This window comes from Zootoca vivipara, chromosome 1 (assembly GCF_963506605.1).
Source record: "Zootoca vivipara chromosome 1, rZooViv1.1, whole genome shotgun sequence".
NCBI classification, from domain to species: Eukaryota; Metazoa; Chordata; class Lepidosauria; order Squamata; family Lacertidae; genus Zootoca; species Zootoca vivipara.
Window position 1 is genome coordinate 102927150 of NC_083276.1, and position 282781 is coordinate 103209930.

The 282781-nt window shown below is 41.5% G+C and overlaps 4 protein-coding genes, 1 long non-coding RNA gene and 1 pseudogene across 54 annotated transcripts; 3 read left to right on the plus strand and 3 right to left on the minus strand.

The window, feature by feature from the left end:
- The first annotated feature begins 8403 nt into the window (after positions 1–8403).
- TNFAIP6 (TNF alpha induced protein 6) lies at positions 8404–28879 on the plus strand. Its single transcript, XM_035131516.2, has 6 exons — positions 8404–9596; positions 20034–20171; positions 21695–21856; positions 26170–26398; positions 27600–27640; positions 28250–28879. The coding sequence occupies exons 1-6, from the start codon at positions 9503–9505 to the stop codon at positions 28408–28410; spliced, it is 825 nt and encodes a 274-aa protein (XP_034987407.1). The 5' UTR covers positions 8404–9502; the 3' UTR covers positions 28411–28879.
- LOC118092875 (acyl-CoA-binding protein-like) lies at positions 21864–26142 on the plus strand (annotated as a pseudogene).
- A 5856-nt stretch (positions 28880–34735) lies between the features above and the next one.
- Positions 34736–72108, plus strand: RIF1 (replication timing regulatory factor 1). 3 transcript variants are annotated; one of them, XM_035131540.2, is made up of 35 exons: positions 34736–34993; positions 41503–41581; positions 43896–43992; positions 44517–44647; positions 44732–44826; positions 45423–45612; positions 46342–46434; positions 46528–46666; positions 48977–49128; positions 50261–50378; positions 52288–52458; positions 52593–52703; positions 52852–52914; positions 53349–53449; positions 53855–53941; positions 55526–55599; positions 55826–56006; positions 56255–56362; positions 56469–56618; positions 56720–56819; positions 57877–58141; positions 59187–59229; positions 60016–60218; positions 61087–61186; positions 61926–62060; positions 62390–62538; positions 62854–62943; positions 63026–63083; positions 63834–66743; positions 68096–68242; positions 68769–68846; positions 68943–69058; positions 71000–71153; positions 71361–71469; positions 71797–72108. In XM_035131540.2, the coding sequence occupies exons 1-35, from the start codon at positions 34869–34871 to the stop codon at positions 72015–72017; spliced, it is 7143 nt and encodes a 2380-aa protein (XP_034987431.1). In that variant the 5' UTR covers positions 34736–34868; the 3' UTR covers positions 72018–72108. The 3 variants fall into 3 exon arrangements, with proteins under 3 accessions (XP_034987431.1, XP_034987449.1, XP_034987458.1); XM_035131558.2 differs by lacking the exon at positions 68769–68846; XM_035131567.2 differs by lacking the exon at positions 43896–43992 and having other exon boundaries at positions 34975–34993.
- Positions 58998–65368, minus strand: LOC118092902 (uncharacterized). The gene is made up of 2 exons (XR_004693578.2): positions 65243–65368; positions 58998–64113 (listed from the first exon to the last, which is right to left on the minus strand). It is a non-coding gene; the product is annotated as an uncharacterized LOC118092902 (long non-coding RNA).
- A 2818-nt stretch (positions 72109–74926) lies between the features above and the next one.
- On the minus strand, positions 74927–240678 carry NEB (nebulin). 48 transcript variants are annotated; one of them, XM_060279864.1, is made up of 161 exons: positions 240527–240678; positions 239767–239863; positions 236740–236800; positions 231910–231951; positions 227565–227774; positions 226426–226533; positions 225464–225568; positions 225197–225301; positions 224980–225084; positions 224114–224218; positions 220619–220720; positions 220346–220453; positions 219384–219500; positions 217353–217454; positions 217158–217265; positions 216976–217080; positions 215663–215761; positions 214683–214787; positions 213497–213604; positions 213290–213403; positions 211488–211589; positions 211266–211373; positions 211084–211188; positions 208829–208927; positions 208604–208708; positions 207423–207530; positions 207201–207314; positions 206089–206286; positions 204891–204998; positions 202810–202908; positions 202159–202263; positions 201940–202047; positions 201168–201479; positions 200870–201076; positions 199599–199703; positions 198857–198964; positions 197386–197697; positions 196093–196299; positions 195076–195180; positions 194622–194729; positions 193439–193750; positions 192161–192367; positions 190825–190929; positions 190588–190695; positions 189413–189724; positions 188041–188247; positions 185888–185992; positions 184162–184269; positions 183424–183735; positions 183087–183293; positions 182646–182750; positions 181501–181608; positions 180180–180491; positions 179342–179545; positions 178267–178371; positions 178062–178169; positions 176586–176897; positions 175780–175983; positions 174945–175049; positions 174734–174841; positions 173874–174185; positions 172677–172880; positions 171628–171732; positions 171421–171528; positions 170288–170599; positions 169019–169222; positions 168160–168264; positions 167756–167863; positions 166204–166515; positions 164433–164636; positions 163640–163744; positions 163391–163498; positions 162356–162667; positions 160560–160763; positions 159553–159657; positions 158696–158803; positions 157260–157571; positions 156404–156607; positions 156218–156322; positions 155792–155896; positions 154925–155236; positions 153951–154154; positions 153706–153810; positions 152917–153024; positions 151466–151777; positions 150262–150465; positions 149965–150069; positions 149473–149577; positions 148654–148965; positions 147929–148033; positions 146751–146849; positions 146050–146151; positions 145825–145932; positions 145259–145570; positions 145001–145105; positions 144807–144911; positions 143766–143870; positions 142947–143054; positions 142732–142845; positions 142426–142623; positions 141261–141365; positions 140565–140669; positions 140358–140462; positions 139386–139493; positions 139189–139302; positions 137504–137701; positions 136818–136922; positions 136028–136132; positions 134640–134747; positions 134194–134301; positions 133664–133771; positions 132588–132692; positions 132366–132470; positions 132025–132123; positions 130554–130664; positions 129488–129592; positions 127774–127878; positions 126673–126777; positions 125566–125670; positions 124117–124221; positions 122956–123060; positions 121891–121995; positions 119729–119833; positions 118106–118210; positions 116337–116444; positions 115411–115515; positions 114495–114599; positions 114280–114384; positions 113259–113363; positions 113005–113115; positions 111611–111721; positions 111229–111330; positions 110732–110836; positions 103833–103943; positions 103149–103253; positions 102209–102313; positions 100220–100324; positions 97773–97883; positions 97216–97326; positions 95974–96087; positions 95721–95825; positions 95353–95457; positions 93828–93932; positions 92523–92615; positions 90512–90604; positions 88795–88887; positions 88267–88359; positions 87495–87587; positions 87014–87106; positions 84963–85055; positions 84361–84453; positions 83869–83961; positions 83362–83454; positions 82187–82279; positions 81763–81855; positions 78926–79033; positions 78084–78267; positions 77267–77359; positions 76929–77078; positions 76114–76223; positions 74927–75668 (listed from the first exon to the last, which is right to left on the minus strand). In XM_060279864.1, exons 3-161 carry the CDS (start codon positions 236770–236772, stop codon positions 75495–75497), a joined length of 21831 nt encoding a protein of 7276 aa, XP_060135847.1. In that variant the 5' UTR covers positions 236773–236800; positions 239767–239863; positions 240527–240678; the 3' UTR covers positions 74927–75494. The 48 variants fall into 48 exon arrangements, with proteins under 48 accessions (XP_060135847.1, XP_060135699.1, XP_060135696.1 ...); XM_060279716.1 differs by lacking the exon at positions 82187–82279 and adding an exon at positions 108821–108919; XM_060279713.1 differs by lacking the exons at positions 82187–82279; positions 119729–119833 and adding exons at positions 108821–108919; positions 120478–120582.
- Positions 240679–253990: 13312 nt separating this feature from the next.
- ARL5A (ADP ribosylation factor like GTPase 5A) lies at positions 253991–269916 on the minus strand. The gene is made up of 6 exons (XM_035131596.2): positions 269465–269916; positions 262080–262140; positions 259746–259893; positions 259039–259122; positions 256914–257065; positions 253991–255868 (listed from the first exon to the last, which is right to left on the minus strand). Exons 1-6 carry the CDS (start codon positions 269508–269510, stop codon positions 255820–255822), a joined length of 540 nt encoding a protein of 179 aa, XP_034987487.1. The 5' UTR covers positions 269511–269916; the 3' UTR covers positions 253991–255819.
- Positions 269917–282781: the final 12865 nt, after the last annotated feature.

The window sequence follows — 282781 nt, forward strand, 5'->3', positions numbered from 1 at the left end:
GTGGTGACGTATTAATTTAAGCTTTATCAGCCCTTGTGAGTCATTATGTATGGGAAGAATTCACTTTTTGTGACCAGATAAAGTGAACGAGGAACCAAGAGTAGACTAATATGAAAGGCTGTTAACCAAGAACTCTTTATTCTTTGTCAACCAAAGAAAAAAACAGCAACCAAAGAATAAACACCCAACTAGGCCATACTCAAGAGTAGACATAAGATGCCATAGTCAAACAGTGCCAAGGGCATAGCTGTCAAGTTCTCCCTTTTTTCAGGGAAATCCCCTTATGCTGAATAGGCTTCCTCGCAAGAAAAGGGAAAACTTGACAGCTATGGCCAAGGGTGACAGCTTCCGAGTGCATCTGATCTCATTCAAACAGTGTCAGAGGTAAAGCCCTGGTTACAACCAGGGGTGGGCTCGTATGATGTCATGTGATGGACAGGTGGGCATGGCTTGATGGACCAAGCGGAGAGGGCTGGCAGACCTCATTAGGCTCATGCACTGCTGCTTTAGCCAAACACTCTTCCCATGCTACGCATGGCTTTGGTGAAAGAAAGGAGCATAACTCTAGATAACAGTAGGGAAAATGCCCACATATGTACTCAACTTCCAAATTATCCATGTTATTCTTAACTGAATTCTGCACCAGTATCTTTGCTGGAAACAATTACGCCAGTAGAAAAGGAGTGTAATGTTAGGCATTCTCTGGTTTTCCAAACGGTAAAGGATGTCCAGAAACAGCACTCTAGGATTTTGTTCCTTTGGGGTGCAAAAAAGTAGTGGAGACCTTGTGTATTCTTGTAACAATTGTTCATGTTAAGATCCCTTTTGGGAGCAAATGAGCTCCTAACACAGATAGCACAATACTGCATCCATTTCCAACTGCACATCAAGGCGAGTTTTATCACCAGCTAAAAACTCTCAGGTCTCTGCGTCCAAATCCCTGTGCCCAAATCCAAACTGATGCTCAAGGTTTCAGTGACCCTCCCACTAGTTGAAGTTTGTCACATTCCAAAGACAAGAAGAGAGATTTCCAAATCTTGAGGGTTATTTTAAAAGACACTAATGACTCCCTGAGCCTTTGATAGGTATGGGGAAGAAATTCAATTGACACTTCTCTGAATTTTGCAGTGCAGTTCCCCAGCCAAGTAATTGCACAGAAATGCTTGTACTACCGGTAGGATAAAGAGTACATCAAAATGCATATTTTGCAAAAATGTGTACACCAGGCAAAATTGCATAGAACAATATGTGTATCAGGAGAAATCCAAACTAAAATGCTTCTGAAATTTCCTGAGGGCTGTTTTAAAATAATTCGTATACTGATACGGTAGCATGGAGAACAGAACTTCTATGGGAAAGGGAGGAACTTAAGACAAACTGAACTGATCAATTTCCCCATCCCTATCCTTTGAAAGGTCATAACCACTTTCCATGACAGTCCACTTCATAGTAACCAAGACAGCTAAACTAATAACACCCGTCTTTTCCCTCAGATATCCGGAAAGAACCATTTCTGGATATCTGGGGTTCAAAGTGGGGAGATGTAAACAGAAAGCATTTTACAATACTGAAGACCGAAACATATATAGAGGGTTTTGTGTCCTTTCCAATTTCAGTGTTTGTATATACACATCCATGTGGGTGAACATGCAAGAACAACTTTAGACAATGTAGGTACAAGGGTGAAAGGGAGATCACATGGTTCATACTGCATGCTTTTCCATAAAATCTGAAAATAATAGTTTTATATCTCTGTCGGGAGTTGCACAAATTCCTAGTTATAGGGACAGCTCAGCTGGCACATCTCCTTGTCGGTGATGGATGAAAGACCATTTTCTGTCACTGTGGAGGACCATCAAGACTTGAGGATTCAAGTCAAGAAGTCTGAAGCCGTATTCTAAATAGTAGATGCTGCCCACCAGGGCTTAATGGATTCTCAGGGCCACTGCTGCGCCCACAGCCCTGCCATGCAGGACCGTCAGTGCAGTAGGTTGAGAGGACTGGCAAATCGCTGTGTCAGCATGGAGCTGGCACACTGATCAGACCCACATCAAGTATGATCCTGTCACAGCTCAGGATCCAATAGGTCCTGGGCCAGCTCAACGCCTCCCAGCCCCAGACTCCTCCATTTGGGGGCTTTTCACAGGCTGCTGCCAAACATGTCCACTTCTCCACATGTTCTGTGGGTGGAACAGGAACTCATTGCAGGTGGAAATTCTTGCACCCTAAGGCAAGAAATGAATGACTGTGTTTGGAGAGCAGGAAAGGATGCTATTAAAAATAAAGCAATTTTTTTTTTAAAAAAAAGGGGGGTTCTACCCACAGTAGGTTGTGCTGGATTCCACCCCCTTCCCCAGGTTGATTTCTATGTACCCTGATCCAGAAAATTCTAATACCAACACATTCACACTGTAAATGAGAATACCAAATATTTATGCATAGCTTTGCCTATTCTTTCACTAAGTGCGGAAGTATTTTGTGTACACTGTCAGCGGGGTTTACAATATGGTAAACAGATGTTAATTATATGAGAGTCCAACAAGAGACTTCTGCAACGCTATGCAAACGAAAGAGATTCAATTACAGCTTATGCATTTAAGTACAGTGGCTCTAAATGTGTTGTTTTACAGCTTTCTACCCATAAACTCCGCACAATCTTTACAAGGTGGATTTGTCCTGTCTCCACAGATGTTTCTTCCATCTCTCTCTCTCTCTTCTGCACTCCTTCCCCTGCCTGTAATCCTAGTTCCCTCTTGAGATCTCAGCCCCTCTCCCAACACTGTGGCCATGGCTGTGGTCCTGAGGTTCTGTGCTGAACACATGGATTCTCCTATATCAGGGGGATCGCTTCAGCAGGTGATTAGTGAGGCGCGCCTACCTACCCACAGGTAAGCACACCTGCTTGCCATTTCAAATGTTGTGTTTGAGTAAAACAGGTTTCCTCTGTGGGTGACCGTCTAGACCTCATGAAGGGCATTGTGTGATTTTAATGGATCTACTCATTAACTAATGTTGGATACCCCCTGTCCCCGTCCCCCCCGTCAGCCAGCATAGTCAATAGTCTGAGGTGATGGGAATCAGATTTGTTCAGGAACATCTGGAAGGCTGTAGGTTAGCCACTCCTACCCTAAAACGCACAAGATTTAACAGACAGTCAGGTATTTGTGTGTTTGTCTGAAGGCTTATGTAGTTGCTTTTTGCTTGGAGCATTGAACTTGATCCTTGTAGAATTACTTTCTTTGGAGGCAATAAAATGATTTTTACTAGTCTGAAATAACAATTATGCCCCGATTGGGATATTCTGTTCCTTGTGATCATGACTAATGGTGATGAATGTTTCGAAAATATAAAGGGGGAAAGTATTTATGAGACTCACACATTTTAACAAGGTTGCCATAAATGGTGTGACTTCTATGCTTAGTATTCTTCAAGTACAGATGTTTGCCACAACTGGGTGGTGGTTTTCATCTTGAGTTTGACTCCTCATAAACTTTGTTGTAATCAATTATAATTAGTTGACTACTGCGGGGAAGAAGGGAATTAATTATTTCTTATTACCCTGATTTTTGGGCTTCTATGTATTATGTGGGTCTTACTTTGAATGTCTGCTGTGGCATTGTGACATACCAGCAATACCCAGTTTCTGTTCTTTTATTTGGGTGAAAGGGGTATTTTTTTTAAGATTGCAGGCTGAGCAAAGTGAGGCCTGCCTAACCTTCAACATGAGTGACAGCGTTATCGGAAACAAATGGTTACATAGTGCTTTTTACCTATGACCTCAAAGTCCTTCACTTGCATTTTGCGTCATCATAGCGACATCCCTATAAGGTAGACCAGCATTAAAACATAAAATTATATTCAGGACATTATTTTGCATATTGCTTTTTGAAGACTAGCCGTAAACTTCCATCTGCTTTCAGAGGAAGATAGGATTTAGAACACCTTGTGATTACTTTTGGTTTTGAAATGACTGTTATTTATTTACAGTACTTGTAATAATATTTTTTTTAAAAAAAATTGAACATATTGTTTAAAAAGTCTCCCTTAGAATAAGAAAACTTAGTATGCACATCCATGACAGAATTCTACATTTCAAGTTTTTGATCAAGCCTGATACTGCTTTTCAATATTGTTATGCTAGTGTTGCATGTCACCCTAATCCCCAAGTGGCGCGAGATTCCAGAGTTTCCGAACATGAACCCTGGGTTCATGTTTCCTTCAGAATGAGGCACAGCGACGACTGTGATGTCTTTGTGCTATATGGTTTATTTACACATACATACAACCTGATGGAGAGCTTCACAGCATACTCACCCCAGGAGGGCCTTCCTTCTCCCATAGCTGCAGCCTTGCATTCAAACAGAATTCAAGCAGCCAGGTGAGCAATGAGGGAGGCCAACCCATTTGTCATCTGGCACAGATCCAGTTCCTTTGTTCTGTTAATGGCCCAATTACCTTGGCTACCACCTCACCAGGAAGTTAAGCCTGGCTGTTCTAAGAATTAGAAGGGGGCCCAGGCATTTAACCCACCCACCCCATCAAACTCACAACAATATTGTCTATTTTGTGTGCAGGTAACAGAAGAGGCTAAACCAATTAGCCAGTCAACTGGCATCTCCTACAGAAATGGCATGGCTACATGAGTTAGCCAGCCAGAGCGTGATTTATCTTTAGTGATTCTTCTCTGGTGGTTGACTTTGCGGCCCACACCGTACATTCAAAGCACTCTTTATCTTTGTGAGTTTGAGCTTCCATAGCTTTCCATTTGAGAACTTTCCCATAAAACAGGTGCAGCAGAGGGGTGGAGAGAAAGCTTTGTGATATATATATTTATTCTGTAGCTCTTGCTGCTTTACAAGCTTTCTGGGTTATGACCATAAATATGATTTTGTAACCACATCCATAGAGTTGGAGCTGTAATAATCTTTTGATAGAGGGGTATTTTTATGTAGCGAAAGGCTTGGATGATGCCCCACAAGGTCCTTGTAACCCTCTGTTTCTATCAGGAACAGCCCTATCATTAAGCAGTTAAGGTGGCAGATTCTGCAAGGGCAGTTAGCAGTGCTGTGGTGTTGAAGGGCAGAATTGTGTGTGTGCCATGTAGTCTGGCCTGTTCCCTTTCAGTGAGCCTGCTGCCCCAAGCTGTTGTGGAGGTTGTTGCCTTGTTGCCAGAGTTGAAAGATTCATGGAACGATGAGCGGACACCATCTCGTCCTGCCCCTGGCTTCTAAGATTCTGTCTGCAAAGCAGGTACTATTCGTCTCTTTTGACTTTCTAATTAGGATCAATGTCACACACCTAATACAAGTTTCCTTTCCACTGTCACTCCAGATTATGTTTGTGAAAAATTGCTAGGAATCGTGGCAATTTGTGGTTGGGGATGATTTCACATCCTGCTGTTGCAAATAAAAAGTGCAGGCATTTTTTACCATGTCTGGTAAACCTGTAGCTCGTCTACTCCAGAGTGTCTTGAAAACAAGAAGGGGTGGGGGTGAAGGATCCCTTCCCATTACTGAGGCAAAAATTACAAAAATAAAACAAAAACAAATAGTGTACAGGTTATTTATACAGAAATTTCATGACAAAACTCTACCCCTTCCACACCCTATCATCAAAACCTATCCATTACCCTTACTCTCCCTGAGGGAATTTATTATGGCCGCCATCATTGCTGGGGGTGGGGAGACTCAGTTGTCCTTGTTCCCATGGAGCTCTTTCTCCTACTGTGCCCAACCTCCAAAGTCCATTTCAGATCAGAGAGGGTGACTTGAAACTCTTCTCTTCCTAAGAAGAAAGGATTTTATTGATGTGGCAGTATCAAATCAGAGGGAGGGCTCCAAATATGTATGTAGGGGTGAATAGGGAAAGAGGTGCCAAAACCTTTACACAGGATGAATCCAAGCTACCCCAGGTCAGAAAACAGTTCGCCCAATGCCACAATGATGTTTTCCAACATAAATATAAATTTAATCATGTCTGGATTTTCTCCCCCAACAATGTGCCATTCGCTTCACAGATTTTGGTAATTAAATAAGCAATTGCGAAACCATGAACTCAATAGTTCTAAGGGCACTGCACAAACAGGAATGGGTTCCAACAAGGTTTTATAAGCGTGGACCAGAATGCAGCAATATAACGAAATGATCCAGCACTTTCTGAGCTGGATAAGGAGCCCGATTGTTCCGTGTGCTTTGTGGTGGAGCAACCACCTTCCAAGACACTTGTGGATGCTGAACATGTGTGAAGAACTGTGCAGAATGAGGGAGCAAGGACGGCTTGTACTGCCAAGACAAGGGGGGGCAATGCGGAAATGGCAGTCTGAGTCAATTCTGGGTTCTTGCAAAGAAGAACTTGCCGTCAGACTTTGGGTCACTCATTCTAAATCCACCAACTGTGCAGGGAGATGGCTTGTAGGTAAATAGCTTTGCAACAAGATAAAGTCCTCTAGGTCCAGGGAATTAAAAAAAAACAAAAACCCAAACGCTGCAGTTGCCCTACTAACAATGTGTAGCATCACCAGCCGAACTATAAATATGCACCAGGAGCTGCTCCCCTGCAACTCAAAACAACTTTGCACTACGATCCTATAAAACAACAAAGTCTTGTTTGAATCCAATAGGAAGCAGGGGCAATTCACAGGGGTAGCCAATGTGGTGCCCTCCAGATGTTGCTGGACTACAGTTCCCATCGTCCCTGACCATTGGGTATGTTACCTGAGGCTGATGGGAGTTGTAGTGAAGTGAAGTAGTAATTCAAGCACCGAGCTCATAATATGGCCTGTATTTTCACCGCCACAAAGAGTAGACTGAACAGTGTTGTGATAAATGTGAGCTTAGCATGTTGCAGAACCACTTGCCATGCCTACACAGAGCCACTCAGCCCAGATTTTTCTTCGCACGTCCACTTGGTCGCGTCATTTGGCTGGACATTTGCAGCCATTGTGCTCTTCCTCCTATGGAACTGTTGTCAATAGATCCACTCAGGGAAAACCTAGAAATTTGGTTCCCCATATACTTATTGGGGACTCCATGAACTCTTATCTTACTGAGCAATGGGATATTGTGGAGATGCCCTTCTAATTAAAAATTTTCAGTAATGGAACACACAAACACATATACCTGTCCATGAAACAGTTTTTAAAAGGAGCAATATTTCATACATTTAAGCTTAATTATAAAAGATAAAATAAAATGTGGAGACAATTGTTCTTCTAATCAGCAGAAATGATCAAACAGGTTATTTGGTAGGCTGTAGCTTGGTTGTTTAACTCGGTTAAATTCACAGGAAGCCTACCTTTCTTCTTTATTTCCTTCAAGAGCTTGAGATTCTCTGTTTAAAAAACAAACATACAGGTGGTGCTTCTTTCTGCTCTTGAGAGTTCCGACCAATGTTCTGTGATATCATATTCCTGCCAGGGAAATAATAATAGTAACAATAATAATTAATGGTAATAATTGTTTGCACCTGCTTTTTGCCTTCCTTCTTCTTGCTCCTTCAACACACACAGAGGGCAATGAACACGGAGACAGAATCTGAGCTCCTTGACTTTGATTTACTTTGTTTTTGTTACCGTGCTATGTCAAGTTAGGCCAAGACACTACATTCTAAATTATTTTCCTACATTGCCTTAACACTCTCTCCCGGGGATATTGCATAAATGGTTTTCTGAAGTCCCTTGTGCAATCAAAGAAACGGACTCCACCTTCACATCTGTAAGAATATTTCAGAGGGTGGTGGCAGAAGAGATGTTTCTATGCCAACTTCTGTTCACTTCCCTTCCCTAGAACCCACCCACCACAAAAACAGCTGCTGAGGCAGCAACTCACCCAGAAGCCACAAGAGAGGAGCAGTAGACATCTGTCATACCATGACTCAGATGGGATGAAGCCAAGATGAACTTTATACCCCACAACTAGAGGCACTGTATATGTAGTTAGGTACAGTAATCCCACATCTCATGCAGTGGTTTGGAGCCAAGGGTTCCATGTTTAGTCTAACCCTTGGAGCCACCCCATCGCTAGTGGGGGAGCTGGGGGAGCGAGCATCCTCAGCACCCCAGAACTGGTGTGCTGAGCAGGACTTGACTAGCGAGCAAAGTGGAGAGGGTAAAAGCTCTTTTTGCACTGGTTCACTTGAGTTGCCTGGCATGATGGGAGCCTTTAAAGTCTACTTTGCTTGGGAGGCAAGGCCCGCCCAGCAGGCCAGCTTTGGAAGGCTAGGGATGCTTACACAAGAACTTGCGGGAACGTGGATGGCCCCACAAGATCTCACAAGGGCCCATAGCTGTCAGGTTCTCCCTTTTTTAAAGGGAAATTCCCTTATGCTGAATAGGCTTCCTCCCGAGAAAAGGGAAAAGTTGACAGCTATGCAAGAGCCTCCCAGAGCCTTCTAGGGCTGTTTTAGGCCTTGCCTGGCAACTTTAGGGTGGAAGAGTGGGTTACTCAATGCCATCTTATAACTATGCCTTCTGTTAAAGTCTCTGATTACAAGAGAGGCATGTTGGAACACAAAATCCATGGAGCAACTCCCTCAATTTGTTGCGTGCTTTGTATCTCTTTCTAACTTGAAAGTTGGTGGGGTTAAAAAAATGAATTTATTATCCTAAAATTAGTGATCTGAAAGTGTCTAAAAATGAAAACAATAGGTGTAGATTCCTACATTTTGGTTATTCCAAAATGGCCACTTACCCTACAATCAGCGTGGGCGACAGTTGCAGCCCCTTGCGGCATGCCCTCCACTCCAGGGGAGCGAGGAGTCATGTCCCAGGTGCTGGCCATTTTAGGTGCCCCGGGCCAGCTACATTGTATGTTGGAAAGCCTGCCAAGCCAAATGTTTAAACTGCCCTATCAGAGGGAGCCAAGTGCGAGGAACCTGGATGGCGGACCAGAGCTGCGAAGTTCTCACTCTGGTTCTCCAGTCAGGGTTAGAAGCTTTTCCACTCCATGAAAGCGTATCTGCAACAGCCAGAGGCTACAATCAAATTATCCTGCAAAGGATTCAGTTGTCATGCTTTTACAAAGGCGAAATTGTGTAGAACAGCTTGCTATTTGAGTATCAAAATAAGTGACGAAGGTTATGGGAGGGAAAGAAGATAGTTAACAGGTAAAAAAAAAATACATTAAAAAGAGCAAAATTGTGTGAAGCAGATCGCCATTTCAGTGTCAAAAAAGGAGGTTACAGAAAAAAGAAAGATATTTAACTGTTCGAAAATAATATGTTTGCTTTGGCAAATGAGGAATTAAACCTTTACTTGGATGCTGTAGACTTTGGACACTCATGTAAGGGAAACGTAAAATGAGTCAGACTCACAAAAAATCAGGGAAGTTTTAATGTGTGAGCAATACTACAGCATGTTCAATTGGAGCAGGCTTGCTGACCTCACAGATGAAAACACTATATAAGATCTGGCAGCCAGATGTTCCACTAGAAAGTCAGCAGCTGCTAGAAGGAGTCTTTCCAGACCCGCTTCAACGGTGACTGCAAAATACTCTTAACAGAAGATATGGTTGTGTTGATTTTTCTCTTTGCCTTGTGGTGGGATACAGCTGCTGGCTGGGGGTTCAAGGACGGAGTTCTACATAACTCTATCTGGTTAGGTAAGAGGTTTTTCATTTATTCCTTTTGTTTGTTCATTTGTTTCCATTTGCAAAAAAGCCTTGGCTTCAGGGATACCCACCCCGTTTTCCAAATCACTGCTTCAGTTGTCAAGTCCCATTGATTTAAAGGCAGCATCTTGCTGCAGCCGAACAAGAATTCATTGGGATTGTTTTGGCCTAATGCTCTTTATTTTACTTTTTAAAAAAACCCAAGGGGTGCAGATATTTCATTTGTGAAAAAGAATGCCTCTGAAATATGAGCTGGGAGAATGATATTATCTGAAAGCTTGAGATGAATGGAAAGCTAAACCTCTAGAGAATGTGTGTGAGAGAGAGAGTGCAAGAGAAAGAGAGAACTAAACAGAAACAGCTGTGCACGATACATATCAGCCTTTGCCTTGTACATATATGAAATTCCTTGATGCTTCATATACAGATATTTTGGAAAATATACATTGTGAAAGAAGTGGTTTTAAAAAACATTTCAGAGCAGTTGTACTTCCCCATTCTCTGTATCCCATTTTTCTTCTCTCCCCCCCTGCTGTCTTTTGACTTTCTTATGTCTTACTTGTTCTAGCATCCTCCTGCCTTCCCTCTTATTTCGGAACAGCTGAATTTTACTTAGGAAAATAAAGAATGGTGCCTGCTCAGTATCTCTGTAATGGTCTCTCTAGGCAGAACCAGAAATGGATGGAGAATTGGGATGGAGAGAACTTGACAGGGGGGGTGGAGTATTGTCAATAACAGCTCTGTGTCTTCTATAACATCTAGTTCCACTTTATACTGGCATAGAATAATAGAATTGCAGAGTTGGAAGATACCCCCAAGGGCCATCTAGTCCAACCCCCTGCAATGCAGAAATCTTTATTGCCACAAAATAAAATGCTGCATTCTTAGCCATGAAGCACACCGCTGGGTACATCCTCTGGCAGCTAACATAGAAACCCTAGAAAAAGTCTCATGTGGCCCAGATATTACTTGCAAATGAAACAACAAAGGCTGCCATACAAAGGTCATTTAAACTTGGGCAGTCTTGTCCATTTAAGCACAGCTGTTCTAGAAGAAATGTCTCGCTCCCCGCAGGCTACGGTGCAGGAAGGTCAAACTACGAGGCTGGTTCAAGTATTACACCATGTGCTTCAAATGTGATGTCTGAGGGGGTGGGAAACACATTCAGGTACATGACCTGGGTATGTTTAGAAGTTGCCAGTGTGGCGGTCAGCCCAGCTCAGTTCAAAGGAGCTTATGATCAAGAAAGAACACTAAGTGCTACAACCCAAGACCACGACAGATGATGATCCATTCTTTTTCCTTTGGGTTTTTTGTTAAAGAACAGGCCATTGAGCCTTCCTCTTACTTGCATTTCAGTGAAAAGCAATCCACTCCTGATTAAGACCCTTCTAAGAAGCACATTTGGACTTGCCAGAAACCAATTCCCAGAAATACATCCATGACGTGGGTGGATTATGGACTTAAGGCACAGAGATCATATTTAAGCTATCTTTGATCTACCTGTTAGACCACTGCTCCATCTAGCTCAGTATTGTATACACCAGGAATGAGGACCCTGTAGCCTTCCAAATACTGATGCACGCCAACTCCCATGCCCAAAGGCCAGGGGTGATGGGATCTGTAGTCCCAACGAAAACAGAAGGGCCATAGGTTCCCCAACCCTTGCCTACATTAATGGGTGGAAGTTCTCCAGGATTTCAGGAAGTGACATTTGCTTTTATCCTAACCATTTTTTGATTGTTTATGGTGTATGGCTGCCTAACTTAAAATGAGATAGCCCTTTCAGAACCACTAGTAAAGTCATACCACCTAGGTCCTAATGATACTGAGCAGTATGCAAAGAAACAAAGATGTGCTGAAACCCCAACAAAATCAATATGCAGTGTTGGAAGCTGAACGTCAGTGCACACTACTTTGGAGGAACTAGCAGGAACAGAGTACTTGCAGGACAGTTCCCTGTGTGCCTGTGTCAGTACATGGAGAGGGGAAAAGCTTAGACTATATACCAGGGTGTCTTAAGGGCTCAGAATATGGATCACGAGAGATGCCCTGTGTTTTTAAGTCCGCACACCTTGCCTAATATGCGATGGAAATATAGTCAGAGGACGAGTTGGTTGCAATATCATCAAATTAATGATGTATTTGTGAAAGACAAAAAAAATGGTTTTGAGGAGAGAAGGTCCAAATTTCAAACAGAGTTGCTAGGGGGCAGAATAAAATTGTTGTCCAAAATGTATAATTTGCTGGTAGAGTGGTATACCAAAGATGAGTTGACGAAAGAGGTAATGATAAAATGGGCTAAGGACTTTGGGCATAATATTGAATATGATGCGTGGTTGAAATTATGGAACCAAACAATAAAATTTACAGCATGTACTGCTCTGAAAGAGAATGTTTGGAAGATGATGTATAGATGGCACTTAACTCCAGTGAAATTAGCAAAAATGTATAGAATGAGTAATAGAATGTGCTGGAAATGCAATGAAAAGGAAGGAGACTTTTATCATATGTGGTGGAAATGTGAAAAGGTTAAAGGATACTGGGAAATGATATATAATGAACTGAAAAAGATATTTAAGTATACCTTCCCCAAAAGACCAGAGGCCTTTCTGTTAGGACTGATAGGCCAAGAGATAACTAGGGAGGACAGTACCCTTTTCTTGTATGCGACAACCGCGGCGAGGACACTATTAGCCCAAAAATGGAAGACCCAGGACTTACCGACAATTGGAGACTGGCAGACAAAGATGATTGAATATGCAGAACTAGCGAGACTGACTAGCAGGATTCGTAACCAGAGGGAGACAAGGTTTCTAAAGGATTGGAGTAAATTTGTGGACTATATGGAAACGAACTGTAAAGGTTTAAAGACACTTGCAGGCGTGAAATAAATCCTACGAATTGACTCTAAAGATTAGATACAAAGGAACTGCGAGATAAAAATTGATTAGAAAACCTTTTGAGGGGAGGGAGGGAAGTCAAGCTCGGCGGAGCATGTTTTTTGGCTAAGAATAATAAGATTGATAAAAAGAGTGATGTATGTATTTTTGAATGTTTGTTTGTTTGTTTGTTTTGTATAATGTTTTAAATGTGTTTATTTGGAAAACTTAATAAATAATTATATATATAAAAAAAGGAAATATAGTCAGAGGAGTGCAGAAAAATCCTGAATGTCAGAATAACTTACTCATGAATTGTAAATGCGATGGGGGCACGAGGAAGGTGCAATAAAACACTTGAGTGAAACAATACATTCCCAGCGCACAAACCAATATAGAGGCCTTAACTCCACATGATGCTGATTGTGAATTCGCATTGCAGTTTCCTCTTTATTTCAGGGGTGGCCAACATGGTGCTACCCTCCAGATGTTTTCGCTTACAGTTTCCATCAGCCTCAGCCTGCATGATGGAATGGTCAGTGGGATGCAGGGAGCTGTGGTCCACAACATCTGTTGGGTACCACATTGGCGACTCCAGCTTTATTTAATTACAGGCTTTGTGGAGGAAGGGATGTGTTAATTGAGAACACAGCATGTGGGGCTTTACCATTCTGTCAACCACGGTCACAATGAAACTTTGTGCTGCACTTCGGCTTGGCAGTGCAGGGAGGTAAAGTTCCTATTTCTTTGTCTTGCAAGAGTCAAACATCTTCCTTGAGGGTAGCACTTGCATTTTGTGAAAAATCAGCATTTTCTTTAAAGTCAAACTGCACTATATTTTAGCTGGGGTTAACACATTCTTGTTCCTGAGATGACATCCACACCATATATTTAAAGCTGCTCAAACATCTGCACTGCTTGTCCCATTTGCTTCTCTAGGCCAAGTTCAATATGTTACTATGAGCATATAAATCCCTTAACACAGAGGTTTTCAACCTTTTTAAGTCCATGGCTCCCTTGACCAACTACATTCTTTCTGTGGCACACCTGTGGGGCTTAGGAGCCCAGTTATGTCACCCCTTGCCTGCAGAACTGGCACCCTCTCACCTTTTTTCAAACACTCTCCCTTTTGGAGTGTTCCCTCAGCCTCATCTCCTCTCCCCTCTCCTTGGGAGTCCTCTGGGCAGCTGCTGCCACCGCCCCTGATCTCTGAGCTGCCTCCCCCTGCCCCAAAGAGAAGCATGTCCTCACACTGCCCCACAGGGGCTTGGGAAGAGGATGCGCCCAGCCTTAGCGGCCCAATGGAAACGTACCAAAGGTGAATGTGAGGACAGCACCATACCTTGGGAGGTAGCAGTGGCAGCAGTGGGTACTGCCAGGCCTGCATGGTGGAAAGGCTCCCCTTCAGCACTGGTCTCCCAGGCAGGCCTTGCTCACAGCAAACACAAGAAAGGTCTTGGCCTCCTACTAGTGGACTGGCTGGCTGGGCTCCCTTGGCTGCTTGCTTGCTTTCTCCGAGGCCACCTCAGCTCCAGGTAACCAGCACTCCCTGGCCAGCCCCAGAGGCACCGTTCCCCTGGGGAACTTGTAGCAGGGGCTGCTGCAACAAACAGCTGTGCAAGCCTTGGGGAGGCAGAGACACAAGAGGGCATCAGAAGAGGGAGACAGAGGCCAGTGTTGCCCTCGGCACCCCTGGCCATAATTCAAGGCACCCCAGGGTGCCACAGCACAACAGTTGAAAACCACTGCCTTAACAGCTTGGGGCCAGTTTATTTGTGAGATCGTCTTACCCTGTTTGTGCCCATTTGACTGCTTTGATCTGCGTAATGGGTGCTGTTACAAGTGCCCCATGAGACTTGTTCCACATTTGCAAGAAATCAGTCATTTAGCATGGCAGCACCTACCTACCTGCCTATACAGTAGACATCAGACAGGTGTCTTCCCCGTATTCTTCTTGGCAACTGCTTAATTTTTGTTGTTGTTCAGGCAACCCTATCCAGACATGTAGAAGTTACATGTATTTTATCACTTTTTATCTACTGTTGATTTTAATTACGTTTTGAATGTTTTGAATACTGGCTTTAACATTTTTTAAAAATTAAAAAACGTTTTATTATATATTTTTGCAAACTGCTTAGAGGTTTTCCTCCAATCAAAGGAGCACATGCATTTTGGTTACATGAATTAATAAATACTTCAAAGTGTGATCCTTCTGCCCGGCTGCATAGGGTTGGGGGGGGATCCTCCTGATCATTCTAGTGGATGTCTGCCCTGAAGTCCTGCTCTGATAGCAACGCTGTGTGTTGGCACTAAAAGGAATAGGACATGCAGCACGGGGTCCTGGTGGTTGTCAGGCTGTATGTATATGTATGCATTCCAGTTGTTTATACTTCACTTTTTCCGAAGGCTCAAAGTGGGTAAGCAGAAGTAAAACCAAAGACCCAGGAATAAAACAAAAATAGCAAATCAACACTGATGAAATTAAGTAAAAAAAAAAATAGCCTAACTGAAAAACGGATCAATTGAAAGTGAACAGAAACTATATATTGTACACCCTGTGTGCAATTTCTTACCAATAACTTCTCCAGCAGATCATTCCAGAGCTGAGCAGCAGTAATAAATATCATACTCCTTGGAACTACCATCTTAATCCAATAACATAGTAGAATAGAAAGCAAGGGATACTGATGATACAGTTTGATATAGGGGAAATATGGGAGACCTGAGTTAGGATGAAGAAGAAGAGTTTGGATTTGATATCCCACTTTATCACTACCCGAAGGAGTCTCAAAGCGGCTAACATTCTCATTTCCCTTCCTCTCCCACAACAAACACTCTGTGAGGTGAGTGAGGCTGATAGACTTCAAAGAAGTGTGACTAGCCGAAAGTCACCCAGCAGCTGCATGTGGAGGAGTGGAGACGCAAACCCGGTTCACCAGATTACGAGTCTACCGCTCTAAACCACTACACCACACTGAATCTGTCAAATTTGGTGTCTTTCAGATTCACATTTTTTCCCCATCTTGGATTCTGTTCTCCACATTTCCACATGGAAATTCAGTTTAGTGTGAATTTCTCCCAATAAACACATTTTTGCAAGCAGTTTTTGTATGTTATCCCAATTTAAGCTACAAGACAGTGGTGGTGTTTCTGAGCTACCCACCTCTGGTTCGCCTGATAGAATAAGGGTTTAAATTTCTGTTGTGGAAAAACTCAATGTCCAAGCCTTAATTCGTTTACACAGCCCTCCCTCCTGCGAGCATAAATATTTCTAAGTGCACAGATGGGCTTGCGATCTTGCATGGAACATTTGAGAAGAGTTTCGTCCAGGACTCCCAGGGATAATTATTTCCTGAGCCCTCTGCCATTTGAGGGGACAGCTTTTTACAGCTATTGTAATAGCATCCAGCTGGGAGATTTCCTGCTTTTTGGTGTCAGCACTAATCCCCTCATTTCTCCAATGCAAATGCATGCAACTCAACTCCATGGTACAGGCATAAAATCATAGAATTGTAGTGTTGGAAAGGATTCCGAGGGCAATGCAAGAATCTCAGCTAAAGCATCCATGACAGATGGTAATACAACTTCTGCTTAAAGACCTCCAGTGAAGGAGAGTCCACCGCCGTTACAATGTCTGCACCTCTCTGGGTAGTTATAGAAACTTGTCTATATTGACGAGCTAAGGGTGCTCATGAAATGAAACTGGCCTATGAGTAATTAGGCAGCTTTTGAAGGGGTCAAGTGTGGCTCAAGAATATGTAGAGAAATGAGATGAAAAGAAGCAGAGACTGTTGTGTGCACCTACTAGGGAAGGAAATAACACTCATTGTCTTCTCAATTACTCAGTAGGTAAGAGGAAGAAGAGGAAAATGGAGCATCAGCACAGCGTACAAAGCTCCCATCATATAGGGCAAGGGCAGCGCTATTTTTCTAGAAATGGGGGTGCCAAAACTCATCATTGAACACCACTCTCATTCTCTTTGAATGGGAATGGCGACCACTGGTTGTGGCTTTTTATTTATTCAAAACATCTTAGTCCTACTCTTCAACTAAAAATAACCCATCAAGGAGTTTGCAAATATTAATAATAAGACAGCCCCTGCCCCCAAGTTTATAATAAAAAAAAATGGCACAAAAGGAAAGGTGAGGATGAGAGGAAAAGCAAACTCGGGCACTTTCTCGGTCAGAGTTATTGTAATGGCCATCTGGAACGGACGGATTTCAAGGAACAAAAAGTTGCTGGTCTTTCAGTAGAGCCGGTGGGAATTGGAGTTCCACAACATCTGGAGGGATACGGCTTAAGCATTTCTAGTATATACAGTGGATTTTTAATTCAAAAACTAAGGTGGAGAGAAGGCGGAGTGCAGATGCTGAAAGCCTGTCCATACCAATAAAATGATTTTTACAAGAGAGCAAGAGAGATGGAAGTTTCTGATTACTCTCAATAGATCTAGACCACCCGCAGGAGCAGGTCAGAAAGACAGACTGCTGTAGTTTCTGTAGCAACTGCAAACAAAATCCCAAAGAAGACTATCGGGAACAGCTTGTCCATTCTCAAATATAGACTTTTTGGTTTGGTTTTAAGATTGAAAAACCTATATTCTCTTGTTGAATTTTGAACAATGTTACACTAATAAAAGATTATTATAACAATACCCACAAGAACATACTAATATGTGTTGCATCCAGGAACTTTCCCAAAGAAATTAAATGTGGGAAGTAACCATTCCCCCTATTTATCACTGCCTTCCTAGCAATACTTTTGAGCTTTTAATAAGCTTTTCTACTAGATTACATTCAGTATATTCAGTATAGATTACAAGTATATTCAGATCTTTGCCACATGACTATTTTTGATAACTGACTTTCTTTTCTACCATCTCCTTTTCTTGCAGAGTGTTTTATACCGGTTGTGTACCAGGGGCTCTTGTATTGTTGCTTTGTTTTGTTTATCTGACTTCTGCTGAATGATTATTTCATTCCCCAAGCTGTTCCAAGAGAGCAGCGTGACACTGATGGGCCTTTCCAGGCACAGTTGGTCTCCTGGGTCGCAGCGGTTTACTGCTGTAGGCCGCCAAACGACATCAGGCAAATGTCTCTCTTGTGAAATAATAACTCTTTAACAACAACTATACATCTAGCTATAGTTGCTAATTACCAGGGATTACTTCCTCCAACTAGGACAGCTATTGCAGGTCCTTTGTTGTGGGGAAGATGACAGTTGCTGTCCCAGGAGCTCATTCTGATGAGGGGTGAAATGGGAAGTAGGTTAGGGAGTTGGCAAACAGCATCACATGCATGTGTGTGTGTGTGCGCGCACACACACACACACAACATAGGACAAACTTGGCACAAACTCATTCATCCAGCAGGAGTAGAGAAATCTCTGTCCTTGGCTGCCATGAGTAAAATGCTGGCCAGCAAAAGTGACAAAACCCCAAGGTTCTTCTCTTTGCAAATGCACTGTGTTATTCCTCGCTTTAAGTTTTCAATTCATACATAACTGGGTCGAATGATTTTTTTCCTTAAGCACAGGAGAGGTATGGGGTATACTGGAATCTGCGTGTTCATTTTTTGAATACATGGACTTTATGATTCTCGCTGCCAGGAAAAACCACACACCCCACTTCCAGTTTCGTAGATTCGTTGGCTCAGGAATATTTGTTGCAATAAACATTTGCTGAAATTTGTTGTTGTTAGCCAAGTTGGAAGAATTTAAGAAGATGGGGGAATATAATAACCTGACCCTTTTGCCAAAAAAAAGAAAAAGGTTTTTCATACCACATCATCCAGTCTTTGTGGGGGTCTAGGCAGGGGACTTGTCCTGTACTAACATTATAACCAGTGTTTATGGGGTGAATCAGTGTTGGCAAAATTACTCAGCAGTGACAATTCAGTGTTAAAGGCCTTCATTAAATCAAAGTTGCTGGATACTATTTAGTCCCCTCCCTTTCACCCCTCTCTGTTACCTGTTTTTTCTGTGTCAACACATTTTTATATGCAACAGTAAAATCCAATAGATTTTTTTTAAAAAAAATGTTGGTTTCAAGTTGTGAAACTCTCATTATTATGCTGACTGCAAATGTCCCAAATCCCTATTCTACTTGGGCTACAGACCTATGCATGCCTCATTTGGGAACAAGTTCTGATTAATTTTCCAAGCCAGGTTCCATAGGAGTAGGCCATTATTCAAATGTTTGATCATCCCAAATCTATGGGTATTTACGCCATTCCGAGCTGGCTGTATTGAATTTCTTTCAACAGATTAGCCCAGGCATTCATAATTTTGTTACCAGTTTGTCTTTCTGCAACCATTTCCTCTAATAGCTGTAGAACGTGCACTTTGGCAATCTTCCAATTTGTTTCTGCAACCGCCGCAAGCAGCAGAGATGAAATAGTAGATAGTAGAGATAACAAATAAATATTGGTATGATGTGGCCTGTTGGTTAGAAATCATGAACAAAACCTGGTGGCCAATCCTGTTTTGCAGAACAAGTACATACCAGAGTTCCCCAGTTTAAACAGTGTGGCAAAGAATGGTTTACCTCAAATCAGAAAAAGGAGGAAGGAATCACTGTGGAGGAAGGAACATTCTATCCTGAAGCTCATTGAAGAATCATTCTAATCATGCCAAACCACAGTTTAGGCCACGGATGAGGAACCTGTCACCCTCCGGATAGTGTTGGACTCCTGCTGTCACAATCCTCTTATTTTTGCTAGCTGAAGCTGGTGGGATTTGGAATCCAACAGCACCTTGAAGAACCACAGGTTCTCCATCCCTGGTTTAGGCATTGCATCTGAACCAGCCAAAGAACCACATGTGGGACCTGACTGGGCATGAAACGTGGACAGCAGGGACACACTGTGACCGAGAGGGCCAAATCTTAGTAAAGGGCAGGCATGGGAGGAAAGGATGAACTGGGAACTTAAGCATGGATGAATAGGTAGACAGCCATAGGCATGACCAGTAGGATAAGTGAGGAAGACCCAAAAGATCCGGGAACTCAGCAGTAAAGCATTTAACCTGGAGAATTTAATTGCCAGCCTAATTTCAAATTTAAACTAGTTTGAGACTTGTTTGCATTCAGTTTAACTTATTGGCTCCCCCCAAGCAAATGTTGGAGTCATAAATGTGTGTGTGTGTGTGTGTGTGTGTGTGTGTGTGTGTGGTGTTGCTGAGGATTAATTTTTTAAAGGAATCCTCCCTAGCCCCTTCTCAATCTACAGTCCCCAAGGCTCTTTGATTAAAAGCTATGTCAGGCTTGAAGCTAGTTTCTGTGTACATAATGTGTATGTGCCCTAAAGCCATCTGTGGGCGCTAAAATTAATGTCACTTGCTGTCAGAAGAGCAATGGCAGAATTCCCTCACTGACACCCAGAGAAGATTTGATAGATTGCTCATGTTCGCATTACAAGGAATAGCATCCTAGGCTAAACAGTCGGTGGCCGTGAAGAGTAGGACACCTGCTAGATTCCTCAAAACTTTGTTTCCTTTGTTTTAAAAAGAAAAGAAAAAAGATCACCGTTTGTTGCTTTGGCTTCACAGAACGAGCGGCAGGAGTATACCATAGAGAAGGAAGGTCTGGAAAATACCAGCTCACATATGCAGAAGCAAAAGCAGTGTGTCAGTATGAAGGAGGACATCTAGCCACATACCAACAGCTGGAGGACGCAAGGAAAATAGGTATGAGCATGCAATATATGGGATCATTTGGGCCAGCAGGAATTCTCCTGCATGCCACAAAGTCCCCCAAAGTGAAGAAGAGCTACTTAAACCACTGGGCTTTCAGTGCATTTTGTCCTTTGATGTTCACACAAACTGTCCGCACTGTTGATTGTTCAATGATTGAGTCTAATTCCAGTTCACTCATCTGTTTCCTTTTCTGTTAAACACACATCTGTACGAACAATGGTGTTTGTTACTGAAATTGACTTGTAAGTAATACTGAAGATGAAAGTTTAAGAACCCTATGGACATGGACTGAAATCAGTTTTGCTTTATTAATCTCCATTATATCAAGTCCGCACACTATCCCCAATGTGCTACTTGGCTGTAGGTCATAGCAAATTCAGTGGGACTTACATCCAAGTGGTAAAGGTATGTGCAGCACAATCCTATACAATGTCTACTCTGAACTAAGCCCCATTGAGTCCCATGGGACTTGCTCCCAAGTTAACAGGTATAGGAATGGAGTAAAATGGATAATTGTTGCAGCTGCTGTTCAACACTACTGATGGGTAAGCCCAAGAATCAATTAATATAAATGGCTTCAATCAAATGAAATGTGCACAGCCCCACAAAGCATGTGAACAGGCCTAGAAAGATGTGATCTGGCAACAAAGCAACCAACCAAAATGATTACCGGTAATTGCCAGACCATTTGATAAATGAGTAGTGTGTGATAAATGGCCCTCTCACACACTTCTGACTCTTTTGCTAACTCCTCCACCTAGAAAGTTATCATTCTAAGTTGTAGTACAATTTTCTAGATCTTGGAACGCACCTGGGACTTGTCAACCTCTCAGTTTTAGGCTGAGATGTTTATTTCATAGAGCTGAAACTCTCCCAGACTTGTCAGCACCAAGGTAGTCTTAAGCCAGGTGGCAACATAGCTGCCAAGTTTTCCCTTTTCTCACGAGGAAGCCTATTCAGCATAAGGGAAAATCCCTTAAAATAAGGGATAACTTGGCAGCTATGGGTGGCAATAGGCTGTTTTTCTCTACATCTCTACATCCACGGGCTTCTATTTGCACTAGTGTGATGAGTGATATTAACCTGGAGAGTACCTGAAGATAATGCCAGGCAACAGGGATGCAACAGAGGTAACTGCCTTAGGGAGTGGATGCCCGAATATCAGTAACTCAGTGACTTACGTTAGTCCAGCATCTTTAAAAAGCAGTTCTAAGACTAAGATCTAGTAAGCATCTGCATGCAATTGTTGTTTATTAGTTTAAAGTGAAAACAGCCCTTTTCATTGTTAAAAAAGATGACACATTTTCCAATAAAATAAAATAAATGAAGCATACACGCAGCATTTTCTGTGTCCAGGGTGGAAATTGTTTTGCTTGCATGGCTTAATTCAATTTAAACGAACTGTGTGTCAATTACATTTTTGGCAGCAAGAACAAAAGGTCATTAATCTGAAGTACAGTGTATCCGTCTTAAGCCAGCACTGGGCGTCCATGACATGTCCTTCCATCCCTCAGGGTTTCATATGTGTGCGGCTGGCTGGTTAGCGAAAGGAAGAGTTGGCTATCCCATTGTCAAACCTGGAAGCAACTGTGGCTTTGGAAAGACTGGGATTGTGGATTACGGCTTTCGGCTCAACAGGAGTGAGAAGTGGGATGCTTACTGCTTCAACCCTAATGGTGAGTGTGCAGCAAACAACATTTTCGTAGGGCTGTATCCTTTACCCTGCGATTGCAAATGTGTGTGCTTTTTAATACTCTCAAGAGAAATTCCAGAGCCAGTACTTGATTGCTCCTTTCTAGTGGGCCTCATTACATATTATATAACCCAAGGAACTCCATAGCAATGTAGCACCTATTTCATAATCCGCTGGCGGCATTTTATGGAGTGGGGAGCCACCCTAAATCACCTGCTTCTTTTCCAAGTCAGCGGGGTTTTCCTTCCCCTCTGGTTAGCATAAATGTTCTGATTAGCAGAAAAACAAGTACCCAGAGATTTGTGGATTTAAGCTTCTTATATTCAGGGCTGTGGTTGATAAATTTCCCTTTCCCCCCAGGATTGTATGTAGGGACAAAGGGATGGAAATATCTGTTCAACATCTAATTTTTCATACATACATACATACATACATACATACATACATACATACATACATACGGTACCTTCTAGTTCTTAATTCAGCCTCCCTGAAATTCTAAGAGGCAAATTGTTGTTTTTATTTTGCAAATAAAGCTAACTGAAGATAAGGACACTTCTGGGCAACAACTTTCCCAGTAATGGTAGTATAATAATAATAATAATAATAATAATTTTATTTTTTTATTTATACCCCGCCCTCCCCAGCCGAGACCAGGCTCAGGGCGGCTAACACCAAATATATAATACATTAAGAACACAAAATCAAACGATTAGTTTAAAATACAATTCAAAATCACATTTAAAATCAAAATTAAAATTAACTTTTAAATAAAATTAAAAGTTCAATGGATAGTACCTTGAAGACCAGCTACCTGCTAGCATAGGGATTTGGTGCCAGAGTGTCTAATGATACAGTTCTGAGTGGACGCACGCTAAGGATGGAGCATCATATTATTCAGGAATTAAACTTCAGGAATTAAGCAGGAAATAAATACCTTAATAAAAAAAGATGCGTGACAAGGATCTACTGCCCATCCCGTGTTGAGTTTTCCCATGTATCTTGTTGGATCACTTACCTCTCTATTGAGAGATCATGATGCTATGTCTTGCTAGAAGCTACCAATAATGTGGGGAAATGGATGGAATATATACAGTGTGGTGATGTCACATGGTCAGGGACCCGACACATTTCAGCAACAACTCTATATTGAGGATGATATTGTTCTCCAACAAACAATGGCTCACTAAAAGTCATCCAGGTGGCACAGAAATAAAGTAGGATTTAAAACAAGGTACAAGTTAAAACAAGGTAAAGGTAAAGGACCCATGACAGTTAAGTCCAGTCGCAGACGACTCTGGAGTTGCGGCGCTCATCTCGCTTTACTGGCTGAGGGAGCTGGCGTTTGTCCGCAGACAGTTTTCCCGTGTCATGTGGCCAGCATGACTAAGCCGCTTCTGAGCAACGGAACACCGAAACCAGAGCAGCGCATAAAACACAGTTTACCTTCCCGCCGGAGCGGTACCTATTTATCTACTTGCACTTTTGGGCGTGCTTTCAAACTGCTAGGTTGGCAGGAGCTGGGACCGAGCAACGGGAGATTACCTTCTGATCAGCAAGCCCAAGAAGCTCAGTGGTTTAGACCACAGGATGCCAATTAAATCTGCATCACTAATCTGCTGCTTTGACCACACTCCTTTCCCTTCCCAGAGCTCAGGGCAGACTTCCTATCGATGACAACATTCTGGAGAGCTCTTAAATCCTTGTGAACACCCCTTCATTTGCCAAATTTACTTCTTGAAAAGGAATTATGAGGAAAACAGCTGCTTGCACAAGCAGGGCAAGTCCCCAGGCAGCATCAGTCCCAGAGTCCAGCAACATCCAGGCTTACTTCTCTGCTCTTGCCAAGGCCTTGTTTTCTGCAGGGAGTGGTGTCAACTCTAAAATGACTGACATAGCCCTATGCTTGGTTTTGAGGAAAGCCCAGTGCTTTCTGGCTAGCCTCCCAAACAGGCCTGAGGGACTCTCTGCTTTTCCTGTGATTGCTTCTGTTATTTGGCCTCAGGCTGAGTACCCACAGCACTGCATTTTAGAATCAACGGAGACGGAGTACTTCTGCTGAGGGGTTTATCGACACTTCCTCTTGTCCCACTGGGACAATCAGAGCAAACTACTTCTTTTTTTACGGATTCACATTTGCTCCGATTTAGCCCTAAAAAGCAGGTTTTCTCTGAGAAAGGAGTGAGGCAGAGAGACTGGGGCAAGAGGCTGCAATGGGCACAGTTCACCCTTTTGTTGTATCGGGAGGGGGTCACTGTGCGCTTCTGCAACCATGGCATAGGCAGAGTTTGCAAAAGCTGCAGAAGTAGTCAAGAAGCTGAAGACCCAACCAACAGATAAAGAAATGCTGGATATCTACAGCCATTACAAGCAGGCCACCGTTAGAGATGTAAATACAGACCATCCTAGAAAGCTTGATTTCAAAGGCAAGGCCTATTTGGGATGCCTGGAATTCCTTGAAAGGAATGTCCAAAGAAGATGCAATGAAAGCATATATTTAAAAAGTGGAAGAGCTGAAGGAAAAACATGGAATGCAATAAACCCCTTCCTGCATGCCTTTAAATGGAATCATGCCTTACTCAACTAACTTAAACTGTGTTGCACATTATGGCAGTGCCAAGACTTGATGCCACTTTCCATAATTAACAGCTGCGTAAATTTACTTCTAATGGTTTGTATAATAAACACAATCAAATTCAGGAAAAAAGGAAAAAGAGAAAGGAGTGAGGCAAGGAGGGAAACTGCTCAGACTTAGACTCGTGCTTTCTATGCACAAGACAAGTGGAAATGTGGGCAAGCGCAAAGTCTAGATCTTCTTCTTCTTCTTCTTCTTCTTCTTCTTCTTCTTCTTCTTCTTCTTCTTCTTCTTCTTCTTCTTCTTCTTCTTCTTCTCTTCGCTCCTGAAAAGCATTTCTTGAGAATGAAATGACAAAGGGGCAGTAAAAAAGAAAAGCAGTATCAGGGACAAAGCTTTATTGTTCTGTGCTACTTACTTTTATTTATTTTTTTAATCCTATGAGTAACAAGGTCAAATTATGTCTGCTGAATTATACCATTGGAGACTGTGTGCTGGAATTTAAGTGATTTGGGTTTGGAGAACATGTGGAAGATGCTTGCCTGGCAGTGTCGGAAGAAGATTCCAAAATGATTGTTTGTTTTTTTGTTTTTAAATGAAAATGCACTTTTTGTGCCTATATAGTAAATGCAGTCTTAAACTCAATTATATTGCTTTTCTTTTAACACTGCTGGAATGTTTCATACTATAATAGCTCACCATCAAAAACAGCATGGTTTTCTGGTGCAGGAAACATTTTCTTTCCCTTTGCCATTTTGTAAATTGCCATCATTGCAGCAACCAGGTTCACGTGTTTAGTATGAAGCACTACGGTGACTTGCACTCTCTGAGAAATGGTGGAGGAAACCACACTCTGCAGTAATCAATGTGAAGTCAAAACAAAAAGCTGTGTATATGTGCCTGAATAAGCAGCTGAGTAACCTCTCAGGGGAGGAGAACCCTCACAGATGTTGAACATGTCAGGGAAAAGAGGGAGAGGCAACCCATTATTCTTAGAATTCAGTTTAGTCAGCCTCTCTGAGCCTCCTGTTTGGCTGTCTCCTCTGAGAGGCAGGCTAGATCTTTTCCAAATGTATTGTTTGGGTGGTGAGCATCATCATCAAACCAAGTTGTTGACCTTGGCCGGTTTACATCTGTTCCTTTCATTCGGTTGGTGGGGGAGTGGGGTGGAATCTTCGTACTTTGTAAGTTATATTATTCAACTTGGAGGCAATAGACAAACTTCCACCCTGGAGATAAAAGCAATGGATAATATTGCAGTATTGTTTTAGCCTAGATTCGATACATTTAAAGCACATTCAACACACATGTAAAAAAAGCACAAACTAAAATTCCCGGGACTTACTCTTTCAGCTTCAACCCAACCTGCAACGAGGGTCTAATACTGTGGGGAAACACTGTAGGGTTGTTCACTCTGCAACTAAACTTTCATTCTAAAGGGGCTAGAGACTCTCTTCTTGATTTTAAAAAAATGAAAGCTCAAAGTTGGGGCTCCCTGCTGGCTCTGAGTCTAGTAGAGCAGTACTCTTTATATACTTCTTTTTGTACCTTGGTGGGCACTCTCCCTTAAATACTAGAAACACAATACAATATGATGATATGGATGTGATGGCAGGTGCCAGTATTAATTTTGGTTACCTGTGTCTCGCTGCAAGTCTTCTCTGACACTGTGACAGCCCAATTCAAAAAGCAAATTCCCTCTTGTTTTATTTCTCTCCTAGGAAAAGCCTGTGGTGGAATATTCACAGATTCAAAGCACATCTTTAAAACCCCTGGCTACCCAAAGGAATATGAAGACGATCAAACTTGTTATTGGCATATAAGAGTGAAATATGGCCAACGGATTCAAATTCAGTTTCTCGACTTTGATCTTGAAGACGATACAGCGTGCATGGCTGATTACTTAGAAATATACGACAGCTATGACGACGTAAATGGCTTTGTCGGCAGGTAAAACAATTTCCACAACTTTCTTAACATACACCACCATACAGGGGCATGGAAACTTCATCCAGGAAATAAAAAAAAACTACCATCACATTTGATGCTCATTTAAACCACATGGCTTCCCATCCTGGTAATTATAATTTGTTAGAGTTGCCTGGAATTATGGCTTTCTGAAAAGGAAACTACACTTCCCAGGTTTTGCTGGGGGGGGGGTCACAAATGATGTAGATACGACATACATCTATTGTTTGGATATGTTTATCCCACCCAGTCTCAGAGGTTCTGAACAATAACATTACTTATTTACACAAACCGAACTAAGAAGTGTTAATAACCACACACTTTTTCCAACCTCCCCCCACTCCTTTGTTTCTCGCCCTTTTAGATCCAACCCAGGAATCCTTCCAAACTCATTCATTGGAAGTATGTTGCAATCCCCAGTCAATCCCCACCCATTCACCGACTCTGCAATTCCTCCTAAATATTAGATCATCTCACTCAATTGTGGTCTCTTGCCTCTCATTCAAGTGAAGTTCTTGGGCTTCCCATCAATGGGGGATTTCCTCTCAATACAAAAAATACCAGATTCAGATGAGTGATTTGCCCCAGGACCACAGCATGGGGAAAACCTTACTCCAGGCTTGCCCAGATCTCCTTATCAGCCCTCCCAGCTGACACAATTTGCATGTCTAAAAGCATGCAAGCATCTATCAGTTGGCCTTCAGTTACTAAAATGTTATTTCAGATAACCAGTTTTCTATTCAGCCATGCAAACAGAATTGCACATGGCAAGGGGAGGTTATCATCATGGTTAATGCATTCAAAAGAAGCAAAGTTATGTGTTATGTGTATAGGCCACTGGTCGTTTTGTTCCTTCATGTTAAATCCCAGTCCCTGAAAAGGTTCCTATTTGTGCCAAGCATGACAAATCTGTTGAGAAGTATCCAAAATCAATTTAGGACTTCAGCCACTTTGCAAATTAGCATTGTTGTGGCATGGGAGTTACTTCTATGTGATTATCTTACCTGATGTCTTTTACACATCATAATGGTGACATCTAAACTGATCCTTCGCGATAGATCACCCAGTGTAAGTTCAAGCTGATATTGGCCTGGCAAAGGGTTAGGTAGCCACTGCAGCAAGCGTGTTACTGAATTTTGGCTTGCTTATATTTAACCAGTAAATCAACTGTCATGTTTTTCAGGTATTGTGGAGACGAACTTCCAGAAAATGTAATCAGCACAGGTAATATTATACACACACACACCTCCACACAACCATGGACTAAGACAATAACATTTACTTCTCAGACTCTTAAGAAATACTCACAACAGAACATTCCATCCAGAGAGGTCATCGCAAAGGCCAATTATATGATAATAATAATAATTTATTATTTATTCCCCAGCCACTCTGGGTGGCTTCCAACTGAATATTAAAAACAATACAGCATAAAAACAATACAATAATACAACAATACAATTCACAGAAGCAGAATGGTTGAAGTATTATAAACCTCTGTATTATGTACTTCCTAGGCCAGGGATGGAGAACCTGTGGCCTAACAGATGTTGGTGGGCTAAAAATTCCATCTTCCCCGGCCTTTGGGACTGATGGAAGTTAGGAGTCCTACAACACCACAAAGACAACAGGTTTCCCATTCCTGTCCTACTCACATGCTTCACATGCTGAGTGGCATTTATTATATTTGACAGTGTGTTTCTGAGTGCTTAAGAGAAGAATGCTATCATGTGTTTTGGGAGAATGAGAAATTCAAAAATTCTTTGAGGTTTTATGGGGGGGGGTGTTTCCTCAATAGAAGTAATTTTTCTCTTTCTCTGTTTCTCGTCCTAGGTAATGTAATGACTCTGAAGTTTTTGTCCGATGCTTCAGTAACAGCAGGAGGCTTTCAGATTAAATACATTGCTTTGGATACACCCAAAAAGAGTGATGGGAAAAATACAACTACCCAAGACAACAAAAATTACTTAGCTGGAAGATTTGGCATTGTATAAAAGAACATTGACATGAAAGAAGAATTTGCCTTGGATGTTTATTAAAGACATTACCCTATCCCCAAGCACCTTCTTGATGTTCGTCCCAGTGGATCCTATTCCCCATAATCTCCTGTTACCTTCTCCCAATGTGATCTCTCTTTTTTGCTGATCTTCAGTGACCCATACAACCTCAGTGATACACACCCCTTTGGACTGATGCTTCCCACCAGGTGACTCCTCCCTGGGTTAAAAAGCCTGTTTGTTTGTTTGTTTTGTTTCAAGTTTTTAGCTAAAGTTCCAAGGGGCCATGTGATTGTGTGCAAATGCTTCACAGCTGCTCAGTGATAGCCACTTTGAATTGTATGCAGTGATGATTTCCTTGAGCCAAAAAGATGAAGAAATATTTACTCATAGATCCTATAATCATTGTACTACATTTGATGTATTATTGAGATTTCTAAATATATATTTATCAAACTTCAAGAGCCATGTTTTCTCCTTTTTTGGGGGGGGGGAGGTCACTCTGTTTCCAAATTAAATTCAGAATTAAGGCAATTTATTTACTTAATTAATATGGTGATGGAATCCTGACCCAATTTTCAGGTTTACAAGTTCCTTTGCAGTAGAATGCCACTGAACTCAGACTACAGACTAATATTCACAGGTTATGTGGAAAATGAAACAATCAAACCAGATTAAATTGTTAATGATGTCTGGCCGACAAAACTACAGGTTCTAGTTCAGGAAAGTCAAGAATGGGGCTCAGCAAAGGCCTCAGAATAGATAATTAAAAATCAGTCTTCTGGAACCTGAAAAGTCATAGCTCAGTGGTAGAATATATAAGGGCAGCATCCAACTAATGTGTCCCATCAGTGCAAGAATTTACACATGTGCAATGGAACTCCCCGCTGCACCCTCCTCAAATCAGATTTTCACAAATTCTGGCAGACACACTGACCAACACTGACTGCCTCACATTCCACCGCATCTCTCCTCCTCCAGATGTGCCCTGATAAGAACACCCGTTGCTGGGGAGAAATCTTGTTGCTAACCAGAAGTTTTAGACATGCCTCAAGGCCGCACTTCCAGGCTCATTTCAAGTTTGGCAATACACCAACAAAAATCTGTTCTAGGGTTTTCCCCAACGCTGTGGAGCTGATTTGGGGAGGTTGTGGAATACACACATAAATCCATGCACTGATGAGACACAGCAGTTGGATAGTGGCCTATGCTTCAAACGCATAATGCCAAACCTTGGCATCTGTCCACAAAGGCCAGGGAAAGACCCGTCTGAAATCTTGGGCAACTGTCAGTATTGATGATTCTGAGCTAGATGAGCCCTTGGTCAGTACAGTATAAGGTAGGGCTGCCATATGCCTGGAATTTCCCAGACATAGCAACCCATGTCGGAAGTGTCGATTTTGACGAATTTCCTCAAAAATAGCTCAAAAACTTCATTTTCTTCCCCTTGATATCTCCAAAAATGTAGGGTTTCTGTAGATTGGTAAAGGAATGCATGAAAGATCCTGGTAAAGGATTAATTGAGCAGGATATTCCAGGATGCTCAACAACTTTTGTGTCCAGATTTTCACTTTTTAAAATATGACAACCCTCGTATAAGGCAGCTTCTTGTATTCCTGCCAAGAACTTAAACTGTGAGAAGCAATCTCCTTCATCAATGATAACAAAGGCTACTTAATAGGACGGCCAAAGTAGAAGTTATAGAGTTGCACAATAATATACCGTAACAAAGAATAAATACACATCTGTATCCCGGCAGGGGCAGGGAGAAGAACAGCTGGGAAGGGGAGTTGCCATAGAAAAGCAGATGGGAAAAGGTTAAACACACTCTCGGTCCTACCCACATCATTTTTCCAGTCCAAATTGCCTCTTTTGCTGAGCTGCTTTTCATTAGAAAGAACTGCCACTGGAGATTTAAATACAATGATATTCTCATGTAGCCTGTGATTTGACCCTCTGCCATCCTGCTACAAGAACGGAATCTATAAACAGACACTACTAAACTCTGCCATCTAGTGGTCTCAGTGAATCCCCTCTATTCCTAGTTCTGCAGCCCTACTCACAGATTTTAGTGCCTAGGATCGCAAATAAGCACAGGTTATTTTGTATGCTTCTGCCAGCAGTTACAGGTACAACCTTGCAAACAATCTGGTATTAATAAGTGCTGGGCTTATTTATGTTCTAGCAGTCACATAACTGTAAAGTTTCAGAATGTCCACAGACACACAATTATGCAAAGCTCCCAAAGCTTTCAAAAATGTAATGCCTACCCAACTCTTCAGTGTATCACAGCTAATACAGTATTACCTATGGTAGTAAAAACAAGAGGAAGTTTCAAAACATCTCAGCACTGCATTGAAGAGCGATCACATGAACCTGAGGCTTGTCAATGTGCCTTCCTATAATGTAGCCATGGTTTAACATTTATTAATTTAAAATGTTTCCCAACATTTTAAGATGATGTGAATGCAAGTAAAAGGTAAAGGGACCCCTGACCATTAGGTCCAGTCGTGACCGACTCTGGGGTTGCGGCGCTCATCTCGCTTTATTGGCCGAGGGAGCCGGCGTACAGCTTCCAGGTCATGTGGCCAGCATGACAAAGCCGCTTCTGGCAAACCAGAGCAGCGCAAGGAAACGCTGTTTACCTTCCCGCTGTAGTGGTACCTATTGATCTACTTGCACTTTGACATGCTTTCAAACTGCTAGGTTGGCAGGAGCTGGGACCGAGCAACAGGAGCTCACCCCGTCGCGGGGATTCGAACTGCCGACCTTCTGATCGGCAAGCCCTAGGCTCTGTGGTTTAACCCACAGAGCCACCCGCGTCCCACAGAGCCACCCGCGTCCCGTGTTGAATGCAAGTACCCGCACTGAATGCAAGTACAGGTACTTAATTCTGGCTTGTGGGGTTAGGTTTGCTTTGAAACTTGCCTGGCCTCTGCAGCTGGCTACCAAACTCAGGTGCTTAACTCAACTAGCTCCTCCCCTCTGTCTTGATGCTTTGTTACTGATACTCTAAAATACTGCCAGGTTAGTTGATAGAAAGACTATCATGTTTCTCTTTACTTCAAAAAAAGGTGTGCATGCTTAGCCTAACAAACATTATACAGTCCAACAACCAAATGACTCTGCTGCTATACAATGCCCAAGACTACAATTAGAGGTGATTCGAGGGCGTGAAAGATCCTTTGGCTCCTTTATGAGTACTAAAGATAATTAAAGGTCACTTGAGTTATCCTTGGGAGCGCAGAAGTCTGACCTACTTTAAGCTTGGATAAATCTAGAGTTCAGTTTTAAACTGAACTTTTGTCTTAGCTGAATCCATTATGTCTACACTTGAATTCTAAATACAACTTTAAACCCTATACACACTTAACTGGGAATGTCCCATTGAACTTAATGGGGTTTACTTCTGAGTAAACATGCATGTGTCGTGTGCACATCAACTGAAAACACTGCTAAGTTTTTGGTTTTTGTTTATTCAGATTGAAGCTCATACAGGGAAAGCCACATCAAACCACATTCACACAAAAAACACAGTACAGTGGTGCCTCGCTACACGAATTTAATTCGTTCCACGGGTCTTTTCTTATAACGAAAAAATTTGTCTAGCGAGTCCCATAGGAATGCATTGAATTTTTTTCGAATTGTTTTTTGCCCATAGGAACGCATTAATTGAATTTCAATGCATTCCTATGGGAAACTGCGATTCGCTAGACGAAAACGCATTCGTCTAGCGAAGCAACCTCCGCTCGAAAAATCCTTTCATTAAGCGGAAATTTCGTTAAGCAGGGCGTTCGTTAAGCGAGGCACCACTGTATACAAGATAGGATACAAGTCATATTGTGGGTAATGTGTACAGTGTACACTGTTTCCCAAATCAGCAATGAATGAATGAATTTACTTTATTAGGTTACAGACCAGCATAAGCAAAACATTTAAATAACATAACAATATGAATCTAAGCAAATAATCATGAAATCAATAGGGGCAGAAACTAACCATAGATTAAAACATATACATAAAATACTTGGTTAAGCATAAATAATAGGTGGATAAAACTAATAAGAGGGATTAAAAAGGACTTGTTAAACAGCTATATGGGATGAGGATTCAATGATACAGATCTAACAATATGGGTCTTCATTTTATGACTGATTTGTACCATAGACCATCCTTCAACGAATGTCTATCATGGCAGTGCAGAATCTGGCGACTGAATATGTGACTTCTGGGCTTTCGTCCTTTAGTAATAGGGAGATGTTATGCTGTTCTGAACGCCCAGGGAACTTATATAGGACGGGTTGGATAAACCTGGCTCGAACGTCTTTATAATACTTGCAATAAAGAAAGGCATGTTCTGTTGTTTCCTGCTGCCCAGAGCCACATGGACATTTCCTCTCCCCGTAAGGTATCTTCCTATAGCGGCCTTCTTGAATTGCTGAAGGGAGAGCCTGACAGTGGGCCATGGTAAAAGCCCTTCGCTGTTTTGGTATTTCAATATTAGCTATGTATGGCATTTGGGCAGTCAAGTATCTTCTAGTTTCACTAATTAGGAATTTTGGAAGAAGAAGAAGAAGAAGAAGAAGAAGAAGAAGAAGAAGAAGAAGAAGAAGAAGAAGAAGAAGAAGAAGAAGAAGAGGAGGAGGAGTTTGGATTTGATATCCCGCTTTATCACTACCCGAAGGAGTCTCAAAGTGGCTAACATTCTCCTTTCCCTTCCTCCCCCACAACAGACACCCTGTGAGGCAGGTGGGGCTGAGAGACTTCAGAAAAGTGTAACTAGCCCATGGTCACCCAGCAGCTGCATGTGGAGGAGCGGAGACGCGAACCTGGTTCCCCAGATTACAAGTCTACCGCTCTTAACCACTACACCACACTGGCTAGGTCTACCTGTCGTTCTATATCCACTACTCACTGTTTAATGTTGTTTTTTGCTTCTTCATACCCCATGGCAAGTAGTATCTGTGAATTAAAACCTAAAGTTGTTATTATATTTCCCAGTGCTGCTTTCCATGTTGTTTGGAAGTCGTCTTTAATGGTCAAGGAAGCAAGGCCGCTCGGAAAGAAGGCTAGTCTCAGCCAATAATTAAGAGTGGGAAGCCACACTCTGGCCTTGATGAAGCCAGAGTGGCCTATGAATCCAGTTTCGAGGCGTGTGGTGGCATTGGAGAAATATTTAGGTACAGTACTTGTAAAGCAGATCTTAAGAATTTGGGTTGCACTAATTCTAATGGAGCAGTTGTGCAATCGATTTGGCCTCAAACAACTTAGAGGCCTGCTGGTATGTAATGTCCACCTTTGGACCTTACGTACCTAAGGATGGCATTAGCCAAATCAGCGATGAAAGTGTATTGGATGGCAAGTAAACAACAAGTAAACAACAGTACAATATGTATAAGGCCTGAGTCAGACCATTGTGGTCTCCACAGGGCACCTAGCTTAGAAGAACCAACTCTGTGATTCTTAAATAAATAAATAATTTATTTCAGTTTGGATACCCAAAATATTCAGAAGCAGCAGCACAAAAATATGAAGGGTGAGGTACAAAACAGGCAGGTCCAGAGATTAATGAATTGTATACTTGTTGATAATGGACGATCCTTTTTAAATGTTCATTACAGATAGTACCCAATATCATCGTGGGTGGGGAAGAGATTTTATCCTAAGACATCCACTCAAAGAAGTGGATGGAGACACCAATCAGCGTTCTTTAGAAGCCGTATAATGGAGCAGACCCGATTTATATAAAATGAATCTTCTGCAGTATTCTCAATTCTCCATTGGAGCAGTACTCCACATTTGTCCATACCAATATCCCACCATACTGGTATCGTACATCTTCTCATTCCCCCCCCTTTCCAATGACGAGGGACAACTGCCAACCCCGGCAACCCCCCCCCCCCCAAAGTTGTTTCTGTAGAACCTTCCCTCCCGTCCGCTAAAAAATAGGAAGAAGTACTATTTGGGGGGGACCATTGGCAAGAAGTATTATTTGGGGGGGCATTTGGGATGTAATTAGACCCATTTCTTCAGAGAGAGAGAGAGAAGGCCCTGGCATGGCCATGCAAACGAAACCACCCGGTCTGTTTTTCAACATCCCAGCAGAGAGTATGGAAGGAGCAGGGAGAAAGTCTTCATATGCATTTCAGAGGAAAGCTGGCCGATGGATGAACTCTGCGGTTCTACCTCGCGGCGCCCTGCTCGACTAGCTCGGCGCTCTGGCTTCCTCCGAGCCCCCTCCGAGCCCGGTGATTGGGCGGCAGCTTCCCCTTCTTCCGCATAAACACAATGACGCGGCTAGAGAAGTCCCGCGCTTCGCCATCTTAGCCCGCGAGAAAAGGAGAGAGAGAGCGCGAGAGTGAGCGCGCGCGCGGGAGAGCGAGAGAAGGCGAAGAGCGCGGGAAGCGCACTTTTCCCCTTGAGGAGCTGGCGAGAAAGAGGCTGCCGGCGGCACCATGAGCGGCGCTGACTCCACGACGGGGCCTTGCCCGAGCGGGAGCCTCCGTCCCCTGCTGGAGACCCTGGAAGACCCCGCAGCCGCGCCAGCGGCGCTCACGGACGCGCTGCTGACCCTCACCAAGTGAGTGTCCGGCGGGGGCGGCGGGTCCCTCCTGCGGCCTTGCGGGCAGGCGGGTCTCGGGGGGGGGGAGGGGAGCCCGGGCGGGTCTGCTTGTGGCGGTATCTCGCGGCCAGGCTTTAGCTCCGGTCCCAGTTTTCAAAAAAAAACACCACCACCACACCTGAGGGATGAGGGAGGGTTATTGGGTAAAGAGCGGGTTTCTTTTTTATTAGGTAGGGCTCCGACCCTCTTCGCTCACTGGCCCAGAGGAGGCGGGCATCTCGAGGCGGGTGGGGGGTGGGGTTGCAGCCTGTCTGCTTCCCTTCTCGTCAAAAAAAAAAAACTTCTAAGGAGCTGCGAGGCCGTGAATGTTAAGTGCTCTGAAACCATTTCGGTTGGGCTTTTAACGACTTTCGAACGCATCTTGCGTTTCGAAAAGGGCGCGCCGGCATTGCGCGCAGTCAATCAACAGGCGAAGCTTTCCTCAGCTTGGGTGATGGGGAGGGGGGAGATTTGGGGGAGAGAGGGTTTCACTGTTGGAAAGTTTGTCTGCTGCACTGTTAAAAGGCAGAGAGGAGCCCCCCTCCCGAAGTGGGCGTGTGGTGTGGGTCCTCTCTGTTTGGAGTTGCTATGGGGGGGGGCGTTTCCTTTTTCACTGGAAGGAGTATGTGAGAGCTTCGCATAGACACCAGTGTGTGTCAGTTGTCTAAGAATGAGATTATCTCTGTGCTTCTGTACTTAGTGAGGGGTGGTTTTTCCTTTTAAAAAATAAATCAAGTCTTTGCGCAGTCTTGATTCTATTCATGTTTACCTGAGGTGTCTAGGAAGCTGCCTTACGATGAGTTCCTCTAGCTCAGAGTTGTCTACAGTGGTACCTCTACTTACGAATTTAATGCATTCCAAATGCACATTTGTAAGTAGAAAAAATTGTAAGTCGAATCCCATAGGAACGCATTGGGAGAAAAAATTCATATGTAGAAAAAATCCTAACTAAACCGCATCCAAGATGGCGGACAGAGCTCCATTCGTAAGTAGAGTTATTTGTAAGTAGAGGTACCACTGTACTTTGGCTGTCTTCAACTTTTCCTGACCTGAGACCTACTTATAACTCAAACATTCATTCATTATTTGTTTTGTTATTTGTTTTATTTGCAGGCCTTTATGTTTGATGTGTTATCACATTTTTAATATTCTGTTGAGAGCCGCCCAGAGTGGCTGAGGAAACCCAGCCAGGTGGGCGGGATATAAATAATTATTATTATCCACACAGTACACAAAAATTTAAAACAGTTACATAAATGCAATTCATGACAGTAAGCAGTGCTGTAAGGGACACGGGTGGCGCTGTGGTCTAAACCACAGAGCCTAGGCCCTAGGGCTTGCCGATCGGAAGGTCAGCAGTTCGAATCCCCGCGATGGGGTGAGCGTCCGTTGTTCGGTCCCAGCTCCTGCCCACCTAGCAGTTCAAAAGCACATCAAGTGCAAGTAGATAAATAGGCACCACTCCGGCAGGAAGGTAAATGGTGTTTCTGTGCACTGCTCTGTTTCCCCAGAAGCGGCTTAGTCATGCTGGCCACATGACCCAGAAGCTGTCTGCGGGCAAACGCTGGCTCCCTCGGCCTATAGAGCGAGATGAGCGTGCAACCCCCGAGTCGTCCACAACTGGACCTAACGGTCAGGGGTACCTTTACCTTTAAGCAGTGCTGTAACACACACTAGTTTTATTTATTGAATTTGTCTCCCACCCTTTCCTACCCCAGGGTGACAGATACAGACTTTAAAAACAAAACCAACTCAAAAATTCTAAAATGGTTAAAAAAAATTAAGTTGCAGTTAAAAACATGCAAAAGCAGTTATAGATCAAAAGCAGTCGAAAAGCAATTAACTTGAAGGACATTCTTCCATCCAGCAATCACTGGGTTAACGGGAGCAGTATTCTTCAACCACCAAATGCCTGGATAAACTGCAGTGTCAAATTAAATATTGTTACAAAAGTTGGGTGCCTAGCCCTGTCTCTGCCAAGTAGTGGCAGGCACCCAACCAGGGTCCGTGTTCCTTTGGAGAATTGAGACATGGTGGTAGAGACTGTCGTAACTTTAAAAAATATGGTTTATTCACCTCTTTACACCTTCAGTCTGCATGGAGGGTGTGCAGATCTCACAGCACGGTCATTTCAAGAGTGGGTTGTAGCCCACAGCAATGCAGCCCTGGAGTCCAAGGTATCTCTCCCACTCAGCTCTGTAGCCAGCCTGCCCTCCCATGGATCCCAGCCCTTCCTCCTCCTTCCCGGAACCCCTTGCTACCAGACTTCCTTTCCCTGTAGAGATGTAGAATTTCTGGAAATTTTGAAGCTCAGAGAAAACCCCGGGTTTTCCCCGGGTTTTTTTTGGGGGGGGGGACTGAAATTTTCGGAAAAATTGAAAAAAATGCTACATTACCACTTCTTTTTTCTTTTCCAGATTGAAAGTCATTGTTACTTTAGAAACATAAAATATAACAATGGACAATTTTAACGGGCATAAATTATCACAACTAGCATATTAAAAATATAGTGTATCCAAACAATTATTACAAACTTTTAAAATAATATTTATTTGCATTTGTAACAAATGGAGCAACAGTGTCCTGAACAGTTTACTAGTTTATGTGGAACAAAAAAACTCCACAAAACAATTTTTAAAAATCCAGAAGTATCAATTATTCATATTTCCTCTCCACAGTATTTAAAAAAACATTCTCATAAAAAGAACTGAAGAAGGAAGTGGGACTAAGTTTCAATGAATGGGCATGAAATTTAATCAGAATCATTTTCTGAGCTGTAATGATCAGTATCAGTTTCAGTCTCTGCTGCTGCATCTACTCTGTTGTGTCTGTCATTATCACAGTTATGGACTTCTAAAAACTGAAGGTTTGCTCGGATTGAAAAAAGCTTCTCTACCCTTTCACAGAACACACATGCAAAAACAAAACTGAAACCTACGGTATTTCTTTTTTGGTGACAACAGCACCTCCTAAAGGAAGAAATGTATCTTGTTCTTGCATTGGAGAGTTCAGTTTGTAACCTAGGACTTGCTTGTCCTCACATAAATTAGAATAATCTGATACCATGCATTTTTTAAAAAAATGATTTATAAAATATTTGAATTTATCTTAAAATATTTTATTCATCATGTTAAAATAAAACATTCCATAATCTATTTTTTATTTTTTCAATTTTTCAGAAAAAAGCAAAAAAGGTTTCAGGAAAAAAACAGGTTTTCCCCAAATTTTTCCGGTTTTTTTTCCGGGCCTTCACATCTCTATTTCCCTGTCATCTCAAATACGCAGTTACCCTGGCAACCTTCCAAACCCCAGTTTCATGGGCAGCAACACTTGCTTCTTTAAGAGCATTGTGTCATCTTTGCTCCTTGGCATTGTGTTAAAACACACCTGAATGCTCCAGACCAGCAAACTGCTAAAACCTCAGCTTTTATAGAAGTTGGCACACTTGCTGATGATTAATTAAGCAAGGGCATTTGATTAGCAGCCCCTGTCTGCTACTTAGCATCTTAATTCCTATGGAAGCAGTAAGGGTGTACTTAGTTTTTCACACATGATTTCTCCATCTTGGCTTTATTTCTGTTAAGTGAATCATGATATGGTACACCATGTAATATGTCATGTGTTGTTGTTCATCTGAGGTTGTATTTACCCAATATAAAGACCTAAGGAACAAATGATTGCTACTGTGTCCTGATATTCAAAGAGGGTGCACTTTCTTTTTCCCATTACTGTATTGATTTCTAGGGTTTAGCTCCCCCCCCCATCTATAGCACCACCACCCTGTCAATGATCTATACCAGCATAGGCAGCCTTGGCTCTCCAGATGTTTCGGAACTACAACTCCCATGATCCCTGACCACGGGCCCTGTTAGGTAGGGATCATGGGAGTTGTAGTTCCAAAACATCTGGAGAGCCAAGGTTGCCTATGCCTGATCTATAATGTCTGGTAGTAGCGGTTCAGGATTTCAGACATGGCTGTCTTCTAGCACTCCATGGGAATGTAAAGAATTTAACTGGGGCCCTTTTGCATGCAAAGTCTGTGCTCTATCACTGAGCCCCACTGCCCTCCCCTTGAAACTGATAAATTAGAATCTGGCAAGCAAAATATAACCAAATGTGCCAGTTTTAATGTAAGTTCAACATTGATTGTGCTTTTTAATTCCTTCACATTAAGAAATAGAGCCTTAATATAGATGAATAGGGTAGGGAGATGGCACCTAGCTCAGTCACAACAATTTTTTAAAAGTTCATTTAGTATGTCATGCAATCTGTGCATGAAAACATCTTCCTACCATCTTAGCTATGAGTCTTAGATAAGTAGGAAGTAAAGTCTTATCTATGCAACAGGTTGGCTACTTGTGTGTTCATTTGAGTGCCAAAGGGTGAGCATGAAGAACAAATGCACAATAGAAGTGAATTTAAATATATTACCATATTTTCATTTACAAAGCTAGCTTTCTGATTAGCTTTGTCAAGATTAGCATGTTTTGTGTGCCACTTTCAACCTTTGAGCCAACAAGTCAGCATTATTTGCAGTTTTCTGCATCTTCACGGTGGCTGTAAATGCAATGACTTGAATTATAGGTTCCCTGCTAAGACAGTTTGCAGAATTACTCCCCTTACACTCCCTTAAAAATCTATTCCTGGGGGGTGGGGAATGTTGAATGATATTGTGTGTGTGTGTGTGTGTGTGTGTGTGTGCGTGCGTGCAAGTTGCTGTTTGAGGGAGAAGTTCAAAGAATTATAGAGTTGGAAGAGACACCGAGAGTCATCTAGTCCAACCTCCATCTCAACCATAACATCTATGACAGATGGCTATCCACCCTCTGCTTTAAACATCTGATGAAGGAGATTCCACCACCTTCTGAGGGCGCCTGTTCCACTGTTGAACAGCTCTTATCGCCAGAAAGTTCTTCCTGATGTTGAGTTGAAATCTTATTTCTTGTAACTTGAAGCCAATTCCGTCACTTACATGAACAGAGGAGCAATTTAGGATTCATGCCATTATGTGATACTTAGTAAAAGGGTAAAAAAGGTAAAGGAACCCTAGGCGGTCAAGTCCAGTCAAAGGCGATTATGGGGTTGCGGCACTCATCTCGCTTTCAGGCCAAGGAAGCTGGTGTTTGTCCACAGATAGCTTTCCAGGTTATGTGGCTGGCATGATTAAACTGCTTCTGGTGCAATGGAACACGGTGATGTAAGCCAGAGTGCATAGAAATGCCATTTATCTTCCCACCACAGCAGTACCTATTTATCTACTTGCACTGGCGTGCTTTCAAACTGCTAGGTTGGCAGGAGCTTTAGTAACATTGGCTCCATGCAAGTTTTTGTAAAGTGAGTCAATTTGCCTCTCGTATTCCTAAGGTTGCATTGGCATTTTTCTGAGAATGCTCTTAATACCAGATTGTGTCACCGGTGACAAGACAGTTCCCTGTTTTTTGAAAACAGTTGAGAAATCTGTAGATAGCATTAAGCAGATTAGTTGTTTTCAAATGGCAGAATGAAACTCTCCTTGATCCCACACAAGTTAATGAACATGACATTCACCACATTCATTGGTGGTTAGACTTGCTTTTCTCAGACTTGCAATACTGTAATGGCATTGTGCAAGGGTTCTGTTCCAGGGGGTAGTGTATAAAAGCAAAATTGCATAGTTATAATGACGTCCTGGAACTGTCCACATGTCTTGCCTTTCTGATCCAGTGTAAGAGCTCTCAAAGCCCTCCAGAGCCTGTGCAAGACCTTCACAGAACCCAGTGAAGGAAAGAGGAAAGAGCCTTCCTTTCTGGGCTCTGCTTTGGAGGCTCTCACAAGATCTCAGATGGCCCCTTCCAACAGTTTTTTTCTGCTCACATGCCTTTTATTTTGGGGGGCCAAGCACATAAAGCTGTGATTGCATAAGCAAAATCCATGTAAGTTGTATCCCTACTGTATTTTGTTAACAAAGTTTTCAAACACTTTGTGTTTTAAACATTTTATTTTTGTTTTTAAATATTTGATTATGTACTGTACCTGTACATGCAATAGTGAAATGAGTAGAATTTGTTTTATTACACTGTAACTTTCATTTCCTTACTTTTATAATGCTTTTTCACTCTTAAAGAACTGAAGAAGCCTCCAATCTTTTATCTGCCTACCCCTTCCCTGGGTTCTGTTTCTTTGGGTGGTGCTGGAGTGTGGAGGGATGCCTGAAAGAGCAATGCGGTGGCTATTAATATGGGGAGGTAGGGAAAAGCACAAATTGCTTTGTCAGTTATGGTGTTTGCAGTATTACTGAGCCAAAATAACAGTAATAGCCAACTCCCTTGACATTGTGTTCTTTACTTGCCAAGCATAGTTTACTTTGTGCAACAGCCTGTTGCTTTTGAAAATGATATATACAGAAGATGTCCCTTTAGCTTTGTAATTTACATAATTGCCAAAATGTGCTTTTTTGTCTATGTTGAACTGTGTAACAGAAAACCTGTTGTGTTTTTTCTACTTTTAAGTCGCCTGACTGGTGAAGAGGGAAAAGAATTTGCATCTGAAGTTGGGAAACTCTTCCCTCAGCTCTACAAGATATTTAAGGTGTGTATTTAAAATTGTATGGGTTTTAGTAAATCCTCTTTTTAATAAGTATCCCATTCCATGTGTAAAGGCTTCTCTGTGCACTTGCCTTTCCCTTTCTGCTATTAACATTCTCCCCCCACCCCAACCTGGTAGTTGCTACCTCCCCAGTGGTAATGACTACTTCTTTTCCTTACCATACTTGGTTTGTCATAGACATTTCCTTTTACACTTTGTGTGCAGTAAACTTGGTGGTTTGTCATAGACATTTCCTTTTACACTTTGTGTGCAGTAAACTTGGTAGGACTAGCAGTTGACAGAAGTAGCATGTGGGCAGCCCTGGCAAAACCTCCAGAGCAGCAGCAGGTGGTGGTGAGGTTTGTAGGCTGACAGTCCTACACAACCTTTGTCCATGGCTGAAACTAAATGTCAAAGTTGAATTCAGCTGGTCTTGTTTTTCTTTTATTTAAGCAAAGCTAAGAGATCCATCCTGGTAAACGGTTGGCGATTTTGTTCACAGGCCCTTGTCAGAAGTAGACCTCTATCACTTAGTGGGAGTTGCCTCAGCAGCTCACCAGCCATGTTAGAAACTGCTTCTGAAACTATATACCGTGTTTCTCACATTTTAAGACACCGTCTTATTACTTTTTTTTCTCAAAAAAACACTGGGTGGCTTATTTTCAGGGAATGTCATATTTTTATTACGTCAGGAGCAGTGCCCCTCTTGCTCCCTGGCTCCCTGCGGGGCAGGACTCTTGACTGAAAGAAAAGGACGGGCAACAGCCACCACCAAGCTCCGTGAGAGGGAGTCTGAGGGAAGGGAGGTGTGTGCGTCCCTGGCCCAGCCCTCTCTCCCCGGCCCTGGGATGTTCGCGAGGGAGGGAGGGAGCTCCTCCGAAGGGCTGCTCTCTCTCTCTCTCCTCCCAGGTGGGGACTCACTTAATAGCAATCTGCTACACTGGAGCTTCTTAAATTTAAACCAGTACAGTATAATGGAATCTATCTGTGTGATGCAGTCGTAGCAGTAGCCTATACGTAAAGCAAATAAGGATCTCTACCAGCCAGCCCAAGACTTAAGAGCGAAAGTTCCAACAATGTAGCACTTTGTGGCACTGATAGCAAAGAGGCTACCGGCTGAGAACAGGCTACTTGGTTTACTGTAGAAAACAAAGAAAGCAGCTGAGCAGCAATTAAGATGGTAAATGGTAGCAATTAAGTAGCAATTGAGCCAGCAGGAAAGCGGGGTGAGATAATCTGCTGGTCCTAACTGCTCTTACCCACAAAATGTTAACTTTTAGCAGCTCCTAAACAGCGAGAAGCCACAGGCAGCGATCCCGGTACCAGTAAAAATCCTTAAAGGGGCAGCTCTACAGACAAGCAATAGAAAGAAAAAGAATCCTCACTTTTTAAAAGGCTTTTAAAAGGGGGGAAGGTGGGGGGAAGCGAGAGGTGGGCTGTGTGTGTGAGAGAGAGAGAGAGAGAGAGAGACGCAGGGGAGAGAGAGAGAGAGAGAGACGCGCACACAGAGTCTCTCCCTAAAGGGGAAGGCAGCGTCTTCAATCACCCCTCTTTTCTTCCTCCTGTTTCATCTCCTCCCCACCGCAAATGCCACTTTTCTCCTCTTCACCAAGTAGAGCTCACACAGCCTAGCTAAAAAAAAAAAAATTCGAACGGGAGGGGAAATCACGAGGCTGCAGCAACCAGCAGCTATGGCTCTTCAGTGCATTTTTACAAGCTTTTAAAAGAAATACGTGTCTTTGGAGCGACAGCAAAATGGGGAGAGATTTTTAGGGGGGGGGAGTTGGCTGGCGGGAGGGGGGAAGGGTCTATCACTATGTCTTATTTTTGGGTTATGGCTTATATCGCACAATTGCTTAGAAATCCTGCTATGTCTTATATTATGCCTACGTCTTAAAAAAGGAGAAACACTGTATCCATGTGTGTTTGAGAGAGAAGGAAAGAGGCAAGGAGCAGCTTTTTACATGGTATTATGGAATGCTTAGATTTGGAGATCCTGTATGTTAAGATCAGCTTTGGGATCTGCTGTTCATATGGATCAGGTTAGGTTGGTGGCACAAGAGATAGGGCCCTTCATGCTAGGAGGGAAACTGTTGGAGTCTAATGTGCCTAGACTCTGGTGCTCAGAATGGAGAAGCAGTTAGCCAATAAACTAGCTTTTGTATCTGAGGTGTAGCATATACTATATTTTTACAGCAACCAAAAAGAGTAGCTGTTTTGCTTTTTATTGACACAATTTTAAAATTCTGAACCATTGCAGTAAATTGTCAATAAGTCTTGTCGACATGAGTTAAAACTTTATTCCTTCTTTTTGTAGACATATATTCCTACTGAAAACTCAGAATTGAGCAGTGCAGCCTTGCAAGCCTTAGGATTCTGTGTGTTTAACTCAAAGACTGCTGCTTTGCTATGTGGTAAACAATTTTTTATTCTGTTTCAAAAATTAATAAATAATCCAAATCTGTTTTTTACAGATGGACTGCCAGCAGTATCATAAATATCAATAGAATAAAATATATGTGGTATTGTACTGTAATACTATTAATATCATGTTATTTAGCTCTCTGGCCTGGTGTTAAAATGTGATACTTCTAAATTGCTACAAGTTTCAGTGACTGTAACTCTGGCCCAGTTTTTAGCGACTTGAGTCTGGCAAGAAGACACAGCTTGCTTCTGGTTTCAGCATTCTTCAGTGCCCTGTTCTGGGTCTGCAGATATTAGAATCTGTTACCCTTTTATACCATTGTCACGTGTGTCTGTCCTATTTCAGAACACACAAGCAGCAGTTCCTTAGAATGAGTGAGGACTGCATTAGTTCCTTCCCTACTGAGTTTGTGATACTGGCCATAAGCAGATTCATGACCATTGTATCATTTTCAAGCTCCCCTCATGTTTTACCACACTGAAAAATGCCATTTACCCTTTTCTTTTTCTACAGAATCAGAAATACAGGAGTTGCTGTCAATAGTGAACAGTGTTGCTATAAAGGCTGTGGACAAAAACACTCGCACTAGAGCACTTTGGGTGATCTCTAAGCAGTCCTTTCCTTCTGATATTGTTGGAAAGCTGGTGAGTGTTCTCTGTCCCATCTCCTACAAATAACATTTTGTTAAACTAACATGTTCAGTCACCCACATCTCATTTGTGTTTCAGGTACCCAGTATTATTGGTATGTTAGAAACAGTGCTGAATAAAGGAGACTTGCATTCCATGGTGGTTGAATATGAAGCATTAAATGTTATTATACGGTATGTATCATGTTAAATTGTTGAGGAAGTGTGTTAGAAGTGAGGAAGAAAAAACACTTAAGAAACACCTTGATCTGGTTGTAGATGAAAAATCAGGGTACATGCTTAGAAAATGGCTTGCACTCTGGTGGTTATTTCTCAAGTCACCAGGGCTATTATATTAAGTCATTGTAGATGCTGAATACCATTTGCTGTTGTTGCAATGTTTGTATTTCTCTATTGTATGGTTTGCTCTCTGCTGCATCTGCTTCCCAACTTTCTAGGAAACCCTAGAATTAGTTCAGTTGGTTAGAGCGTACCGCTGCTAATGCCAAGTTTGCAGGTTCAATCTCCATACAGGCCACCTGCATATTCCTGCATGTGAAATGAGGGTACACCAATGACAGTGCACTACAGGGAAGATTTGTAGTGATGGCCAGACTGTCTTTTCTTCCTGTTACTGATCTTCTCCTTGAGAAGCCTTTTGAAACACACTCCAGTTACCCAGAACACATTGTGATAGACACTGGTGAAGAAGATCAATCAATGTTAACTACACAATATTTCTGACAAACCTTGGTCATATCCTTAATACTGACAAATATATCTGAACTTAGGCTCATAGAACAGGCTCCATCCCACATGGAGGAACAGGCTGTAAAGTGGGCGAAGCTGATTATCCCTTTGGTTGTCCACTCTGCTCATAAAGTGCAGTTAAGAGGTGCTACTGCATTGGAGATGGGAGTGCCACTGTTACTTCAGAAGCAGCAGGAGGTGGCAGCAGTCACTGAAGAACTTATGACTACGGTAAGGAAGGCAAACATGTTAAGGATGGGGTTTGGTGTGGTTTTTTTAAAGAATTCCACATATATGCTTAAGGGCCCTGTCTACTTTCATGATCACTTCATATGACTCCCTACTCCTAGTTTTCCATATATACTTGCAATTATATTTTATGATGTCATAATTGCATATGAAATATTACTATCTCCAGCAGGGCATGAAGATTATAGCCCTTTCCCTCATCATTCCCACGCCCTCCAGCAAGTATTCAGTGTCATTGCGCCTCTGAAAATTTGCTGTTTTGGTTAATAGCTGTCAGTAGTCATACCTTCCACTTTATTTTCAATCCCTTTTCTATTTCCCTGTTTAGGGAGGCTTTTAATGTTTAATTGTTTTATTTCATTTTTCTGTTGTAAGCTGCCCAGAGTGGCTGGGGAAACCCAGCCAGATGGGTGGGGTATAAATAATAAATTATTATTATTATTATTAATCCCTAGCACAGAATTTGCTCTTTCACCGCTGCTGCATACACAGTTGACATTTTTATAGCCACCACAACCCCCAAATCTCTTCCATAGTTAGTCACTGCCACATCAAGTGGGACCGGTGTGTGTGTGTGTGAGAGAGAGAGAGAGAGAGAGAGAGAGAGAGAGAGAGAGAGAGAGAGAGAGAGAGAGAGATGGTGGGGGGAATCGTACAAACTAATTTAGTATTGGGTTATTTTTATAAATGTTGTTGTTTGTCCTCTTGCAGAAAATAATCCCAGAACTCCAAAAACTATTTGCATCAAAAAATGAAACATATGTTTTGAAACTTTGGCCTCTGTTTATTAAGCTGCTTGGTAAAGTAAGTTGGACATTGATTTCTCTTATTTCAGCTACTGTAGCCACTGATGATATGGATACATTAACTGCATAAAACAATATTTTACTCTTCCAGGCACTTCATCGTAGCGGAAGCTTTATCAATTCATTGCTGCAGTTAGAAGAACTAGGATTTCGTAGTGGGTCACCGGTGGTAAAGAAAATAGCTTTCATTGCATGGAAGAGTCTGATTGATAACTTTGCTCTAAATCCAGGTAGACTAAAATACTAAGCAATTTTCACTTATTTTATTAGCATGCTAAAGTAGAAAAAAGAAAATAATTGTGCACCCTCATGCACTCTACTTCCTGTTTGGAAGCAAGTTCTGTTGATTGCAGTTGAATTAATTCTAATGGGGTGCTTGAGATCTGTTTCAACTTAGTAGCAACTTGTGTGTGCGAGTGAAAACAGTGGGGGAGTTGTTTAATGCTGCACTCGGGGCACCCATCATGTCAATAGTTAGTCTCTATGTATGTGATAGTGATTTCTGGCGCTTTTGCATATGCTGTACATATTTTGCTGCATCAATAACAAACATAGCCAGCAGTGTGCTACAAACACGTAGACTTTTGCTTTTTTGGGTGAAAAGGGACCAAAGGTTACCTTCACATATAATAATAATAATAATAATTTATTATTTATACCCCGCCCATCTCGCTGGGTCTCCCTCGCCACTCTGGGCGGCTTCCAACACACATTAAGATACATTAAAATATCACAGATTAAAAACTTCCCTAAACAGGTCTGCCTTTAGGTATTTTCTAAATGTCAGGTACAGTAGTTGTTAATCTCTCTGACCTCTGATGGGAGGGTGTTCCACAGGGCGGGTGCCACTACCGAGAAGGCCCTCTGCCTGGTTCCCTGTAGCTTTGCTTCTTGCAGTGAGGGAACCGCCAGAAGGCCTTCGTCACTGGATCTCAGTGTCCGGACTGAACGATGGGGGTGGAGACGCTCCTTCAGGTATACAGGATTGAGGCCGTTTAGGGCTTTAAAGGTCAGCACCAACACTTTGAATTGTGCTCGGAAACGTACTGGGAGCCAATGTAAATCTCACAGGACCGGTGCTATGTGGTCCCAGTGGCCGCTCCCAGTCACCAGCCTGGCTGCCGCATTCTGGATTAATTGCAGTTTCCGGGTCACCTTCAGAGGTAGCCCCACGTAGAGCGCATTGCAGTAGTCCAAGTGGGAGATAACCAGAGCGTGCACTACTCTGGTGACACAGTCTGCGGGCAGGTAGGGTCTCAGCCTGCCTACCAGATGGAGCTGGTAGACAGCCGCCCTGGACACAGAATTAACCTGCGCCTCCATGGACAGCTGTGAGTCCAAAATGACTCCCAGGCTGCGCACCTGGTCCCTCAGGGGCATACTTATCCCATTCAGGACCAGGGAGTCCTCCCCACCCGCCCGCCCCCTGTCCCCCAGAAACAGTACTTCAGTCTTGTCAGGATTCAACCTCAATCTGTTAGCCGCCACCCATCCTCTAACCACCTGCAGGCATTCACACAGGACATTCACTGCCCTCACTGGTACTAATTTAAAAGAGAGGTAAATAAAAGCAGGAGTTCCAAATCATGGAATTGTAGAGTTGGAAGGCACCATGAGGGTCATCTAGTCCAACCCCCTGTAATGCAGGAATCTTTTGCCCAAGGTGGGGCTCAAACCTATGACTCCAAAATTAAGAGTCTAATGCTCTACCAGCTCAGCTGAGTTAAGTTGCTACACAAATACATGTGAAATTCTTAGGACTGTTTGGGATGGAAACAGTGGCCACATAGCCACTTCCTTAGGTACAAGAGCTGCCCAGCTCTTTACAGCTGTTTGTTTCTGCATGATTTGAGCCTTGTGCCAGACCCACACAAATGCTACCCATATATTGGGGAAAGATCTGAAAGGGAGATTCATGCTATCTTTCCCATGAGTTGGAGCCCTGTGTTATAGAATTATTATACAGTGGAACCTCGAGTTACGTTCAGTCCTCCTTACGAATGCTTTGAGTTATGAGCTCCACTAACCCGGAAGTTGATGCCCCTAGTTGCGAACTTTGCCCTGGGATACGAGTGGAAGTCGTGCGCTGGCAGTGCAGTAGCAGCGGGAGGCGCTATTAGCGAAAGCGCGCCTCGTGTTAAGAATGGTTTCGGGTTACAAACGGACCTCTGGAACTAATTAAGTTCGTAACATGAGGTACCACTGTATAGTTAAAAAGTGTGCTGGCAAATATCTGCTCATGCATTTTTGATGAAGGGATCCAGAAATGACTATAAGTAAAAATAAAATAAAAACCCATCAAATACTTCTGAGGATTTTGGATACTTTGGAAAAGGTGAGTAGGTTTATACCTCTGTATTGCCTCTCTAATATTCACAAATAAGTAAATGAGTAATAATCAGGTTGTTGTGGTTTTGAAAAAAGTTCACCTGAAGTTGGAAGCATATATTACTTGGCCACAATTCCTCTCTTGAGTGTGAAAACTGATTTTGACTTTAAATCACATGTAACAAAACCAAGTTTCATTTTCTTTCCCCAAGATATCTTGTGCAGTGCAAAAAGGCTGAAATTGCTAATGCAACCACTGAGCTCCATTCACGTGAGAACAGAAGCTCTGGCACTGACAAAGCTAGAGGTCTGGTGGTATTTACTGATGAGGTTGGGACCTCATCTCCCAGCCCACTTTGAACAGGTAATCTCATCTTTTATATTAATGCTAATATTAACCCCAGTTAAAGCAGCTTTCCCAAAAAGTTCTCTTAGCTTTGTTTTCTCTTATTTGACTTGTCCATTAACTTCATTGGGTTTAGTCTGATTAGGACTAGTATTGAATACCACCCTTACCTGCATAATGGAGAATTTATAGTTATGATATGTTAAGTAGTTGTTAAAAGGGACCCAGGTGGTGCTGTGGTTAAACCACTGAGCCTAGAGCTTGCTGATCAGAAGGTCGGCGGTTCGAATCCCTGTGATGGGGTGAGCTCCCGTTGCTTGGTCCCAGCTCCTGCCAACCTAGCAGTTCGAAAGCATGTCAAAATGCAAGTAGATAAATAGGAACCGCTACAGCGGGAAGGTAAACGGTGTTCCCATGTGCTACTCTGGTTTTCCAGAAGCGGCTTTGTCATGCTGGCCACATGACTTGGAAGCTATACGCCGGCTCCCTTGGCAAATAATGCGAGATGAGCGCGCAACCCCAGAGTCGGTCACGACTGGACCTAATGGTCAGGGGTCCCTTTACCTTTATCTTTAAGTAGTTGTTAGGAATAGGTAAGACCTAAGAGACCAAAGTTCAACTTTTGATTCAGTCATGAAGTTCACAGGATGGCCAGTTACTGTGTCTCAGCCTAACCTCCTTCACAGGGTTGTTGTGAGACTAAAACAGAAAGAAGTATGGCCATGTAAACCTTGAGCTACTTGGAGAAAAGGTGGGTTATGTGATTAAAGCTGATCTGCAGAACCCATTAAACCAGAGTACTTGGATTTATGCTGATTTTAGTTCAATTGAGCTGGCTGAACTAGTTTGTGGGTAGCATTTAATAGTAGTGCCCAAATGCATCACTGTTGCCTCTTACTGTCGAAACTGTGGAGCCTTAAGCACACTTACTATGCTCATGGAACTGCTGAGGTACACTTGAAGTTTATTAAAACCTTTTTTTCATTCATGTACAGAGGCTGGCAATACTGGATTTTACGTACATTAACCTAATGCTAGATAACAGACTTCCATGTAGGAATCTACTAAAGTCTTTGTTTGTTCAGGCAGTTAAGCCCCAACCTGTTAAGTTACTTCTGTTTGCGCCTCATGCTTTTTTTTTTCCTTTTAGGTTTGTGTGCCATTGATTCAGAGCACTTTAAGCTTAGATCCCATTCTACAACAAGGAAATTCATCACGGTTAGCTATTAACCAGAGTTTACTATCACCAGGTTCTGCACACAAATCAGGTAGGAGGGAAATCTCTTTCTGACCAGGATTCAGATGCAACAAATCTGAAATCTAAAAATTCAAATACTGTATTTTATATCATGGGGTTACATGTGCATGGAGTTATCCTTAGCAGCACCTACCCTGTTGTAATGGATATTTCAGTTTGTACAGCCTAATGTGGAAAGGTTCTTCAGCATGTGTACTTAAGAATCTGTCTTTTTTGCTCATGTACATTTGTTGCATCTGAATCATATCTCCAGTGTATTAAACTATAAGATTCTGTGGCTACAGTCTTTTAAGAGCTCTTGCAATTATTTCTCTAAAACAAATGTTCAGACTACATGTAAAGCTTTGAGATTAGCAGCATAGTCTGAGTCTGTTTTTGAAATAGAAGCCGTAGTTAAGTCTTTTGATTCCCCCCCCGTCTTAAAACTTTTTTCCCTCAAAAAAACACAAGGTGTCTTATTTTCAGGGGATGTCTTAATTTTTTATTAGGTTTTTATTTTATTTTATTTTATTATGGTACCTTCTGTTGCTCGTTGGTCTTATAAGGCAGGCAGGAAGGGTGGAATTTGCAGAGACTGTCTCTTGGAATACAGGAAGGGAGGAAAGTCTATCCGCTGCTGGGTGCTCCGCGGGGCGCTGCTGGGCGCTCCGAGTGCTTGGCGTTGCAGCAGCCGCCAGTTCTGGGCGCCGAGGCCATGCGGCCCACAACATTCCGGTGGGGCGGAAGGGGGCCAGCAGCGCTCCCGCCGCTGTCCGTTCAGTGCCGAAGTCGTGGCCTGAACCTGTGCATGCGGGAACCGGGCAGGTTCCGCGCCGGGGGAGCTTGGTGCTCGCCGTGAGCGGGCGTGTGAAGCGATGGCGCGAGGCTCCCCCAGCTCCAGCCTAGGCAGGGATTTTGCTAAGGCGAAGCCTTCAAGGAGCCAGGCTTGGGCGGCTGGCTGACTGGCTGGCGGGGGTTAGTTCGCACAGCGGCTGAGGAGGCAGGGCGGGAGTGGGGCGGAATCTGAAATGGCCCATTCGTGGGTGGCAAGGTGGATTGGGAGCTGGGCAAGACGTTGCCAGGCTGCTGCGGCACAACATGGCTTTGAGGGAGGGGCGTGAGGGCTTCTGCGGGGGTCAGCGGGGCCCTCGGCAGCTGCGCTTCTCACGCTTCCTCTGTGTGGGAGGTGGTGCTACAGAGCTCAAGGCGGAAGCCGGGAGAGCCTCTCTGAAGAACTGTTCTCCCGGCACTTGCTTAAACAGAAAGAGCCCAGGCGGACCAAACCAAAGGTCCCTCCAGTCCAGCGCCTTGTTTTTAAAAGCAATTAGAAAAAAAGCCGTCCGTTGCCCCGGCAGCGCGAAAGGGCCCGCAGGCCTCCCGTCGCCGCTCAGCCTTGGGCCATGCAGCCCACAACGCTCCAGAGGCGCGGGAGGGGCCAGCAGCGCTCCCGCCGCCACCCATCGCCCCGGCGGCGCGGAAGGGCCCGCAGGCCTCCCGTTGCCGCTCAGCCTTGGGCCATGCAGCCCACAACGCTCCAGAGGCGTGGAAGGGGCCAGCAGCGCTCCCGCCGCCGTCCGTTACCCTGGCAGCGCGGAAAGGGCCAGCAGCGCTCCTGACGCGGGGGGGGGGGTTTCCCTGTCCGGGCGCTCGGCCCGAGTGGAAAAAAGTCCTGGGAAGAGCGGGGAGGCTCCCAGCGCGGCTCGCCTGGCAACGCGCTCAATTCATGCACCCGCTCCCACATGGTCTCAAGCCTCTCCGAGGTATGTCTTATTTTCGGGGTATGTCTTACGTTTCGCAAATGACTAGAAATCGTGCCATGGCTTACTTTATGACTACGTATTAAAAAAGGGGAAACACGGTATATATTATTTTTGTGTTTTTTCGTGTACTGTATATAAAAGTTTCTGTGGTTCAAGTAATGTACCATTGGTTTTATTTAGGTGCTTTCCCCATTGGAACCCCTGCAAATAAAAGGATGAACCTGAGTTCTAGTTCAGGAGTTACAGCCATTCCATCAATTCAGCTTCTAGGAATTGAAATGCTACTTCACTTTTTCATGGGACCAGAAGTTTTGTCATTTTCCAAAGAAAACAACATTGCACTTAGTTTAGGTAATGTTATACATTTTTTGGAAAGTTCAAGCAGATTATAATACCACAAGTTTTTTTATGCCAGTTTTTTATGCTGCTAGCTGCTCTGACAATTGATAAGAATGATAGAACTTGTGCTTTCTCTTCCCACTTAGAACCTCTTCAGCACTCAGTAATCACCAGTCCTTCGTTCTTCTGTAAGCATGCCAGCACATTCATAAATGCAGTTCAGGATGGCTTCATTGCAGTTGGAAAAGATGCTTCTGGTAAGATTATTTTTCCCCACTAAAATAGTGCTTCGTGCTGTGCAAGTTGGTAGAAAGGATTCTTCTAAATGAGCAGTAGTCAAAATCTGATTTATCTAGCTCTTCGTTGGGTTATTAATTTGCCCTTAATTCATTCTCTTTTTTGCAGATACTAGTCTAAGTGCTATATGGAAGGAAATGATTCGTTTTGTGAAAGGGGCAATTGAATCAGGTAAGTGGGTATATTAATGTTCTGGTGTAGACCATAATAAAAGCTTATGAGCAATTATTGGAAAGTAAGAGTGTGGACAAGTAAGTGCACCATCCAGGTAAAAGTATTCTAGGCATGAAGAACCTGGCTCCAACACTCAGTCTCCAGGAACTGGTGCTAACTTAAACTGAGTAACAAATGATGAAGTTGAAAAACAAATATGTTTTTCAGTTCTGCTTACAGCTGTGTCTAAACAAATTGGTAGAACATTTAACATGAACAAAGTTAATTCCCGCCACTATTTCTGAACAGCCATAATTTACCTGAAAGCAGAACTCTGTTTAAAACTTGCAGCAGGAGCATTAATGCAGTTCTCGCCTTTAAGGTGGGCAATGCTGCAGGTTTTGCAAGACCAAATTGTATTCAAGGCCTAATTTTGCATCTCTTGTTTTTAGGGAGCAAGAGAGAACGGCAAAGCTCAGATGTACTCACTATGTTACTTCAGGCCTTAAAAAACATTGTTGTGTCAAATGAACTATCTGTGTTAAAGTCAATGGTAAGTTGTTTATTATAGTCTATAAGTGTATATATAGCTATCAAATAATGGTAAGAGGTGGCATATCTACAGATTATGATCTCTGAACTGGTCCCATTGGACATTGTTTGGGTCAGCATTTGCTCTGGTGAGCAGCACTTGCTCCCAGTGCTGACACTCATTAAGCTATGTGCTATACAGCACTTGCTGCTTAGTTGACACAGGATTTTCAAGCTAAGCATTGTTGGAATTGGTCTTTCCAGTCTTGTAGATCACTGCTTCTGTTAAGCCTTGATTTCCTCTTTGTACCCCATAACCTCATGAAACAAGATGAATTTCCCCCCCTCATATTTACAGATTAGGTTTAGTATTCATGCTACGTAACTATTCTATTTTAGATGAATAATGTTTCATTTCCTCCTTTAGTCCCTGATAGAAATCACAATCAAAGAACTGCCTCCAAAAGTACTAGGATCCCCAGCCTATCAGGTTGCTGACATGGATCTTCTGAATGTAAGTGGGATTTGTGTGTGTGTGTGTAAAGCTTACCCTACCCATCATGTCACTTGTACAATATATTATAGGCAGATGACCCTTGTTCTCTTGACAAAGCATAACTGGTAAGACTTGTGTATGCTTTAGCTAGAAATGTTTCTGAGTATTTATGTATACTACAGCATAGAATATAAGGAGCCTGACTCCTTTTATTTGAGTAGTGGCCATACCGGAAAATATTGGCAGGAATCAGATGGAGGGCTCCCTGTTTAAAACAGTAACTATTTTAGCCTTAGATTGCCAAGGTTCTGTTAGTAAGAAAAGCTGGAAAGAGAGATGTTGACATTTCTAGGGCACAACAAAATACAATACAGTGGAACCTCGGTTTATGAACACCTTGGTTTGCAAATTTTCGGTTTACGAACGCAGCGGACCCGTCTGGAACAGATTAATCCACTTTCCATTACTTTCAATGGGAAAGTTCGCTTCAGTTTATGAATGCTTCAGTTTATGAACAGGCTTCCGGAACCAATTGTGTTCATAAACTGAGGTACCATATACCAGCTTCTTAATCATGTTGAATGTGTATCTGAATGGTAGCATCAAGTATAGCATTTCTGAGATCAGAGATCATAAAACAGATTGATGTAGCTGATTAATAGCCATTTAAGGGCTTCAGGTTTTCCCCACTAGCTCTCTTTAAAAAAAAGTTCTTTCCAAAAGTCTTATACAAGGTGTGACCGGAAAGTTTGGTGAATGGTCACAGAAATTGGACAGCAAGAAATATTCAAACGTACATGCCTCACAGGCCTTCAAAGTAGGCCCCCTCTGATACAATGCACTGTTGACAATGTTCGTAGAACTGTTGGAAACTTATGCCTCTTTTCATACTGCTTTCAGTTCACTCGTCACAGCAGCTTGGACATGTGAAATGTTGGAAAATCTGTGCCCTTTCAGTCAGATTTCCGTTTTGGAAAAAGAAAGTACAGTAATCCGGTGGGGCCAGATCGGGAGAATATGGAGGGTTGGACAACATCATCATCTCAGTAATGATTTCATGCAGACGATGCAATTCTTCCGCCATAATTTGGATGGACAAACGCTGATCCCGCATCAATAACTCACGAACTCTCTTGACATTTGCTGCCGTTCTGCTCGTTGATGGTCTGCCAGACCGAGAGTCATTTTCGATAGTTTGCTACCCTTCACAGAAATGCTTAAACTACTCATACACTGTCTTTCGAGTTACAGCTTCATCTCCGTACACAATTGTGAGCATTTTGTGGGTTTCCGCTGCTGATTGTATGTTCAAATATTTCTCACTGTCCAATTTCTGTGACCATTCACCGAACTTTCCAGTCACACCTTGTAATTGCATATGAGCACAGTGAACACAGATCACATCTTGGGATTGAACCATTTAGCAATTATCTGTTCTTAACTGTAACATAATTGTTGACCCCTATACGTTAATCCAGCAAACAGGTGTTGTTGATGCTTATACGGAATAGAATACAGAATAGAGCCATACTGTACGTTTGTGAAATATTGCCAAACATAGCAGACTTGTTGACTAAGTACTGTGGCTTTTTTCCTTGCTAGGGGACTCCAGCATTGTTTTTAATTCAGCTTTCTTTCCATGAAGAACTGTTAAAATGCTATGTTCAAGATGAAAGGTAGGTACTACAGAGCAAAGTTTTTCTATACTCTAGTAATTATATATCCTAATATCTGAATTCATTTGGGCTGTCTGATTACAGTAATTTTCTGCTTTAAAATGTAACTAATATTTTTCTTTCCCTCCTCAATCTATAAGTCAAAGTTATTACAACTTTGTTGAATGATGTAGTTGCTAAATAATTTGAAGTTGCTGAGTGTTTCTTCTGTTTTCTTTCAAATCAGGTTTTTCTTGAACTATGAATCACTTGTAGGATGTGTTTTGTCTGGCCCTACATCTCCTCTGACTTTTAGTGAGTCTGTATTCACAATTGTCAACCAAAGCGCAAAGTATCTGGAAAATAAGGAACATCTCTGGAGAATGTGGAGTATTATAGTTAACCCCTTAACTGAATGGATTAACCAGGTACAGTGTGTTGGTTCTACTGAAATGACTATACATGGATATTCCAAAGTATGTACTTTGCTGGAATTGCATTTTAAAAGTATAGTGTCTGTAAAATAACCTGGCACAAAAAGCCAGAATTCCCATGTGTCTTAATGATGGTGCATGTCTAGAGTAAAAGTGAAAAATATTTTAGAAAAACAAAGCCCAGGATACCAGGTTTCTTTGGGTGTATAAAGTTCTGTTGTTGTTTTTTTCCCCCCCTTTAGACAAATGAAGTAAATCAAGGTGATGCTTTGGAGCATAATTTCAGTGCAATTTACAGTGCATTGTTGCTCCCTGTGAATACCATATTCCCATGTTCTGAATTTCCACAGGTAAGAAACTACTTGGATTTTTTTAAAAAAGAAAGAAAGAAGTGTGTGTAGTAGTAATCTTAGACCAGAAAGAACTGTGATCTCTGCTTCTTTTCTTTCATGACAGCCTACAATGAAAACATTGCTCCGTTCCTGGTCAGAGCTCTATAGAGCATTTGCCCGCTGTGCTTTGCTAGTGGGAACAGCAGAAGATAATCTATGCTGTGAAGAACTCTCTGCTAAAATAATATCTGGATTAGAAGATGAAGCAGATATTGTAAGTATAGGCTTCTCTTAATTCAAAATGTGGTTGGTGTTTATGTAAAATCCTATCCCTTGTCTTTCACTGATGAGGTAAATAAATTTCTTTTATTTCAGAATCAGTCCAAATTGGATGGCCTCGCTCACATCACGTCAGTTATGGTTGACTGCATCAATTTTGCACCTTATGGCAATAAATACCAACCATCAAATAGATGTAAGGATAATAAGTGGAATCAGCAACTAAATGTTGCATTGGGGAGTGGTTCGTTCCATTCCTTCTCCTGATTTTCTGATACTTCCTCTCTCTTCCCTCACCTCCACACCTGGTCAGTCAGCTTTTCTTGCCCAGTGAGCCTGCTCAGTCCTCATTTGACTGTTTCAGGATTTCCCCCCCCTCAGTGTTTTTTTGTGCTTCTGCATCGTTGGGGTTTCCTTATTCCTGCTACCTTCTTCTTGTGCTTGAGTGTTGCTTTCTTGGGCTATGTAAGAATTGGTATTCATAATATTGATTTCAAAACGGAGAGCTGCTGAGTTGCTATACATATTTGGTCAGTTTACTGTCTTGGCAGCTGAATTGATTGTGTTGATTAAGAGCTGTGCTCAGACCCATAAAAAGCTTCTTAAAGTTGTATAGACACACGTTGTTTGGTAGTTTGACATAAATTCTGAAGTCTCTACTGAAGTCAGCAGTGCAGTGAACTACTATTAAAGTTAGTCTGGATTAAGTTCTTCAGCTGTGCTATTAAATACTTTAAGTAAAATGCCTGCCATGGTGGGAGGCTGGGTATGTGTGGAGCGGGAGGTCTTGAAACTTGCAAGGAGTCCCTGGGGTGTATGTTGTGCACCATTCCCTTTCGTGGGAGAATAGGCTCTCTTGCTGTATTGCCCTCCTCCTTTGGAAGGGCTGTTGCACATGGTTAAGAGGCGAGCAGGCCATTAGGATCACATGTGAAGATTCTTTCACCCTATCCCATTGCCCTTAATCATCTGCTGTGATGTTAATTACAGCTACTTCATGTTCTAGAATTTAAAACATGGGAACAGAAAAGGGAAGGGAGTATACGATCTCCATATGAACTCTTAACCCTGTACTAGGAATATAGCTGTAGAATCGAATAACACTCTCATATTTGGCATGTTCCAAGGGAAGGGTACAAGGAGGAATGGTATTTATAAATAGATGCAGGTGTGTATGGTCCTTGCTATAACTTTAATATAATCTACCTTATTTGCTAAAATAAATGTTGTCAACTTAACATACTGATCCTTAGCCCCACAGATGCCTGCAGACTGGTCCAAAAAGAAAAAAGATCCCCTTGGCAAGCTGTCGTCCTTAATTAAACTTTTAGTGATACTAGTAAACTCACTTCAGATGATTGCGTCCAAGGAATCCAGCCCTGAAAGAAAGACCTCTATCAGCACTTCCGTTATTGGTGCTCTTCAAAATATCATTGGCCATATCTCCCTACCTTCAGTCATCAGACCTCTTTTCAGAACTATTGCGAAACCGTTATCAGCATTTTATGAAAAAACAAAGTGAGTGCTGTGCTATATAGCTATGCAATACTGACTTTGCAGTTGCATACTACTTTTGTTACTATGGCTAACTTGTTTTATACATGTGATTGAAATAGCTTAGGAAACCTACGTGGCTATACCACTAGTCCAGTGATGTTCCAGAGGTACTTTATTGGTGCTACATTGAGAGTTGGATAGCAGCTTACATAGCACCTTGATGCAAAAGTTCCATTTGCAATCTGTAATCAGATTTATTATTTTTAAATTTTACTCTTACAGCTGTTTTTAAAAAATATATTTAACACAAGTATTAACTGCAGAGAGCACACAGTTTTAAGAGATGTCATTTCCTATGACACAGAAGGGGAAGGGATTCTTTTTAAAAAATGATGCCTCCTTAAGGTATGTGTGCTTCATCCAAAAATAGGAAAGTACACCACTTGCTTCAGAGTTACCTTTTTATCAATATGCAAGTTTGGTCAGTCAGCTGAAGCTCATCATTGATCAAACAGAGAGTTGCTTAATTGGGTGATAGCCCTAAAAGCTACAGGAGGCTAGAATCAGCTGCTTACTGAAAATTCATTATTAGCAGCCTTGATTTGGTTGGCTATTTGATATGTCCAAAAATGGTGTGTGTTTCTTTAAACGTGTATAAATGTTATGGCTATGATAAAATTACAATACTATCCTGATGATGATGATGATGATGATGATTGCTATATTGAGCTTCCTCCTGCTATTGATTGATTGATTCCCCTTCATCTTAGCACAAAGGGCAGGTTACAGCTTTAAAAACATTATTGAAAACATTTTGCCACAATTTTAAACTATAAAAATTAGGTAGGTCCTATATTGCACCTTATCTGACAGAATCTATTTTTAAGACTAATTGAAAGCCTGAGGGCAGGCATAGTCTTAAATTTTTTTTAGTTTTTTTTTTTTTGGTAAGCTACTCCCAGAGCTTTTTTTGGCTAAGGGGATATGAATGCTGTAACCAGGAAATAAAGAAGCAGAGGTTATTCCTTATATCAATACTCATCAGTTATCTCCTTTCCCCCATCAGGTCCACTAATGCGTCTAAAGTGACCAATGGGCTCAACAACAAGGTAATTTGGACTGGGGGTGGTGGGAAGCTTTTCTGTCCCTTGAATACAACGTTTTTTAATACCATGCAGCCTAGTACCATAATTCCATAAAAGGAGCTGCCCTTGCACATAGTGTATAGTGTGTGTGTGTGTGTGTGTGTGTTGTACCAGCATCTCTGTTGTACTACCACAGACTTGCCTTCCTCATAATTATGTGGGTGTTGCATGACTAACCCCGGCAAGGAATTGCCTAATCAGTGCAATAATTGCTTCATTGTGCATTATTTGGGTCTAGTGTAGGATTTTGCCATGATCTCCTATGCCAGGGGCCCCAGACTAAGGCCCGTGGGCCGGATATGGCCCGAAGGCCTCTTTTACTCCACGACGACTCTGCCGTTTGCTCTTAGCGGCGCGGTGCAGCTGCCCACTTCCGCGTCGGATGTGTGGCGGAAATAGCTTGCGCACATGCGCTAGTGTCATTTCCGGCGCACTTCTGGGTCGTAGGACGCTCATGCGCACAAGCTATTCCCGACGCTCCTCCCACCTGGAAGTCGTGCACGCATATGGGTGTGCGCTCGCTCACTCGCGCTCCCCCACCCTCCGGTCGGGTAAGTTTAGAGACCCCTGTCCTATGCCATCTAGCCTAGAGGATAGGGCTCTGGGTCTGTAAACAGCGTTCCAAAAACTTCCTTATATTATTGGCCTTCTTGCTTTAAGTTGTACATTGTAACCAAGTAGACATTATGTGCTGTTAACACCTTTTGCAGTTATAACATTTTTGATACATTTTTTTATTCTATTTTCCAGTTTGAAAAGTTATTGGCGGAAAGTATTAGTTGTTTTCAGTCCTTCTATGCTGGATCCTTTGACAGTGAGCTGCTGCAAGAGCTTTCTCCATTGCTGTGCATAATGCTTTTGCACAAGAATAAACAGCTACGTAGTCAAGCAGCTCAGTTCTGGAATGCAACATTTGGTAAAGCTGTAGTGCTGACATACCCAGAAGAATTAAAGTAAGAATTTTGTAGCTATAGACTTGTGGACAAACTCATTTACTTGTGTAGAGCCCCCACCCCAGCTCCCAGCCAGTCTTAAAAGCATTCTTATCCATTTCCCAGTCTGCTAAACATGAAGCACTTCTATTGGAAGCATTTTGTTGGGGGAATTTGAAAAACGGTATATGCATATGAAAGCAACTATATCATAGCTGTCCTGACTTGGAGTTGTGTCACTTTGCCAGTTCCTTTAATTAAAAACCAGAAGAACTCTTTAGCCGCTGCAAATCTGAGCAGAAGAATGGGTAGAGAAAAGGGTGGCTTAACCCTGCCTCTTGTGTAGGCCTTCCTGTACAAAATTTAATGTAAGGACAACAGCACCTTTGAATGGAACTTTTGGACTAGAACTGCTTTCTCCTTTTTTCTATCACTCCTCTGGTCAAGCTTATAAATACCAGGTACCTTCTAGTGGTTCTTTTTGGTTGGGCAAAGGTTGATGTTGACTGACTGCTAATTACTTCCGATTTGGGATTCAATGCACTCTTTAATGAAGTAACTTGTACAATGGAAGCAAAAGATTTTGGTATAAGTAATAGTATTGTTTGTCCTCCAGAATTTCATATTTTGCTTGGTGTTTCACACAATAAACTAGTATAGACCATTTACAGATAATCAAAACAGGTGAAAGTTTTGCATAATGTTTGGGTTTGAATATAGAATACAAAGCTGCATCATCTTGAAAATGCATTGTAGATAGCAACCCAAAGCTGCATTCTTGTGCTTATAAGTTTTCAAGTGTAAACATTGTGCTAAAAACTAATAGTTCAAAGTCTGAATATCAGATTCAAAGTTTTTAAATGCAACTTCCATGATTGCTTCCCTGCAGATGTGTTTTGTGCCAAGCCAAGCAAAAAAATTTACTCTCGTTGCCTGGCTTTGAAAACACGGACATAGTGGGAGAATGTAACGGGACATACTCTGATTCTGTAAGTATTAGGATTTGGTATTGGTTGTAGTAAACCTTTTTATTTTTCAGAGTAAATAGGTCAAAATGCACACCTTCATTCAGCTTACAATTGCTAAAGTAGGAGTGTGCTGGTTTTTTTTATGAAAGGTAGTTGCAGATAAATCTGAGGAGAAACTTAGTTGACAGCACTTCTGACAATCTTAATAGGACCTCTTCTTCCCACATGAACTGACTGACCCTTCATTCATCTTCATTCTCTGTGTGTCCCTCCAAGGGAGATGCAGAGGGTGTCGGTATGATAACGGGCCCCCTCCGTGGTGGGTCCCCATTTATGAATTGCTCTCAACTTGGCAAGCAATAAAATTTCTTTTCCACCAAATTTGGCCTTTAATTATCTTTGGCCTCATCCAGTGATGGGCTTTCTTAGTCCTGCCCTTCTATGAATGTGTTTTTAGCTTTCACTTTGTTTTAGTTTAATGTTGTTCGACAGTTATGTACTATTTTTGTAAGTCACTTTGGGTTATTTTTCATTAAAAAGCAACTGATGGTTCACTTAATTGAGTTCTTACTGTAGTTATTACTATTAAGAAATAATAATAATAAATTTATTTATATGCCACCCATCTGACTGGGTTAGCCCAGCCATTCTGTGGTAATATTACATTGCTCTTATTAAATTGTAGTTTAATAGTAAGAACTACAGTAAGAACTCAATTAAGGTGTTATATTACTCCTATTAAATTTTAATTTTGTTACAGCAAACAGAGAATTCCCAGTGGGATGCAAAGATAAGTGGAATAGAAGTAAATCCTAGTGGGAAAAGAGACTCCCTGCTGGCACAGACCAATGAACTAAAGCCGAAAAGTATTAATTCCCCCGTAACACCTGCAAAGGTAAGACATCAGTTCATTAAATGGAATTGTTAACTGAAATTGTTTCTTATTGGCACTTACATCTCCAGCAATAATACCCAGTTTTTTTCTATTCTAAGCATCAATTATTTTTCTTGTTGATAAGGAGAGCTGAATCATGGGGCTCACTGGAAGATTGCGGTGGAATTTGCAATTGATTATAGGCAGAATCCATTTGTCTCCCCAAGTGTGAGCAGAAGCCATTTTCACTCAGCCACAGTGCAAGGTTTACAGCATTGTCTGATATGCACTGTTACTGTTCATAAGCAGCAAATTATCTACACTCTTTATTTTTACTTTTTCTCATGCAGCAGATGAAACTAGAAAACTCGCTGACAAAGACAAATCGAAAAAACTTGCTCCTGGAAGAGGAAAATACTGTTGACTTCGTGATTATTCCTCCAGAAACAAAAGAGAGAGTGTTGACAGAGCACCAAAAAGAAGTGCTAAGAACTAAAAGGTTTGTAACTTAAGAGTCAGGAAATGCACCTTTTCTGTGTGCCACCCAGGTCTGAAACTTTCTAGGTAGCTCGTCTCCTTCATTGCCAAGAGCTGGCAGAAGAAGAGCTTCCAAGTTGGTCACACTTCCTCTGCCCAGTTAGTTCAGTAACCAATAAGGGAGCTCACTGTGCAACCCCTGGGTAGAATGGTTCCTACACAGGCCCTAGGGCAAGCCTTCAAATTTGAACAGCTGCTAGCTTAAAATGCCATTCTGTATCAAATGTATTAGGACTACTCATTTTATTGGAATGTTGACCAGTTCTATTTTTTGCAGGATTGATATTCCTACAATGTACAATAATCTTGATGCATCCCAAGATACTACCTTGTTTTCCCAATATTCACAGAGCCAGGAAGATTATCCGTAAGTATTAGGGACCAACAGTGCTTTGAAATGTAAAATGTTTGAGTTTTCTGTGCATCTAAGTAAGTTGCCTTTATTTTAGGGATAAACCAGCCTCTGTGGAAGAATCTGAGAGGGAAGAGAACAAAACAATACCCCAGGTATCTTCATATGTTGACAGTTGTTGGGAATTGATAGTAATGACATTTTAAAAAAATCCAGCATATTGCTGGAGTAAAGCACATGTAGCTGCTGACACATCCAGGTGTCAAAGTAACAGCCACAAAAAGGTTTATATTGACATCTGAAACATTATTGAAGTACATTGGATGGCTTTGACTTCCTTTTTGAATTTAGAGTGAAGGCATAAGCCTATCTGGACCCTGCCATGGTGCCTTGGGATGTATGGGTTGCTTCTGGCTTCAGGCCTTCCATTATAGAAAGTGCATAGTCTATACTTGAAGGACTGTTACCAGTTTCTAGTTGCAACAAATGACTAGATTTTTGAAGGTGGCAAACTGTTTTAGTGAATAATTGGAATTGTCAACTTAACCCCCCCCCCCCTTGCACAGGTTTTGCTTGATTTTCCTGCATGTTCTTATCTGGAGAAAAATTCTGGAATTGCAAAACGTAAATTGTAATGCTTGCAATTCTGGTAAAATAACAGGAAAAGTATCCAGTGATTTAGTGATAAGACTTTTCCTTCCTTCCTTTCTTTCCGATAACGGTTAGACAAGGATATGACCTGAAGGTGCATGCTGTAGTAACTTTACTGAAGTTAAAGAGATCTGGCTGTATAGATGCCTAGAATTGGCACATAATACTGCCTTGAGCTTCGAGGAAAGGTAGGATGTGAAGTAAGCAGTATAGTCAATATAATGTATAATGACACCAAGCTTTTTTCAATGCAGGATGAAAAAGCAGCAAGTGACTTGCTTGGCATTGCCCATGAAGTAACTGAAAGTGGGAAGACAGATGTACTTCCAGAGAAGAATAATTCCACCAATGCTGAACAGCTTACCACTTTTGGTAAACAAAGCTTAGATCCAAATTGTGAGAAATTGGAAACATGTGCTCCTAAATCAGATCCAGGGGAGACTTCAGTATTGGATTATTCTCTGAATGAATGTACCTCTAATGTCAGCAGCTGCAGCTCTGCCTCTAGTGATGTCATTTCAGGAACCCCACAGCCTGTAAGCAGAAGACAGTCTTTCATAACACTGGAAAAATTTAATAGTTCAGAAAACAGACCATTCAGTCCTACAACTTTCACTGTGTCTGGAACATCTGCAAGTACTCCTTTATTAACCAAACAGGAATGCATGATTGCTTCAGATGCTTCTTTCAAAGGAATTCCAGATGGGGAGGATAATAACAGCTTCAAACACAAAGTGGAAGAAGCCATCCCCAGGTCTAAAAGGTCAAACTTGGAAATCTTAGGTGCACTGGAGACTTACGTCAAAGTCAAAAGATTGAAAGAAGAGAATAAGGCTAATTCAAAATTGCAACCTGAAAGTACACTTGGTATTAAAAAGTCAAGCCTTAGGCAAAATAAAACAGATAATTCTGAAGAAGAAAATTCAAAGATACCACAGTTGCATCAGGAGAAAAATATGCAAGAGTCTCCTGCCAACCTTGTAGAAGATAAATGTGAATTACCTGGTGAAACACAAGAACCAGAATATTTACTAGACATCCCATCTCAAGTTTCTGAGTTGAATGCACTAGGATGTACAGTAGAAAATAAACAAATTTTGGACAATGTTGCAGAGACCAAAGCAGGGGCAAATTTAGATTCTAAAGAGAATACCCCCCCAGAGCTAACTTTAGCAGCAGCTACAATATCTAATGTTGGCCAAAGTCCACAAGTTTCACCTAATCCAAAAGCATTAAGACGTTCTTTAAGACGAAAACCAGAAACTGCAGAAGGAGCTTCAGGTAGTCCAGACAAAGAGAACAGTCAACAGAAAAAAGATGGGCGTAAAGATGGTGAAAAGGTTCTGCCAAAGAGGAGTTCACAAAGTAAAGAGGCTTCTGCACAAAAGCAAAAATCTGTTCCTGATAAAACAATAGATGTGCAAGGAAGTATAAAGAAAGAAATCAATGTACATGGGAGCAGGACTGCAGAAGGTACGATCTTGAAGGAATCCCATGTTTCAAGAACTATCCAAGAGGAAACTAGCATAACTAATGAAAAATCTGAAGGAAGTCATTCATCTGACATCAGTGACTTGCAAGATTCTGTTCCAGATACAACTGGTGAGAAACCTAAAGGGTTTCCACGGTATCAGACAAGAAGAACCTCACAGGGATTACTTACCAGTATAGAAAACTCTGAGTCTGATGGTTCTGAAACGAAAGAAGAAGGAACCAAGAGGAAAAGGTTAGGAAGATGGAAAAATAAAAGCAGTTCACTTGAAAGCAGTTCAATTGAAAGCCACATGAAAGAAGTGCTAGAAAGCCAAGAGTTTCATGCAAAACCTGCAACAGAAATCCAGACCATGCCAGCAGAAAATAAAGATGTAATGCATTCCGATGAACACATGGAAATAGCATTAGTGTCTGGTGTTATTGGTCAAGAGAGAGAGAGAAGTACCCTCCCACTTAGTGAATGTTCAGGACTTGAGCAAGATATGGACATTTCTCTTTGTAGAGACTCTTCAGATACAGAGAGAACTGCTGCCAGAATGCTGACACGCTCCACTTCAGAGTCAGCTCGAGAAAGCAGGCAGAGAACGACAGTTATGGATAAATATTCTGATTCCTCCTGCAATATAAGCTCCCCTGCCGAAGGTTTGGAAAGTGGTGCTTATACTGCTGCTATCAGTGCCTCTTCTTCACCTGAGAAGTCTTCAGAGACAACTGAGTGTCAGCACAAAAGAAGCAAGCGCACAAGGAAATCAAAGAGCTGTAACTGCTGTGGTGAGAAGCCATCTCCACAGTTGGGAAAGTCTAACACTGAAATAAAAAAAGAAGGGAGCCCCCAAAAAGAAGGGAGCCCAGAACTAAAGTTAAAAGAGCCTAAAAAGATGGCTAATAAAGCAACAGTGGCTTTGCCAAGCATTCCTGCTACTGTTGATTCTCAGTTTGCTGAAAGGCTCAGTATGGAACCTTTTGCAGCGAGCACACCGCTGTCCTCCATTAGCAATTCCTCTGCCCTGAAAGATTCACACGAGGGTATCCAGTCTGAAGACGATTTGCTAGGAGGTGACACTCCAAAAGAGGAACTCAAGAAATCATCCCATGTGAAAGATGAGAGTGACACATCTGTTGCAGAAAATCTGGATTGTGTTGGCTTGGCTGAAGGAACTTCAGAACCAAGTTCAATAGACTCTGATTTAGTAGAACACATTGTTCAGTGTCCATCCTTAAAAGCAGACACAGATCCAGGTTCTGTAAAAATAGGAGATAGTAATCAAAGTGGTCATCCAGAAGGTAGGACTGATGTAGAGATGAGTGTGAACCAACCTGAAAAAACAAAGGCCAGCGAAACAAAAGCTGACATCATTCAGAATGTTGTGGACAAGACACCAGTATCTGTAGCAGAGGTACCAGAACTTCAAGAACAGGATGCAGAAAGCGATATAGCCAGCAGATCAATAGAACATGAAATCTCAGCCTTGGTACAGAAGGAAAATAGCTCAGATTCCCCTCTAAAGTTTCAGGAAATTTATGCTCTTTCTGTAGCCAAGATTAGTGAAAGCCCTAATGGAGTGCAGGCACGCTGTATTTGGTCTCCATCAGCTTCTCCCTCTACCAGCATTTTAAAGAGAGGTGTAAAAAGACAAAAAGAAGAAGATTCTCCATCACCAGCAAACAAGGTACTTGAAGTGGCTTTTATAAATTTATATGTGAATATATCCGTATTGTATCTATATCCTTTATACAGTTCAGTATTCATTTCTTCCTTAATAAGAGCTAAAACCTACAAAATCTTATCCATGATTTTTTTCATATCTCTCTCCCTTTTAAGGCTTACGATATGTTTAACACTTTTAAATCTTTGTGGAGGAAATGTATTTTGTCAATTCAGACACTTCTTTTTCTTTGCTTGTGAGAGATTAAGCCGCTTATCTTAACATAATGTATCTAACTTACCTAGAAGGCTGGGCATCTGTTACAGCAACATCTGTGAACTCAGTGGTGCAACTTAGAATATGGAATATCCTGTATTCCCAAATACCCAGCTCCCACACACTGTGCCTTGAATTGTGACCATTCTCAATCAGTGTTGCACACTGTTTCTACTGATGCCTCACTCCATGTATCATTTAAAACCATCTGCTAGCCCTTGATATTTATCACCATTTCCTCCACAGTCAACAAGGCTTCTGGATTGCTTCATACTACAGTTTTTCATTCCTACGAACAAAATTATGTTCAGGTTCTGCTTTCAGGCTACCCATAGGCACCTGCCTATTTTATATTGCATTTATCGGATTTTTTTGTGTTGTGTTTTTATTGTATTTTGTACATTGCCTTGAGACATTGTGGTAGGTGATTAATAAATAGTATTGTTTTATTTGATTAGTAGTCACTGCACTCACCAATATGAAATATCTCAAATATTGCTGAAATCAGCCAGTTTATCTCATTCAAACCAGAGATTAATGTAGATCAGTAGGCCTCAGAAGTGTAGTATAGGTCACAACCAGATCTGAACATGAGAAATGCATAATATGGTATTCTTTTTAGGGAGCCACATGCCTCCTGTGTTACCCAGACGTAGACAGTTGTCCAAAGCTGCTTACAGTATATCCTATATATGTCTACTGAGCTATAGAGTGGAAACTCATGCAAAGCATTGCATTGCAACTCAAGTCTATTATGTTAAAACTATGTCACTTGCCATTGCAGGCTCACTCCCTTTTCCTAGTCACAACTAGTAGAACTTATTTTTGCTTTAGGGAGTTTTCCCCTTTTTGTTAAGGATGCACTTGGGCACACTTTGAGGACCTCTTATGGTATATTGTATGGGTCTAAATCAGCTGTACTGACTTAATGCTTCTTTCTATATCAAGTTTGTCAGTCTTGTTTTGAAAATATATGAATGCTAGCTACTTTGCAGAAAAAAATCAATTTCCCTTGAAAACCAGTCAACACTTTGTGGCTTTGGTGTATCTTTATTGTATAAGACCTTGTTCTTAAAAATCCATTGAATCTTTATGAACAGAGTCGACGAGTTTCCTTTGCCAATCCGATCTACCAGGAAGAATTGGCAGATGACATTGACAGGCGAAGTCCTGTGGTTAGAACCCATTCTTCTAATGGTTCTCAGTCTTTCCGAAGTATTAAATCTTCACCTAACCACCAAGCCAAGGTAATATCTGGAATTCTCTTATTTTTACTGTGAGAATGATCTCTGGTACATTCAAGAACATTGCAATAAAATAAGCTGCTTATAATCATACAAAAGAGTTGAGACTTGGATTTGGAGATCTCTGTGCACAAGTAGAAAGCCTTTTCTGCTCCTCCCTCCATCCTAATTTAGCTGTTTACACCCACCAGAAACCACTCCTGTAGGTCAGTGGACCTTCCAGAGCAGTATGCGATCTGACATTTGCTGGTGGTGGGAAACCACCCACTTGTGTACATGATTATATGATTATTTTTGGCTCTACGTTCAGGGAAGTAAAAATGGCAAGGTAACATGCCATTTTCTTAAATACTGTATGGTTCACTAATTTAGTTTACTGAAGAAGTATTGGCTGCCGATAGTAGTATGAGCCATTCCTTTGAACTAGCTTTTGTCCTAAAGGACCCCCATTTTAGGCATATGATTTTAATAAGACTAATCATAAGGTGCTATGATCCTGAGAGAGCTTTTTTCCTCTTTTCCTATCCAGCTTATTACTACTCCAACCAAAGGATCTCTGTCCCCAGGATCTCGTAGCCATAAATATAAGAGCTCAAAGAAATGTTTAGTAAGATTTGCTTCGGCTTTATGTATATCTTCTCCATTTTCTCCTGTATTCAGCTTTTTAACTTAGCCAAATTAATAATGTTCTGTATTATTTAAGATCCCAGAAATGGTCAAGGATCCACTACCAAGTCCTACAGAATGCATATATCCTGCATTAGTGGGCTGTAAAGCGCCTGTCGACACAATTTTGCCCCAGATTACTTCAAATATTTGGTAAGTAGGAAGTCACTGGGAAAGATTCCTGTGTCAAATGTTGAAGTATTCTAATACAGTGGTACCTCGACTTGTGAACGACTCGATAACCAAATTTTTCGACTTACGAATGGGGCAAATGGCCTCACGCTTACGAATTTCTCGACATCCGAGCGGAAACCGCAGCGGTTTTAGATAGGGTTTTTCCGACTTATTAATTTTTAGATGCATTCCTATGGGAAATTGCGTTTCCAATGGCGCTTTTCGACTTACTAATTTTTCAGCCTACGAAGGTGCCTTCGGAATGGATTAAATTCGTAAGTCGAGGCACCACTGTATGTATGTATCCGGTGTTTCTGTGATATGCACAACATTAGTCCCAAGTCACATAGATGGAACAGTCATCAATGCCTGCTGTTGTAGGAAAATAACAAAAACTGTAGGCTACACTCTACTTCACACTGGGGGTTTTTGTGAACAGAGTGTTGAGCTATATCTGTGATAATAGCCACAAGAGAATATAGGCTTTGCCATGTTGGAGAAAGAAGAGAGTATGCCCAAAACACTGGGGGGGAAACATATTTTCCAGAGTTGTTCCTGGGCGGTGGTACTGGTTCCTGTACCTCTCTTTCTCCTGCACTAGAAAGCAAATGCTTAAAACCTGGCTCTGGGGCAAACTGGAGAAAGTTACACGCTCCACATTCCACAGCTAGTTGCTAATATCTTTGTTGGATATTGTGAGCACAACTTGACAAATCCACAGACAGATGAAGAAGTTAAGGAGGCTGGCTTTAGGGGGTTTTGTGTGTGCGTTCAAACACACACAGTTTTTTTCACCTATTTCTCTTCTGCAGCAGGAGACACGCACAAAATGCACTGGTGTGGAGAAAAACTAGCTCAAGCAAATGTAATAATTTGTTGTTGTGAAACTCATGCTGCTTGGTAGGAAACTAGCTTGACAAAGAAGACTGCTTTGTGAGGGTATAGAAGAAGGAAAGGGTATCTTCAAGGTGTAATTATTTTAATTAATTAATTTCTATACCTCTTCTCATCCAAGGATCAGAGGGTGATTTGCAATATAAAAGCAGAAAAATACCGTATTGGGTGTCTTATACACAGATAGTGAATGCAGAGGGGGGACGTGCGATTACTGGCAGCAGCAAGCAGGAGATTGGCAGTGGTGATTGGGCAGGTGATTGATGGCTGTGGCCTGCTGGCGATTGGCTGTGGCTGCAGCAATTGGGCAGGCGATTGGTGGCTGTGGCAAGTGGACGGGTGGGCTGTTGGTGGCGGCAAGCGGGCAGACAGTTGACGGCTACAGTGAGGTGTGTTACCGGCAGTGGCGGGCAGGCGGGTGAGCGATTGGCGGAAGTGACCTTTCCCCACCCACTCCAAAAAGCTAAACAATTTAATTTCTTAATTTTGGATTTAAAAAAATAGAGGCCGTTTTATACATGGGGGCATCTTATACACGGAAAAATACGGTACATAACATAGTAACAACAACAAAAGTACCTCCCACTGTGTGTGCACAGTTTAAAAGGGCATAGATTGTATAAGCAAAGGCCTAGGAGAAGAAGAATGTTTTTGTCAAGTGCCTAAAGATACAGTGGTGCCTCGACTTACGAATTTAATCCGTTCCAAAGGCACCTTCGTAATAATGGAGGTGCCAAGCATGAGCCACTGCTGAAAAGGCCCATTCTCATGTTGTCACCCTCCGGGCCTCTCGTGGAGGGGGCACATGAAGAAGGGCCTCAGATGATGATTGCAGGATCTGGGTCAGTTTACTGTATTTTTTGCTCCATAAGATGCACTTAAAAGTAGAAAAATGTTAAAGTTAAAGTAGAAAAATGAATTTTTAAAGAGTCCTTTTGTCTTTCAAAGATAAGCATTTTAATGTTTTAGAATGTTGCGTAGGAAGAGGAGGGGGGGACTAACACTTCTCCCTTTGATTTGGCTAAGGGCAAGGGGATTAGGACAACTTATTCGAGCAAAGAACATCAGGACTGTAGGTGACTTGAGTTCTCTGACATCAGCCGAGATCAAAACTCTTCCCATTCGTTCTCCCAAAGTATCCAATGTTAAAAGAGCTCTTAAAGGATACCATGACCAACAGGTAAGTTTATTTGCATTATAATAAAATAAGCAAAATCTGAAATGTGGGCTTGTTTTCGTATCAGAAATTGTTTGTGATCCCCCCCCTCCTGTTGAAGAACAACACTAATAATTAGCTATAAATTATATTTCTCGTCTACATTCAATTTTGCTTCCAATTGAAATATATTGCAATAAAATCTCTCTCTTCCCTCCCCCAAATGTGCAGGTACGATCTCGTGGATTTGAAGAAAATGCTGGGCTGGATGATGTAGAAAAGCCAGTGAATGGCATTGATGAGAAGTCCTGTTCCACAAATGAAGATAAAATGGAAACGGGTAAATATTGCTTGCTATTGTGCAGTTTAGATGTCTGAACTGGAATGCAGACTAGGTATGTTTGCTTCCCAGGTTAAGCCCATTGTCTACATTACCCGTAGCAGTGTGATTGCTGTCATTCCACAGCTGGTCCAAAATGGGCAAGCAATTTCTCCTATATGATTAAGGCTGTTACACACCATTCTAGCAGTGCCTACCCATTAGGGCGGTAGTTAGTATGGTATGTAATTGCACAAACAAGAATTGTGGACTGGTTGAATTTGAGTAGGGCTCTAGTTTGATTATAAATAGGAAATCTCTCTACGTGTGAACTTTCTTTCTTCCTAGACTTGAGCGAGCCAGTTTCCTCCACTGCAGATGAGCAATCAACTACAGACCTTTTTGCCCAGCTCGATATACTTGCTCCGCAGTTTACTTCTGAAAATCTTCTCAACTATTCAGGGAGTGAACTCTTTGAAATGCAAGAGAAACTATATAGCATGACAAACTGTATTATGAAAAACCTGCAGGCTCGTTGGAAGTCACCAACCCGGGAAAGCACTGTTTAATCATCTGTACTTGTCCCACTATGAAGTCTTCTCTTCTGAGAGCTATTTTTGTTTCTAAAATCCAATTATTTTTATTTGAACTGAACACTTACTTAAAAACATCCCAGAAGAATAAAAGAGATCTTCGTCACTCAAGGCAGGTATGGCATCACTCTGTATCTTTTAAAAAGTACAGTAAGTTTGGTACATTTGCTATTCAAGTGTTTTTATTGCTGTTGTGCACAGTTTCCCGCAAAAAATTGTTGAAGTTGTGAAAATCAACTTGCTGAGTATTTAAACTATATTTTTGAATGCAGATTTATATTTTATTCCTATTTAAAAACAACAACAAACAACAAAGTTCACTATGCGGAATGAAACGAGGCGATTTACCAAAAGTGATGCAAACGTTTCAGCTGCTGGTGTTTTGGAAAACAGTGGCTCTATAGTCTGTCTTCATATTAAGATGCACTGTACTTAATTAGTGCTTCAAAAAAAAGTATTTCCAAACAATTTTCCTACCATTTCACACTTCTATTTTTGCATGCACCTATGCAAAAAGGAGGAAAAAGTATATCGGTGTGAAATTCTGATGCAGTATTTTCAGGATGAAATGTGCTACAGAATTTTTATATTTATCAGAGCTATACTTGTCCCACTCCCTGAGTCATGTCAATTAGACATAAATAACTGTACATTATGTGTAGATAATAGCAATTCTAGACATTACTAATTATGATCTGAGATTTGTTGTAAAACATTGGATGGGAAACATTTTGTTTGTATAAAGCACCCTGTTTGCCGTTCTCACAGAGGTAACAATGGGATCAGTTTCACTTATTTGGAAATAAATATGTATATATGAATAAAATAATGAACTCTTTTATTTAGAATTGTATTTTGAATAGAACTTAGTTTTAATTGTGTCATGATTTAATGGATCTGGCAGTTCCTTTTTCATGTTTCTAAAGCTGTTGAAATGGGCTTTGAAAAGGGAATTTAAGTAGAGCTTGGAGAGACACCCTCTTCCCACTTGAGGTTTTGCATGGTCCTAATTATCTAGTCTTTTGTCCTTGCCCTTCATTGGGCTAGTTTCAGGTTACATAGTGTCCTGGCATCTTCATGCTGTTTTGCTGGCTGGAGTTGATGGGAATTGGGCCTAAAACTCCTGGAGAGGATCAAGTTGCAGGAGGACACTCTAAATAACATTTTTCTTTGAAATATATGCTAATATATCTACCCAGAACTTTTCATTTTGGTATGTGGGTGTAGGTTGATCAACATCATAATATGATTTAAGGCAATGTACAGATACTTTATGGGATGCGGGTGGCGCTGTGGGTTAAACAACTGAGCCTAGAGCTTGTCGATCAGAAGGTCAGCGGTTTGAATCCTCGCAACGGGGTGAGCTCCTGTTGCTCGCTCCCTGCTCCTGCCAACCTAGCAGTTCGAAAGCACGTCAAAGTGCAAGTAGATAAATAGGTACCGCTCTGGCGGGAAGGTAAACGGCATTTCCGTGCGCTGCTCTGGTTCGCCAGAAGCAGCTTTGTTATGCTGGCCACATGACCTGGAAGCTGTACGCCGGCTCCCTCGGCCAATAACATGAGATGAGTGCTGCAACCCCAGAGTTGGTCACGACTGGACCTAATGGTCAGGGGTCCCTTTACCTTTACCTTTACAGATACTTTATTCTGACTGAATTCAGTGCTGAGCTTTCAAATACTTATTGAGTCTTTGTTTCATTGTATATTTGCATATGAAAAAGGTCTGAAGGGAAATGTTTGTTGCAGTAAGCGATTTCGAGTGTGTGTGTTTTAGGTTTTATTGTTTAGTGTAATTGGTTTTAGTATTTAACTTGTATCTGTAAGCTGCTTTGAATAATTTATTAGTGTTTTACTCAGAAGAATATTAATGATTAAAGAGACATTCTTTCTGCTAAGATACAAAATCAAGGAAACTTTGTAGTAGCTCAGAGTTTTTAATGTAATGAATTCCATTGTCGCGTCCCATCTATATAGACACAGATAAGAGAGGATGTGTTGCAGAAGAGGCAGGTTATGTACTACCTTGGTAGAGCTGGTAGGGGCTTTGTTGAACTCCCAAGGGATAGGAAATGGCTTAATATGGAGTCACAGGTTGAGAGAGTGCTGTGGGTCACATTTCACTCCCACCCTTATGTGGTGGCTACTCTTACCTTGCAGCTGCACTTCTCAGATTTCTTCAGGTGAAAGATGCTCTTCTGTAGCAGTGTAACTTGTTTCATCCCAGGTGGTGTGTCTGCAGGAGCTAGTCAAACCATTCATCACCACAGTTGTGAGAGACACTGCCAAGGTATGTTAGCCCTAAGGTGTTTGGGGATCCTAGAGCAGGCTCCTCCTGGCTCTTGGGAGGAGAGTGTGTGTTAGTAAATATTTTCCCCTTCACTGGGGTGAAAAGCTTTTCAGCATGATGTTTGGCTAGTGATACATCACAGTACTGAAAAGCGTGGGAAGGAACAAGCTGCTTCGGCCCCAAACCACCTCGGTGGGACCCTGGTGCGTTGCAGGGCTGGGGCTAATGCAGCTTGTTCCTCCCTCTGGCGCATTGAAGGAGGAATGAGTTGCATCAGCTCCAGTGCCTTCACCCTGTGGTATATTGTGGGTGAAACCACCATTGCACTCTGGTCCTCAATAGTCCTGGGCAATACATTGCCCAGGCCTAGTTGAGCCTGACAGACAACACATTTGCAAGGCACACATCAGTTGATGAATGGTGTCAATTAAGGTTTCTTTCCTCTCAATGACATCAGATAAATGGGAAGAACTGGAGGAGCTAGCAGCATTTGTGCCTATCCATGGTTCTGGATTTCCTCTGCACACATTTGGAATTGTGTATCCAGTGTTCTATTCCCCCCCCCCCCACCTCCAGCATAAATTAAGCACATAACTACATTTGCAGAGCTGTGAAATTTATTAGTCACCAGTTGGAGAGGAAGTCACAGTACCAGGACCAAAGAACACTCAGATGAATAAGGCATGCATCAGCGTTCTGTAAGCAGACAAGAGGAGGGGCTTTCCCACATACAGTTTGGCTGGTTTGAGATGTTAGCTTTACATAATTGCTTACTTGAAACAAAAATAAATACACTTGGCTATTTTTATAATATCACAGGAGAACACAACATCTCTTGATAAGAAAAGCTTTAAAACCAACACAGATTAGATGTTTCATTAAAAAATAAAATTAGTGTGGACTTTGGCTCTGTTTCACTGTATTGTCAGCCTCTAACAATTCTCTTTTAGATAGTGTTTGAATACACAAGTCCATTTAATCAAGGTAGAGATGAAGGCTGCCAGGTTGGTATTTCCCACTGGTTCTGTGATAACTAGAATGTTTGCTGTGTAAAAGGCAATCCTAATGCATATATCAACAGGAAAACTATAGTGGGCAGCCATTTTGTAAGGTGCCTTTTTATTTACCTTGTCAAAATGTCTCATGGAATATTGCATCCATTTTGGCTTAAACAGCTTCTACATAGTTAGCTGGAAGCATGCCCGTTTTGCCTGTTCTTTGCACAGTCCCATACATCCAGCCTTCATCAATGGCCTGGACATTGACGATTGCATCACCATCTTTGAAGGAGACTTCATCAGCATCTGCTGCAGTATAGTCATACATGGCGCGATATGTCTTCTATGGTGGTCAAAAGAAAAATAAATGCACTTGGTTTATCCCAACATACTGCATGTATGGTAATAATCTATCTAAAATACCTTCAGTTTGCATTAAATTACTCTTATGATCATAGCGGTAGAAATGCTGGTAATTTAAAAAAGGATTTTTTAAATTGTGAGTTGCTTTGAGCTCAGCTTTGTTGGTATAAAAGATATATATATAATTTATATATATATATATATATATATATATAAATATTAAATAATATTTTAGAGGAAGAAAAGGAGTGTTTAGAAATAAGACTATTGTTCTCTTCCATCAGTATACGTACATTCAAGATAACAATGCTGACCATTAATTAGACATGTAGGTTTTTCTCCCCAGTGCAACACAGTGACACAATTTAAAAACATATTTCTTTGTACTTGTTACTCTTGCCATATGATAAGTTTATTTTCCTTACCCCTGCAGTAGATGGATGAGAGGGGATGGAAGAGACTGTTGTCTGCTGGGTAGCAACAGAAGATGACCGTTGTTGTGGCAGCTCTACAGTTTTAGCGTGTTTGTAGTCCACTGGAAAGGGAAATGAAAAAATTGAGACTAGAAGATTTGATGCTCTTCAATAATTTCGCTGTGTTTTAATAAAACTTAAATGGGGCTTGGTTGCATTTTTTGAGGGAATGGTGACAGCAGATCAGCAAATATGATGTGGCTGTGTCATTTTAGATAAAGTTTTTTTGTTTTTGTTAAAGCCAATAATATTGGTGTACAGAACTGTATTCTACCAGTGTGCTAACTCTCTCTCCCCCCCCCCCCGGCTTGTCCAATGCTTGCTCTTTTCTCCAGAAAAATAGCACAAAAGGACTTAGAACTATTATCTGAAAGACAAATAAAGCTCTTTAGGACAAAGTGTCTCCCTGCTATCTCTAATAGTATATAGCAGCTTGCATTGAACTAAGCTACTGCATTTTTTTGGCAATTCTGATTTGTTAGTGCTGCCTGTCCATTATAATCACAGTACCCAAATTCACCTGAGTTGTGAAACATATCTGACACTCTTGACTGCCAAATTACTGCATCATTTATTCCCTGTCTCCCCAGCCTAGCCACCTCCACACCATGCTCCTGTATGATCAGATTTGCAGCAATTTAATTGTTAATGTTATTAAAAAGCAAGGCGTTGAACCTTGCCCCCTTCCCCCACTGACTTGAAATAGCAGCACACACAACCTGAAAAGGTATCCCTGCAAGATGAGTGCAGTCCTGAGTCCCTTGTACCTGCTGTAGTTGTGGTAAAGAAGCCCCCATTGCTGTAATAGGACATGTGATGATCGGCAGCCTCTGAATGCTCAGATTTTTCAGATCCAGCACTGAGGCTCAGTGCACTGGCAGAGCGGGATTGCTCTCGGCTACGTCGCTGGGCTTGAACTAGGGAAGAAAGATGAAGAAATTTACAGTGATGTCTTGAGGAGGAGCGTACGTGGTCAAAGGCAAAATTAACTAAAAATCAAAATGAAAAGTTACATTGTGGAGTGTTTAAAGCATTAAAACTGTAGGATAAAGGCTTGTATCCATCCACAGCCATTTGCATAAATGCTACAGGATACAAAACATACCAGTAATCAAGTGTAAGCTTCTAGATTGAATGTTGTCTTCTGCTGGGTCATAGTCAAAGACCGATCCAGGATTAGTACGCCACACACGAAGATCTGCAGAAGACAGGCGGGTGGGATATTTTAGCTTTATCCTTCGCCTCTGACTTCAAAGGTATAAGAAAACAAACATTTGCGGAATCCGCACAGCAAAAAATTAATTTAGGAAATGCTTTGCAACTCACAGCTGAAATGTGACTTGACCAGAATGCTTAATGAATGGGGAAGAATGTTTTTCTTTTACATTTTAACAATGTTGACCTACCAGCAACAACAAAAAATTGCACCATTAGGGAAGAGCCCTTAGCACAGTTGTCGAATGTATCGTTTGCATGTACTTTCTCCAGTATCTGGTAAGAAGGATGTGTGCCTGGTGCACCACTGATAGCCAGAGGTGACCAGCCCCACATGGAGTGCAAATACAATGCAGCCTTAAATGGTACAGATAAGCGGTTGGAGTAGATGATAGTAGGCCAAATGGACCGCCTCAGTATAAGGCACTTTCTCATGAATTAATATGTGTTGTCCTCAAAAATATGAAAGGTAAGGAAGAAGTGAATTGTCCAAGAAGATTTGGTTAACTGGGAACAATTACAAGCATGGGATTCAGGACTGGTGTATTCAGTATCAATTTAACAAGGCAGAAGAATGTGTGTTTGATTGTTTATGATGTGAAATCACACATCACTATAAATAATTTTCTACATATATTGTCAACTATGTGACCATTATGTAAAGTTCACTTACAGAGGGAAAAACCAAAGCATAAAATCGAGAGTACCTGTATTCATTTCTTGATCTTGATCTATCCGTTTTCGCTCCATTTCCACAACTCGTCTCTGAATGCCCCTGTAGTTAATATCACTGAAATCCTGCATGTTCTTCTTGACACGTTCTGTTATGGGGTCAGTAACTACAGGTGTGAAGCTGCCTTTGCTCTTTTCAAAGTCTTCATGGTATTTCACCTGGAATTTTAAAGATAAGACATGGGTAACTGGAATGGACATGCCATTAATTGTAGAAGGCAAGCAGAAATATAAATACAAGTAAACTTCACTGTGTTCACCAGATATTTCCATTTCTTGCAGCTTCTGTGACATCAAACCTGATCTCTGCGTTAGGGCTAGGCGATATTTGGTTTTCAACATTGTGATATGTCACCAGCTAAACATCACAATATACAAATACCACGATGTCTGAAATAAGGATGGTGGCTTCATGGTCCCCCCCCCCCTGCATTGTGATTTTTGCTGCTGCCTACTCTTGTGATTTGCTGTCCCCTGCAGGAGGCTGGGGAGAGCTAAGCCAGCAGAGTTAACAGGCTGCGGGAATCAAGAGAAGCATTGGCTGACAAAGTTTCCCTCCACATGCTTATTTTTGCAAAGTGTGTGCGCGCACAGCATGTTTTGCAGTATGTTGCCAGGTCAAAAATTATAAAACTGATATAATATGGGCTTCAAAGCAGTTTTTGGACAATATATCATCTAGCCCCACTCAGCATTTGCTTTTTAATTTAATTTGTGCCTTGGAACAGTTTTCATCTTAAGGCATACTAAGCACTGCTAAGTAAGTCACCACGACTGGTTTTACTTGTGCAGCCAGTTTCTTGGCTGCCATACTTACTGTGGAAATGTGTCGCTGCGTCTCCCGAACACGTCTCATTTCAGGGGTATCCAGGACAAAGGCTGCTTTACCTTGTACTTGTTTCCGGAAACTATCAGAGTAGAGAACCTAACAAAATGAGAAGATGTGAATAAACGTGGCCCAGCCAGTGAGAGAGCAGATTTTAAGAGAGGTTTTATGTAGACATAAGAAATGAGACATGAATGAAGAAGTGCTGAAGGCAGATGCAAACATGATGTGATCACTATTGATGGGCTCATCACAAGATTATGCCACGGGGTTTTTTAAACTAACTATAAATTGTGTTCCTTAGAAGGTTAGAAGGCTAATGTAAGAGCATTACCTTATTAATTTACATAGTTTCCAAACCCACCCCAATAACTAGGTGAAGCATAACACTCAAAAGAATAGCAAGAAAATAACAGAACATAGAAAGCTGCCTTAAATCAGGTCGCATTATTTGTCTCTCCAGCCTAGTCTTGCCTGCTCTGACTTGCAGCAATTCAAGGGTCTCAAGCAAAGGAAGTCTTTCACAGCACCTGCTATCTCCTCCTTTTAAACAAAGGAGGCCAGCGCTTACACCTGGGACCTTTTGCATTTCAAGCATGTACTTTTAGCCTACCACTGACCCAGAGTCCTTCCTAAAATAAAACGTTAACTAAGTGAGAAATACTCTTAACTTGAAAGCAACCCCAGTTTAAAGATGTAAGCCTTCATTCCAGTGTATTATTGTATAGCACTTCTAGAAAATGCTCAGGCTGAAGACTTCCACAGTCCCATGGCAGCCATCAAGAGACCTCTTCTACGTGCCCTTATTGTGGCAACTCAAAGCACAGATGATCTGCTCTCATTAAGGAATATAAGAAAAGGGGGGTCTTGGGCTGTTACCAGCACCTTGAATTTTGTCTAGAAAGAAACAAAGGGACACAACGGACCATAAAACACAAGAATGGGCTCTAGGTGTCCTACTCCCATCAAGTGTCTCTACCTCCACTGCATTGATTACCAGCAGAAGTTGTTAAAAAGTAACCAAGGACAGCCCCGTGTGGAGTGCATGGTAGCAATCCAGCTAACAGTTGCATAGACAACAATGACTCTTGGAACATTACAGTAAAATTTCACCAGAAATGTATGACGGTGGCCTCCCCAAGCAATCCCCAGCAAATGAGTGGGTAGTGATGTCAAGAGTCCATCCTTTCCACGTACCCTACCTTTCGCTTGGTCATATCAGCAGTTGCTTGTATAGAAAAACATATATAATCTGATTAGAAATGGTATCCGTTCGTCCTCCTGGCTTTCCAAACAGATTCATTCTCTGTACAGTGGTACCTCGGTTTAAGTACACAATTGTTTCCGGAAGTCTGTACTTAATCTGAAGCGTACTTAACCTGAAGTGAATTTTCCCATTGAAAGTAATGGAAAGTGGATTAATCCATTCCAGACGGGTCTGCGGAGTACTTAAAAGTACTCAAACCGAAGTGTACTTAAACCGAGGTATGACTCTGTTTAAAATGCAACTCCCCAACTATTCCCCAAACAACCTGTTGTTGTTTTTTCTGTCTGAGACACAGCAGTAGATCATATGAATTAAAATGGTATCAAATCAGCTATTTCCCAGGCTGGATCTAGATTGATCTTCTAAACATAAAATATAACGTTCTATAACGTTTAATGGCAGTTTCCCTTTGCCGGTGGCTCGCTGCTTTGCAGTGCCCTCTGGTGTCACATTTTAATAGCATTTCTAACATTTTAAGGAAGTGTAGATCTGTCCTCAGTTGTCCCTCCTACATAAATAGGCTCTTGACCAGGAGATGGTTGGCCAGAGGGACTTAACGGCCCTAAATAGACCCTGGGAGATGGAAGAAAAGCAATGGTTAGTGCTGCTGTCTCCGGCAGCTTTATTTCCCATAGAACTTAAGCATCAATTAACTTAAATAGAATGTACTAATACCCACCCCCCACAAAAAACCCACCCCATAAGGTTCTGCCACACTATGCTGATTTTCTCTATAACCATTTATTTGGCTAGATCCTGCAAAACCAGCATGCAACTGTTGCCATCAATTAAGTACTAATGGACACATTAGGTCATTTAGCCTTCAGTGCAAACTTGGATGAGAACAGGGACAAGAAAGCAAGCTGTAATTTTGACCACCTCTTTGTCATGCTAATTGTGTCAGCTCTGGTGCTGTCCTTGTTGAACTGGCTCAACAATTGGCTCTCTCTTTGTAAATCTTGCTGTGAAAATATTTAAGATTGAAGTAGGCTTCTCAGTTCAGTTAAGTACAAAAGGGGAAACTTGTACGAAATATGCAAATAGACCTCCCCCTTTCCTTTGAATTCATTTGGTACAGTAAGTTTCTGCTCTCTGTAGGCCTGGGACCAAAGCATTTGCTACGCCCCTCCCCCCTGAGCTAGGGAGACCAGCTTGGACCTTTGTATTTATGTAGACTATCGGCTGTTTTAAAGAAAAATTAAAAAAACACAGAACAAACGCCATTTCATTTGGTTAAAAACATAGTAAACATATGATGTTACAAAATGTTTAGAGACCATTCAACTGTTATTTGAGGTCAGTGATTGCTTAGAAATCCTTAAACTATATTACAATGTAAATTCTACATACGGTAACTAGGAATAAGAAACAATTAGAAACATATTTTAGGTGACATTTTTAGTATTTTAAATGTCAAAATAAAGTTATAATATTAATAAAGTTAATAGTTAGGTAAAGTGTTTAAATTGAGTAGGGACAGCATTATATTTTTAAGGTGTTAAAAAAGAAGAAGTTATATATTTTCTAGATCATTGAGAGTTTTATTTCTCCTGAAAAATACCGAGCTAATGTTTTCTTGATTGCGTTTAGCTCTCTCCATCTCTGGAGTGATAGATGTCGGGGTTCCTTTTCCCGTGCTTTCTTTGTACAACACCTACAGCATACAAGAAAAGTGTCCAGAAATCAAAGAATTAGATTATTGTTGATGAACCATTGTGTTAAGTTGTGTTACTGTTTAACCATCATCACTGCATAGGTGGGTAAAGAATTCAAGAAACAAAGTTGTTAAAAAGTTTGTTAAAAAGTTGTTAAAAAGTTGTTAAAAGGGGGGTGGGAGGAGGAAAAAGAAAAAGAATTTAAAAAACAATTAAAAGGAGTGTTTTCTTTAGGAATATGAAAATGGATAAGATTGAGATAAAATAGATGCAGGACAAGGTTACATCTGATGTGCTTTTTTAAAGTATTTTTTAAAAAAAATTCAATACCAAGCTAACGTTTTCTTGATTGCGTTTGACTCTTTCCATCTCTGGAGTGATAGGCGCTGGGGTTGCTTGCCCCAAGTTTTCTTTATACAAAACCTAAAGATTGTAAAAAGTATCCAAAAATCACAAAAATATAATTCGAATAGAACTATTGTTTGAAGGGAAAGTATAATAACCGGGGTGGCACTTCAAAAGTAGGCATTTTGCAAAAACAATTAAAAATTATAATAAAAAACTAGACACCAGTGTAAAAAAGTCACATAATAGAAACTGATCTGTCCTGGTACAAGTGAAAGGCAAAATCCAAGGAGAAGGATGTACAACAGTGAATTAAGCAGGTAAAATAATTAAAAGAGGAATGTATTATTTTGAGATCAGGATTCTATCCAGTAGGCAACATCTATCACTTTGTATAATAGCTGTGCCCGGGGAAGTCATCACATATAAACTCATGGTCCAGTTTCTTGTCCTAGTTTTCACTACCAAATTACAAAGTATCTTGTGTCTCTCATTAGCTACCTGAGGCTTTTTTTTTTTGTCCAGTGTGCTGTTGGAAGATCACTCGGGCAGCAGGTTTTTCACATTGGTGTTGGTTGCTCCATTACTGAAGGGTGTTCCTGACTTTTGAGTCCTAACTCATGAATACTGAGCCCTTTGACTGCTTAATTCTATGGAGATTTATATTGAGAGGGTGGGAAAGCTTCTTTTAAATACCTTTTTCTTTTTCTGTGCCAATTTGGAAAGTAACAGCATCAAGCATGTTGTCTGTTCCTGCCTAAGCATGATTTCCTATGACATCTTATGAAACCACCATTTCATAAGCATATGGGATGTTAAATCAAAATAATTTAGCAATTGTAGTATTCTTATTTTTCTCATTATTACACATTCGTTTATCAAGAAATTTGTTATGTGGACCAGAAATCATATGGTCTAACACTGTCTGGATAGAGTCCTGTAGTCACCACTGCAAGGTTATAAAAAAAACCCTACGGTCAGATTATTAAATACCAAATATCAGATTAACGGTATTTTATGAGTAAAATGTAAGTATTTTAAATAAATAGGAGTATCTTACTTAAGGAAGAAAAGTATAGTTTTAGATACTAGAGGGGAAACAATTCCCACAGCTTGTTAGGATGTTATTTAAAATATGTATATTTGTTTTTAAAATGTACCGAGCTAATGTACTCTTGATTGCGCTTTGCTCTTTCCATCTCAGGAGTGACAGGTGTCTGAGTCCCTTTCCCCAATCCCTCTTTGTACAAAACCTACAGGATACAAAAGAGTATCCAGAAATCATATCATGGCAAACTGTAAACAAAGATTATTGGCTCGTAATGTTAATCATTGGATCATGCCAGCTTTCCAGGAAAGCTGGCTGGCTGTTGATTTCCGTGTCACCTGGAAGAGACACCTATCAATCAACACCCATAAAGGGAAAGAATCTAGTAGGATGAGAAAGTTGGAAAGGTATTATAAATACAAACCAAACATGAAAGTAAGCCAACTCATAGTACTTCTATGTTAAAGCGTAGGTTGTAAAGGGAGTTCAGAAGATAGGGTGATTATGCCAAGAGGTGAGACTGGGTGCTATATTTGATTAGGAAGCATGGAGCTTTATAACACATCTAATGTTATGGTAAACCATTCTGGTCAATTTCCCCCCATCTTCTTTTGAATACCGAGCTAATGTTTTGTTGATTGCGCTTGGCTCTCTCCATCTCAGGAGTGACAGGCGTTGGGGTACCTTTCCCCAGTTCCTCTTTGTACAAAACCTACAGGATACAAAAGAGTATCCATAAATCATAAGGTGACAGTGACTGCATATAAATATTAATAGTTTGTAAATGTTAACACTGGGATCACACCGGCTTCCAGTAAAGCTAGCCATTGATTTTAGTGTCATCTGAAAGAGAGGACCCATGTAAGAAAACAGTCTAGTAGGATGAGGAAGTTGGAAAGGTAGAAAATAAAGACTGAAATCCTATGTTTGCTGAAAAATAAAAAGGAGTAAGTCCTAGTAGTGGTGAGTTAAAACTTAGGGGAGAGTTCTTACGCTAAGAACGTTTTGTTTTGTTTTGTTTTGTTAGAAAGCATAGATCATTAACAAGTTTGATGTTATTTTTTAGAATTGAGGTCTTTGTGGGGTATTTTGCTTGTCTTCTTTTGAATACCGAGCTAATGTGTTCTTGATTGCGTTTGACTCTCTCCATCTCAGGAGTGACAGGGGTCGGAGTTGCTTTCCCTACATTTTCTTTGTACAACACCTGTGGGACAGAAGAGCAGCCAAATAAACCAGCAATAAATGAATTGCCATGTTTTTGTTATTGAAGCATGAGGGGTAGAGTTCTGATTTGGTTGTGATTTATTCTGCAGGGTGTTTTGGGTTACAGTTTTAAAACAATGCATATAAGCACTTATTTTTGTCTGGGGAAAACAAGGGCAAAGTATTGTTTTAATACATGATCATGCTTTTGAATAATGGGCATTTTTTGCATCCATGTATAAAATGCATAGAATGCAAAACAACTGATGTGGGAAAGACAACAGATTGTTATCGTTTGGGAGGAATGTGAGTGTAAGAGATTGAAAGGAAGAGAAGGGTTAAAAAGTCTCAGGATGTGACATTCTCCTGCAGTGGAAAATAAAAGACAGAGAGGAGGTTTCACTGTAGGGGTATATTACTCCATCTGCAGGAAGAAGCTGGGATGGAGAGCAGGGGTGAGTTAATCATATTACAAAACAGAATTAAAAATAACTGTTTCCCCAGAAGTACCGAGCTAATGATTTCTTGGTTGTGTTTGGCTCTCTCAATCTCTGGCGTGACAGGAGTTGAGATTCCTGCCCCTGGGCTTTCTTTGTATAGTACCTGCATGATGACAAAGGGGAATGCAGAAATAATAAAAAATAAGGAAGGAAAAAAACAGTTAATTTTGATCTGCAAAAAAGGGGGGGAAATATGGTCTTAGATCTCCTGGGTATGAGCCTGTAGGTGATATCCCATTTCCACAATATATTTCCTGTGGTTTCATGCTTCCCCCCCATCCTGTTACATATCAAACATGGGTGGATTCATGTAATTCCCAATGTGTATGAATCTAGCCAAATTACGTACTTTTAAGTCCCACTGATTTTAGGAGGCGGGAGTCAATGGGTTTAATGCTACTGTTGACAGTGGTGGGACTTAGAAATGCTTAATTGGTGGATTGTACCCAAGGAACTAATTGGGATACCGAGGCGGAAAGTTTTGGTTGTTGGGTTGAGGATGAATGGTTAAGCTTTGATTTACACCGGGAGTTTTGTAATGTTACTTTTTGCAGATCTCCACTTTCTAAATTGTGTGTGCCACATCACAGTGGGGCAGGCTAGGGATTCATAATAAGATGTGTCTGGCCATTTCTTACAGCGAGCCATGTTGGTGAGGTCAGCCGGTGGTTGTGGATAAGGTTTCTCTTCACCTTGGCAAAATAATGCAAGGGAAGGCAGGGGAGAAGCAAAGAAACCACTGAGAAAGATATCACAAAGTATGGATTTCCCAAGCAGAAATATAGCGTAACAGCAAGCTTAGACCGATTCAATGGTGAATATTTGAGTATAAATATTATTTCATAAGATCCAAATGATTCCATTGCCTTATTCCGGAAGGAATGCAACAATAGTAGCTGCAGAATAATTTTTCTAGTGCATTTTTGGCTGAAAATGTGTCGCACTACTTGTTCAACCCAGCTGGAGAAAGACCATATACTTTTTACAATGTCACACAGAAACAAACAGTGACTTAAAAAAAAAAAATCAAAATCAAGAAGGTCAAAACAGAGAAAGAGATAGGGTCGGGACAGTGAGAAGAGCAGTTAATAATATCCAAAATTATTGATTCCTTTTGTGCCAAAAAAGAAGGCAATAGGAAAATGACAATCAGTAGTAGTTGCCAACAATGTGCCCTACACTGGCGTTCAAGTCCCATTAGCCCTAGCCAGCACAGCCTAGAATTAGGAATGATGGGAATTGGAGACCAAAGAGTGGCTGGAGGGCATGCTGAAGGTGATAGATTTTTTTCTCCCTGGAAGTCGGTTGCATGAATGGAAACAGAACAAACCTGAAACAAAGATTTAAAAGTTAGTTTTTAAAGGGTTGAAATGGAACTTTCATATTTGAACTACCGAGCTGCAGTTTTCTTTAATGCATGCAACTCTCTTGTTTCTGAGGTAAGGTGAGTTGGTTTTCCTGTTCTCAATTCTTCTGACACTGTGCAGACGGATGCTGTTGGGAGGCTAAGGTGCAGCTTTATTGCACCCATTCATTGCGCTCCCCATATCCCTATGCCCTAGAGATGCTTGGAAAATTAGATATTGGTGAATTCTGATATAGTATGACATGAGTCACACCTCCCAGACTAACATGCAGATTAAGAAATATTTCATATTTCACACTTTTCCAAATTCTGCAAAACAGTTCTCAACATATCTTTTAAAAAGTATGTATTTTGGGACTGAATATGTTTAGAAATGTGTACATTGTGGGAAAAATTGCATTTTTCTTAATTAGAATTTTATTGCAGGATTAAAAAATATTAATGTGGAATATTGGGATAGGATTAATATTATTTAAATCTGGTTGGAATGCATAGAGCAAAAATTGCCTTGTTCAATATGGTTTCTGTTCTTGCTCACAATGAGCTGGGAGCAAATTCAGCACCATTCAGGGACTCGAAAGGAAATAAATAGGCTGAAATCATATCAAGATAGCTATGTTATGGAGGGGTTAAGGTTCAAGATGGTTAATTATATTTGGGGATGAAGTTAAAGCTCATTTTAGCGACAAAAATACCGAGCTAAAGTTTTCTTGATTGCGTTTGATTCTTTCCATCTCTGGAGTAATAGGTGTTGGGGTTCCAGTCCCTAAATTCTCTTTGTACAACACCTGTGTGACAAAGAAGTGTCAAAAACAAAAATATTTTTTTTTATCTCAAGACACACCATCAGCAAAGGTAGCACAATCCAATTTTCTGTTTTGTCTTATGGTGTTTAAAACACAGGCCAGAAAAACAAATCAAAAAATAAAAATCACATAGAGAAAGAAATGCTCTATATTTTGACCTCAAACACTTCCTATCATGCAGCAAGTTGCAATCTGTGACCAAGTTTATTCAAATGCATTAATATTTTTCCACCTAGAATGACAAAAACTCAGGCTATAAAAAGGGGAGGAAATTGTCAGAGGGTACTAAAATCAAGTTTAATTATGCAAAACGTGAAAGGTTAATCTTATTTGGGAATGATGTTATAGGGCATTTTTGTGACAAAAATACCAAGCTAATGTTTTCTTGATTGCGTTTGACTCTCTCCATCTCTGGAGTAATAGGTGTTGGGGTTCCAGTCCCTAAATGCTCTTTGTACAAGACCTGTGGGATAAAGAAGTGTCAAAAACAAAAATTAAGGGGCACATCTTAAGATACACCATCAGAAAGAGAATGCAATCCAGTTTTCTGGTTTGCTTTATGAAATTTTAAAAACATCACAAAATACAAAAAGAATGCACACAGAGAAAAATACTGCATATTTTAACTTAAAACACCTATCATGGATTAAATCACAATTTGTGATTGTGTTTAGACAGCTGCATTATTATTATTTTCACACCCTAAAACTACCCGTTTTGTTTTGAAAGACTACAATAGCATAAATAACATTTTATTATTCTATTTTTAAGAGTGGGGTTACGGTTTTATTCTAAGTTTGCACTGCACCAACACAAATGCCAAAGGCTATTAGAAAATGTTTCCTGTTATAAGGATATATTGAATCCACTCTGAATATCATTTGTTTTGAAACAAATAATATTGCCACTTGAGGGGAAGTGAATAGGGTAAGAAAAATAAACAGAGCTAAGGAAAACCCACTGCAGATATATGTCACAGTTAGTGCTTTAATTTTTTTTCCTTCAGAGGCCGACATTTTAGTGATTGGATTAAAATGATAAGGAGCTGAGAAGGATTCAAAAGCTTGTGGAAGGATTAAAATATATTGATCAGAGTGTGGCGGTGGTTAAAAGGATTTATTTATAGATATTTTGTGATATACCGAGCTAACGTTCTCCTGATTACGCTTGACTCTCTCCATTTCTGGGGTAACAGGAGTTGCCGTTCCTGTCCCCAAGTTTTCTTTGTAGGAGACCTGTGAGGTACAATAAAGTATCCACAAAAGACACTCAAAAATACTGGCTAGTACTTTGTAGTTAACGGCGCGTGTTTAAATCCCATGCTTAGTCTAGTATCGAAAAGGAAAAGAGGAGAATAAGAGGGGAGGGTAGTCATTAAAATGTGAATGGAAAAGCAAAGTCAGAAGAAGTACGTTAAGAGAAGTGAATGTGTGCAAAGGGAGCACAGGGTTAAACTTATTGAAGATCATAGGTATTATTGCCATTGTTTTATTTATTTCTTTTTTAAAAGTGCATAAAACTGTAAATTGATGTTAACACACATCAGAATGAATGAGTCATGAAAATGGCATGTAGCAGAATGTAGAAGATGATCGTTAGAATGTTGTTATTATTTTTTTTATGAAAAAGATGAGTTTTGTTATGGTAGGTTTGATTTCATTGAGAAATACCGAGCTAATGTGTTCTTGATTGCGTTTGACTCTCTCTATCTCTGGAGTAAGTGGTATCGGGGTTCCTTGCCCTGCATTCTCCTTGTACAAAACCTGCAGAATACAAACAGCCACAAAGGTAAGGAAAAAGGTAGCTGAAAACCTTTCTGCAATGCAGAATGTTAATTAACACACTTAACGTTGCATATAATTATTTGGACATTGCCCATTGGGAGTATAAAATTGCCCAATTACACGTGTCCCCACAAAATGCCATCCCTGTTCATATGTTTCCACTTCTAGATGCCTCTGGGGGGAAAGTGCCAAACCCCTGGAATTACAGGTATCTTTTTCTTTTGGTGGCGTAGTTCTTTTTAAAAGTTTGGGGCAATTGCTGCTGGAGAGACGTAGCATTTCAAAACCTCCTTGATAAAACTTGTTATATTGGTATTGAATAGGGAATGGGAAATCAGTTTTTGTTCTTACACCATTACCCTTGTCATGAGTTTTGCTTTGAGGCCAAATCTAAGAACAAAATCTGAGGACTGGGAGATTTAAGCCCTCTTTTGGTTTTATTTTTAAAAAAAAGAAGGAGAGAGAGAAAGAAAGAACAAAACTGAAGTCCTTGACATTTATTTATTTTTTTAAAAAGGTCCTGCATTTCACTCCTTTTAAAAAGTGCCCTCTTCCCCAAATGGAAAAACAAAACAAGACGGTTAAGTCAAAAAGGCATTCAGTCAGTTCAAAATGTCAAAAGCAAGAGGGGTAAATTTGTAGTTAGAAAAGGGTAACTAGAGTGCCTACGTGTATCTTGATTATGCAGAAATGAATTTTGAAAACAATTAGTATGGTGAAGAGCTCAGGGTAAAAGGGAAGGCATAGCGGGAAAGAGAGGAGAAATTACCAGTTGGAACCAGTTCCACAGTTCCTTGATAAATGTCACAACATCTTCTACTGAAACACTCAAGATACCCATCACTTAAGTAGCCAAATGATGCTAGACAGAATTGCCATGTTCTAATAAATGAAATCCTACCCATTCAGAAAGGATGGCCCATTAAGATGTGAATAAAGCAAGAGGCCCACTTAAGTGAGCAAGAATAAATTGTTTGGATTTTCAGACCCAAGAATCAAGGAGCAACAGGTGCTCAGACTTCAAGAAGCAGATATCCCATCTGACACATAATTAAGCCCATTCACAACAATGGTCCTAAGTACGATACACTTTGTGTTGGCTTGTGGCTAGTGTGTCTCTGAACATGAGCACTCCCCCGACCAGTAGGTAGGGGGTATGGCAGGGGTCATAATTTTGTCAATTACCATTACTACTACTACTACTACTATTTTATCCTTTTGGTCCATTTCTGTCTGTTCAGCATTAAATGGGTCTATATCAGGCATCCCCAAACTTCGGCCCTCCAGATGTTTTGGACTACAATTCCCATCTTCCTCGACCACTGGTCCTGTTAGCTAGGTATCATGGGATTTGTAGGCCAAAACATCTGGAGGGTCGCAGTTTGGGGGTGCCTGGTCTATATTCTCCTCTCAAGGTGCACAGAAAGTAGATATTAAAGCTAATGGATGTTAAAGCCCAAGTAATACTAGAGGAATGCCATACTAAGGATGAAGTTGATGATAGCATGTTAGCAGGGCAATAGATGTCTGTTTAGTAAGGTGAACAGCACACTGTTACTGCCCAGTGCACACACAAATGAGCATAGAAAATATCAGCCACTACCGAGCTGATGTGCTTCTGTGTCTCCTTGACACGTTTTACTTCTGGAAGATCAGAAATGGGAGTTCCTTTTCCAATTTGATCCTTGTACTTAATCTACAAAGTGGTATTCAGTTCAGAAAACAAGACAAAACAATAATGACTTACATTATCTACATGAAACATGCATATCCATCTAACATAAAAAGAACAGAGTAAACAAATAGAATCACGATTGTAGGAGCTGAAAGCATTGCATGCACCCATGTCGAAACAGACTCATCTGCGGAAAATGAATTTTTGCAAAAAAAATTCAATTTCAATGTATAAAAGCTAATCTCCAATTTGACAGCGGAGGAAGAGCCATGGATGGACACCTTGACTCAACAATCTTGCCAACGTAGTAGAAACAGGAGGATTGAAGCTTTCCACCAGGTTCCTTGCTTTAAAAGCTGCTTTAATCGTCAGTAAACAAGTATGAGGCTATTTTATTCTGTAGCTGTATTACGTACAGCTCAAGTGCAACCTGGCCGGGAAGAAACAGATTTTTGATCATGGCATCCATCACAGAACAACTACTCTTCAGCCCCTGGCCCTGTTTTACGACTACCTTGTGTTGGCAATGCCAGGCAAATCTTCAGAGAGTAGCCTGGAGTGGTCATGCATCTCTCAGCTGCATCCCAATGGGACGCTGTTATGAGACCGGCCCACGGCCATTGTCAATATTGGGTTCCTTGCAATTGTGCTGGCTTGCTGATATCCAGCTTAGGAGAGTGTGCCTAAATCGTTTCAGTCCAGCTTAGGAGAGTGTGCCTAAATCGTTTCAGTCCATCTTAGGAGAGTGTGCCTAAATCGTTTCAAATCCAGTAACTTTCCTTGAATTTATTCCCACTAGACTTGCGGTCATAGGTTTTGTATGCCTTGGGGGGGGGGTGTTCCACACAGGGCACTGGCCAACACAGAAGCAGATGAAGGAGCCTCTGCAAACATGGAAACCAATGTCCCCTACTGTGGAAGGACATGTGGATCCAGAATTGGTCTCCACAGTCACTTACGGACTCATTGTTAAAACCGTGTTTATGGGAAACAATCTTACTCGGCTACGAGTGATTGCCAAAGAAGAAGACTGGAAACTCTGCCTATTCAGAGGAGACATTGGACTAGGGTGCAGTGTGTGTGTGTGTGTGTGTGTGTGTGTGTGTGTGTGTGTATTAGTCTCCAATATGCGTTACAGACCTATTGAAACCGAACAGCTCATCCTGATTCTGCAAAGTCCCATTGAAACCAGTGACATCAACCAACCTATATGACTTTTAAGTCCAATTGCTTTTCAGTGGGATTTCGTCATGAATGGAGCAGGATTCTGCTCTGGATTCAAATGTTTTATCAGATAATCTGAAATGAATAAACTAGATTTTCCTCAAAAAAATTGAAATGAGTAATATCGGTGCTTCCTATCCACCTCCCATTCTATCCAGCATGGGTGACCATACATGTACAACATTCAATAAAAACATTTTTCACCTCTTTTTTAACGAAATGTCAAAAAAGGAAAGTAAGACATTGTGCGGAACACAATAAAATGAAAAATAATTTTGGCAATTCTACCATACGTACTGGGGGTTGGGGGGAAGATGAAGTAGAGAAAGAAAACAAAAAATATCAGAAATAATTCTCTAAAATTGTCATCAGTTTTAAAATGTGGTCACTATATTTTCTACCATGAATATCTCATCGACATTTCAGACAAGATCAAAACGTGAATATAGTTTCAGTATTTTATGAAATGATAAACATTAGTTGAACATTAGAAAATGTTAATAGTTAGAGTTTTCCAAATGTGGATACTATTTTACACAGGAAGGTAAAAGTAGAATGGAAGAGCTAGTTAGCAAATTATGTTTTGATTAATTATGAAAAGCATTGACTTTTCAAGTTATTCCAGAATTGCTGTTAGGATCATGTAAGGCAAATGAAGTTTTATAAGTTGGGAACAGCACAGGTAAGAGTGTTAACAATCCACTGGGTTTTGTACCGTGCTTATTGCATCCTGGGTTTGTTTAATTCTCTGCATCTCGGGCGTCTTTTCAATAGCTGTTCCTGTTCCAATATCTTCTTTATATAAAATCTTAACCAAGACAACAAGATTGAGCATAGAAAAACAACAACATTGTCACTTGCTACAGAAAGACTACAAAACAGTGGAATATTAAGAAACCTCTAACTGGTTCCTTGATCATCAGTGCATTCACTCACAAAGAAGTCATTCTTTCAAAAGCTTTTGCTTCCAAGCAAGATTATCATAGCTGCCAAGTTTTCCCTTTTCTCGCGAGGAAGCCTATTCAGCATAAGGGAATTTCCCTTAAAAAAAGGGGAGAACTTGGCAGCTATGAAGATTATCCTTAAGTAAAACGTGCACTTCTCCATATTTTGTGATGTACTTCTCCAACAACAACAAAAATGGTGTGCAAATTATGTATATTGGGGGAAAGTATGCATAAAACACACATTTGAGTGAAAATATTTTTAAATATTTGCTAAAATGGATATATTGGCAAAATTGCACAGCAAAATTCATACAATGGGAGAAAGCACATTAAAATGCTGGTGAGTTTTTTTTGAGTTTTTTTTATTTTTTAAAGCAAATGAATGCAAAAATGTAGTGAACTGAACTTAAGAAAAATGTTAACTCAAAACTAGACAGATTCATCCATCCCTGTTTTCAGGATCTTGGGGACTTGTGAAGGAGGGAATCTCTGCTCCAACTATCCTGGTTCATGCATACCTGTTACACTTTGTCTATTTAAGTTAAATGGGAATGGCACTGATTTTAACGTAGACATGGCTTTCCACTGTTTTGATCAGACATCCATGGAATAACCATGACCAATAAACACATCACATAATGACAATATTTAGCATCCTTTGAAGATCTTCATGGTTATAGTTGCTAATTAAGAACAAAGCAGGGCATACACGAATTAGCTGCTAAAAGAAGACACAGTGAACCTATAAACAGCTACAAACTCATAGCCACATTGCAAAACGAGGGCAGATATTTTGTAATACTACTGTCAGATGTGGGGTATACAACCCACTGTGCAAGGATGGAAGCCATTGAAGGAGAGAGAGTGTAAAGGAATAGCAACACCTGCACATATCATAAGGTACACATAATTAGCGTAAAATTGCAAGGCCCTGACCGCCAACATACAAGCCTGGATATGCATAGCAAACAAGAAGCACCATTCATATCAAGGAAGATTCCTGTATGCTGAAGGATCTGCAAAAGTAGGACAACAAAATTAAGGATTCACTTTGTGGTATAAAATAAGGTTACCGTGCTGAAGTTCTTCTGGTTTTCTTTAACTCTTAATATTTCTGGTGTTTCATTTACAACTGTGACTTTTCCTTTGCTGTCCTGTAGATCATGCTGGTACTTGAGCTGTTAGGAGAACACATATTTTTTTGTTTATTGCCCTTGCAAAAAAGAATTCAATCTTGCGCCTTTATTTCTTTGGTATTCTATATAGCTTTCTTATAAATAAAGAATCATTTAGAAATAATGAAATCTGAAGCTGCACCTGTCGTCTGGGTCATCTAAATTCATCTGCTGTTTGCACACATGGGATTTCCAGTGGACACCCAGATAATAGGGCAGAATCTTCAATCATCATGAGGCCTTCTCTCAGCATTTACAGAGAATGGGGCTCTGGGTGCACAGAAGATTTTGCAACTGGGGCCCACATTTACCCATTCATGTTTCCATCAGTTGGTGATGTTTTCAAGCACATGCGACCTCAGGTAAACTGCAGTACGATCTGCGCATATGATGTATCCTCACCACCCACCCCCATTTTTGTAACCTTGCATTCCACCCGTCCTGCATCCCAGCCACCCAATTTTCAGTTTTGCACTGTAAGGTATGATGCACAGAGACAAAGGCAGTATTGAAACGGTCGTGAGGAACAGTGCACTACATCCTTCTTGAAAGGGAAGACACTGACTGAAACAACGCCTCTTCTCAAAGCCACGCACACAAACATGCACACACAAAATGGGTAAGCTCATACAAGGCCCCACTGCTAAGACTCCAGCTCCCATCAGCCTCAGCCAACATGACCAATGGTCAAGGATGGTGGGAGCTAGAGTCCAAAAACATCAGCAGGGCTACAGACTCCCCATCCATAATCACACATTGCCTGACACCGCCTCTGATGTTGCTGAGCAAGGAAGAATAAAAGACAAACAAAACCTCCTCATGCATCGTGCTTAAGCCAGGGCAGCGCAGTGCAAGGAAACAGCATGTTCTGCTTTAGTTCCATTGCTTCCAAACAGGAATCTCATCTGTGCTTGCATAGTCACCGTGGAGATTTCTATCCATCTATCTGTAAATGTGTGCACACACACTTTTACATCTTCAACCCTTACACAATTACTTTTATCTTAATCCAGGCAAGCAAGAGGCATTCTTACAGCTCTGGGATGTGTTCCAGCCATGCAAAAGCTCTTGAGGAGTGTGTGAAGGATGTAGCCTGAGGAGGCGGAATATTTGTCCTGATAAGCGGAGTCTTCCATCCTATGCTCTGCACAGGTCTGAGCAAGGTTTTAAACCCAATTTATCAATGGATGAGCAGGGGTTAAACCCTGCCGTGTTGGCTGTGGGGCATGGCAAACACAGAACTGAACCCTGCCCATCAGCTAATTGTCAAGTGGGTGTGGGGTTTTTTTTGGGGGGGGGGTCTCAGAAGTCAAATTGGACCCTGCCAAGCTTGGCATGTGGGCTGGAGTTTTCCCACCTCTGGCCTACATTCTGCACATTTTTTAAAAAATAATCACCCTTTTTACAGTACATTAATACCTACCATGCTGAAATTCTTTTGGTTCTCCCGGACTCTGTGCATTTCTGGTGTGTCTAGAACAGACACATAGTATGACATATTTCTCTCTGCATCCTCCTTATATTTTTTCTGTTGGTGGGGGGGGGGAGAGGAACAAGATTTATTGTTGTGGTAAGAAAACTCAAAAAGAAATATATACGTTCAGTGTCCAAGAGGCAATTTGCACAAAAAACATGTTTTTGGCTATCCATTGACCCTGGAGTTGAGATATGTTTGAAACAGTTCCTATGTGAAAGAAGCTCCTATCAATGGGGAGCAAGACCCTCCTTTAAAAAAAAACATTTAAAAAATCTGGCAAAGCTAGTTGAAAACAAATACTGTACGATCATTACCTGACTTGAAAAGTTCTTCACGTGGTGGGCATGGATGATGTCTGGAGTGTCAACCACTGTGGTATAGTTGGCTTTTTCCATTTCTGCAGAGTGCTTATATTTGATCTGTTGGTGGAAAGGTCACAAGCAGATACCCACAGTAAGTACATTTATGAACACAGCTTCCTCTTGATTTCCCCTTAGGAAATCTATGGAGAAGGTTCCCTTTAAAATTACTCCCAAGTGTTATTAGTGCCTGGCTGTTCTCACTGACCTGGCTAGCGATGTCCATAGCATTCTTTGCCCTCATATAATCAGGCGTTTCTGTGGAATGGCCTGTCAAGCCTCTTCCTTTGATTTCCATCTCTAGACCTTTCTTGTATTCTTTCTGTTGTGGTGTTTTTTTTAAATAAAAAAAGGATTAATACAAATGAGACCATCACAATGGGGCACGTTCTTCAAAAGTAACCCTTATCCCAATTCACCAAGGGTGATCTTTATGTGATATGACTCAAGCTGCTGCCCGTACAACATGCAAAAAAGTGTACCCCACAGAAGAGAAATGTATGCAGTCGAAGAAGCATTCACTCTTCACAGATAGTTTAATCAGGCACCCCCAAACTTCGGCCCTCCAGATGTTTTGGACTACAATTCCCATCTTCCCCGACCACTGGTCCTGTTAGCTAGGGATCATGGGAGTTTTAGGCCAAAACATCTGGAGGGCCGCAGTTTGGGGGTGCCTGGTCTAAATCATTTGATCATTTGTGTTGCCTAAAAGGCCCATCTCCTGGCTAACACCTCAAAAGGAAATGATCTAACTTAATTAGCTATCAACACATGTTGATTTCGTAGGATTTAAGAAGTGTCTAATACACAGTTTAGGAAGTCTGCCTAACTTAGCTTTTCTAGTTTCAGAGGATTAAAAACGTCTAAAACACAGCTCAAATAACACACAAGGGTCAAACTATCACCTCGCACGGGACACAAGCTTAATTAGCTGCTGGTGCTTTATGTTTTCTAGCACCTGCAAACCCATAACAAAAATTGACCCGGGAAGGTAAATGGGATCTGACTCTTTCTGAGATATAATCAATGCTTCAGAAATTGCTGGAGCCCAGGCCTATGATTTCTCTTTAAAGATTTTGTTGTTGTTTAGTCGTTTAGTCCTGTCCGACTCTTCGTGACCCCATGGACCAGAGCACGCCAGGCACTCCTGTCTTCCACTGCCTCCCACAGTTTGGTCAAACTCATGTTCGTAGCTTCGAGAACACTGTCCAATAGCTTTGCCAAAATTCTTCTCATGAAAGGCCAGTTCTGACATTACCCAAACAGCCTGGGAGAGATGCTGCAGCACTGCTCATTGCCATGCCAATGTTGTCCTCCTGGGAGTCACAGGATGCAGCCACATCATGCATTTCTCCCCAATGTGTGGGGCTTTTGACCTTAATCCAGTGCAGAGGAAGGGAGCCATGCTGCAGTGGCCCCCAAGGGAAGTTAGCCTAGCTATGTGCCTCACCTCATTCAAGATATAGGTTGCATTCTTTGCTCTGAGTAGGTCTGGGGTCTCTTCCACAATGGTTATGCCTTTACCTTTGACACCTTCTTCCAAATCTCTCCTGTATTCTTTCTAGAGGGAGTGGGGAGAAAAAGAAAAGTGAAGAAACCAGAGAGAGAGAGAGAGCTTCAAGGGGAAGGAGGATGAAGGGGACCCCCTCCCCTAAAAAGAGTTAGTAAATAGCCTTCAGATCATCTTAAAGCAACACTTAGTTAGGGTGCTCAAGGTTCAACCTTCTAGAAAGTCACACAGCTTGACAAAACAACTTCAATAAAGAAGAACACATAAAGTGAAACAATGATGTCTGTTCCACCAACAGGAAAACATCAATGCTGCTAATACAATTAACAATTAGTGATTGAAAACAAACAAACAACCAATGGACTAGAACAAGCAACAAACACAGATTACACCATGCACTTAAGAGAAATGTTTAAGGCTGGTAAAGACGGCAGTGAAGGGACTGCTTTGGTAAGGACAATTAATGAAACAGCAGAAGACAACAGAGGAGCTGCTACCTCGCTTGCTATTTTGGTGGCATATCTGACATGCAAAAGAGATGGCGTGACCTCCAGGCCAGTAAGGTTCCTGCCTTTCATGGACTCTTCAAAGTCTTTTTTATATTCTTTCTAATAGGAGTAGGAAAAAGAAGAAGAGGAAGGGGGGGAACAGAATTTATTTTGGATCTGTGCAGGAATAACATTTTCAAGTACTGTACTGTTAGTTTTGGGTCTGTCTTGCCCTTGTTGTGCCAAGTTTGCTGGTCGGCCATTCGGTTTTGGGTGGGGTTTAGCAGCATGGTGTAGTGGTTAAGAGTGTTGGACAATGGCCTGGGAGACAAATTCAAATCCCCACTCAGCTATGCAAATCACTGGGTGACCTTGGGACAGTCACCGTCCCTGGGGCTAAAATGGAGAGGGGAGAACCATGTACCCCAACTTGAGTTCCTGGAGGAAAAGGTGGTGTATAAAGGTAAGGATAAAATAAAAATACATTGCAAGCGCCCACTTTGTGTCTCTGACAGCAACAAGGCTTTGGATGAACATGAGATTCACAAAAGGTAGGGCTCCAGTCTTTCAGTGATCACCAATGTGCTCAGTTGGTAAGATGCCCTTAAAGCCCACAGTAGTGTCATTCCTATGCTTTAGTACTCACTAATTGTTATGATCAGCCTAAGGAAGGGAAAAGCCCAGAGCCCAAAAGGGTAAGCATCCCATAAACCCGGGGGGGGGGTGTCTAATTGCGTTTTGAATGGCAATATAATGAAACAGTTGACAGAATCACCCAAAGGACCTTATACAAGTATTTTTGCCTTGTACAAGTTTCACTCTTGGACAGAACAATGTGGACACTTCGATCAGGCTATGAAATCAGTGTGTGATTAAACAACAAGCTAATACTGGGGGGAAGGGGGGTGCTGTAACACTCAATACAAGCAAGGATTTTCAGTGCTGAAGCCTAACAGTTGCACAACTAACCCTGCTGATATAAAAGGATTGTATATGAACAGGATTGTGCATGAAATTGAAGGGGTGAATGGCATAGAGATGGGCACCAGGGGTGCCAAAACACAGGTAGGCCTTTAACAACAGGGTAAATATTAAGGCAAACGTTAACTCTGATTTAGCACTGGCTTGTAAGAAGCAAAGTGGACTTTGCACCCTTTCAAGCGCTGTTCAGGCACTGTATTGGGAAATGATGCGCAGAGGAGGCTTTGAAAAGGTGCAATTGGAAAGTGTTTCAAAAGACACACGAGAGGATGCTTGGCAAAGCCTCCAGGGAATGGGAAAGAGTAAAAGAATTGCGTTCTCTGACTGCTTATCTTCCTTTTCTTTAGAAAAACGTGAGAGGCCTCCTAAGTACAAGACGAAACCCAGGGCTCAAACTTCCCTGTATCCAGACCCTTTGCACCTGTGTAATCAGGGATTGTTCTTTATCAGGAATGGCAAAGGAATGTAGCAAGGTGTCAATGACTGCACATGGCAAAGACAGCAAGGATCTGTAGCATTCCTGTAGAGGAGGGAGCAGGCAAGCTGTGGGCCTGGCTATGGCAGGGAATCAGGTCTGTAATCTTGCTTGTCTCTGCGGTGCTGTGTTACTTCCTGCTTTGGAGACCAGAAGCACAGTTGGATAGTTATGGACCAAACTGTGCAATAGAGTCTTTATCTCATGTTTTGATCTTGTCCTCTGGCACACTTGCCTAAAAGACTAGTCAATAGACTTTGAGGTGGTCGTGCGGTGAAATGTGTTTTTTTTGGGGGGTGGGGGACCCACCCTGATACAATTGACAGAACCACCCAAATATTATCGACTGAACACCTTATACAAGTATATTTCACCTTGTATAAATTTCACGTTTGGGACAGAACACTGACAAAACTGAGTTCAGGAAGGTCAATGGAAAAATTATAACTAGACACAAACAAGGCTTGAATGGTGTCAGCGAAAGTTGTTTATTACAAATTATATACCGCTGCTTTTAGCAGCCAGTCCAATCTTCTGTTAGCCCAGGGAAACTGACAAAGTGCAAGTCCTTTTTTGAACCAACACTCCTGTTATCACCTTAATTCAACAAATACAAAGTAAATTAATAGCTTAGAGTCTGTAGCCTCGCTCCTAAACTTCTTTTATTTGGCAACTGTGAATCAGATTGTAATAAAGTGCAGCCTGTGTGTCCCCCCCCCCCCAAGGTTTTGACTACAACCTCCATCATCCCTGATCCAGCTGGGGCTGATGGGAGCTGTATGTCCCCCCCCCCAAAAAAAAAAAAACCTGGAGGGCACCAGTTTGAGCAAGGCTGTTATAGGGCGAACAGAGGCATGATTATTTCAATTCTAGTTATACCCTCAGAAAGCATCTTCCCCACTAACTGCCTGAACCTGAATGGAAATAATACAACACCATGTTGTCGTGCCTTCATTTTCCAACATGAAACAAGGCTTCATTCTGCCACAAAGCACCTTACCTCGCTTTGCATGTGCTGAGACTCCTTAGCAGTGAGGTAGGTTGGTGTTTCAAAGTCCAGCATGGCCTTCCCTCTTTCCTTTTCATATTTTTCCTTGTACTTCACCTGCCAAGAGGAAGATAAATGTTATCTCCAGTGCATTGCTAGATATAGAACAGAAATGTACAGGGGGGACCCTGAAATGTGGAAGGGAATTAGGTCTCTTCCCCAAGCTGCGCTCAAGCAACAATCATGTCAGTCATGAAAACTGCATGGCACAGTGAGGATCACATTCATCCAGTGCTTTACCAGCTGCACTGGCTCCCGGAGGAGTACAGGATCAGGTTTAAGGTGCTGGTTTTGACCTTTAAAGCCCTATGCGACTTGGGACCCTCGTACCTACGGGACCGCCTCTCCTGGTATGCCCCACGGAGGACCTTAAGGTCCTCAAACAATAATATTCTGGAGATCCCGAGTCATAAGATGGCTAGATTGGCCTCTACTAGAGCCAGGGCCTTTTCAGTACTGGCCCCAACCTGGTGGAACGCTCTTTCCCAGGAGACCAGGGCCCTGCAGGATTTGTCATCTTTCCGCAGGGCCTGCAAGACAGAGCTGTTCCGCCTGGCCTTTGGGTTAGACTCAGCCTGACCCCTGTGTTTTCTTCCCTCATGGCTTGGATTTGTGGACTACTTGAAATGAGGCTGCACTTTAAATTTTGATACTGTATTTTAATCTGTATTTTAATTAATTGTTTTTATGTTTTATTGTAATTCTGTTGGTGTCAGGCGCCCTGAGCCCAGTTTTTGACTGGGGAGGGCGGGGTATAAATAAAATTTTATTAATATTATTATTATTATTGTGTGCCCCAACACAGTCTGCTGCACCTCACAGAGGAGTGCCGAGAAGCACTGAAATGCTGCTACCAGATGTCAAGGGTCAAGGCCAATTTCTATGCTCCGATGGCAACTTCGTTGCCGTCCACTTCTTCACACGTCAGGGCCCCATAAGATATGAAGCCACAACTGCGTGGTTTGCATGGTTTGTTCACACAGCATTGCCTGTGTGGAATTTATGAATAAGGGTTCAGAGAACGGTCTGAAAACCAATGCACGAAAGTTTTTTTGTTCAGTTGGAAAATAGCACAGATAGTTAGAGGGAACATTAACAGGTAGGTCCCAATCCATTTTCAGACCTGGATTTAAGGCAAATTTTGAATTAGCAAATACTGTAACTCCTTTGTAACCAGTTTATCAGAATATAGGCAGCTATATCTCACATGCAAGAAGTGTGCAAAACTATATATCCACAACAGACTTTAAAATGACGTTCAGTTACATTTAAAGTGCCAAGGCTTCTTTCTGGCAAATTCTGTGAAGGGAGCTAGGAGCTCTAATTGGAGGATTCTAAGCCTCTTTATGGGGACGCAGGTGGCACTGTGGGTTAAACCACAGAGCCTAGGGCTTGCTGATCAGAAGGTTGGCTGTTCGAATGCCTGTGACGGGGTGAGCTCCCGTGCTCGGTCCCAGCTCCTGCCAACCTAGCAGTTCGAAAGCACGTCAAAGTGCAAGTAGATAAATAGGTACCGCTACAGCGGGAAGGTAAACGGCGTTTCCGTGTGCTGCTCTGGTTTGCCAGAAGCGGCTTTGTCATGCTGGCCACATGACCTGGAAGCTATACGCCGGCTCCCTCGGCCAATAATGCGAGATGAGCGCCACAACCCCAGAGTCGGTCACAACTGGACCTAATGGTCAGGGGTCCCTTTACCTTTAAGCATCTTTATAAAACTATTATTCCCGGAATTCCTTGGGAAAAGCAACTTCTTCATTTATATTGTAAATGTACTCCAAGTTCAAAAGGAGTTAAATGTTGAAATAATTTTACTGCAATACATTTTTTAAAAAGTGGTAAATTTGCCCCTTCTTGGCAGACTCACCCTTCTAGATTCTAGAATGCAATGCAATGGGTTGTGAATGAGAAATAAAAAGCAGGAAACACTTATCCATGACTTACTATGCTCTGAAGTTCTGAGGCCTCCTTTAGATGGATCTGTTCAAGGTTGTCTGGAATCACATGGTAGTGACCTTTACTCTTCTCATATTTCTTCTTGTACTGGTACTAAAGGGGAAGGTGTCAAAAACCACCTCAATAACAAAAAAGGCCTAACCTGATCAGCTTTCTAGCTCCAGCTGATCCAACCATTTCAACAGAAAGACAAGAAACCAAAACATTTTTTTTAAAAAAAAGAAGAAGAAAAAGAAAAGGGAATGCATAAAGGGGTGGAGGGGGGGGAGTTCAGACTAATGGTGAAGCACTTGTGATAGGTACTTTCCCCTTTCAATATTATGCAAGAAGGAACAAGATATTGTAAGTAAATAAAAAGAAAAGCCCCCCCAAAGAAAGAAAGAAGGGAGAACAAAAGAAATATAGTGAATATATGATGCAATTAAAATTGAAGACAATGCCACTTTGGACATCTTCTCTTCTTAGCATATTCATCATTCTGTGGTCTAACAGCAGGATGATAAAAGTTCAGCAAAAGCAGAATTAATTTTGAAAAGGTTTTAAAAAGTTAAAAGAAGAAGAATGTTGAAATAATATTAAGCACAAAAAATAAGTGAAATCAAGAGGGGGGAAATGGTATTCCTGTTAGTTAAAAACGAAAGTTAAAAAGGCAAAAAAAAAAAAGCCATTTACATGTGGTTAGAGGTTTTACAATATTAGCAGTTCTACAGCTAATAGAAAATGCTTGAGAGACTAGAGGTATTAATCCTGCTAGTCCACATGGGGAACACTCATTAGGCAGGAGAGAAGAGAGATCACTACCAGGTGATTTCCTAGGAACAGTCAAGGAGGAAAGCTGTTACAGAAATTGTTAGCGGATATTATCTCAGATAGGCAGGTGGATGAAATGCTAAAGTGACTATGATCTGAGCTTAGCTAAGAGGCTTACAGAACTGGCGAGCTGGCTGGTGTTCAAGACATGATGCATTGACAGGGATTCAGACATGTCTGTCACTGGTTTGTGAAGTTTCTTCAGGTCTGCCTTATATTTAACCTGATGGGGGGAAGTTCAAAGAAAAACAATAAAGGAAAACACAAATGATACTTAGAAATTGGGCACATTAAAAAGGAACAGGACTCAGTCAGACTTTTATCAATGTTCATTTAAAATCAATGTTCATTTATCTCTGTCTTTTACAAACGATAAAACTTTGTGTTTAGAAATCAGAACGTATTTTTGTGATAAGGATAATTACTCTTAAGATTTATTTCTAATGTTCAGTTTTTCAACATTCCAGCTGATGAAGAATTGTCGAAACAGGGTCTTGTCCTGGGATTTTTTCACTGGAATTTATTTTGATTTGCTTCACTATCATACTGGAATTGATTCCTAGTTGAATTCATCATTACATAAATAAAACCTTTTGAAGACTTACTTGAAATTCATCTTCCTCCTGGCCCGAGTTTTTGCAATTTACTGTTTATTTCTGGACTTCACCAAGAACTCCAATTTCTACAGTAATTCACCATGGTCTCCCAGCTGCCATTATGTGGTGATACTCATAAGCTTTTCCAAATGGGCCCATGAGCCTGAAAAGGGTTGGCAACTACTGGAGTAAAGGCCCACACATACCTCACTAGCGATGTGGTGGGCATCTTTTAAGGTCTTGTAGATCTTGGCTTCCTTCAGGTCGTATTGCGGCCTGTTGCCCTTCTCCTTGTCAAACTTCTCTTTGTATTTGATCTAATTCCAAGAGGAACAAGTGTTAAAACAAGGTCCTGAATTTTAGCTCGTCTGGTGCCAAGGAAGAAAGAGTCCATGTTCAGATTGTCAAAACTGATCCCAATTGCAAGCAGACAGGTTGAACAAGGCAAGGCATAATAAGACCTCTTTGAAATAGAAGATACCATTAATGAAGGCCAGGAGAATTCACATTATACAGCAATGAACTTGGCACACACTGCATTTACAAGATTTCATGTTGCATCTTTCATTCAGTAGTTGTGTTTCAGCTCATTTGAAATATATAACTCATTCATGGGGAGGGGGCGTCTGAGAAAATGTGTGCACGCAGCATGGCTATCAAGAGACACAAGAGCTAAATTATGACTGCATTGTGCATTTTTCTGTGGCCTAAAATTGATGATGGATGTTTCCTGATACAGGGCAACAGAAGCATCTGACTTTTTAAATATTTCTTTCCTGCCTTCCCTCCAAGGGATTTTGAGCAGCATTCAAGTCTCAGGGTGGATCTACACACAGGATAAAAAATGCTATAAATAAGTCAGAAACTAGATCATTATAACAAAAAAAAAAATTAAACCCCTATGGAAACATTTCCTGCTCTCTGGCGTCTAGTGTTGCATGTTTATAGTGCGTTCAAATAGTTGTTTCTTTACTAATGATGAAAGTAGGTTTGATTGAGAGTGTAATTTGCCCAAGACTCCTCCCAGTAAATTTTACAGCTCAGCATGGCTTTGAATGAAGATTTGTTCCACTGGAGCCCAATGTTCTACCAATACACTGCCTAATCAAAGAGGCAGTTGCATTTGACCTGATAACTATGATTATTGGCTTTAAGAGAAATTGCAAAAAGACTGATTTTAAATTAAAAGCCTTCTTCATGATAGAGAATAAAGGTCCTGCTAGATGCTCTATTCTCTCCGTACTAGAATTCAGCAGAATACCATGTTTCTCACATTATAAAACATCCCTGCAAAATAAGGCATGGCAGGATTTTTCTGAGGTGGCAAAATATAAGGCATACCTCGAAAATAAGCCATACCGCAGGTCTGTGGCAAAGAAGAGGAAAAGGAAGGGGGCTGCTCGGAACCGGCTGCTGCGTTAACCCCTGGGACCCGGCTGTAGCCTTTGCGCGCGCCGCGCGAAGCCCCGGGACCCGGCTACAGCCTTTGCACGCAGTGCGCGAAGCCCTGGGACCTGGCTGAAGTCTTTGTGCGCGCCGCGCAAAGCCCCAGGACCCGGCTGCAGCCTTTGCATGCGCCGCACGAAGCCCCGCTCGCAGACAGGCAGGCGCGCGAATGAACGAGGGAGGTGAGGAAATGGCCAGGAGAGGTTTCCCACCCACCCCTCCTCCTCCCACGGCCTTCACATACGGTAGCTGGGCAGCCAGTCACCGGCTCTAACTACGGTATGGACTTTTTACCTCAGGCGGGGAAATGGGGTGGGGGTCGGTTGGCGGCGAGGGAGGGGCAGAAGGAATCTGAGGGGTTGCATGCTGACGCGCATCTTGCCCCCGCCGCGCAAAGCGGGCTGAGGATGCGCGCCCGGCTGAGGCGCAGGCATGGGGGGGGGGGGAGAGAGCAGCAAACGTTTCCTCAGGCGATCCAAAATAGCAGGGTGACTCCCTTGCCTGCCTGCCTGACTCAATCAACTCAGCAAAACCACCTCCGCTCCCCAGCTCACTGCCCGGTGTGGGAGCGAGAGGACACACACTTGCAACAGGACACGCAAAACGCGATAGCGGGGGGAGCTACTGCACTACCCACGTACCGTAATAAAAATAAGACATCCCTTGAAAATAAGCCATGGTGTGTTTTTTTGAGGAAAAAATAAATATAAGACGTGTCTTATAATATGAGAAACACGGTACTACAATGCACTTTTCTTTACAATGACTTTCCTATGTCCTCTGATGGACAGTCCAGTTCTGCCTGACAATTGAAGTGAGCAAATGCGGCATGGTTACTTTCATTCTAATGGAGGAACAAACAGATCAACCATGTTTTCAGTCGAAGAACTCGCCAGGGGATATTATTGATTACTACTACTTCGCACTGTTAGTGTGCAAAGTACACAGAGCAAGGTTCTTAAGACTGAAAAGCTTCAAGGAACTCCATGAAAGAAGAGGTAAGATATTAGTCATTTGCAAGAGAGAGAGAGAAAATAGCAGTTATACAAATGATGGCACGAGCCAGCAAAAATTAAGCACCTGGATTCCAAATGATTTCAGTGAGAGCTTATGGTGTATTTTAGCCCTCTCTCGTTGAAATCAATGGTTTGATATGCTTATTTTTACATGGATGGCACCCAATCTTCACCCCACCCCTAGCAAGAGCTGATTGACGTAACTGATGAAAGGAATAGATCATGCTTAGGGAGCAACGCACATGGCTGAAAAGAAGAAAAGTTTAATGTTAGAAAACTGGAAGATGCCGCAGTGCAGATTTCAATTCCATTCCATGATTCCGGATGTCTAAAACATGTTGGCATGTTTTTATCCACACAACCCTGTATCCTTCATGCTGGATAGCCTCATCTTTTGGACATGGGTTGACAAAAGATGCCAGTGGTCAATATTCAAGTGACAGTCAAGTACACTGTTTATGTTTAATTTTTTAAAAAATGCAGGACACTCTGGGCACTGACGCTCTTGGGAAGGACAAGACTCTTCCTACAATGACACACACACACACACACAACATATTACAGGTGGATGGGGACCATTATGGGCCACCACAATTCAGAGATGTATTTTGTGTCTGATTTCTGAATGAATAGTGGCTCCACAGGGCACAAGCTACTTTCTTAGAATACTCTGTAGGTTTCAAAAGCATTTTGACATTTGTCGTGAGGACCCACTAGATCAAAATGCAAGTCTCTCGTTAATAGTTGCAATTTCCATCAGGATTCCGTACTTGCTAAACAAGATTTGTTAATGGATATGAGATAATGAACAGAAAACAAGAGGCAGGGGGACTTGTTTCAATATTAAAACAAAAAGCAGCAACAAAACTGCAAGACACAGCATACAAGAGTATCAACAGCAGTGACAGCACAGATGACATAAGACACTGTGTAGATGGTGTTTTGACAGTTTTCATGGCAAATTACTGCTGTTTCTCACAAGTAGAGATGGACGGTTTCTCTGACATGCAGCTGTCCCATGCAACAATCACAAAGAGAAATGGGAAATTAAAACACCCCCTTTATTCCTTATGAAATTTCTGTCCATTACCTGTAGAAAATTGGGGAAAATATGTCATTTACTGTACTTTCTAAACCATTTGAGAGCGAGTGAAGAATCATCTGAAAATGTCTGTCTGCAAATAACAGTAGTTAAGTAGCTATTTGCAAGAGTTTAGCAATTTGTTTGAAGGTAATTCATCAGAAGCCTTTTCCCTAAATTGGTGGCTTTTAATAGGGGTGCCCACATGTTCCATTCAATGAATGTAGACTTTGAGTACTGGGTACAGAAATAGTTGAGCTGTTCACTCGTACATTTTTTTACATACAGCATTCTACAAGAGCATGTTTCGTGTACCTGTGTATGCAGCAGTTGAGCTATAGCACTCGTACCTATGCTCATTGCAATGTGTGGACAAGCTGATTCTGTTTCAAGAAACCCTGGGTTCTTAGTGAGAAGGTTAGTAATTATGATGGTGATGATGATGATGAAGATAATAATAATAATAATAATAATAATAATAATAATAATAATAATAATTTATTTGTACGCTGCCCATCTGGCTGGGTTTCCCCAGCCACTCTGGGCGGCTTCCAACAAAGATTAAAATACATTAAAATTTCACACATTAAAAACTTCCCTAAACAGGGATCCTTTCAGGTGTTTTCTAAATGTCAGGTAGTTGTTTATCTCTTTGACATCTGACGGGAGGGTGTTCCACAGGGCGGGCGCCACTACTGAGAAGGCCCTCTGCCTGGTTCCCTGTAGCTTTGCTTCTAGCAGTGAGGGAACCGCCAGAATGATGAACTAGCTTCCCCAAACAACAGCTTGTCCACTGCTACGGCTCTCCCTCGGCCATCCTGGAGAGGATTGGGAATGTTCTAGGATATATTCTCAGTTAACTCAGGGCAACAAAATGGTTCATGAAGTCTGGGCAGCATTCTACATCAACTGACTGTGCACATGAATTGGGGAGGAAGCACACTGCAGAGTGCACAGTTGTATTCAAGTGCAGATAGTTGCCACAGTTCCTCACCCATATATTGTATTTTCCTGAAAATAAGACACTGTCTTATATTTATTTTTCCTCAAGAAGACACTTGTGGCTTATTTTCAGGGGATGTCTTATTTTTTATCACGCGTCCAGCCTTGCCTCTTCCATGGTGCCCTCCAGAACTGCGCCTATCACTATGTCTTATTTTCGGGGTATGGCTTATATTGCGCAAATGCTTAGAAATCCTGCTATGGCTTATTATATGGGTATGTCTCATTTTCGGGAAAACAGGGTGTGTGTATATATCTATCTCATACAGAACATGGATTGTGCTCTTAACACACTGACATGAAAACTAGTGAATGCTTCAGGAATTGCCACCAATGTCTTATAGAGGGAAGTGTAAATGTTTGAGTAAATTCCCTACTTTGATGTATTTTGGGCACCTCAAGCCTTTTCTTGAAGCCAAGACATTCTCAGAACAAATTCACTGTCGACGAAATTCCCAAGCAGAACTTTGCATAAGGAAGAAAGGGGGGTCGTCTCACAAATCCACAAGGTTTTAACGTTCTTTTTTAAAATAAATAAAAAATAGAAGCAGTGCCTTGAACACTTAGGATTGTGCCAAGAATATAGAATGTAGCAAGAGACTCGTGAAATTGGTAGCAGCATAGGAGAGCCGCTTAAAATCCATCTTACATGGCTACTTAGGACATTAGCTTTCTTAACGTGTCTCATCATGGGCGTGTCGTATGATGCAGCCCCATGGCCCCTCATGCGTCCTTTGATGTATTCTACCTACAAAGCGTAGCAAGATAGCAAGATTAGAATGGCAAACCTCCAAGATGGACAAAGCAAGAAGCTGAGAGAGAAGAGCTGGTGATGTTCCCCTCTTTGTGGGAGGCAGGGAGTCTCGTGGGAAACAGCATGGGTCAGAAACACACCAAGTGAAGTCGGTCAAAGTTTGGCAGAGAGGAAAGAGGCATACGCTAGCACCAAAACGCAAAAAGTTAACACGTTGTTTGACATACTTTTTTTAAAAAAAAAAAACAAGCCTGAGGGGAAATTCCAGTGCTGCTACCCTCACTATAGAAATATATAACAGCACAAACATTAAAATGGCTGCCAAAGAAAATTGATAAGGGAATAACTGAAGAGAAGACAATAGAAAGGAAACATTTTGCCTCCCAGTACACAGCAAATGACCAAACATTTATTGCACGCTTTTTAACACAAAAATTGTTTCAGGTCATTTGTATGGGAGCTCAGTGCCTTCCATATGTTGTTGGACTCCAGTTTCTATCAGCCCCAGCCAGCATGGAGAATGGTCAGGGAAGATGGGAACTGTATTCCTCAGGTTCCCCATACCTGATTTACATGGAGGAAATGTCAACTACTGAAATCATTGTTACTATGGCTAAAGAAAGGCAATTAGCATCAAATCTTGGCATGGTCAGGAATCTGCTAAGGGCCAGCACTCCAGCAGGGCACCCACTGAACCTCTCTTCACCACGACCAACCTGCTTGTTCACTCATCTTTTGCTCTGGCTCAGACAATAGTGGTGATGTAAAGGATGAGATGAACCCTTGTTGGTTTTTTGTGGGGGATTTTTGCATTCAAAACAGAAATAATTCATTTTAAATGCAAGATAAGAGTTTAGTAATAAAAACCAGAGAGAGAAAGGGAAAGAAAAAAAAGGAAGGAAGGAAGGAAGGCAGGCAGGCAGGCGGGCCCAGGCCCATGGAAACATGAATTTGGATTACTTCCCTCAGCAGTGCTACTATGTGAGAACGGAGACTCTGAATACACAAGGAGTTCCTGTCCCACTCAGTATAATGGGTGAGGCAGCTCCCAGTGTGTAAAGGGTGCCTTCAGCACAATAATTGTCTCTTCAATGAGCTAAATAGGAAGCTCACCTACACAGGGACACAATACACAGAGTGTAGCATCCATGTACCACAGCAGACTTCAATAGGCAGTCAATACCTTTCAAAACAATCTAACCCCCTAGGTCAAGAGCTTGATCTGGGATGGCAGAGTTGGAAGGGACCAGGAGGGCCATCTAGCCCAAACCCCTGCAATGCAGGAATTTCTTTTGCCCAACGTGGGGCTCGAACCCACAATCCTGAGATTAAGAGACACAAGCTCAACTGACTTAGCTAACTTTCGGGGTGGGGGTGGGGCGATTTTGGTGGCAGCAGCAAAACAAGGAGATATTGAAGTACATACACCAGAGTCCAGCACCCGGGTGTGGATGCAAATTGCCCACTCCTCAGCTATCAGATTGATGATTGGATGACCAGAGAGAAGGAAACAATCTCCTTCCTCATTGGATCTGTACAGAACAGTGGAGTGTGTGTGTGTGGGGGGGTGTGTGTAAGGCTCTTTGCTTGTACTGCATATCTATGTGCATATGAGATTGTGAGGTGGCCACAACCACGACTGACAGACAGCCCTGGAGGACTTGGCCAGAAATTATTAACCACCCTGATCTCAAATAAATTACCTCCAAAGCTGCTTTATCTGTAAAGTCAACATTACGTCAAAATGATTGCAAAAGAAAATGTATGCCATATGGCTACAAGTTAACGGCAGCCACCTGTTCATACCTGGCTTGTAAGTTTGGACACCTCCTTGGCAAGTTCAATATCTGGACGTCCAAGCATGCTGACTCCCATGCCAGCTTCTCCTCGAGCTTTGGCTTTATATTCAACCTAAGACAAATATATGAAATGTCAAGGGGTAAAACAAAACACAAAAACAAAACCACTCTGGCTTCTACATACTGAAATGAAACTACTTACAGTAGTACCTCTACTTATGAATAACTCTACTTATGAATGTTTCTACTTACGAATGGAGCTCCGTCCGCCATCTTGGATGCGGTTTAGATAGGATTTTTTCTACTTATGAATTTTTAGATAGGGTTGCTTCTACTTATGAATTTTTTCTCCCAATGCATTCCTATGGGATTCGACTTACAAATTTTTTCGACTTACAAATGTGCATTCGGAACGCATTAAATTCGTAAGTAGAGGTACCACTGTATATGCATGCTGTCATATGGCTACAAGTTACTGAACAGTTACACTCATAAAGTACTTACATCACTGACTAAATGGGAGACTTGGGTGGCTTTCTTAATATCAGGGCGATCCGCCACACTACTGTAATGGAGCTTGGATTTGGCAGCCTTTTTGTATTGGATCTAGGTGAACGCAAGGATAAAGAGAAGCAATTACTGTTGCATTTTCTTTGTAAGGAAAGAACAAGATCCTCTTGATGATAATGTTTTCACCAGAGCTATTGTTGACGCCCAGCATCCATGCGAAAACTGCATGCGTTCCACTAAAAAATTGAAGTTGGCATGGAAAAGCTACAGCCCCCCATGTCAACGTGTGTTTCTCCTATGATCCACGGCTTTGGAAGAATTATCCCTTAGATTGCCCATCCGGGGTTTTAATGGCGTAACTGGAGGAATAACTTACAGTGCTCTGATTCTTTGCAACTTCCATGGCGTGTTTCACATCAGGAGGCTCCAGCATGATTGAGTAGTCTGACTTGCCTTTCTCTTTGTGGAATTTCTTTTTATAATTTGTCTGTTTCGGAACAGAAAAGAGGTTGTGTCACACATTCTTCATCTGAGGCTTACTTTGCTGATGTTTATAGTAAGAAACATAGGTGATGACTTCTACGCTTAAGGAAGACAGGTGCACATTCGCGTCCGTGCTCACACATGTAGGTTAACTAGCTTTGTTTCCTGATCTGCTGTAAGTTTTCCTCTGCGGTCATAAGCTCTCCGCATTAAAGAGAGAGAGAGAGATTCAAAGGGCAGCTTCATAAATGAGAATAAAGTTGACTGTAAGGATTGGTCCCTATGTGGAAAGTCCATCAGTCAAAAACACTTACAGCTTACAGCTGTCAACAAACAGATATTGTATTGAATGGTTGTTCCCCTGCTGATTTATGGCTATTTAATCCAGCAGAGATTTTCGCCAGTCAAACAAGGATCAAGGTGATCTTCAATTATTGCTCCTTCCTCTACCAATCCCATGCTCCTGAGTGCTGGGGAATCCCTTGGAAGAATATAAAAGATGGGACACATACCCAAAATCATAGGGGGCAAGCACCAAGCAATTACTGAACCTATGTCTCCATATTCTATTTACAATTATTTTAAAATGACTAGAAAGAATTAACTGCAATGAACCCAATTGTGCATGTGTGTGTACACACACACACACACACACACACACACACACACACACTGTTGTAGTTCTTCAGCCGCTACCACTGCCACTCATTTCTATCACACCCTTTTATTTGTAAAGCATTTCAAAACCTTTGCTCTATGTCAGGCACCCCCAAAATCGGCCCTCCAGATGTTTTGGGACTACAATTCCCATCATCCCTGACCACTGATCCTGTTAGCTAGGGATGATGGGAGTTGTAGTCCCAAAACATCTGGAGGGCCGATTTTGGGGGTGCCTGCTCTATGTTCATAATCAAGTCCCTTACCAACAATTCATTCAAACAGGCATAGATCGCGCAAACTCATATCAGAATAAACAATTTCCAGATTTGACAGCCTACAGAAATATATTTGAAGGCATTCTCTCTCTTTTTCAATGCACTAAGCTTACATCTACACACGATTTCAGAAACTCTGTTCAACCAAGTTATTAAACTTATGCTGATATTTAACTATGTGAGCTGACATCAGCCGTGGTGAACAGGGAGCAGCACCATTTCAGTAAGCCGTAATTAGCATGAAGTATAATTTATAGTGGAGCAACAACAGTTTCCATCACCGAGTAAACAAAACAAATGCAAGCGTCAACTCAACCAGTGATGTGACTATAGTAATGCAAAAGTAGTTTACCTCACTGACGTTCTTCGTTACGTTTTTGACATGAACAGTGTCTCGTGTTTCGGACAATTTTGTAAAGGAGCCATGCGGCAGGTGCTTCTTAACATGTTCTTTGTATTTGTTCTGATGATGAAGAGAGACAACGGTTATTGAAGTAATATATATAAAATAAGGAATAAATGCTGAAAACTGGATAATTATATACATACATATGTATACATACATACATACATACACACACACACATACAAAAATAAATAAATTACCTCAGACACAAGAGCACTAACAGTCTTTGCAAGAAGGATCTGAGGAGTATCTGGAACTGAGTGGATAGTTCCCCTTTCCTTGTTATGCTTCTCTTTATATTTTAACTGGGATATGAAATGGAAAGATATTAGTTTCAAGCAGTGTATAATAGACAGGTCTACACAAATGGGCTCACCGCTGATGAGCATTTGTTTTATTCTGGTGTGAGTCTTCATCCTTCTCTGGACTACAGAAAGGCAAGAGCTAGCTCAAATTTTGCATTAACTATTGGAAAGCTTTGGAGGACTCTATTCTAAAGTCAGAACATAGCCTGGGAAAATTTCTACCCTTCTACCCGTATGAGAGAAGAGTGATGGATTTTCCTGACATTGATGGAATTTTCCTGCAGGGCCGTCTCAAGCAGGTCGGGTGCCCTGGCGCTGAGGCGCGGAGATTGCTCTGGTGCCCCCGCCCTTGCAGCGCCCCCCCCTGCCGGCCTGGCGTCCCGCGCCACCGGGACTATACCTAGAGCCGGGCCTGTTTTCCTGACAGCCCTATGCCCTTCAACTAGTTTGGAGTGAGGGCGCTGGACAGCCTTAACAATGCAATTGTGCTGGGCCTTGGAGATGTTTGGAGTACATCCAGAGCCCAGTAAGGCACTAGTAAAAAGGCAGTGATTTGGGCTGGTTACAAAGGCTACAGAAAATTTGAGGATCCCTTTAAATCATGGTAGGTATTTCTTTCCTTACCACTATTACCATAACTGAACCTGACATTAAAAGGTATTTTTGTTATCCAATGCTGAAAGTGTTTGTCGGTGTGATTGGTTTGCCCTGCCTATTTACAAAAGTACAATCATTTGCTAAGATTTAAATGCTGATCTGAGTGTCTAAGATTTACAAAGGGTGGGTGGGTGGAAACAAAATAAAAAAAATTCCTTCAGTAGCACCTTAAAGACCAACTAAGTTTTTATTTTGGTATGAGCTTTCGGGTGGGTGGATGGGAGCTTACATTAAAAGGATTTTAGAATACTGTACTCACATCACTCGACAAGATTGCATTCTGCAAAGCCAACACTGTGCTTTTGTCATCTGTTATGGATAGCTTGCATCCTCTATAGTACTCTCGGTCATATTTGTAATCATACTACAAAGAAACAGGAGAATAAAAGTGTCAGAAGTGCAGCCTGCGGCACCAGAGGTATGCCTTGCTATGTCAGGAAATAAAATGGGTGCGTGTGGTTTTAGTTTCCTTACATCACTCTGTTGCAAAGATGATTTGGCATTTTGAATGAAGTCCGGTCTGTCCACAGTCCAGTGCCAGTGAGCCTTAGCAGCTTCATATTTCTTCTTGTAATCCAGCTGTTCAAAGAGAAATATATAAACAATGTAAACATAGACTCAAGCCATTCTTGTAAAAGGGTCACCATAAAACAAGAGTAAAAAGTATATTTTTGATTCCCAAAAATAAACACATAACTAAATGTTTGGGGGTGAGATGCAAACTTCCAAGTCTAGGAATTCTGGCACTCCCCATAAAGGTTCACTTTCCCTTAGCCATTTAATGTTGGCCATCCAAGGCTGAGCAGTTGATAAATCTCCTATTTTTACCAGTAGGCTGGGAGCGCAAAAAAACCCCAAACCACAATATGAGTGGGATATGTTTGCCATGGCTTGCGGACTGTACAACGCTACAGACAAACAGGTCTGTCACTTTTTACTTTTCCATCCATATCTGCCTTTTTCTCGCTCTTCTACAGAATTTTAGCTCTGCTTGTGCTGCTGTGGAACAAGCATGGGAAAAGGCATAGCCTTAAAAGGAAAAAGACAAAGGGGTTTTATGTTGGGAACGACCCATTTTTTTAGCTGTCAGGAATACAGCATGTTAAAAAGGATGTTTGCTCGTACATGGCTCTTTCAGGAAGCTGGGAATTTGCACCACCTACAATTTGTACTCTGCCCAAGGGGACGGGGGTGGACATTTCTCTATCCCACACATATCTAAAGTTGGCATGAGATGCACCACCTCATCCGATCCGGCTAGGAGTTTCTGTAAGCATATGGAAATTAGGCACCGAAAGAGGCCTCAGATGAGTGGGACCTGGGAGGGAGCCCTACTCCCTCAGTTTCCCTTGTAAGGCTTAGTCACCGGCAACAATAGCACTGGACTCACATTGCTGTTTACTTTGTAGGCCTGCTTGGCAGCTTTGATATGAACAGAATCCGATACAACGTTGCAGTGAGACTTATTCTGTTGATAGACTTCTTTGTATTTCAGCTGTTGGAACAACAAGAAGGTTAACGTTGCACGTCTCTTTGCACAGCTAAACAGAAATCACCCCAGGGGATAATTGTGTTAATCTGCCCTGGTACTGAAGGAGGCACTGAATTTAGCAACATCTGAGCAGTGGAGCCCCATTTGCCCTAAGAGAACCACCTCCGCTGCATCAAAGTATCCTCCTCCACTGGCAGCTCCCACACTGTTCCAGAAGATTCCCCCAGCCCACCAGAATTGCATGAGGGTTGTGTTAGGAGCTGCAGAAGAGAAACAGAGATTTGGCAAATGTCACTTCCGGTCTTCTGCCAAATGGGAGAGTCTGCTCCTGCTGGTGGAAGCAAAATCTAGTACCAACCCATAATACGTAAGCCTACGGGTCTTTCTCTTAATCCCCATAAAAAAGGTAAGCAATCTGAGTGGTAACTAATGTGTAAATTAAACTAATTTGTAATGAGAAAATTCATTAATAAATTCATTCATTCATTCTCCTACCATGAATCTATTGTTTCAACAAGTATTGGCTTATAGCAAATAACCATACTTATAAACACTGCTTTGAAATGTGAGCTATGTCGAAAATAAAGAATGATATTTAAATAGTCCAAGGCTTAGCTTTTATAGTGACGCAAACAAAATCTAATATATATCACCTTACAGACTAATGAGCCAAAAATGAATTTGGAACTTTGCTAGATACAGTTTATATAGAATGATTGGTCTCTCCTGAAGTATAGATTTGCGAGTAGGGATGCTGGAGGCAATGAGCTGGGTCATGTCCTATCCCATTGGCTCCAGCAAGGTAAATGATATTGTTTACTTACGTCGCTTACTCTGTCCTTGACCTTCCGTACGTGGAGTAACATGGGAGTATCATGGATTGTGGTATATCCCTTTGGTTTGGCCTTGTTATATTCCAGTCTGTAGAGGATCTGGCAGCAAGAAAGGGCCAAGTTAAGTACAAGCAGTCATTAGAAATAGCATTTTAATTTATTTATTTTTAAAATACCCAAAGTGAACAGATATGTATTGTTGTAATTTACCTTAGACTATCTGAAGGAACTGGAGAAGGGCTGCTCCATCCTCATTCCCATTCACTCCCATGGGTTTCCCACTGATGTGTTGAACAGCATTGGATTGGAGGATATATCTCCCCAGTCAGAACCTTACCCACCCAGTGCACCTCTAAGCTGGTCCGGCTTGTGGATTCCACAGCTGGTTGGCCAGGATGCTGGACCGTGATGGCCCTTTTGACCTGATCTGGTGGGCTTCTTCTTACGTTCTTCTACCCTTAACCCACCCTCAATGTGTATGAGGAAGCACACAGTTCCTCCCCATCTCCTAGTGAGCTGTCCTCTACCTGTAAACGTGGGGACGGGATGTCCAAATGCTGCCCAGGTACACACAGTCTTGCCCAGGTGAAAAACTGCATGTTTGATTGCTGCGCTCAAGTAGGAAATCAGCTAGGCAGTTTTCACCTTCACGATCTGAGCACTCTCTACACAGGCAGCATTGGGATGTTCTGCTTTGGCAGGTGGAAGTGGTAGAGGGAGGGATGATGTGCTAAGCGTTTAGGATCATAATCAGGCATCCCCAAACTTCGGCCCTCCAGATGTTTTGGACTACAACTCCCATGATCCCTAGCTAACAGGACCAGTGGTCGGGGAAGATGCCTGATCATAATCATGGCTATCGGGCTTGGACTGCAACCCTTCCAACCATTGGCACTTATCTTATCTGGACCTGCTTTTTACTCAAAAGTCTGCATGAGCGCATCCTCCTGGTAAGTTTTCCACTTTCCTAACATATGCTTTGAAGAGTAGGAAGAGCAATGGAGAAAGCATGGTTTCTTACACTAAGTATGTAACCTCTCACATGTGGGTGTGCTACTTGTGCCCAGCCAGTGGCTTCCTATCTACAATGGAGAGAAGGCATATTGTGGATGGAAACATGGATAGGGTGGTGTAGGAGGATAGTGGCTAGTATAAGGAAGACGCCAGGCTCAAATCCCACCATAGGTAATTGACCAATTTTTGGGTTAGTCACTGTTTCTCAGCCGAACCTACCTTACAGGGTTGTTGGGATAAATTAGACAAAGCCAATTTCGCCACTTGGAAGAAGAGTGGGATGGGTGTGGAACTGTCCCATGTACCCCCAAGCCACACAATACATCCGTCTTCTGTAACACGGTGCATCCCAGATGTTGTCAGACTGCAACTCCCATTGACCTCAGCCAGCATGGCCAATAGTGAGAGATGATGGGAGTTGTAGTCCAGCAGCTTCCGGGGGGCACCAGGCTGGGGGAGACTGCACTAAGCAGTTGGTGGTTGCTGGAGTTCCCAAGCTTACTCATTTGCCTGAGCATTTTTAGACAGACAGTCCTTGTTGCTGTTTCCAGTCCTTGTTGCTGTTTCCCTTAGCTTCACAGTTCCACCAGCCCTATCCCCAAACTGGCAAGCTGGGTTTCTCTTACTCTCCCATCCCCTCAGTCCTAAGAAAAACCCTGGCTATCCCCATCCTTGTCACACAAAGATTAGTCCAGAAAGACACCATACCGCCCCCCCCCATTGCTCATGACCATTTCCACACTTACATCACTGATTTGCTTATTGACTTTGGTTGTCCTCAGGTGTTCCGGAGTATCCACGATCGATGTAAACTTGTCCTTCTGCTTTTCATACAGCTGTTTGTATTTGTACTGTGGATTTTTTTTTAAAAAAAAAGCAGCAGTGAATGGTGGGGAATGACAGCAAAACAACAACAACACCCTGCCACAAATGCACATTTTAAGAAGAGACCTAGCCTTAGCCTGCCTGTTCCAGCAGCTGTCATAGAAGTCAACCGAAACTGTGTACGTGGGGGGAGCCAAGCCCACACGATGGAAATGCCAGAGTTAAGCTTGCTTTTGGTTACGCTGACTTCAAAACAGGTCAAGTGTGGGGCAGTGGCTGGAGAGCTAGATTTGGACATGGGAGCTTATAGCTAAACACCCTTCAGCTATGTGGTTCCAGGGTTGGCCTTTGGCAAGTCATCACCTTTAACTTATCCCACAGACTTGATGTGAGGGGGGGGAAATGGGATAATCCTATGCATCCTTCCCAGGGCCGGAAGCAAACACAATCAATAAAGGAACTAAACTAGCAGGGTTTGCCGCTAGTGGATAAAACCCCAAACTCTACGATCGCACTAAGAAATCAAAGGAGCCACTTACCCGAATAAGAAGAGTGGGTGAGTAAGCATTTTAAAACGTGTTTAAGAAGGGTTTTCCCCCCTGCTCAGTCGAGCCCACAAAGTCTACTGAGATGAATGAGGTTCTACCAGTTTATGAGTGTGGATGGCAGAACTGTAGTGACTGGTAAAGTTTACTGAGTTGATTTGTACCTTTGGCTAGTCTCTTCATACAACAGTAATATAGCTTTGGTTGACCATGCACCCGATCAGCATTTCAATTGTAGCGTGGGGGTGGGGAGGCTTTGAAATGTGTTACTGTTGATTATGCTGATGACTTAAAATATACGAAGTAATGAAATGTATTCATGGGGAAATGGAGAACTGCAGAACGTTCTGTGCAGCTGGAAATCTTGGTTTCTAGCTTATAAAAAAAATCGGGAAGCCTTAGCAGTTGTCTAAGAACAATGCAAAAAAAGGAGCAACTTTTAAAATGTTGCTTCATTTTCACCGCATGCAAATACAAAGCATGCAAGGCAACACAGAGCATGCATAAAAGAGGGGGAAGAAATGCATGGACAAGGAATGGCAACACATACAAAATAATGGCAAGAATGCGCTAAGCAGGGCTTGGTGATCAGTACCATAAGTAAGAAGACATTTGTATAGGTTGGATACAGAGAACCCAGTCTGTGGCATAGTAAAGCTGGTGCATTTTGCTTGAAGGTGGCTGGCATTCCAAACCTAATCATACCTCCATGCAAATAAATTTCATTGATTTCAATGCAAGTTACTTTTAAGTGAATGTGCTTAAGAACAGCCTGGCACCCTAATCTTTACTTATTTTGCTGCAGACAAAGAGGGTCTCCTGCTCAACTGAACTTTACCATTTCATGTCCAAATACTTGCATATTAATTTGATTGTGAATCCCAACCTCTGGAGTTTGAATACTATCTAATGCACCTGGTATTGGAGCTTTTCATGGATCCACAAGGTAACTTAAGTCCAATTTTGTAACAAGAAGCCTACAATCCTATGCACACTTACCTGGCTCTCCTGAATTGTGTTGTACAATGCTGTCAGCATATCTGGTCGCAGAATTTCATTACATCCATGTTGCAGGAACAACTTGGCACTAGCCTTATATTTTTTCTGTGCATGCAAACAGCAACGAAGCACAAAAAAGACTTATGAAGACAAAGAACTACCAAAAAAAGCTCTAGATCCCAGAACAATGAGATTTAGGCCTTTGGGATACTTATGTATTCTCAGAACTGCACCAATGAACAGCATTCACCAAGGGCAGCAGAATCAACAGACACAGAACTGAATTTTAAAAATGGAAAAACGAGAGTATTACAATGCCATCATTATGCAATAATCTAGTTTCCACGCCATTTTCCTTGTAGCACATTTTTGCCTTTGAGCTAAATGGCGCAGAGTTCATTCATTTCTTAGGTTATCTTTGCAACTCGACTGACATTTGGTAGAGTGATTTTGACAGTACATTGGTGCATAGTTTATGAGATCACAAAGTATGAATAGGCTCACTCAAAAAGCTGCTATGCTGTTTTGGGTGGCAAAGTACAGACAGGCTCACTCAAAACGCTGTTGTGCTGTTTTGGGTGGCAAAGTATAGATAGTTCCAGATACAAACAGAGGGGAAACCTTTGTCAATATCATAGGCAAAACCTATGACATCATTGACTGCAGGCATTTCAGGCAGGTAAAGAAGTGGTCATCCAAGAGTGACAATAGCCAGATTCTGGATGTTCTGGCCAGCTCTGTCACAGTACCTGACTGCTTAGTTCGCCTCCCAATTTGGCCAGCAAGGTTCTAGGGTCATCCACCACAAGGGAATACTTATCCTTCTTCTTCTCATAATCAGATTTGTACAATTTCTGTTCACATCGAACAGTAGCAAAGTAAAAAAGTGGAGGCACAAAGATACATTGAGATCAATTCAAAAACCCATCAGCTACCCATTAAACAAATCCACCCACTTAAAGAGTAACACAATAAAAAGGAGAACGGATATAGGCAATGGAAAACACAGACCTGCAATAGCTTATACAGTTCAAGTATTACTGAAATGTAAAACTTGCTGGTGGGTCTTACTCCTAAGTAATCGCGTAAAGGGTTGCAGCCTTAAATGTACAACACTAAAAGATATCAGCCCTGTAAATCCTGCACCTCCACCCTCCATTTAGTTATAGTTCTAACTCTATGCATTTATTACTTGCATAAATTTAGTATAAAATATGTGCACATGCTATAATACATAGTTCTGCATATAGTGTAGATTGGGACATAGCTACTATTTATCATTCTGAAATAGTGCTATGTAATTTTATGTCTAAAGTCAATGGATAGAACAAACACCATTAAGATGTACTGTTGGATAAGTTTTAAATGGTTCTTGTTCTTGTATTTGTATTTTAAAAAACACAATAAAAATGTGTAAAGAAAAAAAGAGCACTATGTGTAAAGACCACAATCTAGGTAAAAGGTAAAGGTAAAGGACCCCTGGACAGTTAAGTCCAGTCAAAAGTGACTATGGGGTTGCGGCGTTCATCTCACTTTCAGGCTGAGAGCGTTTGTCCAGCTTTCCGGGTCGTATGGCCAGCATGACTAAACCGCTTCTGGTGCAACGAGACACAATGACTAAAGCCAGAGTGCACAGAAACGCTGTTTACCTTCCTGCCACAGCAGTACCTATTTATCTACTTGCACTGGCGTGCTTTCGAACTGCTAGGTTGGCAGGAGCTGGGACAGAGCAAAGGGAGCTCACTCCATCGCGGGGATTTGAACTGCCAACCTTCCAATCGGCAAGCCCAAGAGGCTCAGTGGTTTAGACCACAGCGCCACCTTCATCCCCACAATCTAGCACAGACTTAGTCATACTTAACACACTGGGTAGAATTCAATTGGTGTAAAAGAACAGGGAGGGGAAACATTTTCAGTGACTTCTCCTCCTGCTGCACAGGACTTGGAAATCTGAAAACATGACATGAAAATCTATAGTTCCAAGAAGAGGAAAAATCAAGTCCTATGCACCACCATGGAGAAATATAAAGTAGCCTTCTGGGCTGTTTACTCAGAAATATATCCCATGTAATGGAATTTGCAGTCCTAGATTCTCTTTCTTACTTACTTTGTCTAACAAATTTAAATGGAATTGTAATGCAGAAGCCTGTAGTTCTACTTACCTCATTCACCAGCTGAGTAGCATACTTAAAATGCCTATTAATTGGACTATCAGCAACATACTTGAACTTGGACTTTATCTTCTCAAATGACTCCTTGTATTTACACTAGAAGGGCATAAAAGACAAATTTTTTATTTAAAAAAAACTAAACACCAAAAGCATACATTAAAAAATCAATCAGGTGTAAAGGCGTGAAAGAAATATTGCAATTACTTCATGTAATTATCATGTCAGTAAGTGTGAGATTTACTGATTTGTTGCTGTAACTGCATTTGTTTATCTGACAGCGCCGGTCTGCATGGCACTGCAAAACTGGAATATGATACAGTGTTCCAAAAACCTGCTAAAGCTCATTATGTTGGTAATTACATAAACAGTACAATCTTATACAGATTTGCTCAGAACTAATATTCAGTGGAGATCACTCCTAGGTAGGAAAGCATAGGATTGCAGCAGAGAACAGTTCAGACTTAGTAGAGGATAGACTCAGGCACCAGGGAAATGACACCATCCCTTATTTATAAAAGGATATGCTGATGTGTAAATAGCACCTCCAAAAATAGATGGCACAGTGGGCTTTTCACGGTGCTTTTTTTAAAAAAACGAGGTGCCAGCAATCGTATCTTGTTATGTATATACTTGAAGTATATACATATACTTAAAGTAATGTGTGATCTTGCACTGTTGCCCTTCGTTTCAGTGGAGCCTGAGTAGATATTCCCACAAAGCTGGGCACTTAATACCCTATATGTTATCATACCAATGATTTTTCACCTTTGCAGTTATTGGGCAGTTCAGTCAAGCTGTGTGTGCTTAGGTTGGCTGTGGAGAGTTAAAACAAATGACTAATCTTGTTTGTTCTGAGCAGAGCAGTGCTTGGGTGAAGAACTGCTTTATAAACATGATCTCAAACTTCTTGTCTGTATTTGCATGCATCCATCCCTACATGCAGTGCCTCACCTCAAATAAATACAAAATTGAATGTATGTGTGCGGAGCAAGTTGGAGAAAAGACAGAGAGAAATCACCCTCTTTAAGCTACCAGGCAATATAGAACCACACATACCGGACTGTACAACGTCTTATTCTTTCCTGCAAGAAGAAGATCGGGAGTATCCCATGCATAACAGCCAATGCCTCTGAGCCACGTTAAATCTTCCTTATATTTAAACTGTAAAAGCAAAATAACAATGTTTACCACAACATGAGACAATTACAGGAGAGCACAAAAAATGTTATTTACTAGAAAAATCTCAGGCATGGGATCATGTGTATATTTAGGATCGTAATGATCTAAGTATACAGACTGTGTGTTATAGTAGAGTATGTGCTGTTTCTAATTGATTCCAAATGTGGGCATTTCTGTCAATAGCAATAGATTTGACTGAATTAAATTCCCTACAAATTAAATTGGGGGAGGGGATGATAGTATAAATGGGCAGTGTTTATTGTTGTTGTTTCAACCATCATGGCCATAGGTATCAATGGGTATTCTCAGCTAGATCAATGTAAGGCTAGATCAGTTTTTAAATATTTGCATTTTGCAGAACAATGGCCTTTAAAAGCTATAACAACAACATAAAGACCCCCCCCCCCCAAAAAAACACCAAGAAAGACCATGGGGCTTTCATGCTTATTTCTGTATCAGCTGCTCACACCTCCCATAGAAAAAGAAAAGCTACATCTAAGAGTTAGTAGCTGAATATGGACAAGGGAGGGAGCAGAACTTCTCTTTGTGCAAGTGAAATATGCCTTCTGCTTGAGCAAATCGCTAGATTCCCACCCAATCCTCCTTTCAACCTATCTGCTTTTAAACAAGGAAAACTGAATTGCTGTTAGCTGCTCCTCATTATGTGGCTTAGCTATTGTTGGTAGAAGTGAAGTTTAAATTCAGAATCCAGTTCAACTATCCAGGAGAGCTTGTCCCCAAAAGGGACAAAAGGGTATCTGAAGAAGTGTGCATGCACACGAAAGCTCATACCAAAATAAAAACTTAGTTGGTCTTTAAGGTGCTACTGAAGGAATTTTTTTTATTTTACTTCGATCCAGACCAACACGGCTACCTACCTGTACCCAAAAGGGAGGCAGGGAAATGTCAGCTGAAGCAGAAAACTATTAATCACTTTTCTCAACGCATTTTGCTCCCCTCAAGTAACACATTGCAGCCTATTGCTTTGGAAGGCTGTCAGCATGCAATACCCAAGTGTCAAAGTTGATCCACACTCACATCACTGACTGCATCGGTGACGGCACGGTGGTGGAAATGGTCTGGTCGATCTGGGATAGATCTCCAGATTCCTAATTGACTCATGTAGTTTTCTTTGTATTTCACCTACCAAAAAACATTTATTTTTAAAATAAGCAACACACTAATCACCTGATGTTACAAGGTTGACAACAGTGATGGTGCAATCCTATACACGCGTACTAAGAGAAGCAACTCCCATTGTGTTATTTATCTGTTAAACTTCTATCCTGCCCTTCTCCTAAATGAGCTTCAAGGAGGCCATGGGACTTGCTTTCTAAAATTCAGTGGGACTTGCTTCCCAATAAGTGGATTTAGGTTTGAAGACAGAATGTCCTGGCACAGCTACACCATTTTATATAGACAACAGAGCTTAATGCATGTAGGAATTTCTGGCCAGTCCATATAGCACATGGTGAAACAGTCAGAAGAGGTGGCAGTATGACAGAAGCTCAGGTGGAGAATGGGGCCAAAGCACAAAGTATAAGGGAAACAAATGCTACAAAACATAAAAAGAGGCAGAGTGGGCCAGAATTAGCTGAGGCTTTGTGTTAGGAGGACCAGGTGTCAAGTAGACTAGAAGGTCTTATAGAACAGGGGTTGGACCTGAGGTCATCCCTGCTTTCTCTCTGAAAGGAATCACATCCACCAGAGGCATAACCAGGGGTACTTACATTATATAGGAAAAGGGGAGGTAAAGAAGAAGAAGAAGAAGAAGAAGAAGAAGAAGAAGAAGAAGAAGAAGAAGAAGAAGAAGAAGAAGAAGAAGAAGAAGAAGAAGAAGAAGAAGAAGAAGAAGAAGAGGAGTTTGGATCTGATATTCCACTTTATCACTACCCAAAGGAGTCTCAAAGCGGCTAACATTCTCCTTTCCCTTCCTCCCCCACAACAAACACTCTGTAAGGTGAGTGAGGCTGAGAGACTTCAGAGAAGTGTGACTAGCCCAAGGTCACCCAGCAGCTGCATGTGGAGGAGCGGAGACGCGAACCCGGTTCCCCAGATTACAAGTCTACCGCTCTTAACCACTACACCACACTGGCTCTGAGTCTGAAGTAGTGGAGAGAGAGAATAAGCAGTGCCCCATAGTATATGTAAATAAGGTACAGTGGCCCCTCGACTTACGAATTACTCGACATCCAAAGTTTTCGACTTACGAACTTGGAAAATGGCCACACGCTTACAAATTTTTCAACATCCGAACGGAAAACCGTTGGCGGTTTTAAATGCGGTTTCCTCGACTTACGGATTTTTCCGAATATTTTTTTCCCTATGGGAAACTGCTTTTCGACTTACGAACTTTTCAACCTACGAATGTGTATTCGGAACGAATTAAGTTCATAAGTCGAGGGACCACTGTACATCTATTGTATTTTACAGTTATCAAAAGCAGCATATTACTCAGGAATATGCATATATATCCAATATACATACTTTGCTGATATCGTCAGTGACCTTGCGGTGATACACAATATCCAAGGCATCTTTCACTGTGTGGTATTTACCCTTTGCTTTCTCAAATGTCTCTTTGTAGCGCAACTGATAAAAACAAAACAAAAAAATAAGGAGGAAGGCATCAGTTTAAAAATGCAGCAAACATTATTTTCACATTTTCCTCAGAGGTTGTAATAGACAGGTGGAAAAAAAGCAGACCATCACGTCCACTTTATGGATATTATAAACAGCCAAGCAATCCTAGCTTACTCCATGGTGCTCCTTGTAAATGTAAATGTAAATCCTACTCCCCATTTAAATATAGCTTTCATTTATTTAACTTTCGATTATAACCAGAGTTTTGCATTTTCTCCTATCTATTTCAAGACAAGAGTCCAGTTCAAGAAACCATGTTATCTAACTTCCACCCTCCCCAATTTCTTCATTCTTTCTCTGCTGCCAACACAATCGTACTCAAAAGTATCCATGTGGACAGAAAGGGTTGCATCCAGCTGAAACATGCTCAGAGCAGACCCACTGAAACCAGCGAACATGACTAAAGTCCATTGGTTTTAGTGAGTCTATTCTGAGTATGTTTTAGCTGGCTAAAACCCAAGAAGCCAGACTCAACTAACCTAGTGCAAGGACTCACACCAGTTCAGTGGGGCTTTCCCCCTCCTCTTGCATGACCCCCACCTCTCCTAAATCTGCCTTGGAGCATCGAGAGAACCCACAGCCTAGTGCCCAGGAAGAGGAGAGGAGGACTGAACAAAATAGTCTGATGTTGATTTTTACCCCAACAATCTTGTGTCAAAACAGATTTATATAGACTTTTTATGTATTATTTGTTTTATGCTGGTATATAAGATTTCACAGGCATTGAGAAATAGACTCCATATGAATGTCAGAACGCCCATATTTTTTAAAAAAATGCACCATGAGTATATAAGCCATACAGAGCTAGAGAATAATCCAAATAAGTAAATGATTTGGAAGAATTCCCACTGGTTTCAGGTTCAGTTCACAGAACTTGCCTGAACATTACTCTACATTCGGATTTAGACCACATCAAAAAACCAAACCATCCCATTTTCATCAGATACTTACATCACTGGCATTCAAGTAGGCCTTCTTAGCTCTAATCAGGATTGGTGTGTCAGCGACACTTACATACTTGTGCTTCAGCTTCTCATATTGGGATTTGTATTTTTTCTAAATTAAGCAGAGGGAATGGAAGAAAAAAATAAGAACACCAAGGTGCTCGTGCGATACAGCATTAACTGCATGCAACTGGGCACTTAAAAAGACACTCTGATGGAGGAGTTAACTAAAGTAAATTTTCTTCATCATGCTGACGATTTGTTTTTCCTTCCATTAAAGTCAGCTAGAGGCTTGCTGCTGGTATATTCTCTGGCAAATTGCAAAGCACGGCGCCCTAATCTGCAGACAAATCTCCCTGCCATTTCCATGTGTGCCCTTCCCTCCTCTGTGATGCTTGCCTAATTCAGCCTTCTCCAATGAGGTGCCATCCAGTTGTTTGGGGCTACAGCTCTCACCAGCCCCAGACAGCATGGCTAGCAGTCAAGAATGATGGGAACTGCCCAATCAGGGGCAGAGGAAGGGGGGTGGAGTGGGGACAGTCCGCCCCAGGTGTCACCACTGAGGGGGGGTGACAAAATGCCGGGCAGCACTCACCACATGTCTCTTCTGGGAGTGATACGGTGGCTTGAGCGCCTGCAGGTTCCACACTGCCCCAAACGGTCCGCCCATTGCCTCCCCCTCAGCTGTAGGGCAGCTGAGTGGGATGAGGCAGGCAGACTCCTCGGAGGCCCCATGGAGCACCCTGTCCGGCTGGCCCCACCCCTGGGCACAGGGCACACACGCTGCCCCAAGCGCCCAATCAGCTTGCTCCGCCACTGAATCCAATTACATATGCCAGATAGCCTCTCACTTAAACGCCACCCCAGGAAAGGAACAGTATAGAAGAAACTGATAATTAAACAGGCAAGAAGGAAACGAATAAAAACAAAGCTAGATTGTGGCTTAACACGCATGAGTAGCATATTTAACAAAGATCCTGAAAATCGGTTTTGATATACTGCATTGAATGTGTTTGCCAAACTCATTGCCTAGACTTTAATGGTCTGAAGTGTGCAGTCTGTTTGCCATAGTAATAAAAAGAAGAGTAGGAAAGGTGCTCAGTCTTACCTCACTGACGAAGTCCTTCACATGCTTAGCAAGTTTCAAGGCCACTGTCTTATCCCCAGCATGGTGATGGGGTCTTTCCTTGGTTGCAAGTTCAGTGTACAAGTACTGGAGAAAGGGAAGAACCATAAATTGTCAAATTATGTTCCATACACACAAGAGGCCTTGGATATAAGTGATTCAGTCCTTCACTCACTGCTTTTTGCAAACTGAATCAGTGTGCTTTTCTTCTTGATTCAGTATATCCATTCTGACTGGCAGCACCTCTCTGAGGTCTCAAGAATAAATTCTTTATTGCCCTGTTATCTTTAGACCATTTAATGAACGATGCTGACGAGCGGACCCGAGAGCTTCTGCACGCAAAAAATGTGCTCTATCACTGAGCCACGGCCCCTCCAACTTTATTTTTTGCTAATTAATTTTTATTGATTTTCAAAATTTTAACATCCGTTTAATTCAAATTTAATATGAATTTAAAAGTTGGTTTCCCAGCCCTTCACCCTTGATGCTTCTGTACCCACCATCCTCGCTGCATTGTATAACAGTATTTTTATCTCTTTCCCAACTAAGACAAATAACATTCCTGGAGGTGGCAGACACCCTGAATAATCTACTAGGTAATGGGGACAATTACAAAGCACAGGAAACAATCTAGGCTATGACAAAGGACAGGAAATGATTTGTAATTGTATCCACACAGTTTCAAAGCACATATTGATGGGAGGAGGAAGAGCTCTGAATATATCCATTTTGATGTGCTGAACAGATTCAACAGCGGTAGTTGGTGCTGCAGTCACATGGCATAAGCTCCAGTAGGAGACCATACAAGATCTGGCAAGTTCTTCATTCCATATTGGAAATGAAGAGCGGCCCTCCAGCTGTTTTGGGACTACATTTCCCATCATCCCTGGCCACTGGTCCTGTTAGCTAGGGATGATGGGAGTTGTAGTCCCAAAACAGCTGGAGGGCCAAGTTTGGCCACCGCTGCCTTATTATTTTGACAACGTTAGAAGAAGATTGGAGAACCCTGCCAGAGTTATGTTTTGTTGTGGTTTCAATAATATTACAGTTAGTGTTGGGGGAGAAATTCAGTTCAGTTAGTATTTTTAAGTGAAATTAACTAAATCTCTCTACACAAAGCCAAAGACAGCTATCCTTTGAAAGCAGCACTTCCCTGGATTCTGCAATGGAGTTTTCCTACCAAATATTGGGCCAATTCACACCCAGCACTAAACCAAACCATGGCTTAGCTCAACACACATAGGCATGCAGGTTCCCAGAGAGGAGACTGCAATTGCATTGCTCCTCTTCTGTTCCTGTGGCTGCTGTAAGCCAAGACACAGTTTGGCTCCGCATGTTATTTAAACCCAGGCTCAACATTGCAAATACATATGTGTCAAGAGAAATGGACTTAAGCTTGAAAATATGAGAAACAGACAGAAACCAAAGCTGACAAATTCGTCCATTCCCCACCCCCCACCCCCGGTGCAATGGAGGTTTATGCACATATTGATTACCTATCAATATTTACTAATTTGGGTGGAAACATTTGTTAAGGATATGGTGCTATCACAAAGACAGCTTGCATAATGAATGTGCAAGTGCAGATTGCTTTGTATCAGACGCCCCAGAAAATATTTAGAAAGGGTTGTGCATAATTGAATGAGAATTCTGCATGTGCTATCCAGCTTCATTTCTGTTCAGTAATGGTTCTTACCTTACTCTGTAGTTTTTGCCCTCTCTTGGCTCTGTTGATATCTGGTGTATCGAGGATAGATGTGTACTTGGTCTTTTGCTCCTTGCCTGCGGCTCTGTACACAAGCTAGAAAGAGAAACAACGCACTTTCGTCTTCCGTAGCCAACCTTACAGCAGAAGTGTTAATAAGCTGACAGTGAGCTGAATGAAGTCTTGATATGGTTGACTGACAGACTCTGTCCTTACCGCTACCTGAACCAGCATAAGCTTATCACACCCCATTGTCAATTTTACTGTGAAAGCAGACCATTGCAATTTCTGGATCTAACATAGCCACATCCATTACTTTCTGTGGTTCAACTCTGAGTGTATCCGAGTTGAATATCACCCAGTGGGATTAGAAGACTTTCACCCTCCACAAGTGCTTTATGACAGCTATTTGAAAAGTCTATAAAGTGCTGTATACAAGATATTGTTTCGATAGCTTGGTGTTCTTGTGCGGGTTCCCCACAGGTACCTAGTTGGCCACTGTGAGAACAGGATGCTAGTCTTGATGAGCCATTGGCCTGATCCAGCAGGTTCTTCTTATGTTCTTACATTATTAACTTGGAGCTCCCTTGACATCACTGCTGCTTCTCACTGCCCTATTCCCATCCCAGCAAGTGGCAGCACTGCTAGTGGGTGCTTGCAGCTCCACACACACACCCTCCACCTCACACAGCTCAGTCAGTAAAGCATGAGACTCTTACTCTCAGGGTTGTGGGTTTGAGCCCCATGTTGAGTGAAAGATTCCTGCATTGTAGGGGGTGGACTAGATGGTCCTCGTGATTACTTCCAACTTTGCAGTTCTACGATCCTATGATTCTATATGCTGCTGCTGGCTGTAAAACTAGTTCAGCCTAAATATTCTGCATAGCATGAACCTTAACCGTGGTCTCTTGGCAAAGAACCTCCATCACGCTTCTCTTCATCTGCAAGTCTACTTTAGAGCAGGTGCCGTAGAAGCACACTTAAAATGATCCAAGCATCCCTTTAAATCCACTTTAAAACGTTTCAGTGCAGAAGGGTTAAAGAACACCAAACTTACATCACTCAAATGGGTCTTCAGCTCCTGAACGGTCCTGTACACTGGAGTGTCCAGAACCACACGATATTTATCTTGTGACTTCTTTGCAGCTTCAGTGTAGACGTAATTAGACTGAAAAAGAAATGTGCTTGCATCAAAAGAATGTGCAGTCTCCATCAGCTCAACAATAAAACTTTGAATTGAATCCTAACAAAGAAGACTAATGAAGTCACAGCCCCTTGCTATAACTCCACAAGAATCTTTGCAAAGTACAGGTTAGCAGCACAACATAAAACATCACTTTAGTTGCTTTGTAAGTGGGCCATAACGTAACATCCATTCAAACACATTAGGGTGGCTTCTGTAGAAAACATTAGAGCCAAGTCACTACACAGAGCAACAGTATCTTAAAATATGCACCCATACATCTAGTAGCAAACCTTGGGGCCTCAAATTTCAGTGGCACCCTGTGGGATGCCCAAATTTCACATGCCCCTACTTCTCACCTTCCATTCTACATAATAGCTGTGGCACCCCATGCTACCATACTGATAGCTCTCCCCTAAATCTGCCTCTGATACATCTGCTTCTCAAAGTGACTCTATAGCTATAAACGGGAAGGAAGTGGGGGAGGTGTGCTATGGAAGAGAATACTAATCAGCACACACATTTGAAACTGTAGCTCATGATTTGGCACACACACTGGTTCTGTTAGTCCAGCTGTACTAGCAGAAACCAACACAGGAATGGGCGCAAGTCACATGTAGTTTGCAGGTGTTGGGTTCACTGATTGCACACACTTGCTACTTGCAAAGGACACTGTCCATGTTCAGACACCATGGCAAGCCTGCTTACTATGCACAACCCAAATCAAGCCGCCTTTGCTCTTGCTCACTCCTCCTGGCTTGTGCTAGGAGATAACAAACCATAATTCCAGAGATCATTGTTTTGTTTTGTTCCAAAAAAGCACAATCAGTAAGCCAAGAACAAGCCTTGGCTAGAGACCATGGTTTCTTGGGAACAAAACAAACCATGAACCCTGATTTGGATGTAACAGGAAGCCAGGAATTGTGGAGCAAAGCACAGCAAAGTGTTTATGTCTTACCGTGATGTGTGAACAGCGTCAGTGATGGGGTGGCACTTTTAGCTACTAATGAACTTTATGACAAAGGACTGCTGTGGGATAAAGTGACCCAACACATCGAACCAAGGATAGGGCTTCATTTCCAAGAACAATGTCCACAGCATATCTAATGACCACACATAAAATTTGGATGGCATTCCCTAGTCTGATCTCATGCCCAACATAGTACAGTTCACAGTTTATAGTGGGAAAGAACCTCACTTTTAAATATAAAAAGGTATCACTTACTAAATCAAACAAACAACAAAAAGAAACACTTGAAAATTGCAGTGTTTCACCTCTTGATTGTTTGTCAGCAAAAAATCAAGGAGTCATCCAACAGAGATGGTCATGGAAAAAGAAACATACCCAGAGCTTGCGCAAATGCCGAGCACGGACCATATCAGGAGTATCATAGAGGAAGCAGCCCAGGCCTCTCAGCCACTGCAGATCAGTTTTATATTTAACCTGCCAAACAACAATAAGGATGCAATATCATATCTATTACATAAATAAACCACCATATTCTGTGTTATAATCATAGTGTTTTGAATAATTATGCAATAACTAAATAGTTTTAAAAGATGGCAAAGAAAAGATGATAAAGAATATAGAATGTGTGCATGAGATACACACGGGGGGGGGGGGGGGGACGGACTAAATAAAGAGTAGGAATTGAGCCACTAATGCTACTAAGTCCAAAAGCTTACATCACTTGTAATCTCTCCAACGTAACGGTTATGTATCGTCTCCGGAGTATATGGCAAGGAAATCATGTGCCCCTGCATCTTGAAGAAGTCAGTCTTGTAGATCAGCTGAGATACAAAAACAAAGGGGGCGGATGGAGAATTAGGGTGATTTTTTTTTCATCACATCAAACATTACTGGAATTTATCTGTTTATTTATTTTTAAATGTATAAGAGAGTCATACATCACTGATGGATTCCTGGTTCGTTTTCACTTGGCGAATTTCAGGTGTGTCGGGCGTGGTGTGAATCTTATCCTTGTTTTTGTGATATACTTCCCTATAGAGCCTCTGTAACAAAAGAGAAGGAGTTCTTGCACATGGTACTGAAACCAATAAAAAAAAATACATCCTGATCTAGAATTCCATGGCCTGCCTACCACTGTTGGGAATCCTGCAGGCAGTACTTCTGCTCACCTGCCCATTCAGTAGGCAGAACATGCTGCTCTGCACCACCACTCCATGAATGGAGGCCGGCAGAACTGAGTAGAGGGATATCTCAGCCCAATCCAATCCCCCAGTGCAAAGGAGGTTTGAACTGCAACAGGAATTTCTTGGGAGTAAGCCCCATTGAACTCAGTAGGACTTACTTCTGAGCAGACATGTGTAGGATTGTGCTGCAAAGTCTACCCTCGACGGTGAACGTTTGTTTTCTTTCTTGCAAAACAACTTCTTATTTCTTTTACTGATAAGTATGCTCCTTTAATTTGCACTCTGGTGCAAATTGGTTAAGTTTTTGCCTAGTTATAGGATCTTCGCTGTTCACATTGCTTGGCTAGTTTGGCCAAGTTCTAAGATTTCAATGAGAATTGGACACTGACCACCTGTAACAAGGCAGGAGCCTGGAAATATACTGACCTCAGAAGGGAGAATACAACTACCATAAGTCTGTATCTCTTTCCACCCAGACCCAGGTAGTGAATCAGGAAAGTTGTAGCAGCATTGCCCATGAAGAAGGAACCAAAGAGTGTTTCACACTTGACCTCACGGGATCTGTGTAAGCGTGCCCTTTTCATTACATACCCCAATAACAAACATTTATAATTAGGGGAGAGTCATCGTTCAAACTATATTTACATTTAAGTCATTAACTATAAAAAACCTACATGCTTATGAAGACATTTTACAGAACATAGGGTCCTGGGTGTATGACAAAATCATACCACGGTTTTATAATGAGTTGCATAAGATTCCAACAATGATCTTATTTATTTATTTTTGCATAATCAAGTACCAGTTTCCTTGAATACTATTCGCATTACCTCATTGAGAATTTTGTTGACTTTCCTTATGTTTACAAATGGAACAGCTTTGGGTCCAAAATTGTAACCTTTATCCTTGATGTGTTCATAGACTTCCTTGTATTTCAGCTGAAATCATACAACAAAATTTCAGAAAGGTATGTATTTTAGACACAATAGCTGTTTATAATAGAACCTAAAAATGAAGTCATACCATTTAGCAGAACATGAATACATACATACATACATACATACATACATACATACATACATACATACCTTTTAAGGTATCTAGGATTGTAGTTAAGCCCTATTGCCCATTTCCTGATACCTCCCCATTCCCTTTCTTGCCTTATTAACACCCCCAAGATCCTATGGTTTTTTTTTGCATTTTCCCATTTCTATAAAGTAATATAAAATTTATATGGTCATGTTTTCAATAAGTATAATATTGCAACCACAATTTTTGTAACTGAACAAGTATCTATTTATTTATGCAACTATATTTATTTGGAATAGTAGCATGAGTTAAAAAATAATCCACCACTCACATAACTGCCAAGGTATTGGGCATGTTTAGCATGCTTGAAACCAGGGGTATCTGGTGGGAGTTTGTATCCAGTGGGAAGTGCATGCCAGCCAGCTTTTCGGTAGAGACCCTGCCAAAAAAAGAAAAAAGAAAATTCATGACAATGTTTAAATGCTGATTTTGCGATGAAGTGCAACACTGTGAATACATTCCCTCACAATTAGGTATTGATCATTCATGCTCATTTGCTTGGGGGTGGTTATATGATATTGTGTCAAGTGGTGCGCTATCCCATACTTCCTGTTGCTTTCCTTTCCACAAAAGGTCTTGGGTGGTGGTTGTGGATGTTGTAATGGATTTGTTGCACAATAGCACCAATAATTGCTCAACTTGAAGTTTTGAGTATGCACTTGAACCCCACCCACAAAGCAGCAAAAATCTGGGGGTAGCTCCAGCCCCAGCACTTACTTCATTCTGTATCCTGTAAGCATGAGTTGCCCGCTCCAAATCCACCGTCTTATCTGTTGAAGTGTATTTCCCTTTGACATTGTGCACATAGTCATGACGGTAAACGGCCTAAGGAACATAGAAAATGTAAAACTGATGCTGAGTGATACAGCAAAAGCTTATGCGCTGAATATGGGCTGGGCATACATCGGGAGAAGGCAAAGTACCAGTAGTAGTAGTATTAGTAGTAATAATAATAATATATTATTTATACCCCAGCTTCCAACAAAGCATTAAAATACAGAAATCCATCAAACATTAAAAGCTTCCCTAAACAGGGCTGCCTTAAGATGCCTTCTAAAGGTCTGGTAATTGTTGTTCTCTTCGACCTCTGGTGGGAGGGCGTTCCACAGGGTGGGTGCTACTACCGAGAAGGCCCTCTGCCTGGTTCCCTGTAACTTGGCTTCTTGCAGTGAGGGAACCGCCAGAAGGCCCTCGGCGCTGGACCTCAGTGTCCGGGTAGAACAATGGGGGTGGAGACGCTCCTTCAGGTATACTGGACCGAGGCCGTTTAGGGCTTTAAAGGTCAGCACCAACACTTTGAATTGTGCTCGGAAATGTGCAGGGGGGCCAATGTAGGTCTTTCAGGACTGGTGTTATGTGATCTCGGCGGCCGCTCCCAGTCACCTTCAAAGGTAGCCCCAGGGTAGCCTCCGGGTCACCTTCAAAGGTAGCCCCAGTAGTAACAGTAACAGTAATTTGTACCCTGCCCATCTGACTGGGTGGGTTGCCCCAGCCACTCTGGGCAGCTTCCAGCATATATAAGACCAGGCACCCCCAAACTGCGGCCCTCCAGATGTTTTGGCCTACAACTCCCATGATCCCTAGCTAACAGGACCAGTGGTCAGGGATGATGGGAATTGTAGTCCAAAACATCTGGAGGGCTGAAGTTTGGGGATGCCTGTATAAGACCATAATAAAATATTACACATTAAAAACTTGAATGCTGGAGTAGAGGAAGGCACCATCCAACCACAGGGGTATTGTGAGGATTAAAGGGGGGAAAGTGAGAGCCGAGTACACCACCTTTGAGTCCCTCAGAGAAAAAGGTGAGCCATCAATGCAATAAATAACTAAATAATAAAACCACAAATAAAATAGGAACCTGCTTACAACTGTAAACTGGATCTGGTGAATAGGGGCGGGGGGAGGGAGGAAATGGCTATGAATGCTGACTGAATCTCTGAACTATCTCTGAACAGGATACATAGCCTACTAACTAGTTGGCTGGTGTGATGTGCTTTACTAAGGCACTGCTGCTTTTGTTAATGAGAGCATAATTGAAATGGGGGAGGGGGAGGAACAAATATTACGATGAAGCTGCGGTGAACAGAAATGGAGAGCCTTACCTCACTCAGATTCATGCCACTCTGGACATTCTGAACATAGAGAGGTGTGTCGGTGACTACGGTGTAGTTGCTCTCCATTTTCTTGGCCTTTGACTTGTATTTCAACTACGAGAAAGAGAGAGAAAGCACCTGAACCTTCTCTTTCTCATTCCCACCACAGACTTTGTCAAATGTCCCACCCATTCGGCAGCTTTTCTTAAGGCACTCCAATCAACCACTCCTCAAATATACCAGCTATACCTGGCAGCTGTCCTAAAATAAGAGCCTCTCCTCCAGCTTCCCAAGAGGCTGAAGTAAAACTCCAAGAAGAAGAAGCAGTAATTATAACAACAACAATAATAAGGCTGCCACATTGTTTCAGTCTTGCCTTATCAGCTGACTATTGTATTCTGCTTTCAGTTAATTAGCAATTTTTAAAAAAAATATCAAAGGAAGTTGAAGAGAGGGGAAAAGAGATGTGTGTATTCTTAACTCACCTGAATTCAGAGGAGGTAATTAGGTTTATTGTTAAAGCAGTGGTACTTCTGCTTTTTTAGTAGGAAGACCACAGCAAAAAAATTAAAACAAAAACAAATAGCAGGCTGTTGTATTATGTATGTTTTACTGAGTGGCAAAAGTGTGCAAGGCTGACTGAGAAATGTGCAGTCCAATATAAAATACATGAAGCAGGAAGCAGACAGCTTTCGATTCAACCTACTAATGCCCCCAAAAGAGCTGTAAGAGGAGCTTGAAGGAGAGCCAGGAAGGAAGCTTCAGTACAAAGCAATTTGCTATCATCAGTTGTACTCACATCATCACGAAGGTCATAAGCATGTTTGGCATGGAGAATTTCAGGGGTGTCCCAGACAAAGCAACCTATGCCTTTGAGCCAGTTGAGGTCATCTTTGTACACAATCTAAGGTATTGGATTAAAAATAGAGAAGAGTGAGAATTACACAGCAAACATTCATTATACACAAATCAAGTAATTTAATCATGATCGAAACTTTGCTACCTAACAGAAACCAGCTTAGAGCGTTAGCATTAGTTCCCATTGGCTGCCATTATGTTGTTCAGTTTTCTAAGTACTCCTTTCTTCAGCCACCCACTGTTTTCTCAGATTCCTGCTTTTCAGCCAGTTCCTATTTAGTCCTAGTAATACGACTTATATTATGGTCAGTTTGATTCAAATATCTGTCTGTCTGCACACATACAGCAGACGCATGAAAAACTGAAAACGTTTGCTGCAAAAACTTCCAGATTGAAACCCTGAAAAGGTTCTCTGTCCGTTAAAAGCCCAATTAATTGTCCCTTTGAAGGCAAGCATCTCCTGCATCCACCAAAAGGGGGGGGGGGACTGACGCCGGTCGAGAGGCAATGAACACAGCCTGTAAGCCTGTAAGATGTAGTTTTTCACACCATTAATGCTCCATTTCCTGTCATGTGCAAATATAATAGTTTTTCCAAAGGCAGACCTGGTATCATTTGCAGACTTACATCACTCAGCTGGTCGTTGACTTTCCGAGCAAGAGCATTGGCATGAAGATCTGGGATGTTGGCCCATTCATGGAGACGGATGCGATAATCGATTTCACTGACTTTCTTCTGAGTGCTCTTAGCTGACACTATCTCCACCATGTCTGGTGCAATATGGATTTTAGCCTTGTTCTTTTCATAGACTTCTCTATATAAGCGCTAGAGTAAAATAGAATTATTATTATTATTATTATTATTATTATTATTATTATTATTATTACAATTATTATTTCTTCTTACCCACCCTTCATCCCAAGATCCCACAGCAGGTTACAACCACTTAAAAATATATATATATTAAAAACAGTCTAAAACAAATTACAATCCCAGGAGTTAGCTAACAACTAACAAACAATTCATGAAGTCGTATCTGAGTAGACCAGAATATTAGCTTCCAGTATTTTTTAATAATAATAGGAGTGCCTGGCGTGCTCTGGTCCATGGGGTCACGAAGAGTCGGACACGACTAAACGACTAAACAACAACAGTAATGGGAAGCTTCTAATAACGGGGGGAAATATAAATAAGATATTAAACCATGCGAAGGGTGACAATCTGGCACAAGCATGACATCACAGGAAACGATAACTCTAAGGAGGAAAACAGCAGAGGGGAGTGCCTGCTTGACCCTTTTGGTTCCAGCCATTCTTCTGCTCAGAATCCCAGGTTTTTCCTTCCGTAAGAACGGGGAAAAGGCAACCCATAATGAAATCCAATGGCACCTGCCTTCTTTTAGAACAGATACCACTAAAAGAATAGATTTCTCCTCCCACCTGCAGCTCTCCATATGCCTTCAAAACCTGCTCTGGAGGGTTGGGAGAACGCCAGCAGCAGATTTAGAGCTTGGAATGGACTGCAAGGCAGGGGGTGGGAAGAAAAATTGCCATTGATGTCACACTATGGAACTCTATGTACCTGTACATTTAGTTTGGCCTTAGTGATCTACATGCACTTGTGTGAATGAAGGTGACCTATATGAACATATTGTTATAGCTCCTGGGTATATTACCCTTTCTTAAGCTGATTATCTGGTACCTGCAATGATTAGCTGACATTCCCTGAATGGGTACAGGTAATGAATTGAAATTACTTTTTCCAGCCCATAGAAGGTGTGTCGCCCATTACTAAATAGAGGGGCAGAAAACTATGGTGTTGCAGTTTGAGCAGTTAGAAGAGTCAGACAGAGTTGGAAGTTCTTCTGCTGAACTACGCCTAGGCAAGAAGCAACCTGCAGGAGGCTACAGAAATCTAAGCAGTTGCTGTCTTCGTGAATCTGATGCATGACTCGCGGTTGGGGTGACCACTATGGCAGTCTATTGCTTCCAATAAGTTCTCCTCTGGGCACCATAAGTCCCCAGCGTGCTCTGTTCCAATGAACACTAAATCCTGTAGCACTCCCATTGCACTCCCATCCATAGCTGCCAAGTTTTCCCTTTTCTCGCAAGGAAGCCTATTCAGCATAAGGGAATTTCCCTTAAAAAAAGGGAGAACTTGGCAGCTATGCTCCCATCTCTTGGGGAAGTGAGGGGTGCTAAATAACATAGCCTTTCAGTATCTAAAGCCAGCTATTAACAGAAACAATCTGATTAAAAAAGTGTAAGACGGCACTTTTCTTATTAGATGTTATATAAAAAAATAAACCTTACATCAATATTCAACTTGCCAACCCTTAGGCATCTGGCAGTGTTGGGATCATCCTGAACCCCTCTGGGTAGAGTGTAAAGTGCTTTAAACCGATCATACTCCTCTCGATACTTTACCTATGTGGAAAAAGAAAATGTTATTTAGAATGATACATCATTTGAACGACACCTTTAGGAATGTGTTGCTTGGGTACACTTACAATACTGGCATTGTGCTTCAGTTGTTTGGCACGGACAAACGGCACAGCATCAGGAGGCAATGTGAAACCAGTGGCCTTCACTTTATCCCAGGCGTCCTTGTACAGGTTCTGTAGAGGCGAGAATCAAAGCACTGCAGTCTATATGTGCTACTATAAACTAAAGCCTTGTCCACACTGGAGCACCTCCCTGTCTCCCCATTAACGTAGGAGTGTCTACAGGACATCTTCCCCAGCTCAGTGTTCTCCTCTTCTTTAAAGGTGGGGCTTTCTGATCCTGGGAAACGCTGAAATCCAAGGATTCAAAAATCCCACATTTAAAGGGGGGCCAGGGAGATCTGGGGAAATGTTGGGATGCTGAAGATGTCATGTAGATGCCCTTATTATTAATGGGGACAGGAAGGTACCAATCCATATTTTGCTCTGGTGTAGACAAGCCCAAATATTTTGAGCTGCTTTAGAGTCAACCCAAAAGGAAAGAAATTTCAACACTAAACATCAAGCTCAGGCTTGGTCTGTCATTCTTCAGGATGGGGAAGTTCCATAATTTTTGGAGCAGAGCTGAAAAACTTCAGTTTCTCCTAAGTGTATTGTGATTAGCCACAGGTGGCAATTTCAAGAGACATGCCAGATTGTAGGGATGTAAAGCCAGGTATGCTAGTCCCAAGTCATGCTGGGTTCCAACATCAGGTGAAAACATTCCCCTTTTGCTGGGTCCTCAGACAGCAGTAGCAATATGGTGTTAATCAGAGACTTGGGTACTGTGAATTTTAATTGAAATAGTTCTAATCTGTGTACAGCACTCTGCATTGTTGCTCCGTACTTTGGGTTAAGCCACGCTGACACCATGTGAAGGGAAGAAATAAATATTAGATAGCATACCCAGGTACTAATAGCTAAAAGAATTCCAAGATAAACCACCACCCAAAAACAGCCCATCTCATTAGCCCCTGAAAAGAAAGTTTAAACACTCACACTACTGAAAAGGTGCTTGAGGTTCTGAATCCTATCATGATCAACTGTTTCCAGAACTGTGGTATATTGGTCCTTAGTTTTATGGTATTGTTCTTTGTATTTCACCTATAATCGAAGGCAAATTCAGTCATTACTGTAGTTCCCTTTGCAATTAAAGGGAAGGGAAGAGAATGAACCAGGGCAAAGGAAAGGAGGAGAATGACTCACGTCGCTAGCATTGATACCACTCTCGATAGCAGTTAAATAAACTGGAGTGTCCATAACCACACCGTAGTTCTGTAAATTGTCTTTTCCTGCTTTTGTGTAGAGCAACTGTGAAACCAAGGCAAAAAGAAGGCATTAGAACAGAGAACAGCTACACCGGATTATTTAGCAACTCTAAACATACTGTGTAGCAATGGGATTCCTTCTTTGGTTTCTTCGAGGTCCCTTTGGCAGATATGGGGAATAAATCGCCTTAATATAGCAACATGCTACTAATCAGATGTGTGTCTTTTTAAATGTTAGTTAGTGCACTTAGCACTTTCAAGGAAGCTAACTACTGTTTTAAGTACAGTGGCGTGCTTTATTCTCTGGAAGGAAAGATGGCCGCTGCCATATTTTAATGTATTTATGCCTGCATTGTTGTTGGGAAATTCCAACAATTCCAAGGACTTGTCTTATACTGAGTCAGGACCATGTAGTTCATGGTCTAGGACTATGACTCTGATTGAAAAGAGCTCTCTGAGGCCTGAGGCAGACACCTTTCCTAATCCTGCTACCCAATATTCTTTAGCACCTCTATGAATGGGAAATGGTGCAAACCCCTAACTGATCAAATAAAGAAACCTTCTAGAGAGACATGGTTCCCAGTTCCAGCACCAGCACCACCATCCCTGTATTAGGCTAGATCCATTTGCTTACTTGACTCTGAAGATCATAAGACTTCTTAGCGTGCAGGATTTGAGGTGTGTCCCAGACATAGCATCCAATTCCCTTCAGCCATGTTAAGTCATCCTTGTACACAACCTGCATATGAAAGTAGTGGGGAAGAGGGGGGACAAATGCAATGAATGAATGAATGAATGAATACATTATACATTGTTTCAAACATCTCCAGCCCTACTAATATTTTGGTCCAGTGCAGAAAAGTGAGGAGTGGAAGTGATATAAGAGATTTACGTGTATTCTGGAGATGCCTGCATGGGTTCCAGATGACTACTACCATTCCCACTTTGAGAGTTCTCTTAGAATAACAGTTAGTATTTCTATAGAGTTCTTCAAGCATATTGAATACATTATCTAAGGCTGCTGTCCAAAACTGCCACTGCAGAGCAACCACTGCAGCTGCAACCAAGCCATTCACAGTGGTGGCAGAAGGTGGAGCAAGCAGATCAGGACTCATTCCTGTACAAGCTTCAGGCTGCCATAACAACTGGACCTGGAACATGCCTGATGTGAGAGCAATTCAGGATCCAGCAAATCCTGGGCCAGTTCAGCTCCTCTCTACCTTTGCAACTCTTCATCTCATGGCTGTGTGGCAGGTGAGTGGAAGTGGGGGGGGGGCATGTGCTGGTGAAGAATCCAGCGCCACCACCCCTGGCCAAAGCCTGGACTACAGCCTAAATAACACAAATTTAGGAAGTATGATTGTTCCCCAGAACATAAAATCATAAGAAGAGCCTGATTGGATCGTATCAAGGTTGGCTATCCTATATCCCACCAGGTGTTTCTGTTGTTGAAGGGCATGGAGACAACAGCCCTTCTCCTGAGGTTTCCCTTCCTCCACTTAACAACTGGAATTTTAGTGCCACACCGCCTCTGTACATTGAGAGAGTATTTGGCCTTAATGCCTATTAGCACTTGGTAGACCTATCCTTCATCAAATCGTCCATTGGGCTGAGATAGGAGGAATGATTTGCTCAATGTGACTTTATGGGTCCAGCAAGATTTGGGTTGGATGCTTCTTCTTCAAGCACAACACTACCCCAATTTGTAAAGCAAAAGGGCAAGCTACTCACAACACCACCTTTTCCTGCTTCTCTATAGCAAATGAAATGGTTCTCAATTTGATCGGGGAAATACATACGTCACTTAGAATTTCCTGGGCTCTTTTAGCCATAATAACATCGTGCTCCTCAGGTGAACAGTTCCACTGATGGAGGTATGTTCGGTATTCAAGGTCGCTAAGGATGTACTGGCATTTCTTAGCCAGCACGTGGTTTATCATGTCGCTTGGGATATGAATGTGTGCCTTGGTGTCCTCATAATTCTTCCTGTAGGCCAGCTAGAAATCAGGAGATTAAGATGGAAAATGTAAGTTTGTTTTCCCCCCCACATTATTCAGACTCAAGGAAGAGCCCCACCCAACAACAACAACAACAACAACACTTACCGCACTCCTTATTTTTTGGAAAGCAAGAGAATGGACAACACTTGGGAAATCATTTATTTGTGTCCCAGCCAGATAATGACCCTTCTGCTTCTCATACACTTCTTTATATTTGAGCTGTGAAGTGCAAACATGGGATACATTAGATAAGATACATAGCAGCCGCACAAGCAAACAGTGGCAAAGTAGTTAACGAGGGGAAGAAGGGTCACACTTACCTCACTGTTAATGTAATCGGCATGTTTGGCACCAACAATAGGGATGTAGTCTGGAGGCAGAGTGTACCCAATGGCCTTGCTGGATTCCCATGAATCCTTGTACAGGTTCTAGATGGCAAAAGGTGCACATAGGATATAAATGAGCAGGATGTTTTCCAACAAATGTAATCATGAAGAGCAGAAACAAATCAACTAAACCACTATGCATTCTCTACAGCACAATCTAGGACTCTTTCCATTTTTCCATATCAACACTACATAAATACTTCCCTGATTTAATTTTCATTACCTTCACAGGGTTGTCAACTATATTGACTGGCAGCAGCCCTCAAGAGTCTTAAGGAGAAGTTCTTTCCAGCCATACCTGGAGCTCCCTGGAGCAGAACCAAGGATGTTCTGCACCATGTCCTACCGGTAGTGCTGTACAACTAAGATATGGCACCTTCCCAATGGGTGCTGCTAGTAGATGGGGACTTGCCTGAGCTAGGGACCTAAAGTTCCCTAACTGTAGCACCTATTTTCATACAATATCCTCATTGTGCTGTTTACCCAGAAGCCTGAAACATTATCATTAAAAGAAACACTTCCTAATTTTGTGAAAACGGTTGGCCAACTTTTGTACAGTAGGCTACATTCCAGTCGTGCAGAAGTCAGGGCTTTCTACACATGCACAAGCAAGAGGATTGTTGCAATTAAGCAATCAAGGAGAGGGTGGAGAAGGATCACAGGCCTGGAGGGGATCACACGTGGCCTGAGGTTCCCTACCCCTGTAGTAACACGATGGTACATTGAAATTTCAATGTACAGCAAGAAACTTACATCACTGTACAGTTTAGCCATATTTCTAGAATGACTGAGGGCTGGAGTGTCATCAGAACCAATGTAGTGACCTCTTTCAAGGTTAAAGGTTTCTTTGTATTTCAGCTAGAGAGAGAGAGAGAAATGAAATAGAGTGTTAACCCAGATGGTGTTTTATGCTATGTAACACTTAACAATTCATAAAAAACTTTCCCATCATTCCACGTGCTACCACACACACACACACCAGGATGACACATTCAGTGTGCTGTGCTTCTTAAGGGATAAATGTCTTAATCAGCTTCTCAATGCATGAGGTCAACATACTAAATGCTTCATGCTGGGGTGTTTTCTTTTCTTTTATCCTTCAAATTCACTAAGTTGTGAAGATCATTTTGAGCTCCTTTGGGGTGTCCTGTTGTTATTTAAGTACGCCTCGGTTTGAGTATTTTCAGTTTAAGTACTCCGCAGACCCGTCTGGAACGGATTAATCCACTTTCCACTACTTTCAATGGGAAAGTTCACTTCAGATTAAGTATGGACTTCCGGAACCAATTACACTCATACCTCGGGTTAAGTACGCTTCAGGTTAAGTACAGACTTCCGGAACCAATTGTGTTTGTAAACCGAGGTACCACTGTACTTCTGAATGATATACCGGTAGCAAATTCAATGTCATACCATCATTTTGACAGAATTATTCTATTTATTTATTCTGATACCTTTCTCCCAAGACATGAACCAAGATGGCTCATGTTAAAACAAATTATACAACACATCTTCTGTTTAAACCTTTCATTCTTCATGAATTGTGAGGCAACTCTTCCATACGCCATCTTAAGGGATACGCCACAAAAAAATATTTACACAAAAATATTGTCATTTCCTTTCACAGGACTACTTTGGCATGTGATTGTTTTTAAAATGTTGTAGTATGTTCCTGAACATTTGAGCTACACAAATACCTTCATAGTTCTAGCTGCAGTGATCAAGAGATATGGCACTTTTATAATATATGAAAGTATGTATTTATTCAGAAATTCTGATTTAAAGGATACTTACATCACTCTGATTGATTGTGTTTGCCTTTGCCAGAACAATAGCTGGAGGATCTTCCACAGGTGTGAAATTGGCAAAATTATCAAGAGCCTCTTTTGTGTAGAGTCTCTGCAGGCAGACATGATTAGATTATCATAAAGAACAGCAACAGGAAATGAATAGGATGCTGCCACAAATGCGTGAAAATTGCATCTTACCTTATCTATCAAGTTCTGAGCGTTCTTCACTTTCCGATGCTCCACTGAATCTAAGGGAATCCAGCCACAGCCGCGGATCCATTCCAGATCAGATTTATAAAGATTCTGTAAATATTAAAAGAGTTGAAGAAGATTATTCACACCTATGCAGACAAAAGGACAAGCTGAGCCTTGATTTTCCCCTCCCAGGCAATTGCTCTTGGGTATACCAATATCAAACTCTTAAATTGGTGCAATCTGACTGCATAAATCACTTACATCGCTTTGAAGGTCATATGCTTTCCTTGCCTGGATGCAGTCATTCTGATCAGGGTGGCAAGTCCATTCATGGAGGTAATGGCGATAGGGAATTTCACTGACAACATGCTGGCAGTCTCTGGCTGCAATGACAGACAGTATATCTGGAGGTATATGAATTTTGGATTTAGTTTTGTTATACGCCTGTTTATACAATCTGTCATTCTGGATCTTGCCAGCATGTTCAAACCACACCAGTTTTGGGTCCTCTCTCATATTATTCACACCGACGTAGTGACCTCTTTGGTGGACATAGTCTGCCTTGTATTTCAGCTGAAACGGGAAAACACAGGTTCTTTAAATATCCACACTGGATCTTTCCTAATCCTAAATCTCTGGGTTATCCTTACTGAGGTAAATGATTTCATAAAAGGATATCTGCTTTGTTTACTTGGTGGTCTTCCATCTCTGGGAATAGCATGCAAGAGTTTTCTTAAAAAGATGAACCACCGAAACGAAAGGTATGAAGGATGGGCTCTTTGATAGCGATGGAAATCTGTGTGATTTTAAAGCTAAAGGGCGTTTACCTCGCTTTGGACATCACTTGAATGCTTGGCATGTCGGATAGGCACACTGTCGTGAGGCAAAAGATAACCAGTAGCTTTCTCTCTTTCCCAATTCTCCTTGTACAAATGCTGTAAAATAGAGAATTAAAGGGTTAGCACCTCTCTGAAGCATAAGGACTGTCACTGCTTCCATCAAAACAAAACAAAACAAAACAAAAACAAAAACAAAACATGGAAAGTACATACATGATTAAGAATCCTGGCTGCTTCTTTAGCTGCATCTAACTGTGGTGTGTCTGTCAGCGTGTAATTTGACTTGATGTTATTCCACTCCTGGTGGTACTTAATCTGAAAAAGTAAAACATACATAATAAAAGTCTTTCAGATTTGCAAGTTATATATTACTAGTGTCATTCAGCCCGTTAAGTAAACGGGCGCTAGAACGTATGAGCGCAGAGAGGGAGGGAAGGCCGCAGCCCCGCCACTCCTCTCACGGGCCAGGGAGGGTTGTCAGGAGGAGGAGGCGGACCAAGATGGCGGTATTTGGGCTCCGGGGCCCAAATTATTATTATATATATATATATATATATTTATTTATTTATACCCGGCCCATCTGGCTGGGTTTCCCCGGCCACTCTGGGCGGCTTCCAACAAACACCAAAATACATTAAAATATCACAGATTAAAAAACTTCCCTAAACAGGGCTGCCTTTAGGTGTTCTCTAAATGTCAGGTAGTTGTTCATCTCCTTGACCTCCGATGGGAGGGCGTTCCACAGGGCGGGCGCCACTACCGAGTTATATATGTATAACTAGACTCACACAATAAAACTCGGTAAATTTTTCAGGCCCCAGTTTCCACAGATATATGGTTTCGTTTTTGTGGATGAAGAAAATCTGTCAGGCGTGTGTACATTGAACTGAATTAAAATAAGAGGCAATACTTACATCACTTAGTATTTCCCCGCCTTGTTTGGCTGTGATATAATCGACCCTGTCAGCCACTGGCGTAAATGGTTGTTTGTCAACTTTTGTGCGATACAGCCTCTGTGCAGAAATAAAAGAAAAGCAATGAGGCCATACAACTGATCGCACCAGAAACAAGTGAAAAGAGAGAGAGTTGAGGGGAAAATATTCAAGGGCAGGGAATGTCTCCTTGTTAATGCTTGCCTTGCTTTCTGTCCTCTCCAGACCACACTCAGTAACAGAACCACCACTGCTGAGTTAGGATCTCTCATATGATAATGAGGCACTAACTTTCCAAAAAGGTTTTTTCTCCCCAAGTATAATACACCCAGACCTTAATATCAAGGCTAGATATTGCCTATACAAGCCCAACGTGATGGGTGAATGAGCCAAAACAAAAGTGGGGAAACTCAACTTCCTGTCCCCCCCCCCAAACAAAATTACTTTTGGAACCACAAGATAACAACTATTTGGGTGGGGAGGGAGGGGAAGATAATCCTGCCTCAGGAAATAGCTACATGAAAGATAAGGTATAGTAACAAACAAGAAATGTTAGTGGCAGGATTAGTTTTAATAAACACCACTCTTTCCCAAATATGGGGATACGAGGTGGGGACATTAATGCCAGAAAGTGGAGCCTCCTTGTTGAAGAAATTATCATGGTTCTAGACTGCAATCCTAGGTACATTTACCTGAGAGTAAGTTTTATTGATCTCAGTGGGAATTATTTCGGAATATACACATATAAGATTGTGCAAATAAAAGGTATTTTGTATACTTGACAATATTTTGACAGGAATTTGCTTTGACTTGCTTTCTATTTGGCTAGATGCCATGCTTTGTTATACTGACGTGCATTTTGCTATTTTGTGCTAGTTGCGTTGCTTTCTGCTTTGCTTTTAGCCACTTTGGGCTTCCTTTGGGAACAAAAAATATATAAACATAAATGAAATGCAAACAAAAGAAGGCCAATTTAAGAAGGTGGTGGACTCTCCTTCCTTGGAAGTTTTTAAGCAGAGGCTGGATGGCCATCTGTCATGGATGCTCTAGCTGAGATTCCTCCATTGCAGGGGGTTGGACTAGATGACCCTTGAGTCCATTCCAACTCTAGGATTCTATGAAAATCTCTGCGAATGATACTTTTAACTAGTTGTTTTTACCTCACTTAAAATGTCCTGAGCGTGTTTGACATGATTGACAGAGACAGAGTCATTTGGCATCCAGCCAATTCCACGCAGCCATTCCAAGTCGGATTTATAAACAGCCTGCAGAGTCAGGGGGAAACAAGAACAGTTATTTGCAACACTTTCCCCCCCTGCATGGAGTGTTTCATACCAAACTTGATTGCTTTTAACTGAAAGGGAAAAGAGGGCTTGTTTTCCAATGGCCTATAAAAAGAATAACAGAAAACCGAAAGGAGGAACTATTCAGGCGCAGAATATACCAGGAACAAATATTACACTCCTCACTTTGATTATGCTGTGCTGCAAGATGGCGATATATCCTGTGTTTGCTCAACTTACTCAAATCAGGTAATACATGAGACCTCAAATCTATACATAATGGAAAGCAATTAACTTTGTATGCATGTGCAGAATAGAGGCCTCAATGTCCTTCTGTGTGCTTTCTTAAAGAGGTCTGATGATTGTCCAAACAACTCTGAATTTATATTTTTAAAAATTCACATGTAGTATGGCTCTTACCTGTTCACACAAGTATTTTAAATATTTATTATTTTTTATGAAAAGGTATGTAATAATAGTGGAGACAAAGTATCAAACAATTATCATTGTAGAGGCAAATGCCATGAGAGACGAAAGAGAGCGATAGACAAGAAGCTACAGTATCATGAAAGAGGAATTTCAACAACCACCAAATCACTCACATCGCTCTGTAATTCATATGCTTTCCTGGCTTGGATGACATCGTTCTGGTCAGGCAGACACGTCCATTCATGCAGGTAGTGGCGGTAATCAATGTCACTAACAAGCTTCTGACAGTTCTTGGCCAGCAAGACGGACAGCATGTCAACAGGGCTGTGGATCTTCGTTTTCAATTTATTATATACTTTCTTGTACTCGCGGTCACTCTGCATTTTAGATACGTGCATCGCCAATACCATCTTGGGATCGTCGTTAACGTCTCGGCATCCCACATGGTGTCCAAGTTGCTTACGGTAGCCTTCTTTGTATTTGTACTAATGGGATTTGAAAAAAATACATATACAATTAGAATCTTCATCTTAGTTATCTCAGAATGTAGAAAGATTGATAAGATTGGCAAGTTTCCTAAGATGCTAAACAAAGGCTGCATTCATGCTCACATTTACTTGCAATCTAACTATTGAGCAAATCACATATATTTGAATTTTGTGCATCACCTATCCTTTTTTTGACCAACAGCAAAGCTTAATATTTCATCAGGATAGTTGACAATTTATTTGGAGCGCATGCACAGCCTTCACCAACCGGTCGCCCTGGACAACAACTTCTATCAGTCATGCTGGATGAGGCTGAAGGATGTTTTAGTCCAAAACATCTGGAGGGCACTATGTTAGTGAAATCTGGCCCATAATGTCCTTGAATCTTGCCTTGAAAAGAGAACTTTAATATATTTTCTCTTTCCTGCATTTTAATTCCATTAGATACAAAAGTCTAGAGACAATGGATTACCAAACACTATCAAATTCTATTTGCATACTTACATCACTGGCAATTTCTCTTGAGGCTTTGGCTGTTTTGATTGGGACTGCATCTGCTCTCAGGTCAATATATTTCTTCATGTCATCCCATGATTCCCTATAAAGTTTCTACAATAAAAACCAACAACATTATATTGTCATTATCCTCTTTTAGCACTTACATATTTATGAAAGCTCATTGTCAATCAGCTTTTACTTTTTCCTAATCACTCCTGTTTTTGCAGGTAAGAGTTACAGATTATCTCCATATAAAACTATGTAAGGAAAAGTATTTAAACTGCATGTAAGTAATTATGGATAACAAGTGCTAACAACAGTTTTCTGACATCTCAACAAGCACAATAGATTGCCAGTATGCAGCTATGCAGGTGCAATAACCCACATAGAATTTACATAGGTGCTTGCTGCATAATAAACTTGTAAGATCCAAAGCCCCCTTCATCTGAGTAACTGAAGAAGATTGTAGAGTTGTATCATAAGTAGCGATTTACTTACATGGCTCACATTGATAGCATTAGCCCTGGACAGCACGATTTCTGGTGTGTCTGGCATCACATGGATCATAACTTTATCTTTATCCCAAGCTTCTCTGTATTTTGCCTGGGGGGGGAAATCGAAATTATTTTGTAATTCCTTCTGCACCAGTGCTCATATTCCTACATAATCTCCCTTTAACTTTAGGAACATGAATAACTTTTCTATTAATACAAATAAATGCTTCATGTTACAAACGGATAGGTAGGTTTGTAGCATACTTAAAATAATGCCACATTACTCAAAGGAGTTACATACGAGACTCAGTTGCTCAGCGTTGGTTTTGGCAAGGACAATTTCAGGAGTGTCAACGATGTTGGTAAATTTCAAACGATCCCGAGGAGTGCGATAAACGTTGTCACTCAGAATGTCCTGGGCAAATTTCACCCTTTTCACTATTGGAGACTCATGTGGGATCCATCCAACCCCCCGGAGCCATTCCAGATCTGATTTATACACAGCCTACGAGAGAAAATTTTAGAGAGGGAGAGCAAGATATTTCAGTTCAATTCAAAAGAAATACTCCATGTGGTAAATAGAATGAATGGAACTTCAGAAGGTCAGGACAAACTGTCTCAATTACTTCATCAGGATCAAAGCAATACTATCTCTTTGGCCTAGGCCAAAATGTTTCTCTGACCTCTAGCTGTATTTCACACCAGCATTTATAGCTTTGATCTGCACAATGCGGGCTGGGGAGTTGTGAACCAAAACATCTGGAGTGTACCAAGCTTATGTAGGCTGGACTAGATGGAGTGGGCAGAAAGCTCATCAAATCCATGCATATGATGACAGCACTCTAATCAGTTATGGATTCATTAGCTATTTTAGTATGCCGAGTCTATCACATCACTCTTGTCTGCATGATGTGTTGGACATTCTGAACAAACAACACTTCAGTTCTTCCTCCCAAGGTAAAGGTAAAGGGACCCCTGACCATTAGGTCCAGTCGTGACCGACTCTGGGGTTGCGGCACTCATCTCACGTTATTGTCCAGGGGAGCCAGCGTACAGCTTCCAGGTCCTGTGGCCAGCATGACAAAGCTGCTTCTGGTGAACCAGAGCAGCACACGGAAGCACTATTTACCTTCCCACTGTAGCGGTACCTATTTATCTACTTGCACTTCAATGTGCTTTCGAACTGCTAGGTTGGCAGGAGCTGGGACCAAGCAACAGGAGCTCATGCCGTCGCAGGGATTCGAACCGCCGACCTTCTGATCGGCAAGCCCTAGGCTCTGTGGTTTAACCCACAGCACCACCCGCGTCCCATCCTCCCAAGGTACTCATGATGAAATCAAGTGAAGATTAAATTACGTGAAAATGTGACAAGGCCAGTTTTCATTAACATAACGAAATAAAAATTAAGGAAATCTTCCACCACTATCTATCACAATGTCTCTTTTGCCTTCTGTCCCAGCAGTAATGTGTGTTTGTTTGGCTTCGCAAAGGACAGATATACTTACATCGCTCTGTAGTTCGTAGGCCTTCCTTGCCTGGATCACATCATTCTGGTCTGGCAGACAAGTCCACTGGTGCAGATGTTGACGATAGTCCACCTCACTTACTAAAGACTGGCATTGCTTGGCCGCTTGGACAGACAGCATGTCCACCGGTATAGTAATATTGGCTTTGGATTTGTTGTAAGCTTGCTTGTACAACCGGTCATTCTGCATCTTCAATACTTTGGCAGCAAATGAAAGTTTAGGATCCTCCTTCACTGAAGGGCATCCAATGTAGTGGCCTTTCTGTTTCTCATGAGCTTCTTTGTACTTGTACTGAGCAGGAAAGAGAATTGGAAGTTAAAGTTATTTGAACAATTTCCAGGAGAAAAGTTAGAAGTTCTTGATACTTCAATTTTAAGGGATTTAGCTATGGAATAATAAGAAGGTAAATAAAAACATAGTAAGGCTCCCTAATTCTGTCTTTATAAAATATTTATCTGGATTTGTTACTAGGGATGAGAGGGAAATGTGGTTCATTTTGCATTTAAAGTCACACTTCCATAATACACACTTTATGAATATACCGGTGGTATACAGAAGTGTATATTAGGAAAAAGTCACACAAAAATGCTAATGAATTTTTATTAGAACTAAAAAAAAACCATAAAAAACCAAAAACAAGTCAGTGTGGAAATGTGGAAAATTGACATTTGGCCACCCCTAATTGTATACATCCTGAGCCTAAGTAAAAAGATCTATTTTTTTTCAAATAACTGAATAATATATATGTGGTTGCAAATTCTACAAAGTCACAATGTCTTTTGAAAGGCACAGACCACTTTGTGTAATAGTGAGAAGCTACTGATGAAATTTGGTTATCCAGATGAATAGTTCAGAAATGGCAATCATATACATTTTTACTTGGAATTAAGCCCAATTGGGTCTGGCAGAATTTACCTGAGTAAAAATGCATAGAATGGTGTGCGCAGGGTGCTAAACTAGATTTGGAAACTATGCAAGATTATTTTATTATTATTATTTATTGAATTTATATACCACCCTATACCTGGAGGTCTCTGACATTCCACAACTTAAGAGAAAACTTTAAAATGATTGTAAAGAAAGGGAAAAGGGGGAAAAAGAAACACTTGGGTGTTTTTAACAACAGGAAGCAACAGATTTAATTATTGCAAAGTCTTTACAGTGTCAAATATCTCCAAATTTATCACAGTTATCTCTTTAGCATTTAAAATAATGGACTATATTAAACTTTCTGATTGTTTGAAAGAAGACACTTTCATGAATTGTAAAAGAATGACGTCATGGACATGCAGTATAGGAACTTGTATATGGCTGGATAAATACGGTTTTGAGGCTGAATTATCAATTGATCATATACTTTGACATGCACACTCATCATATGAAAAGATATAGCCACTTGAGAAGTAAATGTTAAATAAAAGAGATTGTACCTCACTAGCAATTTCTCTGGAGGCTTTAGCATGCTTGACTGAAATAGCATCACCTCTTATGTCGTACCCTTTTGCTTTGGCCTCGTCCCAGGCTCCAGTGTAATGTTTCTGCAATCAGAATAAAATGCACAGTTTTCAATGTAATCATAAAATACATGATGAAAACCAACTATAGACATTCCTCAGTCAACACTGCGATCCCATGCAAGTTTACTTAGAAGTAAATCCAACTCTGCTCAATGGGCCTTACTCCGAAGGAAATATGGAATGCATAGGACTGCAGCCAAAGGAGTAAAAACGTGAATGCTGTGTAATATGACATATACAAACACTGCATGAATATAGCTTATACAAATATATATGTTTGCATGCATGCATGCATGCATACGTCTTATATAACCGAAGTTAACAATTTATTTGGGGCCTAGATAAGAAACAGAATGATTGTGCGGAAGTACAATTTAGTAATAATAGAACTTGATAGGGAGAAGATATTAAAAAGAGACTGACATTATCCAAATCACAAAATCATCAAAGCGTATAACAATGAAACACACTGACGGCATTGGGATTTGGAACCAGTCAGTCTCTTTTTGATATCTTCTGTCCATGGAGCTCAGTTAATTCTCTTTATTACGTCTGAATAAAAACCCACAAGTAAGAGCCAAATGCCTTCTTGTTTTTAAGAACAGTTAATGATGGGAAGTTGCATTTGACACAGTTGAATAGGCACAGATGCATCACTACACATATTCCACTCATGGGTATATAGTTAGTTAATTCTCTTACATTGCTGATATTCAGAGCATTAATCTTGGACTGCAACATCCCAGGGGTGTCTGAAGGAAGATGGAACTGAGTCTTCTCTTTATCCCAGGCTTCACGATACAGATTCTAAGAAGGAAACGAAGGCTTAAATGATTGCATTGCATTACAAAAAATCTCTTATTTTTCAAAGGCATGTTAACTCACCCATTCCCAATACCAATTTGTCATCATAATGAATACAGTAACTGGGCAATTCCCAAGCTTACCTCACTGACTTGTTGGGCATTGATCTTAGCCAGGATAACAGGCGGTGGGTCAGCAATACTTGTAAATTTCAGTGCATCTGGACGTTGCTTATACAATCTGTCATTCAGGATATCTTGAGCGTTCTTCACTTTGAGCACTTCCACAGAGCCCTCTGGCATCCAGCCAATACCACGCAGCCATTCCAGGTCTTGTTTGTAGACGTTCTGCAAGGGAAACAATTAGGCTATTAACAATATGGCTGAAAATGTTTCCTCCAATTTATTAAGTAGGCTGTTGTTCCCTCTCTGGCTCTACTCATAATAATACAGAACTGCTCAGCTTCCATGGCTGGCCAATCACAAGAACAGAAGCAAAGTGCATGCCATACCACTAATAAACAGGCCTCTTTTTATCATCTTTCAAGCTGTATATTGCAGAACAACAATGCTACTGGCCATGAGTAATCCAGATTCTAGTAAATAACTCCAGCGCAGGCAATCCAGTCAAGGAAAAATAGGCTGTTTAATATGCAGCTTAAATGAATTCTTTTCACACCTAAACTTCTCAGGAATAGAAAGAAAAGACCAACTGAAATGGACACATCTAGAAGCGTCTGGTTCTGTGCAGCTGCCACAATTTCGGGTTTTGGTGTTTAACGCCTTACTTCTTCAGATCAGGGCAGAGTCAATTAGCTTTGTATGCATGGATACATGTATTGAATTGAGGTCTCAATGTCCCCTTGTGTTCTTTCTTAAAGCAGCCTGATGATTGTCCAAACAATACTATATATATATATATATATATATATATATATATATATATATATATATCACATCTACTATGGCTCTTAATATGTGTCACGTGTTCACAGAAGTAAAACATTTATTACTTTTTATTACAGCAATAATCCACCAAATGTCATGAGAGGCAAAATACAGTGATAGACAAGAAGCCGTCATAAAAGAGATATTGCAACAATAACAAAATCACTCACATCGCTCTGTAATTCATACGCTTTCCTGGCTTGGATGACATCATTCTGGTCAGGCAGGCAGGTCCATTCATGCAGGTAGTGGCGGTAATCAATGTCACTAACAAGCTTCTGACAGTTCTTGGCCAGCAAGACGGACAGCATGTCAACAGGGCTGTGGATCTTTGTTTTCAATTTATTATATACTTTCTTGTACTCGCGGTCACTCTGCATTTTAGCTACGTGCATTGCCAATACCATCTTGGGATCGTCGTTAATGTCTCGGCATCCTACATGGTGTCCAAGTTGCTTACGGTAGCCTTCTTTGTATTTGTACTAATGGGATTTGGAAAAAAATACATATACAATTAGAATCTTCACCATAGGTATCTCAGACTCAGAGCTTTTTTTCAGCTGCAACTCAGTTATGGCACTTCTCAGGTGGGTGCCATTGTAATGGTAATGTAAATATTCAGCACATGCATAGATTTTTGAATTTTACACATCCTTCATCTGACCTTTTTTTGACCAACAAGATGAAAGCTTTGGTCCCGAGAGATTAAAATTCTACTTCCGAAACCTTCATCAGGATACTTGACATTTTACTTGGAGCATATTTAAAGCAAACAGCAACCTTCGCCAACCTGGCGCCCTTCACATGTTTTGGACAACTACTTCCATCAGTCATGCTGGATAAGGCTGGTGGATGTTTTAGTCCAAAACATCTGGAGGGCATTATGTTAGTGAAATCTGGCCCATAATGTCCTTGTATCTTGCCTTGAAAAGAGAACTTTAATATATTTTCTGTTTCCTGCATTTTAATTCCATTAGATACAAAAGTCTAGAGACAATGGATTACCAAACACTATCAAATTTTATTTGCATACTTACATCACTGGCAATTTCTCTTGAGGCTCTGGCTGTTTTGATTGGGACTGCATCTGCTCTCAGGTCAATATATTTCTTCATGTCATCCCATGATTCCCTATAAAGTTTCTACAATAAAAAACCAACAACATTATATTGTCATTATCCTCTTTCATCATTTAAATATTTATGAAAGCTCACTGTCAAACTGTTTGTAAGTAATCATGGATAACAAGTGCTAACACATCTGTTTTGTGCAATCTCCAAAAGCACAATAGATTGCCAGTTTGCATACAAACAGCTAAATAAATGCAGGTGCAATAACCCACATAGAATTTACATGGGTGCTTGCTGCATAATGAACTTGTAACATCCAAATCCCCCTTTATCTGAGTAACTGAAGAAGATTGTAGAGTTGTATCATAATAAGAAGGGTAACGATTTACTTACATGGCTCACATTGATAGCATTAGCTCTGGACAGCATGATTTCTGGTGTGTCTGGCATCACATGGATTGTAGTTTTATCTTTATCCCAAGCTTCTCTGTATTTAGCCTACAAAAATACAGAATTATCTGTCAATTCCTTCGGTAGAATACTTAAAATAATGTCACGTTGCTGAAAGGAGTTACATACAAGGCTCAGTTGCTCAGCGTTGGTTTTGGCAAGGACAATTTCAGGAGTGTCAACGATGTGGGTAAATTTCAAACGATCCCGAGGAGTGCGATAAATGTTGTCACTCAGAATTTCCTGGGCAAATTTCACCTTCTTCACTTCTGGAGATTCATTTGGGATCCATCCAATCCCCCGGAGCCATTCCAGGTCTGATTTATACACAGCCTGTGAGAGAAAATGTCAGAAAGGAAGAGCAAAATATTTCAATTCAAAAGAAATACTTCATGTGGTAAATAGAATGAATGGAACTTCAGAAAGTCAGGACAAACTTGTCTCAATTACTTCAACAGGATCTAAGCAATACTATCTCTCTGGACTGGGCCAAAATGTTTCTCTGACCTCCAGTTGTATTTCACACCAGCATTTACAGCTTCGATCAGCACTATGCTGGCTGGAGAGTTGTGCACCAAAGCATCTGGAGAGTTCCAGACTTGTGTAGATTGGACTAGATAGAGTGGGTAGAAAGATAATCAAATCCATACATATGATGACAGCACTCCAATCAGTTATGGATTCATTACCTATTTTTAGATATGCCTGGACTATCATGTCACTCTTGTCTGCATGATGTGTTGGTCATTCTGAGCTAACAACATTTCAGCTCTTCCTCCCAAGGTACTCATGATGAAATCAAGTGAAAATTAAATTACCTGAAAATGTTTTCATTAATAAAGCAACTAAAGATGTTATCAGGGGAACAAAGTAAAAATTAAGAAAAGGAAATCTTCCACCACTATCTACCATGATGTCTCTTTTGCCGTCTGTCCCTGCAATGTTGTGTTGTTTGTTTGGCTTTGCAAAGGACAGATATACTTACATCACTCTGTAGTTCATAGGCCTTCCTTGCCTGGATCACATCATTCTGGTCAGGCAGACAAGACCACTGGTGCAGATGTTGACGATAGTCCACCTCACTCACTAAAGACTGGCATTGCTTGGCCGCTTGGACAGACAGCATGTCCACCGGTATAGTAATATTGGCTTTGGATTTGTTGTAAGCTTGCTTGTACAACCGGTCATTCTGCATCTTCAATACTTTGGCAGCAAATGAAAGTTTAGGATCCTCCTTCACTGAAGGGCATCCAATGTAGTGGCCTTTCTGTTTCTCATGAGCTTCTTTGTACTTGTACTGAGCAGGAAAGTGAATTGGAAGTTAAAGTTATTTGAACAATTTCCAGGAGAAAAGTTAGAAGTTCTTGATACTTCAATTTTAAGGGATTTAGCTATGGAATAATAAGAAGGTAAATAAAAACATAGTAAGGCTCCCTAATTCTGTCTTTATAAAATATTTATCTGGATTTGTTACTAGGGATGAGAGGGAAATGTGGTTCATTTTGCATTTAAAGTCACAATTCCATAATTCACACTTTATGAATATACCGGTAGTATACAGAAGTGTATATTAGGAAAAAAGCACACAAAAATGCTAATGAATTTTTATTAGAACTAAAAAAAAAACAAGCCAATGTGGAAATGTGGGAAATTGACATTTGGCCACCCCTAATTGTATACATCCTGAGCCTAAGTAAAAAGATCTAATTTTTTTCCAAATAACTGAATAATATATATGTGGTTGCAAATTCTACAAAGTCACAATGTCTTTTGAAAGGCACAGACCACTTTGTGTAATAGTAAGAAGCTACTGATGAAATTTGGTTATCCAGATAAATAGTTCAGAATTTGCAATCATATACATTTTTACTTGGAATTAAGCCCAATTGGGTCTGGCAGAATTTACCTGAGTAAAAATGCACAGGATGGTGTGCTCAGGGTGCTAAACTAGTTTTGGAAACTATGCAAGATTATTTTATTATTATTATTTATTGAATTTATATACCACCCTATACCTGGAGGTCTCTGACATTCCACAACTTAAGAGAAAACTTTAAAGTGATTGTAAAGAAAGGGAAAAGGGGAAAAAAGAAACACTTGGGTGTTTTTAACAACAGGAAGCAACAGATTTAATTATTGCAAAGTCTTTACAGTACCAAATATCTCCAAATTTATCACAGTTAGCTCTTTGGCATTTAAAATAATGGACTATATTAAACTTTCTGATTGTTTGAAAGAAGACACTTTCATAAATTGTAAAAGAATGACGTCATGGACATGCAGTATAGGAACTTGTATATGGCTGGATAAATACGGTTTTGAGGCTGAATTATCAATTGATCATATACTTTGACATGCACACTCATCATATGAAAAGATATAGCCACTTGAGAAGTAAATGTTAAATAAAAGAGATTGTACCTCACTAGCAATTTCTCTGGAGGCTTTAGCATGCTTGACTGAAATAGCATCACCTCTTATGTCGTACCCTTTTGCTTTGGCCTCGTCCCAGGCTCCAGTGTAATGTTTCTGCAATCAGAATAAAATGCACAGTTTTCAATGTAATCATAAAATACATGATGAAAACCAACTACTGTATAGACATTCCTCAGTCAACACTGCGATCCCATGCAAGTTTACTTAGAAGTAAATCTAAATCCAACTCTGCTCAATAGGCCAAAACATCTGGAGGGCTGCAGTTTGGGGATGCCTGATATAATGTATCACACTCACATAAATGTTCAAAAATGTATGTTTTTATACTGATCCTAAAAATAAAGAGTTAAAACTGAGGAATGAAGGGATGAAATAAAATATAAAATTAAACCCTCTTAGTTACTGCTATCTAACTTCATACTAAGAAATATTGCAATGTTTTTCTAATGTTCAGTATTATGGGAAAGATCAAACATCATTCCAGTAGATGTGACGAAACTTTGCCCCACCCCACCCAATCTGCTCCAGAAAACCCCCTAGCTTGATATAAGCTATCAACAATATCATATTTTTCACTTTAAAGACTTTCCTGCTTCCCACCTTCCATTTGTTTGCTCAAGTCTAGGGAATCATGAATTCAGTGGAAGGGCATTACTCATAGCTAATCAGAATTGGTTGCTACATAGAGAACTGAATGGGCATTTCATATATTCATCCTTTGGTATTCTCAATTCCAATCATAAAACAATTTTAATTGAAAGGAAATTCTCAGCCAAACTCCTTATTTAAAGGTCATAATTTTTTTTACAGATGTATTCACATTTAATTCTTTAAGTTCTTACTTTGCTGACGTTCAGAGCATTCATTTTGGACAGAACCATCTCAGGAGTATCAGCTGGAAGAGTGAACTGTGTCTTTTCTTTATCCCAGACTTCATGATATAATGCCTAGAGAGGGGGGAAATACAGTACTTTTTTCTGCTATAATATACAAAGTACATACTGAGATTATACATACAAAACCCTCCATACAAGCTACTCGTGTAAGCGGCCTAGTTGTGTGTGCAGCATCGCATATGGCTTTTTTATTGGGGATTTATTAAAGAACAGTGGCTACTCCATTGTTAGAAAAATTGCAAAGTTTGGCATTTCTAATCACAGAAGCAATCTTTTGTGAGACCTGCCCCTGCATCAAATGTTCCTCGACAATCAGATAAACATACAGAAATATGTTCCAAATGCAGAGTTGCATCCAATAGTATCTTTGCAGTTGTAGGAGGTACTTTTGTTTGATAAAGATGGGGCACACAATTTTCATATAACCCCACGTACCTACTGCTCCTAAGGGTTGGGAGACCTTCTGGCATGGAATGATTTGATAGGTAAGGGAGTGTGGCAAACTGAGGTGGTATCACGTTATACAAATGGTATTACCTTTCACTACTAGAAAGCTGCCACTGGATACAACCTATACTTTTTGCATTGCATTTATTTGAATAAGTAAAGGTGTTTACTATGATAGCAGTCAGAATGGGAAGATTTTCAAGTATTAACTCAGTTTAAAGGCTATCTAGCAAAGTCTATCATGAAACAAACTGCAATCTCTACATCCCAATTGCCCCAATGGAAAGCCCTCTTTGACTTCAGAGGGGTCTAAATGTGATCTTAAATGAGAACATAGAGAGCCTCAAGTGATTGTTTAAAATCGAAGCTGCATGGGTTTTGAGCTAACTATTTTCATATATCTCACTTGATTCCAGCATGCTGGAGTGAGCATCTAGAAGTACATTCTCCTCACATCCAAAACGCAGATACCCATGGAACAAAGGGCAAATGAAAAAGTTTCTCACTTTGCTCTGAAGCAGAGCATTGGCCTTTGCCAAGACAATTTCTGGAGAATCAACAATAGCGGTGAATTTCACAGTGTCTGGTCGTTGACGGTACAGTCTGTCATTCAGGACCTCCTGGGCCTTCTTCACTTTTAAGACTTCCAAAGAACCTTCTGGAATCCAACCAATTCCACGCAGCCATTCCAAGTCTGACTTGTACACATTCTGTGAGAAAGAAGAAGGGGAAATGTGTTTCTCCAATGTAGTGTCTGGTACAGTGGCAGGTAGGAAGACAACTAATTGCCCTGATCTTAGTAGCCCCTTGTGCAAATAAGGGTTCTGATCTACCTGTCAAGCCCCTTTGCCTATATGGATTTGCCTACATGGAGTTTTTGACTATGGTTGGAGTCCTTTCAAGTGAAGTAGCTCAGCAACTGATGTTCGTAGCTGCTCCATGTGTACATTAGAGTGGCTGGGCGGAGATGGGCGGGGTATAATTAAATTATTATTATTTATTTATTTATTATTATTATTATTATTAATGAGGCAGTGGATCAGGGCAGTCAACTCTATTCCTAAACTCCTTTCAGAGTCTTTCATGGGTACTTGGCAAAAGCCTTGCTAGTTCTTATCAAGGTCTGCCTGTTCGCAGTATCATGTATCTGATCCATTCCATGCTAAATCTTGGAGACTATGGGTGATATGAATGGACTTAATCGTGGTTATTAATTTCAGTGGGTCTACTTTGAGTAAAACTGAGGTGAATACTACCCCTGCTCTAAACACAACCCTAGTACCAGGCCCAATAACTCCTACAGTGCAATTCTTAGCATGGTTACATAAAAGTCCCTACTGAGCACAGCTCCCTAATTATTGTACTTAGGAGTGCCAATCCAAATTATTTGTAGCAGCACCGGTGCAAATACATGTAGGCATTTTTACTTACCATATACCATATATTAGTTTACATTAGTTTTGGTGTTGTTTTTTTAAGTGTTTTAAATGCGTCATAGCTCTGTGACACCAGATGGCGCTGTAGAGTTTGGCCTTTCTGCAACCTGATTTCCCATTATGAGGTTTACAACGCGTTTTCCTGAAATGCTTTTATGATGTCTCTAGATCCAGCCCAGGTACATTGAAATTTGATCTTTATTGATGCTAACTTTTTACAGCCTACCATACTTGTTTCTGTGCAGCCCTGCAGTTTTGTATAAGAAAGCTCAGCTGGAGCTTCTGGACTGAAATGCATCAGACTTTTATTTCTTTATGAACAGTCTAAGCATATTTCATCCCATTCAGAAATTTACGAAGCTATGGAAACATAGGAAGCTGCCTTTATATTGGCTCAGACTATTGGTCCATCTAGCCTAGTCCTGCCTACTCTGATTGGAAGCTACTCTCTAGGGTCTCAGGAAGCGAGAGAGACACCTGACCTTTTAAACTTGCTACCTGATGTTTTAACTCTTTTCAACTCAATGTGCCATAGACTGAACCTAAGAGAGCTTCTGCTTGCAAAGTAGGCGTTTTGCCACTGAGCTGTGATCCCCCCCCATGAACCCAGGTGCTTTATGTTTGCTTTTACGTACATCACTCTGTATGTCATACACTTTCTTAGCCTGAATGACGTCATTCTGGTCAGGCATATTAAAAATTCACATGTACTATGGCTCTTAATATGTGTCACGTGTTCACAGAAGTAAAACATTTATTACTTTTTATTACAATAATAATCCACTAAATGTCATGAGAGGCAAAATACAGTGATAGACAAGAAGCCGTCATAAAAGACATATTGCAACAATAACAAAATCACTCACATCGCTCTGTAATTCATACGCTTTCCTGGCTTGGATGACATCATTCTGGTCAGGCAGGCAGGTCCATTCATGCAGGTAGTGGCGGTAATCAATGTCACTAACAAGCTTCTGACAATTCTTAGCCAACAAAACTGATAACATGTCAACCGGACTATGGATCTTCGTCTTCAGTTGATTAAATACTTTCTTGTACTCCCGATCGCTTTGCATTTTAGCTACATGCATAGCCAGCACCATCTTGGGATCATCTTGAACATTTCGGAACCCGATACAGTGCCCTCTCTGCTTCTCATAAGCTTCTTTATATTTAAACTGCAAAAGAGAAAGAAAACACGTTTTAGAGCTATTATTACTATTATTACTTAATAATTTTCTATACCATTGAGCATGCTTGCTGAGACTAATAAGAGTGGCAATCATTTTAGATTCTGTGTTACTATATGTTTACATTTTGTACGCCCTGCCTTTAGTTGGCTATATTAATGAATTTTTGTCTTTGTTTGCTTGTCTCTGTGGTTCCATAACAATATGAAAACTAATAAAAGTAAGTTTGAAAAAAGAGTGGCAATCCAAAACTTTTGTAGGACATCAGGCTGGGGGATATTGCTCATGTGTATTACAAACGTTGAAGATATCAATATAGGGTCAGTCGAAAGTACCTGCATCACCACCCTAGAAGACCGAACACCTTTTCTTTGAATTTATTATTTCTGTAAAAGTCATTTTGAAAACCACAGGGTTGTTACTTGCATTTCTTTGCAGAAGTATGTACAGTGGTGCCTCGCTAGACGATTTTAATTCGTTCCATGGGTCTTTTCTTATAACAAAAAATTCGTCTAGCGAATCCCATAGGAACACATTAATTTAATTTCAATGCATTCCTATGGGAAACCGTGATTCGCTAGACGAATTTTTCGTAAAACGAATTCGTCTAGCGAGGCAACGTCCACTAGAAAAAACCTTTTGTTAAGCGGAATTTTTGTTAAGCAGGGCATTCGTTAAGCGAGGATACCGGTAATCAACACATCCACTTACATCACTAGCTATGTCCCTTGACGCCTTTGCAGATCTGATTGGAATTGCGTCAGCTCTCAAATCATATCCTTTCGCCTTAGCCTCTTCCCATCCCTCGATATAAAGTCTCTATAGAAGGAGTCATAAAAACAAGAACCATGAATGAAAACTCACTCACGTAGAATTTGTGCATATACGGTATACAGAACCCCCAATTATTTAAGAAATCAGATGCATTTTTAAAACCCATCCTTTAAAAAATGCTCTTACATGGCTAATGTTGGCTGAGTTTGCCTTTGCCAGGATAATTTCTGGGGTATCCGGCATGACATGAATGTTTGTTTTATCAACATTCCAGGCTTCGGTGTATAATCGCTGTGGGAGAGCAGAAGAAAGAGTTAGATTTTGTATTTTGAAAAGCATCAAATAACATGCACCCTTAGCAACTGCTGCTATTGCTACTATACTCATAAACAAAAATTGTATTGTAACATGCCCAACGATATAAATTTACCAAATAATACCAGGATTTTCTAACTAAAATAATTTTGTGAAATCATATTTCGCTATATTAAATATTTTGTTGCCACACTTACTGCTATCCTTGTGATGCCCCAAGTTAGAATTGTTATTACAGTGGTACCTCGGTTTAAGTACACAATTGGTTCCGGAAGTCTGTACTTAACCTGAAGCGAACTTTCCCATTGAAAGTAATGGAAAGTGGATTAATCCGTTCCAGACGGGTCCACGGAGTACTTAAACTGAAAGTACTCAAACTGAAGCGTACTTAAACCGAGGTATGACTGTATACCTTCTGTGAGGACAACATCAACACTTATATAAATAACTATCACATTGGTTAGCCAATTGGTTTAATAGAAAAAATGGGCAAATAACTGTGGTTGCAAGGAAAAACAGAAGGAAAGTGGCAACAAGAGCTGAGAAAGACAAAAGGGTATGGATGGCAGTGAAAAATATGAATGTTTAGGCAATTCTTTAAGCAAATATGGGCATTAGAGAACACACACAGCGCAGTCCTAGAAATGCCTAATCACAAACTCACCTTGTTCATCGTCTCGGCGTTATGTTTTGCCAACTCCATCTCCAAAGAATCTGTGATGCTGGTAAACTTCCACTTATCAGGTGGCTGTCGGTACTTCCTGTCACTTAGGATTTCTCCAGCTCTCTTTACTTTCTCAACTTCCAAAGAGCCAGAAGGAATCCAACCAACACCTTTCAGCCATTCCATATCTGATTTGTAAAGCACCTGGAATATGAACACAGATTATCCTTGCAGTCAGAGAAACTATCAACTTCACACATAACAACTACTATTGCAGGGGAACATTTCTGGGTTATAAACATAGAGATGAAACATTAAATATGTGTATACTGAAGGACCAATATGTCACAGTTACAACCACTGTAACTCCTGCTTTTGCAGTGTAAATATTGCAGCTGCTTTTTGCAGCGTAAATATTCGTTTAACTTGATGATCTTACACAATCTTATTCATACTCACTTGTTCATTGCTTGGCCTCTTGTCATATGTTTAATTACTTGGGAGTAAGCCCAATTGAATGAAGTGCTACCTCTGAGTAAATATCTATAGAATTGTGCCATTGATGTCTCATTCCTGACATTGCTTAGAATGCTAATGGAATCTGCCTCTACTGAATTTCACCTTGGATTTTGGTGTTCATGTTATCGTAACTGAACTAAAGGTATCTGGTGATTTATTTCCAAAACGTTTGCAAGGTATCTTAAAAATAATCATTTTTAAATTGTTCATTTAAAAAACTAGCTTATTTTTTAAGAATTACACAATTCTGCTACTGGTTTTTTAAAAAATGATATAAATATTGTATACTAGCTGGCCCTGCCATACGTTGCTGTGGCCAATCCCTGTGACTGCCCCCACCCTGTACCGATCCATGACTTATCCCGCCCCCCCTCCACCCACCCGCCTTATCCCTGTGATTCCCCGCACCCTGTCCCGACCCATGACATATCACACCTCCTGTTCCCCCCCCACTCCCGGCTCATTCCTGTGACTGGTCCCACCATGTTCTGACCTATCCCATCCCCTCCTCCCCCCACCCGAGTCAGTACCTCCATTCGGCCTAGTCTGTAAAGGCTTCGGCCTAGTATGTAAACGGGAGCTGAGGTGCTGTTGAGAGGGAAGGTTCTATAGGTGTAGTACCAGTGTAGCCACTGCTAGAGGGAGCTGGTTTGCAACCTGGTTCTTTTCCCAGAATGCATTTTTGTCTGAGTGGTGTGTTTTGAAACACGGGGTTTTGGGGTTTTTACCAGGCACAGGTGTGACATCTGTCTTTGAAAATGGTATGGGCTTGCTCTCATATTCACATGTGGCATTGTGTCAAAATTTGAACGCAATTGGTCAAGCAGTTTTGGTGAAACGTGGATACTAACAGACATGGCCAGTTTACATTTTTTATATATATAGATGTATCTAAAAACTGGAAGTGTTGTTTTAACTTTAAAAAAATTTATCCCCAATTAAAAACAAACCTTTTGTTTTATATGTCATTGGGTGTGGTTTGTTGGTTTTTGTTTTAAGTTTGCTTTAAAAATTATGCACAAAAGCCTTTAGTGACAATACAAAACCTGGAGTTCGTTCCAGGCTTAAAACAGAAGGCAACCCAAGGAATATTGAATAATAACAGAGAGGAATGGATGGAATCCATTTCTCTCCACTTATAATGCATCAATTTCCAGATATATATGAACTGTCTCCATAAAAAAGCATATCTGGATGATTTGGGGAAAGACACAAATTCACTGGCTGTGTTTATTCTGCATAGCTTACTTACATCACTCTGGAGATCATAGGCTTTTCTAGCTTGGATGACGTCATTCTGATCTGGAAGGCAGGTCCACTGGTGCAGATAATGACGGTAATCGATATCACTGACCAACTTCTGGCAATTCTTAGCGTGCAACACTTCCAGCATGTCCACAGGGCTAATATACTTAGTCTTCCATTTCTCAAAGTCCTTCTTATACTCCCTCTCACTCTGCATTTTGGCTACATTCATAGAATGCACAATTTTCGGGTCATCTTGCACACTTCGAGCTCCAATATGGTGGCCAAGCTGCTTGCGATAGCCTTCTTTGTATTTGTACTGAAATAGATATACATGTGTAAACCATCTACCCATAAGAATATTAATCAGATAGCTGCATTGGAAAATCCCACATTCTGTGAGGATTGTGACAGTATTTTTCCCATCTAGATAGCATCTTTTGTCCCTATGCTTGTCCCTTCATTTTCCTATTTCATCATACGTATTTTCTAATAATCTTTCAAGATTTTGCTCCTTTGGCAAGGTAAGCTTTATTTTCTTCTTCAATCCTTTATTATTCATGGATAGGAATGAAAAAGCTCTTTAGGTAGTTCCAATGTCTTGGGTAATGCTTAAGCACCTCCCACCATCTTTCTAGTTTCGAAAGTACTTCGCTATGTGGGAATCAAGTGGGGGCTTTCATGAACCACAAGTCCGCGGTCCCTTGGAGATGCAGAGCTTGTTCACAGTACTTTGAATCTCAGCTCTGAATTAATACCAATATATTTCTTCCCTGGATTTCATCTCTTTTTTTAAAAAAAACTACCGGTATTTTGCAGCTGCCTTCAAATATTTTTCCTTTCTTTTCCACTAGGTTTTAAAGCAACATAGTAAAACAAAGGAAATGAACAAGGAAATCCATCTGGCTAAGTCCATTTCACCACACTGTGAAACTGTCCAGTGGGTTGCTAACAGTTCCAAAATTGAAGCCCAAGTTTCTGCTTCAATTATTATTTCCTTCCCATAAATGTTTACAGCGAGTGGTTTTATCAATTAATATTCCACACAGTAAACATTTCCTGCTATTAATAGATGAGCTGTAGTTAATACATAATTAACTTGACTTTGAGTTTTCTTTTAACTTGCCCTTTCACTAACTGTGAAATAATTGTTTGAGGGTTTCATTGTAGCTTGTATCATATCAAAACCCTATGAAACATTACTGTCTTCCTATATCATGCCTAAGACTCTCCTCGTGCCACTCTGCTTTCTATTTACTACATCTCCTCAGGCACCTTTTTCAATACTCTATTCTTAATGCTACTAAAGAACCCTGTTCTTTTGTCCCCATAATTCACACAATAAATTAGTCCCTTAACAAAGGAAACCAAAATTGTGGAAGGAAATGTAGCTTCTCTCTAATATTGCCTTTCATGGATGCCTAAAACATCCACAACAGTCGCACATACTGTAGAATTGAGTCCACAGTTTCGATTTTTTCCTCTCTTTTTTTTAGAACAATAAATGCTTTCCTCTTTTTTTAAAAAAATGCTATACATAGAACACATTGGGTACACACATCACTGGCAATATTTCTGGAAGCCTTGGCAGCTTGAATTGGGATAGCATCTACACGTAAGTCATAGCCGTCCTTCTTTGCCTCCTCCATAGCCAGTCTGTATAATTTCTGTAAGGAAGAAGAACATGTTTACTTCATTGTTATCCATGCCTGCGTCCTTCATGTCCACACACATGTATAATTTTACATAACTGACTGAGGTTACATAACTTTTACCATAACTTGACTGTGCTGCACTTAAACAAAACCCTCCAGGGGAACTCTAGCTTACTGAGCCTCAACAAATCCTAGCCATCTGGTGACTATGGGGCCCACATCCCTTGCAAGAACCATAGATGTTGGCTGAAATATTTGCAATCTCCCTTGGAATGGAGAAATCCTTTTTTCATCCTAGTGGCACTCACATGACTATAGTTTAGCTTGTTGAATTTTGACAGCATGATTTCAGGTGTATCAGGCATTACGTGGATTGTAATCTTGTCTTTATCCCAAGCTTCCGTATACAAACGCTGTGGAAGAACATAAGCACAAGAGACAGTGGTTATAAGGACAATCGTTCAGTAATCTTAGGGCTTTTTTGTTTTTGTTTTTTTAAGTGAGGGCCTCCTATGAAAATTGCATTAAAATAGCCTGCTGAGGCAGAACTTCGCTGCCTTGAACTATGGTGCTGTAGTCGAAACAAAATAAAAAAATTCCTTCCAGTAGCACCTTAGAGACCAACTAAGTTTGTCATTGGTAAGACTGGGTGGAGTTCAAATCTTCAATCAGCCATGCAGCAAACTAGGTGATCTTGGACCACTCATGATCTCTCAGCTTAAATCTACCACACAGGTTCCATATGAGAATGAACATATTATTTGTTCATATTTAAGTCTACCTCATGCAAAAGGCTCCAGCTTCTTCCAATTCATGAACTTTGCAATAAGATATCTGAAGAAAATGTCTAAGATATGTGAAGCGAAATGTTTTGCTTGCAGAGAAATGTACAGGGGTCATAACCATGTTAGCTTTTGACTATGCCAATACAGCTTTAAAAGGAGCATTAACTGTATGTCGTATTGCAAACATGTAATATAAACCCTGACCAAAGCTAGGTACTTTTAAACCCCTTAAGTTAAATGGCAAAAGTTAAACAAGATGCAAAAAGCTCCCCAACGAAAATAAGTGAAAATGGAAAAACTTTGGATCGCTTGTGCCCTGTAATAAGACCCTGCAACATTTGGGCTGCAATACTAGTTTCTCAGCTGCCTGGCTCAGATTCACCTTGTTCATTGTTTCTGCATTATGCTTGGCCAACTCCATTTCAAGAGAATCTGTCACACTGGTGAATTTGAATTTGTCTGGTGGCTGACGATACTGCTTTTCACTTAGGATCTCTCCAGCCTTCTTGGCTTTTTCCACATCCAGTGAACCAATAGGGACCCAGCCAATGCCTTTCATCCACTCAAGGTCTGCTTTGTAGTTATTCTGTGAATAAGAAATTCAAAGGATCATTGCTAAAACCAAAAGCTCTAGAGGACCCTTGCTTTGGGGGGGAGGGTGTCGTCTGATTAGGATGCCAGAAAGAGAGGGGGGGGAAATGTGTGTACGTACGTACGTACACACACACACACACACACACACACACCACAATGAGGTGCTGGTACTCATGTTCGTATAAAAGTGCCACAAGTGTCAGGATAACATGGCTGCTATGGGGATGGGGAGGATGTTGGGATTTCAGTCTCACATTGCTGATGTAACATGATGCAGTGGTACCTCGGGTTACAAACGCTTCAGGTTACAAATGCTTCAGGTTACAAACTCCGCTAACCCAGAAATAATAGCTCAGGTTAAGAACTTTGTTTCAGGATGAGAACAGAAATTGTGCTCTTGCGGCGCGGCAGCAGCAGGAGGCCCCATTAGCTAAAGTGGTGCTTCAGGTTAAGAACAGTTTCAGGTCAAGAATGGACCTCCGGAACGAATAAAGTTCTTAACCAGAGGTACCACTGTATCCATGTTGACATTCCTGTACTGTTGTGTACTGTTATGCCTGAGAATGGAAATGAGTCTCTGTAACTTCCGCTCCTTGTCCTCTCTCTCTCTGCTCTCGCAACAGAGAAGATGTGTGTGAGGCACTCTGCTCACACTAGCTATGCTTTGTTGTTGTAATTCGCTGTAAACAATAAAAGAAATTCAGAGCGCTACATATCTGACAGTCTGCTTCCTGCTGATACTCTGCTGCAGCCCCGGGAGGGGTTTTTCTACCTTCCCCTCACAGGGGGGCTGCCGATAGGAAGGTGTCAGTCCTCCGTACCAATGACTACTGCCACCATGTTTGCTTTTTGTTACTTCACATTGTGCACTGGCAACACCTGAAAGTTGTCTGGAATTAGAGATGGGTTAGGAGAAGAGAGCCAAGATTGATAGAGCAGGCTGGTGGAGGGGAAGGATTCAGTTCCACTCACCCTCATATCCCACCATCTGACCCCCCCACTTGATTTTATACCTTATATTATGTTTAGTTGTGCCCAAACGTAAATTAGTACTCACATCACTCTGGAGATCATAGGCCTTTCTAGCTTGGATGACGTCATTCTGATCTGGAAGGCAGGTCCACTGGTGCAGATAATGACGGTAATCGATATCACTGACCAACTTCTGGCAATTCTTAGCATGCAAGACCTCCAGCATATCCACAGGGCTGATATACTTGGTCTTCCATTTCTCAAAGTCCTTCTTATACTCCCTCTCACTCTGCATTTTGGCTACATTCATACAATGCACAAGTTTCGGGTCATCTTGCACACTGCGTGCTCCAATGTGGTGCCCAAGCTGTTTGCGATAGCCTTCTTTGTATTTGTACTGAAATAGATATACATGTGTAAATTGTCTAACCATAAGATTATTCATCAGATAGCTGCACTGGAAAATCCCACATTCTGAGAGGATTGTGACAGCATTTTCCCCATCCAGATAGCATCTTTCTTCCTTATCTTTTTGCCACTTCATATTCCTATTTCCTCATACAGATTCTCTAATAATCTTTAAAGATTTGTTTCCTTTAGGAAGGTATTTTTTTATTATTATTCATGAATCTATTAAAAAATGGACCAGTCATTCTGTTTTGTGTTGTTTTCAGAAGGGGCAGCTTTAAAGAAAAACAACAGGAAAAAATGAGAAATGCGAGCATTAGCCAAATCTAACTGTAAGTTTGAATGACAAGCCTGGGTTGGATGACAGGCCAAAGTTCCATGCAATTCCCTCCTCTAGCTGACAATAGGTGACTGCTACATACTAGGAATCAAGTGTAACTATTTTATCTTAAGGATTCAGGCATGCTTTGGATTCCACCATCACCAGTTTGGGCACTCGTGAAAACTTAACGTATTCAATGAATATTCCTATTAATGATGGATTGACTATATCAATAACACAGGGGGGGAGCTACAGTTCATCTATCTAAAGCATCACAAGATTAGCTGTATCAGTTGTAATAAATGAGGGATTCACATCTCACAGCCCTTTCAACAATTCAAACCAGAAAGCAAAAATCCACCTATTCAGCAAGTGAGCCATAAAAAAATGTTGGGATTTTTCTTTTAAGTAATAAAGGAAGTGGGTTGGGAAGATGCAATTCCTATTACATGACAGCATCTGACAACTCATGAAACAGAACTACTTACCTCGCTTGCGATGTCTCTTGAAGCTTTAGCGGCCTTGATTGGAATTGCATCCACACGAAGATCATAACCCTTTCTCCTGGCCTCTTCCAATGAAAGTTTGTATAATTTCTAAAAGTATGGCAAATATTGGTTTAATGTTTAAAAATAGAGCACTTGTTTTTATTCTCAACTGGTTTTCTACCAAAGATTTTAAAGAAATTTACTTACATCACTATAGTTGATCTTGTTCTGCTGTGACAGTATAATTTCAGGAGTATCTGGCATAATGTGAATGGTGGTTTTATCCTTATTCCATGCATCAATATACTTGCGCTAAAAAAATAGTAAATAGTAAAAAAAAAGGTAAATAAATTATTTGATAAAGGTAGTAGCAGCTGCCAACAATGGTAATTCATTCATTCGTTTGTTTGTTTCTAAAATCTCTTAGAAGCCCTACGCAATCATGAAACTGATAAAACCATTGAAGTTTCCAAATTGCCTCCAAGGGCAGCCCCACATAGAAAACATTGCAGCAATCAAATCAAACCAGAGCATGGAGTACTTTGGCCAAGTCTTCTCTGTAGTTGGCATACCAGCTGTAGATGTAAATGAACTAGGCACTGAGGCTGCTTGGGGCTCCACTGACAGAGACGGGTCCAGAACATCCCAATGCTTGCACCTGCTCCTTTCCAGAGGAACTTTGAACACACACCCATCTTTTCCTGGTTCCACTACAATTTATTGACCAGCATCTAATCCATTACCACCTCCAAGCACCAGACTAGCACTTCAATCTCCTCGTGTGCTCCAGATGGAACACAGAGCAATAGCTTGGTGCCATCCACATATTAGTGCTATTTCACTCCAAATCTCCTGTTGAGAGGGGTCCCAACTGTCTGCAGATATATATTAAATAACAAGACGGGGAAAATGCTCATGGTGCCAAACAAAGCCCACCATATCCACTTTCTGGAAGTGGCTCTGATTCAACCAGTATGAAAACCATCAGCTTTGTTACAAAATGGTTGCTGCCAGGGTATGAAAATAAGAATGAATGCAATGTGCCTCCTCTGCACAAAAAGTTAAACTCTTAATTAGTTAATTAGAGTCAGAAAACAAACATGGAGAAAAGTAGTTATCTTTATAAAACCACTAGGCACATTCCCAAGAGTGATCAGAGCCTGCATATTCCCAGTCGCAGCATTGCTAAACTAACCAGATTTCTTTATATATTTGCTCATATGGGTTTTAAGGAAAGGGGCATGAATGAAACTCACATGGTCCATAATTTCAGAATTATGCTTTGCCAAAGCCATAGGCATAGAGTCAATGGGACTTGTGAATTTCAATTTGTCAGGATGCTGTCTGTAGATATGGTCACTCAAGATCTGGGAGGCTCTCTTATTCTTCTCAGCTTCCAAGGAACCACTTGGAGTCCAGCCGATGCCCTTTAGCCATTCAAGATCTGCTTTATACAAATTCTGTTTGAAAAGAAACAAGCAGGGAGGACAATAGTTCCATTAAAACCTTCCATTACAATTGAGGATTTTTGCCTTCATAATTTATAATCCACATAAACTAAAGAGACTATTGTTACACTGACCATTTGTGTTAGCACAGATTGAACAAACAATAACTTTTAAAAACTCTTTTAATATATAACATGCATACTATCTAAACAGAATGCAGCTGCAGTGGTGCCTTGCAAGACGAATTTAATTCGTCCTGCGAGTCGCTTCGTATAGCGAAAAATTCGTTTTGCGAAGCGGCTCCCATAGAAACGCATTGAAGTGCGGTTTCCCATAGGCTGCCTCGCAAGACGGGGGGAAATCATCTTGCGAGGCATCCTATGGGACGAAAAAATTCGTCTTGCGAAGTGCACCATAGGAAACTTTGTCTTGCGAGTCTCCATTGAAATCGCAAAATGAAAGCAAGTTTTTTGTCTTGTGAGGCATTCGTCTAGCGAGGTACCACTGTATTAGGCTGATGATTGGGGCAGCCCAATCGACCCATCTTTCATCAATCCTGAAGGCACGTCGCTGGCTGCCAATGAGCTGCTGGGCCCTATTCAAGGGGTTTGTACTAACATACAAAGCCCAAATGGCTTGAGACCCAAGTACCTAAAGGAGCACTTCCCTCATTTGAACAATCTCGGGTCCTATAACTGGCAGGGGATTCCCTGCTGGTTCTGCCTTCGGTGGGTGCTAAACTGTTGGTGCTGCCCAGTCTCAGGGCTTCCTTGGTAGTGGTTCCCCCTTTGCGGAGCAAACTTCAGCAGAAAGCCAAATGTACATCCCACAGAAAGGTGTTCTGGACCTCTGGACAGTTTTCAATCTTTGTTTCGAGATCCCGTCGCAATTATAATTGCCGGCTGTTTAAGGAAAGGCTTTCTTCACACAGAAAATGGTCGTTCAAATCCGCTGGCCCTGGGATAATCTAATGTTTAAAATGCTTTTTCTTATAAAGATACTTACATCGCTCTGAAGATCATATGTTTTCCTGGCATGCACAACATCACTCTGATCTGGAAGGCACGTCCACTGGTGCAAATAATGACGGTAATCGACATCACTGACCAGTTTTTGGCAATTCTTAGCGTGCAAGACCTCCAGCATATCCACAGGGGTGGTATATTTGGTCTTCCAGTTCTCAAAGTCCTTCTTATACAACCTCTCACTCTGCATTTTGGCTACATTCATAGAATGCACAAGTTTTGGGTCGTCTTGAACACTGCGTGCTCCAATGTGGTGGCCAACTTGCTTGCGGTAGCCTTCTTTGTATTTGTACTGGTGCAGGGAAGAAACATATGTGCATACTATAAATCATCTACCCAGAAGACTGCTTGTTGTCAGGCAATTTCTTTGTTTCTGCACTTATACCGAATATGATTCATGAATGTATTAAAAAACAGACCTCTCATTCTGTGTTTTTTTCCCTTTCAGAAAGGGACAGCTTTAAAAAAAAAAACAGGGGGGAAATGTGAGCATGAACCAAACCTAGGTGTAGGCTTCCTGGTATATCTGGGTTGGAAGACAGGTAAAGTTTCATATACCCGCTAGCTTACCACATGTGGGTGCCACATACTGGGATCTAAGTGAAACTATTTTATTGGAAGGACTGAGGCACATTTTGGATTCTGCCATCAACATATGTGGGCACCTACGAAAACTTACGTATTCAATGATTATTCCTATTTATGATAACTGAAAATATCAGTAACATAGGGGGGACTATTTAGCCTATTTGGGACTATTTACTATTAAGGGAAGGTGGTTGGGAAGATGCAATTCCTATTATATAACACATCTGACAACCCATGAACAGGACTACTTACATCGCTTGCGATGTCTCTTGAAGCTTTAGCGGCCTTGATTGGAATTGCATCTACACGAAGATCATAACCCTTTCTCCTGGCCTCTTCCAACGAAAGTTTGTATAATTTCTAAAAGAATGGCAAAAAGTGATCGTGTGTTTAAAAACAGGGCACTTGTATTTCTTCTAAACTGGTTCTCTGCCAAAGATTTTTAATATTTTTTTTTACTTACATCGCTATAGTTGATCTTGTTCTGCTGCGACAGTATAATTTCAGGAGTATCTGGCATAATATGAATGGTGGTTTTATCCTTGTTCCAGGCATCAATATACTTGCGCTGAAAACCAGTAAATAAATTATTTGATGAAGGCAGCAGCTACCAAGGATGGCAAGTTGTTTGCTTCTAACATTTATCAGAAGTCCTTCAACATAACATCGTAGTCATAAAACAGATAAAACAGTTGGAGTTTCCAATTTGTGCTCATGCCCGTATAGAGCACATCACAATACTCCAGACTGGAAGTTACCAGAGCATGGAGTACTGCGGTCAGGTCTTCCACCATCTCCAAGCACCAGTCAATCTCCTCTGATGCTTCAGATGGAACAGAAAGAGATTGCTGGGTACATCCCACATATTAGTGGTATTTCACTTCAAATCTCCTGGTGACAGGTCTGAATATTTCTGATAGATATTAAATAACATGTGGGGGGGGGCACTCATATTGTCAAACAATGCCCTCCCCATAACTACTTTCTGGAAATGGCCCTGATCCAACATGTATGAAAACCATCACTTCGCTACAAAATGGTTACTGCCAGGGTGTGAAAATATGAATGGAATGTGCCTCCTTGGCACAAAAACGAAACTCTTAATTAGTTAATTAGGGTCACACAACCATCATGGAGGAAAATAGTTAAAATGATAAAATCACTAGGCAAATTCTCAAAGTGATCAATCAGAGCCTGCATATTCCCAGTCGTAGCATTGCTAAACCAGCCAGAATATACGATTTCTTGATATATTTGCTGATCTGGGTTTTAAGGAAAGGGGCATGAATGAAACTTACATGGTCCATAATTTCAGAATTATGCTTTGCCAAAGCCATAGGCATAGAGTCAATGGGACTTGTGAATTTCAATTTGTCAGGATGCTGTCTGTAGATATGGTCACTCAAGATCTGGGAGGCTCTCTTATTCTTCTCAGCTTCCAGGGAACCACTTGGAGTCCAGCCGATGCCCTTTAGCCATTCAAGATCTGCTTTATACATATTCTGTTTGAAAATAAACAAGCAGGGAGGGCAATAGTTCCATTAAAACCTTCAATTACAACTGAGGATTTTTGCCTTCACAAATTATAATCCACATCAACTAAAGAGACTATTCCTATACTGTCAACTTCTGTTAGCACAGATTGAACAAACAATAACATTTTTCAGCTTCTTATTAATCTTGCTAGGTTTTAATATGTAACATGCATGCAATCTAAATAGAATGCAGCTATTAGGTTGATGAGCAGGGCAGCCCAATAGAACCATCTACTACCAATCCTGAAGGGGATGAGTTGGGACCACTTTCTTGCTCACCATAAGGTGGGACCTAGGCTTTGGGCTCTGACTTGGCATACCCCTTGGAACAGGCAGGTCTTGGCTCCCTCAAGGTTGAAGTTAGCTTCCCACTCTTCTGACTTATGAATAATATGTTCCCTCATTTGACCCATTACTCTGGTCTCACTGTTTTGCTCTAAGATCCAGGCACAATTATCATTATTTGCTGTTTAGACAGGTTTTACCCCCAAAAGGAATTGTGGATAAAATCCACCAGGCCTGGGATAGTCTCATGCTTAAAAGCCTTTAAGAAAAAAGAAGATACTTACATCGCTCTGAAGATCATATGTTTTCCTGGCATGCACAACATCATTCTGATCTGGCAGGCATGTCCATTGGTGCAGATAATGACGGTAATCGACATCGCTGACCAGCTTCTGGCAATTCTTTGCCAGTAAGACTCCAAGCATATCCACGGGGCTGGAATACCTGGTCTTCGATTTTTCAAAGTCTTTCTTGTATTCTCTTTCGCTCTGCATCTTGGCTACATTCATAGAATGCACAAGTTTGGGGTCGTCCTGTATGCTGCGTGCTCCAACATGGTGGCCGAGCTGCTTGCGATATCCAACTTTGTACTTGTACTGTGGGAAAGAGAAAATTATTTTCACTAACTTCTCGCTCTAATTACATTAAGAGATGCTCGACTATTTATAAAGGCCTTATCAAATGATCATCCCTCCAAAACTTGATTTGATCAGGACATCCTAACTTATATAATCAGGCGTTTCAGCTCAAATGGTTGGGCATGACCAACAGTCATTTAAGAGTTTATGGAATCAAAGCAATATCGTGTGATTGTAGTATTGTAAAACATTAAGCAGAATTTAACCATCCTTCTGTGTTAAGGTTTGCCTGTCTGAACCAAAATGGCAATTCTACCTCAGAAGATCCTGGGTACATTTGCAAGACTCAAAGTGGACTATTCCAGGGGTGCGTCAGGGACAGGCTTGGATGTGCAGGAACCTAAGCCATCATTGCTATCCTGATACACACAAAAAAGGCTCTCTAAGCTACGCCAGCCCTGGAGCTGGTAAAGTTAATAGCTTTCCATTATCTGCAACTGGGGGTGGGAAGGTAAAAAACAAACAAAAGGATGAAAATGCTGCCAACCCATCCCACTGAGCCAATAGGGCTATGGATGTGGCAGATCTCCTCCCAGGTATATAAGATTGCCCCACCAATAAACAAAGTATTTATTAAACCATTAATACAATAACTTAACATGGAGTTCCTTCTACCAATCTGCCAGCACAGCAGCACTTCTGCCTCTTCCTATTTCTCCTACAGACTGGCTCAGAGCTGGAAGGAGCTTTGAATTGCTCACTATTAGGACTTATTTTTTATTCATCAAGGGAACTTATCATATCATGAATGTTGATTCAAGATAGCATTCCAATTTACAAAAGAGAAATAAGAGAGAAGCTGAAGCCAGGCTTTGATTTACATTCATATTTATATGTGTTCAAAAGCTGACACTTTTCAAATCAAAATTCATTCATCTCAGCTATTTTAATGATTATACAAAGCACTGCATTTATTTTTTGAGAAACTTCAAAACAATTCCCCCCCTTAAGGTTTAGTTGATAAATATAATAAAAAGAAAATCAGTGAGTGCACATATGCATAACTAAATGTATATACACACACATCCCTTAGATAGTTCACAACGTTAACAATGTGCTGAATCAAAGATTTAATAAGCAGCATTGCCATTTTGCTGTTAACCAGTGGAATGAAATACTTACTTCACTGGCAATATCTCTAGATGCTTTTGCAGCCTTGATTGATATGGCATCGAGTGGAAGGTCATAGCCTTTCCTTATCAATTCTTCAAATCCTAACTTGTAGAGTTTCTAATGAGAGAACCATCAGAAAGTTAATCACTGTGGAAGCCCAACAAGAAAACAGACAGTTCAAGCATCCTCTTGTGCTATCCAGCATCATACTTACATCACTCGTGTTAATTAAGTTGGCTCTGGACAGGATAATCTCAGGAGTGTCAGGCATGATGTGGATCTGAGTCTTGTCCTTATCCCATGCTTCTCTATAAAGTTTCTAGAAAGAATGGAAAGAGTGAATAATAATAATAATAATAATAATAATAATAATAATAATAATAATAATGGGCCAGTAAGAACAAACACCAACTTCAGCACAGTACAAAAGTACATCAAGCCAATGTGAAATGTTGGGCAGGCCATTGCCCAAGTGGAAGGCGTTCTGTGGCATGTTGTGCAAAACCTTGCGAAAGAGACTGTGCAGGACTTGTGCTGGCAGGTATTGTGCTACCATGCACCTTGAGACATTGCTGAATACCTGGTGCACATAGGAGCCAACTCCTAGGGCTGAGGTCCCTTTGTCCGCCGCTGCCATCCCCCAATAAAATATTTGGAGGGCTAGGGCCCCCAAAGATGATGGACATTGCCATTCAAATGGTGTGTGTGTGTGTACATTGCATCATGCGATTATCAGGGGCGGGGCTTACCTCCCCCCGCCCCCAACAATATTTTATCCAAGTTGGCACCCCTGCTGGTGCCTTGTTGTGGGGAGAATCGGGAGATGAGAGTTGCTCAGTACCAAACAAATGTAATTATATCCTCCTTCACAGGATATGCTTACGGGGGGGGGGGAACCCTATCATTTTCCTAAATAAATCCCTAGGTCCAGAAACTGAATTTCCATTTTTATACCAAATTCATCAAACTGAAAATAAAAATGCACTGATCAAAATTGCTACAGAATCCTTTGCATGTTCACCTGAAGCCAACTCCAAGCAAAAAAGGAATGTACTCTTGAACTAATTAAGGCTGCAGTCCTGAACATGCTCCCCAGAGAGCCCAGTTAAATACAGTGGGGACTTATGTCCGAGTAGACATGCATTGGATGTGCTGTAAAGCAGTTAATTATGCTACAGCGCACGACTCACTCGCTCGCTCACTCCTCCCCACTACCATTCACAGCCGATATTCCCGCTGCTGACACCTGCTCCTCGAGAGCAGCACATACTTGTGCTGAGAATACTTACATCGCTCCTATGCTTGGCATTTTCCTTTGCCAAAACCACCTCCATTGAATCAGGGATACTTGTGAATTTAACGGTGTCTGGAGGCTGGCGATATTTCTTTTCACTTAGAATTTCAGAAGCCTTCTTGTTCTTTTCCGATTCTAGAGATCCGTATGAGTTCCATCCAATGCCTTTCAGCCACTCAAGATCTGTTTTGTATGCATTCTAGCAAGGAAGAAAACATATATGAGATCCATTTGGTATTGCAAATAACACTGAAGAGGATTTTAACTTTTGGTCCTATTCCTATTCCCCCGACATATGTTAATAATAAATAAATAAATAAATAATAATAATAATAATTTTATTAATAATAATTGTATTTATTTATTTATAGCCTGCCCATCTGGCTGGGTTTCCTTAGGTACCTCTATCATTTGGCTTGTTATTTAAATAAAGCATACAAATAAAGCATACAAAGTTCTGCAAAGTTTGAAAAGCAAGTAAGTATGGCCAAGAACATGGCCAAAAATGTACACACTGAGAAGACTAGTGCAGGAGGGGAGGCAAGGGAGACATTGTTTTTAAGGCACCTTAAAACTCAGAAAAGAAGTTTGACAAAAAACGAATTAAGAGATTAAGCAAGCTGGGTATCAGAAAAGATTGGGAACATATTCCAGAAATAGCAAAAACGAGGATGAACAAGAGCAATAAGATGTCAGGGAGAATGAAGGACGTAAGCAGGGACCTACCAGCATTAGGGTAGGTAAGAGGCTGGAGGAGCCTTGAAATCTGCCTTCACAAACAAATATCATTTCTGATCCCCCAAAGCAAGATATGGTTTATAAATACGACTTACATCACTTTGTAATTCATATACTTTCTTAGCATGGATGACATCATTTTGGTCCGGGAGACATGTCCACTGGTGCAGAAAATGGCGGTAATCGACATCGCTGACCAGCTTCTGGCAATTCTTTGCCAGTAAGACTCCAAGCATATCCACGGGGCTGGAATACCTGGTCTTCGATTTTTCAAAGTCTTTCTTGTATTCTCTTTCGCTCTGCATCTTGGCTACATTCATAGAATGCACAAGTTTGGGGTCGTCCTGTATGCTGCGTGCTCCAATGTGATGCCCCTGTTGCTTGCGGTAACCTTCTTTGTACTTGTACTGAAATCACAAACAAAGTTTGTTGCAAAGACAGGAACGACAAAATCCGGAATCGTTAGCAGATCTATCCCAATGGAGGCGCCATGTCAGAACTGTTTGCAAATGTGGCCTTTTGTGGTTGCTGCTGATTCAAAAGCAAAGCAGGTCGCTCATTCACTTGGGAGCAAGCCCCCCCTTGAACTCAAGGGGGCCCTACTTGTCAGTAGACATGCCATAAGGCTGCTCTGGAAACAGGCCCCCCCAAAAATCAGCACAGTGGCAGCACTACACTCCCAGCCTGGCATGTTTTGGTGAAAACTAGATTCCACAGGTGGCGCTGTGGGTTAAACCACAGAGCCTAGGGCCTGCTGATCAGAACCTCAGTGGTTCGAATCCCTGTGATAGGATGAGCTCCCGTTGCTCGGTCCCAGCTCCTGCCCACCTAGCAGTTCAAAAGCACACGTCAAAGTGCAAGTAGATAAATAGGTACCGCTCTGGCGGGAAGGTAAACGGCGTTTACGTGCGCTGCTCTGGTTCGCCAGAAGCGGCCTTGTCATGCTGGCCACATGACCTGGAAGCTGTACGCCGGCTCCTTCGGCCAATAACGCGAGATGAGCGCCGCAACCCCAGAGTCGGTCATGATTGGACCTAATGGTCAGGGATCCCTTTACCTTTTAGATTCCACCACCAATAGCCTGCCTTCATTAAAAATTGCTTGATAACTACATGAGGGGCAGTGATAAGACTTTTTCTTCATAGGGGACCTTGGAGAAATCATACGGAAGGACATCTATTATTCTACAAGGGAACCATAGGTGCTTTGGCTGGTCTGCTGGTATACACAACACGGCACCTCAGAGGTGAGGGAGAAAGTACTTTGCATTCACCCAGTTGGCAGGGTACCTGGAAGAGTGATGCGAGGGTGAAGTTCGATGGAATGCAACAAGCTCTGGCCCTGAAAACCATTTACATGACTGAGTCATAGAGAACGTGACTGAATGCATCAAAGGTGTACTACAGTACTACTTACATCACTAGCGATGTCCCTCGATGCTTTTGCAGATTTCACTGAGATTGCTTCAGCGGTGAGGTCATAACCTTTCTTCAACAATTCTTCCCATCCAAGTTTATACAGTTTCTAATATGGAAAGCAAGAAGAGCAACAAAAACAACAACAACTCAAAACATAACAGGCATTTCTTCCACTGGAAAAAGAATATATAAGAATATGTTTTTGGAATATTTGAGCGTGGAACAGTTAAGAAATTGCACAAGGAACACCAAATAGGTCTTAGCTTCCCTCAAAACTCCTGCGCTATTATAGCTAGGCCAGAATTAAATTTCATGAGCGAACATTTTTGTTGCAAAAAAAAAGGGTGTGTGTGTGTGAATGATTGAGCCCCTTGAAATACTCTTCAAAAGATGCTCCTAAGCCTTTTTCACAGTGGCTCACTCCCAATCTTTATTGCCTCAGCTGGCAGATGTTTGGGCACACACACACACCCCGCATCCCTCAACACCGCAAAAAGGAGTCTTGCTGGCTATATGATCCTGCCAAGCAGGGATCATGAAGCTAGGGAGATGTCACAATGCCACAAAAATGGGTAAACATTGCAGCCCTAATTTTTGCAGCCCCGGCTTTTTCTTTTTCAAAAGGCTATTGCTGAAACAGGAGTTGCTTTTCACAGGGAGGAGAGGCATTTTTTAAAAAAAGGCATATCACCACCTGTTTCAACTCATTCTAGTATTGCCCAAGGAGAAATCCTAAAATTTTCTTCAGATTTCATTTGAGGTGAAATCTGGTGACAATCTCGTTATGTTCAGAGACCCCTTGAGAAATTCTGTTAGTGTTTCCCCAACTCTTTGCTTTCCCTGTTGTTCATTCAAAGGGGGGCAGGAAGGTTCTGAAATTCCCTTAAAATGTCGCTTTAGATAAAATGTGGTGACAATACAGAGGGGTGCAGATAGCCCTGAGAAATTTCACTAGTGTGACCACTAATCTAGGCTTGCTTCAAAACTCCTCATGTTTGGTCTGACATGAAGCACTTGGTTCAAATTTCACTTCAGGTGAATGTCAAATACAATTGGAACAGCTAACAAAATATATCTGAGCCAGAGAATTTGCATACGAATAGTATATTAACCAACACAACGCATTGTTACATATTTCTATACCTGGCTGTAATTGTACTTGTTTGCTTTGGCCTGCATAATGTCAGGTGTATCTGGCATCACGTGAATCTTCGTCTTATCCTTCTCCCATGCATCTATATATGAATGCTATTAGGGAAAATAAAACAAAATAAATCAATGCAATTGTCCATTTATACATGCAGTAATGTTGCCATACTAATTTTAAAGTTTTTTTTTTACACTTTTAGATATAGTAGTCATTTGGTATGATGTCACACCTCACAGCAGCCATTTTGTTTTATGCCATACACTCAGCAGTGGCCATTTTGTATTATGCTAAACACCAGGGCAGACATTTTGTTATGCCATGTCCCTACATCAGCCATTTTGTGACTGGCACTAACAGCACCCTCTCAAAATTCCAAATGTACCCAATTGGTCCAAACAAGACAGATTCTTTTCACATTGGGTAATGACAGTCACCTTATTCATGACACCAGCATTGTGTTTCGCAAGTTCCATGTCCATTGAGTCCATCAGCTTCTTAAATGGGAAATGGCTTGGATGCTGGCGGTACTTCGAATCACTTGCAATTTCAGTGGCTTTCTTACACTTTTCAACATCCAGTGACCCAGCAGGACTCCAACCAAGTCCTTTGTACCATTCGTTGTAATCTTGTTTGTATTCATGCTGCAGGTAGGAGAGAATAACACACAGCCAAAGTTGAGCAGCTCTTGGTTGCAGCAACATAAACCATCTGCATAAACACATGAGAAATATAGCCACTGGCTGGTCGTGAAAAGAGAATGCAAGGTCTTACATTGCTTTGAATCCGGTTCATGTTTCTTGCCAGTTCTACATTAATGGCATCTGGCAGGAGGATATATTTGTGGAGGAGCTTTTTGTAGTTGGTGTTGGTGATATTTGCTTGAGCTTCCTTGGCAGCCATGACGCTGAAAGTATCGCCCGGGGTGTGGTACTTGGTCTTGCTGGTTTCGTAGGCTTTCTTGTACTCGCGATCCGACTGCATCTTAGCTACTTGCATGAAATGAACAAGCTTTGGGTCATCTTGGAGGCTGCGGAAGCCAACAAGCTTGCCCTTATCCATTTCATATCCCAGTTTGTATTTGTACTGCACAGAAGAAGACAAACAGAACATAAGCAAGGAAGTAAAATTTAATGTCAGGAAGGTTAGAAATACAAACATTTCTTCATCTGTGATAATGAAATCAAAAGGGTACATGAGGTTCAACTTAAAAACTAATAAAATATGACAGTGGGTCAGATCCAAAGGTGTCTCACCATTTTGTCCCAAATAAGGCTGTCTTTGTATAAGCTCCCCACACTGTACTCCCCAGCACCACCTCCCCTGTTGTTCTGGAGAGGACCCAAACCTTCTAGAGCAGATTTTCAGTGGCGTAGGACAAAGTGGGACTCCAGACCCATTGGGTCAGTGGGAACAGTTTTTCTGCTCACAAAAGCTTTGGATCTGATGCAATGTATGAGCTTCAGCTTTTAGAGTAGCCTAATTTTAAATATTTTGGCCTTAAAAACTTACATCACTGGCAATGTCTCGGGAAGCCTTAGCAGCTTTAATGGAGATTGCATCAGCCCTCAAATCATATCCCTTCTTCTTATCTTCTTCCATGGAAAGTCTGTACATTTTCTGTGTATTCAAAGAAACAAAATAATGAAGGCTTTGCAGTGCATGCTTTTGTATGGAGAGAACATTCTATCCAACTGCTAAGTAAAGCTTTCATTGACCTTTTTGGGCTTTCATTGCCTTTTTTTCTACCTAGCATTACACCTAAAATTAAATCTCCAGTTCGGGCTAACAGAAAATTTAGTTTCTCTTTATTCATGCTTTCCACCTACCAAGGATCCTGCATATTTCACCTAATGATGGAGCCAGGACTGGGTTAGCAGCCAGATTTTATATTTTTCAAAAATAGGGGGGTCAACCATTGTATGTTTCTTCTTCTCAGCAACCTGCAGTGCTGTATGAAAACTGCATAGCACCTAGCAGAGCCTCGTTTGATTGCCTGCTACCTTATCCCACATTGAACCATAATGTTGTGACTAAGTGACTCCATGGCTTCAACATCAACAAACCATTTCTCTCCCCCTTCTCTCCCTTGCTTTTTTATCATCTGGCACCACCATCCCACAACCTTCTGCTCATCGGATGTTTTAGACTAACATCCAAGTTGTAGTTCAAAACCTCTGAAGGAGTTATGGAGAACATAAATGTTTGTAAACTGCTTTATGACGTTTTGGTTGGCTTAAGAAAGGGATTGCTCCACTGTGGGTTTTGGCATCTTTCTTATGAACCAACATGGCTACCTTTGCTTTTTGTTATTTTTTTTTACCTTGACCACATATCAGAAACGATCTGGAAAAGACTTTAAGAAAGCACTGCTCTGCAATAATGAACCTATCGTATTAGACAATGTTTCTTATGTGGCTCTTGGTGCATCCATTCCTAAGAACTCAAATACATTTTTCATCAATTCCAGTGTATTTCCACATCCATTGTAGTCAAGGACTGGATTTCTGGATCAGCGCATAGTTGTGAGAGTCTCTTCAAGAGGAGCCCAAACTCTTTGGATCTACAAAATTATTGCAAGCCATAATTGACCACCATAATTCTGCTTGCTTTATTTACAAAGGTTCAGTTCCACACCCGGTTACTCCATATATAGGCATAGAAAGGGCAATTCCTGAAGTGATGCCCTGGCTTCACTCACATCGTACCCTCTTTAATGAGCTTCAGATGACAGGATATGCCTTTTCTGTTCACTCAGGCTTTTAGTGAATAGTCATTTGACTTTTATTTTATCTGCAGGCTTCTTTTTACTGTTTGTTCTGCTGTCTCCATTTAGTGGTCTTGTCAACTGTATTTTTTATTATAGTGATTTTACTTTATGTGTTGTTTTTTAAAGTTGTTTGGAAAAATGAAATTAAAGGTGGGCTATAAATACTCTAATAAACTGTGTCAATGGGGAATCATAATGCAGGACTATACCCCGAAGGTAATAGCTCTTTATGCAAGCTAATCACCTCATTAGCAGTTGCTCTGGTTTGCCAGAAGCGGCTTTGTCATGCTGGCCACATGACCTGGAAGCTATACGCCGGCTCCCTCGGCCAACAATGCGAGATGAGCGCGCAACCCCAGAGTCGGTCACGACTGGACCTAATGGTCAGGGGTCCCTTTACCTTTTTATCTTTAGCACTACACGAAAGCAGAATACAACCCCAACGATCTACCTAGCCCTCATACTTACATTGCTGATGTTGAATGCATTGACTTTTGCCAAAATAAGCTCAGGGATATCCGGAGTGATGTTAATCTTGATCTTGTCTGCTTCCCAGTCCTTTTTGTAAAGGTGCTGTAAAGGCAAAGCAAAACTTATATCACCACCTCTAAAAATCACTTACAATTGTTTATTTTCCTCTAATAGGAGATGCATTAGACCCTTTTGCTTTGCTACACATTTGAAAAAGCTGCCACTAAATAAATGTCTAGAATATCTAAAATTAATGGGCCTTGCCCAACTAACAAGGGGATATCAAATATTAATCATACTCAGAGTAGACCCATTAAATCAGTGGATTTAAGTTACTTAAATCCATTGGTTTCACTTGACTTAGCTGAATATCACCCTTGGTTGGGATCCAATTTATATATATATTTAAAAACAACCCTGCTACCTGAATAACTGGAGACACCTTTTTAGATTACAAGTTTTAAAAATCTATTAGCTAACCAATTCTTAATTTTAAAAAATGCACAGGACAATTTTCAGGCTGGTTAAGCCTAGTGTTCCATGTCCTGCCTAAAACTTTAGATTCTGACAGCACAAGCCAGCATAAATCAGGCTTCATTTTGTTTATTGAGTCCTCCCTTAAAGAGATGTTACGGTGAGACCTGGCAACCAAACCCTGTGTTGTGGGTGGGTACGATTGGATAGCCACAATACCCGATTGGTAGGTCCCTCGATGCAGGGCTCAATCAGGCCAATGGGACACTGTCTAAATGGATCGAGGGACCTATATATACCCATGCATGTGACCCAGAGCTTCCGCTTTGGTCTGTGCATCGGAACACCCACCCACCTCTCCCTACTTTTAGGGTCTTGCGCTTGACCTTGCTATACCTCTGTGTGTCGTCTGTCGTTGGACAGGGGCACCGCAGGAATTTTCCCCACTTGGCAGATTGGCTGGTGCCATTTGGGTTTCGCCTGCTGCGTAGCAAATCATCACGACTTGTAAGGTTGCGGATAGGTGATAGGGATGGGGGAACACTCTCGCCATCCCTATGTGAAGGGTATTCCATTAAAGGAATCCAGGGACTCAAATGGTTTGGTCAACCCCTGAGAGGGGGTTGTACCCGTGCCTGAGTCCAGGGGGACATCTGGGTGATGGACATAGCCTGTTCCCAGCTTTCTGCCTATCCGGGTGTTCACCCTAGGCTGACCTATGGTGGTGCCCTGGGTCAGCACTACCTGGAACGGTGCAGGGAGCTAGTCGAACCAGAGCCTATGTAACCACTCACTTGCTGTAATCAATAAAGTTGTGGTGTACATTCTGCCAAAAACCAAAACCAAAATTTGAGTCTTGTCTGAATTTATTTAAGGGGGAGGTTTAAAGGTCTTCACATGCAACTTGTGGAATCACAAAGCAAACAGCAAGCATGTGCAACCTGTTTGTTGATCTGGAGCAACTCTATAAAAAACACAATTCCACGGAAAAATATTATCCAGGGAAACCAAATAATTAGTTAACTATTGCTACTTTTCTGTAACGCCTTGGAACAAGAAGACCAACCAGCAGAGACTCTTTTGTAAATGTTTTGCCTCGTAATGTTGGCAAACCTCCTTTGAAAAGAGACACGTGAAATTTAGGCTTGGGTGTGATCTCACATGACCCAGGGGCATACTGATCTTAGAGTAGGGTAATAGATAAATTCATCTTGTCACGAGGAGAGAAACAGGCACCCTAAACTGCCACATACATAGAGCAGTTTTAGCGTGCGAAAAAATGACACAGAAATCAAAGAAAGGAGAGGTGGTGGAAGAACACAAACCAATTCAACCCTGACCACACCAGTAAGTCTTACTATATCAAAGCAATGTCATTATTAGTAACAACTTGTTGATCAGGAAATATTGTAAAATGAATAATGAAATTGAGGGGGGTGGCCTATAAGTATTACTCCGTAATTTATGCAATATTATAAAATCAGCAAAGTAGGAAAGTTTACCTCCTGCAGAACTGTCCTATCATCATGCATTTATGAATTTTAACTTCTGTGTGTTTCCAGTTCTCGATTAAGTCAACAAGTCACAGATTAGTTGGTGGGGCTAATTTGTTTGTGAAATTGCAGGACAAGTTTCTGCTCAGCAGCCGGTTTCCTGTGCTAGGCTTATTTGCTTACCCCGTCCATGGTCTTTGCGTTTTGTGTAGCCAGGACCATGGGCATAGAATCCATCTTGATAGAATACTTGAATTTGTCTGGATGCTGCCTGTATTTCGTCTCACTGACAATCTCCATGGCTTTCTTGTTCTTCTCGGCTTCTAAAGATCCTAATGGAATCCATCCAACCCCCTTCATGAACTCATCGTAGTCTGCCTTGTACTGGTTCTGGAGACAAAATTAAATTAAACAGGTGAGAAATGTTATATACACTGCTAGTTTATTTTTAATGCAGCAGTGTTTACTTGCAAAAATTGCACGCACTGCCTCAGCAGGAAAAGAAATCTGTCACATTTTGCCGTGGTTTATTTGTACTAATCAGCTAAGTTGTACCTTTTCAGGATAGCGGCTTCATATTTAGCCTGCTTCTTTTGTAAGCACTTCAAAACTTTAAAATGCAAACCAATATTGTGCTGTATTGTTGCTTTCAAAATTATCACCACAAAATTGTTTACATAGCCGTCTTCTTCAGTCTGAGACTACACTGCTATGCATGATTATAGGAACATGTAAACATTTACATTTACTTTTTTAAAAAATATTTTTATTAAATGTTTTCTTGGTTTACAAAAGTACATGCCTTATCTATTTTTTCAGGTTGTACAGTCTTCCTTACAAATCAGTTACACTTGTTGTGAGACATTAGAGTTGAGTCCAGTATAAGGTGGGGGAAGAAGAGGGGGGAGGGGTAGTGTGGTGAGGCTTATATTATTTTGTATAGTATACATGTGGGGTTTTGTGTCAGTGTCAACTGGGTAGGTTCTCTTTCTATTTCCTTATTACATTTCCTTGGTAGTGAGAGGTATTGGGGGGGGCAGGGTGTGGTTGGTGGTCTGTGGTTGGCTGCAGAGGGGCTTGTTTGCATTTGTGAGGGGCATAGCTGCCAAGTTACCCCTTTTTAAAGGGATTTTCCCTTCTGCTGAATAGGCTTCCTCGCGAGAAAAGGGAAAACTTGGCAGCTATGGTGAGGGGGGGGCGGAGTCAGGTAAACTTGTTGGGTCAGGTAAGCCAGATTTATTCATATGCTGTCGGTGAATTCTTGTTGTTGTTTACATTTATAATCTATTTTACATGACATATAGAATATTCCAGGTGCCTAAGCCCCCCCCCCTCACCTTGGACATATGGATTTGGAGGGTTAAATAGTCTAAATCAGGCATCCCCAAACTTCGGCCCTCCAGATGTTTTGGACTACAATTCCCATCTTCCCCAACCACTGGTCCTGTTAGCTAGGGATCGGGGGAGTTGTAGGCCAAAACATCTGGAGGGCCACAGTTTGGGGATGCCTGGTCTAAATCTATCATTCAATGGTTTTTCAAAGTCTTTCACTTACATTACTCTGAATCTGCATCATGTTTTTGGCCAGTTCCAGGTTCATAGCATCAGGCAAAACATTATACGTGTGGATAATATTCCTGTAGTTTGTATCCGTTGCCACTTCCTGGGCTTTCTTGGCTGCAACCACACTGAACATGTCAACTGGGGTGTGGAAACAGGTCTTTGACTTCTCATAGTCCTTCTTGTATTCACGCTCCGACTGCATCTTAGCAACTTGCATGAAGTGCACCAGTTTAGGGTCGTCTTCCAGACTACGGAATCCAATGTGCTTCCCTTTGGCTTGCTCAAAGGCTAGTTTGTATTTGTACTGTAAGCGGAAAGGTGGGGTGGGGGGCAGGGGGAGAGAGAAACTCAGTTAAGACCACCACCTTACTGAACATGGCAAAACAAGCATTTTACATTTCAAATAAGTTTATGAGTTGCTTTTTTTAATTTAAAAAAAACCCTATAATGAAAAGGCTTGGAATCATTATTATGCACAAGGATCCCCAAACAAGCAAACAGGATAGATCTTGTTAGTGGAAGCACTGTGCAAAGACTTTCTGCTTGTGAACAGGGCTTTCCTTCTCCCAGGAAGCTCTGAATAGCATGCAGGAGAGTCATTCCCTCTGGCAAGATTCCCCTGATAGCACAATTACCTTAGCACAACACTGAATTCCTCCCAAAGTGCTAAATTCAAAAACTTTAATTAATCCCCTTGCCCATTTAATAATAAGTGAAACCATCGACCCAAAGGACTTGTATACACTTCAGCCACAATCTAATAAAGTACCCTTAAGCTCTTTAAAATCAGTAAGCCTTATTTTGTATGCACAATTGTGGCCATAATTTAGGGTAGGGATTGCTCTAGAGTAGGGGCCACCATTAATCCCTAGTAAATGATCTCTATCTTTTCTTCATTGCTCTACAACTGTGCTAGAGGTAAGTGCAATGAGTACAAAGAAACATATTCTTGCAGGGTCGTCTTTGAGTAGGTGATTTTCAAAAGCCATGGGCTCCAAACAAAAGCTTATGAAAGCAATAGTATAATAAGAACCATTTCTCAGATTTGCCCAGGTGGACCCAGAGAACATAAGGTATCCAAACATGGGAGGAAGGGCTATTTGAGAATGGTAAGTCTAGGGATAAATCAGTCTTTTCTCATGAAGGCAACGCAAAAATTAAACTTACATCACTTGCAATATCCCTTGAAGCTTTGGCTGCTTTTATTGAGATAGCATCTGACCTCAAATCATAGCCTTTCTTTTTGTCTTCTTCATAGCCAGCCTTGTATAGTTTCTGTTCAAAAAAAAAGGAAGAAGGGAAGATTGGTAAAGGGGAGGTTGTAAATTAAAAACAAAACACACTTCTCATATATTTGGTATACAGAATGGGAGGTAGAATACTCTTTGTCATTGGAAATCTTACATTGCTCATGGTGACTTGGTTGAACCTGGACAAGATTATCTCTGGCGTGTCGGGCATCACGTGAATATCTGTCTTCTCCTTGTTCCATTTTTCATGGTACAGTCTCTGCAGTTCATTAAAAAAAGAGTAGACTTAAAGATGTCACTCTCTGTTTTTACTTTTGCATGTTGTAAATTATCGGGGTTACACATTCTCGGCCATTCATGTGCACTGAATTTTACATATGCCCCTCTGAAATAAGTAGAGATCCTAGGCTAGCCTCCAGAAGAAGTTACATATCAGAGAGGATCACCACCTTGCAGGGATGAGTCCGCAAATCAAAACCCTATCTTCGGTTTACCACATTAGATTAAATTTTCTTACAAAACTCAATAATGTACTCCCACTTAAGTTTTTAACAACAGAGTTTTCTTGTATCCCTAAACCTTCACAAAGGCAAGCATAATTGCTTGATTTTACTCTGGGTTTATGCACCATGGCACAAGACAAGTGAGGAGGGGCTTTTGGTGTGAATCTCACAGCACAATCGCAGGCAGGTCTACTCAGAAGTGAGACCTACTGAGTTCAATGGAACTTATTCCCAGGCAACTGAACACAGGAAGGCAGCATCATACACTTCCAATCCCTGCCATCCACATCCATGAAGACACTGGCCTGTATTGATTCTTTTTTGTCCATGTGGCAGATTTCACGGCAGTGGTACCTTGGTTTACGAACTAAATCCGTTCCGGAAATCCGATCTTAAACCAAAGCGTTCTTAAACCAAGGCGTGCTTTCCCATAGCATTGGGGGACTCAATTTACAAATGGAACACACTCATCAGGAAGCGAAACATGTTCTGCTTCCAAGGCAAAGTTCACAAACCAAAACACCTACCGTACTTCCAGGTCTGCAGCGTTCTTAATCCAAGTTGTCCATAAACTAAGCTGTTATTAAACCAAGGTACCACTGTATTGTGAAACCATCAGTCAACTTGCTGCTGATTACCAGTGTTTCTCCCAGCAGCCAGAGTACATATTTATTTTACTTTAATCATAGTCGATTTTACTTCAATTGTATATAATAAATCAATACATTTAAATGTAATTGCATTTAATTATTTTTTGAATATGCATTGTGCAAAGTTAGTAGTATTTTCTTTTGGTCAATCTACTGTCCAGCAACTTCATCAGGTACACCAAAATCAATCACTTTTACACAAATGACTTAGGTAAGTAGTACTTCATTGGTGAACAACACTGAGAAATCACATCTGTTACTTTGACTCTAAACTCTTGAGACAAAGTTTATATTTCAAAAATGAGCCATATCCCTCTGAGGTTTTTCTTTGCTTTACCTTGTTCATAGTAACGGCATTTTGTTTCGCCAGCACTTGATCCATAGCAGTCATGTCAATAGTATATTTCAGCTTGTCTGGGTGCTGGCGATATTTCTTTTCGCTAATGATTTCGGAGGCCTTCTTTGCCTTCTCCACTTCCAGAGACTGGATCGGCACCCAGCCTACTCCTCTCAGCCAGCTATTGAAATCTGCTTTGTAAAGATTCTTCAAAGGAAGGAAATAAAGGGAAATAATTTGAAGTGGAATAGATCTGTTTCAACCTTCACAATACCCCAAAGCAATGAATTTACCCTGGTGCCAGATTGTGAGCTTAAACTGCATTGGTAGATGGTTGTGTACATAGGAGCCAACTGCTAGGGGCAGCCCCCTGCCCCAATAGAATATTTGTGGGGGCCTGCCCTCCCCAAAGTTGATGGGTATTGTCATTCAAATGGTGTGCATTGCAATCAGTTATGTGGGGTGAGGCTTACATGAGCCCCCCCTCCCATATTTTACTCAATTTGGCCCCCTTGGTTATGTGTATACAGATAAGATGTGTTTGAGTGTAAGGTAAGAATTGGTAAGATAGATGTGTTTGAGTGAGATAAGACGTGTTTGAGTGAGGTTTGTGTCTGGATAATTGTGTCTGAATGAGGGTCTGTGTGTGACAGAGGAGAGGGGAGAGAGAAGAGACTGGGTTTCCTCCACCCACTTTTGACTTTGGCTTTTCCGTTTTGGTCCTCGGATCCACACCCACTGCTAGTTATGCACTACTCCCTCCATCCACCTCAAAGGAATGGGATGTGAGCCCATCTCTACTGCTCCATCTTTTATTGAAGTCCATTAATCCCAACAGGTTAATTTTTGGCTTGTGTGGGAAATATTATTTCTAAAAGTGTGACGAAAGCAGAGGATACCCAATCCCAAGGTTAGGTTAATCAGCCTTATCTGAACCCGGACAGAAACTCAGAACAGATGCAGCAGGACAAAAGGTCCAGCAGAGCATCCTCTCTTAAGACTTCCCAAGCTGCTAACAACCTCCACAACCTTGTTATCACCATGGGATTGCTTTATTACATATTTTAATTATGGTGGTTCATATTTTAATGATTTAATGGGAATCTCTTATGGCTTATGCTTTTACTGCATATTTTAATTATGAATGTCTATATTTTAATTGGTATAACTGGTGTTTATACTTGTAAACCACTTAGAAACCCATCTTGGCAATCAAGTGGTATATAAATTAATTAAGATATCAAGAACAAACAACAACTACATCTTGAGAATACATACATCACTCTGGATCTGCATCATATTTCTTGACCGTTCCACACTGATGTTATCGGGCAAAAGGGTGTAATTATGCAGAGATGTTCTATAGTTTGTTTCGGTGATCACTTCCTGGGCCTTTTTAGCAGCTACCACACTGAACATGTCCATGGGCAAGTTATACTTGGTCTTGCTGCTTTCGTAGTCCTTCTTGTATTCACGTTCCGACTGAAGTTTGGCCACATTCATATAATGGACCAACTTAGGATCGTCTTGCAGGCTGCGGAACCCAACTTGCTTTCCTTTATCTTTCTCATATGATTCCTTGTACTTGTACTAGGGGGAAATCATGTCAAAGGAACAAAAATTAAACGGGCAGACATTCATTCTGCACACTGGAAAAAACAACAACAGTAGAACAACAGTAGATATTTGTTATTCTATTGTTGTCTCCACCCTTACTATTATGCTCTGGCCTTCACACCCTTTCCAACATTTTAAAAGTAATTTTAAATTTGTGAATATTTAATTATTTTTACCTAAGTCCAGAACACTATATTTTCCACTTTCTTGGTCCCCTCATGTCCTGCTTTCCCTTCCCTTCCCTCTAAGCCTCCTACCCTCTTTCTCTTTGGAGGTATTGGAGGTGGCAGATAATGACAGTCCCTAGTGCTTTTATTTTGAAAGAGAAATACTGTCCAATCTCCCAGATTTCACAGAAAAAGGCCTAAAGTTGTCTGAGGAATTATCACAATTAGTCACCATAGATGACCCAAGAAAAAATTATAAGCAGAACCTGGATGGTGCCTTGGTCTCCCTTGTCCCACCCCCAAAAGGAGTTTGTCTCTTTCTGCTTGAAATTTCTCAAACGAATAATGAATTGATTAGTAATCCCCCCCCCCTACTGATGTAGATGCATTCCTGGGAATAACGGTAAACAAAGAAAAAATTGATTCTGCTGAACAAATAATATCCAATTAACTTTATTAAATGTTCGAAGGCATAGTTTTGAGGTGGTCCATCAGCATTGCATGCGTACGACCCCAGGTTAAATCCTTGACACATCTCAGGTGGCAGGGCTAGACAGGCGGGGAATACCTTGCATCCTAAAGGGTGTCATTTACTAGGCAGGCAAATAAACTGACTCAGTCAAAAGCAGCTTTATATGTTCAAGACAGTTCTGAATGTTTATCTAGATTCAACTTACGTCACTGGCAATGTTTCGCGAAGCTTTTGCAGCAATGATAGGAATGGCATCAGGCTTCAGATCATACCCTTTGGCAATTAATTTCTTATAGTCCGCTTTGTAAGAATGCTTAAAAAGAAGAATGAATATTCATAGTAAGAAGAATCCTAGCGGCACAATCAAAGGGCAATATTATTCTAGTATGCTGAGCAAAAACATCCATGTGGGTTTCTGACATTATTAAGGGTGATCCACAAGGTATGTGTATACAGCAAACACAATGATATAATTTTTTAAAATAAAATAAAAAAGGGTCGGCAGCTTCACTCCAAAACAGAACCCCCAACCATTACTGCTACCGAGACACAAGTGTTCAGCTAATAGAGGGGAGGGGGGATGTGTAAGGCTAATAAGACTAAGACACACAATTCACTTTCTGAAAGATCAGTTTGATTTCTGCTTATTGAATACTCACATCACTTATATTGTAGGCATTGACTTTTGCTTGAATAAACTCAGGAACATCTGGATCCAAGTGGTAGTTGTGCTTAGCTTTCTCACCCTCCAGCTTGTACGTTATCTAAAAGGAAAACAGCACATGCATCATTTCATTGGATTGGTGCACGGTACCTCATTGTAGATTTGGGATGGATGGACCTGTCAACTTCAGTTCTCTCAGCTTCTGCAGGCTGTGGTTAGCCAAATGGGCAATACGAGATAACCTTGGCAGGAATGCCTTGAAGTTAAGACACTGAACTGCAACCACGATGAACATTTACTGTGAACGCTTTCTATCTCAGCAACACTACAGTGGTACCTTGGTTCTCAAACTTAATCCGTTCCAGAAGTCAGTTCCAAAATGAAAGCATTCCAAAACCAAGGCATGCTTTCCCATAGAAAGTAATGCAAAACAAATTAATCCATTCCAGACTTTTAAAAGCAACAGCAATTTAACATGAATTTTACTATCTAACTAGACCATTGATGCATGAAATAAAATAATCAATGCACTATACTATGAAATAAATAAGACAGTATTGTAGATGATAAAAATGAAAAAAAAAATCCTGCACTGATGATAGTCATTGTTTGGATGGGGAGCTTTTATCCCTTTCCACAGTCACACAATCAATCAATCAGGAGCTGAACTGTGTTCCACATAGTAAAAAACAAATTAACCGAAAAAGCCTCAAAAAGAAAAACGCAAAATAAATAGCAAAAACAAAAGCACCAAACTTAATCCATTCCGGAAGTCCGTTTGACTTCTGAAATGTTCGAAAACCAAGGCACAGCTTCTGATTTGTGCAGGTGCCCCAGAAACAATAGCCAACAACTGCATTGGACGTTCAGCTTCCGAAAAACGTTTGGAAACCGGAACATTTACTTCCGGGTTTTCGGAGTTTGAGAACCAAGGCGTTTGAGAACCAATGTACCACTGTATTCGTTGATGGCTGCAATAGGGACTTAAAATATTGCAGTGGCATGAACTTACATTACTTAGCTGTTTGGTGTTGTGTTGAGCCAAAACCATCGGCATTGCATCCATTAAGCTTGTGAACTTGAATTTGTCTGGGGGCTGGCGGTACTTCCTTTCATTTAATGCGTCTCCTGCCTTTCTAACTTTTTCTACATCCAGAGAACCTAGAGGACTCCACCCAATTCCTTTGAACCAGCTGTTATAGTCTTGCTTGTAAATGTTCTGTGGGTAAAAAGAAGGAGCAATTCAAAAGACAGGCATTGAGGGGATAACATTTTAAAAGCACCAGAAATACACAGCAGTTTCATTTCTTTCTAGAATAAATACATTCCACCTGACTAGATACATCTGTATCTACCAGGACAAATAAAATGGTTTAGGTGGTTGCAGACTAACTACATATATGCCACTCCTGAAGTAGGCTACTTGTTACACATACTGCAATATTTCAATGCCATTTTTCTAAAGTTTTATTTGAAAACACCTCTCCCACCCAAATTCTACCCATTCACTAATCAAAAAGCATTCTTTTATTTGTTCTAAAGTGGGGAAAATGTCTCCAGGAAATTTAGCCTCCCCACCCCCTTGCTGCCCAATCAACTTGAAGTCCTTGCTTTAATTAGCTCATTCTGCATTGTCCATATGTTTGCATGCCAAGGCCCCATGACCCCCTCACCCTGATATAGTAACATAACTAGACAGGACAAGTGTAAGGTAACAATTGGTCAAATAGGCCACAACTGTCTTGATTACAGATGTGAAGGTTTTGGCTTAGGCATTGGGTATACCATTTTACTGCAACCCATTTGCTGGAGGTGTATTCTAGGGTCAACCCAAACTTGGGGGGCCCTATGACCTACAGGGATCCCTGTCTGAGGAGTGCTATGGCCCTAGCCCAGGCATAGGCAAACTCGGCCCTCCAGATGTTTTGAGACTACAATTCCCATCATCACTGACCACTGGTCCTGTTAGCTAGGGATGATGGGAGTTGTAGCCCCAAAACATCTGGAGGGCAGAGTTTGTCTATGCCTGCCCTAGCCCCTGCCTGGGTGTCCGGACAGAAGCAGCTCCTCCCAGATCCCTTTAACAGGATATCCTTTCCCATGGAGGGGCAGGCAGAGGCTATGTCCTCCCCTCCATCCAAGATTAAGGCTTACCCAATGCTTACTGCCACTTAAGCCAATAGGCTCACCAGCACAGCCTTCACACCTGCAACCAACCCTTTAATCCCTCCATCACATCATTCAACCAAGATGTCGAAATACTGCAATGAAATGTGACATTTTTTTTTAAAAAAGTAATACTTACATCACTCTGAATTTGCATCATGTTCCTTGTCAGTTCAACATTCATGGCATCTGGCAGGTAGGTATAACGATGGAGCAGGTGTTTGTAGTGAGTATTAGAGGCGATATCCTGAGCCTGCTTGGCAGCTTGGATGCTGACCATCTCCACAGGTGTGTGATAGCAAGTCTTGCTCTTCTCATAGTCTTTCTTATACTCCCGTTCAGACTGCATCTTTGCCACGTGCATAGAATGGACAAGCTTAGGGTCATCTTGCAGGCTTCTGAAACCAACATGTTTCCCTCTTGCTTTTTCATAGGCTTCTTTGTATTTGTACTAGAGACCCAGTGGGAGAGAGAGAGAGAGAGAGAGAAGTTGTGTGTGGATATCCAGACTCAAAGCACCCATTTTTATACAAGCAATGAAAGAACTATCCCCTAGGTGAGACATCAAGTACTTCCCCAATAGGAACTCTTCTAAAATGGAGTCGCCTATGGGAAAGAGCCCGTACAAATGACTGAGGTCAGTGGGGAGACGAGTAATGGAATATTGTTGTGAATTATTGAGCGGGGATAGGGGAAGTAGGTTGTATGCTGAGACCCTTTCAATTCCTGGGCTCCCTTTCTAATTCTTCCAGGGGAGCTTCCAGGGGAGGTGACAGTGTGGGAAATGGACATTAAGGTGACATAGGAAGTGGCTCAGCACCAGAGGGCAAATGGGTGGGCCCCTTCCCTCAACTGGCTGGTAGTTAGAAAGACAAAGAGATGAGAGTTGAGTGATCTGAGCTAGAAGCCAGAAGAAAAAGCTGAAGACTAGGAAGCCAGAGAGACAGAATAATGTTTCATTTCTGTTTGAATCCAAGGCTGTTGCACTGAGAGAAGCAAGGCTTTCTTGGGGTGTTAATGCTGTGAACCTCCCTGCTACACCTCATTCTGAAGGAAACACAAACCCTGGATAAGGATCTGGAACCCCTGGAATCTTGCACCACCCAAATATATTTAGTAAAAATTTATCCATATTCTCTCTAGGCTCACAGCCTTCTCAAAAAAAAAATCTCTGGGCTGTGTTCAGTTCTTATACAATCACCCATTCAGTTTTACTAGTAAAAGCAATACCTTGGTTTAAGAACAGCTTAGTTTATGAACAACTTGGATTAGAATGCTGCAAACCCGGAAGTAGGTGTTTTGGTTTGTGAACTTTGCCTTGGAATAAGAACATGTTCTGCTTCCTGTTGAGTGTGTTCCATTCAGTGGGGAAGGGGAATTCATAGCAGAAGGCAGTTGGTTCGCAATAGAGCAAGGGAAGGAGGAGCAGATGATGCCCCATTGAAACACAGGGAGGTTGAGTGAGTAAGGAGCTGCTAAACCTGGTGATCCAATGTGGTGAGGGAAGGTGTTTGAAGGGATGTTGCACACAGGGAATATTCAGAGGATGGCAGCATCCCCCAAACTCACTTTGGTAACTTGCACAAGACTTAGCAGATGTGGGTACTTACATCACTAGCAATGTTTCTTGAAGCCTTGGCCAGAGTAATTGGAATCGCATCACCTGATACGCTGTGTCCTTTGGCTATCAGTTCATGATAGCCATGTTTATAATAGCTCTGGGAAGGGAAAAAATGATATTCACATATTTAGCAAGTAGTTCAAGCAACTACTGATCAATAACTCAGAATCTACCGTCACAGAAAGCAAGGAATATCAACTTTTAGGCTGCAACTCCTATGAAGAATGACTAGGGAATAAGTTACATGAAAACCCGTGGACAGCGGTGGTGAGAGAGGCTGTACATTCTCAACACTGTTAAAACAACCCCATTGGCCATGTCTCCTCCCAGGTAACATCTAAACATTCAACTGAACATGTGAAAGATGTCCATAGGCACACAAGGACTTCCATGCACTCCAGAACCCTGAGCAATCAAACGTCAGGAACTCAAAAGCCTATCAGGAAACCTGCCAAAGGCAGCTAGTTGAATCCCACCAACTTTAAACTGTAGTCGTTCATCGTGATGGGTGCATATCCCATGCTGCCATGACATTCGCTGTCTGACCCCATTCCCTTATTACACCATGCAGCTAGGAGTAGCTTTAATCAAAATGTTATCGCCACATTATTATAGCCACATGGTTTCTATTATATCAGAATGAATTTTTGAACATCTAAATCTGCATTTGTTTACCAAAAGCATGAATGAAAGACATCTCTCTCTTTTTAATTAAAAAAAAAGTGACTTACATCACTGATGTTGGCTGCGTTGTATTTAGCCTGGATGAACTGAGGGGCATCTGAAGGCAAGTGGTATTTGTGCTTGACTTCTTCTCCGGAAGTTTTGTATAGTATCTACAAACAAAAGGAATGGGATAATAATAAACTCATCTGTTCCCAAGGAAAATGTCCCACAGAATACAATGAGATGGCTAAATGTCTTAGACTGCAAGGCCACACACACTGTGGGCTGCATTGAAAAAGCATAGGACTCAGCTTCCAAATAAACAGTCATAGGATCAGGCAGTAAACTTTGTCCTTAATAGTGGCTGGAAACTAAAAGTGTCTATCTGCTCATGCAACAAGATGCCCTTCAGGAGGGCCGGATTTAGGTCTGATGAGGCCCTAAGCTACTGAAGGTAATGGGGCCCTTTATATGTCCAGCTGTCCTTTGTCAACAACAAATTGTCGCTGTTTTTTGTGTTGAATATACGCTATATGGTAATTTATGGACCTAATAGGTATGTAGGTTTTATTTTATTTGTTTTTTATCTCATATTTTGGAAATGTACATCCAGTTGTTTTTTTCCTTTAAATTTTTTTTGGGGGGGGGGCCAAGAGAGTGGGGCCCTAATCTATAGCTTGTTTAGCGTACTGTATACGTAAATCTGGCACTGCCCTTCATGGGAAAACCTACCAGGGGCAGGAGATGCATGCCAGGAGTAGGCAGGGCCAGAGGCAAGAGTGGGTGGGGCACTGGGAGTGACTCTTACTTTTGTAAACAGTAGGCTACACCCCAGGCACACAGAAACCAGTTTTTCTGCATCCCCATCTCTGCATCCAGGCAAACAAGATACATCACCACAGTTCAATGGCACATTCCAGTCAGGGCATTAAGCAAGGCCAGTGAGGGGATGTGACCTAGGTAATGGGTATGATTTGAGAAGAGTCCTGGGGGCCAGACAGAATAGTCCCCAGGCCTGGGTTTCCCCACCCCTGAGCTAAGGGTAGAAAGCGCCTTAGCTGCAGTGCAACAAATGACAAGGCTCTTGACTTTGCTGCCTTCTGTCATACATCTGAGGGCGGGGCAGCTCCCTCATTAGAGTCTTTTCAGCTTAGTGTTTTATGTGAATATCTATCTCCCGCCTCCCCCCCCAAAAAAAGATGGATCAGGTATCTCCCAAACAAATGCGGATTATTTCTCCAGATTGTGTATGTATGAGCACCTCATACAATGTCCCATTTCTTCATAGATATTGTTCATTGCTTTGTTCTGGCATCTTTCAATTAGGGCTACTCACATCACTGAGCTGCAGTGCATTCTGCTTAGCCTGGACCATGACAGGCGAGTCTACTATGCTGGTAAACTTGAGGGTGTCCGGGTGCTGGCGGTACTTCTTCTCATTCAAAGCATCTCCTGCTTTTCTAACTTTCTCTACATCCATTGAACCAATTGGGATCCACCCGATACCTTTCATCCAGCTGTTAAAGTCTGCCTTGTAAAGATTCTGGGTGGGAAAAAGAATGAAAAGAAAACAATCAATCACATGAACAGGTAACACTTAAAAAAACACCACCCACCTCTTTGGACGCACTTACGTCACTCTGAATCTGCATCATGTTTTTGGACCGTTCCACGGCGATATCATCAGGCAACAACGTGTAATGGTGCAGCATGTGTTTGTAATTTGTGTTGCTAGCAATGTCCTGGGCTTTCTTGGCAGCGACAACGTTGACCATATCCAGCGGAGTGTTGTATTTGGTTTTGCTCTCCTCGTAAGCTTTCTTGTACTCCCGGTCCGACTGCATCTTGGCAACATTCATATAATGGACCAGCTTGGGGTCGTCTTGGAGACTCTGGAAGCCAACCAGTTTACCCTTGCCAAATTCATAGTCCTTTTTGTACTGGTACTGTCAGGACACACATACAAAAATATCAAAAGTGAGGTTGTTTTCCTGGTGAACAGCCCAACACACCCTTTTCTGCCCCAGCCCTTTCTCTTCTTCCTCGGAGTCTGTTCCTTTTATCTCCTTCTCTCTGCCTCATCTTCCCTTCCCAGTGGGATGCTGAGGGAGGGACAGGTTTCTTTGACCTGTTCAGCTGCAAAGGGCTGCTCCTTCAAAAACAGCCTCCTTCTGTTGTTCCATACATTTCATCTTTCCCACTGCTGTTTTCCCTGAAACTCACCCTTCCTTTTTGCCAACGCTACACAGAGAGAAAGGCTGAGGCCCTCAGGCCACCCATCCCTGCACTTGAATCAAGTAATTGAACCAAGGATTGCTATAAAATCATCATACCAGCACCATTTTATTATTATTATTATTATTTCCCCCCTCATGCTCAATGCCTCTTTGAAACAAGAATACTTACATCGCTGGCCGCGTGTCTAGCAGCCTTGGCAGCTCTAATGGGAATAGCATCAATTCTTAGGTCATATCCCTTCGATTTCAGATCTTCCAACCCCAGTTTGTAGCAATTCTGGAGGAGAAGAGAATGTTTCACTGAAGCTACAGTTGGTTGCTATTCATCTATGCTTTAAAATTTAAGATTTGTGTGTGTTGCATAAAAATGAATTGAGAAGAAACTTACGTTGCTAAGATTGTAGGCATTAACCCTTGCCTGGAGAAACTGAGGAGCATCTGCTGGAAGGTGATATTTATGAATCACATCTTCATTTTTGGCTTTATAAATTACCTAGAACATAAATCAAGGAATATTATATTCAGTCATGCTGGCCACATGACCCGGAAGCTGTACGCCGGCTCCCTTGGCCAGTAAAGCAAGATGAGCGCCGCAACCCCAGAGTCGTTCGCGACTGGACTTAACGGACAGGGGTCCCTTTACCTTTTTTAGTGTAGAATACTTTAAAGTTCACTATGTTTTATTGTACAGTTTTATGCTTAGAAAGTGCACTTTCTAGTTGAATCGCAACTAAGGGGTGGTATCCAATGATGTCCATCCATCGGTGGAAGGGATTTGTGGGAATTCACCAAAGGATATACCACTATTCATAGAAAATATCAGAGAAGTTCACAATAGTTATACATGAAACGATACAATAAAAACCATCTGGATTTTTTTAAATCAGCTAACTATTATGGAAAGATGTATGAACAATAGTATATAACTTTAAAAACAACAACAACCCTAAAATAATGATTTATTGGGTTAATTGATCCCATGATGATTCCAGAATAAAGTTAACCAACACAGAAGCAGACAACATGTGCCAATACTTACATCACTCCTTTGAGCTTGGTTGATTTTAGCTTGTACTACAACAGGGTCATCTTCAATTTGTGTAAACTTAATAGTGTCTGGATGCTGACGATATTTTCTCTGTTCAAAAGATTAAAGAAAATAAAACTGCAATTCCTTCACAGGAAATTATATTTTGCTATTCCATTTCTTTCATATATTTTTTTGTATTATTGAAAGGATGCCTTCAGAAAGATTTAAAAATAACCCAGGCCTGAATTTGCTCACAATAAAAGCTTTCCTGGCATTTCCCCCCAAAAAAACAACCACTTAACTACCGTGTTTCCCTGAAAATAAGACACTGTCTTATATTTATTTTTCCTCAAGACGACACACTATGGCTTATTTTCAGGGGATGTCTTATTTTTTATTGCGCGTTCAGCCTCGCCTCTTCCTTGGCGCCCTCCAGAACTGTGCCTATCACTATGTCTTATTTTCGGGGTATGGCTTATATTGCGCAAATGCTTAGAAATCCTGCTACGGCTTATTTTATGGGTATGTCTTATTTTCGGGGAAACAGGGTATATGATAAACCAGCAAAAACAGTATCTCCATAACAAGATCCAGGAAAGTCCTCTTAACAGGATCTAGTCTTTGCAATGGACAGATCTTCAACCAATATACAGTGGTACCTCGTGTTATGAACTTAATTTGTTCCGGAGGTCCGTTCTTAACCCGAAATCGTTCTTAACCTGAGGCATGCTTTTGCTAATGGGGCCTCCTGCTGACGCTGCCATGCGATTTCCGTTCTCATCCTGGGGCAAAGTTCTCAACCCAAGGTACTACTTCCGGGTTAGCGGAGTTTATAACCCGAAGCGTTTGTAACCCGAGGTACTACTGTATTGTGTACATTCAGTTTCCATTCCAAAATACTCAGGCTGGCAAATGCTTGTGGATTTACCCATATGCTCTGAAAGCTACATATTGATATTTAGTTATTACGTTCTTGGTTGTACATTTTAAATGCATAATGTAGCTAAACCAAATTTCTGAAATATGTAAAATGGCTTCAGGACAGAACAAAACTCTTCTGTGTCATTTTGACCTCTGTATGTAAGTAAAGTATGGGTTGGAGCCAGACTAAGTTAGTTGAACTTAGTTCCCAGTTAGACTCAAGTCTTGAATCAACTGTTTCATTGATTTCAGTTGAAACTAAGTTCAGCTAGCAGGACAGTCCTAATCATGCCAACTCAGAAGTAAGTATTAGTCAAGTCAATGGGACTTACTCCAAGGTAAATAGGGTTAGGATTGTAGCCTTAATCTGCATCCAACACCAGTGGTCTAAAACAAGGTGTGGGCCACGATGCTAATGACTTGTATTAACTTGCATGTACTTTATCTACTTTAGTTGCCAGTGTGTCATCAGAATGAGTGCATCCACTAAAACAACACAGACAAAGTTCTTCTTTGAAAACATAGAACCCCTGATCTGCTGTTTTGCTCAGAAACAAGGGACAGAGTACAGTCGTACCTTGGAAGTCGAACGAAATCCGTTCCAGAAGTCCGTTTGACTTCCAAAACATTTGAAAACCAAATTGCAGCTTCTGATTGGCTGCAGGAAGCTCCTGCAGGCAACTGGAAGCCCCGGCAGATGTTTGGGTTCCGAAAGAACATTCACAAACCAGAACATTAACTCTGGGTTTGTAGCATTCATGAGCCAAAACGTCAAAGTTCCATGGCGTTCGAGATCCAAGGTACGGCTGTAGTAGGAAGGATCATAGCATAGTAATAGAGATTGTGCTTTGCATACAAATGGTCCCTGGCTCAATCCCTGGAGAACCTTGGCTAGCTCAGTCTGTGGTATGATTAGGCAAAGGGCATCTTCTTGTGTTCGAAACGGGAACAAATGTAGCCTGCCCTTCCAAACTAGCTTTCGAAACGAGTTACACATGTGCAGCCTGTTTTTCGATAAGGCTAGGGAACAGAGTACACAGCATCAGTTTGTACATGTGATTCCTCGGTCAGATAGGAACATGTGTTAGGAAGCTTCTCACCATGCAGCACAATCCCTAAGCTGGCCTAGATCAGGGTCAATAAGGTTGATTCTACTTAGGTCTACATACCTCACTGATAATATCAGAAGCTCTCTTGGCTTTTTCAGCATCTAGGGACCCAAGTGGTATCCAGCCACAGCCTTTCATATCGCTGTTGTAGTCAGCTCTGTATTCATTCTGGGAAAGACCATAAAAGCGACAAAATGCAATTAACTAAATTTACACAAAGAAAACCCTCTACAAATCCAGCGTATAGAATTTAAGAACATACATCACCAGCCGGGAACCCTCTATATTTTGGGGGGACTCCAACTCTCATCATCCCCAGCCAGCATGACTAATGTAAATATTCCCAGAAGCTGATGCTTCAACTCCTGGATCACTAGACTATGCACCGCAATCAACGGACAATGAAGCACAGGAATGACATGAAAGTGAATCCACATCTTCCTTTGCTTTGCAGGTAAACCACAGAAAAAGCTATACTTCTAAGCATAAGAAAATGTTTGCTTTTCAAATCAACAGAGGCTTCCCCCCCTAAACGTCTCTTATTCTATTCACCCTTTCTCAGAAAGTTAATCAAAAAGGTAAGGTAAAAAGGTAAAGGGACCCCTGACCACAAGGTCCAGTTGAGGATGACTCTGGGGTTGTGGCGCTCATCTCGCATTATTGGCCAAGGGAGCCGGCGTACAACTTCCAGGTCATGTGGCCAGCATGACAAAGCCACTTCTGGCGAACCAGAGCAGCACACGGAAATGACGTTTTCCTTCCCGCTGTAGCGGTACCTATTTATCTACTTGTACTTTTTAAAATGTGCTTTCGAACTGCTAGGTGGGCAGGAGCTGGGACCGAGCAACGGGAGCTCACCCCGTTGCAGGGATTTGAACCACCGACCTTCTGATCGGCAAGCCCTAGGCTCTGTGGTTTAACGCACAGCACCACCCGTGTCCCTAAAAAGGTAAGGAGCCATCTGCTATTCCCTACTGATTATTCTTCATTCAACTTTTGGGTCTGTTAAGCTGCCAGAGCCTTTTCATTCTTGGCATTGTGGTGAACGTCTTAGAATTAGATTTTTAAGCTAATTAAATATAGGAAGTACGTAGGCTGCGCTAACATCTGATGTTTCCACTTTATCCCAGCCCTAGCATGGTTTCTGTGGCTTGCTGTTGTTGAGTCCAGGAAAAGCCTAGGGAAAACATCGCATCTCTTTTGAGTTTGTATGAAACCCTCCTTAGCTGAGCAATGCTAGACAAGCATAACTACTTACCTCACTCTGTATAGCATTAGCTTTCTTGGCAAGTTCCACAGGAATACTGTCGGGAGGATAGGAGTAATTATGGATGAGATGCTTGTAGTCTGTGTTGCTGACATTGGCCTGTGCTTTCTTTGCTTGTGTAACTGTGATCATGTCTAATGGCGTGGTGTACTTGGTCTTTGACTGTTCGTAACCTTTTCTGTATTCACGCTAGAAAAAAATTTACAAGTACCTTTAAGAGTTAGAACTTTCAGAAAAAACACCAACCCTAATACTTTGTAAAATGCAGGCTGCTTGCATGGCTATGGTGAGACATGCCTTAATTATATCAAGATTGGGTTGCTGCAATACAGTAAAAACACACTAAACATTTGGATCTAGCCAGATCATATTATTATTAGCTAATAGGACCAGTATTAGCAGAACTTTAACCTCTAAAAAGCATCAAACCAGACCAATAGGCATTCTACACTGGATTACCCATCAGTCTCTTACAGTATGGCAGTTTTCACTACATGTCAGACAAAGTTGATACAAAAGTTCAGAAGCAGAGCTGACAACACAGTATTCTGTTTTCACTGGTTAACGTCTTGCCTTAAGCATTAAGATGGATGATCTGAATAGCCATCAAATAGGTACTGACGTTCTCATCTCCGCTTAATATCTCCAAGTCCTTTTTGGACTAAGTTATAATTGCCCAACACAATCTTAACATGTTTATGTGAAAGCGAATCCTACTGTATTAAAAAAAAGGCTCATTTTCTCAACTAAGTCCATAGCCTTTGTAATTATGACTTCTGGTGACAGGAACTTTGTGGTATCAATGGCTCATCATGAAGGGAAACATTTTCGTGTTAATTTCACTTAAAGATTGAACCTGAATATCTTTCAGAATTGTGATTTCCTGGCACTCATTAGCAAGACTAAGTCAGTATTGGATATAAATCACAGGTTATTCTTTTTACACTTATTTAGGAATTTTTATGTTGCCACTTATCTTTGCTTCTTGTTTTGTGGAATGGAGGGAGCTAAAAGTATCTAAATAATTTGATGTTTGCAAATAATTTGGCACTTGGCTGGCATTTACCAGGGCTAACTACAATGTCTACAAAACGGGTACTTACATCGCTCTGCTGTTTGGCCACTTTCTGAGAATGTAGCATTTTAGGATCATCCTCGATGCTCAAAGCTCCAACTAGCTTCCCTCTGCTCTGTTCATAAGCTTTCTTATATTCTACCTACATGGGGACAAGACATTAATGGTCTTCTACATTTTGTAGCCACTGCATAGAAATACAAATAATTTTTATTTTTTTAAAAAAATCTTCATTTTATGCAACACTTACATCACTTGCATTTTTTCGATTGGCTTTGGCAGCAATAATAGGAATGGCATCTAACTTGATCTCAAATTTCTTATCTTTCGACGTGTCCCAGTCATACTTATAGCAAGTCTGACACAGAAGAATAAACAAATAACATGAAGAAGGTGTGACATAATATCAGGACTATAATGACATAAAATCTATGCATTGATTGTAGAGAATATATACAGTCGTACCTCGGAAGTCAAACAGAATCCGTTCCAGAGGTCCATTCGACTTCCAAAACGTTCAGAAACCAAAGCGCGGCTTCTGATTGGCTGCAGGAAGCTTCTGCAGCCAATCAGAAGCCCCATCGGACATTTGGCTTCCAAAAGAACATTCGAAAACCGGAACACACACTCACGGTTTTCAATCATTCGGGAGCCGAGATACGACTGTAGTTATATGATCAAGATATCTTTGAATGACTAAAAAATTTGAAGATGGTTTTCAACTGATGAAAACCACTCTCTTAAACCCTCCTTCTTCCTGGGGTTTTTATTAAGTTTCAGTTTAAGTCCAGCTGCAATCCATGAAATATTTTTCTGCCATGTGCCCATGTTTTAATAGTGTTGTTCATAATCAAGTCTCCACTACAGTTTGCAACACAAGGTATGCCTTTCCCAGCAGTGAAGCTGTCACAAGTTTTTTTTAAAAAAAGGAATTACATAGCTGTAATATATTTCCAGTTAATGGTTCACAATTATAATCTCTATTTGGAGAGATCATGTACATCAGCTGTTCTAATAAAATCTGATCTTTTCCAATCACATTCCTTGATGCTTTGTTTCTGTTGTAGAGAAGACATCTTGGAGCTGGTAGATAAAAAAAATTGGGGTCCAGCAAACTGGTCAAAGCATGCTCACAGATGCACAAACATGGCTAGTTGCTTTATCTACAAAAGATGAGCCAAGACCTGGCTTTGAGGCAACTCTTTACTTAATGATGGCATTGTAAGCACTCTTCTCATCAGGCTTGCAGGCCTGAACTTAAAAAAAAAAAAACCCTAGGAAATGGATTTCCTGTTATACTGTACTGCTCTCCCCTGCTTTTTGGCCATTTCAGTATTATCCTATCGGGTCTACCAGAAGATCTGAATTAATCCTTTTGTTTCCATTAAATGGCTGCATCCACCTATTTAACAAGTGAAGGCTCATACTTACATCACTGATGTTATATGCGTTGACTCTGGACTGGAGGAACAAGGGGGCATCCGGAGGGATGGAACATTTGAATTTCTCACTCTCGTGTTTGGCTTTGTAGTTCAGCTGAAATGTAGGATGAATAAATAATATTCTGAGTCAGTGTTGTCACAAGATGGGAGCTAGGCCCCGTGAAACATAAAACGAGGCAGGAGTTTTATGTTTTTGAGTTGTCAGGTAACTTACATCGCTCAGCTGCTTGGAATTAATCTGTGCTTGTACCATCACGAGTGAATCTGGCACTTGGGTAAATTTGAGCTTATCGGGATGTTTTTTGTAGGCATACTAGGAGGACACGAAAGCAAAAATAAAACAAAATGACAGTTGATTTCCAGTAGGCATTGCGATTATGGTGAGATAGATAGATAGATAGATAGATAGATAGATAGATAGATAGATAGATAGATAGATAGATAGATGATAGATAGATAGATAGATAGATAGATAGATAGATAGATAGATAGAGAGAGAGAGATATCAGTAACATCATAAATAGAGTTTTATAAACCAATTCAGATACCACATTGCCATTCATTCATTCAGCAAAAGTATAACTGGGGGCAACACAAGAGGCAACATTGCCATTCACAAATCTTAAAGTTCTCTGACTGTCAAAAATATGAAGCATCCAAGAGATCTCATATGTCCTCCAGCCAGGGAAGTGTGAAATGTTCTGGTAGATTTTACCTGGGTATCACAAGCGTAATCCAACTCTGCCACAGTACACAGACAGTGATGGAGGTCATCACTTGCACAGCTATGGCTATAAAGGGTGAATAGCATTGGTATGTATGGTTTTCCTTGGGAAAGCATACATGTGGCAAAGCACATTTTGGCCACAAGATGTCACAAGAAACCTGTAAAATGCATAGGTTGAGGGGAAAGAATACTTGACCCATATAAGAGTGAAAAAAGACCCAACAGTTTTATTTTAATGAAAAGCAGCCCCAGGAAGCTACAGTTCTGAACAGAAGAGCAGGGGGGGGGGGCCTCCAAGAAGGTTGCTTTTCATTCAAAGAAAAGCATCAAATCTCTAATTTGTGAGAACAAACTGAAAGCAAACACTGACATAATAGCTGATAAAATACATCAGCTATTATGTCAGGAGAGGTGACTGAAAAGTTTTTATTGTTGGTTCATTTTTATTAATTAGCAGAAAACTGAGGTGCACAATTTGTCAACTCTGTACCGACACTGGTGTGTATACACCTGCTAATTTTGTCTCTCTTTTTACTCATTGAGTCCTCGTCTCTCACTTAAGCCAGCAATGGCAGGTACTTCTCTGCAGGCCACGATTCCTGCTTGGTGGGCGTAGAGCCAGATTTCCTTGTCTGGTGTGTGACTGCATGTTAGAGAAAGTGGAGTTGGGGTCAAATGTGCCCCCGTCATGTGTATGCGTGTCCATATGAGGTCCCACCCTCAAAACGTTAAGTAAGTAGAATTCTAGTATGTAGTTCTTTTCTTGCTATGGTTATTTAAAAACTGTATATCCTTCTTCAAATAGCCATAGGGATACCAAGGCAGTTGGTATCCAAGTGTTGCAGCCGAGACTAGTCCTACTCAGAATAGAGCAGGCATCCCCAAACTCGGCCCTCCAGCTGTTTTGGGACTACAATTCCCATCCTCCCTAACCACTGGTCCTGTTAGCTAGGGATGATGGGAGTTGTAGTCCCAAAACAGCTGGAGGGCCGAGTTTGGGGATGCCTGGAATAGACCCATTTAAATGAACGGGCCTGAGTTTGCCAACTCCATTGATTTCAGTGCGTCTACTTTGAATGGGATTACCGCCCAACGTTTAAAAATAATTAACCTAAAATAGCAAATACAGTTGTACCTCGGAAGTCGAACGGAATCTGTTCCAGAAGTCCGTTCAACTTCCGAAACGTTCAGAAACCAAAAACGTTCTGATTTGTTTCTGATTGTACAAGCGCACCGGAAGAAATAACAGAAGCCATGCCGGACGTTCGGCTTCCAAAAAAACCATTTGAAAACCTCCCGGTTTTTGACTGTCTGGTAACCTGAACATTCGACTCCCAAAGCATTCAGGAGCTGAGGTACAACTGTACAGAAAAACAAAAGAAGAGCAGCAGGTAAGATGACGACATTAAATCAGCCATGCCCAAAGGCTCTCAAAACAAACAAAAAAAGGTGCTCGGGTAGTAAAGAAAAGCCTTCCAAGCAGATGACTCTTCCAGGGTTGGGAGTTCAGGAACTTAGGCAAAGCAAGAGAGAAGGTCCTCACTAAAGTTTCCACCAACTATCCTTCAGATGTTGGCAGGACCCACAAAAGGGCCTTTGCATCCAATGCATGCTTGGAAATACAGAATGAACTTTTAAAAAGGAAGCACTTCGGCTCCTTCCGTTAATTCCATGGAAATCTTGACTGTATAATGTGAAGTAAATCAGGATATAAGTAAGATCTTGCAGGATCCATGACTTACGTCTTTGCACTGGTCCAACTTCTTCATGGCTTCATATTCTTGAGTTATGGTCTGAGGGAAGTAGCCCTTTCCTTTGTCCTCTTCATAGTCGGCTTTGTAGTTTTTCTAGGAAAAGCCACAACAGGTCAATAACCACCACGAACTCTATCTGAACAGGTTAAGGAAGTGGAATCCATACTTACATCGCTCTTCATGGCTGCAACCTTCATGCAGTGTGATTGGTATGGGTCTTCAAAGGTGCCTATGTACCGGCCCAAGATATTCTGCTGATATCCCTCTTTATATTTAACCTAGAGGAGAAGTGCCGAAAGTTACAATAGGCATAATTGTTACAATATGCATAATGGGGTTTACCAAAGCCTTCTTTCGGCCATAAATCTAAGAGCAATTGCAACCACACTTACATCGCTGAAGCCTTTCAGCACATTGTCAAGTTGATACTTCGGGGTATCGCAGTAGTTGATACTTGATCCTTTAGCTTTTTCATATGCTTCCTTATATAGTCTCTGCCGGGAGCGAAATATAAAAGTTGTTATGTAGCAATAAAAGTGCTGGTCATTACACTTTGTTGTTGTTGTTTTTGTTTTTTTACACATCGACTGAACCTGAATGAAGAGCATTGTGAAAGGAGAGCAAAGGGGTGCAGAAAAGAGGGTGTAAGAAATCTGTGTTTTAGTGTGGCAGCAAGCTACACTTTGGAACTCCCTGCCAATTGACAGCAGGCAGACAGCTTCACTGTACAGTGGTACCTCGGTTTAAGTACTCAATTGGTTCCGGGGAGCCATTCGCTCCCCCAAAAGTACTTAATCAGACTGACTCTTCTGTGCATGTGCAAAGCGCCGATAGAGCACTTCTGCGCATGCGCGAACCACACAGATCGCTTCTGCGCATGCGCGCACTGCGGAACCCAGAGGTAAACACTTCCGGGGCCGCGGAGTACTTAAACTGAAAGTACTCAAACTGGAGTGTTCTCAAACCGAGGTATGACTGTAATCTTTTCAGTGCCTGTCAAAACCTTTTTTTCTTTTGGCAAGTCCATCCAGGCAGATAGACATGTTGACATGTTTTAATTTTTTCTCTTTAGCCACTGTTGATTTTAATCACCTTTTCAAAAATGTTAAAACCTGATCTTAACTTCTTTAATTAACCATTTTTCTCGAACGTTTTGGCTCCTGAAGTGAGTACTCCAGTTTGTGAACGTTATTTGGAACCGTACGTCTGATGTGGCTTCCGCGGCTTCCGGTTGAGTGCAGGAAGCTACTGCAGCCAATCGGAAGCCGTGCCTTGGTTTTCAACATTTTTGGAAGTCGAACAGACTTCCAGAATGGATTCCATTCGAGAACCAAAGTACGACTGTCTATATAAACGACAGTGTAACAGACGGTGCACTATCTATTTGGTCCTAGGATGGAGCTGAGAGGATCCAGATAGCTATGGGTAGCCCTTTTGTCTATATACTGGAGCTTCTGCACATGTACTAGCAAGGCTATTCAGGGCTCCACCCTTCTGCTCCTCAAAAACCACAAAAAGTCACTCCAAGAGCTGAGGTAGCCTGGGTTGCAGCATGACTAGGATCTAGTCTAGAAAAGGTGAAATGGGGAAGGCCGTGAGGGCAGCATGCTTGGGCACATGTGCTTGGCTATTTGGATCCTGGGCAGACTTTCTTAACTTAATATAGGAGGCTTTATTCCAGCCATGTGAAAGTCAGAGATGGTTTCTATAAACATCCATTCCTCACCCGCTGGGCAAAGGCACACACACACACACTTACCTCTTCATTATCCATCCAGACCGTTATCAAAATTCACAGGCACATAGCAGCTAGGCAAAAGCAATCAAGAAGCATGCAGAACAGGGCTGGCAAAGGGCGTGGCCTGGGGGAGTCCCGCTAGATGGAATGTTCTATACTTGCTGATTCATAATTTTGACTACAGAACTGACGACGGTTCATCAATGCTTGAAAGAAACAGCTTTTGAAAGACCTGTAGGACTCTTCTAATATGTAGCATTATTATTATTACTACTACTACTACTATTTACATCAGTATTGGATGTGATTTACACATTATGATATTTGCAAATATTTCAGAATAGTTTTATTGCAGAGAGTCAGAAGTACTTAAATAAATGGATGAAGAATTTGGTACTCTGCAGATATCCTCCTATCAGTGCTAACCGGTGTAGCATGTACGGAATGGGTACTTACATCACTTTGCAGTTTGGCTACTTTTTGAGAATGTAGCAACTTGGGATCGTCCTCAATGCTCAGAGCTCCAACTAGCTTCCCTCTGCTCTGTTCATAAGCTTTCTTATATTCCACCTACGTGGGGATAAGACATTGATGGCCTTCAACATTCTGCACTGCAAGCTGATCCAAATCAGCCTGAAAACTGCATTTCTCTGCAACACTTACATCGCTTGCATTTTTTTGATTGGCTTTGGCGGCAAGAATCGGAATGGCATCGAACTTGATCTCGAATTTCTTATCTTTTAACGTCTCCCAGTCGTACTTATAGCAAGTCTGACACAGAAGCAGAAGAAACAAATAACATGAGGAAGGTGGGACATAATATTAGGGACCCAGGTGGCGCTGTGGTTAAACCACTGAGCCTAGGGCTTGCTGATCAGAAGGTCGGCGGTTCGAATCCCTGTGACGGGGTGAGCTCCCGTTGCTTGGTCCCAGCTCCTGCCAACCTAGCAGTTCGAAAGCACGTCAAAATGCAAGTAGATAAATAGGAACCGCTACAGCGGGAAGGTAAACGGCGTTTCCATGTGCTGCTCTGGTTCTCCAGAAGCAGCTTTGTCATGCTGGCCACATGACCTGGAAGCTATACGCCGGCTCCCTCGGCCAATAATGCGAGATGAGCGCGCAACCCCAGAGTCGGTCACGACTGGACCTAATGGTCAGGGGTCCCTTTACCTTTACCTTTAATGCAAAAATCAATCTATTTATTATGGTGTTCTTGTCGTTGTTATTATTAATTAGAATTTTATATAGGCCTTCATCATAAGATCTCAGGGAGGCTACCAGAGTAAAATAAAATAAAATAATGTAGTATAAACACCAACAAGTGGGAATTGTTGGCCTATGAGTGCTCCAATTGGAGAACAGCCTTCACCAAAGGCATCATGGACTTTGAAGAAGCATGAACTCAGGACGAAAGGGAGAAACGTGCTAAGAAGGCGGCACGCTTGGCAAATCCTCACCATGGTCAACTCCCACGCGGAAACCTATGTCCCCACTGTGGAAGGATGTGAAGATGCAGAATTGGCCTCCACAGCCACTTATGGACACATTGTTAAGACCACATTCATGGAAGGCAATCTTACTCGGCTACAAGTGATCGCCAAAGAAGAAGAAAATATTGCAGAGAGTATATAATTGCTCTAACTGTATAAGACATTTTTTAAGAAAATAAATAAAATCGCTAGAGAATAGTTTGCTTCATTATACAATCCTTCCCCTACAAAAGCAGCTGATAACATTCATAAGCAACTAATGAACATAAAAGTCTACTATTCCCAGGGCTCACAGATCACCAGCGTTGAATAACAAAGCTCAGTCCTAGAAAGAACATGTCAAGTTCTAATGTACTTACATCACTGATGTTATATGCATTGACTCTGGACTGAAGGAACAAGGGAGCATCCGGAGGGATGGAACATTTGAATTTCTCACTCTCGTGTTTGGCCTTGTAGTTCAGCTGAAATGCAGGTGAACAAATAACGACATTGAGGGCTTCAGCTGAAATGCCAGCACAATGAAACTGAGTAAGGGGTAAGAACATTCACCCTCTCTAATACACACCATTTGTGTGACAATTGTTCAACCATTTCTATCATGCACACAAGATAAGGGACAAGGATTCAGGTCAAGGGCATAAACCAGGGGTCCCCAGACTTACCGAGCGGCGGGCCGGTGCCCGCCGCGCCGACCGCGCGGTGGGCCGGACGGCAGGGGAGTGCGCGCGCAGCGGGCCGGAGGGCGGGGGAGTGCGCGCCCGTGCGCATGCGCACACGCACACGGGCGGGAAAAAAATCGCCGAAAATCGCTTGTGCACATGCGTATGGGCCTCCCCCGACCCGGAAGTGCACCAGAAATGACCTCTTCCGGGTCGGGAGAGGCCCGTACGCATGCGCACAAAGGATTTTCGGCGATTTTTTGCCGATTTTTTAGATCGCCGCTGCGCCGCGCGCCGCGAGAGCGGGCGGCGGCAGCGGGCGGCGGGGGTCGTCGCGGGCCGGATTGGAAGGCCGATTGGGCCGCATCCGGCCCGGGGGCCGTAGTTTGGGGACCCCTGGCATAAACCTTTCAAGGAATCCAGAATCCGCACATCTCTGTTAACAGAGTAGGCCAGTGCATATTCCTGCTTCTGCATAAATCTATCGAGTCATCTTACAGAACAAGTATTATGCCCATTTCTGAATTGTTGATCTGTTTGTTCTGGGTCACTTCCAGTGTTGTCGCGAGGTGAAGCCACAACATCAACACCGGAAGCTTGTTTGCCAGACACGGTCTCGTGAAACCTAAGAGTTTGTTGCTTGAGTTGGAGTTTGTTTGAGTTGCCAGGTAACTTACATCACTCAGCTGCTTGGAATTGATCTGCGCTTGTGTCTGAACAGGAGAGTCTGTCACTTGTGTAAATTTGAGCTTATCAGGATGCTTTCTGTAGGTATACTAGAGGGAAGAAAAAGAAAAAGACATTTAATTTCCAGCAGGTATCAGTAATAATAGAATTATACAGCAGTAAATCACTTTGAGGTCGTTGTTGCTTTGACAAATCAAGCAGTACATAAATTTTATGAAATAAATAAAAATGTAAATAAATAGCCTTCTAATTCAATTCAGATACAGCAGTATTCATTTATTCAGCAAAATATACTACTGGCCAACCAAAATTGCAAGACTGTCTTTTGCAGATCTGAAAGCACTCAAGACTATCAAAGTTATAAAGTTTCAACAGGCTTCAGATGTCCAGCTCATGAAATATGAAACAGATTTTTAGTATATTTACTGTTCAACATAATCTTGTGGGATTTCACAGACAACAGAATCACAGGTGGTGGTGCAAACCTGACACAAAACCATCTATACTTGCCAAGCACCATGCATATATATAGATGGCTGGGCTGGCTGTATATATAAATCATAGCCATAGACCATTATTTGCCCTGCTGTGGCTAAAGAGAGTGCACAACGTTACTGTGCATAGTTTTACTTGAGAATATGTGAAAAAGCTAAGCCTATTCTGGCCAGCAGATGTCACAAGAAACCTGTAAAAAACATATGAAGATGTCACCTTTCAAAATTATGGGACCTGAGGGTTAGCTACAATTCACATGCAAATGACTGCAGAACGCCACACCATTTTTATTTTAATGAATTAAAGCCCCAAGAGGCTGGAATTCTCAGCAGAGAAGTAGCTGAAGCTTTTCTCCGCTGGACATTTTCCAGCTCAAAATCATTCTCTTCCTCATATTCTCCCCCCACTAATAACAACCTGCCTTCTATGACTGCTTTTCAGTCAAAGAGAAGTATTACAGCTCCATTACATGCCTTCGTGAGTAATGTACAATTTGCACCTGACTCAAAACAGACCTTTTATTAGCAGGATGAATATTTCGAAAGAGGGAAGATGCAATTAATTAGTACTTAGCCTAAGCCTGATCTTTGGCTAGTGTATATATGTTAATATGGATGTATATTTGTTAATTCATCTGTGTTTTAAATTGTGATTTACACATTTTAAATGTTGCATGCTTCTGGAAAATCTGTAAGAAATTTAAAAAGGAAACACTTTAGCTCCTTCCATAAACTCCTTGAAATTCCTGATCACGTAGCATATGATAAGATAGGATGAAGGTAAGATTCCATAGGAAGCAAATACTCACATCTTTGCACTGGTCTAACTTCTTCATGACTTCATATTCTTGAGTTATGGTCTGAGGGAAGTAGCCCTTTCCTTTGTCCTCTTCATAGTCGGCTTTGTAGTTTTTCTAGGAAAAGCCACAACAGGTCAATAACCACCACGAACTCTATCTGAACAGGTTAAGGAAGTGGAATCCATACTTACATCGCTCTTCATGGCTGCAACCTTCATGCAGTGTGATTGGTATGGGTCCTCAAAGGTGCCTATATACCGGCCCAAGATATTCTGCTGATATCCCTCTTTATATTTAACCTAGAGGAGAAGTGCCGAAAGTTACAACAAACTAACCAGTTTATGGAAGTCTCATTGGGACCACTATCTAATTGCTGCCATACTTACATCGCTGAAGTTTTTCAGAACGTTGTCAATCTGATATTTGGGAGTGTCACAGTAATTAATGCTGCTTCCTTTTGCTTTCTCATATGCTTCCTTATATAACCTCTGGCAGGCGGAAGAAAAAACCATAATGTAAAAGACCCCCATCAAATAACATGATTCCCTCCACTCATCATGGTGCCATCAGATTAGCAAGCTTGGGCTGCCTTAAATTTGCTAAGAAGGGACATCTGGATTCACATGCACATTTTTTTCTGATCCATAATGATAAGAATTTAGGTAGAGCCTTGCTGGATCAGACCAAAGCACCCTGTTTGCAACAGTAGTTAGCAGAGATGCCCTATAAATTTTTATTGTTGTTGTTGTTGTTGTTGTTGTTGTTATTATTATTATTATTATTATTATTATTATTATTATTATTACCCTACCCATCTGGCTGGTTTCCCCAGCCATTCATGGTGGCTTACAACATATCTAAAAACATATTTTAAAAAATCAATCCTTTAAAAACTTCCCTAAACAGGGATGCCTTCAAATGTCTTCTAAAAGTCAGATAGTTGTTTATTTCCTTGACATCTGAAGGGAGGGTGTTCCACAGGAAGGGTGCCATTACTGAGAAGATACCTGAAGATACCTGAAGAAGTGTGCATGCACACGAAAGCTCATACCAAAATAAAAACGTAGTTGGTCTTTAAGGTGCTACTGAAGGAATTTTTTTATTTTGCTTTGGCTTCTTGCAGTGAGGGAACCACAAGAAGGCCGTTGGAGCTGGACCTCAATATCTGGGCTGAACGATGGAGGTGGAGACGCTCCTTCAGGTATACTGGGCCAAAGCTGTTTAGGGCTTTAAAGGTCAGCACCAACACTTTGAATTTTGCTTGGAAATATACTGGGAGCCAGTGAAGATCCTTTAGGACTCGTGTTATATAGTTCCAGCCGCCACTCCCAGTCACCAGTCTAGCTGCCGCATTTTGGAATAGTTGTAGTTTCCAGGTTACCTTCAAAGGTAGACCCACATAGAGCGCATTGCAGTAGTTCAAGCAGGAGATAACTAGAGCATTCACCACTCTGGCGAGACAGTCCACAGGCAGGTAGGGTCTTAGCCTCCGTACCAGATGGAACTGGTAAACAGCTGCCCTGGACACAGAATTGACCTGCGCCTCCGTGCACAGCTGTGTGTCCAAAATGACTCTCAGGCTGTGCACCTGGTTTTTCAGGGGCACGGTTACCCTGTTCAGGCCCAGGGAGTCCCCCACACCTGCCCTGTCATCTCCCCCCCCCAAGAACAGTACTTCTGTCTTGTCAGAATTCAACCTTAATCTGTTAGCCACCATTCATCCACCTACTGCCTCCAGACACTCACACAGGACCTTCACTGTCCTCATTGGTTCAGATTTGAAGGTGAGGTAGAGCTGGCTATCATTTGCATACTGGTGGACACCTAGCCCAAACCCCCTGTTGATCTCTCCCAGCATCTTCATGTAGATGTTAAAAAGGATGGGGGAGAGGACAAAGCCCTGAGGCACCCCACAAGTGAGAGCCCAGGGGTCTGAACACTCATCCCCCAACACCACTTTCTGGACATGGTCTAGGAGGAAGGAGTGGAACCACTGTATAACAGTGCCCCCAGCTCCTCTAGACGGTTCAGAAGAATGTCATGGTTGATGGTATCAAAGGCCGCTGAGAAATCCAGCAGAACTAGGGAACAGCTTTCACCTCTGTCCTTAGCTGTCCATGAAGGCAACAGATCTCTCTCCACTCCTTGTCCTCTAACTACTAGCATTCCAAAGTATCTGAATCTAGAGGGCCCATTCAACTATTGTGGCTAACAATTTCTGATAAGTTTTTAATCAGAGGCACATTTTTAATCAATAAAAGATTGTTAATCAGTTAGTCAGCTAACTTGCAAAGTAAATCCATAGGCTTGCAAAGCAAATCCATAAAGAGAGTCCTAATTCTGAATAATAAATGGCTACAACAAACTATTGATTGGTCTTGGCCAAAACTATCCCTGGAGAAACGAACCACACTTACATCATTCACAAGATTTGCAGCAGCTTTCAGATGTTTGAGCAGTGGGTTCTCTGTAGCTGGAAGCACATTATAATCTGTAGAAGCCTTGGATTTTTCATAATCTTCTCTGTATTTTATCTAGCAAAATTAAGAAGAAAAATACTTACTCACTTTTCCAAAATTGTGTACTTTTGAGTATCTTAAATTCCTGGTTGGCACTATTTATAGTGTTGCTTATCTTTCAATTCTTTTTATAAAATATGTTTGAGTGATTTACTTAGCTTCTTCAGCGAGGGAAAAGCACAAAACTAAGACTCTTAAGAAATTTAGTGTCATTTACAGTCAACAGTTGGCATTTCTTCTGTGATTCAAGCAGCTGTTTGTGCTCATCTCATGTGATGTAAGTAAAATGTGTTATACCTGCAAGTGATGCTCTGTGTGTGTGCTTGAAAAAAACAAAACCTCTTTTCAGGCTGTATTATCCATTGTGCTGAAAGTATGCTATGGAATCTTGAGAAAGATAACAATGGGCAAAAAATTGTATTGTCAGTGCTCAGTGTCTTCAGTAATACTAAGAGCCAAGAGAATTGCCAAACACTCAATGTTGCGGAGCCCAGCAGCAAGGTGACTTTGACCACAGAGGCAGATTAAGCAGCTACCTGGGGCAGCACAATACAAGGGCAGCCCACAGAAGCTGAGCATTCATTTGGCAGCATGCACCCTTCTGCATGCAAACAGAGAGCCAATCAATGATACTCCCTATGACATGTTCTGAATTCACATAGAAATGCCTTCATCCCAGGTTCAACCCATTCCACCTAGGGCAGCAAAAGGCCTTGAACATGTTGAAAATGGATGCAATATTCATTTCATTTGCGAAATGGGAATAAACAGTGGGTACCTATTCAAATATGGATTGGGAAATTGCTAAAGTATTTCAGAGAGGGCACAATCTAAATAAGTACTGAGAATATTAAGCATACCTTACTGGCAGCATCTCCAGCTTTCTTATTAACTGCATACTCTGGTGTTTCAGTCTGCATGAAGTAGATTTGGTCTTTCTGATTCTCCCAGTCTTCTTGGTATTTTCTCTGTAAGGAGCAGAAAATATAGTTATACTCAGTTCAGTAAAACTGAGGTCTAAATTGGAGTTTAAATGGGGAAAGGAAATGAGAATCTAGAAAGCAGCGCGGAAACGCAATGATTAAAGCACAATATCCATACTCATTTGCTGATAAGCAATACACTTTCTTTACCGGGCTCAAGTTATCAGCATTCATTCTGGCAACTGCAACATCATAGCATGGAGTTTGGCTCCATTTGCCCTTCTTCTTGTTATAGTCTTCATGATAGTTGCGCTGTAGAAAACAAAAACAAATATTGAACTGTGCACAGCCAACTAAAGTAAAGGAACCACATCAACTCCTATAATATGTTTGTTTCATCACAGCTGCTATGAAACCGCTATACTTTTCAACATCCCCTTAAATGTCCCCCCCCTTTTTTTTACTCCTGAGCATTATTGGGAGGTGAGAGAACTGCAACTTGAATTTGTATAGAATTCTCTCTCTCTCTCTCTCTCTCTCTCTCTCTCTCTCTCTCTCTCTCTCTCTGCTTTATTGGTTTTAAAAACTGTGTAGCATAAGTAATCAACAGAAAGGAAAAACAAAAACAAACATTCATTCCATAGTTGGTGCTTGTTGCATGTAACAATTTGTAGTTGGAGTCAACATGACCTCCGGTCCCCCTATTGTGGTTCCCAAATTACATTCTTTATCTGCACACTAAATTTTGTCTCCTCTAGGTTGTTTCAGTTACATTAATTTTATAAGATTCTTCTATTATATGCAGAAAGTCAATCCAGATCTGCCAACGGATTTACATTTTTGCAATGTTCTTTTAAATAAACGCTGTATACATCCCACTCCCTATTGAATTTTTCATTGGTAACATCTCGGAACCTTGCTGATAATCTGACTAGTTCTGTATATTCTCACAATTTGTTTTGCCAGTCTAATTTGGATGGGATAGCTTCTCCTTTCCAACCTTTTGCAATTAAAATTCTGGCTGCATTTCATGTATTTTATGTATGCTACAGTAGAAGCCAGAATTTGTATAGAATTCAATCAAATCTTCACAGTAATGTAGAATCTACACACCTGTTATTGGCCCTAAGATAAGGAATCACAATAAATATAAAATGTACCCCTTATGGAACAAAAGGCTACATAGGCGTATGAAAGTTTCTCACTAATTGTGTAAGTGGTGGTGCTGACAGACAGGAAAGAAAGGGGGTCACCCAAAACCCCAGGATCTATGGAGTCAGACCACTAGTCTATCTAGCTCAGTTTTGTCTACACTGACTGGTAGTGTTTGTCTGGGTTTTCAGGCAGGGATGTCTCCCAGTCATACCTGAAGATGCTGGAGATTGAACTCTGCAGGCAAGGAAGATGTTCTACCACTGAGCTACAGCGCTTTCCCACTAACTCAATTATCTTATTTTCTCCCACCACCAAAAAGCCTTGGCTTCCAAACTACTCTTATTAACCTTCCTGCCCTAGACTTCTGGTCTGTGCTCCGTTCCTGTAGTTGCCTATCCTATCCCTAAAAGGTAAGTTTGGAGAAAATTAGAGAGACCAGTTAAGGTAAAGGTGAAGGGATCCCTGACCGTAAGGTCCAGTTGCGGACGACTCTGGGGTTGTGGCGCTCATCTCGCGTTATTGGCCTAGGGAGCCGGCGTACAGCTTCCGGGTCATGTGCCAGCATGACTAAGCCACTTCTGGTAAACCAGAGTAGTGCACAGAAACGTCGTTTATCTTCCCGCAGGAAGATACTTGCACTTTGATGTGCTTTTGATGGTCACATTTTGAACTGCACATCAGGTTGGCAGGAGCAGGGACCGAGCAATGGGAGCTCACCCCATTGCGGGGATTCGAACCACTGAGCTTCTGATCGGCAAGCCCAAGAGGCTCTGTGGTTTAGACCACAGCGCCACCAGTAGTGAGATATATTAAAATACATTCCATTAAAGGAAGAGAACAATGAAAAATGCAGTAGTTCATGACTAACATAAATGAGAGGGTCAGACATTATTTTTGTTATCACAATCTACTTTGGTTCTGAGTTTCATTTACTGGCTATTTACAACAAATTACACAACCCCATTAATTTCATCCCTCTTCTTTCCATCATGGTACTAGATTAATTATACCTAAATATCAACTTTATTAGTCATGCTTCATGGTTGTGGAATTCATCAGTTGTGCAATTAATTCAACGCATGAAATCAGATATGGGCATTCTGTTTGCCGTCACATTTCCCAAGTCTGTGAAGCATTATTTTGTATGGAAATGGAATGGAGAGGCACATTTATTTTTATTTTTTTAGCATTTTAGGTCTCTTCAGCGGAGGTTTCCATAAATGAATTACCTCACACAATAGATTGCCTAATTGCCTTTGGTCTGATCGAGCAAGGCTCTTATAATGAAGTTGAAAGGTAAAATATTCAAGAGGAAACGCTTCTTCACACAATATATAGTTAAACTATGGAATTCTCTGCCACCAGATGTACTGATGGCCACCAACTTAGAAAGATTCAAAATGGAATTAGACCAGGGTTTCCCAAACTTGGGTCTCTAGCTGTTTTTGGAGACCCATCATCCCTAGCTAGCAGAACCAGTGGTACTATCAAACACGAATCAGATGGGTAGTTATTTTTAAATGCTGAATGTAAATGAGAAAAAGCCTGCTAGAAAAGAGGGTGGAAGAGAAGGAGAGGTAAGATTCAACAGCAAATCGAGATGCGACCAGAATGACCGCTCCACACATCAATGGTGGGGCGTTTTTTGCGTGGACGCGCGCAGCCCCCTGATCCCAGAGGGCGGCTCCATGGAAGTTCAGGACTGGCACCACCTTCCCAGGTAGGATGCCAGGGGTCTCCGCCTACCCGGGCCTGGCATTCAATCCTGCCCGGGGAGGTGTTGCCAGGGGATGGCCAGGTAAGGGGAGGGACAAACCGGCTTGGACAATAGCCTTTGAATCTTACCTCCAAGCACCAGTTGGTTCCAGAGCTTCACTCACCCTCCACACCCTCGTTCAATTTCCTTTGCAGGCTAACCTTTTCTCTACAGGTTCTCAGGCGCTGCTACGTCAAGGCCGCTGTTGAAGGGTCGGAAAGGAATTTCCCTGCATTGGCAGGTTTCGCCTTTCCCGTAGCAATACGTCACAACTTGGCGGTGTCAGGCCTTGGGCGGAATTCTTTGGCAATTTTCCTAGAGGGAGGGGTGTGAGGCGGAGACCTCACCCCCTTGCGTCGACAAGATCGGGGTATTGGGGGAAGCCTTGACCATGCCAATAGGTGTCATCACTTCCCCCTACCAGCGGCGGTGAACAGGGGGCAGGCTCTCTCTGCTTGAACATACGTTCTCCAGAGCCAACCCCAACCCCCATACATGTGGATGACCCCGAAGCCTCCCAGAACCCCGGCTGGGGACTGGGAAGGATAACGCCCAATGCCTGAAGCCAAGGTCTCCCTACATCTGAATTTGAATAAAGTTGTGGCCAATTTGAATCCCATAGCACGTTATCTCGTGTATTTATTCCGCTCGGGGGGCTGCCTGTGGGTTTGGGGGACTCCGCCTGTCCACGCAATGACTGCAGAAGGCTACGTGGTAAGTATAGCTTTGCCTTTTACAGCACTTGGTATTTCCCCTGCCCTCTATGCTAAGAATTAACACTACAGTATACTCACGTCACTAAGCTGTCGGGTCACTTTCTTGGCAAGCTCCACATCAGGTGGGTCTGGCAGAGAAGTGTATTTAGCTTTGCGTTCATCGTGCCCCTTTTTGTAGACAATCTGAAATAACAGGGATAGACAAGGAAGACATTCACTCTTGCTTTCTCTTAACATGGCTATTCACAGAGGAGCTAGTTTGCACTCACTAGTAAAATAAATGCAATCAAATTAGCACAACTGCTCTATAGTGTTTGGCAATCCTAATCAGGTTTACTCTGAAGTAAGTCTCAGTGATGTCAGGGAGCCTTAAAGGTAAAGGGACCCCTGACCATTAGGTCCAGTCATGACCAACTCTGGGGTTTGCGGCGCTCATCTCGCTCTATTGGCCGAGGGAGCCGGCATACAGCTTCCAGGTCATGTGGCCAGCATGACTAAGCCGCTTCTGGTGAACCAGAGCGGCGCACGGAAATGCTGTTTACCTTCCCGCCGGAGCAGTACCTATTCATCTACTTGCACTTTGATGTGATTTCAAACTGCTACGTGGGCAGGAGCTGGGACCAAGCAACGGGAGCTCACCCCATCACAGGGATTCGAACCGCCAACCTTCTGATCAGCAACCCCTAGGCTCTGTGGTTTAACCCACAGCACCACCCACCTTACCCCCTAGCAAACGTGCTTAGGAGTGCAGCTGCATGCTGCTTGAAGGACAAGTTGTTATCCTTACATTTCAGCTTAGGAAGAGAACACCCACCCACACCCTCATGCTGACTAAAATATCTTAATGATGCTATCAAGTGTTTGCCGCCTGAAGCGTGTTAAACACGGACTCCCTTATCCAACAACACAGGTCCACATCGCACTAGCAGCATCTCGGTACTTACATCACTGAGGGACTTTTGCGCCTGTGCTACTCTCCTTAGTTCAGGGCTGTCGTCGTATGGGTAGAATAATGCTTTGTCCGATTCCCAGTCTTCGGTGTATCGTTTCTTAGAAAAAGGGAAACAACAACAACATGTTCCATTTGGGAAACATAAGCTGAACGAAGGAGGCACCAAATGAATGGGGAAATAATACAGGGCCTTTCAGGGCCTGGCCTACCTTGCTGTACATTTCGGAAGCTTTTACAGCCTGCAGAAACTCAGGAGCATCAGGGGGGAGCAGGTACTTTTCCTTATTCTCTTCCCAGTTCTGTTTGTATAACACCTAGGGAGACAAACCGGCAATGGGTTGCACAAGGTTAAGTGAAGCACCTAGCCAAATATCCTCTAAAGAAGAAGAAGAAATTCAGTGGTAGCTTCACGAATGTGGAATTTACTCCCCAGAGAGATTCACCACATCTGCAACCTTCCTGCTTTTTGGACTTACCTTGCTAACTTGCTGGGAGACCTTCTTTGCGTGTTCTATGTCTCTCGCTTGTCCATCCACATGACAGTTAGTCTTCGCCGCGTCACCAGCCATGCGATATTGAACCTACGGAAACCACATATACAGAATGGGGAACCCATCATGAACAGCATACACAACAGATACATGCCATCATCATGTTTTACAAGCGTGAAAATTTTAAGCAGCTGAAAATGTCCGCTTCCAACTACAATGGTGCCTCGCTAGACGAATTTAATTCGTTCCACGGGTCTTTTCTTATAACGAAAAATTTGTCTAGCGAATCCCATAGGAATGCATTGAAATTTTTATTTTATTTTTTTTTGCCCATAGGAACACATTAATTGAATTTCAATGCATTCCTATGGGAAACCGCGATTCGCTAGACGAATTTTTCACAAAACGAATTCGTCTAGCGAGGCAACCTCCAGTAGAAAAAAACCTTTCGTTAAGCGGAAATTTCGTTAAGCAGGGCATTCGTTAAGCGAGGCACCACTGTATACCATTAAGTGGAAGTGGAGGCTTCATCAGAGATGCCCAGCTATGGATGTGCATCTCAATGTAGGTGAGTTATCTGAGTGCACATCAGCACCCAGCCTGTGTTTGCTAAACTTTGACCACAGTGCCTCTATGCCCACATTTCCTTTATTGAATAAGAACATGTGTATGTTTTTAGGTGGGTGGGTGTCGCTGGTCAAAAGCGATTATTCCTCCCTCCTTGACTCACAGGTATCTAGGCGTTTAATCTGAATCCTAGAATTTCTAGCTTGATGCAGAGTCTGCAGTTTGCTATGCCAAGAATCTTAGCAACATTTTTTTCCTAAGGCTCCAGATTGGCTTACTGTAACTTTATCCATGTGGCTCCTGCCTTCCTCACTAGAATTAAAATAGCTTTAGAGAGGCACAGCTGACTGCTTAAATGCTCTGACAGCCCTGGCGCTTACCTCACTGAGCTGGTCCTGGGCTTTCTTGATTCTTCGAAGTTCAGGGGTGTCACTTGTGATTGCATATGGCTTCCCTCTCTCCTTCTCATGCTTCTCTTTGTACTTGTTCTGGAAGGGAAAATAGAGCAAAATGAGGAGAGAGTCAATATGCTATCGAGCTTTTATTGTGAATCCTCTGGGAACTATGATGTGGAAATGCTTCCACCTGAAGATTTTAAGTGGTATTTATAGAGACTGAAGGCTGATCGCCGAAGAATTGATGCTTTTGAATTATGGTGCTGGAGGAGACTCTTGAGAGTCCCATGGACTGCAAGAAGATGAAGCCTATCCATTCTGAAGGAAATCAGCCCTGAGTGCTCCCTGGAAGGACAGATCGTGAAGCTGAGGCTCCAATACTTTGGCCACCTCATGAGAAGAGAAGAATCCTTGGAAAAGACCCTGATGTTGGGGAAGATTGAGGGCACTAGGAGAAGGGGACGACAGAGGACAAGATGGTTGGACAGTGTTCTCAAAGCTACGAACATGAGTTTGACCAAACTGCGGGAGGCAGTGCAAGACAGGAGTGCCTGGCGTGCTATGGTCCCTGGGGTCACGAAGAGTCGGACACGACTAAACGACTAAACAACAACAACAACATAGAGACATTCTATGCACCCCTAAGGAGAGAAATACAAGCCTAGTGTGAAAGATAGTTTAAAGCAGGAAGAAGCAACCTATGTCTTCTATTTCCCTAAGTAGTGCTCTGGGGGGGGGGACAGAAATTAATTTTCTTCATCAAATTTTAGGCTTTATGGTAGGGATGGAACTGCTGTGCAGATGCCAATATAATTTTGAAAATTAGCTCTGTGGAGATGAGGCCAGGCCTCCTCCTTCCTTCCACACCCTTAGAGTGGATAAATCATTGTTACCAATATTTACTACATTGAAAATAACAGGTGAGTGTCATTTGTAATGTTGCTAGCTATAATATTCATTTTAAAAAAAAACAAGCAAAGATTTCAAAATTGAAAACAACTGAGATTTTTTTTAAAAAAACCAACTATGTACAATGCAAATATAACAATATAAAACCATACAGCTCACACATTTGGGACTCAACTGCTTCAAACGGGAGAGGTTAGAAACAACTTCTGACTTACGTTACTGAAGAGCTTTTGCATTTTCGAACTGTGATCCAAGTAAGGTGTCATGAACTTTGACGTGTCCACTTTTTTCCGTACAACCTTTTTTCTGACAGGAGGAGAGGCCTTGTGAGCGGTGTCCATGGTTTCAGTAGTATGCTTTGTAGTGGTTACTGTGTGAGGAGCAGATCCAGTGGTGTACGTTGTCTCCGTGATCTCCGTAATTATCTAGGAATGTGGGGAAGTATTGTGGGTTTCAATTAGCACCTTGTAATAGCTGTAGAACCTTTTATTACTATCATCACTTTGTCATTGATTATTAAATTTGTTTGCTGCTTTTTCTCGCCCGGGGCAACTCAAAGCAACTTGCAACCAACCAAACTTTTATCTCCTCTTCATTTTTTAAAAAAAGTTTCTATAATATACAGTGGCCTGGTTCTCATGTCACGTTAAATTATAGTTAGAACAAACCATGGTTTAATGTGAACAAGCAGCGTGCTGGTGCATGCTGCTGAAATTAAAGAGGTTGCACTCAGAGGCGGAGCTAGCTGCTTCAGCCCCCAGAGTGGCACACGTGCTGTGCACCCGGAGGCAAGGCCATGGGGATGGGGTGAGCATCCCAGGGGGTGGGGCGAGTGTCTCAAGGAGGCACCACCTGCAGCGAGCAAGACACCTGGGGCAGAGAGAGACGCGCATGGAGGGCTGCTTCCTAGGTGGGAAGGAGGGAGCCACGCTGCTTTGCCAGCAGCCTTCCTCCCTTCCCTCTTCCTTTTGACAGCTTGGAGGAGGCTTCCCCCCCCCCAAGGAAGCAGCTCGGGAGCGGCGGGCAATGGCGCACCACCTATCTGTGACTCCCAAGCCTCCCCCCGAGCTGTCAAAATGAAGGGGGGAGGGGGGAGGCAAGGTGGCGCAGCTCCGCCCCTTCCCCCAACGGCTCAGGGTAGGCTTGAAAAATACAGGCAGGCGGCGCACCAAATGTCAACCCCCCTCAGTGATTACACCCGGGGCGGACCGCCCCCACCCCCTTCCTCCACCCCTGGTTGCACACTTCCTTTACGTCTGCTTCCATCATGCTGCTAGAAAACAAACCATGGCCTGGTGTTTGGTTTACCCCTAGGGATTCGTCTGGGGGAAAGAAACCACAAGTGCAGGTTTGGATTACACAACAAGCCCCACCATGACTCGCTTCCCAGTAGTGCTGCAGGAGCGGGAGAGGAGCGACGCACCCATGGTTTCATATTTTAACTATGGTTAAAATAATGTTAAAAGGTTATTTTAACCATGGGTTAATGTGATATGTGAATCAGGTCACTGCATTTCAAGATCAGCGAAAGCCAGATACACAGGGGCTTGTTCAGAAAGAGTCTCTAACAGTTTTCATGCATGCTGCAAAACAAAACAAAAAATATTAACCCTCACCCCATCAATGGATTGTACTGACTGTTGTTTGCACAGTTTCCTCATAAAATATAAAATAACTTAATGTACCTGTGTGGTGGTTGAAAGGACTTACTGAATTAACACATTTGGGATAAGTCTTATAAACAGCTTTCCTAGGGTTGCCATATTTCAAAAAGTGAAAATCCGGACATAAAAGTTGTTTAGTGTTTTTTTCTCTTTTCTTTTTTTGCAAAATAAAATTAAAACAAAAATTAAACTATTGCCAAAAAAATCGGCAAAATAAAATAAAATCAATGTTTCCAATATGGGCTGCCCATAGACCCGGGTTTCCATTTTCAATGGACAGCTCCCAGCCCTCGCTTTCCTCTCCATATACAACATGGAGTAAAAATCCAAACATGCAATTGGACTAACTGGGGAGTGGGGGGGGGGAGAAATTGGATGAGAGGAATCTGTGGTGACCATATGTTTGGGATAGTGTGTCCCATGTGCCCTACAGAGGGGAAGTCCTTTGTTTGAAGACCTGACAGAGGACATTTCTATCCATTCCATCTGTGGTTTAAAGAAAGACCTGTACAGTGGGGGAGCATTAAAGAAGACTATCACCAGTTAGCATAGGCTTCCTCAAACTCGGCCCTCCATATGTTTTTAGCCTACAACTCCCATGATCCCTAGCTAGCAGGACCAGTGGCCAGGGATGATGGAAACTGTAGTCTCAAAACTTCTGGAGGGCCGAGTTTGAGGAAGCCTGAGTTAGCATCTGCACAGGTCACCCGGTCACAATCTTCCCCACAGTGGTGAGATGTTATTCTTTTCTATTTAGATTGCGGGAATTATTTTTTGAATTTGCATCAAATTTACATATATAAATTAGCATATGCAAATTTTATGCAAATAGGTGCCCTTTTGCCCTCTTTTATGGTGGTGCATTTGCTCTTTTGAAGGGAGATTTATAAGTGGCCACCCTATCCAGACAGTATATTTGCAATAGCTTTTGTAAGGTTAATTCACTCAGAAGCTGCAGAATCTATCACTGTGACTGCAGAGATCACTGCTAGAAGTTTCAGGGTATTCACAAATATTTTGGTTCACATTCTGTGTGTGAATGTGTCAGAGAGGACTCCTGGGAAGCATCAGCCATGAGTTAGCAATGCTGCGGTGCGGGCACAATGAGGTATGACACTGCAGCCAGATGGGCTGGGTATGAATAATGAAATTATTATTATTATTATTATTATTATTACATTAAAGGTAAAGGGACCCCTGACCATTAGGTCCAGTCGTGACCGACTCTGGGGTTGCAGCACTCATCTCGCATTATTGGCCAAGGGAGCCGGTGTACAGCTTCCAGGTCATGTGGCCAGCATGACAAAGCCGCTTCCGGTGAACCAGAGCAGCGCACGGAAACGCCGTTTACCTTCCCGCCAGAGCGGTACCAATCTATCTACTTGCACTTTGACGTGCTTCGAACTGCTAGGTTGGCAGGAGCTGGGACCGAACAACGGGAGCTCACCCCGTCACAGGGATTCGAACTTCCGACCTTCTGATCGGCAGGCTCTAGGCTCTGTAGTTTAACCCACAGCGCCACCCGCATCTCATTTTATTACATTGGCCCCCCAATATAAGTCCCCCTTCCATTTGAGGCATGCCCTAATGTTCTTATTATATTAACATGACACACATCACCCAAGCTGTTTCCCTGAGAAACAGGTTGGCTGTTCAAAAGGTTGGCTCTTTTCTAAATAAAGGTTTCTGGTTATTCACCGCCGGGGTTGGATTTCACAAGAGTTTTTCACACCAACATTGCACACAGAGAACTCCCACTGACGTCAAGAGGAATTTTGAATGTGGATGGGGTAGGCTCAGAGAGCAGAAAAGCTCTTCAAACTGTTATACTTTGGAATAACCTTTAGTAAGATTAAAATGAGTGAGATTACACCAGAATACATGATCAAAGAATCGCTAAAAAAGAATAATCAGTGTCTCTGCAAGATGTATATGAGGTCATTTTTTTAAAAAAAAAATGTATAAGGCAACTTTACTTCATAAAACTGAAGCAGCATATATATAATTTACCTGAAAGTGGTAGATATAGTATACAACATATTAAAATATTCTATTTTACTTGCAGAACACCCCCACCCTCTCCAATCAGATAACATGTTACTGAAAGCCTGAAGAAATATTTCATCTCGTAAAGCTTTGAAACAGAAACATTTGGAGAATCGATTGAATCAATTTTTTTTCATAAATTCTGCAGTGATTCCATGAAGATGCAAAAGAAGAAACGAAAGATAGGAACACAATATTGGCGTGTGCATGATGAAAATGGATGACACCACACAATGAATGAATACAGGACTGACGTGTACAAGTATAAAAGTATGCAGGAAGAAGACTTTGGTACATTTCTTATTTTGAATCTATTCCATTCCTCTTTTAAATGACATTTTTATTTGGTGGTTCTTGAGTACTGTTCACTGTTTTCTGTAAACTGAAGCAGCACTATCATGATATCAACGTGAGAGGTATAGTCATAACCACTAAAGCCCATGAAATATTAGCTAGTGGTTTTTCTGGGATGCAGATTGTACTCTGAATCTGCATCCATCCAAAGGGAAGCAAACAGTTAAGAAAAACCTTATCTAATAGCGTACAAAGCACTGAGCATAATAACAATTACAGGAGCAAAAGAATACAGTGCCATTAGAGCCCTTTGCAAATTAATGCCATCCACACAGCATCAGGGGAGAAAGGTACTTCTTTGACTATTGTGTTAATACTCTGCGTTAATAATCAAGCCATATTTCTTGATTACTGGTAAGTCATTGGTCACACAGTTCTATGGGGTACCGGATGAATTTCACATCCTAGTGGATTATTATGTGGGAACACATAAAATCCAGAAAAAGCATTAAAAATAACAAACTAAAGGGTTTGTTCATAAAACAGAGGCTTTTACCTCTCCCGGTTCACCCTCAATGACCTCCTCTTCAATGTAGTACTATAAACAAAGGAGAGACCTTGTTATTTTTCACAATATCATTCATAAAGAGACACATCTTTCCCTTTAACTCAAAGAATAAAAAGTAGGGCTGAAGAAATGTTTTGGTAGTAGAGGTAACGTCCTGCTGGAAAATTCTTGAAGATTCCCACCAGCAAAGAAACAGGTGAAGGTTTACAAACATTAGTTTCACTACAGCAAAGAGCAATTCATGAACATAAGTAGGTTTTCAAGGTCAGATCGCCCTCAACACATATGGAAAAGGCTGTAGCAAGTGTGAAATACCTTGTCTCCCAACATCTTAGGTTTTGGACACTGTGCCCCACTGAGCCCCATCTAAGGACCCAAGGCTGTATATCTCTAGCTACACTTGCAGAGTCTCCTATACACATACACTCAGCTGAAGCCCCATTTCCCATGGGTCACTAGTTTTTTGAATGGGGAGGGAGACATGTTTCACAGAAAGATTCAAATGTCAACTCTTGGAAATAGTCAGGAAAACATACTAGCAGGTTGCACAATTGAAGTTGGTTTAGAGCTCTTGAGCCACAAACTCAATCTCTTCCCTTGGCCCCAATTGGCATTTTTTGTAATAAAGAAAGTGACAGGAAAATGCATTGGATGGTGTGAGATTACCCTTGTTTGATTCAACGTGGGTCAACCTAACTACAAACAAATCAGTTCAGTAAATATCTGGTGTCATCTAATCTCCTTGCAAACAGTCAGGATGAATGATCAATGAACCTAAAGGTGCACTCATACCTTTGATTCATTTCTTCTACGTATGTCGTGAACTAATCTCATTAATACTCCATGAAGTATCCAGTATTGCAGCTGACCATGTCAGGCCTGAACTGAGTTCCCATAGGGATCAGAGGCTCATATTTCATATGGAACAAATCTAATATCTAATGTTCAGCCTCAACATCCATTTGCGAGCCCAGAAATAAAAAGGATGAGATGGGACTGGTATTGGGGCTTGCCTACTCCACTTCCACTATTACAGTGAAGAAAGAATCAGGCCTACCATGTAAAATTTAAGCATTACATCCTTACTGCAAGGACTTAATAAAATAGAAACCATGGCCTCCAGAATCTTGTTAACCTAACCAAATCTAATCACAACTTCTAGGCAATCCCCATGGAAATGATCCCAAAAGTAGCATGCCGAAATTCCTTCAGTACTATCAGGATGTCATTCTTCCTGCTAAAGAGATACCCTAAAACTCTGAGAAATCAATTAGCCAACAACTACTCAAAGCTTACCCAGTGCAGATTATGCAGGTACAAACTCCTATTCATGTGAACAGCTCTCTAGTCTGCATTTTTATTTGGATTCCAAATCTGAGAGTATTTTGGAGTGTGGACTCTCACAAATGCAACCAATGAAATATGTTCAAAACTGAATAAAGATCCGAAAGAACCAAAAATGCTTAACTGGAACATGTTTTTGTCAGCAACCCTAGGACTGAATTTGTCTTATTGTCGCAAGTGTTGCTGATTTATAACTTCTGTCTTGGTGTATAAAAGTATACATATTGCTGATGGGCCTGCTCTAATTCTTAATTCAAAATTATTTCCCAAAGCTGATTCACAACATTATCAAGATAAAACTGATAGCAGCAACCAGCATATTCTCAGACATTCGAGTGATAGGGCTTGCATTAATCTGCATCTCAGTTTCAAACTCCATTCAATATCACAAAAGTGAGTGTTCATCGAGAATTACCACACATCTTTATTTGAAGTTATTTGTATCATTTCAGGTATGGTATATTCTGGTGAAACTGAGGCATAGCTGATGATATACTACAGATGACGCAAGAGCCACTATGATCTATTTTCGTATCCCTCATCCACAGTATGACATGGTCACTCACATTTAAATTGATATAGATATAAATAGATTAGTAGACTTGTAGCTAAGTCCAAATGCCTCTCTACTGGGCTATACTTGCTCTCAATATTATAAATCGCTTTACATCAAACTGAACATTCATTATTCATTATTCGTGTCTTATGGATTGTCAATTTATGAGTTATTTTATATTGCTGACTCATTTGGTTTGCGCGCTTGCTGCAACCAGATGTATAGGTTTATATGCTGTGAGTTTTTATCGTTTCTGTCACAGAGGCCGGATGGGGCTACTTCAGAGTAACGACTCTACACCGCTCTGCATTTTATCTTTTTATTGGTGCTGCGTATTTACAGTGCTAAAGGTAGAGCTGTTTACAGAGACACATCTTCTCAGCTTGAATCAGTACCTCCGAATGGCGTTTGGCGTGTTTTTCGCCAGCATAACAACTTGGGGAGACCCATCCTCTTTCCCCTACGCTTTTTGCGCAATTCCGGAGTTGGGGGGATGGGTCTGCCCCCCTTTCTTCCTCCTTCCTGTCCCACCTGGGACGATGGCTCCTCTACCCTGCTAGAGCCTTGGACCCCACTTCCTGTTTCCCCACTTGAGCTGGAGCTTTCCCTGCTTTCAGCCGCGCTCTGGGCTGGGCTGGAACTCAGGAGGGGAGGGACTTCGCGATAGCCCCTGTCCCTCACAGTTTCTTTGTTTGTTCTTCTTAGATATGGAAATTCTTTAAAAAACTGATCTTAAAAGCCCCCCTCCAAATAATAGAATATAGAGCAGGGATGGAGAATCTCAGACTCATTGTCCAATTATGACCCTTCAGATTTCCATGGACCACATTAGCCAAAAGTGAAGTCTGAAGAAACTGGCCATCTAAAGGCAGAGTCCACCATTGCCAGCGCTGGCAGCTGATGAATGTTTTTGCAAATAACTTTGTTCCAGAAGGAAAATGTGCTTGTTTCCCAAGCTGCAAATGCCATCGTGTGCCTGGGTGGGTTACAAGAACAGACGGAGAGAATTCTCCCCCTGGCTTTTTCTTCATAGCCTGCCAATGGTACTTGGCAGTAAAGGAGAATGTAGATGGAGAGAGGGAAGAGAGCTTCACTGTGCATGCATGTGCCTGTAGGAATGCTGTACTACCGGTAATTCTATTTATAAATGAGAATATATGCATAGGCATACGCATTCATATGCATGTAGTTGTCAGAGAGCTTGTGAGAAACTATATGTGTGCCATCATAGGAGCACAACCATGCATTTTTCCTTGTGGTCTACTGGCCAACTTCAGATTGATAGCATAGGCCCTTTACTAAGAAGAAAGGTTTCCTATCTCTGACCTACAGGTTCTGCATAAACCAGTAGAGCCAGATGTCCCAAACAAAATGTCCAAGCAAATAATCATCCATGATATGCCCTTGGATTTTGGCTCCTTGTGAGCAAATGCTTCATTGCTCAGCAATATGTTAAATTTGTTTCTGACCATGAGTCTGTTTCGCCCATAGTTAAAACATGAGAGTAAGGTATAACTGGCAAGCAATGATGAAGACCAGAGCTATTTTTAATGTTTCTGGAAAGGGCTGTGCAGCTTAAAACTAATACCAGATGCAATTGTTGCCATTTTATTTATAATGTTTTAGTCCAGCTATGAATATCTCAAGAAAGATCTTAAGGAAAAAAAAGACAGACAGACATCTGGAGAAACAAGCCCACATAGGCACAATTCAAAGTCCATTAAAAATGACACCGTGAAATAGAGAACAATTATTAGTCTAATGAGAAACACACAGTGACGAGAGAACAGACATCAATACCAGATATTATGACATGGTAGGTATGAATATGTGAAAAAATAGGACAGCTTTTGCCACCGCAACCAAGGAAAATATTATGGGCAAAGATACCCTAGATGGTGACACTTGCCATCGATAACATACAATAGATAATACTATTACAGCAGAATTGACTGGCTTGTATCTAAGCCATATGCAGAGTAGACATATTGAAATAAATGAACTTAAGTTAGTCATGCCCATTGGTTTTGACGGGTGTACTTTGAATATGACATAGTTGGACACAACCCTATAAAACCTTTATACAACATATCCAAACTCACAGTCAATATGTACAGTGAGCTTCAACCCCTAATTGTTGGCAGAGTGTGGGTAGTGATCATGGCTCATAAGTATTAGATGCCATTGAGCCAAAACCACATAGGAAGCTGTCTTGGCCCATTGGCCCACTGAGGTCATTTATTGTCTACGCTAGCTAGCCATGGTTTCTCTAGGGTTTAAGATAGGAGTATTACCTGGAGAGGCCTTGAACCTTGCACATGCAAAGCACATGCTCTACCTCTGAACTATGTTTCCTTTCCCAAACACACCCATTGAGAAAAACCCAGTGGTTACAAGGAGTTTGCATATGGGTCTTGTTTGCAACTCATGGCTGGGACTTGATTTTAAAAAGCTACATAAAGTTTCAGGAAGCCCTTGAAAGGCAGCCACAATCCTGCTGTCTATGAACAAATAGCCATGGCCAAACTGGATCACTGACCTTAATGTCCATTTTGTTCAATAATAATATCATTTAATAATGGGAATACCATGATCAACTACATAGAACTTTTCCAAATATTTAACTCAGATTGAAGGCTAAGGGTTGGTGAGGGAATAAAGATGGGCATCATTGCCATCATTTTCTTCTCATGCTGCATTTTCTTCCCATCTGCAAGAGGTCAGCCATATACATATACAGATATATACTTCCAAAAATGGCCAGTCAGGATACTGGATCTGGAGACAGCCACATTTTAGAAGCAGTAATCTCAGGTTCCTGACTTGCTATTAGTTGTTGGTGTTTCCTCTAAGCAATAATTTAACCCACATTTCTTGAGACAAAAGAACTCAGGAAGTAAAAATGTTTGGGGTCTTACCTCCACAACCTCCTCATATTCTTCTTCTTCCATCTTTGCAGAGTTTTTCTCCCCCTACTCGCTGGCCACAAAAGAGGTGGAAAAATGAACATCAGCACAATGAACTCATTGCCACAGAGCATTAGCAACCAAAGGGAGGCATCCAAATAATGTACCCATCAGTGCAAGAATTTACCCTTGCACAGAGGAACTGCCCCCCTCTCCTCCTCTTGCACACTCTCTAAATCTCTTTGAGGGGTTTCCCCAACCCCCCAGAGCAGATTTACAGGGCACGCACAGGATGAGGAGAGGGGAAAGCTACATTGCACAAGTGTAAATCATTGCCTGATGAGACTTGTTAGTTGGATACCACCCAAAACTAGGATATGCATAGATTTTGTTATGCTGTTAAAATATCATACTAATATTAATATACAGTATCTTATGAGAGAGAGAAAGAGGAAGAAGAAAATATGCCAAAAAAAATTATTAGTTGGATTCCATGTTAGTTCTACCCATAGCGGACCCATTAAAATGAATGGGTATGGCCAATTTAGGTCCATTAATTTCAGTGGGTCTCCTTTGAGCAGAACTTGGTTGACTGCAAAGCATCTTTCTACTTAGTTTCCAAACCATACAATTACCAACTGTCTTTCCAAAACTATATGAAAGAACATAATTGTTTTTAAAATTAGACACTGGATTGCCTTAGTCCTTCCTTTTATATAATTTTCTCAATTATAGCCATATCTCATAGTCTATACCAGCAATGGGCAGAAAGCATATCAGGTAGATCTCTGGGTGATTTGTAGTAGATCGGCAATGGTTTTTGATACACAATGGTTCAACAACAGCAATAACAAAGTGAGCCCCCCCCCCCGGCTAAATGAGGTGACTGAAATGAAGAAAGCTAATCAGGAGGGGATTTTTGTACGAAAGGACTATGAGCTCAGTTTGGTTTTGGTACTGAAAGCAAATTCCTAGGCTTAGAATGTACGCTCTGTTCTTTCATTTGAACAACATGGGAGGAATTCAACACCGTGCTAAGGCGCTTGTTCCATCAAGGCAAGCATTTTGGCTTGCCAGACAGAAACCCCCCTCTCCACCCCCTACACACTGTTCCAAGGGTTTCCCCAATTTTAGGGGTGCAGGGGAAGGAATCCCCACTGTGCAAGCAGAAGTAATTGCACAGGGCTTCCACTGACACAACTCATTAGTTTAATCCAACCCTATATCATTTGCATATGGTTGGTAGATCTTGGGTTCTAGTAAAAAAAAACCAACACACAGTGGATCTCATATGCCTGAAGTCTGCCCACCCCAACTCTAGGCAACAAATTTTTAATTGTTGAAACTCTGTCCTCTTTCCATACATCAGCCTTGCATATTTCTGATGCTACTAAGTTGAATTATGAAAGTTACCTTTCACTTTTTGGCCTGTTCAAGAGTACAAGCAACATGGGATGGAGAAGGGGTATGTAGGGGACATGCGCCCCAACCTGCAACCAGTGTGCTGCACCCCAACACTGGACAGAAAGATTCAAAGAGGAGTTCTAAGCACATAGCGATAAATACACTTAGAAACCTCCAACACAGTAAGGAACCCTGATAATGCAGGATTCCCGATCACATCAAAGCTTTTAACTGCATTCAGTTGAATATAACTAAAAGCTTACTTCAGATCTTCTCACTCAATTTTCAAAAGTCTCCTTGAGTGTGACTTGCAGATACGATGCCACTGCCCTCTCCACTCAAGAGGGCTGCTATATACGTCAGCAACAGAATTTCACTGTTCTAGTTAGTTAGGCCCAAGGTCACCCAATGAGTTTCATGGCCAAGAGGAACTAGTCCAACACTCTAACCACCAAATCACACTGGCTTTTTTGGTGTCCAAACTGGAGGATTCTCCTAGTACTTAGTTCTAATCTACCGGTATTAGAATGTCAGTAAGCAAGTATGTGGAGCTAAGTGAATTCCAAATTGTGTCTATTTTCTTCTGTGACTACGATATTTGTAGTTACAGGTAGGTAGCCGTGTTGGTCTGGTGTAGTCGAAACAAAATAAACAAATTTTTTTCTTCCAGTAGCACCTTAGAGACCAACTAAGTTTGTCATTGGTATGAGCTTTCGTGTGCATGCACGAAATCTGAAGAAGTGTGCATGCACACGAAAGCTCATACCAATGACAAACTTAGTTAGTCTCTAAGGTGCTACTGGAAGGGAAATTTTTAAAAAATTTTGTTACGATATTTGTGACATGCAAAAATAAGTTAGATGTTGTTATAAAGTAAGTTTCTGGCCGAACAGAGCACCCCATATAATAAACGTGATTCTATTTTGAAGAACTGGTGGGAAACTTTCAGCCACACCCGTAGCAATCCCCAGGCATGCATCTGTTACCTTGTGGGCAAGAGCTTATAGGAGAGGAGAGAAACAATTGGCACCTCTCGGCTGGCAGCGGCTACCAGCACAAGACAAAACACCAGCAGTGGTTAATCCGCATTAATCTTTTCTGGGTGGAAATATCACATGCAGTTCTGATCTGTGGGATTACAGCCATAATGCTTTGAACTTTCTCGCCAGCAACCAGAAAATAAGTGTCACAGTACATGTTACCAGATGGGCAGGGTATTAAATATATTATTATTATTATTATTATTATTATTATTATTATTATTATTATTACTGAAGTCAGATATGCTTGCTAAAGATTTGAGATGTAGGCCTTAAGAGTGGAGAATTCTCCTATCCAGTAATGTTACACAAGCTTATAAAAAGCCTCCTGCCTAGTCACCAAGGCTGAATATGAGTCGCCTGCAGGTGACCAGTCAAGACGGCTTTTCCAAACTAGAATAGCTAGTTCTCTCTTCCCAGCCTGCTTCCTTCTTTCAGACCATCAATGCCACATCATCATTTACATCAATATAAATGGCAGCCAGTTGTTGTTGTTTTTAATAACTTCTTTGGTCTTACTTGCAAGGCTGTTTTAACAATACAATAGTCTAATTTCAGCACATGTGCAAATTCAGCAATGTAATTTTCAAATAACCTTAAGTTAATGAAGTTAACGTCTGTCTTCCCACCATTGGCCTTTAAGGATTGTTTGCTTCTGTGCCTCTTTTCTTTATGTATTTTTCCTCTCAAACCTGGGAAATATAAAATGAATGAATTCATTAGAACGGTGAATTCAGCAGGCCCTGCGGTGCCCTGGGCTTGCAGCCCCTTTTTTCTAAGGCGGGCAAGGACATGAAGGTTTGCAACAGCTGCTTCCTAGTTCAAATATATTTGCCATGTAAGCTAATACCTCAGAGCGATTGGCTGGTTTTGTTTAGCTAGCTAAACAGCAATTCCTTCTGAGGCAAGTGGCAATCCAGTACTGTGGGTTAAATATAGGCTCTTTAGATACAGTCCCTTCCTAGTGCCAATTTTCTTCAGCAAAGGTAGAATGAAATAAGATTTAAAAGTGGTGCCTCGCCACCAAAACTCACCAAAATTCTGAGGAAATAAAACACAAGAGCTTCTTAAAGAGGAGAACATTAATCTACCAAGTTCCTATGTTTTACCATCCCCAGATTACACAGTCAGGACCTCATCTCTCCTCAGTAAAACCTTATCCAATACAATCCTTCCTGACTTGCCTCACTGAAAAGAATAAACAGGTGCTCGAAAAATAGATGTTTATTAGCTCTAATTCTGATTGAAGTCCCCTCAGGACACAAAGCCTTTGAAGAGACAAATTGGCTAGTTGGCCAAGATAAATTGTATAGAAAACGAAACAACATTTTTTTTTTAAAAAAAAATGAACTTACCAGCAATATTTAAATAAATTTCCTTAGCAGCAAAGCCTCTCCAACTGTCCTCCCTCCTGAGAAACGCTGGGCAAAAGCAGCATTCATCTGATGCATCAGCTCCTAAATTATGATGTTCTTGGGGCAGCCAATCAGATTCGGTCTCGATCAAGTTTCAGATACTAAATATACAAAGTGACCCTTTGGACAGCCACCTGTTCAGCAGCGCCACAAAGGAAAGCAGCACATACTTGCCGTTAGTCTGATTTCTAACCAAAACATTACAAGAGCATCAACTCAGCCAAATTACGATTGCTGGCAAAATACGCAATATTACTGAAACAAGATATGTACAAAAAAATTGGGGGCAATATCAGGGGTGGGGAGCAACGCCCACCTAGAGAACGCTGTGACTTGTCTGCTCTGCATGGTTTGTGGTGGCATTCAGCCAAAGGCAGGGAGGACTCCTAGGATTAGTCCATGAGGAGTGGGGTGCTTGGTTCACCCTATTCACAGTGAAGGTGGTCTATTGAGGCAAAAGGGGTGGTGCCCTGTCAACCTCAGTCTACCCTCAGTCAGTCCCCACTTGCCTACCTGCTTTCTCCATCCGTAAGTCTCAGCATTGCCCTTTTGGGACTCAGCACAGAGGAGGATGGAGACAAAGCTTAGAACTAATTCTCAGCCCGTCATTGGATCTGACCCCACCTGCTGTTGCTTTCTGCCCAATGGGCACCAGTCACCATGGCCTATTCAGCCATTCAAACGAGTGCTGTGCTGAAAATTACTTCTGCGATTTTTCAGCCACTCTCCATCAATTTGTAAGAAACATCGTTTTATTAAGAAACAGGAGAGAAACGTTTGGTGACATTCTTGCGGTTGGGGTGCAGGGTTTTTTCATGTGTTTACCTTATGTTCAAGGTGGCCAAGGATACTTTTGAATTTCCTTCCTTCCGCAGTCTTCCCAGATGCCTCCATTCTCTGAAAACTTCGTGACATCTAGCTGTCAATTGTGCCCCAAATCTCAGACAACTGGGTGAGCTCAGGCCTCTGATCCTTTTCAAGAGTGAGTGCCTTTGACAGACTGTCCACAGAAAAGGGACTCAGCTCTATACATCATTTCATGCAGTGTGGGAGAATGGTATAGGTAAACCAATCAATACACCTAAACACCTCTTCCTCCAACTACCCTCTCCCAATCCTCCCCAACATTGGTGTGAAATAACTGCAGTAGAACCATTGTCGTTGTTTCAATATTTTATTGCTTGGTTGGTTTGGTTTTGAACATATAAACACATTCATGTCATTGTAATGCTGAAAATCAATAGTACTGATCAATAGATGTTTTTCAAAAAAAAATCAGTGGGAAGTTTAAGGTAAAAGAAAAGACTTCACTTAGGAAAACAAAACCAATGACTGCTCCTATCTCAGGCACTGAACGGCCAATCACCCTGGCTTCACATACTTCCATCAAAGCTTGGGGATGATGTCATGAAATATCTCCTGCAATGTGGAGGCAGGGAGTTCAGATCAGGGAGATGGCAGACATGTTTAATGGAAAGAAAAACACACTCACTACCCAAGTCCACTGAGAATATGAAGAAATTCTAAAGTGTTTTGGATAAAGAGGCAGGGAAAAACCCAGAAGCCTTATTCACAGAGGTTGAAAACTGAGAAATCAGGGAGCTGGTTTTAGCACAGAGCTAATTCAAACTGAGCTGTATTCTGGATTCAATTGAAACACAGAGGCTGAGGGGAGTAGAATGATTGCCATAGCCTATAACTTTACAGAGGGACTGCAGTTTTCCAACCATGTGTAGAAATGGAGAAGCCATGGCTCATTTGACTTCTAGCTCCCTGTCAGCTAATCTGACTTTGTACTGTAATTCAGCAATAATTTATTTCTATACTCGGTGTCAACGTATGTTGATAGCACATCTGATTGGCCAGGCTTTTCAACCTGTTCATAGCAATCCTCAATGTCAGGGATGGATAACCTGTGATCTTCTACATGTTGTTGGACCACTCCAACTTCCACCATCCCTGACCATTGGGCCATACTGGTTGGAGCTAATAGGAGTAAAGTCCAACAACATTTGGAGGGCCATAGGTTCCCCATATCTGCTGCAGACCATTCCCATCTTGCATTTGTTCCAATATAAACACAACTTGCTCTTGCAACTGCCACTTGGGAGCAGATAGGGATTTGGGCACATATTGAAAAGGGGAGGAGCCTCTATAAAGAGGTGGTTCCATAGTATGGATCTCAGGGTAGTTTCATCATGAGAAGGGACAAGATACTCAGAGGTTGCAACCCATGGCCTGCTCATGTGTTATGACATTTTCCTTTTGGTTGCATCAATGGGGTTGTAGGTTTGTACCTCAAACTCACTCCCAGAGTTTGTACCATGGACAGGTCTGGTATCATTTATCCTGAGAGATGGAAGAGGAAAGCAGAAACCAGTAAGCTCCGAGTTGAAATATTGTATGAGCCATGAATTCCAAAGTTGACTTTGAAGGAAGCCATTGTCTGTTTGCTTCAGCTCGTCCATCAGCAAAAGATACTTCGGCGCATATTCTTTTTGCTTAGCATAAGGAATACAACCAATCAGGGATGATTATACTCATATGCACGGCGTATTCAAAATCAAGTGACCGACTTATAATGCCTGGCTACTAATATCCTCTCCCACTCAACTACAATGTTAAAGCAAGGCTTTACTTACATCCCAGAAGCTTCCTGATTAGCAGGGTGAGACACACACTTGAGTGACACCACAGTACTTTAAGATGCTTCAAGACAGATGCAGAACGAGCCACCCATAGTTTAAGACGTCAATAAGCATGTGCACACGGTGACCTCATAAAAGTCTTTTGAGGGATGAATTAAGTTTCCAAATTTAAGACATGGATAGAAGCATTCTCAAGTACTCTAAGTTTTGTTCCAAAGTTTTCTCCCCATATCCACCAGGAAACCCATCAGCAAGGTGAGATTTGTTCAACTGCATCCAGTCCTTCACTTGTTGACCTGTACTCCAAATAATACACTATCGGTGGTGGTCTTAATGTGAGAGGGTGGGTGCTCCTCTCCTCCACCATGACCTTCAAAACATGTGCATCAGTCTCCAAGCCAGTAGTATCCAATGTCTTAAAGTTCCCATTTGTATGATTTCTTGCTTCTCCCCACCAAGAGGGCATATTCATAGGATCACTTTAGGATCAGGCCCCCAGCATTAAGGTCATGTATGTGGATGAATACATGCATCCAGTCAAACAACAAAAATTATAGGAACCTAGGAAGTTGCCTTGTACTGCATCAGACTCTTGGGTCCATATACTTCAGTAATGTTCACTCTGGCTCTCCGAGGTTTTAGTCCGAGGGCATTCCCAATCCTGTCTGGAGATGGCAAAGACTGAACCTGGGACCTACTGTATGCAAAGCAGATGCTCGACCACTGGGCTACAATCCTCCCCCTGTCAGATTTGGAAAGAATCAATCAGATCATCTAATCCTAGGTTCAACATAGCAGCTTCGCTCTTCAAGTATCCCTACTCACCGTACGTTTGCATTGGACAGGCAAGAGAAACCCTACTTGGAGGCCATTCATCCACAGAAGGGAAGTTTTCAGCAGGCTTGATGGAGTCAAAAGGTTTTCGGAACAAAAAACTTTTAGGGGGGGGGAATCAATGAGGACTGAGCACGTTCAGTGGTGATATGATGCTGAATGTCTGCTGGAAGGAAAAGTGGGGAGGGGGCTTAGGAAAAGGAATGGAATTTTCTGGGAAAGGGCATGACTTGCTGGCTGGAGCACATCACACAACATTTTGTTATGGAACCGATTGTATTGGAACCTATTGCATCCACCTAACCCCTCATCTAGGCTTGTGTCCACCATATATACCATATATTGTATCTTGTAGCAGTAAATACTCTAATTTATATGCTATGTGAAATACTGTACTTTCCTATGTCTTTCCTGGAAATCAAATTCATTGATCGTACACCATACATTTTCCCATCATCTTACATAATTTTATAAAGTCTCCCTTAGTCATCTCCCCCCCCCCAAAAAAACCAGAATCCCCAAATGCTTTAGTCTAGGGATGGGGGGCCCCTTCAGATTCTGCTGTAATACAACTCCCATCATCCCCGACTATTGGCTTCAGTGGATATGGCTCTGTAGGGACACAGGTTCCATACCCCCCTCCTTCAGTCTATCCTCTCAGGAAGTAGATCCCAACCCTCCTCTAAGTCTGATTTCTCTTTTCTGAAGCATTTTCAGCTTCATGATACCTATTTGAAGTGACATGACCAAATGATGCACCCAAACCTGAAACTTATGAACAACCCCTCTTTAATGCAAAACATTAAAAAAAAAGCTAAGCACAAATGCTTTGTCTAAAGTTGTTTGATTAATCAATAACTTTAATAAAACACAGATATATTTAAATAGTATCAAAAACAACAAGTAGTACTAATTGCTTACCAGTTTGGTGCAGACTTATTTTTCACCCAGCCCTTCTATCAGCAATTGTGTCAAAATATCTCCAGTACATTTTTCATCAAATTCAGAAAAATAAATTCAGAAGTGAAGGCTGAAGATCCTTTCAGAAGCAAGATCCTGCAGGCTTCCCCCCCATGGCTTATTCTTAAGTAAATGTCCTTTAACATTGGGGCAGCAAAACAAATTTCATTTTATTGCTGAAGTAGTAGTAGTAGTAGTAATTATTATTATTATTATTATTATTATTATTATTATTATTATTAGTGGTAGTGGTAGTACCCCGCCCATCCAACTGGGTTGCCAGCTGATAATGCTATGATTTCAGTGAGCTTAAAGGGCAAAACTGCATTTGCTCATAATATTTGATTAGGATGTTTGACAAACTTCTCTCTCTCTCTCTCTCTCTCTCTCTCTTTAACACATCAGGCATGCAGAAACAGTTTAAAGCATACAAAGTCCGTGTGGGTAGAAGTAAATCTTTAATTGTGCGCTGCTGTCTGGTAGAAAACTATTTTCCTAGGTAAGGAATACTGCGGTTGCTGAGACAATGCAATAACTTTGCAAGATTGAGGAGAAATGAGGACTGGAATCTGTAAATGGAAAACACATTGATTTCATAATGAACTCTGAATAATAATGAATAATCATCTGTAGAGAGGCTGTTCTCTAGGAGCCTCTACCAACAGGTTTGATGGGAAGCAACAGGGGAAAGACAGCCAAGTTGTGGAATATTATTTCCAGGAATAAATAATGGAACTGTTAGCATTGCCTTCTGTACAGGAGACCTGTACAGGAGAGAGTACTTCTCTTCACAGTTAACTTTTCCAGCTGTATTCTTATTTTAAATCTTCTTAAAGAAATAAGCATGGGATTTTTATTTTTATTTTCTAAGGCAAGGGGAAGGACTTTACGTAAAAAAATAAAACAAAAAATTAGCAAATGCACTGATATCAGGTGCTCGGTAGCCAGCTTCTATCGTTTCCCGCACCTCAGTTAAAGCTCAGCCGGAAACTCCTGTGGAACGTCTTCAGATTAATAAGTATGTACGGAAGAAATGTTTCAGCACAGCACTACATTTCTGAAGCCTTGTGCTCAGCCTGTGCTCAGAACAAGGTTTTCTTGTGTTTTCTACAGGGTTGAGTATACTCAAGCTTCATTAAACAACACTGAAGTTTTACCATTGACTCCAACAGGAAGCAAATCACACTCATTGTCCGCTTGCTGATTTTGTGGGTAAATCTTGAAGGCTCATTTGGTTTCTGGCAGAAATGTTTGGCTCTCGAGTTAAATGTAAGCAGCCAAAGTGAGCAGCTTGGTGGCTTGAAAACTGGGCTGAGGCCAACTGTATTCTAAAGCTTGCTGTTGAGCCAAAGACATCCGAAGGTAAGAAATCTTTGGTCTAACAAAAAGTGGAGGGGGGGGGGTTGGATTCAGGTTGTCATGTTAATCCATGGAGAAAGGTAGGAGTTTTAAAAGCAACAATAATGTAACACCTGGATTAGGATCAACTGAAACATTGCAGCAACAACAAAAAAGTTAACCAGAAGATATCTGCCTGAATCTTCGCGTTTCACTTTGTAGTGTCTCACTTAGGCTAAAATTCCATACTCTCTTCTGGGGTTTATTCATGAGCAGACACATAGGATTGTAATGTTAAAGATAACCAAGCTCCCATTGCATTTGACCTAACAAATAATAATATTTTCGGGATACAGTCATCTACCAAGAAGAAAAATGCACATAAGCTGGTGTAGATAAAAAGGTAAAGGGACCCCTGACCATTAGGTCCAGTCATGACCAACTTTGGGATTGCGGCACTCATCTTGCTCTATTGGCCAAGGGAACCGGTGTACAGCTTCCGGGTCATGTGGCCAGCATGACAAAGCCGCTTCTGGCAAACCAGAGCAGCACACGGAAATAATCAGCACTGCAGCCGCCCTGAGCCCGGTTTTGACTGGGGAGGGTGGGGTATAAATAAAAATATATTATTATTATGTGGGTGAAACTATCATTTTATGTTGCATATTGCTGCTTATGACAAGAATTGGATTGGGGTCTTATCCATATATCAACAACAAACACGTCTGACTGCCCCTGAAGCAAGAATTCCTTACATGAATTTTTACTTTATTACTTCCACATTCACTACAATGCAACAAGATTTAGATTGTAAAAATAAGTGATTGAACCATTCATTAGCATGGTACAGCCATCCTGCCAAGGAAACAAAACAGAAAATTTATCCCTGCATATCATTTTATTCTCCCTGCCCCTAATATCAGCTAAGCACGTCAGAATGCAGAGCACTTTAAAAGGTGCTTGTGATCAAAAAGGCTCACCACAGATCTCCCAAGGTAATTCATGGGTTTCAAAGTAAGCTTGCTTTTCAATTAAATGCAAGTGCCTGCTATGTGTTCACGGGGGTCACTTTCTGCATTCCACAGCACTAAGCAAGCATGAATTCTAGCACTGCTATGCATAAGATGGCAGACAGCCTGACACAAGGCTAGCTTATTCGCCAGCATAGTGCTGATACTGTCTTTTCCGTAGACCAGGGAAATTCTACACCTGGTCTTGTCACTTCATATTTTTTTAAAAGGCTAGGCAGTGATCAGTGGACTACCCCATTGCCTGTGCAATAATTGCAAAGAAAATGAGTGAAAACATTCCCTGGTGCATATTAAGCAAAACAGGATGCCTACAGGCCTGCCACCAAACCTTAAAATGCTACACCATAACAGTATCATGTTTTCTGAGTATGACAACTGGGAGGCATTTCTGACTGAGAAAAGGGAGATCAAAAGCAGTCATGACGTAGGCTTGATATCACACAAGGGTTGTTAAAATCTCCAGAGTCATCTGGAAGGGGCGTCAAGGGAGTTGCTGAAGGACAACAAACTTTCAACTGGCACCAAGGCGAATGGAAATTAAAAAGTATGTCTGCTCCCCCAACTATTTCCACTTAGAAGGAAACCCCCCTCATCATTTACAGCCAAGACGCTCTGAGAAACATTGCTGGCAAACAAAAGTGCAACAATAAAAGTCGCGTCTTCATTTTGCAGGCTGAAAAGGTACAAAGCAAGCACATTACAAGAGAGTGGATCAGAGTAAAACTTTGATCCATCATGTTACCCTGTTGGGTTCTTTAGCAATAAACCACACAGCCTTATTCAGCTGTTTGCTTCTGGATGCATCAATATTAGATGAGGAACAGGAATTATGGCTGAGCAAGGGTTATAGAATATAGCCCATAGAGACCAGAGCTTCAGCTGATGCTCATATTATGCCTCACTTAATTCAATTGCTTAAGGAAAATGTGAGACATTTGGATTATGCAGCATTTTGGCTTACAGAAAAAATGTGTGTAAGGGGGCTACACTGAAAAAGAACTACACTGTGCACACAGAGAACATGGAGACCTGGGCAAATATCTAATAGTTAGATATTAAGTTGTTCTGTTGTGTTACGCTAGTTTTTTTAAAGAACTTACTGGTATTTTGCCTAGCTAACTATTATTTTCTTACAGTTTTGTTCCCAGGATATTACAATTGTACTTGTAATTAATGGTAATTTGCAATCAACCCAAATGAGACATGATGACAAAAAAATATGCCCACTTTGGAAGGCCAAGAGCTGGGGTGGGTAGAGAAGAGAGCCAGGTCATGGCATTTTACTACCCAAGGATTTACAATACATGTTCCAAGAAATGAATAATACTTTTCTGTACCATTCTTGTCATTTTTATTCACAGTGCTGAATTATCAAATAGGCAGAGTAGACACTGGCCTATGTGTCCCACAACAACAGATCAAAATAATATTGATTTGATCTTGAAAGAAAATTACAATCAAGCTGAGTAGAAGCTTTGAGATAATGGGTGGGGGGGCAGATTCTGACTGCCTGGGGACCTCTCCACAGGGTTTAATCCTGCTACTGTTTATTTCTTATTATAAAGGAAATTCATGAGTTAACAAAAACAAGTCAACTTCTCTGCATAACTCCAAGTTCTAGTATTGCAAAAGAATGAGGGAGTTTATCCCCTTTTCTGCTAAAAACAAACTCATTTCCCAAGTGTGGTTCTTACACACCGTGGCACAGCCGGGTAAATTTAGACCCAGGACTGCCAGTCTGGAGGGGTCCCCCCTTGAGACAGCAATGTGCCTTAACTGCAGCTGTGACTGCGTATTCATTGCTTGTGCAATTGCTATGCACTGTGCAGTTGCAAAAGTGTCACAGGTCCCCAATAGATAGTGTGATGCACTGAGCAACAAACACAACTTTACCTTACTGCACTTTGTGATGTTATTAGCATCTTCTCTTGATTCGTTGGAAATACGTAGCCTCCAATTAAGTTATCTTTGAAGTGGCAAGAAGCGACCAGCAAATCTATTTCTTTTTCATACCGCTCTGTTGCTTTATCAATCTTTTCTTTTTTTCTTTTTTCGCAGGGTCGTTTTTCTGTTTTATTTTTGGTAATTCCTTGAAGACTGTATGGGCACTCTTTCCTTCTCTTGCAGTGCAGGATGTGCACATCTGAAAATATTTTGAGTGTCCAATCTCTTTGTAATAATTTCTTAAGTCAAGCACCAAGACTGAACAAAGGAGGCTGTACAGCAATTGTATTCATTATATGGGAAGAAACAATCCAACCTAGGAGGCCTCAAGCAGGGTGAGCCCCTTTCTTGCTTGCAGTCATAGGCCTTGAGCCTCTTTTTGGTGGAGGATCTCATGATTTGATAGAAAAATATGGAATAGCAGTTATAATGCAGCTTCATTAAGCTTTCCATAGCTATTTCCCTAATACTGGAAGGAAGCATTCAAAAAGCAACAGTACCAATGTTGTACTAGACAGAGACCACCACAGAAACCTCAGAACTAAGGCTGTTTTCATCCATTCCCAACTGCTGTCTGCCAATCTGAGGGGCTCTGCAACCCTCTCTGACTTTTATGCATTAGCTAAATTGAGTTACGGTATCTCTGGGAGAAAATATCACATAACAGCTAAAATGAGGTTCATCTAATTTTCTACATGAAGCATTGACTCCACATTTACCAATGAGCAAGCAATATCACATGTTCCCAGAGTTTAAAGCAGCAGCAACCAACTTGTAAAGCTGCCTGGTTCTCTTGTTTTGTTCTGTTTTTTTGCTCGTTTTTGAGTAATCTTTGAATAATCTGAAGATTGTGAAACAATATACCCAATAAAATGTCACTTTAGCTCCGCTTTTCCTCTTGCTCTGCCTATTATACAATCAAATGATTCTTATTTATAGCAAAAGTGTCACTCACTGTGCGAGCCGAAACAGCTGCTGTAGTTGTCACAAAAGGTTTCCAATACTCAAAATTGTTTAGCAGCGTCAACAACAACAAGGCAGCTGCTACAGTCCCCATTACACAGCAGATTCGTTTTTATCTCGTGAGCTCATCCCACATTTACTAGGGAGTTTCATTCTAATTGCCAGAAGAGTCCAAAGACTTAGTAGAGCTGGCTAGAACTCGCTGCCCCACAATGTGAACCAATTTCTTCCAAATGAGCTAAAACTGATAACTAGGAAACAGGCTAAACTGAGGCCACTATCATTTTAGACATCAACTTTTGGCTTCTCCTGCAAGCTCCTCTCACCAGCTTTTGGTAGTATAAAAACTGAGAATTGACAAAGACTTTTTCTTTGGAAAGATCAGTTTAATAAAACTGTCAATGAAACACAAGTCTTGTTATAGTTTGCAGACAGTGTTATATTCAGGGCATGAAACCAGTTGAGTGGTTTTGGTGAACAAAGATATTGATCCAATATGGAGAAACAAGAGGTTCAAGAGATAATGATAACAAGCCAATTAGAGGGCAGAAATGCTGAGAACATGTGGGTTCTGAAAACAGACAACATATACATGAATAGGCTCCCAGTATGTTTCCTAGCACAATTCAAAGTGTTGGTCCTGACCTTTAAAGCCCTAAACGGTCTCGGTCCAATATACCTGAAGGAGCGTCTCCACGTTCTGCCCGGACACTGAGGTCAAATGCGGAGGTCCTTCTGGCGGTTCCCTCGCTGCGAGAAGCCATGTTATAGGGAACCAGGCAGAGGGCCTTCTCAGTAGTGGCACCCGCCCTGTGGAACACCCCCTCACCAGATGACAAAGAGAAAAACAACTACCAGACTTTTAGAGGACATCTGAAGGCGGCACTGTTTAGGGAAGTTTTTAATGTTTAATAGATTATTGTATTTTAATACTTCTGTTGGAAGCCACCCAGAGTGGCTGGGGAAACCCAGCCAGATGGGTGGGGTATAAATAATAAATTTATTATTATTATTATTATTATTATTATTATTATTATTATTATTATTGTGTCAATCAGAACTTTTTCTATGGTTTATTACTGTATGTCATGGCATGAGTAAACCTTAACATGAGAAACTTAACATTATGAACTTTTCTTGACCCTGGTACCAGTCTTATCTCAAACATGCATCTTGAGCTCCTAATACTTTGTGTAAAGATCAGCAGATGTAAATCGAATCAACACCTCCTATGAAAGAATGCTGCACAGACCAATGGTAAGATACTTTTCAGAAACGAAACACCCAAGGATAACCAGTTTAGTCATTGCTCGCTAGGATTATATTCTTTCAACTTTCAACTAAGCAAAGTAAACAAAATAGGAAATAAGCAGGAAACTCAGATTCAGATAATTTAACTCATCCATCTAGGCAAATGCTGGCCCATCCCGAACTGGATTTCAGAGATCTTGTCTAGTCCTACCAATTACTGGTAAGATTGAGATGCTATGGAATAAATATAAAAGCTTATACTTGCAAAGTATTTGCTTTACCACTGAGCTGTTTTTTCCACTCTCAACATCCAGCCCTTCTGATTAATGCAGCTTAACAATGTTATTGTTTTTAAAATCACCTATTTCAGGACAGGTGAAAATCTATTTGTTGAACTACGTTAGGGCACAAAATCATTTCCTCCCTATTACAAGCATTGCAAACTGCTTTTGAAGCATCATTTAGTAATTTAAAGATTAATCATCTAAAAATAGATTGAACCATAGGCAGAAAGGAGGTGTTACACCCCCAAAACATCTAACATTTTGTCTACATATTCTTATGTATATTGCTTCATATTTCCTTCGCCCAAGGAAACTAACATGACCTACTAAGACAAACAAGCCACATATTACTGCCCCTTGAGTGCTTGACAAATTTTTTTGTAGTTGCCTGTGGGCAGCAATAAAAACAAGCAAACAATGCTTGAGTCCCCTGAAGGCCACAATATGGACTGGTGGGCTACATTTGATTAGTCACAAATTGTGCTGACTGGTTTTACAGGATAAGAGAGCAGCAGTCTTACAATGCCTTTGTAATAATCTGTTTATTTACAAATGTACACAATAAGTAGGCAATACATAGGCACAGAAGAAAGCATGCTGGCAGGGCTAGTAAAAAAAAAAGTATTAAACTAAATGCCAAAAACCAGTTCTACCACCAGCCAAAATCTAGAAACTGCTTTTTCCGCTTACCTTGGATATATTCTTCAATCCAGTTGTATGTCCCTATGATTCTACTGGTTGACATAAACCTGGGTACATTCCAAGGTAGCATCAGACAAAGAGCACTCAAGCTGTCCATTAAGGAAATACCTATGGTCCACCTCAATCACATGCTCTGCAAAAATCACAGACCATGCTATCTTTTCACTCTGCAAAATAGAACAGCAAGTAGGACCATAATTTTTACATTTGGTCTTGGCAATCACAGACACACTCACAAAATGGTGTACACTTTTTCTGGCACACTAGTAGAAAATGTTTGTGTGCTAAGCAGCCCTTAATCCATTGGTGTTTGTGTTATGGATAACTTGACTTATAAATGCAGAATGCCATCCAGAGCTCTCCAGCTAAGTTCCCGAGCAATAGCAGTAATGTCAGTTTTAAATTCATGCACATACATAGGTGTTGTTGTTTTCCTCTACAAAGCTTATACACAAACATGAAATGGGCTTCTGCTACACATATAACCACAAAGAATTGATGGGTATCTTCATACCCTTATCCCAAAATAAGAGTGACTAAGTGAGGGCTCTATGTTAAGCTCTTTCCTAAGCCCTCCCAGGGTGTCTGACTGGCAGGAGGCAAGGTATCTACCCACTGCTGCCTCATGCCAATCCATGAAAGACATACAAGTTGTGCGAAAAGCTTTTCCTGTAGGTTGTTAACACTGAGGGTCAGTCAACCAATCTAAGATAGGTACTGCCAATGTGTTTCTAAGTGTTTTGCTTCCCTGGAGACTTTGGTACACACTAAGACTTTCCTAAAATATTGCCCTGCAACCTTCCTTTTCATTTCCTTTAATATGTTTGCTCCAATAGTAAAGGAATCAATTCTCAAACTTAAAAACACACATGACAGAAGCTATATTAGCAGGAGGGAAAGCTTATATTGTTCAGAAAACACATTAATCTCATACAGATATTGTGATCATAGATGTATGGGGTACTTAATATGTTAATTTAATTTGGTAACATGGATATATTCCCAATGTTAATGCATTTTAGTTAAGTCTTGCAAAGAACAGTTTTGATAAAACCAAGAATTTTAAATATGTTCCAATCATGCATTTGCAGATAAAATAAAATGTGTTGGCTAGGATTCTGAGAACCATGCAACTAGCCCCAAGGGGCTTCAGACTTTTTTCCTTCAAGCAGCTGTGTCTTTCATCTCGTTGTTAACTGCTTTTGACATGTGACAGGGCATTGGGGGCGGGGGTTAAAACTGTTGAAAGTAAAACATTCCACTGGGCTAGCGCATGGTCCTTAATTCAACTAAGTAGCTTTTCACATTAGAGTCTATAGAATGCAATTGCTCCTCTTGTCAAACACTGATGCACCACCCACTTAATGGCACTGATACTGCGTGTGTGTGTTTTGTAAGAATTTATTTGTAAAAAGCATTTAAGGGATATAGTAGAAACCAGCCAACCCACAGCATACAAACCTAGTTTATTCATCCATCAGATTCCAAGAGCTAAGAGTAGTGATTTTGAGAAAATTTGACCCAACTTTGTCATGTAGGAGCAAATTATACTTAATGGTATTTTTAAAAAAATTAAAATAAAGGTTTTCCAGTTTATCAGGTGGTAGCTATATATCTGCTTCTAAATAACACAAAACCCTGATAGTAGGCACAGTGTTCAGAACACTGAAATCATACTTCAAATCTTTCAGAAGAAAAACCATCCTTTTAAACAGAAGCAGTATTTTTTTCTACGTTATATGGCACCTCTTCAAATTACTGTCCCCACCATCAACCTTTACAATGTTGACTGCACATGGATTAAGAAGGAAAATAACAATCTATTCACACTGCTCAATACCCTGGGAGTTTTGCAACAGAGTCAGGAAAATCTGTCAATTGTAGTTCGTATGGATTAAAGGATTCTTTCCACAACCCAGAGAAGTGCTTCATAAGTACAATTTTACTGCGCTTAGACTTCTGTTTCTTTAAGGGTCATCCCACTCCAATCAATATAGTAAAATACTTCAGATATTCCTAGAGAATTTCAGAAGCAGTTTGCTATACAGGATAGCGGTTTGCTACCAACATAGCTATCTGGATTTTAACCTCTGCCTCCTATAAAGTAATAATTGACTTGGCCCAGATGTAGTTAACTGAACAATTTACAGTCATGACTTTGCTCCCACTGAAATCAATGAGACTCAAATGCAACTCAGTCTGGATCAAACTCAACGTCCCACTATCAGTTATAACAAATATACTTCACCTGAGAGATGCTTCAAATGGGGGTGGCCCAATAAAAAACCCACAGGCATAAGTATGTTTTTAAACTATATTGCATATTCCAAGCTATTTTCTCAGCCAACTTCATAAAAATGTCAACTTTTAAACTTCAATTTTATTTTATTGTTTAGTACAGCTAGATGCCAATATTAAGCCATATAAAACCTTATCAATAATAGACCATGTCATGTTTCTTTCTATGGTTATTTTTAGGTGCAAAATGTATATAAAACAATCTTAAAGAATTTTACCATCCCCAGTGGTGTGAGAATAGCATACAGAATATGACAAAATACAAATGATGTGTCAGCAATAACCCTTTTAGTACTATTTTTCACAGTCCAATTAAAAAACAGATTAAAGTACTTTCAATTCCCAACAGCCTGCTCTTATGGAGTCCAACTGGACTAAAAAGCCTGACATCCACATACTGTTGTGGATCTCAGCATCAAAATGCTGACAAGAGTCAGTGCTATTTGCTGTTTCTGTACTGATTTCAATCAACCTTAACATGAGGTATAAGTATACAAAGTGTACAGTACACATACCGGGGGGGGGGGGGGAATTGCACTTTCTGAAACAAAGCTGAGTAAGTTTCAATACTGGAAGTCAATACCTGTGCCACTGATTTTCTTTTCTGATTTGCTGGAATAATAAAGTCAACATTTTCAACTGGATGAATTAGACTGGAATAATAAAATGTAAGTGTTAAAATCCCTCCTTTTCTTTCTCAATCCACACATTATTTATTAAACAGTTTCAAGTGATTTCACTTTAAAGTTAAGGTCAGCTGTAGTATTTGAACTCCACCCAGAGGAAGCATCTGGAAAGCCAAGTTTGAACTTCAAAATATTTTCTTTCCGTCGGAGGTGGCTTTAGTGTGTTAAGTAGCAAATAAAGTAGCAAATGAAGTTTTGATTTTATAAATACACATAAGCCATTAATTCACAGCTGTCAAGATGACCAAACGTCCAGCACTTTTTTTTTGGTACAATGTCTGTGCAGAATAAAAATCATCTGATCTTAAGTCTTGACATCATCCATTCCAGTCCTTGGCACAATCTGCAAACGAAACATTTAAATTCAGGAAAAAGTGGTTACTTCCTTGTATATATATGCATATATAATCTATGTATGAGAAACTTCAACTGGCCATTCAAATATCACCTTAATATGTAGCTTCAGAAGCCACTGTCAGCTAGCACCAAAACATTAACTGCAATATGGGAATAACAATAAGCTTGTTGTACCATGAAAGATTGTTGCAATGATTTATCAACTAGTAACTGGAGAAGACTTTTTTAAAAACTGGAACTGTTTTTTAAATTTTGTCCATGGACATAAAAAGAATATAGGTGGTGACCCTTTTGCCCTGCCCCACCCCCATTCTGTCCTCTTCTGGGTCCAAAAGACCATCATGCATAATTTGGACATGCACAAAATGGTTGCTGCTTGTACATGTGTTTGTGGACAAATGGACTAGTGAAATGCTTCAAGGGCAAGAAACTTTTGCATTATCCTTTGGAAGGCTAAATTATTACTACAAGTGCAAAGAAGAGATACTTCATCTAACTGAAACACCTGTTTTCCCTGCTATTGTATGTGCCATTTCTGTGCTTTTAACAAATTACAAAAGCTCTTTTTTATATTCCACCCAAAGCTACGGTATGATTGATTTAATACAAATATTGCCTGTTTTCCATTGTATCCTTAACAGTTACATAAAAGATGGAATTTTGGTGAGCCCAAAATTCTTTCATCTACACAATTGCTAAAAACAATTGCTTCATATTTCCCATCATTTATCTCTTGCCTCAATAGCTCATTATGCTTTAAGGAAGAATTCTTCAAGACTTTACTTCCTACCTATACAAATAGAAAAATCATGGGAAGGTGAATATATGATAATAATATATAAATAAAATACATTTGGCCAGATTCCTTACTTTTTACTTCTGTAAAAGGAAAGTATTAACTGGTGAAATGTTATGAGCATAGGGAGTCAGTGGGAATAAATTTGCCTAACTGGTTTACTAAGTATTGCCCTTGATTAGTTGCAAGTACCAGATCTGTTCAGAAAAGTATTGATGAACCAAATACTTCTTACCCTTCACCAGTAAGAGCACAGCATGCCTGGATGTGCCACTGGTGATCTTTAATTGAGGTTAGCTTCAGAAACTGAGAAATTTCAGCTACTGTCATGCAGTCTTTAACATCCTGTTTGTTAGCAAAGATGAGCAAACCTGCTTTTTTCAAGTCCTAGAGAGGAAAGAAAAGAAAATGTATCCAATTTGTTTCCCCATGATAAACCAGCATGATAAAATACTGAACACTTTTTTTTAAATGTAAAGCCACACTACGGTGGTCCCATGCAACCTAATGGTGTAGAGGCCAACCTAAATAAAGGTGACCTTCCAGCAATTCTAAGAAAGGGGGAACTGATAACTCTATCTTAGAAAAAAAAGCTTCCATTGTGCCTAGAAGGAAGTAGGCTCACTGTTGGGGGAAAGTTCTGAGGTTCCCTGAAACTGCATTACAATATTTGGCTGGAGTAGGGTAGATCCCAAACTGGTCTGAATAGTTTCAGGGCATACTTACCAGAACACTGGCTTGTTTACCACCACCACACCACCCCAAATCCCACATTTTGATGACACCATCTGTGACAGGCTTTCTGTTCACCTCCAGTACATTAAAAACTAAAACCAAGGTCAACAGAGCAAGAACTCTGACTGCCACTATGTTTCTCCACTCACTGACTATGTTCCCAGGAGGTGCTAGATGTGAAGAAACATGGCAGCAACCAGAGTTCTTGCTTGCAAGCACTGTAGCTTTAAATGCTGGGGCAGGATTAGGAAGCTGGCTTTTCATTGCCATCACAGGAACCAGGTTTTGAAGGTTTGAAAGAGAAACAATGAGGAAGCTGCTAGAATAAGCAAAAACAGATGTACAGTGGTACCTTGTTTTGAGTCCGAGATCCATTCCAGAGCCCCGGACACTCGACAAAAAGGACATTTGACAAAGCGTTGCTCTGTGCACGTGCATGGAGCAGTTTGCACTTCTGTGCATGCGCGAGCGGCAAACCAGGAAGTAACCCATTCCGGTACTTTCGGGTTTGCTGCAGATGGCCGCCGAAATGGACGCTGGACAGGGCAGACTTATACGGAGGTACCACTGTACTGATTTTCCCATAAGCTCTCTGAAAGTTTGTTTTCTCAATCCTATGAACCTACTTTATTTTTAGTAAATACACAGAAATTAAGTTAAAGTGGACTTTTTTAAAAATCACCAACAGTGTTCCATCCCTCTTTTTAGTGTTAAAAGTCACAAGCGTAACTTTACAAAACATTTCTCCCTTCCAACACAGAATGGAGTAAAAGCTGGAGTGAGAAAAACCTAAATAAAGGTTTTATAGTAATATACTGTGCCACTTGTTTTATCATTCACGTCAATGCAATTAATATCCCACACACCTATTTCTCATGTTAGAGGGCTACATTCAGCCCCCAGGCCTGAGGTTCCCTACTCCAATTCTCAAATGTAAAAGATCTAAATAAATTTAAAAGTGTGCTGGAAACGTAGCCTTTCAGTATTAAAGGGAGAATGCAGGCTGGCTATAGTGGTGCCATTCTGACTACTTGACAACTACTAAAGTTTTTGTTTTATTTTTGAAAGAGTTCTGAGGCCAATAGCAGCTGTTCTCAAACTACACAGGACTTTTAACAATTATGTCAGTTTCACACAAAAGGCAGTATGGAGACTATAAATGGTCACATGTGAAAATCTTTTGGGGGCCTCTTAAATGTCTGAAGAAGAGGTGACAGCCCCAGAGATTTGTATCAAATCTAAAAGCTCCTCAGCTATAAGAAAATGAAACCTCTTGAAATATTAAACTAAATGGAAGTCAGAAACGGAACTTTAGCATTAAGGCAGGGACTTATTGCAGCATTTTTTTAAGCTAGATAAAAAAAATTCAGCTAAGCAATCTCAATTCTACAGCTTAAGCCAAGAAACAGTACTCTACTTGAGATTGAATATCAAAAAATATGTATCTAATTTTGAGAACTACTGAAGAAGCCCAGGAATTATCGTGGGAGTGAGCTACCTGCAAAGCCCAGTTAACGAGCCCCATTGTGGGCAAACGGTGGGATTCTAAATAACAGGACTGCCAGGTACATTAGCAACACAGGTACATTTTTCCAGTAGATAAAAAATACCTGGCACATACTCACCTCGTGTGCTAACATTTTATAGAGTTCTTCTTTAGTTACAGAAATTCTCTCTCTGTCTGTGCTATCCACAACAACTATCACAAACTAAAAAGAAAAAGAGGAGTTATAGTTATTTAATTTAGTAGTCATTTCACAAAAAAGTCTCAAAATGAATCACGTCCTATTAAAAATAATGATGTAATATAATTCAAACAAATGTAACATTAAAATCAGTAACTGCAAACTAAAAGTGATTTCTAAATAAAGACCACATGCATCCTGAGCCCACCCCAAAGTACAGAAAAATTAAGGTCACTCCCACCCCTGAAAAGCTTTGTTATAAAAATTGTTGAGATATCCTCATTATGCAGTTAAAGCTATTAATATTACTGCAAAATAGTAAATGCTTTCTCTTTTTGGTCTGAATGATCTCTATAGCCATATATATATATATATATATATATATATATACACACACACACACACACACACTGTATATATATATATGTGTGTGTGTGTGTGTGTGTGTGTGTGTGTGTGTGTGTGTATGTATGTATGTACTGTATATATATATGATCCCTTAATAACTAAGGCCATGATACTGCCAATGCAAACCCTTTACTTTCCTCATTGAACTCAAGAAGACAAAGCATTAATCTTGGCTGAATTCTACTTAAAAGGTCTGGATGAAATTATCCCCAGCTGCATTATATTATACAAATTCTTACTTCAGTGTTTGTATAGTATGTGTTCCATGAAGATCGAAGCGATTCTTGGCCTCCAATATCCCACATAAGAAAGCGTGTATTATTAACAACAATCTCCTCTACATTGCTTCCAATAGTTGGGGAGGTATGAACTACTTCATTCATAGAACTGCAAAGGAAGGAGAAGAAAATGTAAGAATGATGTATGTTATGCCTCGGTCTTCTTGGTCTAGATTTCTTTCTGTTCTGCAGTCTGAGCTGCATTCAGCTGCAGTTATGCTTGTAGTTGCTTTGAGATCAAAATGTGACATTGCATATCCTAGATACAGACAACACAATACCCCCAAGCAGCATTTTTATCAAACTGCCAGTGTAAACTGCAGTGTTGCGGCTATGTCCAGGGTGCACTGAGTCACATGTCAAACTGCTCATGTGGGTTGCAGCTTCAAGAAAATGTGGACCATATTTGCATTAAGCATATTTGGACTGTGAAAACTACAGTTACCACGTTACAAGGTCAGAAGAAGAAAATATGGCTATCACACTTAACTTGGCAGAAGACAGCGCTGTTCACAATTCCAAACAAAACTGTTATTACTTTTAGGAGAAAACCTTTTAGGGATTTAATTTCAATTAAGACAGTTAACTAATTTAGCAGTTTTCACTTGATTCAGCAACTAAATTTAAGAGGTTAGCATATCTCCAAAACCTCAGTATAGCTGCTTTTTGGAGACATTCAAGGTAGCATGAAACACCATACAATTTAGAAATCCAAAATCCATAGTTTGTCAATATTACAATCTACTAAATTTCACAAAATAATTAGCAAGCTTTCAAGTTCCCTAAAATGCTTCATGGTGTGGGATGTTAGAACAAAAACAGGGTGTGGGCCAAGTGGGAGAGGATGTGCAGAAGTACAAGAAGCAGGCTGGATGCTGTGGCATGGAAGCTGTATTTAGAATCAGTTACAAGATGGAAGTTGCAGACTGAATTAGTCCCTGCTAGGTGCTGAAGGTTATCAGTGTACAGTACAGCTAGGGCTCTGGCACAAAGCAGCAATAGCCAATACCCATTTTTAAAGAACAAAACCTGACTGTTGCCTAGACCTGTTTCATGCCTCAGATTCCTGGGTAGGCAGAAGGAAAGATTTACAGTGGAACCTCGGTTTATGAACACCTTGGTTTACGAATGCCGCAGACCCATCTGGAACAAATTAATTCACTTTCCATTACTTTCAATGGGAAAGTTCGCTTCAGTTTATGAACGCTTCAGTTTATGAACAGACTTCCGGAACCAATTACACCCATGCTTCGGGTTAAGTATGCTTCAGGTTGAGTACTCCGCGGACACGTCTGGAACGGATTAATCCACTTTCCATTACTTTCAATGGGAAAGTTCGCTTCAGTTATTAACGCTTCAGTTTATGAACAGACTTCCGGAACCAATTACACCCATGCTTCGGGTTAAGTATGCTTCAGGTTGAGTACTCCGCGGACACGTCTGGAACGGATTAATCCACTTTCCATTACTTTCAATGGGAAAGTTCGCTTCAGTTTATGAACGCTTCAGTTTAAGTACCCCGCGGAACGTCTGGAACAGATTAATCCACTTTCCATTACTTTCAATGGGAAAGTTTGTTTCAGTTTATGAACGCTTCAGTTTATGAACAGACTTCCGGAACCAATTGTGTTCATAAACCGAGGTACCACTGTACCTAATTTAAAATATGCACTGTCTTTCTAACGAGATTTTCTTTTGATTCCCTATTCCTGTAACCAGTGCCAGAACCAAAACTGCCTAATTGCATAGCTTGACTCTCAGAAAATGTGATGGAGATAAAGATTATACCATTGCCTTCTTGACATGCCTTTGATGCAGGGCATGCAATTCTCTTCTAAATGTAGGAGCATTCAGGTATGCAATGCCACACCTATAATCTGAAGTGATATGGGCCAGTGAGAGCTGTACCACACAGCATTCTCCAAATCACGAAATCTGGCTCTGAATGATGCCTACACAATACCATTATAATGGTAATCTCAAGTATCCACCCCCTACCTCAATATTACATGTGTGATATTAAAGTTTCAAAGGTGTAGTTTCAGAGGGTTTTCTCAGGTTTTTTGTCATTTGGGTCAGGAAGGCATTGGAAATTTCCCCACAGGAATCAATGGAAATAACCGATTTGCTACGCAAATGGCTGTCTAACAATTTCCTGAGAGTGCATTGTGTTTAGATTGCAAGTTCTGTGGAATCTGGCCGACTACTGGCAGGTAACAAACAAAGTTTGTCTAGTGCAGCATCCTGATCTGGAAAAGCAGTTTTAGTCACCTGTTCATACGACTTCATACTTACAACTGATAAAGAATGGTTGTTTTTCCTGCATTATCAAGGCCAACAATGATCACTTTGTGCTCTGGAGGGAGGGGGAAAAGAGAGCAAATGAGGAGCTAGTCACATTTCCAAAGAAAATCCAAGTTATTTACAGTGTATCTTTAAACATTAAGTATAACATTATAAAAGATCAAAATACAATGGTACCTTGGGTTACAGATGCTTCAGGTTACAGACGTTCAGGTTACAGACTCCGCTAACCCAAAATTGTACCTCAGGTTAAGAACTTTGCTTCAGGATGAGAACAGAAATCGTGCTCCGGCGGCGCAGCGGGCCCCATTAGCTAAAGTGGTACCTCAGGTTATGAACAGTTTCAGGTTAAGAACAGACCACCAGAACGAATTAAGTTCTTAACCCAAGGTACCACTGTAAAACATTGTGAATGAAACTCAAGAAACACCCTCATTTAAAGGCAGCCTGCAAACAAGAAAGCAAAATATGTAGCACTTAGGAGATATCTCCCATTTGTGAAAGCATTTCCGCTTGCCTGGTGGAGTGATTTCCCCACTTCTCTTCCCCCCCTCCCCCAAGTTCTGGTGGTTCTCCCACCTGTCCAGAACCAATTGGGATGAGTCCTTGTACAGGCTTCCACTAGTCGGAACTGTTAGCTGACTCTGGTCCATTATCTTAAACATAAAAAACACAAGGACAAATACCAATACAAAAATGCAATACAATTCCGCATATTAAAGCATCATTAGCAGCTAAACAAGGTTCCGTAAGTGAGTTAGCCCCTCCACATCTCCCACAGTAACATCTCCCTGAGCTCTCTCTCACATACTCTCGACCATTCTTACTGACCATACCTGTAACACAGCCAATCCCCAACCAACCACTTGTCATAAAGCATATATCTGGCATTAAAAAAACACTCTGGCAACTTTAAATGTACAACCAGCTCACTCACTCACCTCTGCCTGGTAATACAGTGCCATACAAGCAATAACATGACTACTTCCTCCCCTTCTCCCTCCCAAGCAGGGCCTTACTGTATACTGGTATCAATCTTTCATACTATATTAAGTCTCTCACATAGGAGCCACCTCCCAAGAGCTGTGGGGGCTTTGGCCCCCACTATAAAACATTTGAGGGGGCTGGGCCACCACAAAGGTGACTGGCATTCCCATTCAAATGGCATGCACGCACTGTGTCATATGATTGATTGTGCAGGGCAGGGCTTACCTGGGCCCCCACAATATTTTATTCGAGTTGGCACCCCTGGTCTCTTATGCAGCATTCAACAACCTATACAGTACAAGTTATGGGAATCTTCATGCCACATATATCTATGTATACCACCACAATGTTTGTAATTGTTTTGTTCTTCAGGCACCTTGTAGATCTTAAAGCTGGAAAGGCAGGGCTTCAGTAAGTAAATAATAAGATAATCCTTGTGCGCCAACTTCCATTTCAGAATGACTACTTTATTTATCATACAAAAACAAACAATAAGTTTCCCATACTTGCTAAAGTTTCTTCCTCCTGCTTTCAAGCATTTTTGCCAAGCATTTTTCTTTAACATACAGTAGAGGCAAGCCACCAGATAGGACATGAGGACTTTAGTGAAAATTGGCGAAAATTTTATGGGATAGTGGTTTAAATACATGCAAACCAAGCCAGTGTTTACTTCAACATAAAATACACCACACCAAGCTTCCTCAAACTCGGCCCTCCAGATGTTTTGAGACTACAATTCCCATCATCCCTGACCACTGGTCCTGCTAGCTAGGGATCATGGGAGTTGTAGGCCAAAACATCTGGAGGGCCAAGTTTGAGGAAGCCTGCACCACACTGATGCACTTAAGGGAAGTGGGGAAAATGGGAGAAAATGTTATAGAAGGACAAGCTAAGTATTTTTAAATCAATAGTGTGGGGTTTTGCAGAATGTTCCTAGCAATAAAGGTAAAGGCAAAGGTACCACTGACTGTTAGGTCCAATCGCGGATGACTCTGGGGTTGCGGCGCTCATATCGCTCTATAGGCCGAGGGAGCTAGCATTTGTCCGCAGACAGCTTCTGGGTCATGTGGCCAGCTTGACTAAGCAGCTTCTGGCGAACCAGAGCAGCACACAGAAACGTCATTTACCTTCCCGCCAGAGTGTTACCTAGTTATCTATTTGCACTTGAACTGCTAGGTGGGCAGGAGCTAGAACCGAGCAATGGGAGATCACCCCATTGCAGGGATTTGGACCGCGTCCCTTGTTTCTAGCAATAGGGAATATTAAACTCTACTGCACAACAGCACAATATTGTTAAAGAATCAAAGGCAACTCTCCCGACTCCCACCAAAACATTAGTATCTTTACTGAAGTTTGAGAATTATATTATACTGCTGGCAGGATGAATGATGAAGAGGCACTTGGAACAAAAGATCTGCAGCATGACAAAGAAGGAGGGGGGTCTTAAGTGCCTACACTAATTGATTAGCAACTGGAGTGAGTTATTTATTTCTTTTGGCAATCTAAGGTTTCTAGTAAGGTTGCATGATTTAATCAGTAGCTAAATCAACGAAAGAATTAGATTAAAAATTTTCCGCAGCTGATTTAATTATGGATGTTTTAGGGCAGGCTTCCTCAAACTCGGCCCTCCATATGTTTTTGGCCTACAATTCCCATGATCCCTAGCTACCAGGACCAGTGGTCAGGGATGATGGGAATTGTAGTCTCAAAACATCTGGAGGGCCAAGTTTGAGAAAGCCTGTTTTAGGGCATATGCTCAATTCACATGATGAACTGGCCAAGCCTGTGGTATTTCAGCTTCATGCCACATGAATTGAGAGCAAACCCTAGAAAACACACACACATACACCCCTACAAGCTGTGGGGGAAAATCAGTAGCAGGCATTCTGTCTTTTAGAGAACATTCTCTGCCATGGAAGAGTCCACTATTTGAAAGTCAAAAACATTACTATATTGGGAGGGAGAGAGTACAAACTCAATATTCCTTCCTTTGAAGCAGTGTTAACGGTGGCCTCAAAAAACAATCTTTATTGGGGATTTGATAATGTGCAAATATATTCAAATCTAACTGAAGAACTGTTTAAATGAAAGTATAAATAAAAGTCTTTGATGGTAAGCCCTAGCCCCCAGTTAATTTTAAAAGCTCTTTGAAAACAGCCAGAGGCCCTTGTATTCGAAGCAACACTGAATTTACATCAGCTTTTTGTAAAGTAAGCAATTTTGGAGTTTTCCAATCAGGCCACAGTAAGTTCTTTTGCTTTCTGACAGAGTAGTTAAGACTAGACAGAGCTACATAACATAGAAAGTTGTTTCAGTGAGTGCTCCATTTTATATAAAATAACCCCAGTGCAGCAAGGAACAATCTTCATGCATAGAAATTGATTTCCACACACCAGAAATCACCAATCTTGTGTATATGAAGTTACAGCATTGGGTAGGGGTTAGGAACAGCTCCTTGAAGTTTCACAAACAGTACTCTACTTGTAAGAACTATGGAAATACCTGAAAACATCAAATGGTTGTTTGCATTCTGCTGCACAAAGGGGCCCTCCACTCCCCAAACCCCTCCACCATTATTATTATTAAATTTTACTTCCTGACCTTCACCAGCAGATTCCAGGGTGGATTCAATCAAGAAACCTCCATCTCCCCAGCACACAAAGATAGTGAACTGATAAGGTCAGTGGGGCAAAGGTTTTGCAAGAATGTCCATTCATGCTTCAGTAGAGAAGTGCAAGCAAGCCTGGAAAAACCAGGTATTTTGACAATATTTTTACCATGTCTTTGTTACTTAAGGTTACATTGGCCTGGTTGTCATACTATACTTAGGTTTTAGGGGCACACGTGCTTCATGTTCACACTGTCAAAGCACTGCATACTTTACATCTAAGCTCAAGTGCACCTTTAATCTCCTCAATTTGGGAAAAGAAACTTAAAAATGCAAAGCCCTACAAAGAAAGTTGAATGGAAAATTACTTATACTGTATTTTAGCACTAATTTATCGAGTTCATAGTTTAATTCTGTTTATTTACTACTGTATTTTGTAAACAGAACAATAACTGTAGTTCAATTAGGTACACACCAGCTAGCTATTTTGTTACACTAAAAAGCAATCATACTAGTTACTGTATGACCTGCAGAAAATGTGCTAACAGACACAAGAAACAGTAGCTACACTTGTCTCAAATTACCAGCTTTCTCCCAAGGCAAGGAAATAATATGGACACAGGAGTCCATATTAATCATTCAGCTCTTTATCTGCAAATTCTAACTTTCCTTCCTAAGTTTGAAAATATATATTCTGAACTTGTTTCAGACTTAGCAAGAAAATGTTCAGAGCTGAATGATTAATAAAGAATCCCGTGTCCAGGTTGGATTATAGTAATGTGGTCAACACAGCGTTCAAAAATCCTATTGCTCTGGGTGCATTTTGCAACAGGAAATTTCTTTAGTGCAAGCAGCTTCTGAGCTCTGGGCACAGTACTGCGCCTAAGATTTCAGATTAAAACTGCACAGTGGAAGGAAAGGAGGACCGTTTCCTGCCTCCCCACTTCCAGTCACTCTCTAATGACTGAAGAAGAGACCTTCTTAAGAATAAAAAAATTCCTTCCACTAGCACCTTAAAGGTAAAGGGACCCCTGACCATTCCGTCCAGTCATGACTGACTCTGGGGTTGCAGCACTCATCTCGCATTATTGGCCGAGGGAGCCGGTGTACAGCTTCCAGGTCATGTGGCCAGCATGACAAAGCCGCTTCTGGCGAACCAGAGCAGCACATGGAAACGTTGTGAGCATGCACACGAAAGCTCATACCAATGACAAGGTGCTACTGGAAGGATTTTTTAAATTTTGTTTCGAGTATGGCAGACCAACACGGCTACCTACCTGTAACCTCTTAAGAATATTAGGGGGGAGGGCAGGGGAAGCATGGCTTTGGGTTTTTTGGCAAATGAGGACTAGACCATGTGAAAAATAAACGTAATATTTTAGCTGCAGTTCATTGATTTTCAGCTTTGTATTATTGTTATTTTAAAAGCATACCTAGACATTCCATTGTTGCACCCATAACCTAGGTTTAAGGTGTCATTTAGCTCCTAGCTTTCATATCTCAGTTTCTAGCACAGGTTTAACAGTGTGTGTCTTTCCTCTACAGCAGGCATCCCCAAACTTCGGCCCTCCAGATGTTTTGGACTACAATTCCCATCATCCCTGACCACTGGTCCTCTTAGCTAGGGATCATGGGAGTTGTAGGCCAAAACATCTGGAGGGCCGCAGTTTGGGGATGCCTGCTCTACAGTGCATTGATTTCAATGACAAGTGAATACCATGTTATATACCACCCTATGACTGCTGTAGTATTCAGCGGTCTTTCAAAGGAAAAATAACTGTTCTGAGAGAGAGACTCAAACCAGACATATAACAGCAAAGAGCTTACCAACAAGTATAACCTGTTTGCTGCCAAGGAGTGTGGTGGAGTCTCCTTCTTTGGAGGTCTTTAAGCAGAGGCTTGACAGCCATGTGTCAGGAATGCTTTGATGGTGTTTCCTACTTGGCAGGGGGTTGGACTGGATGGCCCTTGTGGCCTCTTCCAACTCTATGATTCTATGATTCTAACCTTGTCCAGTGGTAAGAGACATAGCTAACTAGTACTTTAAAAGAGGTTTGTTGTCACTGCACACATATATAGTCCTTGCAGCTCAGATATACCTACAGACAGGGAATTGCTCCATATGTGTCTTAGTCACAACAACTTAAACAAAACCCTTCATTGTATGGCTTATAGCTTTGGTATAAGATGTGGTGCTGTCACGAGTATGCAGGTAAAATGGAACTCTTAGCTGCCCAACTCCTCCACACAGCTTATTATCATCTCAGTTCCCATACAGATTTTCCATTATTGATGAAGAGGAAACAAGACAACCAACTCTTCAGCTCTCAAAGTTGGTTTCAGGTGGCACCTACTCAGAAAGCAGAGCTCAAAGCCTATAAAGAGACAATGTGATATGCCCCTTTCTCAGAACACAAAGGATGAAAACATAAGCCTAAGGCTGCATCCACATCGTATATTTAAAGCACATTTATCCCATTTATTTATTTATTTCTGAGAATTGTAACTTGTTGAAAGTGCTAGGAACTGTAGCTGTGTGAAAGGTAAACTACAGTGCCCAGGATTTTTTTGTGTGGAAATGTTTGTTAAATGTACAGTGTGCATGCAGCCTACCTTCCATCACTCTTGCCACTGTAAAGTATTACTTCTTGGGACCTCTCTTGCCCTGCAGGCTCTCCTTCCAGCCAGAGAATCTCCACATGCTCATCAAGTATTTATCATTATTATGATTATTTATTGTATTTATATACCGTCCTATACCCGGAGGTCTCAGGGCGGTTCAGATTAAAATCAAAATATAAAATCACAAAATACATAATCAAAAATAAAAACAACCCAATAATGAGGTTCTCAAAAGAGTTCTGCATTTGGCAAGCACTGAAAGATATAAGTTGGTACAACACTGCACAATCAATAACAGAAAATTAACTGCAGACTTCTCAGTTCTGAGCAATACTTAATCCTCCCTCAATCAAACCTACCACAAGAACACAATCAGCTGCAAGCCAGCTTCTCACTAGAAACCCAATCTAATCTCCCCAATTTCCCACCATTAGGGTCAATGCCACCAGCTGTTTAAAAAACAATCATTACCCTCCTACAACACATGCTGCTAAGTGGTTCTTCCCACCTTCCTTTCACCGCACATACCAGTCAGACGCGCTCCCTTGCTGCATTCCTCTGAACCCATCGCTACTCAACGGCTAATTCTAGTATTTTTTACAGCACGTTTCGACTGTTCAAAACACTTCACTTGCATTCTCTGTTTTAATTTTTTCTCTTTCACAGCTGCCCTTTGGGGGAGACCCAGCATTGCCCTTTTCCATGCATTCACTTAAGCGACAGCGGCTCCCATGCACACAGAAAAATAATTCTGCACGCTTCGTTCCCCCACCCGCTATCCTTTTTACAAGCCGGACCAGAAAGCAGAAGCGTTTTTCGCCTTGCCCCCCCCCCCCGCACCACCCCGTGCAAGGGAACGATTGTATTCAGCTGTTGGGTGAGTTGTGCTCGCACTTTGATCCCACCTAAGGGAAGGTGACCGTAACAGATGTTCATCCCTGCGGGGGGGGCACCTCCGAAGCTGCTGCCTCAGGTGCCTTCGGGGCTCCCCCTTTGCCACCCCAACTCCTCGCTCTCTGGACCTCGGGCGCCTCACACCCCGAAGCCCGCCCCGCCCGCCGTCGGCCTCCCTCGGCTACATGACGAGCAGCAGCAGCTCCACACGGACTCGGGAGAAGCCGGAGACCGAGCCTACCTTTCGCTGCCCCCCCCCCCTTACCTTGGTGGTTGAACAGCCTCCATATCCGAGCGAAGAGAATTCCCATGCTCAGGCGGCGAGAGCTTCGGCTGCCCCCCGGGGCAGCTCCGCACCGGCTCACTTCTTCTTCACCGCCCGGCCTCGCTCTCCCCCCACGCTCAGTCCTTGGCCACAGCCCAGCTGCGGGGAGTGAGGAGGAGCGGAGCTGCAACAGCAGCAGCAGGAAGGTGGTGGTGGTAGTGGCGGCGGTGGCGGTGCAGGCCCCGCGCCTCGGAGACGGTCGCCCGCAGCAACGCCGCCGCCGCCGCGCGTCCCTCGCCGCTCCTCGCGGACATTGCCGCCTGCCTCGCCGCAACTACTTCTCTCCTCTCCGCCCCTCCTTCTCGAGCTTCGCTTTTTTCCCTTAGGCCTCGCCGCTCTGAGGGGAACGGATGGTGTTTGGGCACCACCGGACACCGTCCGAGGGAAAATGAGACAGCGCCCTCGTCCGTCCGCCAGCCAGCGTGCGTGCGCGCGTGCGCGCGCCCGCTCGCTCGCTCCTACCGCAAAGCGCTGCTTTTCCAGCCGAGCGGCTTTGCCCGAGCAGGATGATGCGACCGCGCTAGGGGGAGGGGCGTGCCATAGAGTGGGCGGGGTTTAGAGAGTGAGGGCGGGGTCGCCCCAAGTGGGCGGGAAACCCTCCGAGGGCTCCGTCGAACTGTGGGAGTTCAAAGACTTGTCTGCTCCGCCCCGCTCCGCCCCCGCTTTGTGATTGGCTGAGAAGGGGTTCCACTCGTGCGAGGCGCCGGGCTGCGTTGCTACTCTTTGGCTCCGAGGCAGTTGAGGAGATGGCGGGCTTAGGCAGCAGCGCGATGCTGTCTTTTCGTCCTCTGGAAGGGAGGGGTGGCTCTTCGGCTCCTTTAATGTTTCGAAACCTCAGTAAAAATGGCTCGAATAAACAAATACAGTAATAGGAATTGGATGGTGTTTCGAGATCTTTTTCTTCCGTTACTTTAGGGTTTTTGCCATAAAGGCACCTTGTGAGCTAAAAGAATCGGCAGAGCTCGAATGAGTTTGGGTTTTTTTTTGAAATATGGAGGCGCAGCATCTATCTCCAGTGTCCCTGCGTAAATAGGCACATGCCTGGCTCGCTTAAGACACTGCGCAGAGCCTCTATTCTCAACAACGGTGACTCACTCGGGTAAAGAATTATTTTTGCATATTTGTAAATGGAATCTCTGCTATTCTGTTGTTCTGCTCCTGTTAACAAAAACTAATCTGAAATGTTACAGGTAGGTAGCCGTGTTGGTCTGAGTCGCATACCAAAATAAAAACTTAGTTGGTCTTTAAGGTGCTACTGAAGGAATTTTTAAATTTTAATCTGAAATGGTGGGAGTTGGAATCAATGGAAGTTTCTTAGGGAATCAAGCCGGTAGCATCAAGTTTTGCTACTTTTCAAGACGTCTGCTCATCCAGGGGGTGGGCGACTTTGAATTTTAGTTGTTTCGTTTTTCATTAAGTGTTTTTTTTTATACTGTAAGCCACCCTGTGATCATCGGGTGAAGGGTGGCATGTAAATTTAACAGGAAAATAAATATATTCCATAGATCAGGCACGTCCAACAGGTAGATCGTGATCTACCGGTAGATCACTGGACATCTGTGGTAGATCACTGGTAGATCACTGGCTCCCCCCAAAGAAGCCCAAGAATTTTGGCTCCCCTAAAAAAGCTAAACATTTTTTAATATTTTTTTTTATTTTCTTACTTTCACAACATACAACCATACAATAACAAACAAGAAAACCTTTCTGCTCCGCCGATCTTTTGACCCCCCTCCCCTCCCTTTAGCAGGTAATTTATTTCACCTCCAAGAAAAAGAGAATAAAAAAGCTAAACATTTTAGCCCTGCAGCCCATTAAAAGAACTCAACAACTTTGGCCTGAACCCCCCAAAAAGGGGGTAGATCACTGCCAGTTTTTAACTCTGTGAGTAGATTGCAGTCTCTTGGGAGTTGGCTACCCCTGCCATAGATTCATAATAAGTAATACTGTACCAACAACCATGGCTCTAACATCAAGATACATGTAGCACCCAATGTGTGGAATGCACTTAGTTGTGTTAAAATGTTTTAAAGACGTTTTTTGTTTAAATTGCTTGTTTCGGTACTTTGCTATTGTCCGCTCTGGGAGGAGGGAACAGAATAGTTATTTAATAAATAAATAATAAGCAAACAAAAACCTCCAGCTATTCCCCACCCCTGTTTTGTATTAACATCCAGCCTGTTGAAGAGGTCTGGCTACTCGAAAGCTTACTGACAAAAGTCGGTTGGTAGTAACAATGCTGCAGACCATACTGTGTGTGGCTTTTTGACATGGTTTTTCCTCTCTAATGGATCAACACAGCTACCTACAATTGTTGTTTCTCTGCAATGTCCACAATAGCTGGGTTGGCATCTTTCATATTTATTTATTACATTAATATCTCACCTTTCTTCCAGAGAGCTCAAGATGACATTCATGCTTCTCCCTTTTTTCCAATTTTATCCTCACAGTGAGTCTGAGAGACAGGGACCAAGGCAAGGTCACACCCAGTGAGCTTTGTAACTGAGTGGGGATTTGAACCCTGGTCTTCCAAATCCTCTTCCAGCACTACACCACACTGGTACCACCAGGCATGCATAGCCTCTGGAAATATATTCCACGTTTCTTCCCTGACTGTTCCATTTTCTTTCTTTTTTCCAGTAGCATACAAGTCAAAATGTACATATCTTAGTCTACATACTTGCTTGCTAAAATAAATGAATGAATGTGCTCCTGCTTCCTGGCCCTTGAGTACGAAAGCACTAGGATAATCTAAAAATTAATGTTGTTATTATTTACAATTAACCTGTATTCTAACACATCTCACGGGTAGTAAGCCTCTTAACTGTATACTGTAATCCGTTATCCTTCCAGCTTAAATGTGATCCGGATGTGAAGTTCTGTAGCTCAACAGTAGAGCCCATACCGTAAGAAGTTAAATAATTTCACATAGCTTACCCACAATTCAAAACAATTTCCCATTACAAAAATACACTAAAACAGCCATAAAAGCCAAAACAGCACAGAGAGAGAGGGAGGGAGGGAGGGAGGGGGGGAAAGTACAAACAGCTATCAAGAACAATTTAATGGTAGCAATTAGAATCATGTCAAAAAGGAAGCAACCACTTAGGGATCAAAAGCATTCCTAAAAAAAGGAAGGTTGTGACCATCCTACGGAAGGCCATTAGAATTTTTTATAAATTGCATTTTTATCCCACTCTTCAACCAAAAATAGGCTCCCAGAGCAATTTACAAGTGACAATGATAAGACAGCCCCTGCCCTTAGACTAACAATCTAAAAGAAACAGAAACTGCATTTCAATTTTTGCAATGTAAAGGAAAAAGACATAATGAAGGGGAGGATGAACTGCCTTCGGAAAGCAGTTCCAGGGCTCTTGTCTCAGCTAAGCATATTTGGGGGGAAGTTGGGCATGCAGGAGGCAGTAATCAGGCAGTTTCCTAAAGGACTTTAAAGCTCAAACATTGAATTTGGCCTGGCAGCAAAATGGAAGCCAGCACAGTCATTTCAGTAAAGAGTCATGTGCATCTTATATGCAGCCCCCATTAGCCTGGCTGCAGTATTCTGGACCAGTTAAAGCACCCTTCAAAGGCAGCCCTATGTAGAGCACTCCACAGTGATCTAAGCATCATGTCACTATAGTCGGATGATCTGCATAATTGACAGAGAGCCCAACTATGCTGTCACCTGGGCTGCAGTCCTATACAAATGTGCTTAGGCATAAGTCCCACTGCATTTAATGGGACATACTTTAGCCTCAATAGGATTGGACTCTTAGTTTCATAAACGGTGGGGTCGAATTTTCAGGGAGGTCAGAAACCTGAAGTTAGGAGAGGAGTCAGACATGCTGGTGCTCAAAATCCAATACAGTGGTACCTTGGTTGTTGAATGGCTTTGGCTCCTGAACAAATCAGCTCCCGAATGCCGCAAACTTGGAAGTGTTCCAATTTGGGAACATTTTTTGGAAACCGAACTACCGATGTGGCTTCTGCGGCTTCCAATTGAGTGCCGGAAGCTCCTGCAGCCAACTGGAAGTCGTGTCTTGGTTTTCGAATGGTTCCGGGAGTCGAATGGACTCCCGGAACGGATAAAGTTCAACAACCAAGGTACCGCACGCTGCAGTGGCTACAGAACCACTGTCTGCATAGTGCTCATGCTCTTTTCTCTCAGGACCTTGAGCTGGAACTATGCAAGCAACAGGTGGACAATGGTGCAGCTTCCAGGCAGTCTCTAGGACAGTAGGCAGAAACAGCAATAATCCATGCAGAGACTGTTCACTCTACCTGCCTGGGCAGAGCAGCTATCCAGTATTGAGATTAATGAGATTGGATGGGTTTGAATTGAAGCAAGATTTTGGGTGGCGCTGTGGTGTAAACCACTAAGCCTTGGGCTTGCCAATCGGAAGGTTGGTGGTTCAAATCCCCGTGACGGGGTGAGCTCTCGTTGCTCAGTCCCAGCTCCTGTCAACCTAGCAGTTCGAATGCATGTCAAGTGCAAGTAGATAAATAGGTACTGCTCTGGCGGGAAGGTAAACAGCGTTTCCCTGCGCTGCTCTGATTTTCACCAGAAGTAGCTTAGTCATGCTGCCCACATGACCCGGAAAAACTGCAGACAAACGTCGGCTCCCTTGGCCAGTAAAGCAAGATGAGCGCCGCAACCCCAGAGTCGTTTGCAACTGGACTTAACTGTCAGGGTTCCTTTACCTTTACCTTTTTAGTGAAGGGAAGGCACTCCTCTCAAGATGCTGTTTAATATCCCCTTAATTTTGGTCCACAGATTTTTCTGTGGCTTTGGAATGCACACAACTTAAGATGAGAATCACCTGGTACTCACTTGTCAAACAAACAGGAACTTTCTATTTAAAAAACCCACCCACTGGCCTCCTCGAAAGTAACTTAAGTGCAACAAAGACCTCCAACACACCCAAGATAAGGTATCTGACACCTCTCATTTGAATACTATTTTGAATGCCATTTGTTTTCTCATTAAATTGCTGGAGAATGTTGGGATGGAATTCAGCGTGGCACTAAAAGGGTGTTTTAAAAGATGTAGCACTGGTATGCTCACTCTGTGCAGTCGGTCAAGCTGGACTCTGAAGCACAATGCACAGTGCTCCCCCAGATCTGAACCCTCCTTTTTTGAAATAAAATTTATTTTTGCATTTTCTATTTTACATAAATTCATTTTCACAACCCTCCTTGACCACCTTTACCTGCTTGACATACAACTCTGAACTGTGATTATGGTTCTTTTTTGCCTGCATAGAGGATAGTGGTATGTGTAGATCAGTAGCTTTTGCATGCCTGGAATATATAGCCTACTGTACAAAGGTCAGGGTCACATACATTGTTCCACCCATTTTGCCTCTGGAATGTGTCAAGTTGTCTGCAAGGGAGTGCAACCCGCCACTTAAGAAAAGGTTCCCAGCTTTAGAGCAGCGTGCAATTATGTATGGTGATAAAGGAAATGCTCAAGCTCCACCTTTAAAAATGTTTTCTGATTGTTAGGTCTAACCACCAAGAGATAAGACATGTAGGCACAGAGTCTAGATGTTTTTGTTTGATTTATTGTAGAAAAAAATGTTGTTAATGCAGTTTAATACATCTAAATTCCATAAAACAAATCCATAGAAATCAGGGTACTGTAAGCATGCAGTCTGCATTTTCTTCTGTTAGATGTTTTGGGCTCACAAAAATAACAACACTTTTGTTTTCCTTGAAAGCCACTAAAAGCAGAGAGATAGCAAAACATGCGACACTGTACACATTTGCATAGTATATTTTACCCAGCATGCCTGTAGAATGCTACACATACGGTATCTATAGAAGTAAAAAGAAGAAGGGGCAAATCTGCAAAAAGGAAAACAACTAAATAGAAAATGTCTGTTATTTTGGTTTTGCAAAGGCATTTAATTCCGATACCCACAATGCACCCAAAATGTCTCCCACATGTGGGATAGCCGTAATGTCCCGAGAACTCAATGGGAAACAAGTTTGGGTCAGTGCTGAGATATTTCGTACAGACAGATTAGTGGACTTTCCTAAAGGTCTCAGGCTGAGATACTAGATTATTCACATCACACTATTATGCAACAACAAATTCCCTTTCCGGATTCTTTGTGTACACAAGAAGGAGCTCAGGCACAATTTCAGAGGTCATACAAATTTTGCTCTAGATGATACATTCCTTGCGGAGGCAGTTATAGTCTACCTTCCACTCCATCATGGACTCCCAAGAGGAGCATAATGAGTTCAATCCTTAGGTGGTTTATACTTGGGAGTTTGTTTGTGCAAGTTCGAGTCTTTAAGCAATTGTTACATTTCAAAGGCAAAAATGTTATTACAAGTTGTGTGATATTTCAATGGGATATTTTACTCGATAGGCCGGACCTGGGGATATAGATGTATTATGGGATATATTTTTCGGTCTTTCTTTGCAAAAGAAAAAGGAAAAAGCATGAAATTCAAGTGAATACAAAATTAGAGCTCACTTATAAATTGAAATTCTAGAACATGGGGGAAAGAAGTAAGGTCAGAGAACGATATATTTAATAAAAACCCAGGACTGTTCATTTTGAAAAGCTAATTCACACTGAGTTTATTGGATACACTTTCATGGCAAATAAGGAAATTGCTTGGCTCTGAAATGAACTGGTGAAGAAGTCTAATGCAGTAAATTGAAGTGCTGGAAAATGCAGATCAATTTCTTAATCTGGAACCAATGATTTACCTAACTCCCCCCCCTCCCAAAAAACCCCCACCAAACCCCCTACAATGGCAGATCCAGCAATGTAAAAGTAAATTTGTGCTATTTCAAATGTGCTTTTTTTCTAGCTCCTTCATATTTTTGGCAAAATATATTTTTCTGTAATTTTATAATGTACAATATAGTGTCTTGAGACTTTGTTTGATTTTCTACTGCTAATACGAAATAAGTACAATAAAGAATAGAGCTATTTTTAAAAAGAAAATGTTAATAAGACATATGATGAATACTTGTGAGATCTCTGGGGACAGATCCTGAGATTACTTAGTGCTGGGCATAATGTTTAGTCATAGAACTAGACCATTTAAAGGAGCCATTTTCACCAGTGAGACTTTAGTAGGTGATAGAAGTTCGAGGATCCAGTCCCCCAAATTGCAATGCGCAGGCCATTGCTTGGAAAATCTAGTGATTCTTGTGCTCAAAAAGGCAAATCTATTCAGTAATACTAATTAGATGCAAATGTTTTCCACAGTAGCTTTCTTCTTTTCCACTACAGTTTAAAATACAATAGCTACTAAGTGCACCCAAAAAAGAATTTTAAATTATGTTAAAATTTGTTTCCCCCCCCGTCACCTTGAAAATAGTTCCTTTGGATCAAAGGAATTGATGTAAAGAGGAAGTTTTTTGATGCTAGTTATCTGAAAAAATATTCCACAAATTTCAGGGGGGAAAATAGTCTCTTCATTATTTTATAACTAAATAAATTTCATCCTAGTTTGAGTCTAGAGCCCTTTGTGCATATTTAGGTATTTTCTACTCTTTTTTCGACATCGTATGTTTTGGATCTGAAAGAATACGTAACACTAAGCCAGTTAGTTTGTTTTAACTTGTCGCTCTTAAAATGTGGGCTTTGTGGTAACAAAAGGGAACAGTGTTGCTTTCACTGAGTTTGATACTGGCTAGGCTAATATTGTTGCAATCCATCAAGCCACTAAAATCTGGAATGGATCCTAGAATAAGCGTTTTGATGATTGTATGTCTATTGGTTTTTTAAAATAAAAAATTAAAGTAATGATGAATCATGGGGGAGGGGGTGGAATCAATTACAGTAGCACTCCTTTTAACCAAGCTAATCATGCAAATTAAATTAAATACAAATCTGCATGAATTACATCATTTCCTTTTCAAATAAATTTCCAACTTTCAATTCAGTGGTCCATGTATGCAATATATTGTGGATATAATTTTAAAAAAGGGTTTTGCTTTATGTTTTATTAATTTTGGACTTCTAAAGAATCATGAGCATCATGGAAGTCCACCATAGAAACCATTGCAAAGCTATAGCACAACAAAACAATGGAAACTTACGGGGCCTTGAATACCGCAATCAAAAACAAACTTTTAAAGAAAGAGTACTTAGATTTAAACAAGCTTTGGAACTACACATCTCAATCCTAATTCAATGAGATTACAAGGATTCTAAAGCAAGCAGAAGACTCCTGTTGGCAGCTCTAGAGATAGAAATCATGTACTCAACAGCAGAAAATCCCTGGTTTCAAGTACTGTATTCTGGCATTAAATAATGTAAGATGACACAGCAGAGCGACGCACGGCTTTCATATTCATTTCCTATATGGAAGGTGCTTTCCGTGCAGAAAAAGTATTCTGTTTAAAGTAGCTTATTTGTCCTCAAACCAAATTTGAAGTGCAGTTGTGGATCTGCGTAACTACCATTATCTGACAAACAATCTGTATTGTTCAAAACACAGCTACAGTACTAGGCTACTGACTAGGACTGGTGGCTGGAACAGTATCTCAGCATTCATTGGAGTCCTTAACTGGCAACTGTTGTCAGGCACAATTCAAAGTGCTGGTGCTTAGCATTAAAGCCCCTGCATGGCTTGGGACAAGGTACTGAAAGAATGCTTGCTCCCTGATCAGCCTGTCTGAGCAGATATACTCTTTGGAGACTCTCCCACCCAGAAACAATAGCTCTCATTTCTCTTTTCTAATGAGAGACAAGCTATCTGAGGTAAGGTGCAGTGGCCAGAGGAAAATCCTGGTAACTTTGTTGGTTAAATTTCCTCCCCAGGGAGGTTCCCCTGACACCAACACACTTATCCTTATTTGGCACAAGGCATAAAAATAATAATTCTCCCAGCTTTTACATTTTTTTAATTGAACTGATTTTAGCTGTGGCTTTTATTGTACGTTTGGATTTTTTAAAATACTTTTACTATGCATTTTTATTTTGGTGTAAGCTGCCCAGGGACCATAGCTGAAGAGCACTGTACAGATTTATTTAAATTACATATCTCAAACCCCATGGAGGGAAAAGCTCTTGGCTTATGAGAGACCTGTCAAAAGTAGGGCTGCAACCTTTAATTGTTTAGTTAAATCAATTGAGCCGCTTTTTAACAGAATGAAAAGGGACCTCCAACACCCAATGTTAAAAGGGCAACACTTAAAAAAGAACTTGTAAACATTGCAGATGGAAGAGACATTGCCCCTTCACTCTCACACAGGAACGGAATGCCTTTTCTAACATACTGCAGGCATATTTCACAACAGACACCATCAAAAGCAATGCTGGGGGAAATTGCATAGCTGACAAGTTATCCCTTTTTTAAAGGGATTTTCCCTTATGCTGAATAGGCTTCCTCGCGAGAAAAGGGAAAACTTGGCAGCTATGAAATTGTGGGCCTCCAACTCTCATTGGTCAGTCAGCAGAGGCTATGACCAGGGATTATGGGAGTTGTAGTCAAACATCATCTCAAGGGCCACAGATTCCCCAACCCTGATCTAGAATAAGTAGTATGCTTTTCTTCTTCATCTTCTTCAAAACTATTGTTTCATAGTCATTCACAAAATTATGCTGGCTTTATTAGCTTGATGGTGGAGATTTAAACTAATGTTGATGGCTAAAAATATTGTAATGATTACAAAGATTTACTTAATATAGTACTGCTGTAAACTCCTTTTTCTTACTCATTTTTTTATGGGGGGGAGAGGGTCCATTGCAATAGTCCTCCTTTTCCAAGTGAGGGGACACAAACAGAGGGACCATCCCATGGCCAGTTCTAAATGATATTTTAAAAACAGGGAGGGGCGGGGGGAAAAGGGCAAGATGACATGCAGCAAAGGTAACTCTGTAAATTCTTATAATGGTTTATTGGAAAATGCCCTGATTCAATACACTTCATGTTTGTACTTGCACAAAAACCTCTAATTTGAAGGAGTTTCGTTAGTGTAAATGTAGCTTCTTTCAATCAGAAATTGAGGGTGAGAAGCAGTCAAGAGGTAGGTAGCAGAAATAGCAAGAGACAATATTCTTGCTGGGGAACTTAAAGTGGGTGAACTGAGTGCAAGATGAAGCCATTCAAAGTGAAACTCCCTGACCTGGACATTTTTTTTAGACCCAAGTGCCGTATTTTATTTTGGATTTTAAAGCAGATACACTTTAAACTCAAAGTGGAGCTTTACTGAGATCCAGTTATTCTTATGAGGTTTTTGCTGCAGGGTTGACTTTAATAAACTGTATGGCTACAAAACATTATCCATTTTTGAACGTACATGCCATGAGAAAACTGTTTTAACTACACAAGTTGCAAAAGAACCCAACAATCAGATCTTTAAAATACAGTTTGGAAAAGCAATCAGTTTGGCTGGTGCTGCCCAGGACTCTCTCCTGCTGTGAGTGCCCACAGGCCCTGTCCCTGCCTCCTTCCACCTGGTTTAGGGCGGGGCCTGGAAGGCCTCATAAAGGACTGCTGCCGCCGCTCTGCTACTGGTGCTGCCCAGGACTCTCTCCTGCTGTGAGTGCCCACAGGCCCTGTCCCTGCCTCCTTCCACCTGGTTTAGGGCGGGGCCTGGAAGGCCTCATAAAGGACTGCTGCCGCTGCTCTGCTGCTGGTGCTGCCCAGGACTCTCTCCTGCTGTGAGTGCCCACAGGCCCTGTCCCTGCCTCCTTCCACCTGGTTTAGGGCGGGGCCTGGAAGGCCTCATAAAGGACTGCTGCCGCCGCTCTGCTGCTGGTGCTGCCCAGGGGAACTTGAAACAGCACAGAGTCCTTTTTAAAATGCTTTTTAAAGAATTTTTAATGTTTTTATCTTCTTTGGGGTGGTAGGTGGGAGGGATTTTTAGTTGGGTGTGGGAATCTGTTAAATTTTAGTGTATTTGTAATTTTTATTGTTTTTGGTTTTATTGTTTTATTGTGTTTGGGGTGGTAGGTGGGAGGGATTTTTAGTTGGGGGTGGGAATCTGTTAAATTTTAGTGTATTTGTAATTTTTATTGTTTTTGGTTTTATTGTTTTATTGTCTTTTTTGTGTTCTTCTTTTGTTGAGTTCTTTGCTGTTTTTTACAGAGGTTTTATTTTGTTTTTAAGGGGAGGGGTCAGGGCTGCCCGGGAGGGGGTCCCAGCAAGCAAAATGGCTGGGGCAGATTCCACAGGGGTGTGTGCACTGGAACAACCGATCTCAGTGGTCACGGGTAGGAGGAGGAGTTACGCTAAGACCAGACCATGTCATTACCGAGGAGGCAGACTTAGTCGTTGTCTGAGGACTATCCCTGCCTCCAGGTCTGGTCCTGACCGGACGGATATTGGAATCAGCAAGGGATACCCACATGACCTGAAGGTGCTGCTGTGCAATGCCAGGTCGATGATGAATAAGACCACCGCCATTCACGACCTGATTGTGGATGGAGGATTTGACCTGGCATGTGTGACAGAGACCTGGTTGGAGGAAGCCGATGGGCCCGTTCTTGGCGCTGCTTGCCCACCAGGTTTCTCTTATGCACAGCAACCCAGGCCATCTGGGCGGGGAGGGGGGGTTGCAGTGATTTTTAGGAAGTCATTAGTTTGCACCAGGCGTCCTATTGGGAAGACCCAGTTCTCTGAGTGCATGTTCTGGAAGTTGGGCAATAGAGGCAGTACAGGATTCCTTTTGGTGTACCGACCTCCCCGCTGCACCAAGGATTCCCTGCCCGAGCTGCTTCAGGTCGTGTCGGATGTGCTCCTGGAGACACCTAGCTTGGTTGTCTTAGGGGATTTTAACATCCATGCCGATACGACCTTACAAGGAGCCGCTCGGGACTTCGTGGAAAGCATGGCCACCATGGGGCTGTCCCTGAATAAGTCTGGCCCAACTCATAGCCGCGGACATGCCTTGGACTTGGTGTTTACCTCTATGGATGTTGGTGATCTGACATTAAGTAAAAGCGAAACAAAAGAAGTGCCATGGTCAGATCACTTTCTGGTGCAACTGGACTTCTCCGCAACCCTTTCCCTCTGCAGGGAGGTGGGACCGATTCGGATGGTCCGCCCCCGCTACTTAATGGATCCAATTGGCTTCCAAAGAGTGGTAGGGGATGTTTTATCCCATGTCGATGGCCTTTCAGCTGATTCCCTGGTGGCCCGCTGGAATGCGGAGTTAACCAGCGCTATTGACTGTCTGGCTCCGAAGCGCCCTCTCAGATTGCATGGAGCCCGGACAGCCCCGTGGTTTTCCCCGGCGCTGAGGGCAATGAAACAGTCGTTGAGACGGCTAGAGCGCCGGTGGCGGAAAACTCATTTTGAATCAGACCGGACACGGGCTAGAGCTCAACTTCGAGCCTACCAAGTGGCAATGGCGACGGCGAAGAGGACCTTCTTCACCGTCTCCATCGCATCTGCAGAAAACAGCAGCAGGAGACTCTTCCAGGTGGTTCGCAATTTAGCGGAACCACCTGCTCCATCCGGGCCCAGTACGGGCCACATGATCTCCTGCAATGATTTTGCAAAGTTTTTTGCAGATAAAGTCGCTCAGATTCGGGAAGAGGTAGACTCCACCGTGGGAGCAGGGCCGGGGCGGGGGAGTGCTAGAGTCCTGTCTAGTCAAGTTTTGTGGGATCAATTTCAATCTGTTACCTCCGAGGATGTGGACAGGCTGCTTAGACGAATGAAACCAACCACCTGTCTCCTTGATCCTTGCCCATCCTGGCTTATAAAAGCTAGCCAGGAAGGGCTGGGCGATGGGCTTCGCGGGTTGGTAAATGCTTCTCTCCATGAGGGAGCCTTCCCAGACCCGCTGAAAGAGGCGGTTATTAAACCGCTTCTTAAAAAACCATCTTTAGATCCGGCCAATATGGCCAACTATCGCCCAGTCTCAAATCTTCCATTCTTGGGCAAGGTGATTGAGCGAGTGGTTGCGGAACAACTCCAGGCACGCCTGGAAGAAGCGGACCATTTGGATCCCTTCCAGTCAGGATTCAGGCCTCATCATGGGACTGAAACTGCCTTGGTCGCACTGGTCGATGATCTCCGGCGGGCTAGGGACAAAGGTAAGAGCTGTTTCCTTGTTCTGCTGGATCTCTCAGCGGCTTTTGACACCATCGACCATAACATCCTTCTGGACCGTCTAGAGGGCTTGGGAGCTGGGGGCACTGTCATGCAGTGGTTCCGCTCCTTCCTCCTGGGCCGTGTTCAGAAAGTGGTGGTGGGGGATGAGTGTTCAGACCCCTGGGCGCTCACTTGTGGGGTGCCTCAGGGTTCTGTCCTCTCCCCCATGCTTTTTAA

What these genes read in the sequence shown, in the direction of transcription:
- TNFAIP6 (XM_035131516.2), top strand. Translation starts at nt 9,503, where the DNA reads ATGGTTGTGTTGATTTTTCTCTTTGCCTTGTGGTGGGATACAGCTGCT. An exon ending in ACATAACTCTATCTGGTTAG is followed by an intron (nt 9,597 to 20,033) that starts GTAAGAGGTTTT and finishes TTGGCTTCACAG; the next exon opens with AACGAGCGGCAGGAGTATAC. An exon ending in GGAGGACGCAAGGAAAATAG is followed by an intron (nt 20,172 to 21,694) that starts GTATGAGCATGC and finishes TCCATCCCTCAG; the next exon opens with GGTTTCATATGTGTGCGGCT.
- RIF1 (XM_035131540.2), top strand. Translation starts at nt 34,869, where the DNA reads ATGAGCGGCGCTGACTCCACGACGGGGCCTTGCCCGAGCGGGAGCCTC. An exon ending in TAACTTTGCTCTAAATCCAG is followed by an intron (nt 46,667 to 48,976) that starts GTAGACTAAAAT and finishes TCTTTCCCCAAG; the next exon opens with ATATCTTGTGCAGTGCAAAA. An exon ending in TAACTGAATGGATTAACCAG is followed by an intron (nt 56,007 to 56,254) that starts GTACAGTGTGTT and finishes CCCCCCCTTTAG; the next exon opens with ACAAATGAAGTAAATCAAGG.
- NEB (XM_060279716.1), bottom strand. Translation starts at nt 236,772, where the DNA reads ATGGAAGAAGAAGAATATGAGGAGGTTGTGGAG. An exon ending in ACTTAATTAACACGAGTGAT is followed by an intron (nt 178,170 to 178,266) that starts GTAAGTATGATG and finishes TTCTCTCATTAG; the next exon opens with AAACTCTACAAGTTAGGATT. An exon ending in TCAACGACCAGCTGAGTGAT is followed by an intron (nt 136,923 to 137,503) that starts GTAAGTCTGCAA and finishes CCAATACCTTAG; the next exon opens with ATTGTGTACAAAGATGACCT.
- ARL5A (XM_035131596.2), bottom strand. Translation starts at nt 269,510, where the DNA reads ATGGGAATTCTCTTCGCTCGGATATGGAGGCTGTTCAACCACCAAG. An exon ending in GAGGCTGTTCAACCACCAAG is followed by an intron (nt 262,141 to 269,464) that starts GTAAGGGGGGGG and finishes CCCTCCCTCCAG; the next exon opens with AGCACAAAGTGATCATTGTT. An exon ending in TGTGCTCTTACTGGTGAAGG is followed by an intron (nt 255,869 to 256,913) that starts GTAAGAAGTATT and finishes TTTCGTTTGCAG; the next exon opens with ATTGTGCCAAGGACTGGAAT.